The sequence below is a fragment of the Varroa destructor genome, unplaced genomic scaffold (assembly GCF_002443255.2).
Source record: "Varroa destructor unplaced genomic scaffold, Vdes_3.0 BEIS01000001.1, whole genome shotgun sequence".
NCBI lineage: Eukaryota > Metazoa > Arthropoda > Arachnida > Mesostigmata > Varroidae > Varroa > Varroa destructor.
This window is the reverse complement of record NW_019211454.1, coordinates 71,118,622-71,366,550: the sequence shown is the minus strand read 5'-3', so window position 1 is coordinate 71,366,550 and position 247,929 is coordinate 71,118,622. Positions and strand designations below refer to the sequence as shown.

General features: G+C 39.9%; 4 protein-coding genes and 2 long non-coding RNA genes across 32 annotated transcripts; 3 read left to right on the top strand and 3 right to left on the bottom strand.

Moving 5' to 3' along the window:
• The first annotated feature begins 5,282 nt into the window (after positions 1-5,282).
• Positions 5,283-19,848, top strand: LOC111246309 (glutathione-specific gamma-glutamylcyclotransferase 1-like). Of its 8 annotated transcripts, none has more exons than XM_086977270.1 (8): positions 5,283-5,977; positions 6,148-6,328; positions 15,302-15,369; positions 15,938-15,973; positions 16,147-16,286; positions 16,869-16,983; positions 17,707-17,868; positions 18,476-19,848. In XM_086977270.1, the coding sequence occupies exons 2-8, from the start codon at positions 6,280-6,282 to the stop codon at positions 18,674-18,676; spliced, it is 771 nt and encodes a 256-aa protein (XP_086833396.1). In that variant the 5' UTR covers positions 5,283-5,977; positions 6,148-6,279; the 3' UTR covers positions 18,677-19,848. The 8 variants fall into 8 exon arrangements, with proteins under 8 accessions (XP_086833396.1, XP_086833394.1, XP_086833397.1 ...); XM_086977268.1 differs by having other exon boundaries at positions 5,292-5,977; positions 15,180-15,369; XM_086977271.1 differs by lacking the exons at positions 5,283-5,977; positions 6,148-6,328 and adding exons at positions 6,335-7,367; positions 12,388-12,576.
• A 1,227-nt stretch (positions 19,849-21,075) lies between these two features.
• LOC111246305 (band 7 protein AGAP004871-like) lies at positions 21,076-45,767 on the top strand. Of its 7 annotated transcripts, none has more exons than XM_086977264.1 (10): positions 21,076-21,660; positions 34,305-34,411; positions 34,711-34,783; positions 35,814-35,863; positions 36,113-36,207; positions 39,256-39,336; positions 40,586-40,711; positions 42,262-42,340; positions 42,581-42,649; positions 43,387-45,767. In XM_086977264.1, the coding sequence occupies exons 1-10, from the start codon at positions 21,441-21,443 to the stop codon at positions 43,510-43,512; spliced, it is 1,026 nt and encodes a 341-aa protein (XP_086833390.1). In that variant the 5' UTR covers positions 21,076-21,440; the 3' UTR covers positions 43,513-45,767. The 7 variants fall into 7 exon arrangements, with proteins under 7 accessions (XP_086833390.1, XP_022651405.1, XP_086833389.1 ...); XM_022795670.2 differs by having other exon boundaries at positions 21,077-21,660; positions 35,823-35,863; XM_086977263.1 differs by having other exon boundaries at positions 21,441-21,660; positions 35,823-35,863; positions 42,581-42,737.
• Positions 45,768-47,234: 1,467 nt separating this feature from the next.
• On the bottom strand, positions 47,235-85,708 carry LOC147759048 (uncharacterized). Its single transcript, XR_015319031.1, has 2 exons — positions 84,625-85,708; positions 47,235-48,207 (listed from the first exon to the last, which is right to left on the bottom strand). It is a non-coding gene; the product is annotated as an uncharacterized LOC147759048 (long non-coding RNA).
• Positions 48,128-133,653, top strand: LOC111246035 (rab11 family-interacting protein 4-like). Of its 11 annotated transcripts, none has more exons than XM_086977257.1 (20): positions 48,128-48,789; positions 48,907-49,097; positions 82,160-82,283; positions 88,932-88,984; positions 104,818-104,996; positions 106,607-106,708; positions 108,826-108,918; positions 109,530-109,608; positions 111,646-111,749; positions 111,896-112,052; positions 112,808-112,957; positions 113,220-113,342; positions 113,657-113,812; positions 114,184-114,343; positions 119,430-119,516; positions 121,573-121,690; positions 122,277-122,457; positions 123,456-123,530; positions 129,529-130,075; positions 131,798-133,653. In XM_086977257.1, the coding sequence occupies exons 1-16, from the start codon at positions 48,720-48,722 to the stop codon at positions 121,647-121,649; spliced, it is 1,905 nt and encodes a 634-aa protein (XP_086833383.1). In that variant the 5' UTR covers positions 48,128-48,719; the 3' UTR covers positions 121,650-121,690; positions 122,277-122,457; positions 123,456-123,530; positions 129,529-130,075; positions 131,798-133,653. The 11 variants fall into 11 exon arrangements, with proteins under 11 accessions (XP_086833383.1, XP_086833380.1, XP_086833379.1 ...); XM_086977254.1 differs by lacking the exon at positions 131,798-133,653 and adding an exon at positions 131,092-131,322 and having other exon boundaries at positions 122,277-122,312; XM_086977253.1 differs by lacking the exon at positions 131,798-133,653 and adding an exon at positions 131,092-131,322.
• On the bottom strand, positions 92,919-96,241 carry LOC147759047 (uncharacterized). The gene is made up of 2 exons (XR_015319032.1): positions 96,103-96,241; positions 92,919-95,354 (listed from the first exon to the last, which is right to left on the bottom strand). It is a non-coding gene; the product is annotated as an uncharacterized LOC147759047 (long non-coding RNA).
• A 1,191-nt stretch (positions 133,654-134,844) lies between the features above and the next one.
• LOC111254068 (nardilysin-like) lies at positions 134,845-165,312 on the bottom strand. 4 transcript variants are annotated; one of them, XM_086977251.1, is made up of 8 exons: positions 164,413-165,312; positions 162,836-162,942; positions 162,038-162,285; positions 160,335-160,531; positions 143,205-143,311; positions 141,835-142,082; positions 138,198-138,394; positions 134,845-137,298 (listed from the first exon to the last, which is right to left on the bottom strand). In XM_086977251.1, exons 1-8 carry the CDS (start codon positions 164,552-164,554, stop codon positions 134,903-134,905), a joined length of 3,642 nt encoding a protein of 1,213 aa, XP_086833377.1. In that variant the 5' UTR covers positions 164,555-165,312; the 3' UTR covers positions 134,845-134,902. The 4 variants fall into 4 exon arrangements, with proteins under 4 accessions (XP_086833377.1, XP_022670294.1, XP_022670285.1 ...); XM_022814559.2 differs by lacking the exons at positions 160,335-160,531; positions 162,038-162,285; positions 162,836-162,942; positions 164,413-165,312 and adding an exon at positions 144,198-144,753; XM_022814550.2 differs by lacking the exons at positions 160,335-160,531; positions 162,038-162,285; positions 162,836-162,942; positions 164,413-165,312 and adding an exon at positions 144,226-144,752.
• Positions 165,313-247,929: the final 82,617 nt, after the last annotated feature.

Genomic DNA, 247,929 nt, shown 5'->3' with positions numbered 1-247,929 from the left:
TGCCTCAAAAGCGCAAATTTTTATTATAATTTATGCTATGCATGTTAGATATATCGTTTATCGTTTAATCGGTGAAAGTACGTTTTAAATAGTGAATTCGTAATTGCTTCTTTAAGAAAATTTAAAAAAATAAACTACATTTATACATTAAAGTAAAAATTACATTATGTATAATTTATACACTTCTATATATATATATATATACATAAACTTTTTTAACGTTATATAAACTTTTGAATTTATATACTTTAAACGTGTTCTGCCTATTTTTAATTAGCCATACGCAATTTATGAAGCTGTCAGTAGTTTAAGTATAGCTAAAGTCTGATACCTACATTTTGCGTATGATTGGCTGGTAGTCGTTGCAAGGCACGAGCGCGTATGCTGTTCGATCAGACCCACAGGCTGCAGTACGGCTTGTTTTCTTCTTCATAATAAATCAAATAATAAATAAATAAAAATAAAACATGATATGCGAATCGTTTGTATTGTTAAAAACATTTCAGACTTACGGGTGCAGCCAACTATAGAAGGACATTTTAAGAACATCAAGCATGTCATTGTGATCAAATGAACCACCACCGCTCCATTTATTCGACTGTATGATACAACAGTCAATTATCACACCATATTTATATCCCGCATTTGAAACCTGTAAATACCTTTATATTGATACTACTAGCTTCTCTAGGATATGATTTAGGGGTGTGGTACACCTATTCACTATATTTCTCTCAAACCTACCTTGGATTCATTATAGAATAAACAGAAAGAAAGGTTATTTTACAATTGTGAAATGATGGTATATCGTTCAGATTTACTAAAACACGTAAATTGAAGATCAGAAGGTGCTAAGCTTAAAGTACAAATTAGTGACGTCTATTGGTAGGACTAGCTGATAAAATGACCGTATTCATACCTAAAAAAAAACCTTTATATAGCCAAATCTAGTCTGGGAGAACAAAAAATGAAAAATTTCGATGAAACGGAAACCACAGGGCTCATATGTAATAGCAGAGACCCTGAAGATTTAAAGGAATGTAGCTTTAACAATCAGGTATGTACAAGCTACACTGATTTTATTTTGCAACCAGGCATTACCATGCAAGTCCCGTCGCGTGTACCTGCTATAGGTTACTATGGATTGAGATCAGCGTGACTGTCGGGGATACGACGATACCAGGAAATACCTAGAGCTTCAATAGAATCAGATGTGAGTACAAAAAGGGCAGTATAAGCTGCCGCAGGTAAGTGACGTACTTGGTATTTAAGCATATCGCGAAGGTTAAGATGGCCTCTGATGAGGCGACTGGTAACCTAAAAGATAAGTAGAGAAGCTCAAGAATTCGGAAGGCTTTGAGTAGAGCATATTGAAAGCGTAACAGATGAAGGTCTTCGCGCTTCTTGTTTTAACGTCAAGCCTAGCGGGACATAATTATTATAGTTGTAATGTTTTCTTTTAACAATGAGATGATTGACGGTGCCATACTGAGATCACTGGCGGGATTCATAAAACAAATCTTCGATTTCCTTAGTTCGATACAGCCAGTCAAAATCGGATTGAAACATCTTAGCACCAGTTCTTTAATTAATACCCTAGTTCCGACGGCACAATAAGGCCAGTTTCGAATGCAGTGTGTATAAAGAAGTCATGCTACTCACGTTAGCTAAATGCGCTATGCTAAAAGCTCGAGTAACTTGGGAAATCCTTGCATCTCAGCTGAGAACCCCATAGCTGAGGGTCCAATGGCTGACAACCCAACCCGCCACCGCTGCTCCTTTTTGCTGTAGTACGGTAATATTTTGTTAAAAGTTGCTGAAACGAATCATACAAGATTCGACAAATAAAAAAAATCAACGCATGTGACTGAGCAAACATCGACTACAGTTGCAATGAACATGCTCAATTTAGACTATTGTATTGGCGAGGTATTTAACTTCATCCTGCACCAATCCATCAACGGTACGCAATGCGTTCAAATAGGGAGCCAGTTCTATCTTAAGGTCACTGTAACCATTAGTGTGATTTGGCCGTTAGTATGTAGTGTACTATGAAATTATAATTTCCATTCGTCGTCCATCATGGACAGAGGTACTCCTTAGTTGATTGTGACGAATTGTAGCATAGGTAATTTAGCTACTGTAAATACCTATTAACATAATTCATTTTTTCGTCCTGAGGATTATTCTATTCATTACAGTATTACTCCTATATTATTCTCAGAGCAAACATTTTAATTTATGTATTTATAGAGACTGCATTTATAGGCTTGTGACTTTTCTAGCATCCTGTATTTAGCACGCACAACTTTATTTATCTGGTACGGTTTGGTTTTGCAGCACGACACAATCACTAAAAACTGATCACTACAATTACCGAATCGGATGTTGCTTAATTTATTTAAGCTTCAACAGCTCTGTGGCCTAGAATAGAACTTGATGTTCGAATGAATTCCAGTAGCAACTACATGTCATAATATCGCACGTAAGGAGGCAGAGTAATTCATCAACACATTATTTCTGATATAAGTCTATTAGAGACGAGAATAATCCTGGTTACTGTATTGGTAAACTGGTTACATACCAGCGCCGAATCATGTATAAGCCTATCCTTCATAATGGATTTCCTTTTGATTTATGCAGTAAGTAGTAGTTTATGCAACACGCTCAAACAACATTAAATTTATGCCTTCTACGGCTGGTACGGTAGAGTTTATATTATATATATGAACATTAATGATGACGGCTGTCAGCGGGAACTCACGCACTCCAACAGTAGTAGTAGTATGGATCAGAACGTGCACTTATCTGGCTAATTTGAATAGGCGCTGCGAATTTTCACTGTGATACGATGTTTAGTGATTTCTTCTTTTGCTATTGCTTCTAGTTTAAAGCAGTGATGTGCAGTTCAATGGAAGTCTGTGTTAAATGCAGAGCGTTTGTATTTAAGAAGTGACTTATCTCTAAATTATTAATTTATCCACATATTTTACATACTATATTAGTAATTCACTTGCTTATCGCGAACTAGGGTGCTCGTTTAAGACTCCTTTGTCACTTACATTACTTGTACTTAAATTAGTATGAAAAATGCTTAAAACCATAATGCGCGCGTAGAATGTCACTCTTGAATATTCTTCATAATGCCCGACACGGCCTTTGCGAAGGATTGCGTTTGTAGTCAATGTTAGTCGCTGCTGCTCGTACGACGCTAAAAAAGGTCAAGTCACTATACATTGCTTTCTTTTTATTCGAGACCATAACGGTTTACTCAGTTTTGCTTGGACGAGGTGTCCCTAACCTGTTGAACGTAAGTGAAATGACTGCACTTTATGCAACTCTCTGTAACTTAAAACTGATTTTAACTACCAACAACTAAGTACGACTAATATCTTTCAGTTGCCTGTGACTTCAACGTTGTTTAAAAGCTGCTGACGTACGTAGTTAATATGCTTTGATTCTTCTCAAAGTATATATATTTTGAGAAGGGTCAAAGCATGTTAAATAAGCAGATTAAAATTATTTTTTTTTAAATAGTTAAAAAAACAAATAGATTTTGCTTCAGATTAAGTTTGTATTTGATCTAAATCCAAACAATACTACTACATTATATTACAAAACGGTTACATTTACTGTCGAGAGAAATCCTTACTTTTTTTGCATTTTAATCTTAACGGAAGTTGTGGAACAAATGTTACTATTTTTTTAAGTGCTACTTTCGCTCAAAACAACGCGCACAACTTTATTTTAGCAGAACTTGCCTGACCGAATCGCTAAGGGCCTCCGATATGACACGATTTACATGTACAAGTACCGCAGAAAATGACAGACCGCTAATCCTAATCCCGAAAAGATGATTTTCACCACAGGCCATATAGAGAATTCTCATTGAAACGGTCGCAAACAGTAACTTTGTTGTCACGAAAAATAGTAAAATTAGCTGAGTTGTCGGTGGACATTTGCATGTAAGAATTCCTCCAAATAGACATTACGATATATCTGGTAGTGTTTTGAAACAGAGTATCCGAACAAGTGCATACTGCAGAACTTTACTATTTTTATTATTTATTGTTAAAATGTTGTTAATCTTCCAATTATGAAACGCACAAAAAAGAATACTTTCTTAACAGTTGCACCCTATTGTGCCGAACTGTAAGTTTTTAGAGCTGGCAACTCCCAGGTGAACTTAAGGATATGCAGTATCGTGTTTTAGTAAGATAGCTACTTTTTGAAGAGCTTATCACATCACTTAGCCATTTATAGGTCGACCATTTTCTTTGCGTGGCAGGGGAGTTAATAGATCGGATTTCCAGTTAAACGAGAATCTTTTGAAATGTCGTTTTGACATATTCAGTTCAGACTACACAAGGGAAGTATCTACTAGCTGTATAGGGCTAAATTCGTTAGCACTGCAAGCGACCACGTTAACATTGCATTATCTCCAAGGTAAATTTGATAATGGTCCTATGATTTGGCGGAGTAAATGGACGCAGTGAAATCATTTTCTCAAAAGGTTTTTAAAGGCATTTTACAACTTGAACTTAAAAAATATCTTAAACGCTTATTCCTCCGTGTACCCCATATTATCTGTATTTTTGTTAATCAATTCGAAGCTTTGACTTGCACAAATAATATATCTACGTTAAATCAATGCAAAATAGAATTGAAAAATACATCTGTAGCTTTGCTAAACTGGGGCATATGCTAAGCCTTTTCTGACTATCAGCCGTATTTCAGCTTTTTGCTTGCTCGCTGGTCAAGAATTAGGGTGGATCGGTATCGACTAACTAGCTTTAATTCGGATTATACCAAATCTTTATTCTAATTAATAAAACCATCTATGTTGTTTTCATCAGTACTTGGGGGAAAAAGGTTTGGCCTTCAATACAAGAAGCAGTATAGAAGGTTCAATTACCGAAAGGGTCGTTAAACTGATAACCGAATTTTGCCCACACATCAAATAACGAATGAGTGGTGTTATTTTGTATGTTATTAGATGCTAGAATATTTCTCTAGCTGGATTATTTTGACACGAAACATTACCCTCCCTCAGTAAACCGAGAATCAACTTTGGAAAACAGAACAATAACTATTGTTATTATATATCGTGATCCATGCGTCGGATTATACAAGTGCATTTGTGTATATAATAAGCAAAGTGTGGGCGAATTACCATGTTTTAGCCCGTTGAAATGGACTGCAGTTACCGCAGCGCATTAACCGTACGACAGTTACCACTCCGTTATCTGTCGGCCTAATCTGCGCAGCACCATCATATTATTCCTGCTGTCCAGAAGTGCTGAAGAGTTGTATTGTGCCGTGGGCTTACGTTGGACATTGTGTATGTTGTAGTATTAGCAGTCATGAAACTGTCATAAGGGAGAGGAGAATGTCGTGCTTCATAGTCAGCATTACGTGACACTTAAAAACACTACGCTTCGTGGGTGTAAGAAAAGACGATCAAAATGCCGGCCGCTGTTGCCCGCCTGGTTTTCCTCTGATCTGGCCGGCCATAATCAGAATATTTCGCTTCGATCTGACGACGGTGCACTGCAAGCAATGTAACCATTCAACTGTGCTGAGAGAGAGTTATACCTGCATGTTTTGTTCTTTTTGAAGAACAGTCGCTTAGAAGATCCACTACAGTCCTTTGAACCACCTTTGGATTGCTTCAGCCGTGTATAACAAATTGACATGAACTTAGTGCTTACACAGGCTTGGCAGGCAAAAAATCTGCAAGTAGTAAGATTGCGATTTCAATTAAGATGATACGCTAGAGAACGCATTCGCTACTTATTCGTCATATTTAGTGGTACCATTCTGGTTTTCGCTAGAAACATTGTTAAACTCAGTTGGTGGACCTGCAGTATTAGGCGAAAGTTTTCGTGTTCGTATTACGACGGCGGTGTCGTCGAGCGCCACCTTTCATCTCTTAGACGTGATTCTCGGCGCGAAGAAGCCATCTGTGATAGCTCAAGTAAGTACGCGTTTCCTTTTCACCTAACGACCAATGATCATAAATTGTCGCTCAGCAGGATCTGATGGTATTTTGCCTGTTTTTTTTTCTAAACTTCTTCTAGTCTTTGTTTTGCCTATTTCTAAATAACTGATTGATTTCTGTAATATTTCCTTTATATCTGATTTCAGTCAAGTAGCGCCCGAGGCCAATACTCAGTAATAGAAATCATGCAGTGGAGCTCCCAAACGAGTGCCATTCAAGCAAATCAGACTGCTTGATCTCTCGTTTTTTATTGTTCTGAAGGCTTGACAACTCGTATAATGGGGGACTGTGCATTGCCGGGTACAACGATGCGAGCAGTCGTACAAGGTTATTTCGGATATTCCTCCATCGTATTCCGTGCTACCATTCTACATACGATACAGTATTATTGACAGTTATTTTTTCACTATTAGAAATCTTATTTTTATTCGCACGCCAAGTAAACGAGTATATAAGCCTTTCTTCTTTACCCCTGTCGACCGCCAAAGCAACCGGACCGATCGTACCTACGCAACTTGTTCGTCCAAATGCCCGAATACAACCTAGTAATTCGGTGTGTCCATCAGAAGAGACGTGCGGCAGCCATAATAATTAGTCGATCGACATTCTTGCATGGTCCTTATTCCCGCCGCCTACAGATGGCGATAAGGTGCGACAGCTGATGCAAGCAGCAATACTAACAGTAGCGATCCCGAACAGACACTTTATTGACTCAGGTTCGATTACAGCGCCACCCTCGGCGCGCAATGGAGGCCTCCTCTCGAACGTCCTGCTGTCGAGCGGAACTGAACGGGCCAGCTGCCGTTGCGGTCATCGGCAATGCCGCCAGTGTTAAACAGATCGCTGGACCGCAGACAGACCGCCATAGCAGCCGCGGCCGTAGGGTGCCACCCTTAGCAATGTGGAACAAATAGAGGGAGGAGCAAAGATTCTGCCGTCGGTCGAAGCGTATGTTTCACATACAGTCCTATGTAAAGAATCTGCCGGCTTCGAATCAGACTTAATTGTCTCGTCGTCAGCTACTTGTGTAGGGAACAGCCTTAGCAGTACAAAACCTACTTTCAGAATAAACGGATCGGTTCAGTGTTTTGTCTGACAGTTGCTCGACCGAAAACTTCGAACTTTACACTGTCTGCTAATTTCCGCTCTCGCGGCCGCCGCGTTCCACGTGCCAGTGCCGGTGCTGCCAGGACTACTTTCAAGCCGGTGGAATAGAAATAGGCAAGACAAAAAATGGAAAAAAAAATAGGCGCTTAGGTTTGAGCTAGCTTTGAACAAAAAAAGTTATACCTGTCTGGAGTTCTCCGGACCGATCTGCCGTTTTCAAAGGATCGAGTCTCTGTGAGGAAGTTAAAGTTTGCTTGCGGTGAGTTTGCTTTCGAAACGATTGTTTTTGTTTTATGTGCCAGCTTCAGTGGATGCTTTACCACTCACAAGTAATTCCAACTTGTTCCACTATTAATAGCTGACAATTTTTCAAGTTTGTTCCTGTATATTTAAGTGCTTCTATTTCTTCAAAGCTGATCAGAAGCGAGTCATAGTAAGTTGTTCACCTGTAAGTAAAGAATCCTTTTCGGCGGGTATTCAGACGGGCGCTTGATGGTCTTTCTGCTCATACGGTAACTCTTATTTTCGCCTTTTCACCGCTCTTTTCAACAGAGCCCTGTTCTGTTCATATGCTCCTCGTGCAGCTACGCAACAGCTGACATTTAAATGTTTATTCCATATATGACCAAGCAATATGTGGTACGGAAATGTTTCTATTAAAGTTATTTTTGCACGATAAAGTTTCTGTTTTAACCAGAATAACCTAATAGGTCAATTGGGAATACATATATGGTATATATTCTCATGTGCTCAAAAGTGTGATGGAAATTGTTTACGCTCTACTCATCATAGCCAGGTTCGTAACAAGTGGAAAGCTGTCGTTTACTTTTACTTTTATAATATTTGAAATCATAGAAAGGATAGAGAAGCACAATTAATGGATCGATGCAGTGCTCCATTGACCTGAGAAATCGTTATTTAAATAACAGGTAGAAAAGTTAGTGTTCGTATTATCTGATTGTAACTTGTTGGTGGACAGCGAAAGCAATATTTACTTTGTCCCTGCACATTTTCTCATGCAGGCCATATGGCTATTGCTTGCCACCGTAGAAACTGCTACAGTAGTAGTGGAAAAGTTGGCTGGCTTTGAATAGCCTCGGCCTGTATTGTTGCTTCCTTCTTTACGTGTCCCCTTTCCGTCTGTCAGTGTGTGCCTATCAGAGATCTTCCCGTTGCTTTCAGTCACAGAATCCTTTACGCACAGTGTCGAAGCCGTCCCACCGGCCTAAACAAGAAACGCTTTTCTATATCAACTTGAACTTGTGAAAAATTATTATCCAGAACAAGCTCTGTTTAGCTTATTGTTGCAACTTAATTTCTGTGCACAATTGTCGAACCGTATGGCTACGCAAAATATATGCACGCCTCACGTCATGCATAGTAAACTATGAACATGTGTCAAGATCTCGTTGGATAGGCAAAGAGCAAACACCGTCGTGGAAAATGGCTAGTTAAAAGATTAATGCTTTTTTGTATCCTGTATCTATCTATATAATATTCAACCAATTGTCATAAAAGTGTACTAATGTTGCTGCTGATTCATTTTTGAGAACCATATGATACGTACCTTAAGGTAACGGTAAACGGCATAGTCCTGACAGTGAACACCGGTATAATTGCACGCAGATGAAATAATCGATGCGTACACAGGAACTAGCAGCTGAAAGGTCCATCACACTAAATAAAGGAAACGACTATATATACTATATATACATACGAGCCTTGAATTAAAAGTGTGACCCATTAAAATTTTTTACTTACCACTCATTAACGTAGCACTTACGTGCGGATCCGTTTTCCTCATGGAAGAAAAGTACTTTTGCAATCTTTTTATTATCCATCATCCTATTAGAAATGGATTGGACTTTAAACAATCCATGGAATGATACTTATTTGATTTAATGATTCAGCTATTAAGCTTGTTTCATATTTAAGCAAACATAGTTTTAGGTAGCGTACAGTGCAGCTCTGCAGAGCGTTATTAAATTTGGAGAGGTATGAAGAAAGTTGTTGTTGGATTATATTCTTCATACATCCGAGATTAAATTAGGATTACTGAAAATCAAAAATGTGCAGTTACTGACGATATGTGACTGATATCGGCGATACCTTCGATTTTGTAATTTGCAGCATCTCTATACATGTCATGGTGCCCAATCCATACATGATGTCTACATGAACCCAGACCTAAGCACATGGTACTTAGGGTTTAGTAGATGAACGTCCCACAATACCAGGGAAATATTTAACAGTGAAGACTAAGCTACATAATGCGTTAGTCCTTAATTTTTAGTCCTTTAGATGACAAAGGCCTCGCAAATCTTCTACTCGCATTGCTGTGTTGTAGGCTGAAATTTTACGTCCTCCTGATATCTTAGTGGGTAACGTATTTGTTTCGTAGTATTAGGGACACGTTGTGGTCTAGGTTCGAAGCCGGGTTCAGATACACGCTTCGTTTCGTACTGAGAGCCAGCTGCCTGAGATGATACCTAACGGCGATTTCAAACGTAAAACTCGAAACAGCGGCTAGAATTATGATAGTAGTAATAATCATAATAAGAGTAATGAGAACGAAGAAGATTTAGCTGTTAGGCTTCCGCTAATTTAGCTGTTTTTCGACATTAGTAGAAGACGACAATTTGCATCGCTTAAACGCAGGAAGTACTACCTTTAGGTAGATACGTAATGTCCTGGTACTGACCTGCTGCCTGTACTTGCAAAATGTTCACATTCGTGACCATTAGCCATATTCAACCTAACCCAGCTTACAACATACAGTATAAAAGTTTGTACTGCGATCCATTTTCACCAAAAATAAAGACGGTATACTTTGTCTCTGGTACGGTTCAAACTCGATTTTATTTTGTATGAAAACCAAAGGGATAAAAACAAGTTAACCAGCTTCATTAAGATAGATACTAGTTCCACTAAGAACAGAAAACGAGATTGTTTCCGACTAGTAATGTAATAATGGGCAGCAATTTTTTAGAACTTCACGGTTACTTGTTATATGGCTCTGATGTTGATCCAAAATTTGTTCAAAACGGTCCTTTATCAAAAACATAATGAAAAGAGAGCGAGAGATTTCACGCAGTTCTATTAGAACTATTCTGTTCTATTTTCACACGCCTTAGGAGACACGGGCTGTTGTGGAGCCGGGACGTAATGAATTTACTTAAGCATCCAGCGACAGGAAAGCTACTTCAGACTCGAATCAGTTAGTAAATTTAAAGTATGCCCAACTAGAGGCGGCTTGAAAAAATTCGAATGAGATCACGGTGCAAGCAGGCTATGGGTTGCCTCGAAACCATTGTAACTTTTAAACTGATGGCGTTTTAAAATACGCTTTAGGCAAGTTGGACCTAAGGAAGAAACAATTTAGTACGATTACTGTTTAAGAGATGCAGATCGCTGAGACTCTAGAAACAATCTCTTTGGAAAATATGTATGAATATATCTATGGCAAGGGGGTGTGGCTGATCAGCAGCGCAAACTGAGTCCGCAAAGGTCTGCAAATTGCAAAAAAAAAACTTATTGGGTGCACCATTCTAAATGCTTAGCTTGCTATTGACGGGGGAAGCCTATACAATAACTGCGAAGACTTCGGAATTGAACACCTTGTACGCGGACTCATATCTGATAGAAGTCGCGGGCGTAGAGCCCTTCCTAAGCGTCCCGCTGTTCCCCATTTGAGTGATGCATGGAGCAGGCCCGGCGTTTAGCCTTGCAAAAGTCGCTATCAGGGAAAGGCGAAATTATGTCCTTGTTCTGTTTGTAATTGATATTATGGAAGGTACGCACTGTAGTCGTTGCGCCTTATGCGCCAGAAGCCATTTTCCAATTCACGATGCGTTTGTTTTCAGAAGGAATGTTCCATAATGCTTCAGAATTGTTGCGAGCCGCAACAGATTAACCAGACCAATAGATAAGTTGCTATCGAAATCAAACAATGCTTTTGAGGATAGAGTTGTATTTGGGAGCTTTCGGTTGTGCGATAGGGTCGATACCAAGACGAGAATGTAAGTGGTTGTGGTGTTTGGTATTCTAAGCACCTCCGCTCGAGGGCTCGCTTCTACGCATGCTGTGAAGTAGGTCATGTGTCTTGTAGACGGGTCATGCAGATTATTGCAAAACTTAACGAAAAGCATAACGAAACGGTCCGTTTATTCGCTGAGTGAGAGACAGGGCATACTGAGCTTGATGAAGGCTTTTCGCCTCGTATGGATTTCGAGCAATTGCATTTGCTAGACGCGCTTCTCCGTCTGCAAAATTTCAAATAGGAGAGACCTCATGCGTCACCTCTAGTGTTTCATTGTCTGCCTTTATTTGAAATGTGAATTGACGAATCTATTATGCATCGTGCGGATATTGAGCTCCGAAATTGATCAACAGCTTCTAGATTGAGATGTGCCATGGTTTTTACAAGCGAATCAAACGGACAAAGATTGGGAAGGTAAAGTTATTTTCTTCATTAGGATCTGTACGAAAGTTAATGCGACAATTCAGCCATGTGCGGTCGAGCACAGTGTATTCTGAAAATATAATGCAGTACTTTATGATTAATAATACTAGCGCAACACTAATGTCATAGATCTACCAGACTAGAAATCACTGCATTTGAAAAGAGGATATAGCCAAATCCTGTTTCATTTCACAGCAGTTCAAAAGTCGACCCAGCTACGTCCCGAATATCGGAATCTATCGCAACTTCTTGCTTGTCGTTAAGCATTGACTGGGTATTCAATTAACGAGTATTTTTTTTATTTTTATTTTTCTCTCCTTTATCTTTATTGATAGAAATCCATCAACTGGGTTGTCTAAATGATTCTGACGCGGCCCCGAATAACACTTTTAGAACCATAGTCTCTGTATGAGTGCGCCTACGTGCAAAACCTAGGTATGAATAATAGTTACGCAAAAGGTTGACATCCTCGCTTGGCCTAGGTAAGTGGTATTACATAGATAGTTTTTTCTCCACAAAACTATATATATATGGAGTGTATTTATTTTCTAGATGAATTAGCTAACTCAATCAATTAGTTAGATCATGGCTGCACTGAAGGTCGATTTTGGCATCTGCCTCTGGGCATCGATTGGTTTATTTACCAGGAATATGAACGGTTCATTCTCGGAGATATTTCTGTGACTTGCGAATTCGAATTTAATCTGCCAAGCTTGCATATGACCATATTACTGCCACGCCATTTAAGGGACGATATGCGTATGAGAAATAAGCTATAGGAGACAAAGCAGAAATGTGGTTTTCGAATCATCTTCAGGTAAATGCGCGCCATTTTTGTAATCAGTAGTCTGTTATACGGAAACGAGCCGTAAAATAACGCCTGTTACCTCGTCATACATGAACGAATCCCTTTGTACGATGCCGTGGGAAATTGGCTCATGTATGCATTCATAAGGATTTTCAATGGTTGGCGTTCTTCTAGCTGATAACGTATCGCCTGTGAAACGTAAGTCTTGATGTAACGGGCTATTCAACAGTACCGAAGTGAAACAAATACACCAGTGGCAAAAACTATGTCCAGAAAGCAAGCCAAGTGATAGATCACCCCTTTATATGCAACATCCGAATGCTTTTAACTTTTGTGCCTATAATCGCTTGTTAGAAATCGGTTTAAATAAGCTTTTTTTTTTCGCAATTTTCGCGATAGTAGGAACACCATAGATAGGTGTTTATATTCGCAAGCGATTTATAGTAGTCTATTGCGTGAGTAACATTAGTAGACAGCGTAGTATTTCGTAACAAAGCCAAACAGGGTTGCATGGCACAATCTATCGCGAACCAACCAACATCCGGTGTAGCAAGGGACTGTTTCTTCTAATCTTCTTGAAGTGTCTCACCAAAGAACCGTGAAAGAAGAAGTCGATGGAAATCAATGTACAGTAGCAAATGCGCTCAATAACCCCTTATTAGTTTACTCCAAAAAACACTATGCGTGTTTTACCACCGTCTATGCTCCGCAGGTTTATAGCAAAGCGAGGCATTCCATAATGTAATCTAATGAGATAATTTATCCAGTTTATTGACCATTCTGATTGTAGCAAGTGGACATTCACGTGACTCAACTAATTGCATTAAACGAGAACAAAGGCGCTCGTTTACTGTAAAACAAAGTGAGAGAGACGTGATACAACTCTACCACAAATGGATGGCTTAATTGGGTTCACGAGCTCAATGGCTTGCTAATGCTATTAGAATAACTGCAACGGCTTGATATTTGATTGATTATCAGTGTACGTTAGGGCTGCCGGATGTTTAATAAAACACTTTATTGTGGTCCTATGTCCAAACAAATCACCGTATCTCGAAGACAACCCATAGCGGATTTACACATGATAAGAACAAGATATAAATACGGCGGGTGGATATAGTTAGTCAATGTTCGGTACATCATAATCACTAAGTAAATTGTGGTACAAAAATTAGCGTCGCCATTTTTGTACCACAATTCGTAATGCCTATTGTAATACAAAGTCACTAATTCACAATAGTGTATTGCGCTCTTGGGTAGATTCAGCGTTACGCAGCCTGGAAATTAATAGTTTCTTTAATTAATTAGTAGTTAAGTTCTAAGCAAGCTACTGCTTATTCGCGCTTCGTCCACGGAAGTTGTTTCTTGTGCTGACTGAGACAAAATAACGTGTCTTAATGACCTAGCTTGATAAAAAACAACGCTACAACGAAATTTACCCTCAAAATTATGCTAAATAATTCCTTTTACCTCACGGTTGTAAAACAAACGTGTTTCTAATTACAGTTAAGATATCTGAAAAGCAAGGAGGTTCAGTATGATCAATAACATTTGTAGCGCAGGCTCAGATCTTAACACTATACCTTGAAGTCTTTATAGAAGCTAATCTCATGTCCTGTTTTTGGCTCATGTTTACACATTGACATTTCTTTACCTGTATATATATATATATATATATATATATATATATATATATTTTACACATTGATGATTCCTAGAAGTGGCTATAAGAATTTCTAATTATGATTCCTGAAGCCCGCAGTCCTAGATAGCGTTACGTGTGACCAGATGAAACACTACCCATGAGAATTTGCTCATTCGTTGATTGTAGAATGTGCTTCTAATCTATTGGGAGGCGAGGCGATTTGGCCCTCTTCACTAAAAGATATAGCGTAATTCAACATTGGGAGTCGATATCAAATGTAGCATTTCGATTCAATTTGTTCGACAAGTGTTTGTAAATAGAAAGAATAGCTGGCCACCTTTATACTATCACCACTAAACGAATCACTTGAGTGCACTGTCTCTCTGCTGATCAGGTTATTCTTTCATCGAAACTATATTTATGATAAAGAATGCAAGAAAAAAATTAAGCAATAATTTGGTACTGATGTTTCCGTTATTGTGTCGGTCATTGGTCATCTGGGTCAATTGCTCACCGTGGGTGCGTGTGTCTACTTATATCTGAATTTTATCGAATGCTTTACGCCACGTTTCGTAACTTTTCAATTCAGCCTCTGATTCTTAGATAGCAGGTTTTTCTCTTCTGATGTAATAACTTGAACCGGTGGGGAACTTTTTGTAACCAAAGTCCGTTTCTCTCTTGCAAGTAGACGCATGCTGAGTTCGCCTCGTGTTCATTTTTTCAAATCAGACAGATCGTTAGACAAATTAACACGATCGTAGCAAAACGATCGTGTTAATTTGTCTGAGTCTCGCACTCCGAATTGCATCAGCGAAGTTCACCTGTCACGTCGGGAAACGCAGACTATTCACGTTCAGCAGTTGCTATCGTCGGTGCGTGTGAAGGCACTAACACGAGAAACGAATCAAAACGTGGTATCTAATAATCCCGCCTAAGTCAGTGCTCGTTTCTCATTACGAAAATTCATGGCCATACATACATTGATGCATATATCTCAAGCGCTTTTTGTTTATAGAGCCGGTCAAAGTAATAGCCACAAGCACTTCGTCGTCGGGTGCAATTTTTTTTTCATTTTCTAATAAAATTCGCGATAGCTCAGTATATTAATTCGTTGTATACACATCACTTTGTACTTCGCCCGTTACTTTTGCAACAGTTGTTTCCAACCACCTAGCTTAAAATAGGTCAGTCATAAGCTGAAAATGAATAGCGTTTGGGTCTTCGGTTATGGAAGCTTAATATGGCGTCCGGGCTTTGATTACGAAACTTCGATGGTAGGATATGTTAAGGGATTTGAGCGCGTCTTCTACCAAGGAAACGACAAGCACCGAGGATCGCCACAAAGGGTAAGTTGGCATAAATAATATGTTTTTCACTCTCGACAATTCACCCTAAGCAAAAATAGGTTCGACTAGGTAGATGCAAATCAAGACGTTTAACTCATGAAGTAAGCCAATACGGCTACACTGTATTACGGTGGGTTAGTTTTGTGATGATTATGAAATCAATAGCGACTTGTATTGATTTCATTGAACGGAATGCTTCTCACGTAAAAATCAATGAAAAATCTGTGTACAAAACAAGCATACCATCTTACGATATGCTCATCACGTTGATTTTAGATCTAATACCTAAAAGTATGCGCATGAAGGTTCTTCACTTCACGAATGACAAATGGTTACATAATTATCTAAGTGCTCAGAGTATTGGCTGTTATCCTAATATATGTTGAATACTCAAAATTTAGATTTTTTAAAATTTCTTTATTATAAAAAATTCACTACTACATTGTTTTACTACTAATTCACTAGTAATTTGGCATGGAGCTTCATTTTGTTACAGAGAAGACGTCATATCAGCGGTTTAGCTGGCCCTATCTTACATATCGCGATAACACAATTTTACTCATTACAGCTTGGCCGCGTCGCCACTATGTTAAAGAACGAATACGTAAGTATACATACTAAAATTTCATAGAGTATCTATAACATCTACTGCATTGCAGCAACTTAGATACAATCATATCTAATAGTAGAAATGTATAAACATGTTGCTCAATGTACCTGAAACAGTGAATTTTATTGATATCTAACCGTATATGCGTGCATAATGATTTATTGCAGTCTGTAGTTTGGGGCCGGGCGTTTCTTGTGCAGTTGAATAGTGACAGGTCGCGTCCAGGAAACTGCCCGCTTGCTTACCTTGATACCCGGGAGTCAAAGGAAGGTGGTTACGTTACCTTGACAACGGCGTTTTATCCCAGGTAGTATAAACAACTGTGTAACATCAGATGTATTGAGCTTTGATTCGCTAACAGCTTTTCAGCAGTTTATGTAGTGTAATAAATTTTTTACTAGCTTTTTTTTTTGGACAGAGATTAAAGGATCGAGTCAAAAGTTAAGATGATATTTGTTCTATTCCTACGATGACATCTGCTAAAAAGTTCTTCTATCTATTTCCAGCAAATATCTTACTGTAATCAGATTAACGAATATTTTGTATTTACCTGTTAGCAGTGTTATATATTTACTGTCAAGATGAAATCAACATAGAACTGATTGCATTTTTTGCCCTATACATTTGGTAAAGAGAAAAAAAAAGGTCTAGGCCTAAGCAAATCTAAAAATTTAATTTTTTTCCACGCAAATTTTCTCTTCGTTTATTAAGTCAAATAACATGTTATGTAAATTATTTAATATTCATGAAACTTGTAACATTTAATATCTGTAACTTTGAAACATATGCTCAAATTACCAATGCTTTCCCATCTTTTGACACTTCAATATATCCTACTACTTATCAGTACGTTTTTATTCATTGTTCCTGTTGAAACTGCGCATTCCAGGGCATTGCATCAGGCCCCGTTCACAGCTCGTGTCTACGTCGCGTTGCCTTCTAATCCTCTTTACCTCGGCCCAAAGTCCTACCCGGAAATGGCGCGAGAAATTGTTCAAAGTCAAGTAAACTTTTCTTCAAACAACAGAACGATATGTGTATTTAGCCTTCAGCATAGTTCCATTTGAACGTTGGTAGGATCAAGATTGTCCTCGTGATGGCTTAGTGGTAACACCAAGGCGCTTTAGGTTTGAACCTCGGTGTAGGCGCATTTTGATTCTCCAGAAAAACCTAGAGTAATTGAAAAGACGATGATGAGTCTATTTATATTTCCTTCTACTGCTTTCTATCTAAGGAACTTGTACTGAGCCCTCCGCTATTCTGGCAGGTTCTCGAAACAAAAAATTAAACATCAGCTTGAAGCCTGTAGCAGAAGGGACATCAGCCGAGAGGCTAGCCTTTCATGTATTTCCTTTTTGGTTTAATAATTTGATACTGCACATAGTTGAATTAAGCCGATAGTCTTGGTGACATTAAACTGTCGAAGTAAATTAAAAAAATCCATATAACCTTCTATGGAAAATCACATGGATTTTATAAGACTGTAACGTTTATGGCGTAAAAATGATCATTGTGGCATAGTTTCAATTACAACAGAGAAAACTACTAATATTACATTGACGTGGGTTAACGGGATGGTTGGGACGCCTGAGCTTCTGGCTGAAAAATATCAGTGCTTCGTATCTCGTCCATGACAAACAAGTGCTAAACAAGTTATGTAAATAAAGCAAATTATGTCGAGTTTCAGCTAATTGTACATTGTTTTACAATATCTGGTCCTTCCTTAGGGCGAGTGCGGTCCAAATGTGGAGTATGTATTAAATATAGCCGACTTTATGCGGGAGGAAGTTTTCGGTATTGATGATGAGCATCTCTTCATGTTAGAAATGCACATCCTCATAGAATTAGCTAACCGGGCAGAAGAGGAGCAGAGCTTTCAAGCGCAACTGGTAAGTACTACCGGTATATCATCTTTGGTCGAGACACCTAAAAACCATAATGGTTAGTGATAAATTTAACTCATATAACTTTTAACGGAATCCCGTATAACAGATTGCCGTTTGTTATATTAAATATGTGGCCATCTTTGCATCCGAAAGTTGGGGAAATAATGTCAAATGGAACAAAATTAGCTGTTGATAAGTACCATAACAGTCTTGGAATGTCTTCACTCACAGTTAGGATGAGATATTTGCAGGCTACTAACTCTTTTGTTTCAAACGATCTTAAACGGACGATTTCTGAAATACATACTTGAGAAATGTAGTAAAAACAGGTGCTGGCTCAAAAATGCCATGCTTTTTTTCAGCATTCACTCTTTGTGTACTTCAAATGTATTGTTTACGTCCGCCAGCGCCGCTAGGTATTCAGTGGTAACTGTGCCTGCCTGCCTGCCCGGATTCGAACCTATGTCACCATGCGTGCCTAACCTTTGCAGGCAAATATGTTACCCATTAAGCTGCCACGAGGGCTGATGGCAGTCGCGCGATAGCTAGCATTTGCAATAGGTGATAGTTGTTCCTGAACTTTAATTAAAAATCCTGCCCTGCCTTTCAGGAAAGGAAACATTCCTGGTGCTCAAAACTGGCTATATGCAATTCTCTGCAAGGATCCAGGGAAAGCCTGTCAGAGATAGCGAGTGCATCCGGGGCGTCCTCTAGCAAATATGGAGCAATAAAAGGCTCTTCACATGGAGAAACTTCTGAAGATTTCGTGTCCAACGTGGCCGCGAGAAAACTACGTTGTGTCGATATTTAACAAGACTTTTCCAATTTTTCGCTGCTTCCTGCTAGGGCGATAGAAGGATGGCGACTATTCTATCCATGGTGTAATGTTGTGCTGTTCCTCGTTCCTACGTTACCCATGTCTAAATTTTGTGTGTAAATGTTCCACAAATGGCGCTCAAGCGCTTTACGGCTTTGTTATAAGGCCCTGTTGTTTCTCGCAATTTGGTCCTTGTGCCAATGGCGAGGAATATCCGATGCTGCATGTATTCAGATCGCAGTATTTATATCTAGATAGATATGTACACGTATATATTAGTATTGATATTAATATGAATATTAACGAGATTTAAATACGTTCTTTTATAATCGGCGAACAGCCCAAAGTAATTGTTTCCAGTTGTCACGACTGATGTTTTTTTTCTATGTAATTTGCTGCTGCATAGCTGAACGCGAAATGATATAGTCTCCGTCTCAGAAATGCAGGAAGAGTTTTATAACCTAGTAGAAATCATGGTATGATATCTGGAATGCCATTTACAAAAAATGTGTTTTTTACGTTTAGGAATAAAACGCAGTAGACGATGTACATTGGTATTGTTCGACTGCCGACGAATGCGAAGTTCGAAAGTTGCTACGCTTGTGCAATTTTGATAGAAAAAGCTTTGATTTTATCAAAAACCTATATATATATATATATATTATGTGAAGATTTTTATCCAGCTATTATAGTATCACAGTTTGGGATCGATTGTCAATCTGTCTATGCATCTTCATGCATATATATTCTGCTTCAATGTAGCAAATATTTTGATCCGAACATTTGCCAGCCAAAGTTTATTAGACAAGACCATTCCAGTTCTAATAATAATGAAACTACTTATTTTAATAAAATAGAAATAATCACCAAGGCATATAAAGTAATGTAGTGAAAATTTATAGTAATAATAAATAGTACCTAGTAACATCATTAATTGTAATTTTCGGATTGACCTTTCCTCGATTCTTACTTGATTCAGTATCGTAAATAATAAAAACATTACCCCTTTTTAAATTTGTCATTATAATGAATAACAAAAATTTTCCGGGCAGGGAAATTTTAACCCATTTTCTTAACGCATAGTCTTTTACTATTACGCAATTTTAGGGACGAAACAAAAAGCCAATAGAATAAAGTTGTGAATCGAAGTTTATTAGCCATGCAAAGTGCTGTTTCTTTTTTAATTAAAGACATATGGATCTGTAATAAGTAAGTAGTGTGTGGCGAACAGCTTGTAACTGGTGCCTTAACTCATGAACAAGGTACCTCTAATTTTTTCTTAATCCTGATTGGCAGTTCTATTGAAATCTATTCCACCTCTGCTTCTATTAAAGCTACTGTATATATATATATATATATATATATATATATATATATATATATATATATATATTAAACGTGAAGTATTTTATTTTCTTCGCAAATCGGTGAGTCAAGATTGGATTATTTAAGTGACACAGGTAAGGAAACGAACTAAAATTATAAAAGCCTTTTTCTCTAAAAAAAAAAAACACTTCTGAAGTTTGATTTGGATGACGGTAAAAGTAACAGGGTAATATAAATAAATAAGCCAACAAGGGATTATCTATATCTATATTATAATAACGAAGCGAACAGCCGTGGTAGTAAAATGGGCTACCTCGACGAGCCCCGAAACGCCAATCGATCGTTTTATATTTGAAGGGCCTGAAGCGATAATTTTTGAGGTACGTTGAAGGTCGCTGCCAATATCATCATATTCGACCGCTAAAACAAGTTACTTACTGTACAGTCGTTCGTGTATGTATGTCCACTTTTTCTGCCCACTATATCTAGCTAGCTGACAGTATTGTTGGCGAGTGAAACCATTTTGAGAACATGCGTATTGTCTTAAGAACTAAGTGTTTTAGGAACGTCAAAGATAGCCACTAAATAGCCGAGATAAAAAAATTGCGCTTTCTTACCTTTTTAGCTTGTTTGGCTTCTCCACGACACTTCAGTCGTTTTTAACTCCACCTAGGCGCAGTGGGCTTCAATCAGGGTTTGTTGATCGTTTACAAGCCAAACGGATAACTAGATTCTTCTAATAACGCATTAGCCTCAATTATCTCTTGAACGGTGCAACAAGTATTCGTCGTGAGCGAAGGGAGCCTAGCTTGATTGGGGCAGGAGCGTGAACGTCGGTACGGGGGCTATAGCGGGGTTATTGGCACAAAAACCCCCGTTTCTGTGCTATAGTTTGTTGGCGTATATGATATCTCATATTCGGCTGTGTTCACTACAAGACGTTCGGGTGCCGGTCGATGGTCTGACGTAAATTCAAAGGCTCGATAACACAAGCGGGAGAGGGTATCTTGTTATAGCCATGTTTCTACCTATGAGGACGTACCAAGCAAATATGTTCACGCATGGAGTTGTCATTATGCCGACTGATGCACGCCAGCGCATTTAAGAATCGGAGCACCAAAGTAAAGCCAATATTAAAAGTCAGCGCTTAACAAGCGCGTTCATGACCATTGTGTCAACACGAAACAAAACATAAGAGTTTGCTTTTCACATAGTAACATAGCACTCTAACTGTGTAGTTTTTCAAAAGCTCCGTTATCCTGACCTGTATACCACAAATTTCGTTCCACACGTCATTTTGTGGTGAATAGTTCGAAAACAGAATTAGAGAACCCGGGTTATTGACCCAACCAGAAAAAAAGCATTGGCCTACGTACAAAAAGCTCGAAGGTGGATTCAAACAGATATCATATGTGAGGGCCTGTTCGAGTAGATGAGGCCTGTGCAGGTTTTGCCCTCCCTATCAATAGACGAAGTTGATAGACCTTCGTTGAGCACTGTCAGTCTCGTCAAAAGCGAGTCTTGTGAAGCGTCTACCCGAAGCTTAGCGGTGTCCATCGCAACCGGTAACAGCACTAACAATAACTGTTCAGAAAAAATGACGTTCGACTCCGTAAAAGATCGAAATAGTGGTCGTGAAATTCGCAATTTTGGTGAGTGATCGTTGCGCCTTGGGCGTAAGTCTTTATCTAAGATGTCGAAGGGTTGATTGCAAGAATAATTGAGACAACTAACAAATTCAGACGACAAAGCAGATACGATTTTTATACGTTGCTGATACGAACTAGCGCGAGCCGTTCACTTAATTGTGAATTCAACGAGCTACACATTTGCAATGGCACTATCATCTTCTATAGACAGATCAACAAAAAAAAAGTCACTTTTATCGAAATTATCAGTAAATATTAAGAAACCGCTTGAAAACGAGCGTCATATTATATTATATTCGCAATCCTCCGAACCAAAGTCCGACCCCGATATGTCTCTTCTAGTCGGTAAGTAATGAACAAATTTTTTACAGCCTGAGTCACTTTAATTTAATCTACCAACTTCCAAAAAAATACACGAATCTGCTCTGAATGTAGTGTTCTCTTTTTCATACGTTCTGCAATATGTAGATTAAGTATGTTTGATAAACTAACAAACATTTTTTTTTACGGAGCTGAGATTATTATGGGTTTATTGTATCTGCAGTTATTTTCATAAGTTGGCCAATATGTAATATAAAAATGTACAATACCCGATAGAATATGTGCAGATTACCGTAAATATCATATGAACTTACGAAGAACGTTATTTGGAGATAGAAAATTGGGTGATAGCACCGTTGTATATAGCTTGAAGTGAACTTGCGCTTTCGTATTTGGGCACTCGTCAATAGCAGTGTCGTTTCGATCGCCTGGGTTAGTACTCCAGAGTTCGGTACGTGGTTTAACGAAAGAATATTTTTGCTCCAATTGTATAATCATTTCTTCCGGTGGTCATCTATATTAATAAATATACTTAACGTGTCGATTGATATTTCGGCAAATAGTATGTGACGGGTACACAGTACGCAACAACCCAGACATGATTGTATAAAAAAATGCGTGACAAAAACGGTATAACAACTTTCCATAGTTCACTGCGCTGATTTGTTTATATGTTGTCATTTAGGTAATTGTTGAAAGTCGAGCTAGATGAACATATGTATTGCCTGGCAGTCTTAGGAGCACGTTATGGTTCAGGTTCGAATCCGAGCATAGACACACTCTGTTTCATCCTGGAAGCCAGTCATCCGACGGAATGCATAACGGCGGTACCTAACATAGTGTATACTGGGTCGGAACCTCCTAGTTCTGTAACAGAGTCGCGTTCCATGCAGAGCATTTAACTGACAAGTCTACTTATTTCCGTAATATATATGTGCAACCCTATATGTCAATGAAAAGGATAACATTAATATATGAACTTCTCTGGCACTCGCTCAGTGAGTAATCTCTCCATCAAACCTAGATTCGCTCAACGTGTTTGTTCGAGAACTAATGTTATTTAGTAGGCTTCGTTGCTTCAAAGTTTTGTTGGACTTCAAATCAGTTGAGACCTTTACAGGTCTTTTTGCAAACTGAACAATAGTAAATATATGTTCAGTTAAGCGCTATTATTTCAAGCGCTAGGCTAACGGAGCATGCATAATACTGAGTTGTCGAATCATTAATTTCCAGCTAGATGGGTCACGTATGTGTACATATGTATATACGGAGGTCAAATTGGACCGATGTCACCTGGAAACGAAGTAGTAAATGTGCTAAAGTTGTTATTATTAAAATATTGTTAATTTAAACTTCAGATAAAATACCTTCAAGGTGAGTGGAATTTCCGGGAAGATTTACTATATTTCAAAACTTTACCTAACTTACGTTTAATAAAAATATGTGCTGTTAAAAGCCCTGTTGTTTTCAAGAAGGGATCCTCGGGGCCGCCGATTAATCACAAAAAAGGCTGATAAAATTATTGCGCAAAGATGGAGGAAGAATGTCATGTAAGTGGCTGTGATAATTCTGCATCCACCACCAAACAGTTTTAAACCGTCTGAAGTCACCCGACCTCAATAAAGAGCACGACGTTTGGGTGCCACCTGAGTTGACACAGGGAACCTCACTTCATAGTATCTCCAACCGCGATCCTCTACGGGAACGCAGCGAAACCGAGTTACATCTAAAGCGGTGGATCATGGTAGAAGTGCATACGACAGTGATGTACGAAAAGCTAGGAAAGGTTTTGTGACCCCATTTTGACAACGAAGACGACACATGGTGTTTAGTGAAATAAGTAGCATCTGCGGTATAGCTTAGATCTTGCACTATCAAACTATTATCTACTTAGCTCCCTGCAGAATTTTCGTAATACCGCGAAGTTTTAGTAGAGGGATGCAAAAATCGCCCCGCAGTGACGGGATTATGGCGTCACTAAAAGAATAGCAAAAGTTCGTCGATCATAATGGTCTTCTAATAATATTTTAAAATTAAAAAGTACTTGTTTTCGTTTTGGCCTAAAAATTTCGTTTTGACAACCAGATACTACGCAAACGGACATTATGTTCGGCACAATCACTTGGGTATAGGTGTGTAAAAATATACTTTCAAAAAAAGTATAGAAAATTTAATTAAATCCACAAGATTTGCCACCTAAAGTGTCATTGCAAATCGAAGGGTAAGCTGAGCTGTCGAAAGCAACTATGTTAAGCTTTACGGTTGATGGACCATATAAATACGGTTTATTATGTGCGGTCCAATGGAAACGATCCAAGCTCATAGAAGTTTCGACTTCAGCAAACTACGATGAGCTCAGAGGTGATTTTGGTTTTTTTTGTAGCCCCAAGGTTTATCACATAGTGGTGCAGGCGTTGTCAATGGGAAGTAATCAATGCGTCAATAGAACTGCCCAATGTCTAAATATGGAATCATTGTTTTTACACTCATTGATGATTGCATTGCTCTCCTAACTGGATGCTATTCTGCAATTGCAGGTTGCCTTTGAGCCTGCATGTTTGTTGAACACAGTTTTCATGTGAGTGATATTTAAAATCGAGTTACCGAAGAGTTGTATATGCACCCCAGGTGAGGCCACTAATCAAATGTTTCCAGAGTCACCCTTGGTATAACTTGATTAGGAAATATCTATTAGGCAAGTCGAGGACATTTTAGGTATTTATGCCGACCTAGAAGTATTTTTTTTTTTTTAGAAAACTGACTGTGAATTATCCTTCGTGAACGGCTAAGCAAGCAAACAACCGCAGCTATGAATTAAGTGTAAACAAGACACAACCTATTTATATCTCTAGTATTTTCTAACGAACTCAATTAATCGCAAATTAAATCTCTGCATCCTAGACCCGTTTGGTACAGACTTCCTCCAGACGCTAGAGATTTGCCCTATGCATTAACCTTGGGGTTTATCGAAGTGGAGTTCTCCACAGGACGACGTCCTTGTCTTTATATCTTTGTATTTTATTCGTATGAATATATTATTTGTGTCCTTTACAAGGTATATTCTCTAAATAGGCAAGTGTAGTTTCTGGCGGCGCTTCAATATGCCGCAATTAGAGCCTTTCAAACTAGTTTCGTTTTATCTGGTGACCGAAAGACAATCAATATCCGAGCAGTAAAAATTATCCTTTGCCATTTTGGTGAAACCTTACCCACGAATGAGCATTTAAGGCCGGCAGCATTTATGTGTTTTCATCATTAGAATTTCCTCCCAGCATATTTCAGCTTGCTATTACGCAGCTTCGTTGAAGCATACTCGGCCATAGATTATTTTTGCAAAGCGGATCTCCTGAAAGGATGAATTAACTTCATTCTTTTTGTCTTACACAACACTGATTTAAGCGCTGCATATCAGGAGTCAATAAAATTGTTTTCAGCCTACTTATGTCTCCAATAAAGGATCCTCTAACTCAATTATTAAACCAAGCTGGACTCATAAACTCCCAGGTAGTAGTTGAAGAACCTGTAAAACTCCCGCAAAACAATTCTCATTGCCACACCGAGCTAATATGATCAAGTCAATCAAAATTCAGTTCATTTTACTATGAACTGGCAGTGCTTAGACACCACCGATGGCTGAATACCATTATGAAAATAATCCCACATATGGAAACCCCTCGTGATGTTTTGAACAAACACTAAACAGTGTTCTGGACTAGGTCACATTATAAATCTAATTGAAAAGGTGAAGCTTGATAATAATATTACCTAAGTTGGCGTCCGGTGTTCATAGTTCAACGGGGGCAACTTTTAACCACGACTCCGTATTGCACAAAATCGACCTCCTCAGCAGCGGAACGGAACAGACACTAGGAGGGCAGGAATAGCGGGCAAGGTACAAGGAATAAACGAGTGTTCGTATGCTATTAAAGCTCATAGTTTTAACTAGTCTCGTAAGAATTAAAGTAGGCTCGGCAGGTCCGAGTTGCCAAAACTTCGGCTGAAAGTATCAATGAGGGAACCCTTTTTTTTTTTTTTTTATGTGCCATTTGGACTACTAAATCATATAAGAAAATTAAAAGAACACTGGGGTGTCAAATACATTCGGCTAACGATTCGTTGTTCCCTTACGGTTTTGAGAGTATATATATATATATATATATATATGTAATTAACAAACAGTGAAATCTTCAGCTAAAGCTTTTTCAGATTCACTGATTTAACCTGAAACAACGATTGTTAATTTCATGTAGGTTTGTAATCAGTTAAGAGAAATGTAATGCTTCTTCGATAAAAATTCGGTTTAGCATTATACTATGATATATTATAAATGACGTTCAATTTTGTGGAGAAGGCCAAAAACCTCGTTCACTTCTCTACAACAAAGCCTCGCGAAGGTGTCCCTCCGTAAAAGGGTATGTTCACTTCTATACATATTTACTTATATCAATTCCATTAAAGCGTCTCCACCTATAATGCATGTCCTTTGCTTGTGAATCCTGTAGTGCTGCCAGATCGGATGGTTCACTATGGGAGATGACGGTTTTTTAGTTCGTAAGCTTTAGACCGAACGGAAGCGCTGGCACAGCAGATAGCAGCGATCATAGGACGCCTCTTCTGATTCGACAATAAGTTAAGGGCAAGCCCAAAAAAACACGTGCAAAGTCGTCAGTTTCGTGCGGTTAACACCTAGTTACACTTTATAAGACGGCTAAAGAATATACTGTGCAGAATTTTTCGACTTATAACACTAGAGAGAGGAATTTCGCAAGGTAATCTCAGGAATCAAAAACGCTAAAGTTACTCATCGTTTGTTATCAGCTTTAAGTGTTACCTAATCTTTTTTAAAACATTTATTTCGATCAAATACTTATAATGTTAACGCTCGTTATCGTATCGTGCATCTATCTAAAATGATTAGTTTAGCCTCATCACCGTTAACCACTATAAACTAGACTAAATAATATATATCTTGTTTTTGACTGTATACTGGCTACCGATTCGGTCCCGTAAAGGTATCAGTATTTGACCTTATATCGTTCGTTCAAAATTGGCAGTATTCAAATTGTCCCATTGACCCAGAGCTGCGACACAGCAGTATTAACAGCCGAACGCGTGGTGGAGATCGATTGTACATCTGCAACGATGCGATTCTCGTCTTGACTATGGTGAAAAATATACCGTACGGTTGTACTCCAGCCAAAATCGAGATGGATATAGCATTTTTCGATGTATACGACGAGCAGCAGTTGACCAAGCAAAGGTACCACTGGCGGATACCTGCTGCAAAGCGTAGCGCTCTAAGCGCCGTAGCTTCTTTGATGAATTTATCCCAAGTGATTTGTGTAATGATGAACCTTTGTAAAGATGCAACCCAGCATTGAAGTTCTATCAGGACGCGAATAGTTTTATGTTGGTAACATTGTAGTGCGGTCTTGTGTAGGCCCTTTTCTAGGTCAGGAACTACCGATTGCATTGCCCAAGTCTTCTAAGTGGGACCTGACTCGTGTAACAGATATCTGGGTTCGCTTTATAAAAAGTGTAGATAATTAGATTCATGTAGATTCCATGCTCGCTACAAGTAGGATTTGAATATTAGCAAGGCCTTTATCTTTCACTTTGGTATTAGCCTACCATTAAAAATGATAAATTAGCTCAACAAGTATTATTACCATACAGCTTACCTATATGATTATCGCCGAGTTCCCTATCTTCAGGCGCTTCCGGTTGGCGTCTGCATCTCAAGTTGCCTGCCCATGCCTATTTTACTCGAGCGCTCTTCAACGACTTGTCTATTATTCATTAACAACTTGTCTATTAATTCATTGTTTTCGACCAGGTCTTGTTATTACAACAGACTTCATTTACTTCATCAACTTTTTTTTTGGCCAGAACTCATCATCAATGTATTATGCGTGTGGATTTCTATCACGCTCCGGCCAATTTATCCACTTCAATTCAATAAAATTATACGCAATAGCTTCAAGTGTTGTAGAATATATGTATCCGACCGGCTGCTTTCAGGAATTGTTTAAAGTAAACAAGCAAGGAATGTTGTTCTATTAGTAAGGAAACCTCGTGTACATCTAATTTAGGTGGATGTAATGCGCTTATTATTTTTCCAAGCCAATGTCATACTTTAATTCTATAATTTATAATTTTGTACGCGTTGTGGCCATCTTAGCTTAGTTCTGATGTCCGTTCGACGTTGTTTCTGACGCTAGAAAATGATCTCTAAAGAGATAATAGATACTCCGGGTATTTTCGATTTGAAACGGTTGCAGATATGGGGATCTAGAGTGCATATTTACTCTCTACATCGTGTCTTATATCCTATAACCTATGTATTGTTTACTAGGTACAACCGAAGTATCATTCAAATGCTATCTTTGATAAAGTATCATCAAAAAGGACGGTGTACTGCCATGCGCATGTCGTAAGACCTTCTTATTTTTGTACCCTGTCTCGCAAGAGTAGAAAAGGGCTTATCCACTTGCAGCTTCTGTGAAATTTCACCTCAGATTTGTAACTTGAACCTAGACCCCAAGTTGCCTAAAGTTTCCAAGACGGAATTTCGACTCTTATTTGGAGAGCAACACTCTCATTTTCTACTAGCCCGTATGGCTTCTCAGTGCTTATTAGCCTTGGAAAATAATATCGAGCTATCCTATAATAATTTATCTATTCGACCTCGAATTTTTGCTAATTAGAGGCTAAAATAAGAAGGAAGCTACGGTTTCCTTTGAACAGTTAAATGAGGATATCATTTAATAGAACAGGAGTTATAATAATAACACCAAAAGTGCCACTCTCCTATTTGGTATACAAGGACCGTAGCTAAGGTCGTCCTGTGTTAGCAACACCATCTATGGATAAGACGTGGGTTATTCCTACATAGTCAATTATTGTACATAGAAGAGCCACTTATTCGTTGAGATTCAGGATCCAAGAGCGGTGCTTGTTGAGACAGAGTGTATCTGTCTCATCGGCAAAACGTGTTGCCTGAACTAACTGATACGGGTGCCAATGACAGACGTATCCTGTTCATGCACCCATTTTCAAACGATGCCCTACCTTCCGGAATTCTCTTGTCAGACGTCTGGTCCTTGTATGACTTTTGCATGTACTGGTCCTTGTATGAAGAAGTGACCAGAAATATTACATGAGGATGAATTATGCCGGGTCCCTTAATTGCATTCATTTTCGTTAAGCGGAAACGGAAATAATCATTTCTACAAACAAAGTTTTATAGTATGTACGATTTGCTGTCACAGCTTAGTGCACAGATTTAATTAGAAGCGGACGATCCGTATGACGTTTGGCGCCATGTATCACCACGACATGATCGACTTGTCTCGCTGTTGCAACGCGCCTGGTGGCGTTTATCGATTCACTGAGTACCGACGATCATATGTGAAGACCGACTCGTCGCCAATGAGAAATCTGGCAAAACATGAAAACTCGCTTCCAAAAATTGACGACCCACCCGCTTACTGGCACAGAGACAAACTCAAACAGCGAGAGGTAAGGCTACTGTAATCTGTTGTTATGGATGTTAATTTTATTTACTCTGAGAAAATGTCCCAAGAGAGATGTTGCATTTCGTTGCTAGTGCTCATTCAATATGTTCTGATGAGACACTTCCGCAGACACTTCAATTATTGCCGGACAACTATACTATATACTTGTAATAGAAAAAAAATTTCACGGACGTCTCGTAGAAATACTATTTCGCAAAAGTTTGCAATGGGTTTAGTGGACTCTACGAGCCTCGTCGGATTATGACTATTGTTTTGTCAAGGAGACTTAATACTTTAAATGTTGGTTTACGCTCTGTCAGCCACTAAAGCGATAGCTGAAAGCGGAAAAGGTCACCCTTTGAAAAATCGAAATTCAATAAACAAGACGTAATCAACATATTCAGCGATACGAAACATGTGAGCAATGGTGAGTACGTCAAAAATGAGGTCCGGCAAAGTTCGTGGCCGGCGGAAATCGAGCCAGATTTCTTGACCGTAAAAAGCCCAGAAGTATAACTGCAACGAAGCTTTCAGGTTATGTCAACAAATGGGTATGCATACAGTTAAGCGACTTTTTTCAAAGTGCCGTCTCAGTGCTAGGTATAATGTTTAAAGCAGTGGAATCTATCGTTCTAAAGCCATAGGCAAGCGTTGAGGTGCGAGAGACTTCTAATACTAATTGTTTTTGAAAAAATGTACCACGGATACTTTACGAAGATTCCCTATTGCAAGCAAGATAAATAGTATCAAAATAAACTAGCTAAATAAATAAACATTATCTACTAGTTCCTAAGCCGTTCTACGCTATAGGCTCTGCGGATGACATAAAATGCTAATGTATGTCGCTTGAGATCACCATAAATACTGCTACCGAAGTCCCACAATGACGAAAGATTTCTGTCGTTTTTAGCTGTTCAGATTTTCTTCGTACGACAGAGGCAGATTTATTTCAAAACTTTCACAGACAGATCTGAGAGGGTTCATCCTGAACCATTGTAACGAGCAACTTATACTGATGATTGATCCTTTCACGGATAATCTACACATCTTCACTAGTTCAAAATGGTGAGCGTTGCTCGTAATATATGTGCTATTTCTTGTAATGATAATGATTATAAAGCCAAGGATTTACCTAGCACTTCGTCGCCGCCGCCGCCGCCACTCAAAAAGCCGGCCTTTGGCTTTCTTACTTAACATCATTAGTTGAAGTCATTAATATACAGAAGAACTTTGCCCCACAGAAAAGCTTCGCAACAGTTATTTACAAGCTGTCGTAATGGGGCTATCTAATAGAATTGTCTATGTCATGAGATAAAATAGAAGATGAAACAGTCATTCGAAGCTGAATACCATCGACACACATTGATCTAAATCTGTCGGAACGAACAAAGTGTTTATATTGTGACTTCTACTCCCACCATTATTATTGCTGGTACTGTTTGGAATTAGTGGTAATTAAAATTGTTCAGCTGTTGCTCGTATTATTAACAAAATATCATTATCCCAACTGCAAAAAGACCCGCCGTCGATTAAAAATAAATACCCATAAAAGGTAACACGTTTTAACTTTTTCCGATAGAAAAGTATGCCTATTTTACCGAGCTTCAGGCCATTTGATCGACAAACATTGAATGGGAAATTTACAAACCGTTCATATCTGTTTAACGCATATAGTTGAAAATAAATCGCCTTGTCCACATAAGTTCTGTTGATGTTTTCTAGTTATGATAGGTGTGCTGAACTTTATTTAAAGGTGTTGTACAGCATTTTGTTTGGCAAACCTAACATAGTCGCGATACACAAACATGTAAACTATAACATTATGCACATGTGAGAATTTGCAATATCCTTAGCACGATTTTGCACAGCCTTTATTCAATTCGAGCGCTAATACTTGTAATCACAGAAAAAGGCAGACACTTTTAGGTCATGTACGTTCAAGTCTGTTGTGTGACTGGGGCATTATTGAGCAGGCTCTTTGTCGCAGCAAGGGTGCACCGATCCATTAGTGTCCGTCTTAGAAAGAAGCCAGGTCCTTTTGAAATACGACCACAAACGCATCATAAGCAAAAGTCTAACGTCTTTCCGTCGAACGGACTCTTACCAAAGTTATAAACCTCCTTGATTATTTGAAGCCAACTATATGCCTCGTAGGACCTGAGATGCGCAAGTTTTTTCTTACATCAGAACGGGCAGGAGACGACAAGAAATTTACCATGAAACAAAGTGGACGCGTTTTGACGATTCTGACGTTTCTATAGGCGCCCTGGCCACTGTAACGCGAAGACGAACGCAATGGCTTGATCTAGTAATACGGAATTAAGGAAGGCATCAAAATGCATAGGTCCGATAACCAAATATCTTTAGTTAAACTCATGGTAGAAAACTCGCGGTAACTTCTCCCGTCATTGGTAGCCGCTACGAATTGGCGAGTGGATGACAATCTACCTCATTTTATAGAAAATCATCTACGATCTGCTGTCAAGAGATTACTGAGAATCGTTTACTTTGTGGGCTAATACATATATTTTACATTACCTATCGTATACGGCGTCCTTTGTTCTGCTCTTTTAGCGTACGAACAAATGATGCATATTGGGAAAATAGCAACACCTAATATCGACTATCATGGCTGTTTCAAAACTACGAATGCTGCATTGACTCGAACGCCGGTGACAATGTGGCGCCTAAAAAGATTTGCTTTGCTTATAAAAAACAAGGGAAGCTATAAACATGTTTATCTCCTTTTTCCAAGAGAAAAACTCGCTTGCACTCAAAAAATATCCAATGTTGCTGTTGGTCCTCCACGTACCGTAGCTCTTTAATCATTAGACGACATATTCTAGATGAGATGCGCGTAATAGCATGTGTGGCCTTTTGAGCATTCATTGCGGCTAATCACTCCTTATGCCGTTTCATAGACAGGCGTGCAGATTCGTGCAGTCATTAATAAATCGATGATTATTTTACGGCAGGTACATTTTAGCTTGGTTCAGAAAATGAGTGTGGTCTGAGCTGAGGACTTGACATAATAAAGCTAATGGAAAACTGGTATCAAATGTGATTCGGGGACCAGTGATTGGTTCTTAGATACTGTAAATGACTCAGGGATCTTGGCAAACTTGAACTTTGCCTATAGTGAATCTGGTGTTGTTAAAATTGCTTATATCTGTCTAATTATTTAACTGTTTTAGGGGGAATGGGGGGAAGCAGGTGCTACTAGTAGAGTAGATGACAAAATTTGTGGTCCGAAAAGACGCAGGTCTATAGAGAATTCAAGTGTTGTTTATGTCCTACTGATTATGATATTATAACCTCTGTCGCAGTGGATCTCTATAGATGATATTTTTATTTATTTCTATCTTTATATCTCTTAGATCAGCAGTAAGATTTTTCCTGCGTGTAATTCGAATGTTGTTGTTACATCAGGACATGACGAACATCAAAGCTTCACGTGTTAAAGTCGCGTCTTCATGCTACTAATAGGCACCACAATGAATTTAGGCTCCTTATGCCAGGAAACGAATTTTTAAGGTTGCAAGAGTAGTTTGAATTCGCAAACGGACCAATATCGTATCTGTAAACGCAACTATTGGGATCTGGATGCGGCGGTTTGCGCCAAGCCTATTTGTATACACAAGGTCCTCGAATGAAGAGATGAATACGTACGTAATAGTGTCGCATCACCAACTAACATCTAACTAATAATTATGACCAATCGAACTGCTGACAATGACAAACTCTGCACACGAGGTACGATTACTTTATATATCTATACGTTGCCATTGTCTTAAGCACCCTGTCGGGAAAAATGAGGATTTCATATTATCAGAAGCTGAGATACTGTTTCTCTACTGGCAATAGGGCTCTGGAGCTTCAGAATTGATATCTTACTGTAGCGTGAATAAAAAAACCTTACGAAGCATACATACTTCAATGAAAATAATGCTAATATGCAAGGTGTTCAGGGGTTTCGTAGAGACTGGAAATACTGTTCGGTCAGTCGAAATTATTTAATTTGTATTGAATGCAGCGTTAGAAGTGATGTTGGCAATTAATATTCACTGTGTGACGCAAAGTTATGCAAAGTTTAAATAAACGTATCCTTTAATGTATTTGTCAGTTATATATCAATCTCTAAATTCTGTACGAATATAGATACAAGGAATGCCAACATTTTGTAAACCTTAATCTCGAAATCTGTCTCTGTTTGTGACTCGTGTGCCAGACTTAGATCCAGGAGCTGAATTTTCAAAGAGCCCAGCGGCACACGAATTCCTAAATCTCTGATATAATTAATAGATCAACGAAGGGTGAGTGTATTAGGAACGTAGCCTAGTTTATAGTTACTGCTTGTGGCATGCAGGGAATTACTTAGGGCTTTCAGTTTATCATCCGCCGTGTCTACGGCTAAATGTGTCTGGGAACAGTTGTCTTCAGTTTTCAATTACCTACTGGTAGCAATGTTAACTAATCTTCACGATCTCCCGAGAGCTTTACCCGATGTCGTAATGTATGGGCAAAGTTATACATTTCGTAATTCGATGTTTTATGGCTGTTAGGGATTGTGGAAACCTTGAATATATTACTGCTATGCGCTAACGGTGGGACCGAAAAGTCATCTTGCCTTGTCACTTTTAACTTTACGTAAACTAATAACGTGGTTGCGACCTTCATCCATGGACGAGTTTTAAGAGTTGAACACACTCGCAGTGTTATAGGTAAATGTAAGCTTTTTGTTAATCTAACTGAAAAAATCTAAGTTGGTATGTCTTTTTTTTCTACCATGTTTTACTATTTCATTTTCAGCCGATTCTCATGACAATGATGTCGGCGTTTGCGGTTGGATTCTTACACTGGGATCACTTTTTCTAATCGGGGCAACTTTTCCTCTGTCGCTATTCTTCTGCATTAAGGTCAGCTTAAGTCACTTTCTCTATCTTGATCGACTGTATCTTCGCCAAAGGCAAAAAGGGTTAATTAATGTAAGCGTATCCAAATAACTTACGACAACTTGGATTGTAGTACAGCGCCAAAACGGCAGTACACGGGCCAAATCGGGTACACAACTGCCAAACGAAGAAATAGCAAACAATTAATAATTGTCCAGTAATAGCAGCAGAACTAGTTATAATCATCATAAGCAGAATGTTGGGCATGTTTCTCCACGGACGCTTCTTGAAATCGTGTCGTTATTGGCATTTGGGTAAACTAGGTCGTCCAAGAATACGAGCGCGCTGTGATCTTTCGATTAGGCCGACTGCTTTCCGGTGGATCTAAAGGACCCGGTAAGTATATCCTTCGAATATCGGACATCCTCAGTTTTACTAAAATATGCATAAAAAATAAACCAGTTCACTAACGATAATCAGCTGGCTGTCAATGAGAATCACCCCATATTAACTGAGCCTAAACACCATATATAAACACGTCATTGCGTACGCGTCACCATAGAAGATTAACTAATTCACCTTCACTGCATAGTTTCACTAATCATATAGACCAATAGGTGATACGTAGCGTTTTGATGTCCTAGATGAAACATAGTTACAAACTAACGATTTTCCTTTGAGCGAAACTAACCGCAGACTTAAGTGCCATGATAATAAACAGAGCGCAACGAGGAAACATCAGGCAAAGCTAGTGAGAAACCGCTCAGACAAATGCTCCTACCTCTGTGGCCCATTATCGAAGATGTATTAATGAAGAACGAAGGTACACACTTACACAGAGATGTATATAAGATTTAAGATGATCAAGAGGTGGGTCAATATAACTATTCTCCAGCAGCCAATATGGACTTCGCGGTACTGTATAAGCCCGTCTCCGAGACAGTCGATTCCCACCCTCAGAGTATCAGTAGAAGCATACACAGCGTCTGCATTCGCTTGCATAATCTAATTCTGATTTCTTTTCAGGAACGAGAGACCATAAAGTTGCATAAAATCAAAATTCTCGCACAATAGTAACGATATGTGTTAAACTAAGTTCCCTGTCTGAATAAGTAAATAGGTATCAAGCTGAAACGTAAAGTTTCGCCTAGGAAAAGTCATCCTCATTCTTGAGAATCGAGAGAAAACTGAACTTTATTTTAATTCTCGATAAAGACACAGAAAACGTTGAGTGGTCAATTTTTCAAGTAATCCTTAGCGTGTCAGCGAATGCACAGTTCAAAAATAGGCTTGTATTCAGTATCTATTGCACAACTTTTGAGCCTCATACTGTAATAGAAATACGAGGGGTACCCCACTACTGCTACACGTGAAGACTGGGATAAATAAGATGCTATCGGTCCCCCTAACCGGCGCTTACCCTAAGAATTTACAGGAATTTTCTTCATTATGCCGTGTATCGAAAACTACACCAAGGTTCGTAGAACTATAGTTGTTTATCCGTGTGGCACCTTATTTTTCGCTCTTTTCACACGACATCAACCTGATTTAATTATATACGAATATCGATTCCGAAAGAAACTATTGTCAACGTCCAATGGGTGCAATACTTATTTCCTATAAATTGTCTATGGTGAATATGTTTAAACTGTTAGATTCACTTACGGCCGATAGCGACTGACTATATGTTACCATTTAACTAGGCAACATGTATTGTCTCTTTAGGTTGATCTGCGAACTTTGACGTTCGACGTTCCTCCCCAAGAGGTTCTCACAAAAGACTCAGTTACCGTATCGGTCGACGCAGTCGTCTATTACAGGTTCGTTCACTATGGGAGCTAAGATAAAGCAGGAGAAAACTCTCCATGATAATTTCTATATAAAGTCAAGTACGTGTTTGCATCGATCTATCAGTTAAATAGTTTAGCTTTATTTACAGACGTAGCTTTGTTTCCACAGCGTTTGGGCATCGCAGATTTGTCTCTTCGTCATTTTCCCGACTCATACTCACTCTGTCACGACCGGAATAGTTTTAACTTCTACACTACCATGAGAGACCATAAGTTGACTTCTATGTAACTGCGAAGTGTGTGGACGTTCTTGCACGTTTATCTGTTGAAAGCCTGTGGAAAAATGTATATTGTCGTCGTCATCATTTAGTCACCCTCGAGCTGACAGGAAATGTCATCGACCTTATTATCACTAAATTCCAGCACGAATGGCTGACTGTTCATCTTTCAATCGGCTCTTTAAAGGGGAAAGCATGCGGTGATTGACCGCTGACGTAAAATCATTTATGCGCTGTCAGAATAGCGCGGTACAATTCATTGGCGAGTGGCCATTTGCGTGCCTGTAATGAACAAACGATTGCCTACAATGGCACCTACGCTTAATGTGCAAGATAGGTCTCTATTGCGCCGATGCTGTTGCGTGTTTTACAGTAAAGGAAACTTTGACCTTAGCCAGTTATTTGTCGTTTATCGGCCGATAGGCAAATGGCCCGTATAGGTTTTTACCTGGTAACTTACAGTTCATATACGACCATCACCACGATTTGATCATTCAACTGGATTTCAAAGCAAAACATAACGACTGGCTATTCTATAAATGAGATTAGCGGGAAATTTTCAAGTTTTTTTATCCTTTACACGGAGAAAGTTTTGGGCCTTTTACCAATTCTGGACACATGAGGAATCAAAATAACGCATGCGTTTCTTTAAAAACAATAGATTATCAAACTTTTGTAGAATAAATGTATTTTATATTGTAGATTTCAATGTTTTAATAGAAATTTAACGCCGGTAATCTATTTGATTTTTATTCCTTCTTTGCTAATCTGTTCCATCTCGTTTGGTGCCTTTATGAAAATCAGATCTGATTTTAAAATCCGTAACCCATATAGCATTTGATTGGAACATAACATAAGTTGTGGTTTTTACGCAATGTCCTTTCACATGTTGTTAAAGGACATCATCGAGTGTCCTGATGTCTTCTGACAACGCAATTAAGTTAAACGCCGCTTTTTCCGTCCACGATTATCCCTAGACAAAATGAACGGTGCAGTATATCTATCATAAATGTATCCAAAGTTAAAACAAAATTCAATAGAGCATATAGAAATAACACTGATCTTCTTCATTTCTACGAACAACTCAAAGAGACACTTAACAGAAGGGAGAACCTCCATTTTTATTTCTTTTACACCCAAGCTAAAATTGAGTTTGCTAGCGAAGCTCGTTAATTGAGGACAGATTTACACAGTGTGAATGAATGAGTGAGTGATGTTCTACTTAGTGATTGAGAACCACCGTTTGACGACGCGTAATCGATTGTTGCCACCGGTCCTCAGCAGACGAATTATTGCATATTGTTAATAATGCCATGATAACTGAATGGACTTCGGCAATTTCGGTGGCGGAAGGCAAGCAACATGAAAGCAAATGTCGCAGACATATTGATTATCGATGACCAAACGCACAGATCATATTCAACAAGTTAGATACATTACATCGGCTAGGTCTGCAATAGCAGATACTAAACATGGAACACAGAGTTTTAGAGCATAGTGATACGGAACGAATTGTAGCCGATGCGTTGCTTCGACACATAGCAAAACCTCAATTCCCATAAAGTCTAGCAAAATTCAATGCTACAAGTACTGCCCAAAATAAAGAACATGCAAAGCAGAATAAATTTCCTAGCTAACACGGTCAGAATGTAGACTCCGGCATATGCTTGCCAGTTACCTGAACGTTTTCTCAGTCTTTTACTAAGAACTTTATATAGCACGCTGATTTGCATTTTGGACAATAGGAATCGTTTAAAAAGAGCCATTTGACTGAACAACCCCTTATTAGAACTTTTATTATGCCAGTTATTCTCATCCTGAACCTATATATATATATATATATATATATATATATATATATATATATATATATATATATATAACAGGAATGCCAAAGACATTGTATCAAAACGCCATTGTCACTCATAAGCGAATCTTTCAGATTAAAAGCTCCACATGCTTGCAAGAATCAATAATGCCTGCGGTCTGATAAACAGTCTCGAATATCTTACGGATGGTAACGAAAGAAGAATAGTGTTCTGCGATGCTTGTCTTCTTTCCGCAGTAAGCATTCGAAAAAAAAGCGGAATACTTTTCGTCGGATATAACCTGCACAGTGGTGCTTTAAAAACCTACTTCTTGATTCTTCAACCTTAGGCAATTGCCCGTGCAGAAAATTTCTAATTAATTTCACATGGTTATTCGGTAATGAGAGATAGCCCGTGTGTACCGTGCTCACTCATTCCTGGCGTGCTGCCACGCTTAGCCGATTATTATCTAATTAGTTCATATGATTCATTATGAGGATAGTGAGGAAGATGAGGTAGTTGTCTACCAGCCACACAACCCGAGATTTAATAGTTAGTTTCTACTGCCAGGTTATCGTGCTGTTATGGCTGATGTGTATTATGCATATGTTTGTATGTATCCTATATAATAGACATACGTCAATTTTTCTTGAACTATAAAGAAAACGTTATGAAGTATAAAAATAAGCTCAACTAAAGGTTTGTCCTGATCTATTTTAAACACCGAAAAATCCTTTCATTCGTTTGTCTCAAGTTACAAAACAACGTCAAAAATTGTTATAGCGTAGCTACGTTTATACCTTCCCTGTAGCAGTCTCCACAAGCCGTAGTCGGTAGCAATCAAATTTGTTTTTCTAACTCTTGGAAAAAAAACCAAAAAAAAAAATAGGATCATGCCACAAGAGATTCGTTGTTAAGACAATAGTTTTTTTTTTTATTTTTGAGTAGCGATAAGTTTACTGACATTTATGTTATTTTTTTCCGTTTTGTAGAATCCAAAACGCGGCTGTGTCAGTGGCCAATGTAGAAAACGCACATCATTCAACAAGACTCCTTGCCCAAACTACTCTCAGGTATTGTTCGCTCTATTCGATTGTAACAGTAAAAAAAAAAATTCATGAAAATGAGAAAGTTGGTTTTGTGCAAAGAATAAACAAGTCTAAATACTTTTTCGAATAATGGCTAAGTTTATCAAGGATATATTTTACTATGGACAACATTATGTAAAAAATGATCAAGCGATCGAAGCCTGGATGTCAACACTAGGCGACTCAGTCAACTTCTGCGAACGATAATTTATAAGCACGACCGATTGACAACGGGCCTTAATTATGTAGAAATGAAGCATTTTCCCCTGCTACAAATCATAGCCGAATTTGAAAATATTCGTCGAAGCAAAGTTTAAAAAAACGAGGTAAGAAACACATCGAGTAATAATTAACTGCTCCCATTTAGATAGAAGTCAACCTCAGCTTTACCGAAAGCTGTGCTGAACAGTATATTGCCGTTGACATGCTCGAGTAGTCGGAAGGAAGCTACGTTCAGAGCGACTGGTCAGGAGCTATTACTAGAGAAACTAAAACACACGCTATTGAAATACATTTGCAGGAGAAAGAACTGCTAAAAACTAGGAAAATTGTGGGTTGTGTAAATTACTCAGTTTGCTTGTATGCGAACGTTGCCCGATGACATTGTTTAACGCAAGGTGGGTACTGGATGCGCCTACCATTTAGCAGAGTAGTAACTTGCCTATGTAGTCCATGCTGCGTTGAAAAAGGAAACAGGCATTTTTTTTTGACTAGATTCATAACTTTCGATGCGACTTGCATTGGCCATTACAAAACCTCCGCTGAAATGATGATTTGCGTCACAATAGGAAGCAACGAAAGCTTCTCAATTGCGGAATTCGATAGGAAAGATAATAGCTATCGCCCTATGGCAACGATTTCGGCCGGCCAGTTATCCAGCAGTAGAGCGATAAGGGTCGATTGCTAATATGACTCGCTGTCCTGTTTCAAGTTTGAGAAATATTTCTAAATAATTAAGCGTTTTTGTGTCTGGACAACAATGTTCACTTTCTTACCTCATTTTTATAACGGTGTGAATACAGCAAAGTTCAGATTTACTATGTTCATGTCGCTACCCCTTCGCGCTAGCTAATACCTATGCCAAAAATTAATTTCTATGAATTAACTCACCTGTTCGCAGAAGTTCACTAGGTCACACAATAAATATACCGTACTATAGTATGATCTATGCGTTGTACTTGTTTTGTAAGCACTATAAATTCGAATACCAAATAAACGTCTTTTTTCTTCAAAGGAACATGCTGGGCACGCGTAATCTTCATGAGATTCTCGCAGATCGTGAGCAAATTTCGGCCACAATGCAAAACACCCTTGATGAGACGACGGATGCTTGGGGAATCAAAGTCGAACGCGTGGAAATGTGCGTATGCACAGTATCCTAGCCCTTCTCCGTATGATTCATGCGGTATCGTAGTCCATACTATGAGGACAATTTTACGCGCGGCTTATGGGATAGTTGAGGTTTACACAGTGTAAGAATAGGCTTTGGTAAAATGCTTAGTATACCCTGTTTGCGTATCTAGTATATCGTGTCTGAAATTTATTTTAGAACACGTCTTGCGATCGAATATAAGTCACATAAGGGTTACAGTCAATGGACCATCTTGTCTACAGACATTTCATTGTTGTGATATTGAACCGTTCAGTTTGAAATTTCGAAAAACGAGATTTCAACGATTAGAATGCAGCATATGAGGTCGGCCTTCTATTAAAGCAGGAGAGAGGATATTACGGCGCTTCTGAAAGATACGCGGCTGGAGTTGGGGCATGCGCTTGAAGAGATCCTTAACGATCCTTACACCCTGACCCTTAGCGACCTAATATGCATAAACCGGAGATAGGGCACACTAAGCCGCTCTTTTGGTACACGGAAAATTCTAATGGAGTATGCGGGGTAATGCTAAATGGACGTGTCAGTGGTAGTGTGACCATGGCTGTTGTAGAGCGATAACCTATGCAACAAACTATGCCATTTCCGAAACCGTCTCGGGCTGTAACTACCTCCCAATGACTGTGCAAAATATTATACGATTGATGATGATTGTTAAAGGCTTTGTATCGGTGAGATACAATCTAAAAATCGCTCTAACACATCCAGAGTTGACTTGACCCTCAGCGATTACCGTAGCCGTGCACTCTTATTTCTAGATAGGAATACATGAAGGTTCCGGACACATATATGAAATGATACTTATGCGCAAACGATCAGAAAGTGTTTGACACAACGATGGCCGTGAACAGTGCGTCGTGACTTATGGGTTACGCGTAGGGGCATCTTTGCGCTGCTGTCGTCGGTGTTACTCGGTATATCATTCTTAGTTCTGGATATTCTTTTTAATCAATTCTAACTAGCCTTTATTCAGTTGAAGGTATTCACATTTGCTCCGGGTTACAAATAATTTCTACTATTCGATATAGGGGAATATTGCATATTTCTAAGGTGACGTAATGAGTGAAAAATCAGCTTGAAAGAAAGATCTATTGATCAGAAATATTTAAAATACCCCCCTATCACAGTTGTCATTATATGTCTGAAACGCAAGCCCTGTAAAGTACTAATCCAAACTCAACGCAATGTCATTGTTATTTAGCGCCCTATCTAATACTCAGATTTGATAATAATAATAATATACAGCCCATTTATAATTCCTTGTACATGCATTTTTTATGCATGATATAGGTTGAAGAAATACGTAGTCCTAATGAGCTAGTCGTTACTTATAAGTCTAACTAGGCAAAGATTATCTAAAGCAGTACATGAAAATGTTTCTATTGGTTGTAACATGAAGCTCCTAATTGAAGATTACATAGACCTTCTTTTTACATAGACGTAGATCTTTAATGCGATGGATGCGTTTTTTTCACGAATTTTTCAAATAACAAAGGCTTTCTTGATATGGACTATTGCAGTAAGGATGTTCGACTCCCGGTTCAGTTGCAAAGGGCAATGGCCGCCGAGGCAGAGGCTGCACGAGAAGCCCGCGCTAAGGTGCACCTAATATATAAGCAAGAGTTTTACAGTGACAGAAGCGATCTTCCTCTAATGAGTGCTGCATTGCAATATAGCCTATCACTACGTTAAAGTGAATTTTTTTTTTTTTTTTAGACGATATTATCCTAATTTGTAATAAATTCCGGTAAATAATTAAAAACAAATTCTATAATGTAATTCTTAACCAAAAACCTGTGATTTCCTTGTATTTATTTATTCATTCATTTATTCGGACAGGTGATTGCCGCTGAAGGGGAACAGAAATCGTCCCGAGCTCTTAAGGAAGCCGCTGACGTGATTGCCCAAGTAAGATCGTCCCTGTTTCTTAGTTTCCACAGAGTTTCCATTACGCTTCCTTACAAAGTCAGTAGCAACCCCACCACGTGTTCGATAGGTAAATGTTTATGCATATTTCTGATTACGTTTTGCGCGTTCACTTGGCCAAAGCGAAGAGATCAGTGATGAAAATCTCATCTCATGTCATGTCTGGCCAAACTCTTTTATGTTTAGTCACAGGCGAAGTTATCGCGGAGGCCTATGATACGAGCCTGATGCAATCCGCTGGAATATAGTAGCAGTTCTGAGCAATTGAGCGAACTGTTTAAAATATACACACCGCTAAAGAGGCAATGTGTCACACGCTGACCGTTCCTCCGAGTCGCGTTTAGAACGGCAGAGATTAAGTTCGCTCGGCGATGCCGCTGAAGTTATCCATTAAATTCGAACGCTGCCGATCTTTGTTATCGTTACCGCTCGAATCGTTGCGGCCATACGGTCCCGGTGCTAAATCTAGACAGTTTAATCAAACAGTGTGTTAGGAAGTCAGTCCTATACGGTATTATTTTTATTCAAAATAATGAAAAAACTACTCATATGCATTAACGGAAAATCCAAAAACTATAATATAATCCTCATTGTCTTTACACTGTTTGTTTGAGCGAATGTTGCGGTCTGTCATGTCGTGTGCTAGGCCGTTCGTTTCTTTCGCTGAATCATTTCGCTGACTATTTATAATGTGTATATAATGTGTTATATCTATACAGAGTCCGGCCGCTCTGCAACTGCGTTACCTACAAACATTAAATACCATATCCGCAGAGAAAAACTCGACCATCGTGTTTCCAATACCGATTGACATCATTCAGTCTTGGACCGGAGTACGCCATTAGGTGTGAACAACGCAATGAATATGACCCCCTTCGATATCCAATGGAATACTCAAAAACAAACTTATTATTGAATTGAACTTACGAAAAATACAGTTTGACGGTTTTAAGGTTGCCTATTTCAAAATATGTGCGTGAAGGTAAATGATTTTCACAAGAAGCAGAAAAAGATTACTGGAGGTATAATCTTCTACAAGAATCTCTATAGGGAATATTTGATTCAGGTTGGAGCAGCCTAGGTACACTGTTAGAACGATAGTAAATATTTTGTCCATGCAGTGATCTGGTTTGTGATCATATACCTCACTTGAACGTCTAAACAACCATATCCGAGATCTTTCGTTTGTCATTATGTATTGTCTGAGCGGGAAAAAACTAGGAAGGAATATTCGTCGCTATTTCCAACCGCGTTAAACATAATTGCGTCGCCCCATTTATTCAACGAACTGATACTCTGTTAGCATGCAGTAATGATTAATCCCACCAGAATGGTTACGTATTACACACAAACAAACAAACAAACAAACACACACACATAACACTAACGAGATAATTCTGAAGCACAACTTTGAAAAGCGAATTAAATAATTACGTAAATTTGGGCCGAATTTACCTATATAGGGCTCATCTGTGCTAACAGAACGGTATAAAATATATCCTTTCTAAAAGTTCAAAACTAAGTTTAGCCCTGTCGCCATACTTCAAAGCGATGCTAGATGTGAATTGTTTTCAAACGGAAATAAATACTTCTATGACGAACGATAATTTCTCATTATCAATATAACCTATTGTGTCATTTATACCACAGTAAAAACCATGACTATCGCGACTAAATTCTGTACTCTTCGATTGTTTTGCTTCATAGAATAATTCTCATATGCAATTTTGTGGCCATTCCTAACCGAAAGCAAAAAAATAGAAACAGGTAAAAAAAAAAAAAAAAAAAAGAAATGAAATTTTCAACAGCTCTAGCGTCTGTATCATTTAGCATTTAGGATTCAACCAAATTTAAACCTGCTATAATAAAACCGTGCTATAGATATAAGCAAATATGCTAGATAAAACATAGCATTTAGTATCGATACAAAGTGCCCGCCTTACACTTCGATTAACTTCTGCGAAGGCTGATTATAAAAAGCAAAGTTTTGCACTTAATTTCAGTATAGAAGTGTGGAAAAATGGTTTATTTAATAAAAACCCAAGACAGAGGTTATTTGTTGTTGATGGAAATATTGATTTGAATTCCTATTGAAGATTTTCAATCATAAGCTGTTAACTTATAAAAAATAATGATTGACTAATTGATTTAAACTTGGATTTTTGTAGCGAGACATATTACGTTAAAATGTAACCGTTTTAACTGGAAGTTGTATTTTTAAATTAGTATTGTACACATACTATGATAATCGCTAAAAGGTTTATGTCGGAACAAAACAAACACTCGATTGCTTGATGGCATGACAGGAGAGAATACTTTCCATAGCGACTTTCATACAGTAACTTTTGCTAACCAGCTCAAGATATATCCATTTTAGCTAAGCATAAACATTACACTGATTTCGATACGAAAAGCTACATGGAAAAAAGACTATATTACAAATCTTCTCGTTATTTTTTTTCCTCAAAAGTGTGTTAAAGCAAGCAGGCTATAATGAAATGTTTTATTCGATTGATCATCTAATTGGATTATTTGGAACGTATCCTATATGGCCATAGTTTATTTTTCCATAACATGTTCCAATTAGCAACCCCAGTGAAATCTTTGGCTTAAGATATCTGAACGGTTCCGTGGACCATATCCATAGATCATATCGGAGGATTTTGGCTATGGTTATAAGTGATTGACAGTAAAAGCACGACGGTTGTCACGAAACCAATATATATATATATATATACTGATATAAAACACAATATCATAGCGAAACTTTCATTGAAGATTTTACCTTTATAATAATTTTTATAAAAAATAAATATAAAAAAAATGTATTACCACTATAATAACATGTGGAACACAATATTCTATTTGTTAGTATTCAATGTGATTTCTATAGAGAATGAAGGTTTCGTTCAAATTAATTTTAAATTACTGTACATGAAACCGATGTCAATAATAGTTGATGACGCATCATTATGATATGTATACTGCTTTCGAGGGACGAACATTGAAACGCTCATTGAAACTCAAAGCCATTTATCAACCAACAATGCAAGAACGATCCTCTAAATAAAAACAGCAAATCCAAATAAATAAAAACAAATATTTCTCCAGTCTTTAACGAGAGCACCCGGCGTTGTTTATAACACAAATAGCACCTCTCTCACGGAGCACAGTAGCGAAATCATATAATAAGTTGCAATTGCATCCAAGATATGTTTTATTTAACAACTTAATTTTTATTTATTATATATTTTATTTCAATATATTTATATTTTGTCAAACTTCCTAGAAGTATAAATTATAAATTAGGTCATCAATAATAGCACGATGTTTTAGATGAACCAGTCTTAGTATCAAGCATTGGAATATGTACCAGGAGATCCTATGTATTAGATCCTGTTGATAAACAAACATGTTCCTACTTATTTCATGGGAGTTTATCAATTTATTCATTATCGGAATCGTTGTTCTATAGTGTAGCGCAGAGATATATTCCAAAGTATATTCAGCTATACTTAATTTTTGGTATAACTACTGGTAGTGATATAGTCAATCTTTTCGGATGATCCACTCCGTCACCCAAAAATGCTATTAGTAACTGTAATTCTGTAGCGGTCTAACTTGAGCTTAATACCGAACTTGATACGCCTTGTTTAAGGATCATCCGCCTAAAAAGCTCCAATGGAACCTTTTTAGATAATTTTCATCGCGTTTGCGCTACGTTCACACTCAACACACTGCGATACTCGTCTCAATTCGAGAACGATAAATGCCCCCAAAACGGCTTAATACTGTTTGAGCACATTTTTGCCTCTATTCTGCTTTTGATTTAATACATTTTCTAGTTCTATGTTCTCACTTTTATAAATCGGATATTTTCTAATAGTAGCCTTTATTCAATATATAGCCAGATAGCGCCTTTTATAATAAGTATTTTACATACATACATTGGTCGACTTGAGGCATAGACGCCCCGGACTGGGCGTCCAACTATTACATCTCTCTGCTGATTAGACTCCCGTCGACGTATTCATAGAGAAAATGAATGTAATAGCAGAAAAGTACGCATCAGGCACTGCTTGATTCATGCATAGACAAAAAATGTCCTGCAAAAGCACTATGTATAATATTAATTTCTTAAGCATATCTATTAATTACAATTTTGAATGGTAGAACTAACAACACCGCTTCTGTAACGCGCACCCCATTATAGAAAAAAATTATGCGAAATTCATAATCCCCTAGAACGCTGCAATAACCAAAGATATATGCATTGTGATACAACTTGCCAGCAACGTACTCTTAATACTGGCTGTGCCGACAAAGTACTAACGGAGTCGTACTCAATCAGAAATTTCAGCCATCTAGGCTATTTTTTTGGTTAGTAAATTAATTTTACCGTACAAAATATCTCCATGCAAAAAGTACGCGGGTCAAGGTTGAAGACAATATATCTTATTCTTTACATCGCAGGACATTCTCCTAGTTGCTTGTTCAACCCACCTTAAATCAAATTAACTAAGAGCAGACGCATGCTCGTATACTAAACAATTAAAACGAGTATTACTGCATATTCAATATTGAGGTTTTATCTATTTATTTATAAATTGAAGATTTATACACGTTAAGGGTGATAGGTTAGCAGTGGAGTTTGCGCACTGGGAACTAATTTCGTTCATAGCTTTTTAGTCAATATAGATTTAATCTATGCATAGTTACAAAGTTAGATGGCACGACGATTCCATTATGTCCCATTTCATCAGAAATTTTTGAGCATAACGTATGTTTTCAGCCTTCACCTGAACATCGGAAGAGACGTCGACTACCATGATCTAATGGTAAATATTTCATAGTTAAACTTTGATGGCTGCATATCTTAGAGAGGTAACGATTGTTCCAAGTACACAGTACGCAGATGGTTCACTTCTCTTTCCGACCTATTTTCATACATATATCTCACTGATATAGTGCGAACTAGTACTGAAGCACCATGTACTGTTTAGTTTACGTTTATTTTGCCCGATTGCAACAATAATAATTAGTCGTCTACAGCCGACTACAAACTATTATGAAATTCTATGACTTTTCGTATTTTTCTCGTTCAACAGATAGCAACCCAACAGCAAGTACGAACGTATATTAACGAGACGCACTTCGTCACACTCTGTCATTATCTATGATACGGTAAATACGCGCGGTCAGCCATGCTCATACCAGATGGTGAGGGAAAGCAAAATGGGGTGAAGCGGCTACATAACCGGTGACAAGCTCGTCTCTGGTCCTTTGGCTGGTAGCGTGTGTGTGCATGTGTCGGACGATAGGGGAGGGAAGCGTCAGCGGCGGCTGCTACTAGTGGTGGTGGTGCTGGTGCTGCTGGTGCTGCTGGTGCTGCTGGCGCCACCAGTCATAGGTATTCCGTGCTGCTGGTCTGGTCTAGCGGGCGCGGTAGTAGTTATGGACGCAGACAGGAGCCGTGTGCGACAGTGAGCGCGAGGTGGAGCTGTTCTGCCGAGTAGAAAGCGCACACGACGTTGTCGTCCCTGAAATCCGATTCAATAAATAGATGATTAGCATTGTCCCGCAGGAATACGAGGGAATATCAAGATTCACGAACGATCGAGATGACAAGCTACACTTAACTTGGTCTTCACAGGAGACGTCACCGAGCTGAACATAGTGATTCGTTCAGGCCACTAAGGGCGCTGTAGTTTGATGTATTAAGTGCTTCTTGACAGAGCGAGAAAAGCTACAATACCGAAATTTTAGCGGATAGTAAGGAACGATAAAGTTCCTGATGAGTTAATTATCAGTGGAGGTTTTACGAGTGGCATCCGTGTCGGCATGTGGGGAAAGAGTGTTATTGGCACTATCTGAGTGCACGTGTGTTAGTTTGACAGTGGATAAATGTGCTCGTTATGAGTCGAGTGTGCCATGCTTACGTGATTCTTGTTGATGTCACAAAGGATAACCCGGGATAATCCATATAATGTCAGAAGAAACCTGCTGGGCTCATTTTACATTCATCAATCACCTGTCAGCCAACTAATGGTGGATGAATACCTGTAGTTGGACTGAGAAGGTTAAACTTTTGATGACAGCACTCTTCGGTGCGTGGCAAATTCGTGAGTAAAATTGTTTGGGTGCGACGACTTAATGCGGCCAAACATCTATACAAATCTATCTGTTTTATATATGACATTGGCTGCAAGGTTGTGTCTCAGCGAAGTGTTATTTTGAAGGACTTTTCTGCACTACGATGATGTGCACCGTAGAAAACCCAGTCGACATGGGTGCAGCAGTAGAAGAAAACTCCGATTTTCAGGACGAGCTGAGGAGGATTTTTAACTTGTGTGACCATCAGGGGCAAGGATACATCGACAAGGATGCTTTCTATGAGATCGAAAAGAACATGTTTGAAGGCTCTGAAGAGGTAAGAAAATATGTCGGGACATAACTTATCGTTTATTGAATACGCTTGTATACAAATATAAAATGTCTTACTTGTTTTTTTTACGCGGTTAAACATGTACCGCATCCGTTTAAATGGCATGTAACAGATTCTGTAAAATTCAAGCCAAGTTATGCAACTTTTAGGACGTCGCAAGTAGCAATGTCTTCTAAAAAGAACAGTATGATGACAAGTTTCAGGCCTGATATCTAAACACGGTCTTGGTGGTCTCCGTACAACAAAAAGCCGATAAGGCTTTACAAAAATAATGTACCTTGTAAATGAATGTAAATTATTTTATACACGCTTGTACACCTCGTACCTCCAGAGCTTTTAAGCGTTACTTACCAAGGTCTCTGTGGCGGTGTTTAACTATGGGTAGTCAACTGCTTTGCTGGATACGCTGTGATTTTCTCACTTTGTACTCTTCTGTAACGAGTTAGACTACGTCGTGAACAGAATAACACCGAAGTGTTTGACGCTGGTTGCCGCTCGAATATATGATACGTAAGTTACCGATAATAAGAAATCGTTCACAATGTTTAAATATAGATACCATTTAGCTCAAGTGGACGGGCGACACTTTGGTATCGGGTCTTCATTTGCCTCGCTATTGCTGCTTAGCTAACCAGGGGCCTCCGCGATCCCGCAGCCAAGGCTTTGCGCCTCCTGATCCATTAAACGAGTGTTCTTATTAACACTCAGGAGGTCAAGACGCGCTATGCGCCGCTTGACGACACTTTACGATGATTTACAGTAAAAAGCAAATGAAGCACTGTCTTTTTTAATGCTATACGAATGCTAAATTCCGTTACAATGTTCACACCCGAACGAATATAATTGAAGTGACTAGGTAAAAGTGACGATTTCAAAGTAAGAAGGCAATCAATCTATGTGGCAATGCTACATGTGATATACACAAAACAAAGTAGATATGGCATTCTGAAAGCTCATAACTCTTTTATAAAGTGGTAATGACCAATTTTGACTTGAAGAAAAAAAACGCTTTGGTAACGTGGCCTGTGTATTCGGCACCTATCTCAACGTATCTATGTAGCTATGTATTTCTCTAACCGTTTGTGTGCAGAGAGACGTACTGTTTCGCTATCGCCTGTGCTCTACGCGCTGACAATTTGAAATGGTATGGGAGCATATGGGAATGGGGATGTCGTATATTCGGAAGATAAAAAAAAATCATTTTCTAGTATGCGTATGAAACCAGAAGACGCTTAGTGACTTCCTTTTGGGAAAGAACCACACACGATAGATAGAATCGGATACGCTACACTGGAAGGCTTGAACCTATAACAGCTCACCTAGAATCTCAAGTTGGCTCGCGGACCTTTACGAAAGTTAGTTTCCGCTGTTTGTAGAGGAGCGACCAATTACAACTAACCGGACCGCTGGCATGAAAATGATGACTACAGAGGCTGCGTGTACGCTCCAGGCAAACGCTGAGAGCGGCAACAGAAGCCTAATTTTCTGGGTAATTTTAATCATTATGTGTCGCTGAACTAGCAATGAAAGGGCCAAGCTAAACTGCTTATAGGTAGGTGCACGGTTCTAAGGCAGAGTCATGAGATACAATGTATTTCGCTGATTATCGGCAACTCAGAAAAATATAATCCGTAACTTAATTTTGGTGCAGTTTTTCTGTTATTTTCTCAATTTCATCACAGGTACAAATATGAATATTAATTTCTGCAAGCGTTACTGTGGTACAGAACTCTTGGTGCTATCTACAGAATATAGTCGAATTAACTAGTACGTTGTTGTATGTAGATTTCTTTCTGAAAGGCTGTCTAGCTAGGTGCATACACACGTAGGCTTGCTTGAGCAGACCCGTTTCTTAAAGATCGTCCCGAACGCCTCTAACAGAGGTGAATCCATGAGGCTTCTGAGAGGGAGAGCTTCTCGCAAGGGAATCAACATTCTTCAATCTCCGATCGTCTATACATAGTGGCCTCGCCTGCATAGACAGAGCCTTCAAGAAGATAACTTCGGTTGTCTTTGAATTCATGCGCTCAGACTGGCTTCGAATGAGATCGGTCGGACCACGAAACCTTTGCAAGCGTAAGCAGAATATTGAATATTTCCTATAAGAAACGGTTAAACCTAACAATTCGATTACTTATAATTAGGGGGCATACCAGGTTTTCCTATTTAATAGAAAGCAAAATACTAGTAGAAAAAAATTCCAGATACTTGCGTCATTTGATAACTGATTGTTGGAAACGAAAATGGTATTTACACTAACTGAAGCCTGAACGCGTATTAGTATTTTTTGTATATTTCGGACGATTGATATGGTGATACGTATGAGATACGGGCTGGCTCCATCCATGTCTCATTAATATCAAAAACTTCATGGTAATCCTCAAATGAAAAAAATTACGCTTTCACTACATAGTTAGCTACGAGTTTGTTTGGACGGTTCTCACTGCTCTAATCAATGTTGACCTGCAGAGAGCAGGCGTGTTTAGCTCAAACTTCAACTGCTTCAAGTCTTCATCGAAGCGATCTCCACCTGAAGCCAATCGCCCCCCTTAAAGGTTCTCTACTATTGAAAGATTTGAATCTATGAACCAATAGCACAACAAAGTGTACCCGGTTGTACACAGGATTATACTTTAGCTAAGTTACTAGCTCTTCTTGATGAGCATTCGTTTTCCTTAGAGGGCGCTTTGTGTTTATTCATCTGGCTATCTTTATACATTCAATTTTTACAAAATATTTAGTGTGTTTTCTAGCATGTTCTGCTTCAACAGCATCGTTTGACTGGTGACCCTAGATGATTTGAATCTGAGTTCTTTCTGTTAATCAATAGTTGAGTCGAGGTATTTTTGATTTCTGTTAGATTGCTTACTTCATGATAGTTTTCGGGCAGGCAAGATTGGCGTTCGTGCTCGCTGCTCACATGCTTAGATGATATGTTTGACTATTGCCAAATCGCGACGGGGAAAAGGAGAAGTCATTATTTAAGATTTAGCCGAGCAGGTTTATGATTACTGACGTTGTTGGCGTTGCTTTTTATTCAAAAGTGACTGATTTCTAACCGGTCAGGCGTCTATTTGCGCATTTACACATCTTTGCGAACAGCACCTATCTCTATGGGGTGTACGCTTAGCTTCTAGCGTGCGATTTTGCTTTTATCGCTTCGTCTTCAGGCCTGTTAAAACAAATTACCGCGAGCTCATATTTTGTGCGGTCAGTAGCTCAAGTTCACTGTTTGTATTGACCATATTTCAGGGTGAGTTGGTGTAATTGAAGCTTGTTTACGTTTTCTGCTGGATAATGTCCCAGGCGCTGGGTCGATTTTCGATGTCAGCCAAACGTTTACCCCGCCTTAATTTCAGCGTGCCAGGCCAAAACGCACCTTTGCTCTATATGATCTATATTTTATTATACAGCATAGGATCAACAAGAGCAGCGACCAGACTTCATTCGTTTTGGGCACTTCGTGTTACTTCGCTGATTCATCAGATTGCGCCACCAGTTGGTCCCGTTACTTCTGTGTGTTTCCCTTTCCGCAGTAGTTAAAGGCGATATGAAATCAAATTTGTAACGGTAAATAACAAGATTTGTTGCCAACAACAACGCAAATCGCTACGCCATTAGCAGGACGACCATTGCCGTTCCAAACAAATCAAAGAGTTTCCCACTGCAGGAAACGTTTAAGGAAATTGCTTGCATGAACCGCCGAACTAAGCACCGACCACTGGATGAACGGCTGCTAGCTTCGTGGTAAAGGACCGTTGGTACCTGTTTACAGGCGAAGGCAACGGAATATGAAGGTTAATGCTATATAACTTGCCACTCAATCTTGAAGAGAAAGCGTTGGGTTCTGTTCTAAAGTTTAACATAACACATTGAATTGTAAACGAACGAGTCAATTACCTCTCCGAATTTGTTTGGTGGTAAGAAGCTGTTCGAAAATTCTTAGCAACGTAAAGAACATTTTCCTTACTGAAAAAAATACACATTACTTCAGAAATCAGTAATAAAAAATGCGGGAAAATAAAATAAAGACATCGCTTTCATTAAGTAACGGTCTCTAGTTCGACAAATACTATCCTGACAGATGTGAATGCCGCAGTTTCATGCCGAAGTATTTATAACACAATGTTTTACCGCTAACTCTAGGAGCAATTTCAGCAGGACCCAACATGCCTTGGTATAGTCGACAAAATTCTTTGTACTGTTAGCTTCTCTATGCTTAACATCAACTAAGCTAAGTGTTTAGGCTATTTGGAAACTTGTTACATCCTGTGCTGTGACAGACCATGTGAATATGGCAAGATTCGTTGTCTGTCTGTGGTCACCGACATCATTTCAGGGTGATGGAATGCAAATAGCTTTTTGGTCCAACTCGTTCATGCGCAGGCACCACTCATAGTTCTACAACCCCAATTGCCCCACCACAACCAGTATCCCCCGCCTCTGCCTCCCACTTTTTCCTGACGTAAAAAACGAGGCAAAAGGGCAACGAATTCGTTCAGTCAGTTCGGTCTTTTTTATTCCTTATTCATTCCTCGTAACTCTTATTCTCCATAAAAAAAAAAAAAACGCTTTTCATGCGGTCATTTCCGGGTGCTCATTGTTGCTGCTGTTACTGACGAATCTCGTCGTGAATTCGTTTTTGGCCACCATTGAAGTTTGTGTAATTCACTCATCCAGCGACTACGCAGACACTGGATGGAACAGATAAAGAAGACAAGGAAAAGTCTATTGGTGAAAAAGACGCCCCTTTGTTCACATTAAAGGCAATTTTATTTATCGTTTCTCTATGGATGAGTGTCAAAATGTCCTTACTCATAAATATAACGGCCACTACAGAACAACCAAAGATGCCTGAACACCAACGCGCTATCCTCACTAGCATTTTTATACGGATCTATTAGCTAGTAAGTTTTCAAGAATAGCGTAATTAACACAATTCTGAATATCCAAAAGTATGTGAAATTAGAAACGCACCAATCGTAGTGGCAATGGATGCCTGGGCTGACCCAGATTGATACACTTTCTGTTACCCCACAAGATACACTTTCATCACAGTCGCGTTAAATTATGTTACATACGTTGAGCTTTTTTTTCTATTCGAGCGCCATGCACGCTGCTAGTTTTTATGATCGCCGAGGTTGCTGCAACATATGTCGCTTTCGTTGTGTTTCAATGTTTGCTTTCTGGCTTCCGAGCAGCTGCAATTTTTTTTACCATGCATCTACGTACAGTTCTATTCGAACTACCGAGACCTGCTGGAATTGCAATGCGACGCTTGTTACCGCACTGTCTTTGTGGGCGCTTGCTGTGCTACCGATTAGTTGGGCGTACGCATGCTTCAGCGTTGTCTTCGCTGTCATCGCTGGCTTCGTCTTCACTTTGCTGGCCCATTGCTGCTTCGAGCGGTATTTTTATATGTTCGTTTAGAAATACTTCCCGGGTTATTGCTACAAAAACGTTTTCCGCTTAGACTTTGGGCCAGGCTTTACTCCGTTTATGTTGAACAAGGCGGCGTTATTCGTTATTCCAATGCACAACCTTCTTTTCAACCTGACTCTTCATGTCGTCTGCCTTCACAGATAGGAGCGACGGATGCTTTTCCATTACACCAGATGTGTTGTCGAAATTGTGCTAGAGAATAATATAGAAACAAACAGCAAATGCAGGAAAAGCCTTTTTGATAACCACTGTGGGATTCTTTGCGATTAGTCGCACATCGAGCCGATGTGCTGGCCCGTAACCAGTGGGCCAACTCAAGCGTTCATCATCGACACCACGCTATCACATCTGATCATCGACAGGGACAACTGTAAAGAGGGCAAAGGTCTGCTATCATTCCGAGTCCGAAACGAGGCTGGCAAAGCTTTTTTTGATGTGAATAAGTAAGCAATTATACAAATGGCTGTTGGAGCGCTTGTTAGCACCTCCAGTTGTACGGGTCCGCAGTAGCTACTAGCATAGAATGACACAATTATACGAATTTTTCGAAAAACGAGGGTAGAAGATATAGCATGCTAATGTTCAGCCGAGGGAACGCACCTTTTTATTATAATAGACTTCCACAAGACCAAATACATTTTTTCGTGCTAGTTGTCTACTAGCAAGTGGATTAGCTTTGATTTTCGAATGTTTTGTTTTGCGCCTGTTATCACTGCCGATATGTTTCGGTGCTTGACTTGAAGTCAGAAAAACTGATATCTTCATTGTTTACAAAGTTGACCCGTTCTTAGCACGTAATCATCTGCAATTGCCGATAGTGAAAGCTTCAGGTCTAAAGCGTGACTGCACTTGTAGGTTTCGATATAAACAATATCTAAGCTATAAACATGAACGTTAGTGTGTCTTAAGATGGTCTCACTTAAAAGGCCTTAAGGTATCTTTAAATGTTTTTAGTTTGTCTGGGACGAAACGGATGATCCTGTCATGGCGAACAACAAAAGATAAATTAATATGTGAAGTTTGTGTTCAATGATTAAAGGCTGCTACATCCTTATAACTTTCGGAAACCATGTTCCTCGCCAAGAAGTAAATAAACCTACAGTTTTTCTTTAACCACTTATGGCTTCTGCACGATCCGTGTATCGATTTTTTTTCTTGCTGCGAAAGCACTATTTTTCCCTAATAATCCAACAGTTATTGATCTGATCGTGCGACCCGCACAGCTGTATTTTTTGCCCCCTTAATTAACATGCTGTTTGGACCGAGATCCATGTGCGAGAACCAAGAAGAACCCAGTGTGTATTGTTATTACTATTACGCTTGTGGGTAGTACAGTGTATAAATAGCATGAAATGATTATGCTTCGCAGTATGACGACGCAATACTTCTTGGCCTGTTTACGGATCTAGAAGCCCACTCAGATAGATCTAACATTGACGACGATCGTCGTATGCATCCTATCTGACACAGAGTGACAAATCAAAACGCGCAAAGAGTTCTCCATCACCGCCATTAGAGAGGCCGAGCACTTAATGAACTGGCACAGTGACACATACAAGGGAAAACTAATGAGACGATTTTTTTTTAATGTGGGTTTTCAAATGGGCTAGTACTTGTACATACAGAGCATACAGCTAGAAGCAACAGCAACAGCAACAGCCGCGACTATCGTAATTATAAAAATTGCTTTCCGTGCTTTGTATATCGTTGGCCTACGACGGTCCGCTGTGACGGCAGCGCCAACGTTGCTGAACAGCTGGACTCCCGGCAGAGACTAGAATTTAAACGGAACTCACTGTCGTATACTGTACGTTAGTCGTAGTGATAAAGCCATAGAAAGTATTCCAGCTCCGGTGACATTAACTCACAAAAGAGACAAAACAGAAAGAATGGATGAGGGATAGGGGGAAGCGGGATCCACCGACACTAGCAAACACAGCCTGGACATCGACGGTTCCATGAATGGACCGATAGACATACAGACTATGGACAAATTCTTCGCTGTCCATGACGACGACGGCGGCGAATGACTAACCAGCTCACTCTCTGAATCCACCCACCTATACGTCGATAACGTTAGCTGATCAGACGAATTTGAGCGTATCTTGAATGTTGAGCGTCTTGGCAATGCACATTTTCTGAGGAAAACATGTCAGGTGTGTGTGTGCCTTCTACCGAGAAATGAATGATCTAGTTATCTGTACTATAACTGTGCCATAATTCGATTAGTACACTAAGCTTTGTTGCCATCGATTGTTCCTAGATAGAGTAAAAGAGGGGAAGATCTCAGGTAGTACCGTAAAACGATAAGAATTTTTGGGTGCACACGCAGTTCTATATTCGTGTAAGCCATAATCGTCCATATTCATAGATGGTTCGCTCGTATCGTAAAGGCTTAATGGATTTCAATCGGTTGGTATCTCAAATATTTTGACGACCGCTAATGAGTTCCTGCGTATTTTTTGTCCCTAGAGCTTCAAAGGAGCTTTGAAGTTACTTAATTATAAACAGCTGGGTATACGCGTTATATAAAGTTTGTTCAAAGCGAACATTACTACTAGTGCAAGATGTTTCCAATTCATTCTGTCTCGTATTTACTGACACTATAGGCGACATGAATGATCTATGGCCACCCTCACTGGACCTAATAGTCTATCTAACACTTCGGTCGGAACAGCATATGCCTGCAAGCGACAACACCTGGTGTGTGCCACTGACCTATCGTATCATCTTGAGTATCTGAAGCAGGCGGTCGATCTAAGATGGTCATCGGGTGTTTGTTGAAAGCTCAAAGACAGTACGGCCGAATGATAGCGAAAATACTGCACAATACGACCCCGCCGCACGTTAAGAGGCGATCTTCGACCAAGTAGCAACTTTGAATTCTTGTTGGGTCGACTACGAGATAGGAACCAGACGGGTACGCAGTTTTCAGCTGGCTCACTAACAGTTGTTCTACTCACAGACGATAAAGAAAGGAAGAGGTAGCACCGCAATATAGGAGTCTCGTTCATCGATCTCCTCAAAAAAGAACATCTGGACTTGTGATCTCAACAAATGACAAAGGAAGAACGAAACATACTCGGTTCCCACTAAGCTACCATCGTTCTCGAAGCTTCGGTAACTCAGTAGTCTACCTTGGATTTATTTTGCAGAAATGTCGAGAGGAAGCAAGTATTTTACGCTGCGAGGAGAGATCTCGGCTGCGATTTAATGTGACGGCTTCTTTCCGGCAATCTCTGAAAGCGAATAAGATGAGACGCTTTTCCGGAAATAGTGATCGAGGGTTTTACGAAACCTTCGTCGGACAGCAAAGTTTTTATAAACGCCTGAGATCGATGTTTTCAGCGAAAATGCTCGTAACGATCAACTGCATAGGCAACTAAGCGTTTAGAAGCTATTAATATTCTCCATTATATGCTTCTTTATTACTTACTCGTACGGTGTAACTATTCTTGAATTTGAAATATCTATTGTTGAACATCGGTTCGGAGGTAACACCGCTATATGAAGCTACGATTGAACTATGTGCTCAGTTTCAATATGGCACATTAGTTCACTACCATATTACCATACCAAATAGCGAATGATCGCTATTTGATGGTTACCCGTTGAATGCCAATTAGATATTCGTCTGGTTTCTACACATACACACACACACACACACACACACACACACACTGACTCGATAGTTGCTACATGGTCCGTCTGCGGATTCGAGCTGATGGACGTCACGAATAGCTAAGCCCTACTCGGATCGACGTCAAGCATTTCTCTGTACGTGGTGCAATAACAGCTGGCTAAACAGTTAAAGGAACGTTGTTTGACAAACAGACAATAATTAACTGACCTCTGCAACGATACGATTCGAGCCGGGAAGCTACATCTATCACTGTAAAAACAACCGACAGTTCATCTCGATACATCAACAGCAAGAACGATCCATATAGAGAGAATGTTGCCTACTCTGAGAAGCGCGTCCCTAGTTATCAGTTCACGAGCCGTTTGTAATACCTATATATTTTTTCAGTGACACTTCATAAACAGCTGACGCATTATCGAATAAGCTACATCCCAAGGCAACTCGAATGAACGTTTGGCGACCCACTGTTGGGTCAGGCTACTTGTACCTAAATATTTGTAAGGTTGATACCGTCAACGGTACAGACAATAGACTGGCACAGTTGCGACTATGCGCAGACTGAATTTCAATTCACTTTCTGTACCAATTGCATTAAGTAGACAATCAATTAATGCTATCTATATAATTGTCACCCAATCTACAGCCTACTTTATATTTAATATTCTATTTAAGATATAGCGATAATAACGTTCTAAAATTCCTTTTGTCTTTAGAACTAACCTAGTTTTACCACGCGATACAGACACAAGCGTTACTCTTCGAGAAAATAACCTGCTGAAAAATTTTCAATATTCTAAATCTTCTTATCATTTGTTGTCGTGGCTGCAGCTATAGTTTGACTGCAACATTAGATCATGTCGCTATCTCGCACGTAATCCATCCCATCTGTCCATAATTATGTTTGACGTTATACGAGACTTTATAACAGTAGCGGTGCCAACATGGCACTTCAGCACCGCACTAATGCTCGTATTATTAATTACGATCTACAGAGATAAAGGTAAGAGATTATAAAAACCGGTAATGGATATAGAAGGTAATGAGGACTCCACCAAGGGAGCAAGCGTACTTGATTTAACCTATCACCTTAGTGCGTACCGACTTTTACTTGGAGTTAAAGCAACAACTGGCCAAAACATGATCATTCTAGCATCGTAAAAACATCATAGTTAGGCAAAGTGTCATACATACAGCCGAACTGCGTAGAGGACGGTTTTCCTTGCACGCCACAAGGGAACAGTATCTATTTCGTTAGGAAGATAGTGTGACTCGTGTGTCAGAGTTTAGTTGACTTCTTAGATGAAGATGTTTGGCCGTAAAAAATGAAACGTAAATATCTGAATAGTGATTTCTTGCCGTATCGTCTTTTATAGTAAGGCTTAGTATGGATCACTGTACACCGAAGTTCATGCGGCCCTAATAGTTAAACTTGAGCTGACAGTAAGGATTATCATAGCATATGGTATAATGGATGCACTATATGTTCCATTCAAACCCTTCTCCATCATTACCGTACTCTAAATGATTACGGCGCAGACCGGACGCAAAGGAAGAATCATTGTGTGGTTTTGATAACCGGCGATTTCATTAATCGTTATAGTCTACTACACGTGGACGGAGAAAGCTCTGATGATACTAAATCGTGTTTACAATTTAAAATTAACTCGTACGTATAACAGAACAAAGATATGAATCCTTTTTTCTCTTCATTTTTACATTTAATGAAGAAAAATACATGAGAGCTTGACCTCTTGAAAAAAATATGTTACTCTGTCGTGTCAAGTTGTTACATTAGAGTCTTACGTAAATGTATCAAACTTCTATTTTTCATTGGACAATTGCTAGTGTAGTAAAATATATCTCCGACTATCTTGTCCGGTATATAAAAAAATCTCATTGATTGCTCAGATACATTCACTTGGATATCTCAAAAAAGTGAAGGAACCAAAGAACAGAAAGGAAACGATTGAAGCCACGCAATTTGCCTGCCGTTCCTGTGTTTTTGTGTCGTTATGTTCTGTGTTTGTGTCGATTAGCGCAGCTCTACGTCTACTAAGTAGCATTTGCCTAAAGACAGTCATATTTATCAGACCGGGTAATCTACAAAGCAGTCGTTACTGGCTTTGCACTCCACTTTTTGTATTCATCCGAGCCTGTATCAAGATTCAAATGATTATCGACTAGTGCCCCTCTAGTAGCTTGGTAATGAACTTTTTAGAATAGCTCGGCTATCGATGGAAGGATAAGAAGAAAGTCCTGACATACGAAAGCTTACTCGTTCGCTAATTCCATCCGGCGTTTACCGTAAGCGTCTAACGCCCTCTTTTATCGAACTAACGTTAGTTTAGCTGCAAGGTGCAAGAAATCAGTGAAACAGATTAGCTGGCATGTTATCGTATACCGTTCGTAAACGCGGGCTTCTTTCTCCGTATGCGAGTTGCCTCCTCTACGTTAGCTATCTGAGGACTACGAATATGCGCCTATCATGTCAATAGGGACAATCTAGCATTTCGCGCAGCAGTAGTAATCGCAGTTGAAAAACGGTATTAATTATGCCGAGTAATCTAAGGACGTATCACTGAAAGATGAGTAAACGCCGCCTGTTTCTTCGACGCGTCGTCTGCCGGCCACGTAGATGTTTTAGGTAGGCGTTGTTTATTGTACGCACGTTATGGTTTGTATCAATGGTAGAGACGCCTCCACTAATGAGTGAGTAAAATCGATTGATTACAGGATACGTGAGTTCCTCCTCGTCAGAACTCACTTCTCCTGTAATAATGCCTATTTGATTTTTTCTGTTGGTGTCCCAACAGCCGATTCTGATGTGAAGAAATTTTCACTAACAGCTAGTATCATCATTGAAAGGATACGGATTTCAAGTGCGCTTCGTTTAAAGGATAAGTACATGTAGATGCGTCATGACTGGAAGACTCATGAGAATATTGATGAGGTGCAAGGATTGCCGAAGGCTAATGCTGTATAAATGCTAAATGTAGAAATAAAATGTTACACGCCACTGCTTGTTTGGCATCATCAAGGATCTCAAATTTGAATCAGTGAGAGGACGGGCTGCTATAATCCTTTCAATATTTCGACAATTTAACTAGTTAATAGCTTCGTGCCGATTCGAATGTATATCATTTTTTAACATCTGAGACAATGAAATTATATTGCTGTTAAATTCTTCATTCAAAAGTCGAGATAAATATCGATCATGGAAGAATAGGTATCTTTTTGCAAAGCCTATGCCGATCTCCGGAAGGTGTTTACGAATATAAAAAGCTCACGTTTAATCTTGCGAATGCGGACATCTTTTTTTGTATAGTTCTACAACATGTAGAACTGTACAGTTCTAGGGAGCGATTTGTACGCATAATGTAGTAAGTTCGCCGAGCTCTGCATCCTTTCATTCTGCATATTGTTCCATAATGCTAGCCAATATAGACATTAGTGTGAGCTATCTATAGAACTATTTAACGGTAACTGCTATTGACTTGTTTGCTTACGGCATAGGCATGGAGCAGTAGAAGTTTTGTCCTACTCTGAAAAAGTCCCTGTAAAGAAAATCACCTTTCGGCCGCCTGTGGGATAGCAGCATCACTTTTGAGTGCGTATCGTACTTGGTACCGCACATTATATTTAACGCTCAACTGCCATTTTCTTTATTGGACAAACGTCACACTTCACGATAAGACACCATAGCCATCTATCTTACGTCCGAAGCAAAGTACTTGGAATAATTTGCCAAAAATTTTAGTTCGACGGATGAGGTTTATATTTTTATATTGGATACCTTATCTAGAGATAAAACAATCGCGGATGTACTAAAAAGTTCGTATTGCCAGCTCTGTATGCTGCGGTGATTACGGTTTTGCTAAGCGGTGTTTGGATTTCCCTGAAAACTTTCTTGACGAGAACTTCTAGCTCTGCTCATCTTAGCGGGGTAGCGTGTGTCATTGTAGTGTGTCGTGTAGATACGTTGAGCAGGCGATCTAATGGCGGTATTGGTAGCTAGAAGCCGAAAGTACGTAAATAGACAAAGTCGACGGAAAAAGGTCGCAGAGTGAGAATGCAGAGAGACTGGCGCGATTGCTATAATCGCTAAGGCGGAAATTACTTAGGCCGAAAGGCGATGAAGTGTGTTTGCTAACGCTCGTGTTTTCGTTAACGTCGAAAATAGGAGAAAATTGGTTGACATTGTCTCCGAGTTCTGCTTTTTACGTTTCAGAGGATTAATTGCAGCTTCTACAACGCGCATGGCAACAGTGGCACAAACAAGTTCCCTGCAGCAAATATGTTACGGAAAATAAAACCGGAAGAAAAGCATAAGAAATTTTAGTATACGAACGCACGCACAGTAACCGGCATGCTAAGTTGTGACGAGGGTCTCTTTTCGTAATGGCAACCCTGCTCTGATTCAGGGGAATCATAATGATCTTCTCTAGTAGATCGTTCCGTAGCAACGATAAAGCAGATAAGGATTTCTCAAAATTGATCAATTATAAGTTACGGTGTGAGAAAACTGCTGTACTTATTCGACATGTCGCAAGAGCGCAACTATGAAACACAATTCTACAAAAAATCTGAGCAATTCGAATTGTCTGGCGTTCGATCGGTGTGAATACTGTTACCTTCCGACTTCTAGAAACACTCCTAGCCGCCCCGTAGGCAATACGGCTTAACGAAGGCGTGAGCGCCGGGAGGCTTCAGCAACGTGCAAAAAGATGCTATAATCTATGGAGTTTTGCTAGGTAATATTGCTGTTAAGAGCACACTAAGCGTTCAACGCGCTATAGCTTTCACAGTCAGAGCATTGACCTTCTTCTTTGACACACTTTAATAGGTAATGTATTAAATCCATTTGTATATATAATATACAACAACATGTGTTCGCTGCGAGTCACCCCAAGTACTACGTCATGATAACGGCAGGCAAAGCTCAGTTCGGTGCTAATCGACTCCGCGGCCGTAACGTGATAACGCCATTGATGTCATCATTAATGATGATCATTGTAAGAGTAGAGCAGGCGTTTCATCATATGAACGTATTTCGCAGTCGCCCCCCAAACAATAGCAACAGAAAAGATGGTGCCACCGCGGTGCTAGGATAAAAGTTTCACTGGAATGTGAAAATCATAGCTTAAGCCATCATAAATGGAGACTTTTTTAGCCATAAACACCTCCGCCTTTATTACGATTAAAAGCCAATTCAACTGACACAAATATATGGAATCGCATACATACCTACATAAATCATACGTCTTACGGGTGTGTGTATGACCCATGAATGGGGGGCCACATGAACGCGGGAGAGATAATTGGAAGTTCAGACAGCCTATGCTACTGTTCTGTTTATTAGCCAGTGAATTTTTCGTAGTTGGATGTATTGTATTGGGGGGTCGGGAGGGCTACCAGGATGCTACAGCGAGTTGAGAACAATCTGATAAATAGGGCTGGACGAAGACTCAAAAGCTGCTTGCTACACGGCTAGACTAAAACATTTGTCGTCGGTGCACGAAGATGCCATAATTTTTTTCCGTAATATTGTAAACGGTGCAGTAGTATTACTCGATAGCATTCATATTCATAAAAGTTTCCTTGTATCTTGTACGTTTTAAAAACTGCTAATAATAATCATAATAATAAATGCAATGACAAGAGCATTTCTTCTCAAGCCAATGCTAAAATAGCTAGGAAAGATTTATGGCCCTTTATCCGTATGTTTAATTACTATAATTAAAGTTCGTAAGGCTATGATTTAGGTGAGTGCTGTAGTATTTAAACTCTAAGGTACTTTAAAATTATTTTTCGCTCTAGATTTTTCATAACGTTGTGTAGAAATGAAGCTTTAAAGACTGGCATACACAAAAGAGTTTCCATGTTTGACGTTGTGTGACGTGCGTATTTTTCTTCATAATCTAATCCTATCTAACTGAATGTTACTACCGTCAATGTTTTTTGCGGCTTGCTTTATGTTGCATCAAGAATCGTATGACCAGCTTCATTTACAGTACAAGCATCTTGATCAATGTTATTGACTCCTGTGCTATAGCATTGTAGTCTATAGAATGAAGATTGTAAGTAAGTTTATATTATAGTGAAATGACGATTGGTAATCGCATCATTTTGACTTGAAACAAACTTGGGCTTCATCTAAAACTCAAAGTTCAGTTAAAGATGAGCTTTAATACATCGGCTCGAAAACTCTTTGGGACAATATTGCAGAATTAGACGTGTAGTTCCCGAGGTTCCTAAATGAACTAATGTTCTTTTTCCTTTGGGCTTACAACCCTCTGTATTTAGATACTCCCAGAGTCTATTCCAATGGCTTTTGCTGATGAGAAGGTAGCTATGTATGAAGATGCTAGCGGTAATAGACTAGAACTATGGAAAAACTGAGAAATGTTTGAAAGATAAGCTGTTTCAGCTGGGCAAAAGTGTGACTCATATTTATTGAAGTTGTGCATATGTTTTTAAAGCTGGTATGTTGTTTTGCGTATCTTGATTATATTATTTGATAATAATTATCGTCACAAGAATTCAATTTTTCCGCTAACGAAGCAAATCTCCAATGTTTGGTCTTCCTTCATACTTTTCTTGCTACACAATCGCATCGCAGCATATATGCCTTTATATGGATGGATTGGATGTCTATCGACCAAATCGCGTATGCACGCGTGACTGTCTCTGTGATTATCAAACCGATCAATATTGTAGCTGTTAGTCTTATTTTCTCCCGTAACGCAGTAATAGATCCATTATAACATCTAAATAATACATAAACTGGGCGAACAGAACAAAAAAAACTGAAGAAAAGCGTAAAAAAACAACAGGCGATACGGAATTTCTACGAAGTATTTGTAAAGGAGGTTTTTAAGAACGAATCGAATATCAAAAGCATAACGAAATTGAATTAGTAAGCTATAGTTTGAGGTAGCTTCTTTTGCGTGGTAAATAATCGAAGTTCAGCGGTATTGATCCGCCCTTCCGATTGGCTGGTTGGTCTCTAACATTCGCAAGTGCCCCCGGCCCAATCATGTCCAAAGTTTACTCGAGCAAACATTTCCTTAACACAAACCCTTCTACAAATATTTTACCTCAAATGCTGATTGACGAAGTTAATCTGTTAATTAATACTTCTGCTACTAAATATCACTGCACACATCATTTTCTAGTATTACAGCCCCCTTGCCAATATTTTTTAAATCCGTAAAGATGCTCAAATCTGTTTTTTAAAACACGCCCTTTTCCTAGGACTTCCCAGCTACAAGCGAGCTATTTGATGTTGCTGTTACGTTGTTCCCTTTAAATTTGCTCGCATAGTGTTCTTCTTGGTTGGACATTTACATCAGGGGCAAAAATAGAGAACCCAATACTCGTATTCATGTTGGTAGGTGTTTGATATTTGCAGAAGAAGTCCGTTTGTGTATAGCTTACGATCTATTTGCCTTGCATTTGTAACTTTAGGCAATGTTTGGGGGGTGAGCGTAATTGTTCTAATCAAGGTTAATAGGCGAATGTCATCGCAAGCTCGAGGAAGCTTCAGGCGATTCCATCATAGAGTCATGGTCTCTAGGTGCATATATCAGAGCAGGCCCTTTACGCTGCAAGGAACGCTGTTTTCAGCGACAAGGAAAAACCGATGGCAGTTTATGAAGGAAAAAAATTATTGAAAGTAACGCATCTTCTAACTATAGTCAGAAGTTACCATTATTTGGGATTCATGCGTAGCTAGGATGTTTTACGCAAAATTTTATTAACCACTGAACCTCATCAACCGAGACAATAGGCAGTCGGCGAACCTGAATAGCGTTTGCTCCTAATGTTAATAAGTAAAGTATATAATATTAGAAATTTTTTTGCATTGAGACGCATGGGGTGATTTTCCAAAAAATCAAATCAACCTGATTTTGATTTGGATCTTTGTAGAACAGAGGAACATTCGGTTGATTCTGTACCTCGTGCGTACTAAGAATCTTGTATAACCTGCATCGAGAGAAGCCTTATTCTGAATGGAGTAACGACGATAGAGCCTCGTCATGTTAGACGCCCAAAGCAACTCGAATTCTTCCCAGTTAGACAATAGCAAAAATGAAGCTGCGTCAACAATTTGCTAAAAAGCAAAACAACACAAGCTATCTGTTGATAATAAATTTAATATATAAGGTAGGCAACTTCGAAATGAGTATAATCCTACATTGAAGTTTGAAAGCTACACGCTGCTAAGTTAAAACGACCCATATAAGACATGCTATTAGACATGCCTCAACCAAGAATTTTAAATGATTATTCTCGAGTAAAATTAGTAGGTATGCATGATTCTCATGCTAGTAATCAGTAGCAAATTTTTGAAAATTTGCAACTGCGTTTAAAAATTGCATAGTAGTCACATTTTTGGGCATAAGGCATTATTTTACATTATTACCGTTTTATTCTGTTATGCCTCAAACTTCAACTTTAGTCGTTCATATTACTTTAACAGGGAATTATGGAATGTGTTACGCAAAATTTCATCCTGCGTTCTGCAACATACTGAACTGGTTCCTTTAATACATAAATGTACGTATGAAGCCCAAAATATATATCTAAGAACTGAGACTTAATTTTAAACACCTGACCCACTTCTGGTCGAATAAAAAATTCCCATCGGACTTGAGAATTAGGGTTGGTATATTTGCAGACAGCTTTTCACCAGTTCTGCAATAATATTTGCTGTGTAACTACTTCTGGCATCATTTTTTTACGGGTCGCTATTATTTTTCCTTGTCATTATTCTGATCAGCTGATCGGATTTGGCCTTCCCAGCAGGCAGTGCACGTCAACAGCCAGTAGGATAACGACGTCATCAGCGTCAGCTCTATTGCTCCCCGGTGCAGTCCGTTCTATGGGAACCATTCGGGGCCCAAACCCAGCTTAGACAGTGCAATTTATCGGTCAGTAAACCAATAACGTGGCACAGAGCTCAGCCAGTGTATTTGACCCCCACACTTACGAAGCTGATGTCGGCAACAATTCGGAATTTGTTCAAAGCAGTCCCGAATTTCGCCTTTTTCTTTGTTGGGATAAAGGCGAGACTCGACCAATGAGCGCTTACAGTCGTACACGCACAACAATCTCAGCTCAAACTGCCCTAGCAATAGACACGAAGTCCAAGTAGTAACAGCCTAAGCGTGAGGGATTTATAGTCATAATCTATAGCCAGCGTCAGATTGCCAAGGGTTTAATGAAGGCTGAATCTTGTATACCGTGACTACATCAGCTTCAACTCGGTATCTGTAGCACACAACTATATATCGACCTATCGTGGTTTCTTCGTATGACCACTTCGTAAAAGCAAGCAATACCAATTCAAATATGAATAGCGATTCGATACTGCCTTCGCGCTCCCGTTCGCTTGCTCTTGCCTAAATTTTGGTCGTCAAACTGTGATCAAACGCGTCAATTTGTCCAGCCTGTCGATGGCCGTCATCTAGGGACAACAATTCGGATCTCGTGCTGACTGAATGATGGGGGTGACGTGAGCGAGTCTAGAAACAAGTCATCGTCTCGGTTCAGATTTGATTGTCGCCTAATTGTCGATAGCTACAACGTAAAAACGACCCTGAACCCACCGATTGAAGAAGAAACCGAAAAGCTGGAGCGATGCACGTTAGCGCTTTTATTATCACCGTTGCTACTGCTGATAACAATTATCAGATCGGGCTGAAGGATGCTGCTGACGTTCACAGTGGTCACGAAAGGAATGCGATATCATCGTGTATCCGCGTGAATTGTATGTCTTAAAAATGCGCGCCCGACCGATTATGGTATTACTAGATCTGGACGAAGGCAATCTTCGGTTTTGGTAAGCAACTAATGGTCGTTGTTTTTTTCCTACCGTAACGATTACCAATTAAATTAACATTAGTAATTTCGTTTGTGGCGGAGTCCACATACAAGCACACTGACTATGGAGCATAAATATTGTGTATGCCACTAACGGACCGAACTGGTACTAAGTGTCTGTGCTCGTCGGCTATCGTATCGGGGAGCTTTAGATACTTTAGGACGAGAATTCATTGGATTTCCAATGTGCGTTCTTATCTCATCTATTACCCTCCAAAGAGCCTAACTGGCGTGATACATTTGGTGGAATCTATGAACTCATCGTATGAGCGATTGCTTATGCCTGCTTCAAACAATATAACCTGCCTGACGCCGCTAATGAACGTACCAAGGAATAGGGTGGTGAAATCTGTAGAAGGAAGGCACTTGCAGCGGCAGCAATTTCATATGAAAATTACGTTCGTCGGATCGGATGGGGCCAAATTTATGCCTATGATTGTCCATTTGCACGGCCAGGTCAGTACGAGCTTATCGAACTTTTTAATTTCCTCCTATTGTTGCGCGTTGAAAGGTAAGTAGCGAAGGATTTCAGGGCGGGAAACTTTCGAAGACGCTCACCTGACGACGTGACCTCTTCCGTCCGAATATACAATTGAGTGACGATGATCCAAAGTTAAAAAGGAATCCATGTCGAATGCTAATGGTTTATCTATAACAGTAACAATAACCGAACTTATATTGTAGTCCTATTCCGTTCGTTATTGCCGAGTAGTGTTTACCAGTTTCACTTAACGAACCATTCAGTGTGGACTCACAATGAGTGATTCGTGATGAATAACCCATTAGCAACTTGTTTTCGGTCGCTAACATAAAAATCAACGATTGTAATAACAATGGCCGATATAGTAACAATTCTTGTTATTGTAGTATATAGTAGAGTAGGGTATGATATAATCCGAATCTATTTTTAAATGATATAGATTGTTACGTCTAGACGGGGCGTTTGGAGCGCTGGTGGTTGTTGTGGCCGGTCACCTTATGGATAAATAACATTAACAATATGACTTTTTCGACCGATTCGGTGCCACCTAGGGCCACTATCATCGTTATGTACACGCCAACAATAACGTACCTAAAAATTAAGGAATCAACGAATGGAATGATTCAGTTTTGTGGTGGAAATAATGCTGGAATTAAGTGTCGGATGCTTTCTCTGCACTGACTTTGAGATAAAATCAGTCTGGTCATTGGGATTGCAACGTTTACTAAGTGATCGCATTTAGTGATTTTGTTTTTTGTAGCGGCCTGTCTGCGCGTCAGAGTAGTAGAGACCGGCCATTTGCCTTCTTGAGCCTTGCTACGCTATAGGCAATTATAATTCACTTGATTTTTTGCGAGATATCAATTCTTATTATATGTGTTGATTTTTATAAGCATTATACTTTGACAAACGATCTATTTATTGGGTCGAAATGGGGACTGTGTATTGTTGCACATATAGACGTATTGAATTCAACACATTGAAACGTGTTGACATAGATAGCGGTAGATTTATTCGTTGTATTTCTCTTATTGCAGAGATAGTACGGTCAATTGCTGATCTATCTCTAAATCAATATTCTAAGGTACCGGTAGGGAATGTTTCTAAAGAAACGATGGCCACAACAATCTTTTGTAGCAGTTTCAACTCCTAGCACATATGTAAATGTAAAGGTGCTTACATACAAAGTTGATTTCAGTCGAGACATAGCGGTCTGCATAACATTAGCTGGATTTAAAATACGCGTCCTTCCACGGCAGAGAGCGCACTTGCTCAGTTGAACTAAGCCGGTCGTCCGTCTTTGTACGGAAGTCCAGGCCGCTGATTACGGAAATTAATCCGTTATGAAGGATGCATCCGTGCTATACGCCCAAATGTTATCAGATTTTAAGTTAATCTGAGTAAGCTGATTAGATGTTAGCAACAGAAATGAGTTTTTTCGGTTCCGTATGCAGATACTACTTTACTCCTATAGGTCGATTTTGATGAAGTGCTATTCGTCTTATCTATCTGCATATACGTGCATTTAAGAAAAAAAGTAAAGAATTTTTGATAAAATAAAGTTACAAATGTTTCACTCTCCAAACGGTAAAGTTTTATAATAGCATACTTTATCACGGCTACTACAGCTTTTTATAATGATGTTAAAAGTAATAACAATCAAGCTTGTATGATATATAATCGCCTAGAAGTTCTTGCAGATGCCCATGGCAAGGAACGTAGTTTCTCTTACTGACTAGCAATTACAAGAAAGCTTATTTTTGGCGTTCGCTTTATTGGTTATCGCGTGTTTTCGTCAGGTTACAGAAACCTTAATTGTACAATTAGTTGTAAAAGTCGGATCACTAGAAGTATCTTTCCATGGCTCAGTATTGGCTTAACTGTTGCCCCCGTGGTTAGGTCGTCCTACCTAATAAGTGTTCAGCTAATTTGAGCAGTATAAGACCTTCAAATTCTCGTAAATACGTAAGCGAATACAATAGGTTTAACAATATGGAGAACCGAGCACGGATGTAGAACACATTTCTTAGACGACTCTCCCCATCATGGGCCATAAGGATAAATATCTCTAACTATAACATATAATTGAACCGTTTCTGTCATGCGTGTATTGGCTTGTCAAGATTCCAGCTTGATCTTGATGGTGAATCCGTTTGATCGTAGATGTGCCTTTTCTAAGTGGGTGCCGCATGCTTTCATCAAGTTTGAACGGCTAAAGATATCTAATATAAATGCTTAAGTGAATGTCATTTGTATCCCTAACACCTATCTCAATTTTCGACCACAGTTAGCTTTTTTCAGACCACACGAATGTAGAAATTTTTGTTCTGCTAGTTTGGGTCAGTTTTATGTTAATCTCGTCAGCCACCTCCGTCGAAGCCTTTAATGGCCGTTTGTCCTCCCTAGCGGTTGTGTCATCCAGTACGTTCTGGGCTTCCGATTTGGAGGCGCGGTAGTAACCGATGGCGAAAGGAACAGCCATCTATGGTCAGGGAATGTACGCCATCGAACTGAAATGGCTAGACTACAGCTTGTGAGAGATGGGCTTTTGAATGTTGCCGACACTCGTCGATCGACTTATCTATCGAACGCTTGACCGCCAACGGCACTCTTTTTTGGCTGTTTAATTGAATACCTGAAGCGTTGCCCTTCTCTTTTTGATACCACACAGTCACTGCTTTTACTGGACAAAACTAGACGCCGTATAGTATCAGAGGTCCTTCTTGCAGCTAGCTGCGGTCGGCTAATCTAGCAGGCGTTGCACTATTTTATTATGGTGTTTATTCACACATGTGCAGAACAGGCCATGTGATGCTGCAACAGGTACATATTAGCGGCGAAGATGTTGCAGACTCCTTCCCATGGCATTGACAAAAAGATCGCACAAATAACGAACAGCTGCAACAAATGCGCGATACAGACGACCATCTGTAGCAGGTATAGACAAAAGGACAAAAGAACAAACCGGTCTACTAGGTGACAAAAACTGTTATCATAGTACTCGTAGCAAATAACAACGGAAGGGAAAACGTTATTAACTGCTAGAAAGTAGCAAAGCTAACAGCAATGGCCTCCACACATCAGACAGGAACTTTCATTTGCTGTTCACATTATAGTGGTAACCCGGATCATGTCACGCGCATCCTTCGACCATCGTCACTATCTTAATTGCAGCGTATAAAAAGAAATTTCGGAAGTGCTCTTGCTTTTAACAACTCAATACCTTCAAAATGCATTGCAAAATAAAACAATTGTGCGCATGAAGCCTATCAAACGGATACTTCAAAGCATCCTGGCATGTAGTTACGTTAAATGGGCAACATGATAACATACCAATAAAGAGGAACTGCAATTAGATAGTAATTCTGTGACACGTAACATGTTAAAAATAGGGAGAGAGGGGGCACGTAATAATAATAAGTTATTATTATAATTACTATTATTCGTGTGAGGCGGACTTTGAAGCTGATCAATTTTTGAACTAGGACAGCGATTTACTTATAATATACTTAAAAATACTCTCCTTTATATCCTAAACGTCTACTTTCGTGCAGATATATATCTACTATTCGCATTCACATATGTAGCTTATTTATGGTTTCTCGAGATGAATCAATAATTCGATATACTTGTCCACCCGTTGCCCTTTTTGCTTACAGTCATACGGACCAATATCGGTGAAATAAGTGGGTTGAAGCCAATGTTAGATATTTCTTTGTTCAATCCAGGAAGTAATTGAGGCATGGTGATGGAATCTGATATTATCATCAAATAATCAGACTGCGTGCTTTTGATTGCCGAGTCAACGGTCCGTGAATTTCCTGAGAAACTCGAGATAACGAGCTGCATTCATTGTTTTAACTTCGGCGAGTACCTTATAGTAGCAGTTGCCCTTAATGTCCATCGCAAGTACTGCCATCACGTCCGCGTTTACTCGTCACTGGCAAGAAATTTGATTTTTTTATTCAAGACGATGCCATTCTCTCGCCCGGTCCTTCTTCAGCTAACAGTTGAGATTGAACTATGCCCCGTCTATGGCGGTCGTATGCCCCAAGCGTGCTTTTTGTTCTCTAAAGTTTTGCAAATTGTGCACGAATATACTACAAAAAATATCCAATTGACCTGGGGTCAACTTATAAGGAATCTATAGAGTCTTTGAATTGTAGCTCTTTGATACACTGCGTGTAAAACGCTAGTATTGATCGACAAAGGCCTTGGACTCGAAGCTCTGCTTTCCTCAGACAAGCTTCTTCAGTTGCCGAAATGCGTTCTCATTCATCTGGCCACCTCCGACATTACAAACTCTTTTTTTTTAGAACGTTTGTATTACCCATGTACTGTGCTTCAACTTAAAGCCATCCTGCCTAATGTGTTTACATTTTCAACGGATTTGTGCAGCGCTGCGGCCTTCGAAGAACAAAAACTTGACCACCGAGCATTAATTCTCGATCCTAAATTCATTTCGGACTGAATTCAGCTAATGTCCACTCATTGGTTCCTAAAGAATAGAGAACTTGCCAGCCTAGATTCAGCTGCTAAAGGCACGTAATTCAAAAGTTATTCAATGTCAAAGTTCGCCGGATCCGTTCGTAACAGCCTAACAGTAATAATAATAATAAGTGAAAGTTAGTCCCAGAGGATATTTGCACAAAGGGGATACTTTGTTTATTAATGGCTCACGTTGCGCAATCAAACACACAGACCGTTATAAGCTTAGAACCGTCCAACTATTTACCGATATTGTAGACTGTTATGGACGAAAACATGTATAGACCTTATTCAAGTTATCATAATAAGATCATTTTATAAACGTACATTCTATCGCGTAACGGGAAGTTCATTAGAAACAATTATCTACTTTATATAGGCTTATTGTTCGCAGAGTCATTCAACACACAGCACTCATTAATATGAAAGTATATATAATAAGGATCTTTTGCTTCCCTTTGTGGAAAAAGCAATGAACAATAGGATAAGTAGGCTCTGGTAGAAAGTCTATGATGTTAGATTCTTTCGAGTATATACTTGACTGGGATTTATACTGTAAGTTATCTCGGAAAGAATGCTCAACAAGTTATATAATAGTATCCCTATTGTTTTCAAATAGGCTCATTTAGATATAAACACGCTTTTGTCAGGCCGTTTTGGCCAAAACTGATAAAAGGTCACTTGCCTCCCGAATCCAATGGTGAACTTGTATGAAGTTTAACATCCGACCTCATCAATGGCTGATGACGTTATTGTCGGCATTTTTTTAGATGCAGATCTGCCTTTTGGTGAAGTTTCCGTTTACTGACAAATCGATCATCGCTGAAGACTACAGAGATTCTCTACTACAATAGAAAACAAAGAAAATTTTCTAGTCTCGAAACAAGCATTGAAAACGGAAATTGTGGGCCAGTTATTGTAAATCTAAATAATTTGACAATTTTTAAATTTATGATTCAAGGATGTAACAGGCGTAGTAAGCGTAGTAATAATCGTAGCCAACTGGTGTTCCCCTCTCCTTATCTATATATATATATATTAGTAGCGCTATCATCTTTATCGGCTCACAATGATAAGAATAATAATAATGATAACAACAATGATATGGAAAAACTTGTGTTACGCGACAATCCGTGGACAAGTCGAGGGGAAAACCATCGGGTGAATCCTATGCAAAATCAAGGAAGCTTTAAGTCGATGTTATTCAAAACAAGAAGTGAGCAAAGCATTGCTTTATAATATGTTTGTTGTTCTGCCGCTTAATAGTGATAGAAATAGGAAGTATACTATCCTGTCGTCCTGTCCAAAAAGGGGATTGTTTTTATTTTTAGGAGTTAATTAGGCCTGTGTGTTACGTAACGTTCTAACGTATAGTTATAGCGTCAAGGCTAATGACTTTTTACATAGAGCCTTAGACATTTCACTTACACTACGATGAAGGCGCACCCGTATAATTCTGTGTCATCGTAAATAAAAAGCTGTGCTTTATTGAACGCCTTCTGTTTATTTTTTTGTATTTATTTTAACGCTGTAAATGTTGGACTTTTAAATAACTTCATCTTTAGTGCTATTATCCTGGAATGGCCACTATGTGCCGATTCACATAAGAAGCGTAGCGGTGTACGTTATTAGGTGCATGTTACGTATTATTTTTTGCGCTACATTCCTCTACATGTTACTCTTGAAGGCTATATACAATTGAATGCAATGAATGACAAACCAGAGAATGATAATACTTATAAGAATATATTTGGTAATTACTTGATATTGTTTGAAAGGAAAAGCACTAAATATAGAAGTTTACCAATAGTCAAACAGAATCTAAATGCTTTGTTTAGGTTTTTTACTAAATCGTTTTCTGATTTTCATTTTTCCTCATCGATGGTCGTCTGAAACTCGTTAATTGCTTCGAGGGTCTATTAAAAAAGGTTGGCGCAAAGCAAATGTTCACTCATCTACGGCGGAGACGAAGGGCGCTATTGTTATTATTACCTATGACATTATATTAGTATAGCATGGCATGGCGTGGCACGCGATTCGGCAAGTATGTACGAGTAATCTGCTGATCGGATATGATTCGTCTTTATGAGGACGTTGGGCGCCAATAGCGCGGGCTGACGGGACAGCCAGGCCTATCAGGTATTATTACTACCAGTCGGGTATACAGGCTCGGCAAGATACGATTTGCAAGAATCGTAGAATCTTGAAATCGCAGATTCAGCAACCGAAGTTGTGTCACCTGGCTACCGCTACCTATTTATATCGCAATTTCCCATACAGCTGAACGACCGAATGATATTACCTAGCAGGAGCCACTTGCGTGACTACGACCACAGTGGATATTGTCGCTATTATAGCGGTGTCAACAGAAGGAGAAGCAACGGTTGCTTCTACTGGATCGGAAATGGACAACGAGCTTATTTTTCTCGAGAAGCCGATAGTAGTGGCGAATCGCAGTCATATCGGGCAGAAGATGCGCATCCTTAGGTTTTCTATCTCCCAGCACCAGCAGCAGAACAACGGGCTGGCTATACGCCCTCACTGACTGATCGAACCGGGCCTCTGTGTGGACGAAATGAAAAGGTGAGAAAGAAGCTAATGGCGAAGATGGCTGCTGGTGCAGTATTCAGCTGCGATTGATATTTGCGTCGCATCGGTTGCCATAGCGGGTTAATAGGATGGCTCGAGAGAAGCAACGAATAGTGTCTGATGCCTGTCTCGTCTATCTAGCATATCTAGATCATCTTGTTTTTCAAGCGGCTTCGTGAGCTTTCGTGGTAAACCGCATTTGTTCATCTTTTGCAACTCATAACCAGCGCAAATGATGCAAGAAGTGCAAAAGTTTGCTAAGTCCACTATTCTAATTTAAACACATGCTATATTTATTGATTTTTACGTGATAGTCATTCAAGCGTGTGCCGATCAGACACGCAGCGAGGAGTCTCAAAAGAACGCTGAAGAGTTTACGTTGTCTAGCTGATCTCAACGGGTGTTTGCTTAACGTATTTGCCAATCTATCTATATATATATATATATATATATATATATATATATATATATATATATATATACACATAGATCGAAGCCATTGTTGTCACGAATTGGATTATTAAAAATATAGAAAAAGTAAAATTTAGCACAACTCTTCTTATACTGCTATCTAGAAGTCACCCACAGCCACGAGGCTATTCTGCCTATATTTAAAGAAAGAAAAAACGCTGAGACTGTTAAAAAAAGGTAGACTGTGTATGCACTTATTATGAAAGGGCCTTGTAAAAGCTTTGTCTTTTTTATAATTCATAGATAAATTGTGTTTGCTTCAGTCAGCGAATGGACGACGCGAGCGGTCCTATTAGAAACATCGAGTGTCCTTGGTCGGATGTGGCGTAGTGTATTAGAACGGGGTCGTACTTAATGGCGAATCTGTCGGTAATAAATCGCGTACTCCAACCTCCACTTCAAAAAAGTCATATTAGCAAAATCGGTTAAATAAGAATAGGCCTAGCTACGAATGATTACGGTATATATCGAATATTACGATGCGGTGGGACTATTTCATATGAGTAAATACTACCTTACATCATTGTTGCATAGTAACAGGTAAAGTAAAAAATAAAACACACAATGAAGTTAGCTTCATAATCTCGCTGCTAGATCGCGTCTTATTGAGAGATGATGGCATTATGTAGTTTCAATCAACAATTTCGACATGAGATTCATTATTAGGATGGATGTAATGATTATGGTAATATTACTGTAATAATAATTGTTCGAAAATAAAAATAGGACACTGAAGGCGAACTATGCCGCCTTTGAAATGAATGACCAATCATTTGTCAGGCCGAAATAAACCGCCCTTCTGCTTAGTAATAAGTTAGCGTTTCTCCGTTCTTTGAATCGTGGGCGTTTATGCATGGATGTGAGTGCTTTCTAACAAAATAGAACAAAAATAAAATTTAAAAAAAAGTGAAAACAAGTATAATAAACTAACATTAACTAAGTGAATCCATTTTCTCAAGTGTTAGAAGCAGCACGAAGTGCTACATTAAATCCCTGTTGTTTATTCTTGAAACACGTTGATGTAATTAGCCTAAGCACAATTACTAATCGCGTAACTTGTATCGCATTCTGAGTCTGGGATAAATTAAAGTTGAAGTTTTCTGTGACGTTTGTTTAATGAAAATACACGTTGAAGCAAACAGAAGTTGCATAATTATGTTTCAACGCAGATATATATTTCTCAGAGTACTTCACTGTTTGTCGAGCCACCTGTTGCAAATACTTATCGACGCGTATTACCTTCAAATTAATTTACCTTTATGAGCTATTGGGTAAATTCTTGTGTAAGTGCTCACGACCCACTAAGTTTGATAATGGTCCATCTGTTATGTTCATATAATTTTAACGCAGCCATTAGTTGACCGTTGGAATTATTTCGCAAGTGGGTTTTTTTTAGGGACTTGTTTAGTCCAATTTTTCCCAATTTTTCTCTAAATTCTCAAAATACTGCATGCAATTATACCGAATTAGCATAACCTGCTCGTAAGGTTAGTGGTGACCCTCAGAAGAACAACAACCGCAATAGTCGGGAAGTGTGGCGAACTTAACGTACAAGGCAAGCTTTTCATTGGCGTTACCTGTTAGGTCCTCCATAGTAATTTGCAACATTATGTGTGCTTCAAACTAATCGTCACCAAACATAGCTTTAGCTGTATCAAGCCTACGAAAAGCTAACAATTCGGGGCTCGATTTACCAAAGCATTTTTTAAAGGGTAGCTTTATGTGCTGGAATATTACGGGAGTCATATTATGTTACGGTATTTGGCAACCGTAAAGCTGATTATCCATTTAATGTTCGGAAGTATAGATTCTTTGGGATTAAGGTAATGCGACAAAATTGAATAGCCGCAAGTATCGTCCAATCGCTATAGTCAGTCGTCAAATGGCAATGAACAACGAATATAAAATAAATAAAACTTTCGATTTCTCGTCGTCCATAATTTTTTTTCCGTACTTTGTCCTCATATGCGAATAGATACTCATACTAACGTTAGAGGCACGTAAAAACGGCCTGTTCGTCAATTGACCAATCGCCTTATCAGTCCTTTATTTTTCAGAAAAGCAAGACCTTCCGTGGATCAGACAAGGGTTTGAGAATATGCGTCGCCGGTTTCTATTACGTGTCCTATTTCGTTTGCCCTCAATTATGTATCACACCTACCTACTGAAAGACAATGGTTCGAGATGGGCGGTTCCGCTGCTGTCTTTACGACAGCATTGACATGGCGGTAGTCGGTCGCTAGTTTCATTCCTCTTTTGGCGGACTGTTTCACGCGTTGCTCGAATCTCGTTCTGAAAAATTTTAAATGATTCCTCCTCCTCCTCCTCCTCCTCCTCCTCCTCCTCCTCTTTTGCTTTAATAAAGCAATGACTCCAGCTTTATTATCGCATTTATCATACGATCTAAGACAATTTGAGAATTGCGATCTATTGACAACTCTGCGCCGAGCAAACCAATAACAGTGCAGCAAGATCAAAATGATCTAGAAAGTCTAGCACTAGAATGGCGTGATAGGCGTCGTTGACCACGTTCACTGCCCACGCGAACGTCACGCCACTGCACTTTTCCATATTTACACCATTATATTTCGCACAATATGTGTGGTCAAAGTTCATATTCAACCTATGTATGCCATTGTGTCACAAATTGTTAAGCTACACCCAAAAATCAATGTGCAAAACTTACATGAACTATACAGAGATAGTAGATAAAACTACATATAACTCGGAATAGTGGGAACAGAAATGGTCAGAGATGGACGATGAAGGACCTGGGGGGGCAGGTTAAGGGTTGGTTCCAAACTAAACAAAAAATAATTTTGTTCAATACTGTCGGATGAGAACTTAAAGGCTAGTTCTCTCCGTTGTTCTATTTATTTTTACTGCTGCTTGGCTGTACAGTTATGTAATAATACCAGCGACTAATCACGATCATGATAGTGAAAATAGCGACATATATTGTATGTCATAATTGTCTTTCGCCGTGACTGGTACACTCGTGGCGTCGGTCGTTGACCGCTTGCTTTACGCTTCGTTCTCACGAATTCACTTTTGCACCCGCCAAAGCACTAGCGATGAACTTAATGGCTGGACATTGTTTTAGTTTAGTCAAAAGGAAAGCTTTGCAGATAGAAAAGCTCCCCTCACTAAAGAACGTTGAATGGGGCTGTTGGGCATGAGAGACAGCTGGGGTCAAATGGACCGTACGACGTGCATGTCTCTGGCTCGTTAAAAAATCTATGAATTTTTAGTGTATGCATAGAGTGCCGGTATTGATTGAAAAGAACTAGAATGATCCAAAAGTAATTCCATTAGCGGCTGAACATAGCTAGAAGTGTTTCATACTTTTGTCTCATACATCAATATCACTTATTGTCTATTGTTTAATATGTGAGCGAGATGCTTGAAAATAAATGGGACTAACGTTAGACAACACCGCCGAACGCGTATGAAATTTGTCCAGTTTCTTAGAACATCTGGTTTTACATAGATTATAGCTACTGATACTGGCAGCACTATCAGATGCTTTGCTTTAACTTATTATTCTGACTTATTAGCATTGTATTCTGCAATAAACAAGTGTATCTACTAAAAGGGTAATTCAAATAGTAACTGTATAACATTCCGTTTTCAGTCAGCGAGAAATGTTTTTGAAGGCAATAAAATAATTACTAGCATTGCATAGTAAAAATGTTAGTATTTATTTTGACACTGTTCTTCTGCGTTTTTTTAAACAAGTAATTTTTAAGTAAGGCGTAAGTAATTTCTTTGATCTCATTACCACCAGACTGTCAGTATCTGTTAAGACAATACGGGTACGTAGGGTCCCAGCGCCATTCAGGGTAAACATAAAATCGATCTACGGAGTTCAAATGTGGAGCGGTAAATATGAGCACATTGTTGATACTTCTATCTATGTTAAAGCTCTGTAACACGAGGTTCGTATGCAGATTGGTTATGACTACGTACTTCACATACAAGCAGCAATTGATGCCACCAGCTTGCCTGCCGACCTCGCTGTGACTGATGTCTAACATTATGAAATCCCTATGAAAGGGCTTCCGATTCTAAACTAGATAACGTCGCTGTTTTCGCTCTACTAACTCGACGGTACGTGCAGACCCATATACCCGTGTCTGTGTGTTTTAATTGTTCTAAGCGTATTAATTAAATAACTGGTATATGAATAATGTAGCGTAGTTTCTAGGCTAAACGGCATAAAAGCCCGCCTATATTCTCATCGTCACTTGCTAATAAGCCGTTTTGGCTTATCGCTTCTATTTAGTCTCCTAAACACCCGAAAGCGGCGGTAACAAAAGCAACACAGGCCACTTGATGATAAACAATCTTCGGCTGTAATGGTTTGATAACTCCGCTACAATTACATTGTAATCGGAGATAAACGAGAATTAATGAAGGAAGGATCAAATAAAGCTCATTGACGTCCATAGACGCCATCCTGTTCTGTCACTTGAAATCCTATTGAATGCCTAGGGAAGGCACTGACTGGAAGGGAACCTTTCTTTCAGTCTCCAGACGAAAATTGTAAGGTACTATGAGACTAATTGTAATGGTAGGCTAGCTAATTACTAGGTGGGGCAGTAAAGGCAGAACGGGAGACAATGCGATCCGTTCTAGATGCGCACAGCCGTTTGTGGTGAGTCCTTGCGATGGTCGAGATTCAGCAATACGCAAGAAGATCACTCAATTCGTAAAGATAATGTTAGATAGAACATTTCAAGAGAAAAGCAGTGCGCGAGGTTGTATGGCTTAGGGAAGTGGTGAAAATAGACGATTAGAACCTGTTCGTTTGTACAGCTGAAGGTTTTCACACTTCAGACAGATGCTTAGTATTTAGGGTACTTTTGTCGCGGAGATAGGTGATTGATAGACAAGCTGACGACGATCGTATGCGACTTGCCCATTGACTTCGCGTAATTTGTTGAACGATGGCGTTGTCAGTTTATCAACAAGATTTTCCTGTCGTTTGAGATTGAAATTTAAACGGCAAACAAGAAAAGGGACGAAGTATGAAATTGGGAAGAACTCACCAACAAAAAAGTAAATATATATGCGTGGTCTTTAATGCATGTTCTGAATTTATGAATGTATAGGCTTATATGAGTATTTTGAGCATCTCTATATCATCTATGATGTTTTTGTCATTTAATCTAAACTAATTGCAGTTTTCTCTCAACCTAGTTGAATTTAGCTCTTATGACGTTGAAGTAGCTCTATAGCATAAAGATAAAAACAGCCAGGCTTGTTAGGCCGCGAAGTGACCTTCAAATAACAATCTTTTTCAAATTTTGTATTAGAGGAACTAATAATACCGGATAGATATTCTCATGCTGTTCAATTAATATACTGCTTCGGCAACATTCACAATGATTAAGTAAGTTTACGAGCTTTCTCTATGAGATCCTGCTGGATCAGCGGAATAACTCACAGAAAAAAGAGGAACTCGAAAACTCAGCGCAGCCGATGCTTGTTTTGGGATCAATACTATACTAACGTATATTAATACATAATATGAGGCCACCTTCCATCTCTGGGTATCGAACGCCGGGCCATACTTTTATATCCTAACAGCCAACCATCTTTGCAACGAACGGAACATCAAAATGAGTTAGTAAATACCCCAGATGCTGTAGCTGAACATTGCTTCAGACGATTGACTTCTACTATCGCACGGAATGGCTCTACACCGAGTTTCGAGCTTCGACAACCTCATGCGTCCTTTAGGGTAGCAGGCAAACGTATAGATGTTTATGTTGAAATACGTGATGGGGTAGTGATCAAAAGTAGCTGGTTAACTCCAACGGTGAAAATAGAACTTCTTTATTAGATCAAGATTCAATGTTTGGTCATCCTTGATGTTAAATCAAAAGGGTAAAATTGCAGTAGCATGGGAAACGACCCACTAAAGTAATGTTAGCTAAAAGTTTTTAAAGTTCATACATAAACTGATCGCGCGAACGTTTTAGGTATAATATTCTAGATAAGTCTTACATTGCTTCGTTTGCATTTTGGTCCGGCTTATTGCAGCAAATGGCTTCCATAATGGAATACTTCGATCCATCGAATCGAGGAGTGATTACCTTCGAAGATTTCTGTCGCGGTGTTGCGGCTATCACTAGTAATCATCTTCAACAGCAACAACAGCAGCAAGGTACGAAAATAATCGCATTATTAGCCTAGACCCTCCTTAAACGTCACCATTATAATTACACTGAAGGATGGTCCAATACAATGGCTTGGTTATAGTTGGGTCCGTGAGCAGCACCTTTGCCGAAGCACGAGATGCATTTGCTAAAGTGCATTAACTAAAGAAAGTTATTGATTGAAAAAGATTTTCACTTCATTTAAGTAAGTTCGCGTATCTCTTAGGGTCAATATCGACAGATATAGTAAGCTAAGCAGCTTTTGGTACCTTGTTAAATTTAGCAGATTTTCAAGGTGACGCAATGAAAACACTTTTATTTCTTCCATTTTTATCACGTTATTTCTGCCGATAGTTCGTTCTTCTGTGATACCAGCCAACAGCTCAATGTAATGTTGCAATGTCCTACTCGTTCCCTTGGTCTATCACTAGGTGACTGAAACTGATGTTGTATTACTTAAGCAGTAAAGAGCTGGCACAATGCGCGTATTATTCGGTTCGTCATTGTAGCACATGTCTAGATTCGTCCAACAGGCTTCCGGTTGCAGAAGCATGACAGCGTAAAAGAACGTACGAAAAAAAAAACGTCACCAGAGATCAAATGAACCATGTAATGGTTACGGGTTATCCTTAAGCAGCTTAGGACAGGCCATCACACACAGTCCCTTATAGATCGTTGAGACTGACTTGTACAAGGGACACTGGTCATTGCACAAAAAGATTTTTGCAATAGCTCTAAGATCTGAGTTCCTCAGTCTGTTACTGTACTCCTACATGACGAACTATGCAGATGTCTCTCAGATCATAGCAACTAGTTATCCGATAAAAGTCGGAAGCATCATGAATATTTACTATTGCCTTTAATTCATTATCAAGTACAAGTGCTTACACCATTTATAGACGTAAGGTTTTACTTCTCGGCAGAAAATATATCTTGGAAATATGAGAAACTGTTTGCGTTACATTTTTTTTTTTCTATTATTTCTTCAATTGGGGCCAAAAAAATTTTGTCAGTATAATAATAATAATATAAAAATACGACGAAACATTTTTACGAAAATGCTAAGCTTTTTATAAAATAGTGTATAATTTTTTTTTTTGTTGAGATCAGCATATAGTGTGATTTTGTATGTTAGATCGCGAAATGAAAAGCATTGTTTCAGGTAATACTTAGGCTAATATTCTGCGAAACCTTCAAGCCAATAAGTTCAGATAACTTTCCAGAACAGCGTCAAACGGCGTTGTCCGGAAATTAGATCTCTCTCACATATTGTTCACGCCGCCTAAATATAGGTTTGTTTAAAGCTAGCAAGCCGTTTCCCAAAACTGGGCCTTAGTAACCCAATAGGTGTAAAGTAACGCGCGATGTAAAGTCTTAATTACAACTAATGAAAGTTGCTGTGTTTACAAATTTTAGCAATGGTGTCGTTTCATAATTAGTGAATATCTTTTGATAATTTCTAAAATGTTCATAACGTCCCATTCAGGGTGGCTTGCATTGAACAGCGGTATACTGAAAAAACCATAGTCATCTATATATGCTACAGCGGTACACACCAGAGCAATAAACCAAGAAACATTTAGTGCCATTCTGTTGCAGAAAACAACTATTCCAGTAGTTTAATTTCATGCTGCACGACGTATTTATACACTGTATATATATAAACTTCATGCCCTATATACATATATGTGTTCCAGACTTAACGACGCTCATGGTGCTTACGGTCTGTTCTTCCATTAAGACGTCGCAGTACGCATCTGGCAAAATTTAAAATCTATCTGTTGTATTCTATTCTTCACTCTCGATCGCAAACACACAACCGAATCTTAGCTTAAACGTTCTCATCTCAGAATTAGCTAGGATGCTATTAAGGACAGTTGCAGTTACCTATTATGATCACAGGACAAATGAAGACATTGAAGCATGCTAAAAATAACTTACGATTACTAACAAGATATAAGAGCTATCTAGCGGGTCGGTGCCTTTTAAGTTAGTTGATATTGTCAAATATAAACCGGACAGGTCGTTTTTACTGCTCCCATCTCCAATATGATTATAATTTTTAGGCTGCTTTAAACATGAAATAATATAGTTCAGGTTTTGGTCTTACATAAATAGCATCGATAAGTATAGACGCGGTTCGTCCAATGGTATAGCACTTCGAGCACAGAACAATCGCCGAACTGTTTTTAATTCTTTTTCCTTTTTTTTTTCATAACTGCTTTCCTTTATGCAGTTGAGTTCTGTGTGTACCTTTATGACTCAACACATTTTCTCGTAGGCCAAATGCTAGTAACTTTTACATCTTGCACCAGAGAGGATTTTTAATCAAAGAACTAATCAACGTACCGTAGAGTGACCAAATCCAAGCGTAAGAGACGTGTCGGCCGACCGCAATGATGTCTCGAACATCGGCGGTGGCAGTAGCGACGGTGATTGCAAAAGAGAGGTGCTCGCTGCGCATCCTAAGCCTATGTTCTTAATGGGTTCGACAACGTTGGCTTTACGCTGATTTTGCCTGGCTTGCTTTTGTTAGACATGCACTGTTGCTTATGCTAACGCGCACTTCTCCCGCTGCTACGATGGTCGTGCTTACTCCTTAACGATATAATGTCCAACGTGACTAAACGTGCCTTACGTAACTATACCATATAGCTTTATCTGCACTGATGATATGTTCGTGCCGTCTAGGAAGTTAAATTGCCCGATGCCTGAATTCGCGCAGGGATATGCACTAAAGGTTGGAAAAAAGAGGTGCCTATTATGACCGATAGCGGAGGTGGTATTTGTAGTCTACAAGTGCGGCTATAGATTACCTGTCGGGTATGTCTGTTTGCAAATACATTCGCAGGGTAATTGCAATAACGCAAGTCGCAATGCGTCACAACAGGCGACGGGGTAACTGATTGTCTAAAAAAGTGGGGTAAACATTTTGTTGCTTCCTTTCTAGCTATGATGGATCTAGGTGAAGCTTACCGCGCTGCTTGTTGACCAGGAGTGTCAAATAAGAAAGGTAATTTTAGAAAGCTTATGGATCAGTATCTCTCGAGATACAAGCGGACAAAAATTGTAAGAGGGTAAGGGGCACTGCGCCCCGCTCTGGTTGAAGATGTGCCCTATTTGGTCTACATAGATTCCCATCGTCGGCAAAATTGAGGGCTGACAGAAGGCAACAAAGGGAGGAGGAAAATGTCGAATGAATCGTAAGTGGATGGCAACATCTAAAAAAGTCGACTAAATCACCAACTGTCAAATGAAAGTCGGTGATGATTGTAACAACAACAATGGAAGCAACTAATAAAAAGCTATTGTCAGTTATGAATTATTGCTAACTAAACTATTTTTTAAGTGTTCTGTAAAACTTAAAAGTTGACTAAAGTAGGTGCTCCATAAAACAATTGGTTAGCATTTTAGCAAGGTTCAGACCACATGATCAGGCATCAAACTAGTAAACATGTGTGGATTCAGAAGCTGACGAACTATTAAAAAGAATACCGCAACAATACATTTCGCGCAATATTTTTGCAGCGTTATATTATATACTTTAGTGGCGAATTCAGCTTTATATAATAGCAACGGTGTGTACTATCTAGCAGTGCAAGACACTCGATGTACTGTCACAGTCGAGGATAATAAATAGCATCATTATATTAGTCTCGTTGTATTCTATGGGCAGGCGTCTGGTAAATCGAGGCGCGATATTTAAACTGTCTGATACCGTCAGTTGTGTAAGTGGGTCTGTTTCTATTAACTTTCATTGTCGTAATCGAAGTGACCATATGGGCGTAGCGAGAGTAGGTCTTAGCTTAAATATTGTTCCAAGCAAAAGTGTTGTTGTTAATCCTATAGCAAAAATCGTCCAGACTATAGCTTATATTAGCGCCGAACGCTGGACACTTGTACGCATCATACAACATAAACGTTCGACCTTTTTGATGTTCCCTTTAGCGAGTTGTTAAAACTCTTAGATCGTAAACTAACGCTAGCATGGCCTTTGATTGACAAAGCCACAGACATTTTATGACTTGTTTACGTTCATTATATGTGTATTCTTCTTTGCTTTTTGCTGAATTGCGAATATGTTACCATAGCGGCCTCGTCTACAACACTTGTCTATAAAGAAGTATTATATTTTCTGTTTGCAGTTAGTCTGCGAAAGTTACATCGTCGGCTATCGTATTATGACGCCAATTGTTTAATTATTACCGTCAGAAGTCAAAACGGCACAGACATGAAGTTTTTTCAACTATAGACGCTTCTAAATTTGCGAAGGAATGACTCAACAAAAAATGAACGCACATCCTATATAAATTTTCTGACAAAGGAAAATTCAGTTTACAATACTTCCAAAAGTCATTGTGTTACAGAAAAGCGCACGCAATTGTTGACGCTTCCTTTATTTCATATCGATTACAAAAGGCCTATGTGCTAAATGTTGTCGATGCTTGTACGCAAGACATTGGCAGGGCGTTCGGCGCTAACGAATGAAATTAAGAGTCTTATTTACGATCTAGCCACTCAACTATGGATCAAATTATTGCATATGTATATTTTGTATCTTGTTAGAACTTGTTAACTTAACACGTGGCCAAGAATCAACAGTGAACAGTGTCAGGGAAAAGGCCCACTAGGTGAACATAAAACGCTAGTGTCACTAATTGGACGATTACTAAGCGTAAGACGCACCTAAAATTGTGGCGTATAACTTTACATGTGACGTTTGAATAATCTATTTGAAACAGGTACGCCAAATTCGGCGCAAGCGCAATATAAGCTTATATTTCTGGATATAATGAGTTTTCCTAGATAATAGTTTTTCAATTTAGGCCTTCTCGTCAAACTATTGAGTCCTATTGTTCGGGACTTTGCTCATTTAATTGACTTTTTGTGGGTGTGTGTGGTGCTTCTGACATTATAGGTAGCAAAAAAAAAAATTCTATCCATATGATCCCTGGGTTTACTTTGCATCCCGGGTATTGCCCTATCAACTGCCCATTCAAACAACAATACTAGACCGAGTTGAGTGACTGGTATGAATCAGAGAATTAAAGACACCCAAGGTTAAGTTAGCCAGAATAGCGAACTTTCCGAAACGTCGGATATCGTCACAGTTGGTTTCGAAATCTAGTTTGTTTTCCGTCTAAACGCATCGGCATTTTAAGAATATGACGTGAAAACAGCATGTCCGTGCAGAGTATTGCAATACAATAGTTTTATTCAGGTTTTTTATTATATGGATAATTCAAAAAAGCTCAGCCCGACGAACGCCTAAGTAAACAACGACTCTGGTTCCTTCCCTGAAAAATTGCGTATTTACATTTATACCAGTCAATCATATCGTCTTGCTACGACTTTTCCTAAATGGAAACTCAGCTATTTTTTGTCAATACGTAAACGGTGAATAGCTGCTGCTAGTTCAGGCGCGATCAGCTCTAGCTGCTACCGTTTCCGTGTCCGACCAACGGCCTAATTCTTCACAAGTTGGTGCTAGCGAAAAAGTCCGCGCTCTGTGAAAGGAACCGAGCGATGAGACCTGGAGTCCAGCCAGCTGTCCGAAGGACAAACCAGACACATATCTCCAGCTATCGGTTAAATAGCCACAAGGAATAAACGAATTGGGGGTCAGGTCGGGCCGAAATACAGGCAGTTAGCTGCGATAGCGGCGTTAGGTTATGGTCCACGTGGTCGCCTGCTCTGACACGAGGGAAGGAAGGAAGGAAGGAAGAGCTTGCGTGCACGGCGAAGTAATCTTTCCGACAAGAAAAACCACATGCATATCGTGTAAAGAACAATTGGCAATATTTTCTGTACAGAGTTGCCAGATACTGACCGTAAATGTCCTACGAAAAGAAGGTGCCACATAAACACTGCAGTGATGTATGCTCATCCAAGCATCCGAATTCTTCTTCGGACTTCTTCGGGCAGCCTTTTCGAACAACAGGTTCGGTAACGCAGCTTTGCTATGTATCCGTCGGTCGAAAACTGACAGCAGATCGGTTAACAACGACAAGTTGTTTACATTCTTGACCATAACATTATGTATCTCTGATACGCTTTGATGAATATCCATCACTTTCAGTGATGGAGCAACTGAAACGATCTGAAATCGTCTCGTACCATGTCGTACGTTTATTTTTCTGTCATTCGTCCATGATGACTCTAAAGTATTACTTCTACCTCACTTTCTCGTATGTGAGAATGGTGGGAAATCGCTCTTTTCGTGCAGTTATCCCACCTGATACAAACAGAAGAGAATCTTCTATGCAACCACAATTGCTTCCATTGAGAACTAGTCGCACATATATTTCTTCGACAATACTACTAATCGTTTAGCTATGCCGCCAAAGAACAAAGAAGGTGTTATTATGACAACAAAATAAAGGAATAATTGTTAATATGACAGTGAAATATTTAATATTCGGTTTGTAATGTTTCGAATTGACACGCGGGGTGGCAAAGTATTTGATTAGATACTATGCGGAAGAGTCCTGTGCTTTGCTATAAAACTACTGTAATTATTCCAAAGTTCATGACCTCGAAACTCTGCTCTTGCTACAGGTAACACATAATTAGGGCGTTTGTGGTATCAGTAGGTACTGAAATGTGTAAATTCAGTTTATATTACATACAACTACTATGATTCTTTTGAATTTCAGGACTCTCTTCCCCACGCGACTCTAGTCCAGACTCGTTGCGGCAGGAAGTGCAGGTTCGTATGCTATTCACACTTTTCAAATTACCTACAACAGAAACGATCTTTTCGGTTACTATTTGGTACAGCTTTTTCATGCGCGGGCTTCATTTAGCATGTCCGCCGTATGACTGCCCTCGTTGTAATAATTAACGTTTCATTCTTGCGCACTTATAATACCTAATGCTCACAAGAACTCACAATCTTCACCTGTTCGTAGTTAACAATCTAATATTTGATTTGTATGATTTTCGACGTAAAAAAATGACGCAAAGCTCTTAAAAAATAGTTTAAGGACTTCCTTCGAATTTAATTCATGAGACCTCATTCTCTACCTAAGGGAACGCTAGGGGGCTATTTATGATTTTAAGTGTCTCATTTCTGCTACGGGCTGTTTTAAAACTAAGAACGTGTCTCAATGTACATACCGGACAACATCGTTCTACTCACTCTAGAGGTAGGTATTGGAACGTACGTACAATTAATGGATGCACTTGTATAGCCAAAAAAAAGTTCGGAACTCGGTCGTCCAAATGCTCGAGCAATCCCGTCTAGAAAAGCTACGCAGAGAGTCCCACATGAAACCCCTCGCTTTCGAGATACTCTTTCTGAATGCCGTCTATTACAAAAACATAAGAATGCTACGAGAAGGCCAGTTAAGATGGCACTGATGAAACGTTTAGGAAGTTCATGGACATCTTATAAGACCGCGCGTCCTAACTAAATCACATGGTTGGTCTAATGATGTAGCTGGATTGATAATCCATATTTTTTGCTATAGTTATACCATAGTATATCCGTTTCTTGGAAACTTCGAGAAGTGTAACCACAATGATTTTAGCATAAGAAGTAAGTCTGCATACCCCTTATGGTTTGTTGCATGCAAATTGATTTAGTCAATCTACCTGTAACCTAATCCACCTAACGGCGGCGCCGGACATTCAAGTGAAACTTTGTTTAGATTAATTTCTCAAAGCTTTTAGAATTTTGACACTGACCTTTTGCGGCAGAATTTTTTCGGATAGACTTTAAAACTGAATAGCTTTTGAATGTAGGAGACGAAATTCGGCTGGTAAATATTCCATCTTCTGGAAACTTGCGATTTCCAGAAAGTTGCAGAAAGAGTGAAAACCGGCTGGCTTTACTTCAGCAGAAATTAGTTCAAAAACATCTTTTGGTTTTGCTCCTCGAATGCCGCAACGCTGTAGAGTATTCATTAAAGATTGATGAAGATTTTAGGCAAGGAGGCCTTGAGCGAAAGCACAGTACGTGGATGGTGCAAACATTTTAACAGCGGAGACAGGAGAATCGAAAACCAGCAACGAAATGACCAGATGTAGAGACGCGGGAAACAAAAACGTATTGTTGTAATCGAAAAGGATTTTCATGAAAGCTTAGCTTGGGATCTAAGAACTCTATCGGCGAAAACTCGCATTTCATATGTAACATATTACAGAACTTAAATGCTGAATAAAGATAGCCCTCCCGTAAATTGACCCTAGACTAATAGAAGTTGCATGTGATGTATTGCACGTGAAACCACGGAACTTTAACCAACAAAGGACTCGCCTGGAACATACGGTCGTCATAGGAAAGGCTTGATTCTGCTTCCATCGCCAGCCGGAACGTGACCTGAGAGAGAGAAAGGCGTCGCTCTGGAAGGAAATCGAGTAGCAGTACCGTCAAGTGGTTTCAGAAGTGAAGTGGTGGGGCTACTTCCAATCAGTATCAGAGGCATTTACTAATATATAAGATATTCTCTGAAAATGAGACAATTCATACAACCTGATAGCTCGAGTTCTTCGAATGCTAGAGGTATAGCTATCCAGAATTTGTCAGAACGATAGGACAAATGTGCAAAAAATAAAGGAGAATATTTCTAAAGCATATTAAAAGCATCCTTAGGGTCTTACTAGTTCAAAAATTGTTCAGTTTCAAAGGCCTGCGGATTCATTTGTAACAGCCTAATATAATCGATTGTGTCTTTGAACCAGCGTCTGGGAAGGAAAAGACTTGTTTATAGACATGGACTAACTTTCATAGAATGGCTGCTATAATATGTGAACGAATAAATAACGTGTAGTGTCATGACTGCTCAGCTGAGTTAAAATTGAAGAAACTCCAAACAGGTCAATGAAACTATAAATGCTTGTAATCTTAAAGAAATCAAGAGCTTTTTATTATGGAATAGCTTGATGTATCGCTTTTATGCTGAATGCTATTGTAGTATATGGAAGCTAAGCAACAACTAACTAAAAAAAACATCCTATTCGTTTACAATAGCCATAAGCAGTCTCGCCTTAATTTCCCTCCGTGAAATGCTTCCAGCAGGTACGGCTGCTTCGTTCATCGAGGACATAACAGATATCAATCAGAAATGTTGAATAAGGGAAAAAGATTACAAATTATTATTAATTTTTGCCTTTTTTGCTATTGGAAACCGATTAATATATCATTGGTTCATCATTGAAAATAAACTGATATTATCTATAAATGAGCATCTCAAACATGCGGCATCATAGTCCACAGTGGTCAATAGCTCTGATAGGCTGATGATGATTTCTTCATGCAGTAACGACCCTGGTTGTCATTTGATTAACAGAAACAGCCGTTTATATAGCCATGGTTGTGCTAATTTTGCAGCGACAATTATTAGCGTAGTGGTAACCGTAGTAATAATAAATAGGATCACCGTTACAGAAATGCTAATGTCATTTTGAAATTTGTTCCTCTGCTTCTACCTGTCTCTGCCTATGTATATGTTAAGAAAATGAGTAAATAGATAGAAAGAAAAACGTATGTAGAAGTGGTACTAAGATAAGTGTTGGGCCGGCTAAAGGTCCTATGTTCAGCTCAGCGTCGAAAAACAATAACAAACAATATCACGTGACCGCATCGCGGCAATCAGAGGATAAGTTTGCGCACGAACATTCTTTATCGGCTCGTTACGCTCGTTGGTCAAGTTTTTTTACGATGGTAGGCGCGACGTCGGGTCTCTAATCGCTTGATGCGTATTTTCACGTTCAAAGTCATGAACACAACATGAAAGCTTCACACCATTTCCGTCGTAACTGTTTAGCACGTTTAGATAGAAATGTTATCAAAAGATATATAACAAAAGTTTAGCCAAAGAAACCGGAAGGGCGAATAGGCCTTAAGGGAAGGAAGACGAAGTGGAAAGACGGCGAAATGACAATACAAAGTAGGAGAACCAATTTAAAAAATGATGAACCAACGAGTTGCCAATGGCTTACAAGTGTGATAACTTATCTTTCCAAACTTCGCACGATATCAAATGAACAAGTTAATTTAGTCGGAAATGAGACTAGATTTGTGAAAGCTTGGAACAGTGTGATGCAGTAAAAGTTGCAGTAAAGGCGCTTTATTTTTGACAACTTGTGTTTAATTAGTAATCCTCATTAACTTGGTTATGAAATGCTGAATACGTTGGTCTTTGCCAAGAAGGTTTTTCGAGGAACGTTTGTATAAATTTGAGCACCGATCTCCTTTTCTGTATGACCATGACAGAGCACTGCCTCGTCGAGATACAAAAGTACAATTAGCTTCTCCAACTTAATTAACTGATAATCACAAAAAAGAGACCTTCTAACGGACGTTCTTATAAGAGTTGCCTTTATACAAAAACGTAAAGGTATTGACGCCGCAAGATTTCACAATGATGTGTAGATGTTCAGGCTAAGACAGAATGAATGGCACCAGAAATACTTCAACGGTGCTTTATACGTGGACTATTTACGTTGGCGATACTCCACCTGAACCACCTGAGAAACTGTTACAAAAATGAGTTGTTTGTCGCACCCTAGATCGTGTGTATGAGTTAATCACCGGATTCTCTAGTACTTCTGCTCATAATAGTGTTGACGCTTATCTGAATGGAAAAAGTTCAGCCGTAGGAAGCATCACAGACTCGTCTAAAATAACAAAGCCAAACTGACCGATACCGATTTTAATTTATACATAGTGTTTATCTTGAAATTACAGCACAATATCGCATTTTATTATAAATGCCCTTTGACGAAGATGAACAATTGAATTCGTGTGATGGGCGCGGTATAATGCGAAAACGCTCTTACTTGTAAACAGTGACTCTTATACGTCGCTGTTTTCCTATAGGCTGCTGAGTATATGAGTGGAAGATTTGTGGAGGAAATAAGCGTCATAGCCAGGGCGGCTACTGGGATATCAGTTGTGGCGGGAATGTATATTAATCAGATTGTTCGCTTTTGCTGTCCGAGGTGCGGAAGTCCATTGCACGTTATCATTACAAGCATTTGATCGCATTTCTATTCACACAAACCTGCTATTAATTCAACGGATGAGATAATGAGAGGTTGAACGCAATTTTAGAACAGTTTATTATGAACTTAAAATAACTACTAAGTATTATTATAGATAAAATCATAAAGTTAAATTATTTAAGTCAAATTTACCAAATAAGACCATCTAACCTTTTTTTTTATATACAAAAAGCTTTTGTCTATACACATCTCTCAATATTTTCGATTGCTCGACATTTCTAGTACTCAAAAGGGAATTGCATACAATCATGCTAATTAAACTAGATAAAATCAATAAAAGACAACCATTATCGACGAGAATTGGTTGCAGCGTCGCTGCGTTGTCGTTTACTATGAGTCATACAACGGTTAAATTGTTGCCATAAAACCGTTAAAAATTACGTTATTTATATACGAGTTGCCGAATGATTAATCATGTAAATACTCTAACGATGTTGTAGCATTTTAGTAATATCTAGAAAAAATAAAATGTAATCTAGGAGAAAGATGTAATATATTTGGTCATTTGTGTAAGCTTAAAGTTAAATTGATATTATCTCTACATAAAAATCTACAGAGAAACCTAGAAGCAATGCTTAAAGTAAACAAAAGTTCGACGCATATGGGTTTCGCATTTAATCGGGGACTACTGATACGTGGCGCCATCTATAGAGCGACTAAAGAAATTGGCAGTTAAATTCTAGCTCCCCCTGTTGGAGCGTATCTGCATTAACCGAGCTGGGCGAAGGACTACCGCACGCTTCACTATGCCCGACCTGACAACATCCAGCGGTTAATTTCACGCTAGATTTAGCGGGCGATGGAACAAACTGGCGGGTTGACCGATTTCCGTTGCAGAAGATCCGAGACTCTAACTTAGAGATATTCGAGACAATACTGATGTATAATTTTTGGATATTTTGTATTAAAAGCTCGAAGCAAAAAAGCCAGTGCCGAAAGGTACCTGGTAAATGAGCGAATGATCTTTGTGATTTGCATTAATGCCGGAAATTTGTGTCAATTAATGCTTTGAAGTTACGATGCAGCGTTACTGTTAGCCGTTTATCTATAAGCGTTCGCATATAAGCGCGACCTGACGGTCCCGTTTTCTGATTTGTTCTTCACCAAACTTATCAATTATTATAACATAATGTCTCAGCTGTAACAAAAGACCATTCTTCGCGAATTGAAAATTTTCGCTTGATGAAGTACATCTATATCATCTTTTATAGACCTGTATACCAACAGGATACCACAAACTTCGTGAATTTTCTATGCGGAGAGTTTTCTCCTTGATTCATTTTGATATATTATAACGTGGGATCTCAACTGCTCAAATATTTTTGAAGTATGGAAAAATTCATGGCCGCAATCAGCTAGGCAGTATACATTGGCCAACGTTATTTGACTCAATCGTCTACGAAACAGAGTAGGGTAAATGTTACAACTTTGACTCTAATCCCCTCTCATCTACGGAACAAGAAATGTTCCTGGTATACGCTCTTGCTGTATGTTAGGTCTTTTTGCCAATGTCTGTTGCCATTAGAACAGTGACTATTAAAAATAGTGCAGCGTTTGCAACAAGCTATATCTGCTAACTCAATCTGATGGTGCGGTCTGTATTTCTGCACTTATACTATACATGTGTGTAGATGAATCATTTTATCTTGAAACCTATGTCGAGAATTCCGGCATTAGTTGCCCAGAGCAAATAGCAAATTAACCTTGTTGAGCAGATTGTAAGGGTTGATTAATTTCATTAATACTGCGTCGATTGTGGCACCTTGATTATCATGTGGCGCCTTATCTCTTATAATGGCTATTCCGTTCCGCCCGCTGCTCTGACGGGTTGGCGTCTCCACGGCGTCTATACGCACGTCAGGCCGTCAGCAGATCTTTCACTGACGGGTATTACCATACTGCTGCTCGTTGATCTGTCGCGCGTAGTACTGCAGCTGTCGTTGTGCATGCCATTTGGGAGTGCCTCTTTGTGTGAGTAATCGGCAGCTCACGCTTGTCGTAGCCAACGACAAATCAACTCCATAGTACCTATGACAACTGCTAAATGACCATGACGTTCTCACGAATTTCTGCAACAGAAACCGACAATCATTAACGGAAGACGTGTTGCCGATATCGCCATTAGTAACCTACGTGTCTAGAGATCAGCTGGTCACGGTGACGGATTGCAGTGGCGAACTGATATATATGCGTAAACATACTCAGGGTTCACAAGTTCACTGCTCAAGTTCTGTGCGAAGGAAAGGCTACAAGCGTATATGTATACATGAGGTGCAAAGTATTCAAAAGAGCCTTAGAAGATCGTTTATTGTGGATAACCAAAGGATATAGTGTTTCTAAAGTAGGAGCGTGTTACGTCTATTGTGTTGACTGTGCCTCGATCACAAGAAGTTCATGGAAGGAATCACAATTCAATCATTACGAAGCATCGATGGACCAGTAACGTCCTTTATCGTTTGTGTTAGATGTTAAATACAGCGCATTTCACCGTGTACCCTTCTTTTTCGCTGTTTGTTATGAGGCAATGGATTAAAAGGCGGCTTCATTTTTAACTCAAATCGAAAAAATCGTTATCTTCAAATGTACATAAGTAACCCCAAAAGTTAAATGTTTCCAGTTTCACGTCCCGTACTTAAGTCGTTAGGCATCACTTCAGAAACTTAGGAGGTTATTTCAACATGTTAGTGCGAGCATATCCAATAGTATTCAATGCTTCTCTACATGTACATCCTTATGTGGCAAACCTGACTTCGTAAACGGTGACATCCTGAAACGAGTGCTTCAAATGATCTTCTTAATAGTTAGGTTTCGGCTTACCAGAGGGATCCTTCTTGGAGGAGGAAATGTTTTCGTTGCTGGTACTCACTAGGGGAAGCTGCAGCAGCACCTTATCAATAGTAGCAGGAGATACAACGTATTTACGTACGTAGATGGCTTATGTAGGGGCTCATACATCCAATAGTGTCCTTGTTGCTGTGTACGAGAAAGGAACCCATCGGCAAGACACTACTTTTGAATCATATCTTTTTAGCTACTGCTGTATTATAACGCTGTATAAGCAACTATCTGCGTGCGATCGTTTCGTTGGCCCACTGGTCGTCAGCCAGGAGGGAAACGCCTGGCCCGTTTATGGCCTTTTTTTCTTATGTACAAGAGGCTCACGCCGAGTGACCTTACGATAGTAACGTTCTACTGGCTGTAGGTACTGCTACTATCGCTGTCGCTGTTTTTACTCAAGCTATTACGTATATCAACTGATGTTGTTCAAGGCAGCTTCGAGCTAGAACCAATGAACAGGATAACCCTAAAAAGGAGAAATAGAGGAAAGAGACAAAAAACAATACAGAACAGAATATAATTACAGCACTAGTGGAGACCATTTTCCTGTTACAGCGTATCCCTTGACTGTCGCAGGCGACGCGTTTGATGATCATCGAGGATGCTTGCCATTGACAAGGTCAAGGTACGACGACCACCGGTCACCCATTTAATATTGACATCCTATTAGCACAACATCTATAACCTAGAAAGCCTAACTTATTTTAACGTTGTTCGATAGAAAGGCAACTTAATACATCAGTGAAATAATTGTTTTGAGCAAGTAAAACATTTACAAGTCACATTAATTGGGACACCTCAGAGCTGGTTCCAGCAATGAGCACTGACTTGTGCTCAGTCTAACGTCAGCGGTTTCATTGGATTTCCTTCCTTTATAGCTTGAAGATGTATGCGCCAAGAAATAGATGAGCCAGTCGCAACGACTTGCGAAGTAGAATATAATATATATAATAATACTGAGCTAGTAATAACACCTATAACTTTTTGTGGATGCGCATTTTCACCAGACAAAATTTGACTCTTTGCGTAGCCTCGAAGCAGGCTGAACTCACATTTGATCAAGGAAGGGATGCGTGTGCGACGGTTAACACTTCTATAACTTCTATAATTTAAGTTAATTTGCAGATTTCAAAACGCTAAAACCAGTTATATTAGATGACAGTATCATCCACAGTCGCATATCGTATCGACTGGCACCGCTTCCGAAATTATCTCAGCCTGATACTGTCTAAAAGGTTTCATATATAGAAAACTGCTCATTTAGTTCGTATATCATGGCTATTTAATTGATAAGTCTTTGCATTACTGCATATGATAGAACTACACCGTAAAGCGAGGCTAAATTGGTAATCTATTTTTAGTCAAGTCAATTAATCAAGTTCGTTTTTGAAAGTAACTCTGCATTTTTCCTCTACAAACAAATAGATTAATGTTACATTTATTTATATAGGTCTGTCGCAGAGAAGTGTGCCGTATATTATAGTAAATTGTAAACCACCTAGGAGATCCTCTTCAAAGATCTTATTACAGTTTATTCTAATCTGAATTAAAGTCTTACGACGCTCAGTTCTTTCTATGGTGACTGAATCTATATAGCGACCGTTGGCCAGGCGTTTTGCGTGTTCGGTCGACGTCGGAATGATGGTCTAGACCAAAAAGCCAACTGGTCTTATGGGCCAAATACGTTACCCATTAGTGAAATTCCCAGCAGGGCTATCAACATATTCTGGTCACCACCATCGTAATCAGCTTCTCAATCTCAACGACAATGTCTTTTTCAATACCATAGAACGACGTTTACAAAGAATTATACCTCATCAATAGATAATAAAAATACGATTCTTCTGTTATCGTTCCTGAAAGCGCTTGCAATGGTCATAGCCATCCTGGTTTAACTGAACTGTTGGTCAGCTATGACAGAGATAAAGTATAAGAGCTACTCTTGAGATTTTTTTACACACAGTTATTGTATGTAAATGTGCTATTCCGTTTTACTATTTATGTTAACAGCTGAACGAGAATGCGCACAAAGGTCGTTATAAATCTATGTAATAGATTGCGTTATGGCAGAGTTCAAATTTAGTTTGAGATGTTCCGCGTCCGCGTCTTTTCTGCAGTGACTATACTGTCAGAGAGTACTCTAACGGAGAGAGTCGGAGCAATACGTTTTGACAAATGCGCTTATTATTTTGCCGACGTCAGAATACGATCGCCGCGTGAGTCAGATATCAGTCAGTTTTTATGTTATCTTGAGTTCTATGAACTGAAACGTGTCTGTACATGCAAACGACACTAGGATATTCAAAAGATGATGTCGATCGAACAAACTAAACAAGTCAAACTATAGTTAATTAAGTAGCAGCCGTTATTTTAGATCCTTTCACGCAGCCCTGTCTGGGATCTGTAACTAATCTGAGATAAATGTGCCAGTTGACAAAGCGTTTTGTGGAATATATTCAGCTTTTAAGTGTTTTCCAGTGGTGAACAATCGTCGTAAAGAGATTCGTGGACAGTAACGCCTGGCATACACTGTTAATACAATTATTTAGCCTGCGTCGTCACTGGAAAGAGGTCAGAATCGGCAGGATAGCGTAAACGCGTTGTTTGTCTTCCGTTTCTTGTGTGAATGTATCCAGACCAATCGGTGCACAGCTGCTGAAGTCTGACAGATTTAGATTTATCTAGTTTCGCACGAGTAACAAATAAAAGAAAGTCGGCCGAATATATGTATCATTTCGCTTTATTGCCTGTACATTCCCCAAATATCAGCTGTTTTGCTGCGTATTCGTTAATCCTATATATAGACAGACGTTGTCAGGCGCCATTATCGGTATATATATATATATACTCACACCGATCAGTTAACTTGACAAAAGGATCTGTTCAACAGAATTTCGCTCGATACTGTTACGTGATCACCAGTTTACTATTACTGACGATGCATGGATACGCCTTTTAAATATATGTGATATGATGATATAATAAATAATATGAGCGGTATATTGAATCGTCGTGTCCATTAAACTGTCATCAACGAAAACGCTGATGATCTCAGCTGTAGCAGCTATATACACGATTATCTTGTACTGTTTTCCAACATCAAGACGCACAGCTTGTCTTAAAATTAGCTAGGCAGCTATAGGTGGCTGTATTCAGGTTCGACAAATTCGTTCCTAGGACGTGTGCCTTAAAAACATTAATTATAATTTATGTACTTATTATTGTTGCCGTTGTTATTCTGAAATAAATAGTAGTAGTAATTGTAATTATAATAATAATGTGCCGCCGATTGCCGACTGCACTTTTGTTCGTATTCAGATCCATGCTATATAGTAAGCGGAACCCTGGTAATCAGTCCTACTGTTAACCTTTTCGCCGTTGGTCGCTTGATGGGATTTTTGCGAGCGTTTTATTTATAATAGCTCCTAGTGTGAGATGGAACGAGCGCGACGTGATGAAGCCGTCCGTGTAGCGGTGCACGGGCCCGACGCCGGTGACCGGCTGGTCAGGCGGACAGACAAATAACTGCGATCGTGCAGTTACCCTACACTCACCCGTTGTCCATAGACAAACGGCAGCCTAAATCTGAACCGAGCGAAAACAGGTAGAGAGACTGGCATGTGCAGCTGCTGCGGGAGCGGCAACTATGGCGGCGTCAGCTGTCCACGGATCGGGCTGCGGCAACGGTAATTATTACGTTACTGCTATCGTCCTCGTTGTGGCTATTGACGGTGCTGGCGATGTGAATGATACTGGCAGTGCTGTCTATTCACTCTTATACAGTGAAGTAACACTAAAAGCAACATGAGTTATTTAATAGATGTTAACAGATTACAGCTGATCCCTGCTTAAGAAGGGCATGTTGGTGAGCGCAAAGACTCACTTATGACTTTCTTTGGAGTTCCAGTTCTGACGATGGCAGTTAATTGAATCAACCCTTACCAACGATTTGGGCTTAGGATCGATGCCGAATCAAGGCTACATGTGTGGAACAGACACCTTATGAAACCAAAGGGGGGGGGGGGGGTTGCGGAATTAATCTATGCTGTTAATATATCTTTAAACCGTGCATCTATACAATTTGTTAACGCTCTTACATAACTTACGAATAAATGTAAGTCATTCATGCCTATGCGTGAGCAGCAGTTATGTAAAACCTCAAGAAACTCAATAGGTCTATAAGCCATCCATCAAAATCTATGTATCCTTGGGTGAAAGCATCTGGATTTATTTCAGGATTTTATGGAGTCCTGAAACGAGACCACATTGAAGCACAATCGAAATGACTTTATTTCAATGCCTACCGAGATGTTGCGCTAAAATACTACAATAAAATTATTTGTCATCATCGAATTCAAATCGTATAACGGTAGATCGAACTAGCACACACACATAGAAGGTGTTAAATAATTGAACATTATTTACGAATCTAGGTAAAAGGCTTTACAACAGCCGCTTTACTATCAAGGTTAAGCGACTTCTATCTGAACAACCTCTAGAAAAACACAAATAAGGCTGTTCGCTGTATACAACACGCCACACGCTACATGTTAACGTGTGATGCGGGTTGAATTATGCAGGTGTGCGCCTATAATAATAACAGGTACTATAACCTTAAAAGTTGTGTAACGTAGGTCCGTTTGCTGGTTGTATGTCCGTCCGCCGTAGCGTTATGTTTGCGTCTGTGAATTCGTTCGTGGTCGGGTGAAGGTGGTGCCCAGATAAGATTAGTAGAAACCGCCAGCGTCTGCCAATTCTATTTCTATTTATAGTAAAAGGAACGCACGCGGCCAGCTTTCGATTAAACAGCTTTGCACGGCAACACTGACGGCATCGTTGATGTTACTCGTTCCAAGAAGTTGAAAAACGCGCTATTCAATGAAGTCGCTGCGGGAGAAATAAGTGAAGAAGACCTTCAGCAGCTCTGCTGGCGGCCATTTCGATCGCTGTGGACGGGACCGTATTCATCTGGCCGGAAGATGAGGGTGGACGGAGTCTCACACATGAGCCTGCTAGGAAAAAAAGCTGCACAAATGCGTCATCGCGTAAATAAGCTCCATTTTTATCGTTGAATTTTTCCCCTGACTCATATCGGTTCGGAGTAGATTGATGGTGTTATTACGATCCTTTAGCGAACTGAGGCTAGCACTCTAGTTCCCAATGACTTTCGCTTCCCTCAAATTTCTGTTAAATTTGAAGTTATGTGAGTCTACTGCTGTTTCATTGCGTAATCGGTTTTATTTGTTACATTGTTTTGGGAGCTACACAGCAATAAACGTCTTACAACCTGATGACTCACGATTGAACCTAACCTAATTGGACAGACATAAGGAAATGAGCATAAATATGAATGATAAAAACACATAAAAGAAGCGGAATCACATCGCTCCACCTAAAGTGTGTTTAATTAGACCGGCCTTTTGGTTACTAATTTTTTACCGCCGTCGCTTTGAAGTGACCTGGCTTTTTCGACACAATCTGCTTCACTCTACTTTGCAATTTAGGAAAGAACTACAGAGCTTTTCCCTAAAGTCGCCATGTAATTTAATGAACAAATTTACGTTTGGGAATATGGTTTTTCTAGCTTATATCTGAATATCTGCCATAATGGTCTGATTGTCTTTGTCGTCGTTGCTTTTTATTTTTCCATTCTAACCAAATGAATACTTTGTTGTTAGTAGTGAATCTAAGCAAGACCTTTTATTTAGTTCTGCAAGATATCCTTGATAGGCTGCAAAACTGATTTCGTACCAGGACTCTTTGATTAATAATACGTTAACATCACATTCTCCTATGTGCCATTGCGACTAGTTTGGTTTTTCGGTATTGTTCATGGTACATTGTTTGTGCGTTGCGAAGTTGTTCCTGCATAAATTCTATCTACTCTACGTCTCGCTAAACTTGATGAGCCGTTGGTGGTTACTCGAGCCAGTAGCGTTAGGTCTGTTCTAATAGACATGTCGGCGTGAAGCGTCTGATTTACCATCTACAAGTCAGAATAATTTTGTTTTCTCAAAGCAAATTGAAAGTTACCTGCCAAATATGAATGACTATTAGATTTAAATGAAAACATATTCAAGACGCCTAAATGCAGGAGATCATTTCGGCTAAATGCGTAAACTTCTCATAGCCTTCATGTCATCGCAACAGCTTTGTAGTATTTATACAGGGGTGCCTTCTCTGCTGGCGCCCCTGTGCCAAACATCCAAGACGAACGCTCGTTATAGATTGTTATCGTAGATAATGTTTCGCGACTTTGCATCGAGCTGTCAATTTAATGATGCCTGTAATTTTCGTTGCTCATCATCGGTCGCCTTTACGACTTTGCTCACAGCGTCGGCTGATCTGAACAGCTGAACGAACGGCAAGACAGCACAGTCAGCCGATGTATCCTTTATCCTTTACGTAAATGCGCATGCGCAGATTCGTACTATTTATATTTACGATCGTGTCCTCTGATCGTGTCGGTCCAGTGATACCTAGGTGGTCGCTGCTCTGTGTATCTAAGATCGTTTTGGTACTTGCCGCTGGCGTTATTGCTGTGAATGACAGGGGGTTAATAAGGAAAAAATGTTTGCTTTGAAATTGGGTGTAATGCTATTGTTTTGGTACTGAGTACTTGTGGCACACAAGATAAACGCATCCTTAACACGAGACAGCAGACGCAGATTCAAGAGCAATCCTGGTTTTACAAACCCATCCAGTCATACAGAAGAGGTAGATTACAGGGTGGGTACGTATCAACGCCGTTGCGCACTGTAGCACATCCGACATAACCTTGTAACAAATCGAAATCGGCTTTCGTTCGGCTTTTATCGCTTGGAAGCAAGTTGGCTTTCGATACTATTGACAATGTTCTCCACTGTCTAACGACTATTAGGAACAATAAAATCATCTACAGTTGCAATCTTGACTGTCGTAACTTGGCTCATATAGTAGACTGCATTATGAGTGCAACGCATACATCGTATGACAATGGGATGTCGCAACTTACTGAGCTTAGACCTTAAACAAGTACCAAAACATCCTTGTCAAGGGGCAAAAAAATAAGAATTTGTAGATAACCTAATCATCTCAGTATCAAATCAACTTTGATCTGAAAGGTGGGTAAAAATGCAAGGAACGCGTAGCTTTTAAGATTTTTTCTGAGTATTGTTCTATACGTTCGTTTATTTAAGAAGACTGAGAGCTGACTTCAAAATGAGAATAGCCAGAGGCAAATGTACCATCGCTGATAAAAACAATTAGGAACACCTTTAGCCGTCCTGTATCAATATATCAGATTTAATTTAGTCAAACGAACGGAGAGGTTAGCGTGTCCTTAACACTAACTCAGCTGTCTCTATTGAGCTAATTAGTTTTTCTGTAAAGAGTCTAATAATACAGTTTGGTTTATTTTATTAGAAAATGATAATACACTTTTGTAATATGTTTGGGACTTGCTGGAAATAGGCAAAACATCTCGAATCGCTCTTAAGGACGCTTATTTCGTACCTTAGTGTATTTGTTTGGTTGTTATGTGCGTGCGGCTATCTTTGGTTTCGTAAAATCCTGTGACGCCCACCTTAATGCATGACGAACTGCCTGTTGGCATGTAACATTATCGTTGATGGGAGCGCAGGCCGGGGTGGGGGGGGGGGGGGTACTGGCATAGAACAAGAAGCTTCCAGGGCTTTCGGCTGTCGACCAGCAAAACCGTGTCTATTCGAGTAGATTTTATCGGTCAGAATATATATTTAGAATCTTATTTTACCATCTTATATGCCTGTACTAAATTAAAGAAAAACTATTAAAATAATGGTATAGCCAGGAAAACCAATACAATTTGGTATAGAGAATTACGATTCGGTAACCCCTGGACACATTCAATGCAATCGTCCCCAAAATTCGTCTAACAATGCAATGCCAATAATAAAACGTAATTCATTTCATAGTGATAGAAAGTAAATCGCAAGCTCTTGAAGTATACAATTCAATTTAATGAGCAATTTTTTTTCATGTTTCACTGTCAAGTTTAATATGTTTCAAGATATGCGTATGAGTCGTGCATTATTTCTCGTATGAATTGCCTGTCAAGCTACTCCCATTAAGATGTAGCTCCGGAAGTTAGAGTGATAATACTCCCCACAAGTTAAAACGGTAGTAAATTGTTTTCAGTTGAAACTGAAAGGAAACGAGGCGTTTGTTCGCAAGACGTGACATATACCTAACCTCTTTAGTTCCAAAATGTTCACCCGAACTCAAAGTCGAAACCGTAAATTTCTCTTACCAGTTTTCGGCCCAACTGTATGTTAGTTGTATGGTAGTTACATGTTGTTAGTTACGGCAACTACATATATGACAAATTCACGTTCTTAAATAGATATTAAAGGATACATTTTACAATATGTATCAGCATTGGCTTTGTAGCACGCGGCTACGCTGACGGTACCAATGTAGCTGAGATTAGTTAGAATACAATTGCTTATGGCGAAAAACGATACAGCACACGGGAAACTTTTGTAACATGAGAAAATGCTCATTCTTATCACAAGAAATGACTATCCATTGGGTTTTTAAATTTTTGAGTCTCATTATTCTGCCGTAATCAAGACTCTGCATAGTTAGTCATCAACATAAAACCTACTTCATCTGTTTGTCGAGGAATTTCACTCACACTGCTGTTGAATATTGTTATATGTACGATCGTTTTAGAGTCCTACATCGTCTACGGCGTCCGCAGTGGGAGTTCTGCCGTCCTCTGAAGGAGCGTCGCTGTCATCCCTAATGCGGGCTCAGTCACCCGCTGATTCTGGGTTGGGCGAACGCGCCGAGGAGCGTTTCGAATACGAGGAAGAAGAAGATACTCAGCCGCCCCTAACTTCTAACTTAAGGTAAACAATGCTCGCCAGTGAGCGAGCGAATACTGAGTATAGCTTCAGATGTTTAACTTCGCTACTCACATGTTGTCTTATTATGCGACAAAACAGTAAGGCTATTTGAGCGTTAATATCTTCACAGGTGTTTCCGTTCGCCCTGTTTTCAACTATACCCAAGAAACATGCTAACTGTGTCCTTCTACGTAAAACGTTTTCTTTTAAGAAAAAAAAACAACAAAAAACACTAGGACTTCTTATGAATTTGTCATCACTCCGTCTGTAAAAGATTATTCGTACACATCGGAAAAAGTCTCATGATTTTCAGTTGGCTAGCTCAATCAGCCTTAGGTAGGTTCTGTTACCCTATATTGTGTCTTGGAGATTCAATGAACTATTCACTGTTATCTTGCGTCATCTAAAATGACCGAATTATAAAAGCTGTACTTTAGACGTTCTTTCCTTGCTTTAGAAGGGCCTAACGGCAGTCATACATATATAGTCTGAGATAACAGAGACATTAAAGTCTTTTTTTTTATTCTAACTGGTTTTATATACAATTCTAGTGTCGATCGGCGACAATAGACGTACATACTTCTGATCTTAGCATGATCACTGTTATTGATCAACCTTCGCCCGTTGTCCGGTAGCCTTTTTCAATGTAATCGATTAGGTAGCAATTAAGCTTTTTCATGTAATATGGGAATTTGTGTACTTTTGATATTAATTATACATGAAACGGTACTGGCTTTGTTTTAAATCGTAATGATCCAGTTTGTATCTGTTGTTCGAAATCTTCCGCTTCAGAATATAAAATAGCGTTTTGTGTTGCCTGCATATGCGGCATGTACTAACGGCCTAAGACTGTTTCCTGTGTATATTATATATGGATTATTCACAATATGTGTACCCCTACCGTGAAATCTCTTGTATTGTTCCTCCCCTAAAAATGCCTACTTTGTAACAAAACGATAAACATCCTACATATATCTTGCCAGCATCGTAAATCTACAAATGAGGTATTATATTGTTAGTGTTTGAAGACATCGACGAAGTTATCAGCACGCCACAAAAAGGCATCTTAGGTTCTTTGGAATTACAGACGCGTTGCTGCAGAAATCACCTTTGGCATCCTATAGATTCGTTTCCGCTTCCGAGTCTAAAGAGACAGGCATTGTTATTGTTACGCCCGTATCGGCGTTCTATTTCATTCAAATTCAAGCGGTATAAAAAGCAAAGATCTAATAAAGAAAAAACACGATAAATGGCCAAAACGATTTGTTAACGTAAATTTAACTTCTGGAATTGCCTATAATTAAGAACTGGTGTCCATTAGAAGTGCATTTGTAATCAATACTGACATCAGAAAAATATCTGATTTAAAGCAACGCTCATAAGAAAAGTCGATAGAGGTTATGCCAACCCTATTTAACGCCTATCCAGATAGCTATGTAAAATAGGTCGTATCGTTTTTTATGTAGTGAATTTTCAGCTATTCTTGGTGACGCGGGATTTCGCCCTTAATTATACTATCATACAATCGCTCTTAACTAGTGCATATATGTATAACTTATTAATAAAAACAGAGCATAAGGGTTGTTAAAGCCATTAAATAACGCGTTTCGCAGAAACTCGGACAGTTTCCGGGAAACCTCCCCAGGGTCCCCGAACAGTCGTCGCCTTGCCAACCGAAATGCCTGGAGTAGGACGAGTATACGGAGAAGTTCTTGGTTAGTTAGAAATTTTGATAAGTTTACAGTAGCGCTATATTGAATGCACTGACTCAGAATAGTTTATGAAATTAGTGCATTACCTTACTGCAATGGGGCACACGCAACTTGACGATATCTTCACGCTAATGATGGTGGTGGTAATGAAATGTCTATTGGAAGGAGGTAAGCGCACCTCCCGGTCCGCAAAAGACAGTTCGCATGCGTTAATAACTCAGGTGGTACGGTACATAAGAAAGACTAGCCTTGCATGCCATAAACACTGGAGGTTATGAGCGCGCACTATGTTTTGTCAGTAGTTCCGTGACATCGGTAAGCACTAATATTGCCATATATACTGTATATATACACCATTTATAAATTTATTAGGTAAAACGAAATTCTGGCACTGCAGCTACAAAAAACATGTCCGCCAATTAAAAAGTTTCTAGAAATAAGCTTAACAAATTTGAATATTTAGAAAAAAAAAAAAAAGCAAAATTTAGATATTCTAGTTGCTAAAATAACCGTCTGAAATGAAACGCTGTTGAAATTTTTTTTTCGAAAAAAAATAACCGCAAATATACTTAGGTAACTTGCATGAGCGACAATGAGCAAATTCGTTTCACTCGTGAACAGGAAATATCCAAATCAGTTTGTTCCGATAATAACGGTCGCTAAGACAGATTGCTTAGTGCTATCTGGAGCTGTTCGTCGATCGGTCAAGGGTAACTTTCGATGCAGAATTACTTTTTACTGGGCGGCACGACAGTATGCTATTTATACAAAAGCCATTAGTAAGAAAAACCGATCAATTTATGTCAAAACCACCCCAGCTATTAGTATTACTACTTGTTAAGCAAATGGTTACCATCGTAATTTTTACTACCGTATTCTTAATGCCACCAAAACAGGCTGATGTGTCAGACGTTTTCTATAGTGCGCTTGCGATCTTCGAACGACCGAAGCACATACGCCCATACATACATACATACATACGTCAGCACTAACTCGATACCTATAGCCGGAATGGATCCGATCATGTCCGAACACCTTACAGTTATCCGTTATTCTATGAAGATGCTCGACGCGTCCGAATACTATGTTACATGATGCTTTGTTTCTTTAGTAAGTTCTATATAAGTAAATGGATGCTCGAACAACGGCGCTGATTTGATACGCCCCATATCTTCTCCGATGAATCTCTGAGGATGAAAGATTATATATCGCATTGCGCATGTCAACAATAATTAAATATACGTAAACGCAAGCGAAAATATGCAGAAGTTGGCGTCATCGTACATGATCCAGGCACGTTGTTGAATTAGCCACGGCACCTGATTCCGACGATTACTGCGCAGCGTTTCGACTATCGGGCCTGCTTGGCCGCCGTCGCATAGAAAAGATAATGATGACTGAGTTGCAGATCGCCTGCAGCTTGTAGCGGACGCGTTATTTTCTGTGTGATTTCGTAATTACTAAACAATAAGCTTCCTGGCGACTTTCGACGTCGTGAAGTGCATAGGACGGGCGCATGGTTACTATTGTTGTTTACCGCGTTCATCCTGACGCCAGAAACCAACAGATATGCATGGACCGTCGAAACCACATCGCTTATTGGTTAATAACTTACTACCAATACCAACAAAATAGATCGTAATAGTGACATTAAGTCTGCCGCGTAGGTGGACAGATCCATGTTTGAACTAAAAAAAACAACGCTCCACGGCCAAATAATAGCTGAACGAGGTAATAATTGAGATCTGAAAAGTTCCGATCACCACCAATTAGCTATGATGCTAGCGTGCATCACGACGTTGATGAGCCTCATCGAACATAAATGCATATAATCATTGCTATGGTGATTAAAGGGAAGACAGAAAATTTTAGATTGTTGTCTGTCGTTTGTAAGCCTTGACGTATTCTGAAGACGACTATGTTTTGTACTTATTTTCTAAGTATATCATCTTTGAAAGAAACCGTATGCAACGAGTTGCAACTATGCGTAACGTAACGATTGAATCCGTATTTGTTGCATGCCGTACACAGACCTGCCCCCTAGAGTTCGAAATCATTGCCCGAGTAAGAAAAGGTAACTTACAATTTTTATACCATATTTCTGCAATTACGATTCATAGTTCTTCAAAGCGCTTTGCTGGTTCGTCTCTTGGAAGAGAGCTATCGGCCGCAGCTGTAGCAAATGCCTCCTTCAATTCAGCCCAGTCTCGAAGGTAGGTGTGCTCGGTAGTCATGAAAAATACGCGCTCCATTTAAACGCAACGTAATGATTATCATAATTGTTCTCAGATTAAGCAACGTCACAATGAGACTGTCGTAGCTACTATATTGTACTAGAAGACATAAAAATCATTCATTCTCTATAGTGGCAGCGTCATTGCGGCGGGAACTACTCGTTTAGGAAGAGAATGACTAGGAAGAACGGATCGTAGAGACGAACTTTCTGAAAGCAAATGGCGATGATTATTGTTAGCAGCAGTGAAGCAGCGTTGGTATAAAATGAAGAAATAAGCCGTTTCTTCTTGCTATTAAAAAAGGCTATAGTGAATCAATAATATTGCGATATTTTCTACCGAATTTGTTATTCGCTCTAGAACTATAGAAGCAGGCTAGTTTCTTACAAACAATAATCTAGTTAAATTATATCCAACAGCTTGCGATAACAACTTACCTATTTTCTCATAGCTAAGGGTAAGTTTTGTAATAATTAATGCTTTTAGTTATAGTTCGAATCGCCCTGTAGATTACATCTTTCTTTGCTGAATTTTTATTGAAGTTTTTCTAAAGTTGTTTATAGTGAAGCTAATGGTTTGTGACGTTTCAGATCGTCATTCTCCTACGAGCAAAATAATGAGCTGGACTCCCTTGCTGACCAGCAGGTGCTTGACGATCTGACCGATAAGGTAAGATACCTTTTTCGTAGGTATGTTTAGGCATTCTCGTTAAGAGTGTCCCTTCTATTTTGGAAGACATTTTAGTTTGTTGCCAAAGCATCCAGTACAACCGTTTTAGCGATATTCTAGACGCTATACATTTTTCGACAATTTTTTTTTGTCAAATTCGATCCACTAGTTATTATGCATGGCATCGAGCTTACAGCAGAAATATTGATTTGTTCCACTGCTAGATTGACCGAAAACTGGTAGTACTGATCGATTAATTGCAAAACAAAGTATGGATTAACAACATTTTACTCCAATGCGGTTACAATCAACCATATGTAACATACACAAGCAGAAGATAACCCATGACTGGCCTGTAATAATAGCGCTTCGCTTACTTGGCCCGAAAATATCGCTTTCTGAATCAGTTGTTGCCTTTGATGTTGCAACGGATGTTATAAAAAGGAAAGCTGGGGCCTTAACGCGGAAGAGGATCAATTTATTCGCGTCTCTGTCGATCAAGAACAGTAAAACACCACTTTCTCTGAGTGAATAATCTATTAAGTCGAACCTTGTAGACACACTGGGCCTGTCCCGCACGCAACTATTTCATATCTTGAAGCGCTAGGACCAGAGTGCAGGCTTTCACACTGACGTGCATGCGCCTGTTCTCGACCGAAAGAGCCATATTCGTCTACCGTCGTTTCCCTATCGTTTGATCCTTAGCTAATCGGTTGCTTCTCGTCTCAGTACGTATTACATTTTGCTGGCGTCATTGTTGTCGTTTCAAAGTCCTACGGCAAAAAAATGCCATAGTAGTTATTCTATCCTGCCCCTTTTCTATATTTCGAATGCTCTGCCGTGACCTCGGACGGATGCGGTCGTAGTTGCCGTTGCTAAGCGCTATAGATTTCGATTTATTTTTGCGTTTATGTCAGATCACGTCACTATCGATTCGAGTAACTGCAGCCTAACACTGTGTGTTAGCTGTGTGGCTATGCAGCGCGTTACCGCGCCATTTCAGCTCACGGGAGTTCAAAATATCGAATAATGCTGATCGTCGCCAGACTGCCACGACACATCCAGAACGCAAACAGAAGAGGTGCTATAAGGGGTGAAAAGATATTTTCAGATAGATGGAAGGGCAGCCCACTGCGACATTTATTGTTGTCGTTGCCACTGCTATTGTCTTGCCGTGCTTGTTTGGATGATGTGCTACCGTTGTAATTCGGGATGCAACTGGCTAGTAACCCTTCCCTGAGCTGTTCGTCAAATTATCCCTATCGTACAGGACTGTTGCAACGACATCGAAAGTAACATTTATTTACAGAGAAAATGCTAAATGAGCCATAACAATAAACCATTTAAGCTCTCCCGTTGCTTTTCCGCCATGATTTGAACATATGTAAGGCTGATTCGTGAGAGCCAGTTCTATGTTCAAAGTCCTATTGAAAGAAATAGTGAAAGGTTTAATAGCGTCAAGGTAACTGCGATAGACAGGAAATACTCATTAAAAATATTAAAATAGGGTGTACTAGAATTATTTATACTTGGAGCGGCAGTAAAGTGGCACTTTATAGAATTTTCCACCATTTCACACAGTTTCTTTAAATAATGTTGAAAAGATAAAATTGAATCATGCGAAAAACTTTCAGGAAAGTTTTAATTACCTTCCGTCCTCGAAATGTTACAACCTGGAATCATACGATTCCACGTACCAATTTTCTATGGAGAACAATAGATAACCTTTTAGCCAAACATGAATGTAAAGCACTTTGTCTTACCTCATGTACGTTTAGGAGCCTTAAAGCTCTATTGTATAGCATAATCTAAAAAGTCTAAAGTCTAGTATAATCCGTACGTGCGACATGTTCGCGTATAGGACTTAGGGATACGTGAGGCGGCATAAATTTGAAGAAGGACCTAGATACCTTTGACTTCGTGTCGAGTCAATTACACTTAGAATTCAAAGCATTCCTTTGGAACTATCTAATACTATATCGTTTCTGTAGTCTCTAAGTATCTCTAATACTAAGACCAATTACGTGCCTTCTGCAGGTACAAGAAATGGAGATTCAGATCACAGCCTTAACAGAGGATCTCGCCACCAGTAAAGATCTCTACCAACGCGCCAAACAAGAGAACTCGTTACTTACACAGAGGTGCGGTAACATCTGTAGGCAATTCTATCAGTCGAGATGAATATGTTAGCGAACTTTGCCTATTAAAATTAGCTTGAGAGCAATATTCCTTTAAATCGACTACTTCAGATGAGCTGAGCCATTCTAATTTAATTACTATGTGATAGAATTCACGCGCTTGAGGAGAATATTCGTGAGTTAGAGTGTAAGACTGAAGAACGAGTGCGTGAAGAGCGCAAGCAATTCACCACTATGATGGAGAGGAAGGATCGAGAAAGGGCCCTTGAATCAGAGCAGCATGTGAATAAAATACTCGAACTGCAGGTAAGATCCGATTTATCCGATTCTATATTAGTCATCAGTAGAGTTTCGATGATCTAAATGATGTCAGAAATTATGAGAGCTTCATTTAGTAGAACGTTTCGCTTCCCTCAACAACGAATTAAACTGGTCAAGTCTAGAAAGTGGTCAAAGTTTCACCTGTATGCCGGCACGATATGTTATGAAACGTATGTGTGTATTATATCACTACGAAGGTACTAATAATCGTTAAAGAAGGCACTTATGTGTTAAAGCTGGGAACTGTTAAATAAGAAGATCGAAAAAACGCGGTCGATGGGCAACAGGAACAAGCGAACGAATCGAATTGATATTGTACGACGACAAAGAACACAACGGTGTGACGAAAGCCAGACTTGTTAATAAAAGCCCATATCAAAAATATAGTAAAAATACTGACCGATTGTAAAAATTAATTTACTCTTAAATTTGTCATTCTTAGCTTTTTCGAAAAACGGCGCCGTTATGACATCATGCAGAAATTAGTTATTCATGTGGAAAGTTTGTGCGTAAATCTGGAGAGGGCTGTTATATATACATATATATATATATATAATGGCTATATTGGATATAAGTCACATTGTAAAGAGGCACTCGGAGCGTAGCTTTTATCAAAGTGCCCATCGAAGTTTATGCTTCTAATAAAAATAAAAATTTTTTTTGCTCGCTAAATTCTCATATCGGTATGATTAGCATTATAGAAATATTCACCTACTCGTAATGTTACACATATTAAACAGAACGAGCACATGGCCACCAAGGAGGAGACCGTTAAGTTACGCACCTTATACGACCAGTTGAAGCAGGAAAAAAAGATCGACTCTGAACAGCTTTCAGAAGCGACGCACGAACTTCAGACAACTAAACAAGATCTCCGGGCATTTCAAGAGGTGAGTTTTAATAACAAAAACCGGTCGAAAAATTTCCGGTGAACTAGATTTTTGTTAAGGCTTTCAATGACATCAACGTTTACTACACAACCCGTTTTGACTATATGTTTGGCGGGCTCAAACCAAATCCTGACTAGGGCACTACCTAGCTACTGTTATAACGCGTTTTTTTTTACATATTATATTTTATGTAAGTCTTCTTTAAACTTATCCTCTCCTTTTTTCTAAGGTACAGCTAAATTTTCAAATGTGCTTTTTAAAGGTAAGCCGTAGAGAACGCGAGGATTTCCAAAAAGAAAAGCAAGTTTTACAAGAAGTGATCCAGGATCTTACGCACCGCTTGGAAGAGCTCCAACACTTGCGACAACGTAACGTCACTCCGCAGGTAACTTTTTATATAAGTAACTTGCAATAGACAAGTTATCCTCGCGACAAATTTCACTTGATGCGAGCCAGATTTACCTTAACCCTTATTTGCAAATCTGCCTGATTTTCGGCTGGATTTAGCAAGAGCTGTTATTCAGTCAACAGTACTGCACAAGACACAGTCGTAGGAATTTGCAAAGTAAGGATTAAGCACCTAAGTGGGACAGGATAAGCCTGTTTGTTAGGCTGCAAGATTTAGTCTGTGAAGCTCTGATCATGTTACGGCTATAACAATAAGAATCACAACAACAACCTCGATCTGAATGGCCGCAGGAAGGTGACAAGCTTCGAGAGCGGTCAGCATCCTTTATCCAGAATCTTCCGTTGCATTGCGAAACAATGGAAAAAGAGCTCGAAAGGCTACAGCATGACAATCGCCGCCTCAAGGAACGAAACGAGGAACTCGATGAAGAGCTCATAGGGCTGAAAGTAAGCATCTACACATTCTTAGCTGCGATGACCACTAGCTTAGTTTTAGTGTAAAAAAAAACTAAGTGTAACCCTATTGAGGCACTGTCAATATCAACTATCTTTGACGCATTTTAATATATTTCACATACGTTTGACGGAATCCTTAGGGTACGTTTGCTCTGTATCTAATAATTCCCACTGATGTACACGCATTAAATCGAGGTGCACAGAACTTCCTCTCTACATACGCAATCCCAAAATATACATGTAGGGCGATTCTACTTGCACGGAGCAAACCGGAACTCATTAGCCGTATATGTATATATTAAATATAGCTGCTTTTATGATGGTTTCTAACTTATGCGTGTGTGTAATTTTACTTACGCTAGGTTGGCCAGGGTCAACGTCTTCTAAACAGTAGTGATTCAGCAACGCATGATAACAACTGGGCTGCAGAAACCGACGATCTAAACATGCTCTCCAAAGAGGAACTAGTGGGACAGCTTCGCAGATTACAAGACACCAATGTCGATCTACGTGAATATATTGGTACGGTGTTATCAAATATCATCATGACCTACCCGCAGATGCTCGAAAAGAAGATCTAGACTATCCCCACGCTTTTACAGTTAATTAGCTTAGTTTGTACGTCAGCAAGCTAAGTGGCTGTGTGAGAGACCTGCTCAGTGTGTTGACTGTACTTTCTGATCTACCCAAACTTTTCAGACAGCTGGCGAAATCGGGAATTTTCAGATGATGATGATAGAAACCTTTTAGCAACATCGAATATTAATTCTCTTTGTAAGCTCCAATCAAATACTAGTGATACTATCTCTTGCTCCTCGTCTCAGACGCGGTTACTATATTATTTGCATGTATTCTACGATGTTTTACAACGGTGTCGAAACTCTGTGATGTCAAGCGGGTCCTGATGAGGAAAAATCAAATAGACAAGGGAACTGAACACAAACCTGCCATAGCGAAACGCGAATGTATGTATATCTGGTAGCTGTTAACGATCATGGTACTGCACTGAAAATAACTGGGCACGGAGCATTGAAGCAATTAAAAGGGTTCTGTAAAAAGCGGTACAAAACATAACTTTTAAGTAGCATTACAATTATATGACTATACACATGTTTAGATTTATCTTAATAAGTAGCATAAGACGAAGCCATAGGAAAAATGCCGCCTATCCTTCAAGCGAAATTCTACTTACGTAAACAGGCAATCCTGAAGTAATATTGTACCTGCTCAATGCTTATTGACCTAATAAGAAGATATACGCGAGTGACGTCCATCTGCATTGTGTCAAAAGTAAGGGGGAATAACAAACTGAAGAGTAGAAAATTATTAAAATGTTTCTTCTATGAGAAAAATATCGTCACACTCCGTGATACGTGTCTAATGTACACTGATCTGATTGAAACGATGCACGGTACGAAACTAATGAAAATGTAGAGTGTAGATAACAATTGATGAAGAATGATTAATCATTATTATGATGTTTCAACGCTATTAATATTCTTAATACTTAAAATGAAGTTACCGTCGAGGCTACCCAATGCTTTAAGGATTGAAGGAGTAGCAGGAGATGATCTACAGAGAATAGTATATATACGTATATATCAAAGAACATAAAATGGCTATCAACTGAGGGAAATCTTAATTTGATTAATAATCATTGAGCAGTTGTTTTTGATCATGGTTTCAGTTAGTTTTCGAGCTGCGTGATTTCCTGCACGAATGTAACTTTCTGACGAAAAAATCGCTGCTTGTTATAAACAAAGATAGCACATATGTACTTAATAGTTACTAGATTTATGTAGAAGAAACCCGAATACCTGAACTACCCGGAAGCGTCATTTGGTCTAGATTTTTGTATTAGTAGCTATTTTTCTATTATTGAAATCTTCAAACTTTCCTTTTTTACTTATATGCGGTTGCTGATTTTTTAGTGGTACAACAGTTTGTTTCTGCTAGCAACGATTAAAAGCTGTATGCATGCCATGTCCAGAACTAAGACGACGACATAGGTTTTTTTTTTTCGATATGGTAATATGTAACTGTGGCTGAAACACGAGGAAGTAAAATGCAAGGTGTCAGCCTAGTTGATTAGTTCGGTAGAACTTCCACATAACGTGTGACCGTGTAGTAAAGGGGTGAACATCATAAGCAAAAGTAGCCAACTGTCTGAGAATAGAAATGCCACCAACAATTGGGCATGCCTGCGTGCCCCAAACGTGCATAACCCGCAGCCGGAACTGTTTTGAAGGACGCGCAAAGAATAAACAACCAGACACCACAGTACGGATTCAAATCAGATTAAACACAACATTCCATAATAAAAGTTCGACATAAAACAAATGAAAGATCGACGGCTTAAATAAGCCATTCGCAAAAGATCATGCTGAAAGATAAAGTAGACAAAAAGCTTTCAATGTACAAAGCAAAACAATTAGAATAGTAAATACTAAGCGTATTTAGCTAGCAGGCGCCGCTATCATTAAAAAAAATGACAAAGAAGCCTCAGATAGTGCTGAATAGGTATAGAGATTGAATGGTAAACTACCGGTCTCAATGAACCGAGTTGAGAACAAATCTGATCGCGAGACTAATTCAATTAGGGGTCGATTCAATTTTTCAGCCGCCATTCATCCCAGTAGAATTCTTGCAAGACATGTAGATAAGTATTTCGATAGAAGGAAAGATGGCGGAGCACCACTACTAGCGGCAGTCCGATTGCATGCTACCGGACAACAAGCGATATCAACAGTCTTCGAATGAGTGCCGTATGGCAATACTTAAAGCGATGATGATTGTGTATGTCAAGGTTAGGAAGAAAGTCAGCATAAATTTAAGCTGGCAAGGCAGAAGTAGGTGCGTGTACATGGAGTCTCACACACACACATTCATTCTTAAGGTCAAGCTAAGGTTTGCATGTTTTAGCATAGGAGGCGAACGCAAATAAAGGAAATAAAAAATGTCTGTATATTTAAATCAGTGGTCTTCAGTCTAGATTCATAGGTGTGACTACACCTTCGGTGTACTTACTGTACGACGCAGAGATCGTGCAAGTAGTACGGCTGCACAATTTGCTACCACACATGTCATCAAGTACCTGCATGCACGTTTCTGTCAAGTTATGTACACAGCTCCCAATTCATTTAATATTATGTAATAATGAGAAATATATATATGGCTCAAATATTCTGTAGTAGTTTTATTCTTTTTAAAAGTAGCTTCTGAGCTGGAAGCTTCACAAAGCAGAAGGTCCAAATTATTACGTTATGACAATGAGTTAATTCGTATATCTCTATTTTAGATTAGCGGGATAATGTCAGAGAATTCAGAACAGCTAGTACATTTGCATCTCATTTCTTATATAGAACTTCCAGCAAAGCTACTTCTAAAGAAGTGCCTATAGTTGCCAACACAGATTGCATAGAAGCTGTCGGTGCTTTGTAAAGGACGTCTTTATAATAAACATCATTGACCGCAATGGCCCAAATTTTCCGAAACAATATATAGCACGTAATAGCCCAACAGTCTTACGTAGGGCCCAACATAAAAACTGTTTGATATCTTTTGAAACGTACGGATCTGCAAGATGTGATTCGTTTAACATATATATATATATATATATATATATATATATATATAATTAGGGGTTATAGAGGAAGACAAGTTCTACAGTGATTTAAATTCTTTTTTACAGCTTTTCCAGACATCAATGGAAATGTGTCAGGAAAGCCGGTCGAGCGGCACAACAATGTACAACATCTAGTGCTGGCTTACCTATCGTTATTAAATGCAGAGTTTATGTGACTCAGTTGGTTAATTAAGGCTACCTTTTTAACATTAATTAGAAGACCTCCCATCACTGGAAAGCTCTTGAGATTCGGCATAGTCGGTATTCGGAGCACCGTAACAATTCCTTAGTTAACTCTGAATATTTCAGATTGAAATCCTTATTCTAAACGATCCACCGACAATCGACTACTGAACGGTGGAGAAAACTACTTATTTCTAAGAATCAAATTCCTATTTTATTATGAAACATCAAGCCAGAAACAAAAAGATTTTTTAAGTGTTTACGCCTGAATTACCACACATTAGACTTACCATTGGATTACTTAATATTCCAAAATCGAGGGTCCACGAGAGTATGATTTACTATGAGGTTTCCGAACATTAAGACAAAGTTCCTATACATATACATATACATATAGACATTGCGGCAACAGAAACGCATATCCGTTCAGGCCGGGATATCAATTTGGAATTTTAGTCGCTATTTTCAGGACTCAATGCCATCTTAATAAGGAAAACAGGCAAAGCATTTACGATAAATGCTTAATTTTTGATGCTAAGGTTCAACAACTTGTTTCTTGCTTTCAGCTCTCTTTCGCACTGGTTTCAACTTTTCCTTTCTAGCGACGCACTAAAAAAAAAGCTGGCAAACGTCCTATTTCTCCGTTACACGCATGAATTTTAGCACGGGTCCCTTAGTGGTAACCATAGAGCTGTTTAAGTGCCCGGCAGCTGAAAAATTTAGCCGGAAACTGAAATGGGTAATTCCTCAGCAGTTTACCTGTTTTTGAGCTATATCCGTCACTCGCTCGAGATCCAACATTCTAATAATAGACAACGTGTGACAGCTCATCGAACGGGGACTGGAACGATGTATTGCCTATTTGGTCTGCACGCTCAATTTTGAGTAGAGATTTATTCATTTATAAAAAAATTTTCATAGACGTATATACATGGCTCGCTATTGAAAGTTGGCGTATATGAGAGAGCTTGCGTAAATTAAGGAACAGGATCGAAGATAAAAATTTATAAAATGAATGCTCTACTTTGTATATGATGTGTTTAAATTAATATACTTATCTGTGTATTGGCGTGCTTGCAACTAAAACTCAAACCATAGGTTCAATCACAATTTTTTGTGTGCTTTTTCCTGTTTTTCTTTTCTGACAAAAAGGTTGGCAGGTTGCGCAAATGAACCTTTGATGATATAATTATTTTTTGTTCATTATAATGGGTGTACCACGTAGAATTCAAAGAGATAGTGGATAAGATACGAATGAACAAGGGTCTACCTATGAAGATACTTGGGGGCACTCGTGCATAGCTATTGATTGTTAACAGAAATGTTGACGCTGTAAAACTTTCTAGTTTCGAATAACGTTGCAGTTTACTTAGTACCATAACCTAAACTGCGCTACATACAATATGAGGGCTGTTTGTCCCATGTTAGAACTTCATAAGTTTACCACTCTGTCGGACCTTCCCTACTAGCCTGTATCAACTATCTTATTCTTTACAACAACGATTTGAGGAGTAACAATATTTTAGCTAATAGATGTAAAAGCGAAGGTGAGAAGTCTGTAGCCGTATCATTCATAACCATGTGGCACAATCGATTTACTGAGCAAATTAATTATCGGTTTCCTTTATTTTTCAGAGGTAGTTTCTGAATACGTCGGAGAAAACGGCCCACCCCTAAACTGATTGTCACGTTTAGCTTAAATAACAAGAAAATTTTCTCGACCTAACTGGACACATGTAAGGACTGATAGAATAATAGATTTGGTTATATACGCTAAAAGTGAGCCCCTTGATTTCTCAGATAAACACATTGAGCAAAGGGGGAATTGGCGAAACAGGCTGCATTGCACGAGGGAATATCGGAAGAGGCCAGTCGAAAAATCGCCAGGTAAGAAGAACTTCATTAAGATGATTTACAGATTAAGATTTACACACAGCTAAGCTTAATCAATTTCTAACCACACAAACAAAACATAGCATGTAGAATTTGTAGCATTTCAGGCAATACAGTAAAGGTGTGTCAGGTGATATCTACCCTGGGTAAACGCTGGGAGCCAGCGGTCTAAAACGAGCTAACATTCGGAATATCTATGTAGATAAAGACACCGCTAGTACTCTGATAAATATATTATCAACGGTTGCTGACTATCAACGATATGATTTCCAGTTGCGCATAAACTTAATTCAACTGTTCATAGAGCGAAAGGATTCATTATATAGTGGTAACGACTACAGTCTTAATGCTAGGTCTGCTCATATAGCTGGCAGCCATTTTTCGAACGGTGAACGTGAACAACAATGCGCTCTGAGCTACGCTTAGTCACTAATTAAAAATGGTAACATAGTTTTATATATTGTTGCCACCTCTGTTTACTGATCAATGGCGCGTTAGCCTCTGCAAGCCAGCATAGTTTGTAAGTAAAGAGAGCTTAATTTCTAAATTATGTCGCGTTCGTTAACTTTCCATCGTGCGAACTCAAATTCGAGACGGGATAAAACTATAAGAAGTTCTCTCAAATAAAACAAAAATAGAATTGGGTTATTTTTCGCTAGTTTATTATATTCTTTTTCGAAAATGATCAGGCAGCATATTTGTACTTGCAATATTGCAGTGTACGAAATTACATAATAAAAAATAAAAAGCGATCTTTATTCCTTCTCAAAATAACGACACTGAAATTAGCTACTACTTAATAGACTTATTCTAACCAAGATTTAATCCCGCTAACCTAAGCTTGGTATCTTGGAATTAAAGTATGCAATGCCGGTTTTTTAGTTGATTTGCTGCCGTTAGTGTTTTGTCTAAATTACAGACGTTGTTGCCGAATTACCTTCGAACGAAAATAGAAAACCAGAACCATATAGTGGTTTTGCACTTGTAGGCAGAAAAATTTTCAATTTCATATATATCGATGGTCTACAAGTGCAAAACCACTGTATGGTTCTGGTTTTCTATTTTCGTTCGAAGGTAATTATATATAAAATGTATCGACGACCCACTCGCAGTGGCCGATATATCCGCGGTAACTGCGTTTCCGAATGGAGAAATTACATGAAACGGGGCCAGAAAAAATCTGAGTACAAGCTTCCAATCAGGATTCACCTGTGTGGCGTGGAACACTCTGCATAAACTTTGCAATTTGGCCGTCTAATTGTTGCAGTGACGTGGTGCCGACCTCCAAATAAGCGTACAAGTCGTTTACGCGCGATTAGGACTCGATATGCAAAATTTGCTTTTTACATGAAAATAACCGAAAATGGTCATGGGTTAAGAGTAGAGCGTTTTAAGTAAGGGTGCCATTTGCAAAATCTTTCCAGTTTAGATCTACGGTACGTGCCAACGGAGAGGTAGGACCAGTCAGACATCGAAGCGCTACGCTGTCATAGCATCTTTTTAATGAAAAAGCATTTGATTTTCACGCTTTATGAGAGTCCGGGAGCCACATCGTGGATTACATTAAACCTGTAACTGATTCTTCCAGACTAGAAAAGCTTTCAAGCAAAAGGCGCGGTAGTTATTTAAAGAGAAATGGGCGAAACTTTGACAGTCTAGTATCAACGAGCTTCTTCCAATTGGAAAGCTGATGTTCGAAATCGATGCTTTGCACAATGGGGAGAAATAGACAATGAAAGGTTGCAGTCTTTATAGATAATGCTCTCAAACTAATGAAAGTGCGTTTGATTAATACAAGATACTGTTGTTCCGCCGTTGTTTCAGTGCTCGCGTTTTCCACTTATAAAGCCTACCTTGAAACTATTCTTTTCGTCTGGCTTTTATGAAAATCAGGGAACGTTCTTAATCTAGAAAGCAGTTGAATAAGGAGTCTGCCGGTGACGGTCAATATTATAGTAGAATTCATTATCCAAAGTTTCCATCCTATCCAAAGAGAGGCACATCTCAAATGACTCGGAAAAGCATTTAGCCACTCATTTGTCCTTTACAGAATCAAACAACTTCAAGGTGCAAACGCAAGGACGCTTACAAAGGAAGGTGAACACTGATCGACTGCAGTACTACTAACGACGGAACAAACAGTTCCTCAAGTGTAGCCCTATTTACAGGTAAACTTATTTTATCATTCATACAGAAGGTTCGTAGACCAACGCGATTGGGTGAACTTAGCTGTTTAAATAAACATAAAGCATACATCAGAAGTTTTCATTAATTGTATCGTATGGAACGCCAAACATATTTCCCTATTTCTGTACTATTTTTTTTTTTAAAGTTATTAGATATGGATTTGAGGCAAAAGAGACATGTGGCGCCGGTTTATAATAGTCCGCTGATAGTTTTTGATAGTACGATAATTTGTCGTGGAATTCCCTTTATGGCTTGGGCATTGGATTGTGATGGGTGACAAATGCTAAGGATAACCATTAGAAAATATCTACTGGGTACGCTTGTAGGATGTTCGCTAATAGGCACCGTATATGATATTTCAGTTGTTCTAATCACTGGAACTATTTGGGCCCTTGAACGTCTGTCAAACAATTTGTTACGTTCTTAAAAACAAAAAGGAAGAGTACAAAAGATAAATTAAGATATAACCGGAAGCAAAAAGCACTTCTAGCAAACATCTAATTAAAAGCGAAAATTCAATTTTTAATTTAGCAAATATAGCATCGTGTTTAATTTTTCGATTTGCAGAACGAGTCGAAAATGTCTCAGAAGCGTATATGGCAGGTTTGTACTACGGACAATATATGTGACGATTTTTAAACCAGGCTTCGATTAAGCTTAAGGTAGGGAGGATCAATTGTTATCTACTAGGCACCTGACTACAGAAGTTCCAATTTGGGACCTTTGTCTCCAAAGTACTACAATCGAGGTAACTGCTTGAAGATTTATACTAACTAAGTTGTAGTTTATTTTCGAGAATCCCACCGCGCTATTTTAAAAAATGACCGTCACGGTAACAGTCATGTAGTAATGGTTTGCAGCCATTTTGTCAATTTTGGAAAAAGAACAAAAGCAGAATTGTTCCGATGTCCTGCGAGAAGTCGTTCAGTGCGTAAAGTGTCTTTCTGATAATTTCGCTAAGTGTGAAGGTTTCGACTAGTTCCCTGTACTGTAAATCTGCATAAATTGTCCGTGATAAGCGTACGACGCTATGAAACGCTGTCCAGTCCTTTGCATGAATAAATCGCTCGCCTTGTAGATACGCTACCAGAAACAGTTCGTATACAACATGATAACGTACGGACACTTGCTATACGTTACGCATTACAAATTAGGTTTGTTAATTGTGAAATAAACATACGTCTAGGAAATTTTTGTACTGGTTCCCGATAATGCGTCGAGTTTAAAGCAAGCGTTCGTTTATGCGATTATACTCAACTCGAAAAATTTAGGCATACGGGATACATGTTGCGTTTTACACTCGGTGTAAATAAACGACTATTCTAATAAGCAGATGCGTTCGCAGTTTCAACAAGCCGGAGGTTGGGGGCTCTTGATTCCGCAAAGTAACTTAATGAGAACTTAGCTTACTTAAGCGGCGTATAGATGAGTTGGTTACTGTAGCATTGCGACGCGCCCTATTTGCGTCAGGAAGTACAAGTTAGGCCAAAGAGCGACCTTTTAATTAAATGTTCAAGAATTGTTTCCGGCGCGTCCAGATGCAAACTTGGAACGCAGAAATACTTCCAGAAAAGTATGTTTTACTACACATCGACGATGTATCCTTGAGGTCATTGCGAAGTGAAGCAATTAACCTTGTTCTATTGAAGATACACACATTGGTTAAACGTGTAATCACTCTCTATATATGTATATGTATATACGTATATATATATATATATATATATATATAATGAATGTATCCAGGAGATTGACCAGAACAACAGATCTCGCGCTCGTCTGGGAGAACTTGAAGTACAACAAGGTGAACACCTGCAACCGGTAAGCAAGAACTTCTAACATACTAAAAAAAACTATTGTTGCATTGTAGGGCACTTGTGTTATGTGAACAATGTGATGAAGGCGTGACATAAGTACAGCTCACAAAGCGCGCGATGTTGCCAGAAGTTTAAATCATCCCCAACTGTTTACATTTTGAGTATTGTATATAGCTGCTTCACAGACGCGTGACGTGTTCGTATGGTTAAACATTCAGCAGATTTAAAAGCGCAACGATCGTTTACCCCATGGCCGAAACGACATATTGGAGCATATGCATTTTGCTGATTTTAATGGAGGACACCATAGTGAAATCTGTTTTTGCCTGCTAACTACTAATGTCATAGTGTACAGAACATACAGGTTCCGTCCGGTGTTTGCACTTAGTTTCCGTAAAGGTGTAAGATAACAACTTCAGCGTTTAATAGAACGTCAAATTGGTTGGTTATGGTCGAACTTTTCAATTGCAGTTATTGTAAATAGTGCAGTTCATACTGCACTAATGGGTCTCTTTTGCCGAGCTAGATAGCTAGATAATGTTATTGCTTGCTTCTCACTCACGACTGTTCCTGAGTCAGTTAAGATTCAGAGAGGCTGAAAATCATTCCCTAGTCCACGCGTGCACTCGTGCGAAAATGAACGTTGCCTCAGTCTCAACTGTGTTGTAAGCTCGGTATGTCTTGATTGCTGCCCTCTTGGTAATTAGATCAGACTTAGCTTTTTCTCCGCATATAGGCGTACAATGGAGTCAACCATGATGGCAAGCATATAATATTTCCTGCTTTCTTTGACTTTGGCATGGCCCTGATAAGATCAACATTTCATATGACTGTCTCGCATCCTTGCTATATCCTTGCTACTCTGTTCCAACCTCTTAAGCGCTTAATGTCTAAACGCCCCTTATTGAAACCAGGCCTCTAGCTATTTGCCGCAATAAGGCGGAATCTTAGCCAGCGTTTTCTAAATGCAGTATTTATGAAATTTACAACCTCTCTTTGCCTAGTTCTGCATCAATATTTGTTTCAATGTTAATTCAATTTCTTTCTGTTGAAAACGCGCTCGGGAGAGCTCTGCTTTTATTTTGTTCGTTTAGTTCCTTGAGCTTCATAATCTGTGGCAAGATAAGCGGAAATCTAGTGCATAACTTTCTTGGCTTCCGAAGCATCAATTTTATTATGGCATCCGCTTCTACCTGGACGTCTTGCTTTTGTAGACTTCTGATGATACAGATGTCTTTGCGATTCTGAAGTTTATATACCGTGTTCTGTAGAGGTTTAAATCAAGTGCTAGATCTTTAATGCTCGCAGTGTACCATTTTTTGGTTTCGGGCCTTCTAATCTCGAAAACGACTGGTGTTATGCTAACTTCTAATGCAACCCACGTTCTCTCTAGCTCTCGCTTGGGCCGACTTTTACATCCTTTTCCGCTTTTCGACCATGATGTTCTATGGTACCGCTGTATTCATGACCGTGAATCGGGCTGGTTCGAAATGCTGTACTGATGCGAAAATTGAGCTTTTTTTCGGCGTAACTTATTATTTCGATTTCGTTGCTTTTTATCACATGGGAGTTGCGTAAAGAATCTTGGGACCCGTCACTGAGGCAAGAAATTTCCTACTTATCTTGTTTCCTTGACATTCGCATCAGAAAATGGCATCTCGTCCTCTGCTAAGGCTCTGAATAGTTTCCCCTTATAGCGTGCTCTATGTACTAGGCTTTGTCCAGAGGTTTTTGGTCCTTGGCTGCCCCTTAGCCCTTTGTCTCGCATCACTTCCGGCTCTGGAGCCTCTTAGACGCAACAATGGAAGCTGTCGGCTGCACTTTAGACTTCGCAGCGTTCGTTGAATCTTCTCGCTGCCATCTTTTACCTATTTTTAGTTTACTCAAATAGCTATAGTGCATTAAAGATATGAATCTTATTTGCCCCGAATAAGACCACGTTCCAATCCACGGCTCGAGATAAAAACATGCATTACTTTCATAAAAGCACCCAAGGAGATATCTAGTCTTTTTTCTTTCTAAGCGGCCGAAGAGTCAATGCAACGTTCCTAAACCAAAAAAAGCTTATATGAGATTGGTCAATCGATAAACCTTGGTATGAAAACCAGCTAGTCGTTTGTACACCTTCGAAATCAGACCTTCTGGCTCAGTAGATTTTATAGAGTGGCTGGAAAGTAAGTTCGTCACTGCTTGAACTGGCCTCGCCGCGCTGTCTACTGCTATTTTATCACAGTTACCAGGATCTCTTTCCGAGTGAACTCAAAACTGTTCCAGATATCAATGGCTGTCTCTTCGTGTTGATAACTCCTGTTTGATAAATTGATTAGGGGTTTTAGGTTGCGCTGCATCTAATTTACTTTTTGCGGACCTTCTCCTGTATTTGTTTCGGTGTCCTTTCCCTATGGTTTGCTTTTTTCACATTCGATAGATTTCTGCATTCTTTGCTTGGCTTAATCATCATGTGCAGATTAGTTCTGACTTTATAGAATCTACCAGATTGCTCTATTGAAGCGTTTACGCTGACTGTAGTTCAAACATCTTTAGCCTTGGCTTGCTTGGCCGACGCGTTGCAGCTTTTCCCAAAGCTTGAATGCTCACCATGTTCTATCAAGCTTTGCAAACGTGCCTCGAACTGCTTAATAAGATATTATTGCTTTCGGTTATTTTCTTTTTTATTTCTGCTATGAGTAAGCGCTGAGAATCAGTGAGTGTAACGTAAAGGACCTAATCCGGTGGGTCCTGCTGTACTTACATGAAGTTTCTCCAACGAACTGCGTAGTAACCACTAGGATTCAAATGGCGCCGCGCTACAGGTGCATGCATTAGAGCCTCTTTGTCATTTGCCTGTAAGGGAATAAGGCCCTCTACTTCCGTGGAAGTGAGTTTTCGGTTGATATACAACCTCACTAAGACATTTCAGTGTAAATACTTCCCTTTCATATTTTACAAGAACAGAACGATGATAAAGAGACCACGCCTTCTGGTTTTACTAGTTTGCACGTTGGTTTTTACCGCGTCCAGCTTTTTCACTACCGTTTAGCTTCACGTTTGGTTTTTTTGGTTTTTCTCCACGTCCTTTCCTGCGTCCACTATGTCTATGTGTTCAACACAGATAATCTGTTTGGAAAACTGAGTGTCATTTCTGATCTTTTAAGATGGACCGCACTTGCCCTCCGTTATTCCGGTAATACAATTTCCTTTTGGAATTCAAATAGTTCGTCGGTTGCTAGATTATATGCACGTTGAACGTACATGCTATAAGATATTTGCAGTGTTAATCTACTGCTGATAAGTCTTACCGGTGTGGCGTTCCCGTGTATTGCTACAACATGTCTGACCGCCAATGGGCGCGACAGCAGCAGAATTTCCAACAGCTGGTATGGATACCACGTAAAGCTTGCGAAGCGCGCAGACTGCATTTAGTAACTTCTGATAAATCAGGTTCCTAATTTCGAAATAGTAATCGCTAGATTACTTTTTTACTAGAGCAGCGTGCTTCACGTTATTACGTAATCCAAGCCCGCGAATGGGTCACGATTCGCATTGGACTCAGCTGCAGTGAGCTTCTTCGAAAGCTGGTTTTTAGTCTGCGACATTTCCCTACACCCAAGATATTTCGTTGGCATTCTGATCCAAGCTGCCTGAAGATGGGTCTAGAAGGATTACGTCAACTTTCTATCATCACGTCGTTCAAGTATCCGTCTGACAAGTCGGGCATTTCTGCATATCAGTGATAGATAATGATAGAGAACTTGACTGTGTGGCATCTATTTTGACTAACGTTATGAAAGACATTAAGAAGCGAGCGAAGCGGGAGGTGGCAACAGCGACGAGCGTGCGGTTTTTTGGTGTTTTCTTTCCTTTCGGTCAGACTATCCTACTATGGAATTAGGTAGTGAATGCTTGTGAGAATTGTTAGTGGATCGAACCTATCCTATATAAAGATGGCTTTGTTACCACCTTTTCAAACCAAGCGTTTGCGATGTACCGAATAATGTGGTCAGTGGCTGATCAACAATAATAAACAAATTGTTTATTTCAAGCTGGCTCATATGCTTTTGATGGACATCTGGAGCAAAATTGCCAAATAATTTAAAAAAAAAAATACGAACACGAGCTTGAACGCATGAAGCGAACGTTGACAATCAGGAGAACAGCAACGTCTAACTAGCTTTATAATGCGACGAGTTCAATTGAGTTGGAACACTATACTCCAATAATGACCAATCTGTTCTGTTGAAATTTAAAGGGGATGCAAGTAATTCATTTAAAATGAGACTATTCACTTGACAGGAGAAGTTTAGACTGAGCTTAAATCTAAAAATGCGTTTTCTACATGCGTCCCCTCACTAGAGCGAAAATCCAGGAATAGGCAATAGCAATATTTAATTCAACGTTAAGCAGCGAATGCAGAAATATATTCTATATGTAGAAGTGGCGATAGATCGATACATAATTTTATTTAAAAATGAGATGTCTAGGAAAAAAAAAAATACATGCTAGTAGGATGTACTAGCATGTAGTTCTCAATTGCTAGTTTCCTAACCATTATCTATAGCAAATCTTGTGTTGTATGGCCTAGCTTTGTCTTCAATGACGTTTACGTAATAAAAGGAAGGTTGGGGTTAATCTGAATGGGGGTGTCTGGTTAAAGTGAACGTTACTTAGTATTATGAATCGAGAACTGCGCGAACGTAAGTTTCTTCAGATCTCGAAGTTAAACCTCAAATGTCTCAAATTCAGCCTTAAACCACTAACTGATTAGGAGAAGAAAGTTTGCGTTTTGAGAGAAGTGAAATTTGACTTCATTAAACTTAATCAGTTCCAAATTTATTTGGTAAATAAGTTTATTTCTTAATAGATGTGCATTGCTGCACCCGTGTTTTCATTTAGAACAGGTTCAGCTATTGCCCACAGTCGAATATGGTCACTAAAATAAGCGAGATAAAGGGCATTGAAATAAATATTAGAAAGAATATGTTGAACCTAAAGGGAATTCTAATGTTTTCTTTTGCACCCATGTTCCTTGGTAAAAAAGCTATTCCTTGTGTTAGGTACAAAAATATAAGGTCAGCAAAATTACCTAGACATTTAATGAATTCATATTAGTATATATACATAATTTATGTAAATATCGTTACATTATTTTGTAAAAAAATGTCCATAAAAGAATCCGTCTAGCATAATACTATTTAGTCTTTAACATGGCGTGTTCTATGCAAGAGCTAACTGAACTCTGAATAATCCTGATCAATCACTTGGCCAATTAAAAATTACTAATGAATTCATTACTTACTAGCCAAATTTGGAACCAACAATTCCAGTTCTAAGCATCATTCCAACTTTCAAGTTTATTTTTTTAAATTATAATTTTTATTTTTATTTTTTTTTTAATTTAATATTTCCTTGTTTAGTATTAACCAAAGCGCTTCGTAATAATTATGCAAATATTAAGCTTCATTCAAAAGTTGCGTATCGATTTCAATATGAATGTTTTTATTAATAATCTTTTTTTCAAAAATACCCTGTCCGTGAACTCCGTGTTTGTCAGACCATTTTATATAGTCTTTACAGTATAATACTCCTTTTGATAGATATATCCGTTTCTGAACAATAAGGAAAACTCACTATTGTGGCATTATGTGTATCATTGGATCTCTATATTTTATAGTACAGTCTCACTGAACCAGACAATTTCAAAATTATTTTTCAGATCCTATATAATTTCAAGACATTATTTCTAAATTATTATGCTTACCTGTGTCCCGGCACTGTGCCGTCCAAAGCCGATCACAGCGCTATAACGGTATCCACTCGCTACAGATATTATTTACGTGCTCGAGACTTACCAGTTGATTCTTAGAACCTGAGTTTGTAGTAAATGAGCTTATTTACTTTTTATGTATATAGAGTTATTTCTCAAAGCGTCGACCTTAATTCTAACCATACTATGTTTGTCAACGCTTGCTGATTGCATATGATCATTTTAAATCAAACTGAAGTATCAAAATCGGCATCTCCTAAAGCTTAGCGACCAACTTGACGCGGAGATCGCTAGAAGTAAAATACGTTCAGATGAATGGCAAGTAAGGAATACTTGTCTGAGAAATGCAAAGGAAGCACTAGGGCAACAGCTTGCCAAAATGGTCGCAACTACTTCGAATGTTGACTTAAAATCACTGGAAGAAAAGCAGAAAAAGCTAGAAAATGAAAATCGTGATCTGGAAGAACAGAAAGCAAAACTCAAGAAGCAGGTCAAAGAATTGACCCAGCAGCAGCAGGAGTTTAAACAAGAAAAAGAAACATTAGAGAAGTTAAATGGAGTAATGGCAAAAAATCAGACCAGACTTGCCAACAATTTCTCCCAAGCTCAGGAAGAAGCTACGCGTTTAAGGAAGGACTGGAATAACAGTAAGCTACTATATGAAAAGAAGATTGCGGAACTGAAAGAACAGCTCGCCGAAAAGGTACACAGCGAGAAAATTGAAAAGGCCTCAATGAAGAAAGACACATGATTGCCGACAACGAATAAGCGATTTCCTCGACAATGTAAGCTTTCAAAACAATATTTATTTAATTATATATTAGATAGCATAGGTCAGGCGTTGCTGCATTCTCGCTAACGACAAGGCCCGTGTTGAGACTAAGTACGATAGAAAATTACGAGGTTTGGTCCGGTGAAGCTAAATATAGGAACTAGTGAATAAACAACGGAAGTTCATCGAGTCGTCCATGAGCCACGGGTATTAATGCATTTCCTATACAAAAAGAAAAAAGAAACGTATGTGGACGCTGGTCTACAAGAGGAGTTACATTTGTGCCACATTACTGCTACTTAGACTAACAAACTCAGGTGAATCTAAAATAGTAACATTAGAACATCGCGTCAAGCCTGTGTATCTCTCTCGCCTATAGTATTTAAACGGTTTAGGTCGTGTTCTTCCGAATATTAACGAAGCTTCAAAGAAGGCATTTCGGAGATAGAAAAGCGAAGCGGAGAACATTTTTAGTCCGTATTTATGATTTTATTTCCGCGTAAAATTCCACCTTATGGAAATTATAGATTCGAGCGAATTTTTAAACCATTTCAATAAATATTCACATATTGCGGAGCTACACTGTGAGCAGTGTGACTACCGTAGAGTATATGTAGTATGAAATCCAATAACCAACAGCTATATTACCTATTCATGCAGAAGTTCTTACCCTTTAAAATGTTTTATTGCCGAAAACTATCGTTGCCTAGCTGACGTCTGTCTAGTGTGAGGCAAATATCTGGAATGGACAAAATAATACTAAGTTCCCCCAGACAAAATAATCAAGTTCCCCCAGTATCCCAACCAAAAATATTGCAACAAATAGGAATAATCTTTAGTCTAAAGAAACATGCAGCAACGCCAATAACAGAACATTGACGTCCCAGTGGCTAATCAAAAAATCTATATTGATTTTTCATTTATATGCAAATATCGTACGACATGGTAAGGCAGAAAGCTGACAATGGAGTTTTGTGGCTGATCTTTGACCTCTATTAACCTCATTTCCGTATGTCGCACGCGATCCAGGCAAGTACGGAACCTAAGCGAATTCAGGAGTACCTTTCTGAGCTAGTTTCCACGTGCATGGACAAACGCTTGCGAAAAAAATAGCATTCTAAAGATTTGTGGCAAGTTACCCTTTAAACCTAACCTGCTGAAATCTGAAAGGAACAGTATGAGAACTGCCCTCGTGTGATACCGTGATGCCGCCAAGTCGTCGGTCATGTTGTCTATAAATAAATATTTAGATAAAATGAACGTTGCGTTATTACTTAATGAAGAATGACTCTGCAATTTTAAGCAAGAGCAAATTGCACACATTCAGTCAAAGCAAAAAGAAATTGCTATTAAAGCGTGTATGAATATTCCGTCTTCTCACAAAACACATTCTATATATGTTACCTCAATAAACTTGAACATTGTGGTTTTTTTTCCTAATATGAAAATCGCAAGCTAAAGGTGTGTGTAAGCATATCCCATACATAAATTGTTATATTATATCGTTTACCCTCAAAGCCACGTTCTAGAACAATGACTTATGGAACCGCGAGTGATTTAATAACACGTGTTGAACGTAACTTCTATTTAATAAAAAAGCAAATTCCCTTTGTCCCTTGTATTCTCGATCGAACCTATGGGTACCTTCTGCCACTGCCACTTATACAACCTTCGTACGTCACCTAAGTCTTTGGTAAAAAAACGTGTGCCCTTTTATGTTTCTTTTTCTATGTAGTGCCTCTTTAAAATCTCTTCCGACGACAACCCAACGGAAGCCAGAATGTTTCCTGAGTTGAGATAAACCTGCCTGTAGGCGAGCAGTACACAAGAGATACTCTTCAACGAATTCTGGCTTACGGAAGCGGCGTTATTTTGCATTATACTGATGGCTTGTGTGTCGAGAAAGAAACTGCTGGTAAACTATGCGATAGCTAACACTGACATATTGTACGTCAACAATTGTATAATAGCTCGCTATAATCTAGTTTCATCGGATCCAGCATTTCGTGCTCGTACCTCATGTTATGTACAGCCAACGCGTTTCGTCTCAACGTCTAATACGACTGTTGCCGTCGCTGAATAACTACTGAGAAAGATTGTTTCTCAGACATTTTTCATTGTTGTCATTATATTGTTCGGGAAATTTTTGAAAAGACTCCCATCACAGCTTCAAACGTATGGGTGGAAGATTTTCCGAGATTTGTGTCATGCCGAAAATCAAACATTCACAGTAATATATACTGAAGAACAGGATGCCTTTGGCACGGGGATGGTGTACTGACGGTGACTACGTCTTCATGCACGATGGGGCGCCTTGTCATAGATATCGGCGTATCCTAATAATATTCAAGTGCTGCCGCAGTTTGCATATTTGGCTGATGTTAATTCTATAAAGAACACCTGGAAGATCGTGAAACTATGGATTCGTCAAATACAGAAAATATCAAGCGGATACTTAACCACTAATCTGTGACAACCGGATCCGGTTAATTGTGAAAAACTCCATCAGAAGTACAAGAGGCAACATTTGCAATTATAATCCACCCTCAATCAGCAGTTTGAAAATGCCTGCCAATTCTTTATGGACCCGTGGGATACCACTGTGTTCCCGTGATAGCCTAGTGTGTAAAGTATCTTCACCCTACTTTTACGGATATGTTGTAGTGTAGGTTCGAATCCGGGTATAGATAAACTTGGTTTCGTACAGGGAGCCAACTGTCTGATAAGAACGCCTTACAGTGTGATAGTGGACGTAGAACTCGACGTAAACGTTCAACGAAAACTCAAAACGAGTACCAGTAGAGTATTTTAGTAATATGAAGGACGCGTTTACTGAAGCACCTAGTACGAAAATACTGCATTTTTAAGCTATCCAGTAATACCTAAAATCTCAATTGAACACGTCGATTATATAATTATGACCGTGTATGTAAGACACTGTAAGAAAAAAAAAACTCGTACGGTTAATCTAAATGGGATACAGCGGTATTCTGCGTAAGTACTCATATCAGTCACGTACTTCTTAGGGAATATTTTAGCTCACTGGTAAATAATTCACTGGTATATATGCTTTGAGCGAGAGCACTCTGTAGTGTAGTTCCTAGTGTGACGCGAACCGTAAGCTTCGTTTCATTACGATCTAGTGGGATTTATGATAATGGATCTAGTTTTTGGTGAAGGTCGTAGTGACACGCTAGTAGTACCACACTGCCTGCGATTGCTATGGGCCTTTCCAATAACTTGGATAGTTTTCTACAACTTCGGTTGAATACGTATATACGAAGGTAAGTGGGTCCCTGTGACACAACTCAAGAAGCCAAAGCTACAGTGGACAATCGGAATTCCACGATAAAGGCCAAACGATTGTCGTCGGACGGATGTGAACATATGTAGGTTTGTGATGAAAGTACAGTTTACGTTGTACGAGGTAATAAAATAGCTGCATTAGCCAAAATGAATGCCTCAGATACGCATACATACTTTCTTACTGGCAATTTCCCTTGAGGACTTAGTACTTCTGATGCTAAACGAGTATTATCACCCGTGTAGGTAGACGCTGACTTAAGGAAAGCTTGATGAAGCGAACAGCTTGATGAACACGAGATTATTGCTTTTATCGAATAAAGTCTTCATGCTAAAATAATCCCAATGAATGAAGATAGGGCGATGTTTTACTACCATTCGGCTAGATATTGATTGTTGAAGTTGTGATAAGAACAAAACGTACATAGTTAGCAACAATTTTTTCGTAAATAAACTTTATTTCTAATATACTATAAAAAAAAAAGACCAATGGGTTTTCTTTAACGTTATTCTGTCTGACGTTTCGCCAGGTGACGTTCGCGCATTTGAAATATTTTGCAGATTTGGGTTGCAATAAAAGGTTTATTTATTATATATACACAATATATGAACCACTTAGTGCTAATTATTCAGCCCACCCCATTGATTTTACGCCTCATATCGCACCTATTATTTATTAAAATACGTACCTGCTTTATGAAGCATGAAAGTAACCTAAAAATGGTTTCAGGCTACTGGCTCTCCACCCTTTAATCCTAGACCACCTTATAAGTTTTATGATGCAGTTTTCTGCAGTGTAAACGGCTTTTTGATATCGAGTAGAAACAACGCCACGGCGTCTAAATTAAACTATTGATAAAAATATTTGATATTATTAAGCACAATCTTTCATAACCGCCAATAACGTAAGTAGTTATTTATATAATTCATTCAATAAATGTATACTTAAAACAAAAACAAATATTCTGACTCGGTTGTATTGTAAAGAAAACACCATATATCTTTTACTTAGAAATCAGAGGTAAAGAAGTATATAGGTATATATTACATATATGCCTATATACTTGTTTGTTGTTTTTCTTCACAACATGAGTCAATATGTCATGGAATATATTTAGTTTCAATGTGCATTTTCAAGATGGTACCAACTATTAACTATGATTTTTGTACGAAACGTTCTGTTTAATAATAAAAAGTTCTAATTTCCTTTTGTAGCGTCTGAAGCAAGTAAAGATTCAGTACCAAAAACGACACACAATTGAGCTAAGCAATGTTCCCCATGAGTGCACCCGTATAGGCACATTGTAGAGGTAATATAATGCACATGATCCAAACCTCGCTTCCCGTGTAATGCGAGGTCTTTTCTAAACCTCCCACACAACGAAATTGCACACTATAGTAAACACTAGGCTCACTATCTGTATTTATTGCTACAGGCCGTGGTCATCGCTTACCACATTATACTATTATATTATTATATATTGATATTATTACACAGTCGTTATGTTTATTATTGTTTCAATGGAAATCGGTATAGCTAGAAGTCCATTCGTGCACGAGGATCTCTTTTTGCGGGCGGATAATATTCGCAATGATTGACATACGCTTCAAAATCGCGTACGTAAAGTTTCCGCCCGCCAGTCTTTGGGGCCAGCATCCTCATTGGCGGAATTGGTTGATCAATGTCTAAATTATATTTCTTAACATCCTTCTGCTGAAGTTCCTTCCAGATGTCTTCTCCACCAACACACTCTTCGAGTGCGACTTGACCATGGCCGACAATCTGCACCGACAGCTTCCTTCGGTCACGACCTCTTGCAGGCAAAACTCGGAGAGCCCATCGACGGAAACGATTAAGGTCTAATGTTCGCAAAAACTTTACCTCAAACTGGTTCTGCTCAAACATATAATCGAACTGTACTATTCGCTCCCAGTGTCGCCGTTGCTCCCCCGCGATGGACAGATCAGTTCGTTGTTTAGCTTTTATCAGAGCATCTCTGACCATGTTGAACTCAGCCTGACCGAGTTCTGTTATCATCCTGATCATGCTGTCGATGTAGTCATCGATTTTTTCATCGACATAACTTAACGTGAACTTATAAGCCGCTGGAGATACGGAAACTATAAAGCCGATAACCCCGCCACAGTTATACATGCTGCAGCAAGCATCATAACCAAACTGCTGCTTCGTCCGCAGCTGTATAATACAGTGGGGTTCCATAAGCTTTACCAGTATTTGCATCATTGTTTCCTCATAGAAGTGCGCCGGCCCATAGATATAATAATTAACGATTCTCGAGCTCTTATCCTCCGGGTTGATGCCCAAGCATCGGACATACGTCTCTCCAGAAATGACGGGCGAGTGCTGATTCATCCTTCTGTCAAGAGGAGAGGCTGAGAATTTCATTTCCACTCTAGATATAAGATCGCGTGCTTCGGTTGATGTAAGGTTTCCATGAACATATGCTTCGACAAATGCAGTAGCACAAAGTCGTCTTGTATTGTCGATAACGTCGTACTTTGTTATAGATCTAAGTGCCTCTCGTCGTTTGTCCACCGTGGTGCTCCTATGGATGACGGCTGCGCAAACCTCGTAGCCGTAACGGCTGTTTGTCAAAACCTTATTGTGGTATAGTTTTCCAAGTTTGAGCTTAATCATGTGGAATAGATCGTCGGAAAAATCGAACCGAATTAAAGCATCTAAAACATTTTCAAGCAGCACAGGCAGTTTATGGTTAAAACCTCCAACACAAATTGTCGTTCCCCAGTTGAAGCCGTTAACATCAGATAGAAGTGAGGCCATCTCTGCGTAGTTGTTGATAGGACCTAGTCGTTGTACAAGCGCGTGCGTCATAATCTCGACACATATAGCGCCTTCGATCGACATGTATGGTAGCATTGTTATTAAGTGTAAATTTACAAAGGCTCTGGGTACAAAAAATTTCTGATCCTTGCGATACCACAATCGAGCCCGCGGTCTATCAAGGATAACCACAGGATACGGCTCGCTCCCATATGAAGCTTCTTGTTTAATTGACAGATCAGTTGGACGATACTGATTAGGTTCGGGGACGTTAAATTGTTTCTGAAAACTTGGATCATCATTCCATAGCTTAGTCCATTCTTCAGGGTAGTCCTCAATCTTGTATATTGCCCCCATACATGGCTCGCGATGCACAAATTGGTCCGAGTCCTTATGAAAATTATGGTTTAAGAAAATTGTGTTACAACAATCTGGAGTTAGTTGATTCATTAGATCCTGGATATTACTTGGATCATATTCGAAGTAGAGATCGTCGCCACAGAGAAAGTGGTCCTCGCGAAATATCTGCATTGATTTGCTCACACGACACACGTAGTCCGCTGGGTCCTCTTCGCCCTGATATCGGAAGTCTATCTGAGCCATGTATTGAAGTTCCTCCCACAGCCACCACTGTGGGCCTTTCTTTCGCAGCATATGCAAATACTGATGAACAAGCCGAAGTACCTCGCCCAGATTACTCGCTCCTTTCTCAGTTAACGTAATATTTATAGTGAAAATGGCACACATGACATTGTGGTCGAAGCCGTCCAAAACGGGTCCGGTTGCTAGATCAAAAGCCCAGTTTCGCCTACGCAAGTGATCAAGGATTCCATTGTGCCCGCCATGGCCAACGACATACAATAGGTAATCAAGAGATCTTGACATATAACGGCTACTCTGTGATGGTATGACCCAGCTTAAAATCGCCGTTAGTATTCGATTTACGGGCAAAATCTTGAACAATTTGCAAAAATTTTGATTATCTTTTAAAGGCAACTCTTTTGGGTATTCTATTGGTGTTCTTTTTTGTCGTGGAACCGGACTGAAAGAAGCTCGGACAAACTGCTCCAGTTCATCCAGGGTATGCTTCGACTGTACACATAGAGTCATGACGTCCGCCGAGTAGTAATCTGAAATCACGGGCCTGATGCAACTGTATCTTATGTCTCCTTTTTTTCAAAAGCGGGTAACGAAAGCGATGAATAATGTTTAAGGAAAAATGAGTATTATGGAATGAAGTGCAATCACTTAACGCTTGCCCACATTTTAAAAACCAAATGGTTATTTCGTTTAATCAACTTGCGTTTTCCTAAGATTTCATTGAATATCGATAGTAGTGTAAAAGACACATAGCAGACATCACAAAAAAATTTAAAAACCAGTCCTTCACTACTGATGCGATCAGAGCTACAATTTAGACCACGAATATTCAAAAAAAAAAAATCGACACTTAAGTTTGCCTGTATGGGCGTGAGATTTGTGAGGCTTAGATATCTTTTTGAAGTGTATATGAGGTATCTCGTTTACGAAACTCCCATTGACGAAGCTCTAGGCAGGAATAATTTTTCTGTTTAGAGGAGCTGCGGATAACAGATGTTTTCGAAAAGTCATGTTATTCTTTTTCGCAGTAAAAAATTAACACTAAAGTCAACTATCAACAGTTTCAGCTCTCGTGATTACATAGCAAGCGATCAAACTGAACGATGTTGTTGTGCCGTCAATATGTTTTAACGGCTCGTAAAAGCTAAAGAGAATTATGAGAAGGCAACGGATTTTTTTTGCCGCAACAGAAAAGTTCATCAATTTTTAGGTTCACAAATGAAGTGTAATTAATTTAAAATTTATCCCACTAAACTTACATTTACAATGAATTTTTAACTCGTTCTAAGTAATGTCTATTATGTAATTTTTGCACAGATATCGAACACTTCTCTTGACCAACCAAAACATTTGTCATAGGCATTGTACATTCATTCAGAAATACAAAGAACGTGCATCTTCATTGCGACAAACAGTTAATTGAACTCACTGTTATAAAAGTTGATCAGCTCATTTCGTATGTTTAAGCCTTTTTCGCGCGGTCCGTCTTTTAGCGTACTTATGTTACCCCAGACAAACCGACCCATGGGATGATCGTCACCGGCCAGTCGAGCCAAGACTTCTTTCGCTCGACGAATGTCCGACACTTGCTCCAGCTGGAACTCGCTTTCCACTGCGCACACTTCCCTATAGTCAACGAACAGGTAGCCAGAAGCATAAAACCTTTTCTTACCAGAAAGCAAGAGGCAGCTCAATTGATATTTGATAGAGATGAAGCGATTACATTGGGTTTCGCATTCTTACTTATATCGCATATTCTTCTTCTCTTAGAGACAGGAGACGGTTCGATACGGACCGAACTTCGTCCGTCGCTTTTCGCAGTGAGAGAACCTAGATACTACCGCGTTGTCTTTAATACCTACTCTTTACATATCTAGGATGTAGTTACACGTAGAGTATGGGAAGGATTCTAATGAAATTGTAACCGTTAACGGTAAACATGTCAGACATTGTTAACAGATGCAAAGGGACTTATGAAGAGGAAAAAAGGAAGTTGTTATCTAGCCGCCGACATCGTTAATCCGATAGCCGCAAAGCCCTATTTTATCAACTTCAAATAGTTGTTTTCATTTATTATACCACAAGAAATGTTAAAGGCAATACCGAAATGCGATTCTGAATACTTGTTTTCGTCGGAGGGCAGCTGAAATTTGGCTCGAAACTACACCAGGTCAACAAAAAAGTCCGCTTTTTGATTAGATGTTCTCTTTGCTTTTGTTTTCTTTATGGTGCATATACTTCTATATATCATGGCGACGTAGTCTGGCTAATGCGCATCTCTTTTTAGCGTGTTGCCATGACAACCATAGCTTACAATCATGCTGCCACATTTCAGTTTTGGTGGACGATAACCAGAAGAAAAAGAAGAGCAGGAAAAATAAGAAATTATTATTAGGAATTTAAAGTCGCTTATATGTTGCCATACCATTTCATAGGTCCTTTAAGAAAACAATTTCCTGGCAAGTCCGTGTCACCAAACCTAAGAATGTAGTTTCAAAGATGCTTTTCATTGTGGTCAGCCATCCGGGATCAATAGGATTTGTCAAAAAGTTGAAATTCATGCGACGATTAGTAATCAGCTTCATTAAATATATATATATGTATATGAGTAAATTAAATATAAAGATTAAAAAATTGAGAGTCTCGGCGCCCTATAAACCCACTGAAGTGTAACACCAAACACTGCTTGCCATTGCTTTAGAAGATGCCCTCTGCTACCGAGCTTCTACACAAAATTCTTACAGCTATTGAGAAGTGGTATCTCTACATCAGTATGAAATGAAGAGAGGCGAACGAGCGACTTTGGGAGGTGCATTTAAACCTAGAGCTACGCCAGACCCTCATGGGACCTGAGCGAATTTTATACACTGAAAAAAAAACTTAAATGATGAGACGGTCATATGAATATGTCCAGTTGCATCAAATAATTTGGCTAATCAGTAGAAAGGATCAGAGAACCAAGCAAAGTCATCTTTCTACACAATAATACCACGCCGCACATAACCGTTAAGTCTGATCTGTAAAAACTTTAACTCTTCGTTTTACGTTGACATCGTACCAACGAATTACCACCCTTTGTTATTAACCGAAATTCAAGAATAAACTGCTGAATTTACCGCTAGAATTTGAGTGAAACGCTGTTTCTGCGACAAAAATTGATATTGCTTTCCGATATACCTAATAGGCGATTTAACTATCTCGTTGAATTACTGCAAACATTGAATACATTCTCTGGTTAATTATTCTTAGTATAATAATATTATTACTTACAAAGTAACTCTGTCTTAATGGATAGAGTCGTACCTGCGGTGTGCAAGGTACGATCGAAAGGGCTGAGTAATTTAATATTGCAAACTACTTATATTAATATGATTGATTTTGGATAGAAATAAATTTTTGATAAATATGAGACGGTAAGCTTAATTCTGCTCGTTTCGGCTATGATTTTACGAATGCTCTCCGAAAGCAGAACTACTGGATATAAGCGAACTTGCAGCCATGGCGCGAAACGACGCGTCATCATCAAAACGTTAACGTGGTTCATCTAATGTTCGATCTCTTAACGTTAGATACACTTCCTGCTTTTAACGAAGGTTCAAAATACGGCAAATTTGAACATATTCAATGAGATTTATATCTAAATGCTTTAAACAATCATTACCATATCTTAACAAGACCAATTGGATCATCCAGGTAACCTTCAACCATTCATCTTTTTGCGTCTTCCGAATCCTTTGAATTCCTTAGCCTTTTTAAGCCCTTAACCTGGTTAAAACTTAACCCGCTATCGGTGCAAAATTTAAACCTGCTGGGGTTTTCGTATGTGACTAGTTGAGCGACCCTATAACAGGTCTACACGTGTAAACTAATATCACTTGACGCACGACTAACACAACGATCGTTTGTGAATCAAAAGAAGAATACTTTGACTAGTAAACGATAGATATGAGAAAGATGACCGTTACGAATGACACTTAGTACATACGTGCCTGTTCAAAAATCTACGAAATTCCAAGATATTTCTACAGCTCTAATTTTCCGCCTAAACTTAAGGTCTTTAGGGTGCGCCTTAACATTCGACCTGGAATGTCAAGCGAAGATCCATGTAGAAACGGGCGAAGGAAAGAACGATGAAATGGTTTACTTTCTCGCCTTAAATTGGCAGTACGGGTATAAAACGACTATAAAAATAATGAAGTTACACACCCGATCAAAACTACACGCCCTACAAGTGTAGCCTAAGTGCGATGAAAACAAAACTAATCAATTCGACATCTGACTTTGCCAAAATGACGGCCAACAACAAGCTTGTCCAAAATCTTCATTTTCAGTATTTAATTCACCGTTGTGTGTGAAGACCGGAACGCTTACCTACGTCAGTCTTCTAAGGCGAATTGCGACCTTTGTTCAGTGGTAAAAAATGTCTCAGCTGATCCACATAAAATAATCTGTCAATTATTTCAGATGAGCATCAATTGGTTTCCTTTACCGTCCTTCACTTTTATCCGTCGTAGTTAAAGCTAAAGTGGTCTTTGGTTATAAAAGCCACAGATCACTAATTTAATCGCTGCCATTGATACGAGCTACACTGTATGTGTAATTACATAAACAAAGCAGTAGTACACAGCACATAACTTTAAGACACGTTAATTTCCAGCTAGATCATTAATTAAATTTTTATAAGCCAGAAGGCTGTAAGGATATGCTAGGAATTTCTAGGGATAGAGTTATTGTGATCGATTATTTAGGATGAAAATGTTGTACTTATTAGTAATGTTTTTATCGTTTATGTTTTATTGTTTTTTTACGTTTTATTGTTTAGTGAGGGACAAATATAAAAAATAGGAGCCATGCAGAAGATGCACCGTTATGGCTGTCTTACCATGCTAAAAATACTGACCTAGCTCTGATTTTTATAGGGACTCTTTTAGAAAAGGAGGTATAGTTACTCAAAGCGTTTTACACAGATCTATCGATCAATACTGAGCACGATGTCATCTACATGATTGAAAGTCACAACCTGAATTTTCCTGATTAAAATTAGATCGAAGAAGATAAGTACAAACCTGTCAATGGCATCTTCTCGGAACAATGGCTTTATGAAGAAATTTGCAAACATGTCCAGAGCTGTCGGAAAGGCGGCTTGAGATGTGTCGAATCGGAACATTGTCATATCAACCGCGGTGGTAGCATTTATAGATCCGCCGTTTTTACAAATGAATTGAAGGTATTCGCCTTCCTTCGGATATTTTTCCGACCCAAGGAGTAGCATATGATCCAAGAAATGAGCGAGACCCGCTATATGCGGTGGATCCTAATGAATAAAAAAAACATTACGACTTGCAGTAAGTGTGGAGATACAGATAAAACCCGGACGTTTCTGTGCGGAAAAGTACACAGCGCTGACTGACAGCGTCGTGTAATCTTCATATAATTAACAACTGCATAGATAGCAAAACAGCTACTTCCAGATTGAGATCAGTTAGGATTGCATTAGTACGTATTTTCATGCCATGCACAAGAATCCTAGTTGCTCAGTCTAACAGATTAATCAGGGTCTTACAGACATCTTTTGTGCAGATAAATTGTATTTGTTTAGGCGAGGAGGAATCTGATTGCAATCCAGATCCTAAAATAGCTAGGTACATGATAGCTCCAGAAATAATAATGTTCTTATTTCACTTAGTCCTTACTGCCGCTATGCTACTGCGTGCTGTAAACGGTGTGATTGGTATTTCTTCAACCTGAAAATTGCACCTAACACTATGGTTTTCTGTCCTAGAATCGTTGTACAACGGTAAGAAGATTTACAAGGCCTTTCGTGAGAGGGTAAACGTTTTGAAATAATTTTAGGTCGGTCAAAAGGTGCTTGTTTCCTGTCTGTGTGAGGCCTTCCCTAGGCTGTGTTGAGCTTGCAAAAGTATGACTTTTTAGTTTAAGTTTCTTGTGTGATCAAAGGATAGGACCCAAAAAAATTGATATGCGGCACTGCGTTCTTCACCAGTTCCCCGCTGGCAAAGCTGCAACGGAGAAGACATTCCTGCACAAGATCGATACTGAGGAGCAATATTTTGCGAGCAATAATATTTTGCGACAATCTTGAACGCAAGGAACTATAGTTATGCACAAAACAACCCTTTGAATAGACATAATAAAACGACGATTGCAGGCCATTATTACCTGCTTCAAGCCGTTAAACAAAAAAAAAAAAAAACAGCGTAAAAAATCTTTTCGACACGAGAGTTTACGTGTTTTCGTGATTTAGTAATTTCCTTAAAGATTTTTTTGCACGCGGTTCATAACCCAGCCCTTGTCTTATTTGGATTAGAACCATTGGGACAAGGGCTTGGCGAAACGTATTCCTACCTAACAAACGGCAGGTCTATATTTTTAACGATTTCTTATTGGTGTTACCGGCGATTTTACCCCAACTAACCTGGAAGCTTCCGGCTTTCACAACCAGAGCGGCGGCCGCCATTTTTTCAGTTCGGCATCGTATCTCATCGTAAGTGCTTGAACAAATCGATTTATTGCATTCTGATCCTGTAACGTTATGACGCATTGAAAGTTACAAATTTAAATGTCTGAAATGTGCAAAAAAACTTCTTTGCAAATTTTCAACATACATACATACACTTTTGCCATGCTGCAGTGCAAACAGACTACTAGAACGCGTTGTTACACAATAAATATTCCAAATAGGAACCCTTACTCGTGATAAGTTTTGGCAAAACAGATTTTTCCTCACAAAATGAGCCGTTTCAATACATTTTGTGGTACAATATTAATGAATAATAACTGTTAAACATTTTTATCAAATAATTGAACTTATATATTTATTACGAATCAAGAGCTGTCATCGCTAATAGGTTTTAAAGATCGTTGAGCATCTAATTAGTATTTCGGAATCATGAAGTACGCTTTGAAATTTACGTCGAAGTGGAGTATGACCCACATCATTGGGTCAACTTTTCTCTGTAACCCCCACACACTTGAAATATAATACCAATTTGATAATAACTACGATAGCTGCGTTTGAACACGATTAAAGGAAGATTAAACTATCATTGTGCCGCCCTTAGAATACGAACCGCTGCGATGGTGGCTATATAGTTTAAACGTTGCAATAAGGAAGGCAAACAGTGAACATTGCAATAGGCCAACAGAAGTTTCAATGCGCATTTTCAGAGTGTTGAGAACTCTACGTCGAAAACGCCGTCCTCTATTAATTGTTCTAATTCCGGCTAGACAAGCATCTTATAATGGGCACAGCGTGCCCCCTAGTTACAGGCTGCGACCTTTCAAAAGCTCTAATATCGCGAAAGCGTAAAATGACCATGGTGACATTAGTTATCATCTTCAGTTGTTAGTTCGGTGTAGCTGGACCGCTACCTGAATAGTGCTATATGTCTTTAAATAGAACACCTACGGGTAAGGTAAAGCCAAAAGGAACCGACCAAATTTGCCGCTTGCTTTGACGTATTGCTTGCCGACTCGTTTGACGGACAAATCGACACCCAGCCGCCTCGAAGCATTGTCGACTGGCTGGGGTGCAGATGACACGAGCATTGCCTTTAAACCATTAGTCAGCTCAATGAGACGGTAAAACCGTTTATCATTTTCACTCTTGATCAGCGGCATGGCTATTCGTAGCTCGTCCCAACTCGGCCTAAGTCCGGCCCGTGGTGCTAAGTATAAGCAGTCACGGAATTTCAGTAAATCTTGTTAGTTTGAACGGCCAATAGCACAATTACGGTTCTCCTCAGCTGTTTATCCCATTAATTTCACCTGTTAGCTACCGCAAGTCTTCCGCACACTGCGGTACAAACGATAAGACACCGTCCTGGCTGAAGGGGAAGAGAATTTGGAACTTTGAAAAAACGCAATGCTCTTTCTATGGTAATCGGTCGTATACACTGTAATTAGATTTTCGTATATCACTAAAACAACGAAATGAATATGTCTAAATGTAGATTTTTCACTATTAGCTGACGCCATAACTGTGAGAGTGAGCAGAATGAAAGTAATAGAGAGAATTCAAACTTTGAAAGCCATACTGTTTTAAAGTAATAATAATAATAAAAGTTCGACGTTAAAATAGTTCAATCCAAATATAGCTGAAGTTCGGCAATCGCTAAATATATTAACACAAAACATTGCTATTACGCGACGTGTGTGGTTAAAAAATGAAACAAAGCTTGAACAGTTAATATGTCGTTAAAACATATGAGTACATTTACTAATATAATGCATATCGAGTTAGATACGGTCAGACACACCTGTCGTATCTAACAGATTTCGAGCATGAACTGACAGCGGGCTAATACGAAAATAGTCCTTCAAATACAATGAAGGGTTTTCCAACTTAACCAATTCTTTTTAGTCTTTATATAATTAGCGAAAGATACGTTTTATTATCACATAATGCGGCAACTAGCTCTCAAGTTCTATCGGCATCTGAAACAGTCTGTACTGATCGGCACGCGCTTGGGCCTTTTATCACTAGTAGCTCTAACGTCGTGGTGATACCAAATTTCAATGAAATCAAATTTGTTGAAAAAAAACAGGGATTCACATTAAAGTAGGAGCGCTTTTCAAATCCTCATAGTACTCCAACGCGAATTTTAAACAATTCTTAACGGCTGCCTTTTTTCAACAACTTCTGCAGTAGAAAAGTTACAACGCTGGAGTTGATGCTCTTGATAATAGTACAGTTCGGGAGTTAGGATGCAAATTTATCGGGACCTTAAGATCGCATATCTCGTGAGATAACAGTAAGTTCAAACAAATATGCGGACCCCCTTAACATGTAATATCATTGGCGCACTTAGAGTATCTAGTGTCACAGATCGACTCCATATCTGCGTAGCATATCACGAATTAGCGCAAAGATATGTTTATAGTAAAGACAATAATTATATGGTATTTATAGTTGGTGTGCGTAATACTGATGCAATGATCGCTGATTAGATAAGAAAATCATCTAGGTAAGCTGATTCAGATGCAACCATTAAATTGCATATTATACCTCGGGATCAAAATAATTTAGTTATTTAAACCAAGCACCTTTTTGATCTAATACCAAACTATTTAACTTAAAGGTCATTGAAACTTCTACAAGGTTTGTGCCCTACGAACAATCACGCTTTATATTGCAGGTTTCACCGCTCTACCTCGCACAGCCAGACCGACCATGTAAACCATCACAATTCTATTTAAAGGGCTCATACAATGGTTCTCCCAATCGTCACGAAAAAATTACCCGAAACGACATGCTGTTTAACATGGTAGTAAGTTGTAGAGAAATTAGATCAAATTTTATGTACTTACTTTTGCTGTTGGTAGTCAAAGACTCGACAAAGAAAGGTCAACAACGCAATATTGCGACGTCAGAGAGAATATATAGAACTATTTAAAACAATGCGTCATATTGATATACGAATCTTGTTGAGCTAATGAAAGTAAATTGAGAGATTTTCCATATGTTGTAGAGATAGCACTATGAATCGATGAACTGCATGATACTTATCACCATTTTCCACATATCTGAGGCACCTACATATTCCGGTAGGCTGATGGAAACTTGGTTTTCTGTGTAATGCATGATGGAAACAATCCACGGCAAAGCGAGTGACGGTGCGTCTGTTTAGCCTGTTTATTCTGTTACACTCGTTGTACCTCATCGCATCCGAAGCAAAGAAATTCCTATAAGTCTCTACGAACATTTGCTGCCAGCTTCCAAAGTTCTTCTTAAAGGCTTCCGTTGTTGGAGGCGCAAAGCTATTGCGTAGCTTCCCGAGCAACATTGGTGAGTCAACTAGAAGATATACGAGGCGAGATTCGGGTCACTATGTTTAGTCACAGTGTGCTTTTGAGGAAGGAGGCTATGACCACTGTAAAGTCATTTAAAATGACGTATATCTCATACTTTGCGATCGAAACCACATTGAGATGGGTGGAACAACGCAATTCTATTGTGATAGTGATTTAATTGTCCATGCAGCCCTTTCTGCATATCTCGGTAACGTGCCACGTAAAATCTCTGCCAGTTTAGGGAGAAAAAGATTCCAGGAACCAAAACCAGCTCGTGGAGGCAAAAGCTAACCTTCTCAATAGTCTCAAAGATCTCAATAGCCATTGTCCGTTTCTCCTTCTAAACTTCATCGCCTCCGCCTTGGTCAAGTGTGCAGTTTCAAACGTAGCTACCCTACGCAACCGCGTGAGAACTTGCTGCACTTGGAACCTATTCGTCGCGTGTATCAACAAGTCTTTCAACAACAGGACTTCTTCGGCTGTTTTATTTAGCTGAGGAGGCCCTTTAGCAAGACGGAGAATAAGAACGGGCTCGAGCTGTCCCTCTCAAACCTCAAAGAAAAGAAAAAGTTCGGATGAATAAAAACGCCCATCTCGACCAGCGTGAGGATAATTTTTTTTTTCTGTATATACCGAGTCGAAGAGTGCTCTGAAGTCGATGAACTCTGCGTACAGCAAATTAAGCGGCGTGCCGGTGCTCTCTTGACATCGGCTATCGGAATCCTGCATGCCATTACTGTGAAGCGTTCCCTCCGGAACACATGTGGCTCTGTTGAGATGGCGTGTACGCATTTTAAGTAGTTGTTCAGTCTATTATTCAACAAGCCGAAAAGCAGCTTATAACGAACACTTTTCTTCGCCATGATAACAGCGTAATTGGATCACCCTCTCCTTTAGGCGTTATTAACAAAATAGCGTCTTAGTGTGCTGAATTAAATTACTATAGTAGTATGTAAACATTTATGAAACGGTGCCGTTCGGCACGGTACCAAAACTACGGCGCACCTGAAATGCTAGCTGGAGATTCAGTCAGTTGCGGTCGACGGCCGTACCGACTACATCGTAAAGAATTTCAGCCGGATGCTGCGCATATGCTTAGACATGCACCACGTCAGATATAGGAAATATGCTATGAGTGCGTTTCAGGAGCTCGTCTACGTCTAATTGTTGCAACGAAGCTTGGGATTCTACAGTACAGATACAATTTGGTTAATGAGGTCTATTGTCATTGGTATGTGAGCACAACTACTTGATCTTTCTGACAGAGAATAATTCTCAGCTTGAAGTTTCACTCTATCCCTGGTTACGTTTCTCGCAAATATATCAAGAACCGAATTCTTCCATATCTTAAAAAAGTCGGTATCGAGGTGGGGTTGAGCACCCAACAACCGAAGTCCGCGAGCATGTCTTGAAAACCTGTAGTGTGACTCCAGTTCGGCTAGTCGAGGCGATCGTTAAAGTCACCGGCAATAACCAGAGGAGAGGCAGAAAAAGAAGACAACGCTTCCAGTCCTTTGACGAGTTTTCTCACCAATATGTACGTTGATTTTAAGTAAATCGGCCGATCATAGATTGCTTCAAAACTTAGTCGCAGGCCCCGTAAGGCAATGTCGTTCCAGGAACGCTGTAAGATAGCCTATCTTACGACTGTAAAAAACAATGATGCCTCCAGTAAGGCGGCCTGTTCCGTTGCTCTTTATCGCATGACAGCGGGTAGAAAATGCGGTAAGTTGAAAGAGCTAGTTGTCCAGATATCCGTCAATACGCGGATATCGATATTCTCCAAGGTTTCCGGGAAGAGCAGCGCCAGAGTTGCATCTCCACACAGGTCCATTGTGTAACCTTCAACGTCTCTTTAAGGTCCGGCTTCGTTGCAAGCGTCGTAATTGTCCTATCAAACGGCTGCAATAATTCAAGGTGTCGCGTCGTCAATGTTGCCAGAACCTACTTCATGAAGTCCTCGATTGTTGGGATAGTAATATAATTTACCAATTCTCCGCCTTGAACGAAGAGGGAAACGCACAGCACATGTACTTCTAACCCAGATCGTGAGGTAACTAGTGTCTCCGAGGAACTTTCTACCGTGCTGATCATATATCTATCCTTTTCGAATTCCATGCAATTATAGTAGCCAGCCTGTAAAAATAGCGCAACTGGGGTTAGCAAATCACTTCTGTATCCTCATAGACATTTAACTATGTACAAGACATACTTCACATTGGAAAATTTGCATCATCCGAGTCGACGTCGCGAGGTATCTCCTTGGCCTTCACAGAATTGATTGCACATTCGAATTTTACTTAATTTTGAACAAAAACATTTATTTTCTTTAGGCGATGTTTACCAAAATTGTATTGACTGCTATTAGCGGTAATCTTCGCCCACCTTCAAGCAGCTTTTCAATTTAATTTTTGTTGAAGTTCCTATTTTTATTTGCGACAAACTTATCGAAATGTGATAATCGACACTAGCAAGTCGATACTACAAAGTGGGAGAGGCAAAACATCTTAATTAAGTTCCAACAATTTTTTTTGGCAGAACAATGAATGTCTGCGAAACCGGGTGTTGTCATAATAAAACATCACTCGTTTTCTATTAATCAAAGCCGAGCACTTTCCTTGGATGCATTTCCTCAGACGGCCAGACGATTTATTGTACGTGTCTGAGGTAATAGTTCGGCTGTTTGCGGGTAGCTCGTAAAAAAGCGCTTGCCTAAAATTGGACCAGATGCACCGCATTATGTTCATTTTATGGCGTCCCGGATTGGCTATCGATTATGACGTAGTCTGACCATGATCTACTCTATGTTACATTACTTTAGATTATCCGATTTCCATCACCCGCCATCTTTGCTGAAAAAAATATCTTCGTATAGTTCATGAAAATGTTTGGCAGTGTATACACAATGCATCAACCGGTAGGTCGTCAAGTCATGAGGAACACGGTTGGCGCAACTGCTGTTCAATAGATCTCTTCGAACGGTCGATTCAGATTCTCCTGTGTTTTCTGCAATCTGGCGAAGGCAAAGACATGATTTTCATCGAACACAGTGAGAATTTCAGCGTTCTTAAAGTCATAGGCTCTACATGCACATATTTTGCTTGCGTTTTTACATTTCAATAATGAACAAACCCCTTTAGGACCAAGTAATTGGCTATGGTATTGTATGGTACGTGTAGACCGGACATTTTTTCACAAGTTTAGGTCTTTTGCGCGAATAAAGTTTCAAAACCGACCGCAAATAAACTTAGGGTCTTTGGAAACTTGTGCTGTTTGAATAAAACGTGTAACTATCGAGCATGGCGCCAAAGGAAGACCTGAAAACCACATTACAAATATAGTGAACAACCCTCTTCTTTTACTCAATCTTGTTTGTTGAGCTAAAATACGAATCAATTCAAAATTTGCCTCGAACCATAGTGCTTGAGTCGTTCGGGAAGCGGTTGGTGATAAACACGACTCGAGATCCGTTTCTTCGACTACTATCATGTCTTCTACGAAGGTGACCGAAGAATCTATGTAGAAAATAACACAGAAGTAACGAAGAGGATTCTACGAGCCTTGTCATGAGACCAGCATTGCGGAATTTTCTTTGCGGCAGAGTGCTTGGACTACTTATGTCAGGAGAGGTAAGATAGAAGAGTTAACGCACACCACCTGACGCAAGCGACCATTGCCAGGATCGAGACGGAAGAAGAGAACAAAGCAAATATAGTACTGGGCAATATGGCAAGTTAGATTAGAGGACACCAGCCTGAATGAGCCTTTAAAAAAGTAGACGCCGATATTATTATTTACAGAAAGAAGTGCGGGAGTTGTTATATTAGTTTGGAGAGATACATAAGGAACGTACAGCAGACGCTCCAAAGGAGAGTTTGTATTCCTAACCACTTTGATCCTTGCCGCCATAGTTGTAAATATAACGTTACCGTGAGATATCATGGCCGAGGAGAGGATGAGATATGTAGCGATCATATGCTTATCCTAAAGAACGCACCCAATAAGTTACAACAGGGGTCAGAAAATACAGCGGTCGGTTCACTACTTGAGTTAGGAGCTTGATGCCGGAAAACAAAAAGCGCTACGGGAGGATCTTTGGGAAACTGATCTATCACCGCACACAGATCTTTGCTAGGCACGTATGTTTGCAAACGAATCCTCCTAGGACTGAAAAAGCGCACAGTGACTAGTCCATAACATGCTAAACTGGCTTGTGTGACAATGCGACTCATACTAAAGGAAGAACTGGCAGAAGTTTTAAGAAGGCTGAGGCTTCTATCTGGAGCCAACGTCGTGTAAAATTGAATACATGAGGCTGAAGAGGGTTAAATAGCAGTATCTAAGCCCGTGATGAAAGCTTAACGAAAAACAAGAGTGAGCAAGGCACAGGCGAGAAAGAGACTCCTCCGAGCCCTATGTTGAATGAAAATAAGGTTTCTTCGTAGAGCTCAAACAGTTATTTAAAACAACCATGAGGCTAAAGACAGAGAAAGGTGTATATTTCATAGGTACTACTGCAATTCGGATGCGGTTGTATTCGTAAACAAGATTTAGACATTAGCGTCTTTGAAAATAAATATATCTCGAATCTCGTTGATCTTCTCAACGTAATCGGCGCGCACGCCACATTCAACATCAAAGATGGCTTGATTTGTCTCATCAGCTAGCGTCTGACCGTTACTCAGATTAAGCGCTGCTAGCTCTAGCAAAACTGCCCACAGGGTCACTTTGGCTTTGTCAACACCTGGCCACAGAATTCATGCACTGTGATAGGTAACCCCAATTTAGGTCACTGGGACAGAATGCAAACATGGCCCAGGCGATAGTGTTTTACATGCTTTACTAAGCAAAAAATACCGTTGTACTGGGTTCCGGCTCACGCAGGAATCCTTTATAATGAACAAGCTGATAGCCTTACCAAGCACGGCACTCACAAGAAAATGCGCAAGCAAATTATGTGGAACAGTGGAATGGCTAAATAACCTTAGCAATCTCTGAATGTAAAGTCTGAACGGGTTTAAATTAGCGAAGAGGTGTGTACATTCGGAAACATTCATCTTGCTGACCCAGAAAAAATGCAGGAACGCTGAAGAGATTAAAATCTGTAACGGCACCTTCTAATAGTTCACTTTTATAAGAGCTACAGCAAAAAGCGAAATACGAAAAGCAGAACATTACTTCGTGGGGGGATACGGACGATAATTACGGATCGACTTGAGCTGTCGATAGCAACTGCCTACGGAAGGTGTGAATCATAAGGAACAGACCTAAGTACATTGTATAATCAATTTCTGGTCAAGCGAAGTAATAGGGTTGTAAATATAGGCAAATGGGCAGAAATGAAACTTCTTGTAGGTATGCGCGATGCGCTGTCTATTTACGTACAATGAGCGTGAAGTCTTTGACATAAGACCTCATACACTAAATCAAAGATCTAACAAAGAAATATAAAGTCACATGACGTGGTGTATTTATAATATTAGGCTTACGTAAATTGCAATAGCCACCTTTTGATGGTAATAGATTTTGAGTCGAAATTTTCCTGTTTACCGAAAGAGCCAAGTTTGCAGAAAAGAGGTAGATCCCATTAGATTTTTCGACAAAGAGGTCGTTAGTAGTTGTCAATTTGTCTTCTCAGCCTCATATAAAAGATAGGTCAACATATCGTTAGATTTCGTCTTTGACCGTTCAATTTAACTGTTCAACTAATTTACTTTCGAAATTTCGCCCGCAGTCATGGTTTTTTTTATTGATACTTCATATCGATTTCGATTACGCGCATTTTGCGGCAAGTTTCCTGATTAGCAAAAGCTAGCATCAGTTACTTACTTTTTCATCATCACACATTTCTCAAGTATATCTGTGCAATCCATCGAGCACAGGGCATATCTTTACTTTGCGAATAAGCATCCCTCAGTATGCAGTTACTATAGTAGACTGTGTCTACTCTGTTCTCAGGTTTCAACACCACTCAGCCAAAGTTGATTAAAGCCGTACTAAGCAATCTAGCTTGCCTCCTTAGTTACACTGATGAAGTGCTTAAAGAAGTCAAAATGGCAGAACTTGCAACAACCTACTAGTAGTGCAAACCATGTAAGCTCATATCAGCGTTATACAAATATACTTTTCAACGTGATCTTGTCTCGTTCTTAGAGGCCCTATACGATGTTGATTGCAGTTTATGAAGAAGATTATAAACTACTGGACGAAACCCTTAGTAAGCTCTATTAAAGTGTACGTTTATGAAGATATGGCCGTTTAAAAGCTAAGAGCCTCTTTAAAAGTGTACCGGAATTAAGTCTTCAAAATAAGATAATGCTGCGTTTCGGCAACCAAAATCAGTATTAATAAAGAAATGCGTCCAAGAATTATGAACTTGCCGAAGTTCACAAAAAATACCTAGAAGGCCCACTGCTACTCGGATAAGTACTTATGTAGGAAGAACAGATACACAATGAAGTAGTCTAAACACCGTACATTGGTAATAGTTTTTTGAAGGAATTAGAACCGCTGAAATAACCGCTTGATTACTGGAACACGTTCACCCAACAAACCAAAGAAATTACGGGCTGTTTCTTCCAAAATATGTTTCGGACGCCAAAACAGGAATTCGTTCTTTTCAAGCAATGCCAATAGATTCAGACACACACAGGGTTTTCTCCAATAAGTGTGATTACAGCACGAGGATATACAGCGGAAACGTTATTTTCAGGCTTCAGCTTTAAAAACTCCAATATGAAGAGTACTAGACTTCTCTGTAGCTAAACATCTTCCAGCAAAACACAGGCGTTGACCGTAACCGCTATAGATATCGCACCCAAGTATCGAGAGCACATAACAAAAGTTTGTATACATTCAGTAACCAGAAACATATGTTTGCGCTGTTAATGTTTTGCTAACATTTTGTGCCCTATATTGCTTGAGCAGTTCGATTTGGCAATCGTATTCGAGACGTTTAGTGTGTTAAAATAACGTTCCTGAATATGGGCCAGCTAAATCCTAGTTTTCAAAACGAGACTTCCAGAACATTCCAAAATTCACTAGCAACAGGTATTTTTGCTTATTGCTAGTCCTTATACGTTATTGAGTGGAAATTTTATCACGCGTGCGCGAAGGATCTATAATGAGGATTAGACTAGAAGTATTTGGTACCTCGTATAAATTATTATACCACGTCCAAAGTGCAGATGCTGACTTCAGTGACTGTTTTAGAAACAAGCACATTTAACACCTATTGATTAACCTAGGCACATCTCAGTGGTTGACCCTTGTTGGATTTTCGACTTCGGCGACCCGTTATAGGATTTTTTGCGCACGCCATATTCGAGTACGATTCCAATGACGTAGAAATAGGAGTATTGCGTCACTTACGGTCGAGGGTTTTTAAAAGTCCCGGGAAAAACTGAGAAAAAGCTCAGTTAAGTACGGCTTTATAAAAGGGATGCGAATAGATGTTTATGATATAATACAAAATATGCAAATATCATATGATCAACATTATGAATAGTATTATTATAGGCCAACCTGTGTTGCGGCATACATTAAGCAGTATTGGAAGAGGCCGAATAAAAGGATAGGAATATAGCAGAGCTCTTGAGGAGCATTTAACCGTAACTATAGTCCAGTTGACCAGTGTTAATACTCGGCCGATAAAATGAGTAACACAGTTGCAGAATATGGTGGACATGCAGGCTAAAAAGAAAATTAAATAGATTAGGCAAAGAACTAAAATCTTTGAACTTAATCGTACAAGCGCTCATGTATATATCGTTATTCTTTGTTGTTTATCGTAAGAAACGCATACTAACAAGCTCAGTACAACAAGGTCAGTACGATGAAACAGACCGTAGTCTATAGTTTGATTCATAAAGTGTGTATATAATCGCATAAACAGTTGTTTCACGTTTGTACTTGTAACAGGCAACAAGATAGTGAGCCTAATATTATAAGGTAGCTTTGCATATTTGAATCTGGCCACTTGCATAATAATATGGATCTTATGGATATTTTTCTCAAAAATAGAAGAACTTGCTTAGAGAGGAATTTCCGTATGGATTCCAAATCTATTGACATCCGATCTTCCCAAGGTGGAGGAAGAGTGTGAAAAACGTGAACGCACGTGAGTGATTCGAAGCCCACTAAAGGTGCGGGCATAGATGACACTGTAGACATCGCAAGGAAACGACGGCCACGATTTGAGGCATCAAAAATTTAACAAAGGTCTGGTGACAGTAGTTTCTCTAGAAAAGGAACCACGTTACAGTGACAGGAAGAAGGCGATTATGAAGATCGTGAGACGGCTATGGGTTAAGCACGCGCAGACCCTAGCAGTATCCTGAGGGTCTTAAGGTCTGATAGCTGTGAGACACTGCTGGCCAAGCTCCAAACATGACAAAACCTTTTGCATTGCAAAGTAGCTTATACGTCAAGGCGAAACAAACGTTAAATATACCTCTGTCAAGCATAACTTGTACCTGCAACGCAGCGTGCTTTATCCTTAATTGGGCGGGTATTCTCTAAACAGTCGCTAAACACAAATCGACGTTATAAATCAACATTGTAGTTGAATTATGTAATAATACAAACGGTTACGTATGGTGAACATAGACTATGCACTGAAATTATGGACTGCTATACACGATGGCTTAACGTGTGAGATGAAATCAAATGTGACCATTTTCCGAGATGATTTTAAGTAGATAAAGCAAATTTTGTTATTTTCGTACTAGAATTAAGTACAAGATTGGAGAAAATTCTAGCCAGAAGAAACACTTGAGCCAGGATAGAATGAACAAGTAGACAAGGGTTAAGTGAATGAAAACGAACTCTATTATACGTACACCTAGAGATGATACGCATAGAATCGCTGAACATTCGCTTTATGCTCGACCATCAAAGAGTTAAATAGCATTGGGTTTTATTAAGGTTAAATTGAATTCGCAGAGTGAACGCGCTGGAGAGCTATCGAAGTTTTAAAGCAAAAGATGTTCAAAGATTTCGTTGTAGGTGTGCAATGCATGTATCTAAAAGAAAGAGAACTATGTTAAACTAAACACAAGGTTTTCTCAAAGGTAATGTGAAAATCGTTTAACATGAATTATGTTGGTCAGGCGGATTAGGACGAAAGGCCAAGAAATAAAGACCTGATCCAAACCATATAATGCAACAGATGATACAAGATCTATATACGTAATAAAAGGAAATAATGCGATGAAAATGCACAAAATTCATGGTCACTAAATTATAACCTAATGGTAGCTCGAGAAGCGCATCACAGGATGAAGCACTGTGATAAATGTAAACTTAAAATGAAATTATTTCTAAGAGTGACAGCAATCTTAGATAAGTATAACGGCCAGCTTTCTTCGTAAATATTTGTTGTTTGAATATATTCACAGAATTACATTGTTTTTATACTACGAAAAAAAGCGCGAAGTTAGTGAAGCCTTTTCTCAATTTGTGTGTTCTGTCGTAATGTCTGCATTAAAAGAAAAGAAGATAAGGACAACGATAAACGTTTTAGATACCGACAGGCCAGCTCACTAGGGCCGGAATCATTTCCTCATCCGTCTTTTTCGCCGCTGACTCGATGTTTTGTATCCGAATTCTCTATTCTTCCGTCGCATGACTGCATCATGGATCTTACTTTCGGTTTCACATATGCAACTTAACTGGTTTAAGTATATTCCTTGTTCTCTGTGAATGCACCTCATCTGCATCTTGTCTCGGTTAGTCAGTGGGAAACACCAGAGAAAAACTGATACAAATAACGAAAATGCAATTTAGTCCTGAGGCCAATGCATAAATACGCAGCTATATGCCAATTTATGGAACGAACGGAATTAGTGGATAATATCATGAAGACGTGAAAAAGTTTAAATCATAAAATAAGTGTATGTTGAAGGCGAAAGCTAATTAACTTATCGTATCAATATGGGCGCGAAAAGGACACATGTATTATTTGAGTAGATAAGCAAACGAGAATAAATTCATTTGGTAGTTTCTCTTTGACTACAAGTGGGTCATCCTTTCCGTTCAGAGCAGTTCAACAAGTTCACTCATGAGCTTCAGACTTCAAAAATAATGATTGCCAAAGTAATACCAGGTCTCTGAAGGTTATTTATTATATAACTTCGTCTTCCGGCCTTGTCTTTTGCAGTCTTCCCAATAGCTTTTGTCTAATTCAGATAGGCACATTTGTTCGGTTAAACAGCCAAAATAGAAAGTCCCGAGAACGATTGCTTGTTAAACAGTCTAATATGACCGGGTGATTCGGGTTGCGCTATCCATATTTACTGCACAACATAGGCGATGAAGTTAAAAAAAAAAGAAGATAGTTGTACATGGGAAGCATGTAAGTTAATCACTACACACGTATGTTAAGAAGGATCAGTATAACTTCGACGAACTTGCGTTGCATTGGCAATTCAGGCAACATCAACAAATATTTTTTAAGACCTGTTGCACGAGCAAGACAATGAAGGATCAGCTCGATAACTTGCGTCCCTAAAGAAACTAAATGGGAAAACACCGGCAACCATATGCTAAAATAATACAACAACGTTTTCGTTACAATGACCAAAATTGGTATGTATATAACCATATGATCAATCAATAATGCCATAAGGCCTCGGTAAATGATAAATTGAAAAAGACGTTTTTGAGTACGTTAAAAATTGTCTCAGAACAATTACCGAACAACGCGCCTGTTATGCAGTGGGTGAACATTTCATTTTAGCTCTCAATATAAATATTTCGTTTTCTCTGCTAGGAAGTAGCATTGAATTACCGCAAAATCTTTGGTGTTTTTTTTTGTACTGAACAGGACATGACAATATTTTAAACATATGCAAATCTATAGCCAAATAACTAATGGATTTATGATAATAGTAAGCGACGCTCTATTATATATACAGGTTGTCCCATGTCCCAGTCTAAGCCTTTTCAAGTAAAATTTTTTTACGGCAGGCGCAGAGAGTCGCATTTCTAGTAGCAATCGAACGTCTTCAACCGGTAATTGACTCCTTTTAACAACCTTGCGTTGTTTTGTAAATAAGAAGTCAAGAGCATACCCGAAAATGAGTATTGCGGAGTATTGCATCGAATAATGCACGTTGTAAATAAAATAACTGACCAAATTGTTTCGTATAAACTCAACATTTATTCACCTTCCATTCTATACGTTCATATATCGAAGTCAAAAATCAATCACTTCTTTCGGACTTCGTGAGACAGGTGGGTAGTACTTGAGTGAAGCAAAATACGTTTCAAAATCATCGATGAACTTCTTGCTGCCGGGTTTTTTTGGTTTAAGCATCTTTATTGGTGGAATCTCAGGGTCAGCATCCTCCTGTTCCATTTTTTCACCCTTTTCTTCAAATTTTTTCCAAATTTCTTCACCGCCCTCGCATTCCTCGAGGGCTTCTTTTCCATACGCAACAACCTGTACAGATAGTTTTCTTCGATCACGGTTTTTTGACGGTAATACCTTCAAGCACCACTTTCGAAAGCGTTCCAGTTCTAATGTCTTAAGGAACTCTGTTTCTAGCTGATTCCTATCGAACTGGTATTGGAACTGCACAATCTGGTTCCAGTTTCTCTTTTGTTCATCCTCCATTGATAAGTCAACACATTGTTTAATCTTGATTAAAGCGTTCTTAACCGTACTAAACTCGTCGAAGCCTAATTCCTCAACCATCTTTACCATATCGTCAACGAATTCATCAATTTTTTCATCGACATGAGTAAGTGTAAACTTTGTTGCTGCCGGTGAAATCGACACAGAAAAACCAATCACACCCTGGTAGATATTGCCACTACATCGAACATCATAGCCCAGCTGCTGTTCCGTACGTAGTTCTTTGAAGCAACGTTCCTCCATCAGGTATACGAGGAATTGAATTAATGTCTCTTCGTAGAAGTGTGCAGGCCCATAGGGATAATAATTCACAATTCTCGAATTTTTATCTTCGGGGTTAATGCTGAGAAGGCGAACGTAAACTTCTTCCTCGATGATGGCGTGCAGTTGTTCTATTTTTTTGTCAGCTGGGGTCGCTGTTAGTTTTCTTTCTAAATTTTCTATAAGCTGAAGAGCTTCGGATGATGTAGTATTTCCATGTATGTAGGCCTCAACATACGCGCTGCGGCAGAGTGTCCGAGCGTTTTGAACAATGTCATCTTTTGTTATCGCTTTCAGCGTTTCACGCCGTTTGGCCATAATGTGATGCTTCTGATGCACTATGGCTGAACGAATTTCGTCGCCGTAGTATTTATTAATAAGGACATTGTTGTAATAGTGTTTTCGCAAACTGAGCTTAATTGTGTTAAATAGCTCCTCGGGACAGTCAAACGTGGCTAGTGTATTCATCACTGTTTCGAATAATAAAGGAAGTTTGTGATTGAAACCGCTGAATGTAATCGTCATTCCCGAATTTAAGCCGTTAAGCTCATATTCAAGAGATGCCATTTCTGCATAATTGTTCGTCTGAGCTAACAGTTGGCTAAGAATGTCGCTCATTGCATCAAGACACACGGCTTTTTTCACATTCGCATACGCCATTTTTGTGACCAAATGCACGTTTATGAAACACTTAGGTACAAGGAACTTCTCATCCTTTCGGAACCAAAGCTTAGAAGCTGCGCGCTCGACGAGGACGATGGGGAACTCCTCATTGCAATACATTTCATCGTTCTTTATTGAGAAGTCCGTTGGAATGTACCGATTAGGCTCAGGAAAATCCAACGCTTGCTGGAATTCTGGGTCATCTCTCCACAGACTGGTCCATTCCTCAGGATAATCTTCGATACTGTATGAAACATTCATCCAGGCTTCGCGCAAGGGGAATTGATCCGGGTGCTTCTGAAATTCGCAGTTGTAATACATGATGTTGCAGGTTTCTGGCGTCATGTAGTTTAAGAGTTCCTGAATCCTTGTGGCATTGTATTCCATAAACAGATCGCTGCCACAAAGATAGTGTTCTTCAGGAAAGTCTTGCATTGCTTGACTCACACCGCAAACGTAATCTTGAGCCTCCTCTTCCTCCTGAAATCGGAAATCAAATTCGGCGATTTCCTTGAGCTCATCCCAAAGCCAACGCTGTGGACCCTTTTTACGCAGCATATGCATATACTGATGAACGTATTTTGTCACCACAGCAATGTTTCGAGCGCCTTCTTCACTAAGCGTGATTGTTATCGTAAACATTGAACACATCTTGTTATCATTAAAGCCGTCACCATCCGATCCTGCGCTTAGCTCTAATGCCCATTGCTTATTCCGTAGATGGTCCAGGATGCTGTTCCGACCCTCATGGCCAACAACGTAACCCAAATAATCGAGGCACTTCTCCTTGTAGTGGCTCTTTTGCGGAGGAAGAACCCATCTAAAGGTTATTATTACATCCCGATTTATAGGCACCACTTTGAAAAGCTTGTAAAAGTTCGGATTATTGCTGAACGGCTGCTGAGTCGGGTAGACGATAGGCACACGTTTACCTCTGGGCACTGAACTGAATGAATCGCGAACAAATTGTTCCAGTTCATCGAGGCTATGTTTTGATTGGACACACAAAGTCATGACCTCTGCAGAATAATAACCTGTAATATTACATACCAACCGCAAATGTTGAATATAGAAATAGCAGTGTTGAAGCAAGCCGCGCAATGTGCAACTATTACAAATCGGCCCTTAATCGGTTAGTAAGTAAGACGGGTAGCACAGAAATCGCCAGGTGGCGGAAATGCTTCAACTCACTATTGTAAAAGTCCACAAGCGCGTCTCGAATATTGATTCCCTGTTCCTTAGGTATCTCACGAAGGGACTTCAGATTTCCCCAGCAGAAGTGACTCATTGGATGGTTTACTCCAGCCTGTTCGGCGAGCACCTGTTCTAATCGGGCGGTATCGGACGTCTGTTGTAACTGGAACTCACTTTCCACGGCTTCTACTTCCCTGAAAATCAAACGTTTATGTGGCATTTTAAATCACCATTTAATAAAAATAATAAATTACACATCCGAGGAAATTCTTTTCATTAGGTGGCATATGAACAGACATCATATTAAATAAAAATAAATATCTAATAGAAAATCATTCTAAAACACGCAACAAAATACAGTGGCTGCCAAATGCATTCGCTAAATTCGTTACTACAGACCAGTTAAACTAAATGTGTATAAATGTACACAAAATATAGTCTCACATCACTATATTTTGTGTAAATAGAGGAATTATTTACGCCAATGAAATTACAATTCTGTAAAACACAAAACCGACAAGAACATAAAATAGACGAAAAAAATAAGCATTTCAAAGTGTAATATTTTGACAATCGCTAAAGTATCTATTCTGGCGTTTACATCGCATGGTACAATCATCCTGTTCACTATACTATATACTCATAGTAGGTACGTAGAAATGTCACAATTAAATATAGGCTAGCTGGTTGTAGTCACTTGCATTTTTTTTCACACGAGACAAAGAATGACGAGAGTTAGGGGGAAGTTAACGTTAGGACTACATGACGATAGTAAATCATCACACCAGATGTGTTGTAAGCGTTTCCGACAGTACATCACTGATTTAAGACAACGAAAAACAACGATTACGCAGTGTGAAAAAAGATATGTGGCAAAACATTTTTACTAGAACAGACTGTCACCGCCAATCAGCTTGTATCATGTGCTGTGTAAATATTGTGCCGAAAAACAAGCTTCGCGATACTTGGAATGGAGTAACTGAGTCTAGGACAAGAGCAATATGGTTTGTTCTTGTTCAGAATTATGAAAGGCAGCAAGTTTCAGTTCTTCAACCAATAACACGCTGTAGTGGTTATATTTCACGCCATATTTGCAAGACCTAACGTAATTCATTTCTTCACTAATTTGTCAAAAAGGTTTGTCGCCCCAAATTACAAAAAAAGGCTAACCAAGATGATCCGCACAAATGAGTTATTTTCATCATTAAGCCACAATATTAACTTCTTGAAATTCACGTCAGTTTCACTGTTTTTTACCCATACAATCTAAGTTGTGTGCCATACAGATTACGAACACCAACTGCGACCATTAGCTGGTGCATATTTTTTGTACATATCCATATATGCGTTATCGTACTGGGAGCAATGATATTATGCTAGGAACGCCAGAATCGAGCTCTTCTCCAATCACGACTACTTTTGGAACATTCAACGAACGACATTGTTTTAATTTGGTAACTTTATATCTTAACCAAATATCAGTTCCAAATATTCTTGCCAACTCTTCTTTAACGAAACTGTGGCACGTAATGAACAATTATTTCATTTACTGCTGTATTCCTCAAACGAATTCTCATATATATATATATATTGATATATATCTTGTATTCTCTACGACAGTTGCTCCCAATGAAGATTGCTATAATTCCTCTTCATTTGTTAATGATACTATAAATTGATTTCTACTACTCAGTGTTTACCTCTCAAGCGAATCTTCCCTTAGCAGCGGCTTGACGAAGGAGTTTGCAAATATATCCAATGCTTTTGCAAATGCTGGTTGGCTGACGTCGAAAAAATACACGGTCATTTCAAAATCTGTAAAAGCGTTGTCAGAACCACCGTGTTTCGAAATGAACTCGGAGTACTCGTTCTCGGCTGGGTACTTTTCTGAGCCCATAAACAACATATGCTCAAGATAATGAGCCAGCCCTCCTAAATTAGTTGGTTCCTAGAATTGCACATATTCAACGGAAGAAAAAATACAACACTTGTTTACGTATCCTATTGAAATTTAACAGGGTGTGGCTCTAGGACGCAGATCTGCTAAATGTAGTGTGATAGCGCCTTCGGAGAACCCAAGTCACGTTGTTTGCCTACTCTCACCCTATAGGCCAAAATACACAACTCGAGTGGTTAATCGTATGGATCTCACATACACCAAGATATAGTATCATCTTACAAAATCAAAAAGTCTCTATGATGAAAAAAAATAGCCAGTAATAGTTTGTTTAGCCGTATAGCCTTACAGTTTGTATTACAAAAAAAGATGTACGTATAGACCAAGATATAGTAACAATTGTACCCTGTAATGAGGTATTGTTACCTCCTATGGAATTCACGTCAACCTAATCATAAAAGTAATTGCTCTAAAGAATTGATAAAAAAAACGTTTAATTTTGCTTTCTATAAGGTTACATATCAGTGATATTGGGCGCTTTAAAGCTGTTTCGATGTGCGTATGAAAAGCTTTAACGAATGTTAGAAAAAAACTCGCGAACCTGGAAACTGCCACACCGTACTGCCAATGCCGCTGCGGCCATCTTTTCTTTCGCACATACTGCGGACACCTCTGACCTGTCCGTACTCTCTGAATCCGTTTCGTCGCCTGTAGTTGGAACGTTTCTATCATTAGCATGTAAACAGCAGTCGTTGTAGTAATAATTGTTTTATGCCAATACAGAGAGATTCCTGAAGCTTTAGATCACACATTACGTAATCTTCTGTAGCAAATTACATACCTTCAATTTAGATAATATATTACTGTCGAGTGAATACTTTACAGGAAAACGATACGTTCTCGCTATTTTGGAGCGCTTCAATCGGCAGTGCAGTACAACTTGCTTGAGAGCAGCCGGCGTAGTATTGAAACTAGCAAATCAGAAAAACTATTTTATGTTTTGTCCAGTCGTACAAAACGACAAAGAAAAAAAAACATGCTTCCTTTCAAAATTACTGCATAAATTCGACGAAATTATTATTTCGAGTACACACCTTTAACGTCTATTTTTAATGAAAACTATAGGAACTGACCAGCAACATTCGCTTCGCATTTACCGATACTTGGTTGAAAGTTTCCTGCGGGAGTACGGATGACTGTTGATTCTATCTTTCAGTGTTTTTTGAAGTAATATTTGCTTGTTTTAAGCGGAGGCAAACGATGTCACACCGACACAAGAACACCGATTTTCAATTTGCTCCACAAAAATTACGTTATTTTTGTTTGGGTCCTTATACTCTACACATCAGTTACAAATTTGCCTACTCATAACAATGGTGCTAATTTTCCTTAAAGCATTGAATGAGAGTAGCGCTAAGTAATGCAATGGGGCAACAAGTCCCTCAGGGCAAGCCAAGCGATTCACTAAAGTAGAATAAAGGATACAATAGTGCTTGCTGTGTGTTAGTTAGCCTTAAAATCTATACCAAGAGAGGATAGAGCATAACTACAAACTTTCTACAAACGTTTTTCACAAATAACTACATCGACTGGACCAAAAAAAATTCTTCAACGTGGAACGACGCAGCTCTTTCTGACTGTATAATCATCACGTTTAAGGAGCTGCTTTAAGCGACTAGAGCTTTCTACGCTACTTCGCAGCTATCGAATTTTAATAATGTAGATGACATTTTTAAATTTCGCAGTAAAATCTTTAGTAACACTTGCTATTTGTTTTCGGACGACGGGCTAGAGATCCGATGCCTCTATTATTGTGACTGAGATGTTCCTTTTAGAAATTTCTTTACAATACCCTAACTCATTTTCTATACAATTTCAAGTTAACCTAAAACGCGTTGTATCGTATACGAGCTTTTCTGTAAGCCAAGAGCTATCGATTTATGATATTATTAGATTAAGAAATCACTCACTGATTTAAAGAATCATTTATCAAAGATTACTCGCACAAATACTATCCACATTTACTTTTGTAACGATGATGTTCCGAAAAAATGGTTAGCAGTTTCCGTTTTTGCGATTACTATTATTAATCGGAGAAAAAAAACGGGGGCTTAAAAAAAAGAAGTGCAACCCGTATGTCGACAGAAAATAAAAGTCTAAACGAAAATAAAAACTAACCGGATTCCCTCGATTCTTCTTCGTCATCCCTCATTTCAGCATCAGTATCGTTGGCGGACGATATAAGCATCGCCTTGAGCCCATTTTTCAACGTTATAAGACGGTACAGTCGTTTATCGTTTTCACTTATAATCATGTTCATCCCAGAAGTTGTGCTGTGCCGTGAAATTTCGATTCGGAAGTTCTTCTGGACAAGTTCTGCTGCCCTCGTGTCTGAAAATATTCTGCGTGCGCCACACAAACCTCGCCGAGATCCGTGGGAATTTTTGATGGCACGTTCTAGTGAAGCGTATGTTCGTTCAAACGTCGCCGGGAGGGGCGCATGTATGGGCCGTATTGACAGATGCCGTAGAACCAGAACGGCTACGGTGACCGCTCTTGTCGATGTTAATATAGCAGACAGTATTGGTTTTTGTTGTAGTAGCTTAGTTCATCTTAACCGCCGCATAGAAACGCGCATACGCTGCGTCAACTCAAACTATACAAGTAGTGCCCATATATACTAACAACTTCAATGTACCGTAGCGCACAATACAAATGCAGAAGTGTTACTGGACATAAGGGGTGTGCCAATACCAAAGGGAAATCCGGCTAACGAGTTTCGCTGTTCGATTATCCCTAAGCCCAGCGCCACCGCTATGACTAGATGGCACCTTGGAACCAAAACAATCCCAAGCGAAAACAAATAGGGACCAAAGAATGAGCGAGACAAAATTCGACCAATTACTCAGTCAAAATTGGCTGGTGGCACAGAACATGAATGATAACGTTGACTTTGAAGAGAAAGTCCATAGGGTTGATCACAGCACTTAAGTAGCAGGTTTCGTGTAAATGTAGACTTCCAGTGCCAGAAAGGGATGTTTGAAAAGCCGCGCTATAGCTATCGCCTATTCTAGAGTGCGCAAATGACTGAGTATAGTGTATAACTAATGTTGATTTTAAAATGCCAAAGCATCTAAGATGAAAAATACGCTTATTAGGTACAATTGTATCCCAATACTCTAATAAACGTTTCGATTTAAGAAACGTCTAAGGGAACGCACAACTACAACAGATAGTTATGAGTCAACAAGCTCTTTCGGGACCTTGTGTAAACAAGTTTCCGAAGTTCAGAAGTTACTAGTTTTAGCATTTATAAGGCAGCACTATATTAACGCAGCAGTATTCTGACCAATCAGGCAATTAACAAGTACAGAACTGTGGTGTACTAGACTTTGACAGAAGTTTATTTCTTGATGGCGGTGTTTAGCCTGAAAGCTTCACACCAAAATCTTTAAAGCCTGGCTCAACGAAAGAGCCGTAAACTTAATAGATACTCGTTGACACCGATATAAATACTGGTTTAGTTTACTTACATATTCATGCAGATTGTTTACAATTTGGAATTGAAAACAATTGAAGATTGACGAGTTTCTAATAGGCAACATATGCAGTAAGAACAGGCATCATATGGTAATGAACAAAAACAGCATTAGGTGTACCCAGCAATTGGTGCTGATGCGCTCAGGAACCAAAAAAATAACTAAGGCTTCTGCCTGCTAACGGATGCACTGCTGTCGGTGAGCATTCGAAGGTTTCGTGGTAATAATTAGTTGTCTAATATGAGATAACACAACTAAGATTTTATTATTATGTATACTCTATAAAATGGATCTAGCTAAAAACAAGGGAATAATCAAGGAATCGAGCTCACGTTATGATAGTATATCTCATATTTTTTTTATCTTAACCGCTCATCGGCCCGCATCTTTCGACTAACATCACCTACTAGCCCTTACTAGTCTCCAGTTATAAAGCCTTCCGTGATCATACGCTTGAGTTAATTAAACGTGCAATGGCAAAAGGTTGTTCAACTCACTAAACATCTGCGAGTCTTATTTTACTTAGCGGAACTTTTAATTAAGCAATTTTTAATCTCAAATGTTTCCATTATAACCAGATCACCTGCACAAGCTCGAAATGATTTGATTGCGATCTATCGGGTCACTATTCATGTTAAGTGCCAGTATTTAATTACGCTAAAGAAAAGGCTCTCGCCAAAAAATGTATAGCGGCTTCAAATATTAAGTATCTGCACCATAGTTCGTAACTCTCCTTCCGATAAGCCCTTCGTTTTAACGAGGTCACTTAGGAACAGCTTAGGATATGAGTTTAATTAAGAGCACGCTTTTCAATAAGAAAAAACTATACAAGCTTGTTATGTATTTCGTTTGATTCTAGATGCAAGGTATAGGAAGTGCGCAATAACACCACAAAGGCCTTATGCCAACGTTCATCCATACTCTGCATTCAATGCAGAGTTCATTTTCATAGAAGAAAATCGGTCATGCGTTACGTATTGTTTTCCGTATAATACTACATGCTTTATCAATAATACTCTAAGCCATACTTGGACAGACATGTGATTTTATCTGGTTATTGTTGTCACTCTGCTTAAGATTGTGCAAGATGACCCAAAGTAATTACATTACCTGCTATTTTTTTTAACATTCTGTCTTTTCTTTTAGACTACTTATTTAACTAGCTTCCCTCGTATTAATTAAATAGTGGGATTAGATATAAAGTTTTACACAAGTGCTACGTGTATATAAAGGATGTACAATATGAATTGTATTAAAAGAGTTAACGAAATCAGCATTCAACCTAAGTAAACTGAATAAATATGGGCAAACCTTCAATTTCATGTATCAAAATGAACTTTGGATGAATTAATATTACTAGCTTAATTAAATAATGCAAGGAACGCAAAAAATAACATTACACGGGCAGAAAGAGTCAACATAATATTTCTTACAATAAACAAATTTACTGGAAGCAATGACTATTTGGTTACCCTCTCCTTTACATCCTTAAAAATAAATGTAAAGCCAATTAGTATAGCTAAAATGATTATTTCTACGTACCTACGCGCGAACAATCTAAAAACAGCCTTGACAATATTATTCTTTGTTAAAAAAAAGAATGGAAGCATCTTTCTATTTACTAACTGCAGATGTGTACGGAACGCTATGTGATTTCTCTTAACGGTTACCTGAAAGCATATTTTCACACATTGCGAACGATGTAAAACAATACAGAATAATGCAATACATTCTAAAAAATCAGAATAAGCCTTGTGAAAGAGTTCATTATTATTAGAAGAATTCATTACTCTTATTACTATTTTTTTATTTTTCAATGATGATTAATTGAAGGAAGCGGCTGAGCAATCTGAGAAAGGTAATTCCGGATTGGTCATCACAAGCCATCTTTAGCTGCGAGCATATATATTTTCTAGGGCATGGCTTGCATCATTGAAGTGAGCAGAAACACTTGAGTATTATATATATAAAGACATAAATAGGACAATTTAACTTGACGTTATTAGAGTAAATAGTGAAGGTGCCATAATTCCCTCAAAAATGCTAGAGTCCTGAGTTCCTGTCTAGATCAATAAATGATTCAATATGATCGAATATCTCAAGTTTCCGCGATAAGGCAGTGATAACGCGGGTGTCTTTTCCTAAAGAAATGCATAAGGCGATCTAAGTTTAAAATCATTAGTAAAATCACTTTGTTTGTTCTCATAAAGTACCGTGAACAACGCATTTTTCCGAATATGCCTGCGGAGCGCCAATGTTTATTATGCCGTTAAAAGTTAAAGATTACGAAAAATAATATAGGTATGTATGTATTTTTCGAAAAATATGTGATTGCGTGACGACCTCTGTTCAAATTGGAACGGTAAGGTGACCTGAAGTAAAAAGAAAAGTTTCTCCTCTCGTTTAACGCTTAGTATAGGTCAGTTAATAAAAATAACTAATAATATGTCAAACAATGAAGAACCTTAACTTGTTACGCTTGATTTAGTGACGGTGGCCGAGAACCTAGAAAAATGTGCTCAAAGTTTTAATTCTGTTTTTTATTTGGTTTCGCCAAACGCCAATAAGGTCACCGAGATGCTAAAACACAACGCAATATATTTTAGTCACAATTGTGTATTTTGGCAGCATTCGAACGGTGGCCAATTATGTACCTATATTATTTGCTAATATCACAACAAGTGCTTGTAATAAAGATTGTTTAGTACACGCTTGCTGTGGAGAGAAAGTGATAGATATCTTCGAGGAAGTCATGAAATTTTAGGACCACGCTAGTGATCGGATCTACCATATAGGGTCTGAGCTATGCTGTATTTGATTTAGCATACTTCGATAGTGCTGTGCGTGCATATTCGAAGACGAAAGTTGGGAGTCATTTGGTTACCATCAGTGGTCGTTGTTTGAGCATTGTAATCGCTCGATTTAGTGCAATGTAAAATCTCTAAGTCCGGACTTTTCTTACGATTTGTTTATAAGACTTTTTCTAAACAAATACAATAATTTCAAATAAATTTTTCACATATGGTAAAAGTTCCGTTCCTGAGGGTCACGTTTATTTAGTCATTCACGGTAATTACATCTTGAACTCAGAACCTGAATCGTTCATTCATTATCTTCAAAATATTACGTTATTAGTTTGTAAATGATTTCTTTCTAATAATCGTGCGTCAAATGACATTAGCAGGTACAAACACCCTAGAGTGGCGCTTGAAAATGCATCACACAGAAATTCTAGCAGAATTAAATTTTGGGCTGAAAGCAGGCAAGAAGTCCCATAAATGCAAAAGCTCAAAACAATAAAAAGTACAAAAGGTAGAAGCAGACGCAGAAAGTGTTAGAAAAGCTGACACTTGAGGTTTGTCTGGGCTCAATTGCCGGTTAATATTTTGTTCTTCAAAACGGCCGCTAATTTCTACATAAAAAATCAATGTTTATCAAACGAGGGTATTTGAGACATTCCGTTGATTTTTCGAGCCCTTCAAATAGAACCTCTATTAGGAATTTTCCAGTTTGCATTATAAGATCTTTCTCGGATCTCTCAGAAGCCGTAAAAGCTGGGCCAAATAAAGGAAGTTGATAATCTCCGTGGTTAGTCTTGCGTGAGCACATTGGATAATAGTTGATTTTCACTCAAACTCAAGCGAAAACCGCACGCTGTCCTGCGCAACAATGAACTTGTCATTTTGTTGTAAAGAAAAATAGATTTCATCTCTTACCAAGAATAGCAATAAAACACCTAACTGTGTTCAGATTTTGATGTCCTATTCTATAAATTTTGCTTATTTTACAAGGATAAGCAAAAAAAGTTTCATTTACAGGAGTTGTTTGAGTTCTCGTAAGAAGGAATAATAAACGGGTCATCTTTGTTGATGTGTCACTTTTTCCAAGTGGCCAGGTTCTGCCAAGAAATTAGAACGTGTAGAAAAAATAGTACGTTATAGCTTTCCACCTTATTGATTCTTAAATTAATTAAATGAAGCAACAAACCAGACGCAAGCCTTTTCGAGCTTCTGTCATCGTAAAAAGTTCTTAGAAAATTTCATATTCGAATATTTTGCACATTTGTGTAGAGTGATCGCACACATGCTGAGCAGCTCGACAGCTGATTGACTTGCTTGCTTGCTAGGCCTCTTGTGAAAGTCAACTTGTCAATTTTTAACAAACAAAAAATAAGAAAGACATTTTGCTCTATCCTCTGCAGCTATAGCATACATTTTTTGAGAATTGGTAATGAAAGTCTGTGCATGTTTTCTAACTATGCTACTATCGTACCCGTGTTTCTTCGTAGCTGGCTTACGTATTTTTTAAACCCCAATCCCCCTTAGAGACGATTCCGAAGTATTACGCTATGGATAGGAACATACATGTCTGGTTCTGTAGTAAAGTTTGTTTCGCCCTGTTTTTCTAAACCTTTTAGATTTTGTCGTCTCGGTATTTCGGGTACGAGCTGCTAGACGCTTACTTTACATATTCCCAGTCGGCGTAAAAGAACACCTATAAATAGTTGTGATACTAGATCTTTTTTTTTTCTAGGCAAATTAGTGAATATGAATTTTGCCTATTTGCATTGAGACCTATTTAGAAAATATTACCTAAAAGTAAAACCATAAGTTCTCCAAGATCGTACATTTTTGGAAATTTAACAACTTTCGTCTACTGTTCTTCGTTGTAGATCATCTCTAAATTTACGAAGACAGCGTAAATTGGCTGATTTTCGCAACAGCTACAGTGTGTAAAATGCTGTACCACTTGGTTGCACGAAGGTCTTTTTCCTGGTATATGATACATCTTCCAGAAAAAGTATCTATTATTAATTTCAGTTGTGCGTTATTCAAGCTACTAATGATGATTTCGAGAATTTGGTTGCAAATATTTACGTCTGAAGCAGGCTGGATCGTTGCGCTTTTTGTCTATTTCGGAAAGATCGAACGTAACGCAAGTGAACTTTATTCTTTCACTATACTCCTCATTAACCATCAATATCTTAATTTATATCTGAACTGTATACTAACTATCCTTAAACACTTTTCTAACGGCCATGACTAACCTCACGGTTGTATCATTACGAGTTTTAGCTGCTCCTTTTCTACCTACTGTCTACTGAAGCCTTTGTTGTCGTAATGGCGTTGAAAAGACATTATCAGCGCTGAAAACCTTTCTACTGAAATACCCATGCCTGACGTTCCACTAAGAAGTCACAAACAAAAAGTTGGAGAAATGCTGTCCGGGGGTGGCTGAAAAAAAATATTATCAAGTAACAGTTCTTTCGCCCGTGAGAAATCAAACCTGGCAGTGCAGGTTGCTTTATTTAACAACGGTCAATTAATAACAAAAAATCTTCAAGACGTTCTCAGATATCGGTGCCTTATATATTTCATAGACTAACGTACCTATACGTATATTATTTAGGGAAGGTTGGTAGAATATTGCCGACGATCAAAGCCTATGTATAGGAATCTGGGATCATGGGGCAAGAGAAGCCAGAGAAGGTCCAGTCATATTAAAAGAAATAGTTTGTAACCCTTATTACATTTAAACTCTATTAAAGGAGGTGACTGTATCGAGTAGAGTGTTTCACTTGATCGGCAACTGGATACAATTTCCATGATATCTTAGAGGGTAACATATTTGCTTACTAATATTACAAACATGTTGTGGTTTAGGTTCGAACCTCTACATAGGCAAGTTTAATTTCGTGCAGGGAGCCAGCCGCCTGGTGCAATGTTCCACGCCGATACGAAACGCAAATCTCGAAACATACAGGCAACTATATTACGAAGCCAGTTATGATAGTTCTTGTTCCTATAAGCGGACTGTAACGGTGGTTTTGGTTTCGGCCCGAACGAGCTGGCTAAGAAATCTACCTTTCAAAATTCAAATGTCCTTTGTTTAAAACGCTGTTACATATCCGTTCGCGAGGTGTTGAGCCGATAGCGTTGACGTCGAATAAATAATTAATAACGTCTTACAGTTAAAGCTCGAAGTGCATTGCTATCGAGATCTTTCAGATGTACGATAAGAGCTATAAGTCGTGTTCTCGTAGTGACTATATGGCAAATAGTATCTTGGTTACATACTTGCAACAAGCGATTCAGTTAATCTAAGGTAAGGCCACTAAACAACAAGTTTGTTTGATCAAGGGTAAAATTAAAATTATTTTTAAAATCGTCTTAAAAAATAAAGTAAGCATAGTTTTGCTATTAGGGCTTAACCCTGTTCAGCAGTAAAGCGACTGTCGATGTTTGAGCAATTGCATTACAGGCGGAAATCAGCATTTTACAGCGAACGTGTAAGTTCAATAACACGACTTCTTTCCCTTGCTTTAATTTTTATTGGAGTAAAAATTTCCACATTTCGTACATAATATCAGCGAATTTTAATGTTAGTTTGCCATGGCTAAAATCTTTCCCGAACGGTCGGTGAAAAAGGTTATCGTAACAGCAATTGACTAGGCAATCCAAAAATATATATTTTGCACAAAGATATATTTGAATCAGTCACTGATCCTGTTGAAGAATTGGCAAGGTGTGCTGTATGTATTACATCCGTTTGCAGTAGCTTTTGGGTTAGTCTGTATCTAGTTGGTTTGGCAAAAACAATAAGTGGTGCACTGGCCCATGGCTTGCCGGATAGGACAATGCGTGAGGATCGCAAATATAAAGGTAGTTCCACCTTGTGGTATGAGCGAGAAATCGGCGAAAAACAGAAACTGCACAAATCAACAGCGGAAGAGGACCCCTAAAGCAGGCTAGAGACTAGGCAGAGTCTGAACGATCAAAGGGGAAAAGGAGAAGGGCACTGAAGAATAACGGCCCAGAGACTAAGAAGAAGGGGTACACACACCGTGGGAAAAGGTGGGCTTTCCATATGCATTCCATCTCCGCCTCCCTCGTGCCACGAGTGAGTGAGGACAGAGAACCATTGTGGGGCTTGAAGTGACAGAAAGTAGGGGGTTTGTCAGGAACCCCAGGAGATTTGCTAGGAGGTGTGATACCTGAGGCGTGAAAACGCTCCTGAGCATGATCCAAGGCACGGCGTGGTCGCACTCTGTCGCGCGTTAGGCCCGCTCTGTTCTGGGGCGGGACTAACGCGGCGCATCCCCCGGCGAAGTAGTGTCGACTGTTGGGTCGCCGTAGCGAAAAGGGCTTGAAGGAAGTACCCTGGAAACATTGGACAGAGGTGAGAGCCAGCTCAACCTTTTTCTATAGCCCACTAGCATGGATTGATGGGGCCCGGGAGTTTATCTTCCTGGACCCGGTTTTACCTCTGTTTTCTTATTTCTTTCCTTCACGAAGTAACTTTCTAAGGGAAAGTCTTAGCGGAAACGTGCCAGTACTAGTTTGTGGGGTTCTTTTTATGGCATCCACGCAAACACAACCGTAAGTTTGTTCATGGGTGAATAAAAAAAAATAATAACAGGTTAGATAATTTGAGGTTGAAATTTACATTTTACCTATCCGATTGCAACTGTTCGATTATTCCGGTGTACATGCCCCTTAAACTTGTTTGAATGTAAGTAGTGTTTAAAATCTGAATTGAAAATTATTTCAAGCTAACATGTGTATTACAAGAATGTGCGGTGAGCGCTATCGTTTGACTGTTTAGCTTAATCCATTTTGAACGGGAGAATTTAACTTGAATGACATATGTCGAGCAGCTACAAGAAACAAACGACGAAGAACTTAGCATTCCTTAAGCAAAACGCGGTGTAGTCGGCCCAATGGCTCCTTGTACAGCTAGCAGTGACCTAGGTTACTGTTGCGAGTCGTTCGCACGCACTAGGAAAGACCTAAAAAGAAGAAAAATTGATCCCTACGAACTCGACAATATGCCTTTCGTTGTTCGTACGACAAAAAGCCATTTCTATACAGGATGGTTATCGGCAATGAAAAATTGACTTTTTGCGACACCCCTAAATGCTAATCATAATGGTTAGACCCTTTCAGTTCGATGCCACGGAGAAATATTCATGGTTAAAGGCTGTATTTCTGTATATAGCGAGATGAGAAGGGGTCATACTATGAGTCATTCAAACCCCAAAAAAGAACTACAAGAGATCGCTACGCAAATCAATTCATCCGACTGAATCACGAGTTCTTAGAAAGAGGCCTTGGACTGGAAAAGAGCGATGCAAAGTTATATTTTTGTATGATGAAGCTACAATGTCTACATCTTCGGCTAACTCAGCGAGCGCCTTCGGACATCCAAATGGAAACTCTGCTTCAACCGATGTACAGCCCAGATATCTCTCCATCTGACTGTCATTTGTTTCGGTCAATTCAACATAGCAAGGAAGGCAAGTATTTCAGACCGCAAATGGGTTGACGAATGGATCGCTTCCGAAGACACCTCCATGTTACTTCGCGGAATACATAACTTACCAAAAAATGGATGATACCGCAGAAAACGAGGATGCTATGTTATCTAAAATGTTTCTATTCACTTATTTGCAAGTTACAGTAAATTAAAGTGGCAAAAAACAACGACAACTTTTTACTCAGCATTAAAATCTAACTGTCTCCATTTTTTTTTTAACTGACATACATATCATATTAAAATGCTAAGTGGTTGTTGTCGTGAAGACAAGAATTAGGGTAAGACATACCTCTATATGAGGTGCAATGCATTCACGTAATGATACGTATTTTTGACCCAAAGAACGATTCTAAAGCAATCACGATATTACCGTAATTTTAGCGCCGCTTACTCTGCTTAGTATCTTGATCTCGAGCTCGAGATACATTTGTTTCGTGCCTTCGTTATTTACAGTGTTATCTATAAAATGGGAAATGCATTTTAATGACCATTAAATAGGCCCTTCAAAAATTAAAATGCACTCCCGTTACGTTTACAACGCTTTACATCTTACAGCTGTGCTTTGAGAAAAAAAAAAAGCAATTGCACGACAAGCTATTATCGAAATCATTAAAACTCCGGTTAGCCATTGATGAGGCTGCATCTGTCCACAGACGTTTCACGGTACTCATATTTTTACGAACGACCGAAAATATACGCATGCTTTAACCTATGAGTCTGATGTTAACAAATATGTAATAAAGCTAACAGGGCGCCATTCGTAAACATTCTTGTTCCTTTTTTCGTTCCCTTTCGCAATTCCATAGTAACCCTACCTTATTTGCATTGTCCCTGACGTAGGAAAGCGTCGTGTGGTCTGCAATACAGAAGCGCAGACCGAAACGGTAGCGACAGTCGGCAAAATACACAAATGCTATCTTATTGTCATCGTTGCACTCAAACGAAAAAGCAGAATGAACGCTTTAATTAAATCCGATAGTATTGGCAGTGTGTCTCTAACCGGAACGAAGAGGATAGCGGCACGGGGAAGGGTACCCTTTATTCATTCAAGCAGTGGAGAATCCCGATTTCCACTAACGCACCCACTAGCCATTCCCTCCCTCCTTCTATATCAGCCAAAAGAAGGCCTCTATAGAAACAGAACTCGAGGATATGGACTCCCAAACACCCCTTATCCCCGCCTGCCCTATTTGCCATCGGAAATGGGTGCATAGATGCTCTCCGCAAAACCATCTCACCGAGCGACCCCATCGTGGGCTTAATTGCAACAGCTGCAGCGATGAGACAGTAGTGCGTTCCGCCTGCAACTTCTAGGCTGTGGGGCAACAGTGTGTCAGATGCGTAGAAAGAAATTTACGAACGATGGCGGTGGCCAAGGCTTCCCAGCTCGCGCGACAGAGATCAATAATAACATCCTACGTACATACTATACAAGCAGACAGAATACGCCTATAACAGAGAGACAAATGCAAACACTTCATGTATGCATGCTGTCACATGCATACTGAATCATAAACGTGAATGTCAGGGCCTGCATACACTGCGGCGTAAAGCACCCACGATAGTCACGATAACAGGGAAAGAACACAGAGATGCAAAGAATTACCATACGCTGCAAACTATTCTGGCTATTTTACTTTTAATTGAACTAAAATCGCACAACTCTTGCCGATCGACTATGGCGTAAGCTCTCTTATCCTTTTTTAGACTCTTATGTTCTGTATCTGTGGGATAGTCCTGCATTGAAAACCTTCTGGCTACAAACGCTAGAGTCTGCTAACTGGAATACCGTTACGTGAAATATACTTTCAACATAAAAAATATTCGGTATTTAACTCATCCATGTGTATATTATACGCAAGAGATTTACAGATCAGCAGATCCGAGCAAACTTTATAATCTTCCGGTACAAAACTGATAATGGTGATATACTTGGCGTCGAAAGGTAGGATCCGTAATCAGTAATGCCTGTGGGCCAAAGATCCGAGTGTCTGTACTCGCCACTAAATTGCCAAATATAGTATTAGTCTCAACAGATTTTAGGCACATTATTTTGTCTTGGTATAGATATGATGGGATGAATAGGTTTTATCTTTTCCACGCATATATAGTACGATAATGACAAATTAACGATCGTAAGGCGACCAGAACGTCTGTAGTGGCCTATGCTCACAATACGTTACACCGAGGCAGTCTCGTATATAATGTGCATTGTATGTCGTCTTTGCCAATGATCATTCCTACGATGCCTGACAGCCACGGCGCCTGTCAAATACCATCATCTAGTCGCTAGAGAGAAGTCCGCTACCATCGGATCCTGTAGTCGCTATTTAGTTCCTTTTCTACTTTATTCCTATACTGATAGTAGACAAGCTGATTCTATTCATCCACTGCTAGACGGCGAACGCCTAGATTTCCTTTAACGCCACCCGGAGCACCAGTCTATCGTACGCAAGGTGTTCAGAGGATACCCTCAACCGGCTCCGTGACGGGCCCCAAAACTCCTTGAGCTTTGCCACCCCACCAGGAAAAGCTCCGAGACAAGGAGTGACTGACCCTCACACATTCATACATCTCTATACTCATATATTACTGCTTTCTTTTTATCTAACGCGCCTATAGGATTCTTCCTGTTGTGAGGGTTACCTCTTCCCTTTACTTGCCTTATTCCACCTCTCCGTCTACAGTAGCGTCAAGAGCAGAAGCCTATGTGAAACAACTGGTTAGCTATCTCCACCCACCGCAGAAAGGGCGCCTACTATATTCACTCTGTAGCGTTGTCGGTCGTAATGGACGAAAAGGAAAAACGGATCCTGGATCCGCATAAGACCTAAGAAGCCGGCGGCAGATCACTCTCACACCAACCGCCCTATACCGCTCCACACATTACACAGCAGTCCTATACGAGACCTTGGTTCCCTCGTACCCATTGGCAGCATACCCACCTCTTTGGCCACCACTAAGAAACTAATTAGGGACACGTCCGGCCAGCTACTGCTGATGTTGTTTTTTGCTACTGAAGAAGAAAGAAAAGAAAGTCCTGTCGGGCGCTGTGGTAAGGAAGCACTCGCCATCTCTGCCATCCAGTGATGCCGCGAGTTGTAGCTGAAAGGGAAGGTTTTGTTGTTTGCTTGCGTCTCCTATCTCGATTAAGAACAGTCTACAATCCTAGACAAGAAAGGAAATACCGCTGACACGTGAATGTTAGAAACCGTGAGCAGCGAAGATAAGCCAAGCTGCGAGATCAACTATTGGTTCACAGCAGTGTTTGAAAGCGGACTGGTCAGTAAAACCTGTTGTAGCGTTAATGCTTATCGCGATGCTCAAAAGTAGTTGACTCTGCCTACATTATGTGAGGCTTTCTATGCATAAGTTAACGATTCTAAGTGTACACCTAAGAGCATGTTAAGTCAATCGCGTAAAAGGCCAGTTTGGGTAAAGATTTTCATAGTTAGAAGTAAATATGTAGTGAAACACGTATACGGTATACGTGTCGCAAAACCTAGCTCGTGCTGTAAAGCATCCGTTACTCTAAGGTCAACCTAAAATCAACAGGCCTTAAACCTATGGATTATCTCGTTTTACAGTAATCTATTTGCAGCAATCGTTTACAGTACACTATTTGTAATGCGGTTTTCTTAAGTATTATAACCACGATTGCAAAACACATTTATTCCAAGAATTTCAGATTTTCAAGAAGAAGTACTTTCATTAGATTTGTGTATTTTTAATATGGAACGATAATCAACAATTTACAGCAATTGCAATACGCAATCATTCAATGAGTATTAATTTAACTAAAATATGCTTGAAAAATATGGGTTAACAATGGGTGAGACGCGCTAGTAAAAAACTTGCTAGTTTACCGTTCTTTTTTTTACTATTGTAAAGTCCGTGCTCCTTTTTTTGCGCAAATATCTCAATTTGCTTATTTAATTATTTTCACAATGTTTTAGAGCTTGCGATAGTCTTCGCGTGTGGCCCAAGATTCTCGTCTTACGATAATAGTCTAACTACGAAAAAATGGTTCGAAGTCGATATACTTTTGTAGCCGATGACAAGCGACTGGGTCGTATTGTGCACGTCAAAACGGCACGATTGCCACTTCGTGCAGTTGGCTAGCAGGCAGGAGTACTACCTCGATTACACGTATGAGTCCTGATGCGGGTGGGCGTACGCTCGTATTAGTGCTTGCCTAGTTGGTTCAGATTGGGCCTTATCTAAATCGACACAGCCCACCCACGCAGGCTTAGCGCAGAGGCTGAGAGCACCGGAAACAGAACATCGAGAACAGCAACTATAACATGGACGCCGCACGCACAAGGGCAAATATGTCGGATAGCATAGTTCGACGGTCTCAGCGTTCAGGCCACTAGCTGGCGCTCCATAGGCCGCCGGAAGGGCTGGATTTGTTTGATAGTGGCAATGCGATGACGCTGCAGGCTGAGGCAACGAGAACGACGATATAGGTTCGATAAGATTTTCCCGTCGATGGCGCCTGCAAGTGTCCTCTCTTTTGAAGTAGACCGCATCTGAGGATGTGATTGCCGCTTTCCGATATGGCGATTTTGTTGAAAGCAGGAAATAAAGCGTACACAAAAATGGATGGCCGCCTGAAATACCTATTTTTGGCATTACTGCCAACAAAATATTTCCGACTCTAACTCGAGTGCTTACAGCAGATGAACAGCAACGAAGCTGAGCGGGAGATGAGAAAATGGATTTCAGCGTTTAGGAATGTGAGACAAAGAAGATAAAGTACATTGCAAATAGGGTGGCAGTTGCAAGAAGGCAACGGCAGTTGTGTGATGTATGTAATGAGTCCTAGCTACGATCATGCAACGTTTTTCGCGTCCTTATTGTTTGAATTCGATCTGTTTATTTATTGATTATCGGCATTTACAAGGACGATTTAGATCGGGTTGGTCAACACTCACTGCTGCAAACAAATATTTATTTAATGTGCTAAATCGAATAGGTAAATATTCAGTCTTACAATAAGCACAAGAGCAATATCCTGTTCTCGTATGATACTTTATTATAGCTTCGAACGTAGCTCTAACCGAATAACTGTACACAGTCATTGTAACGATGCAATAGAAATTGTCCTTTCCTAATCTGAACGTCTCGTGGTCTTCGTACAACTATTGGCGATCAACCCGGGTTGATGGAACCCCGGGAATTCACAAGGGATTATAATTTCCTTTGTTTGATTGTAACTCGATCCTTGTGCTTGTTGGCCACTTTCTGAGGGCGTTCAAGCTGAAAAAAAGGTATTTAGTAGAAAATCGAGGCGGTCACCTTCATTCTGCTTCTAGTGCTGTTCACTAAGGCCGACCAGATGATTTCTTTTCAGAGCCGTTCGAACGGGAAAAGGTGGTTTCTGTGGACACTGTGCTACTCGATCCTGAGAATCGCGGCTTTTCGGGGTCTCGCAGATTTCGATAAGCGGGTTTAAGAAAACGTTATTTTAGGGTCAGAGCTCTCTCCGCAAATGCTCAAATATCTACTACGCTTTGTAATGTAAGTGGACCCTTTCCTGCTAAGGTTGGACAAAACATGTACGTTTTAAGTGAATTGGATGGTTAGTATAATGTGGTGTAGTAATGTGGCCTAATGTTTATACACCGGTTTGATTGTTTGGCTGTGGTTACTTACTTTTTTTGGTCAACAAATTCGAAGCATTGTTGATTCCAGTGCTTACCACTAAGCATACAATAAACTTGTAAAAATTTAGTTTATATCTGAGGCGCAGACAATTAGATGATTAACTTAGATATGGTATATATACGGATGCCGATCAATGAGCTCTTCAACTCACCCTCACGGTTGATCTCTCAGCCTCTACCCCCTACGTATATTGAATGACTTAAAATCTGAACCATGAGGTGGTCAGCGGCCTCGTACAACAGGTGACCTACGACATAGCTGCGCCACTTCAATCCCCGCCAGCTACATTGCGAAAGGTCACTTCTGATGGGAAATATTATATGCTATATTCTTTTCCACTGATCGCTGGAAGGGTAAGATAAGGACCCGCAATGGCTGTGGCCTGCACGAGCCAGAAGACGTGCAACCTGTGTTGTCTTATTGCATGGCCTGGGCAGTACCAATGCAAGTGCTGTTTTATGCGTGAGGGTGCTTAATCTTTGCACAGGTGGATGCCACTGCCCCACTGTGAGATGCGAAGTTAAGAAAAAAGAAGCTTCATACGAAAAATTACTTTGGTAAATTGGCTCCACGGCGCTATCGGGCTAACGCACCTCACATAACCGCTCGCTACTCGCTAAGCCGTTCCACATGGCGAGGGTTGACCGTAAAAGATTTTCGCATTAACTGCTCAGCTAAGTTAGTTATTCGTGCTACTCAAAAACGCTGTTCATTGATGACGTCCGGACTAGGTTAATAGAGGCTATGTAGAAAATCAATGGACCATATTATCTTGTTTCCAAGGCAACTAACAAAAACAAACAAATATTTCATATTTGATTTCGTGTTAAAAAATCGAATTCTCATTTGAACTAAGTCGTGTGAAATGTCAAGAACACGGAATTGAACGGCGAGTATGGTCTAATTAAAAATATACGCACGCTTATTTTGCGTCATCTAAAAGATATCAGAGTCAACCCTCGATCGAGGAAGCCTTTACTTCCACTTTATAAAATAAATGAAAAGCACTAGTTACTTCTCCACATTATGTAGTTACACAATTATTAAGGATTATTCACAGGACACTTTGGGTACGTTCTCCACTGGGAGGTTAAAACGGCAAGTAAACTTTTGCCAATTTAGCACGGTGGTAACGTACAGTTTCGGACACCGACTCCAGCCGTTACGGTTTGCGTAATGTGTGAATCATCGATGTAGAATTCACAATGTAAACAAAAGTTAAGTAATTAAATCCTCAGTCCACAGAATAAAGTGATTCTAAGAAACTTTGCTATCGAAGTGTTATACTAAGATGTGCGCTTATTACATCTCGGTGTTCTGACACGACAACTTTTTTATGAAGAGTACCTTCATATGATAATGCCTTTTTTTAATACTTTAATGCACATTCTGTTATGCACACATAACAGAGCTGAACAAAAAAAATCCATCTACTCGGTGGTGGTACACCTAAAATTCTCTAAGTGTGCACTAATCGAGAAGCTTTAAAGGTAACGAAAAGGAAACAGAGAGGCCGGGACCGTATGCGATAATAGCTTAAAGTAAAAAAAAAAAAGACATCTACTTAATTTCACAGCAGGTCCCTTTAAGGGACAAAAAAGCATTTCACCATTATTTTGGCCAACTGACTGATTCATTTTGGAAATCGTTATTCCGCCAGATTGATGGCAATGTGAGTATTTTCAATTAATATTTTCGCGAAAATTAGTGAATTGTAATGTGTTTTCTTAGGCTACATTAGAAAAGACATATCTTGATAGAATTTTTTTCCATTCCGTGGCACTGGCTGTTTTCAACTACAGTGTTAAATACGTTTGGCTCATATTAACCTAGCGTCTCCCCATTTGTAATCGAGGATAAAATTTAAGATGGCTTGATTCACAACAAGACCGAATGCAGGGATAGTTTGATTCACGCTGGAAGCCAGCTATCGATACCATGATAGCTTAAAAGCCTATCCTTTTTGTTATATCGTAACTTAATGTTAAACTCTCTATTCATGTCCACGTAGCCCATAAGCTGGGGATTTTGAGACTACATAGATATGGGGCTCTACGAGCGACCTCATTTTTCCTCTAAAGGAACGTTAATTTTAAAATTTTATCAAGTTCTCAGAATTTTTGTGAAGCACATTTCGATCAAAAATAGCTAAATTTATTTAAGTCAGCTTTGTATTTATCGAGCTTTTTTTAGAACTATAGAGAAGCAATATAACCAATCAATTCTTATTCCACGACTTAGCCTGGCCTAGAAATATATATTTTTAAAACAACCAAAAACAGGCTGTGATTTATGGAAGTTAATACATCGAGTAATTTTACATAGTTTATCAGGGTGCTACATGGGCTCGTGTTATTTCGGCTATATAGTGACATTATCTTTGCAAGTTACTTTGATGGAGAATATGGAAAACCTTACTTGTAGCAAATATAATGTAATTATATTATATCAATTAATTAGTCTAAAGCAAGGCATCGAGGTCACGGGTTTCTTTTGCCTTATATTGAAGATGGTTTAGAAAAAAAAATTGCCGCAACTTTATTATATATAGACGCACTATCAGAGCTAGAATAACACATCGTGTCCGAAGAATCAAAAATCATCTTTAATCGTAGAAAATCTTTATTAGACTTTATTATTATATCTTTAGATGACCACGACAATCATATAAGTAGCCACGCTGGCTTTCGAAACGCTGTGTACTTCATTAGAGTACTTAAGCAATTTAAAACTCGGTTTTTCCTTGCTTAGCAGAAGTAGGATTTGTAGCGGACCAATCATCATCCTTGAGCTCGCCAACTTTGAACTAAATTATTATACAGCATTCTAAAATAAATAATAAAGCTGTTTCTTATTAGCGGATAATTTCTTCAGTGATCCATATTGGCACTTTAATTGATGTTTGTTTGAACATTAATGCATTGTTGTTAGCGTTTTTCAGATCACTAAAAAAGAATTTTATATTGGTATGATTTTTATTTGTTTCATGAAGACCATTAATCTTAAAGGTGGCGTTCAGTAAATTTCAATGTCAGCTAATTTTGCCTCATGGTAGCATAGGCTTTAGTATCCGGCTATTTGCACCTAACGATGCCTTTTGTGCTATGTCTAAGGTAATCCAGGCATCAGCTTATCAACAGAGGCTCATAGTTAACCTTGAACCCGATGTTTGATTAAAGGCAGACGGAAAAAAATAAAGGTATTACACAACTGGATAGAAAACTGAACGCTCCCATGCCCGGCTGGCCTGGTTGATTGTGACACTAACAAGGGTACATGCCAACCATGGGGCATTCTAAAATTCCCTCCCTTCTGTGCTTTGTTCTGTGGAGCCTGTCTCTTGCCTTCAGAATTCGGCCCCTATCCTCCCAGTCCCTCGCCTACCTCGTAGTAAAAATAATCTGAAAGCATCACGTAATCCTCCCACAAAGTTCCCCTGGTTCTTTTTCTTGGTTACACGTGCGTTCTCTCCATCATCGCCTCGTCATCCCCGTCCCGAGGTAGGACGAGCCCTCTCCGCAAGCTCAGTTCCACCTCCATTTTCACATTCTGTTCCAGTCCCCCGTTTCCCAATAATATGAGTTTCCCGTTTTCGTTGTGTTCGTTCTTATGCTTTGTGGCCTTTGTCCCCCCCCCCCCCCCCCCTCTACTCCTCCTACCTCCTGTCCTGCTATTTTTCGCTCAGGCCAGCGCGCCCGCATCAGTTCCGCCGTCAACGCCCACATTGCCTGTCCCTGTGCGTAATTCGAGACTTCGAGGCGAAGACGCAAAAGCAAGTGTCCAGTTTCCTAACGTCCGGTGTCTCGGACTGCATCGAGACCCACTACAAAAGTCCCAAAATTGAGACTAGAACCGGGACGTTGACAGTGACAGCGGAAAACAACGACGTACGCAGCGACGGCAACGACAACAACAACTAGACCAGCCACAACTAACAGCTGGTGTAGTAGCAACATTTCCGACGTCTGTCACCCTGACTGCTCGACGATAACTCTGAAATCCTCCCAAGCAAGACATCGTAGGCAAACGATCAGATGTTATAGTTAATGTGGCCGTGTTTGTATTTCAGTCGTGGCGTTCGCGTGCAAGAGAGATAAAAAAAAACAGTGTGCGTACTTATGATCAGCATAGGGTTTCAGTCGTTGGTTTAGGTTTGCATAGCCTTATACACTGCATTCACTCTACGTGTATGTGTACGGTAAGAGTAAGAAGATTCGCTGATTTTGCAGATCTCTGGACCGCAATAGAAATTGAAATGTGAAAAGTAAGCGCTATTTGTCAATCTATTCGTATACCAACGAAGCTTTTGATATGGTAGTAATTACACAACGAGAACATTAGACGTGTGTTAGTTCATCGGTTCTAGAAGAGCGTTTTCTCAGTCCTGATAAGTATTCAGTGATCATTTTATATCTAAGTCATATGGCTATGTAGAGTAAAAACCTCTTATCTTCGTTTCCCGTTGCGATACTTTTGTTCGAAGTATCTGAAGGATTCCAATGCACCTGTTCGCCTTTTGCCTCAGTCGAAATTGATATCCTGTACGAGGCGTTCGCTGTCTTTGTAAGTCGTTCATGCCGATATGATGTGCATAGATCAGGAGTACGGGACATGTCACCTTACCTGCAGCTGTTTCTCTATTGAAGGGGTCATTTAGTTTGCCATGTGTGCACTATCATTTCCTCGTAATACAGTGGCTCGACTTCCACTGCTTCCTGACATCTTCTCCCAGCCCGTTCCTGTGCGTCTCCTATCCATCGAAGTTCCTTATATATGGTCGACGATGCGATTTTGGTCAAAGTAGATGGCGACCTGATGCGAATTTGATCTTCGACCGCTCTACGTACAATATCGACCTGTATAGATTTTACCCCACATCTGCAAACACTGCTCATTATTTTGTTGACGGCAGGAAAGGTCGTCGGATTCAAATGTACAGTTTAGACCACCGGATTTCAGTTGTTAACGTTGCCCAGTAATCGTATGGGAAATGCTGATAAGAATAAGTTGATACGCGATCAATTGATATTGCAGTTTGCAGAGGGTGTACAGTCACTCACTTATATTAGATTTAAGCACAGATCAACTCAGCGAAAACCACAGCGTTGAAGAAGAATGCTTCCTCTAACGTTATAATTCATCCCCATTCAAATCCACTGGCGAGAGGTAACCTTGTTATCCGTTATGAAGTTGATTTTTTCTGTTTGCTACGTCCGTACGCTTCATTGAATAGCCCATTTTGCCGTGTTGTAATGCTCATGCTATAACATATTACCATTTACTCATGATAAATAAAATCTGTTATCAATGCTTGTTGTGTTGACAGGTGCCCAGGACCGCTCACTGGTTTACCCACAATAGTTAATTGTTGCAAAGTGATAATAATAGACTGAAAGCAACTCGACATTTTAATGGAAGTTTAAAAGGGCACTTCGAGGCGATGGTGATCACATAGCAAAACGACGGTGTTTTTGTTAGATTAATAATTGAACAAAGTTAATAGAAGAGAGAAAATGACTTTAAAGATTTAATTGTCGACTACTGCGTTGTGTGAAACCCAAACTACATAGACGAAGTGAACGAAATAAGTCAAACGCCTAATACCCCATATTGAACGAAATCTCTATTTCTATAAGAATCACAATTAAATTTTCAATACGTTCTACATTATTCCGATACGGTCTGTTTTATTTCAGTTTGCAAAGAGCAACTAGAAATCTCAAGGCCAAAGACAAAAAAAGGTCAAGATATCGCTGTATTAATATCAATTACCCTACACTATTTGTTGGTATATGAAAACTGCAGTGCTTTACCACAAAATAGTGCATTAGATGACATTGATTTAGGGTATTTTACTTGTTGAGTAGCCGGGGCTCTATATGTTATGTTTCAGGCGTAAGTAAATAATAAAAGATAAGTAAACGCACACTGGCATCCCATCCTGGTGACTCTAACTCTACTACTGAGCCTATCTAGTTGAGCCTTAGTTAGTCTCTTCGAAGCAAAATGACATCCTAGGATCGAATGACGCCCTGGTTTCTATTCTGAACACCCGTTTATTTATCAGGTACAGCCAGGCGTTACTGCGCGCAATAATTAGATAAGAATTTAGTCTAGTGAAAACACAAAAACCCGTACTAGTTATCCTTCAACTCGTTCTTGCAACGGTGGGTGTTATTGTAAGACCACTGTGTTTATGGGACTATAGACGAATTTCTTACAAGCGAGATTTTGTCACAGTCAATCTTTTGGGCCTCAATCAGGTATCCATGATCAGCGCTCAGTTCGAGTATCGGATGAACCGTAACGAAAACGAACTTGAACGCTTTTCAGATCTGTAGCCAGATGACCAACGCACAAGATTTTCATTTGGTCCTTTTGTATGATGTACGTCAACGTTCCTGCCACAGTCACAAATAATAATGATCAGAGAATGTACGTTTTAGTGTAATTTCAATGCACTCTAGCAGTGTGCCTTTTTTGATGGAACGATTAAAATAGTATCAGCAACGCTCACCTGAGCATGTCCGCAATTCACTTCAACCATTGGGGACGCAGTTATTTTCCACTTTCCAAAGAGTTCCACTTTGGAGGACAACGCCTACGGATAATATCTAAAGAAAAGCTATTAGTTTTTGTTACGACTAAATGAAGCCATATTTACTTAGATACTGCCGTTTTTCATCAGTACGTTATGTGATACGATTTATGCTGATAATAATAATACGTGCTCATCTACAGAAGCAAGAAACTCACGTTTTTTTTATCATATCAAAACGGGCTTATCAATTAAAAAGTAACGGTCAACGACTAATTTTAGCTTTATCGCTAAGTCGTCCCGGTAAGTGCCGATTTTTTAGAAGTCGAAGAAGAAGAAGAAGAAGATGATAAAAATCTTTGGTAATATCATCCGAGCAGAAAACACATATCAATACATACAGGGTTGAATATGTTGTTAAAGGTAGGACAGGTCGATGTCCATGAAAGGCTCGAAATCGCGTTTCGCATTGTATCCTAATTCACACCAGTCAACCTTGCACTGTATTTACCATCTAAAAGCTATCATCAGATAGAATTTTTCAAAATTATCTAACTAAAATCACCTCACTGTGTAAGGGCAATCCACAGTTAATCGAAGCTTGACAGAGATCCATATATTAACTATATTTCGGTTAGAATAGTCATATTGTTTTCGGACATCTTGACAATATCTACGAATGCTAACGCTTCATCTTAATATATTGTGCCAGTATATCCAAATAATGGACGCATATGAGCGGAAAGTCGGTAGGATCAGCGGTAATGCCAGGGTCGAATATGTTTACAATTTGCATATAATCATCGAAAACACCATAAACAATATCAAAACTTGCCTTTCAGTGTATGTATTCCTATAACTATATGGACTATGCAAGCAGGCTACCAAAGCTAACGTAATAGGACCCAAGAATTTTAGAGCTCAATACTAAACCCAACTACAGAGGAGCCGTTTGCAGAAAGAAGTTAAAGTTCGTTACATCAAACCAGCCAAAACCTTGTGAACGAAGCGTATCTAGTGTTCTACGTGCCGCGTTCAAATAAAGCAAGCTAATTATTTAGATACTCGCTTAGAATTAACTGAAGCAGATCGATTCCCGGATCCAACGGATGTTAAAGGCCTGCGCAAATGTACACGTGAAAAGTAGTTCAAAGGTATAAAAGAATGACCTATATTGCGCAACTGTCCCTACATTTTAAACACGTTTTTTAACTATGGGTTCAATTCACACGCAATACGTGTCGTAGATTTTAAGGGACAGTTTAAAATTACTAAATTCAGGCCCGAGAAATAAAAAAGGAACTCCCTCTATAGAGTCCTGAGTTCTTTATCAGAACTATATTTTACGCTTTGAATAGCATCCATGTTTGCCTACATGGTCTGCTTGTAAAAAATAATAGCCTGGCTTATCGTTATCTAATCTAACGTCGTTTAGTATAATCCCCCTCTCCCCTTTCAACACAATTTATTTTCATAGATCTCTGTCTATTATGTCCTATGTCCTATCTTGTTCATGTACGCTGGTTGAGCTTTATATACACAATATAACACGCCATTTGAGCTAGGATTTAACCCTCTCCCCAATCTAACTTCTTCTGAATACTTCGGGGAAAATCCATTTGGTAGTTCCTTTCCCAATATCAGAGGAAAGTACCCAACCATACCGATCACGATTGAGGGCTGAGCTCGTTTATGACTATTCAGTCTTGTTTTTGCTGTTGCTTCACTGTTGTTGCTGTTGTGTGTAGTCGGATGGCAACGCTGTATGTACCTATCTGCCTGTGCACATGTATGTTTGAAGTAGGAACGGCACAACAGTCGTAACTTTTGTTTCTCTCTCACCCCCTTGTTCCATGCTCTTTTTCGCGCAAGGAAAACCGGCCTATAACCTATATGCATCTGCCTTCTCTACCCTGATCTTCAATCTCATAAAGTTGTGTCTGAGTGAAACTCCTCTGCATCCGTGATCTCCCTGTGTTTAGGACTATACATATATAAGTCTTATTACGGCTGTGTGTCTCTGAATGTGTGTGTGTGTGTGTGTGTGTCTGTGTGTGTGTATGCTTACTGGGTAGCCTGCACACAGACGCCGTACGTTCTTCTGCTCTCCCGCTTTTGTTTGTTGTGCAATGCACTATTCTACTTGGGGTGTCGTGATGTTTGGAGTTCCAATGCATTCGCTTGTTCAGTCCAACTTCGAACAAAGTCGTAGCTGTTTCTTGCAGATTCAACTCGGCGGCTGATGGCGTTTAGTGCTTGAGTCGTAACCTCGCCCACTGTAGCGTATCATTATTGCATTGTTTCGTTGAACTGCTGTCCCCTTGGCACATTCTCCCTCTATTGCATCCGTACACTCCACTATTCTGGCTGAAAGAATGGCCTAGAGCCACGAGATGTTTGAACAATATCGCTGTAGTCAGTAAGGGCAAGGACAAGGGGTCGAGCCGACGGCCATGGGACTATTGTGATATCTGAGGTTTGTCCGCGGTTGTACTAGCAGCCGCGGCAGGACGTCTGGTCACGACGATACTGCGGAATTGTGTGGCTCAAGGGGAAAGGGATGGATGAGGTCCAAGAGGGGTAAACGGGCAAGTCTGGGAGGATTGGGAAGTCCAGCTTTGACAAATGGTCACCGGGAGAGCCCCTGCGGCGAGTGGTGGCTTCACAGCACGAGGTTTGGCTGCTGTTTCCTTATGTCTCTGTCACTAGCAGGATGCAATGCGTTGACAAGCGATGTACAAAGGGAGGGGGAGTGGCTCTTCTGTCTGTATTGGGTGCCCCTGCCATCCGCTCCTTTTTACATACGCCGACACGCTGTCCCCCGCGCCATCAAACTACTAAGCGTTCTTCGCAGTTTTAGCAGTCCAAACTTTACGCTAGAACGGAAAAATTTTTTCTTATCCAATAGCCAGTGAAGTAAGCGGTCATCAGTAGTATGTTCCACGAATGCCACGCGTACGCTCCAAACGTACGCATGGTAATCGTGGAATACGTATGTTTGGGACAAAGTTATTTAGGTCTCTACTAGATTACTTAACTCTCATAAACATTTCATATTATGTAATATGGTCCTTCTTCAAACGAAAACATTTAATCAATTTATCGTAACGATTTGAAGCTTATATTTATATTATATAATATATATTTCTTTCATCCCCTCTTATATAATATATATTATATAAGAAAAGAAAACTAGAAGTACGTTTTTCTTTCGATTTTTAGACATGTTTATGTATAGAAGGAATTATATACGTCTGTGTCATTATGTATTTAAGCTGTAATTAATTAACATTGCCAAATGTGTGTGTGGGCCAAAATGAGGTGTCACATAACTCACAATGCGCGACGCATGCACGATACCGAGAATATTTAACCGCCCCTTGAACGTCTCGGGACATCCAGCTTTCGATGGAGGCACACAACGGTAACAGAACATTGTATCAGGTCCGTCTTCCATTCACATCATGCACGTATACTACGTTAGAAACTCGAACTTATGGGCGCTTGTATGGGAGCGTATATCGAGACTGGAACTCGCTGTATGATGCTGGAGCGACTCCGGCCCCTTTCGTCTGTCACTTGGAGGCCGTGGGGTAACAATTCTCATCTTCTTTGGTTTGGCGAAAGCTCGTTGCTAAAGGTGGGCGAAGCGAAAGGAAGAGAGAGAGCTAGCTGAATTCGGATGGGTACATCAATTTGAGTGAGAGAACTACCAGTTCCTTCAATTGCAGCTGGCAGGCCGCCCTCGAAGTCCAGTAGTGGATAGGGACAACGGGGCGAGAGGAGGGATGGGCCAAAGGACAAAGGATCAAAGCAAAGAAATGTCTAAAGAATAAAGCCGGGGGGGGGGGGTACGCCTGGAGGTCCCATACAGCTCGATACGTTGACGCTAAGAAATGGCAGGGGACGGAATGCCTTGGCGGGGCCTGATTATTGTGGGCGGCTTGATTAATAGATGGAACTGGGTGGAAACGAATGTGAACTAAAGAAGGTGGAGCGTCAGCCGCAGCGACAGCGTCAGCAATGGCGAGATCATCCGATTTCTCGGTAACCAGGAAACATAACAAAGGCGTTTTTCAGCCCTGGCCAAATGTTAGATATAGCATGTTTTTAGACTTTAGATTATGTATCCGGTAGTGACAGTGTCGATTAATGGCTGCAATTGCTTGTACTATTTTTTCTGCATTTTTTATGCTAACCACTTATCACAATTACACGTGTAAAGTTGTATAACAGGTATAAACTTTTTTGCGTGGAGAAAATTAGATAATTAATGCTCAATCCGTCGCGGGGTTATTAGACTATTTTTAGAGAAATTATACACGCAGTGCCTTGTACACGTGAAATAGTGAAAGAGATTGTTATATGACATTTTACAGACTACTATGTGTTACCGCTAACTAGCATCATACGATAATATTCAGCAATATCTAAAATATTTTTTGTGCTTTAGAGTATACTTCAGTCTTTTTTATCGCCGTCACGCTCTAGATGCAGTCGTGTGACTTTAATATACTTCGCGAAGACAGAGTTTACGTATGGTGTCGATTGCAACTGCCTCGAATGGCCTTCCCCTAGCCCTCAAAAAGGCAGAAACTTCAGCAGAACCTAAAAACGAAGTATTTTATACGAATACAAATACAGTGTTGTCTAATGAGAAATCATGCTAAAGTGTACGCCTTTGGAGTTGCTTTTTGCTCTGTTAATTTATAAATAGATTGCGTTATCAAATTAAATAAATCCACGTGCTTGATTAGTAGAACCTCAGGATTAGTAGGACAAAAAGCGTAAACTGGGCAGATCAATTTATACGGGGTTACCGATTGAGACCAACGTTCGTTTCGTTAAGAAACGATCAGAGTTCACCCGCAACTTTCAAAAGAACAGGTATTTACTTGGATTTGCCACAGGAAATCCCGTTGAATCTTTCTTTTTGATTGAACTAGCTGAAGGTATGGGTCGCTTGATCACCATTTGTTTCAAAAAAAAAACTAATACATTTTTATGAACTGGTCCGATAAGACAATAAGAAAACTAGATACTTTAAGCTGATGTCTGTTTATGAGGGGTAAGAGAGATGACGTAGGTTTTCTTAGAATGTTAACATTGCTTTGTCAAACCTAGAGACGTCGTTGCAGGTGTTGGCGGTAAACAATTCTATAAACAGTTTTAGTATTTCTGGTGTCAATTATTTATATTAGTTGTATCTTAAGTACTCTAAATATTTTATGGTTAAATATCATTTTTGTATAGTATTCATTTTATTGTCTTCGATCATTCATGTAGCTGAATTCATTTTTCTCTTTATCTCTTCCAGACTGGCTTTATGTTTTGTGCGTTCTCTTAGGGTGTTTATGTATGCATAGGTATCTGTGAGTATCAGATGTTTGATCATCGTAGATCTAAATCGAAGAAATCGGCAAACGGTTGGTGTTGGTGACGCGTACGTCGTTCGATGCCAAAGCCAAGAAGGTCGAAGTCGAAGCGGACGTGATGGTCCTACCGCGTTTGCCTTTAGATTGAAGATTCCGGTGTTGCATTTCCCATGTCTCGTTTGTGATCTGAGGGCGACGCGACGCGCTAAAGGTAGCATCGTTCGAAGCCTGTCGATAGCATCTGACCGCCGCCAATCCGCCCTCTGTTCAACTACGTACTTTGGCTTTCCGTGTAAACGCTTTTTCCTAGCCTCACACAATGAGGCTGTTTTCGTGGCTTTTTTCATTCTCTCTCACGTTCGATCTCGTGCGTGCGTGAGCTTTCTCACATCGAGCCGCTGCAGTTGTATGAGGATGACGGTCAGAGGAAAGAAGGGAGCGAGGAGTCGGTGAAGGAAAAGCGTACGAGTGGGAGGAAAGGAAGTCGATAGAAACGACGGGGCTGCGATGGCGGTCGACCAGCATCTAACTGCTGCGCAGCTGGTCGACGGAATTGGCGAGCCACTACGATAGCACCCCATAGCACAATACTAGACCTGAGGCGCTCTATTTCCCGGAATTCCGTCGTTAGATATCGTTCCTAGTCACCAAACGATACGCTCCAACTGCTCGCGCTCATATAGAGAGCGGGGTCAGATGTATACCACAGACCCCTTCGCTTCTCCGCGTCGGCCGCTGCTTCCCTCCCTTTGACGATCCAAGTGGAAACCGCGCGATTTTACCGTACCGCTACAGGCACAAAGACAGGAGCGCGCTGCCGTAAAACAACGGGAGGGGTTGGAGGAACGGGAATTGATGGAGGCAGAAGCAATAACAACGTTAGCTATGACGCTGCTAATTAATGTTAGGCAACAGCACAGTACAAAGGTTGCCATCGTTAGAACGACGCTAAACAAAGGGAATGAAAAAAAGACCGGTTATGGGCGAGAGGCTATTATAGTAAAATTAAAAGGTAGAGAAAGTGACGATATCCGAAAATAGCGACTGAACGGGCTGCATGAAGTCCTTGATTTGACCTTTTTTTTCTCATCGTCCGGCTACGTGCTAGTTAGTTCGATATGCAACCGTATAGTGTCGTCGGTGACGACGTCGTAAACATACGACACCTTATGCTACAGGAAAATGGATGTATTTGAACAAGGAAGGTGAGTTGTTCAATGAGCAGATAAGCGTTCAGCGTTATGCTCGGCCGTAACAGCACTTACTGCTGCTACCGCTACAAGGAAACAAGCGAAACTATCGAGGAACGATGGACCTACACCACCCTGTTACCGAGAGCGCTTGTCGAAAACAGGCCCATTCGTGATGGTTCTCGATTCTTGACAGCCCCTTCTACCCTTAGCTTCATAGCATGCTACGGACAATCGAACTGAAAGCGATAGCTGACTGCATCACTCGAAGCGAAACAGCAACGACCACGAATACCAGCCTATCATCATTCAGCGGCAAATGAAGTCGGTGCGATCAGTATATAACGCTGGCCAAGGGACTAAGGGTCTATATACGTGTACCCATGTATATCATAAGTAAAGGATAGAACAAGAAACACTGCCTATTATACGTTCGAAACGAGATTTCCGAAGAAACGGGTAAAAAAGTTCGGATACAGCAGTATGCTGCGCCTGCCTCTGGAGTTTCGGTAACGAAATAAGTTTTTACGTCAGCGTTGTCTTTTAAATAATTAGTAGTAAGCGCATATTGGAGCATCATCGGTTGGCAACGTTTTGATTGAGAGCATGCGGAGCACCCACTGAGTGACAAAGAGAAGTAGAAAGAGCCTGATCATTGGCCTGCCGGACTTGGACCTCGGGTGGCGTCCGACAAAATCAATAAGCTAAAAATTAGCCGATGGTAAGTATTGATGGTAGCCGCACTCGTATAACTACTAGCCTCTCTCTACGTTCCCGTACTCTATGAGGTCATTCGGATTCCTCGCTTCGCTTACCAGGCCTAAATCGAAGTTTCTTTCACAAATTTTCCAAATTCTGTTTTTTCGTGGGCTCAATTCAATGCTCCACCTCTACGATTTCCCTTCACATCGTGTGCGACCACCCAATCTAGCCAGTCATCCAGTGAGCTTCAAGCACCTCAAACTCTCTACTCCAACGTGAGCTTACCAAACAAGGAAAAATACGCCTCTGCTGCGACTATAAGTGCCAGCGGCAAATCGTTGTCCTGTGCCAACGTTAACTTGGTTTCGTTCCCATCCGCTACTGTTTCCTCTTTTTGGTCGCCCTTTTTTCCTTCTACTTTTGGTTCTTTCTGCTTTTTGTCATTTGCCTTGGCTTCTGTGCTTTCTTACCCTACGGCTCACTTCGAATTGAACTATGAAACATGATTGTTTAAAATTGGCTCAAATTGAAATGTAATGAAGACCTTGGCCACGCTCCTGAAGTACTCAGACAGATTTGGTAGCCGCTCACCAACCAAGCGGAATAGTAAGGAAAGTTCCGTTATCGTGAAGCGCCTAGCGTGCTACTGCTATTACTTGAATTTGCTCTCCTTGTATTATATATTGCACTGTTTGCCGACAGATGGAATCGACGACGAGTCATTACGCGAATTCACTTGACATTTGTCTACGTCTTCATTATCGAACTCCTTGACACGCACCCGCACTGGTAGCGCAGATCTTTGAAGCGCCCTATTCATCTTACTCGTGACTGTATGAATGCGATCTTTTTCATCTGCCAAATGCGTATCACTCGCACGTCTTTCCGTTGCTCTGTTATTTCACACACCGCTCTTCGGCGCACGGCCTCTGTCACAGTCGTTTGATCGAAGACGAGTCTCAAGGAATCGTTTGACCGAACGACGCTCGCCGAGTCCCATCGATCATCGACGTTATTCTAACGGTACCTTTTCATCTGTTTCCCTCTTTTGCTCGCAAGAGTTCACAACCATAGGTTAGGGTAGGAAGCGAATCTTAGCCTGCGCAGGAACTACCATAATCCTCGTTCGCTCAGTCCTTGTCTTGTTTCTTTCAGTCTATACCCCTTTCCTTCTGTTTGTCTCACCTTCTTGCCCTTTGCCGTCTGCTCTAGCAAACGCATTAAATACATACCTGGTTGATGTGTTTATGCTCTTCGTCCGACCCATAATGAACGCGAGCTGCATGTACGTTTTGTCGGAGCATTAGATTCTGGAGTAGCCTAGTCGACTTGACAGCAGCCACAGCAGCAGGTCTATGTAGCGATAGCGACGAGGACGCCGTCGACGTCTACGTCGCTGAAAAGGGTGCTCTTGCTTCTGCTGTACAGCTAGTAGCAAAGCTTTCGGCCAGTTGGCAGCTGTGTGACGAAAGCCGCTGAGAACGAACATATGTTCTCACATCAAGATCCCCAAATTCTACGCACTGATCGTGCGATGGCTTCACAGGCTACCATCCGCTCCTTCTAGTTTTCTTTGCCTTTCGGAACTTTCGGGGATACATTGGATTGATTATACGTCCGTCTGCGTACATGTAGGATGCGCAGATACGGACTCAGTAGTACTTACCAAGAGAGATAATAACGCTCAACAGATATACACACGTCGTGATCTCTCGCATTCTATCTAGCCGATGTTTCAGCTGATCTGGCGTCTCTATTACTTCCCTTTCTGTTCGCTTCGTCTTTTGGCCTACCCGTATTACATTCGCCTTTGTGCTCTCAAACCGTAGTCAAAACTACGCCGATTGCACATAGACGTAGGAAAGTACGGACAGACAGGCCGACTATACGGAAACCGTTGTTGTCACGAATCATTTCCATTTATTTCTCTTTGTACTTTCGCACCGTTTCCTCAATTCCAAGGCAAGAGGAGAGTTCGTAAGATGGGTTGTATTGGGACGCTATTTTTTGAACGAAGATCCGTCAGTCGGCTGTGAACAGCGACAGCACGGAACATCTTGTTGTCCGCTGTTTTTTTCATCTGTGAACGAAAAGGATAAAGAAATAGCAACTGAAAATATACCATGCCGACAAGATTGATCCTAAAAGATCAGAGTGCGTAAGTAATTCAAGCGGCACCCGAGCCTGAAATTGCTACTTGGGACAAAAAGGCTTTATCATAAAGGCAATAGCAGCAGAGGCCATTAAGCATCACTTTACGGATGAGGCAGAATCCGGCAGCGCACGTAGCATAGGGCGATAAATTATGGTATAGGCGCCGGCAAGATGCTAAATAAAAAAAACTATTCCAAAAAAATGGGCGGCACTCTTGATTTGTACATCCTCTGGTTACGGGATAAATTCAACCTTACTTACGAAGTTAATAAACCTATCGTAAAACAAAAGCAACGAACAAGTAGATTCATCCATCACTACAGTGCTGCAGCGGGTAAAACATAAAATTAACTCGAAATAAAAATTTTATCTAGAATCAATACCTACAACTAGGCCAAAACATGCTAGTGCCATTTATTTCTCAAGTAGCTTCGAGCAAATCGCTCTCGTATCCTCTCTTTAAATCAGTTCCTTGATTAAGTCTAAACGGAACGTTCTGTCTGTTAGGCTCCTTTAGTTGTTTTATAATTATTTACCCTTTTTCAAATGTTTAACCAAGTATAGTTTGTAGCTTTCTAGATGTTGTATGCCCTTAGAGGATACTTTTATCCGTTTTCAACCGTAATTCTTTAGAAACAAGTAATAAACACATGTTATGGTAACAAACGAAATCTTACGTTAGCTTGTCAGGTATAGGAATGTCGAGTTCTATTGTTGCCATTGAAATTCAAGAAGTTTTTGTTTTGACATAATCAATTTAGGCTGTGGAGGGTCAAATTTAATTTTTTCATCTTTGGCCGGGAGCTCTATATTACTGTTTCCATAACTTTTAATCTACGTACTATTAACAGACGGAATATGGTAATCGTTTATATGAAGGCTTCGCTATCTGTGACTATGAACTAATCTAATGTTGTTAATAAATAAATTAAAAGGCGAACATATCGTTCCGGGCTGAAAATAAACATTCGGTGATTAGGTTTCTGTTTTTCGAAAGTAAGGCGCCGCTGGAATCCATCGAAAATTAGTGACAATACTGGGCAAGAGGGTATTGAACAAAAGAACAGTTCTTCATTGGCGCAATGGAACTATGGGAGACTGAAGACCATAAAGAATGGCGACTGCGTTTCAGGATCTTAAGCCGAAGAAGAGCTTGCTATGCTCACAAAACCCTTTGAGCAAAACAGAGCAATGGACCTTTTTTAACATGGGACTCTTCCAAGCATGTGTTACGAGATTGAAACAAAAATACAGAAGATGAAGAAGAGAGCAAAAAATGGGTTTCTTATGTACGAAGTTCCAGACAGATGGCACAAGTTTAGCGTTTTTTAGGGAAGGTTTGCGCAAACACCACTAGCAAAAAAACGCTTAGTGCATACTGTTGTTATACGTTCACCGAGGAGAAATCAGGTAAAAGGGGAAGACCCATGTATTCTACGTACTTGATTCCGGGACATGTCCACTGCCTCTATGCCTTAAAAAGGTCAAACAAATTACCAATAATAAGGTCAAACATGAAACTACAAGTAATAGCCACACAACTGCTGGGAGGCTTTTAGAGCTCTCCCTTAGGTAAAAAACAAAAGGCAGCATAGTTAACATGTACCAGAATGTCATTGTTCTTTCTTGTGCGACTTCAAGCTACTTGAATTTTTCAATTAACTAAACGGTTTTGAGTAACTTCATATAAAATGGTGCGCTCAGGCAGCAGCCGGTCCTCTGAAACTTTCCAGCAACAACGCCTGTACTTTTTTAGCGCTGGCGCTACGGCATCAATTTTGAAGTCAAAACATTTCAAGTGCGACCAAATTTCGAAGCTGTACGCTTAGCGTAATTTCTGTAAAGCTGACATTTTTTTACCTCATATATATATATATATATATATATTAAATTACGTCTTCACTTTTACATTATGTGTATGAAGGTTGTGTTAAGAAGATACAATGATGAAGTTGAGTGTGAACAAGAAACGCTGTCCTTGGAACGTAGAAAATATAAATGTTTTTGTCCTTGAAAGGAGGCTGTATGACGAAAGAGGGTAGAAACATACAGGGCACTTCGAACCGAGAGCACAGTCATCCATGTTGTATAAACATACACATCAGGCGTACATCAACGAAATAGCCGGGTAGGTAGCTGCGACGCCACTTCTGGGTTTCGTCTTATGGAACACAAAAGAAGAACGAATTGTACAACGATCAGCTTATGATCTCCTTAGTGGGATAAGTGTTCAGAAAGCGAGGGAGAGAGAAAGGGAGAACGAAGGGGAAAGACGATAATTACAAAGCGATGTTGTTAATTAACGTACGACGCGATAGTTGTTTCCTGTCGTTTTGACGTGACCTTATCTTTGCGGATGAGCGTCTCATAATGAGCAAGAGTCCCGTTCCATGTGCGGCACTTTACCAGGCGGTTTCCGCGATGTATGGTCTCGCTCTTTCTCAGCGCCTGGATTCGGCCATCGACTAGCTAAACGCAGTTAAATAGTAGCAAAAGCATTGCTTTGTGAAAGCCTTTGTGATACCACGTTTTTCAATGTTCTGGATCGTTTACTGTTGACTTACCTAAAATATCTTGGATCGCAAGTCAAATTGAGTCGCCATCTATATGCTCCTTAAATTATTTATTATTAGCAGATCAAAGAGCGTGTCGAAACCATCTAAGCTAGAATATCCATATTTTTTTTTTAAATATTCTGTATTAATTAAATTAATCCATTAATTAATTAATCCAAGTGCCATTAAATTTGGCACTGTAAGAGTTTTTCAATGGCTGTGTACTTGTGATTTGCATTACCACGACATCATTCCCAAAATTATTTCTCTTCGAGGTCATCCTCTCACTTCAAAGCAACCCATGTCTTGTTTATGCGACCGCGAGACCCGTTGGGGAGCCTTTGCTCCTAACAGGTGTGTAAATGTCTCCAAAGGAACCCTATGTGCGTCGATCAGTCCTGTATTTCGTTCATAAGAAATTAATCTGGTACTTTTTTCATTCTCAAATCTTTCGCTTTTTTTAATTTTATAATACGTGCTTTGAAAAATCCCATAGTGAACTGACAGGGAGAGCAGTATCCATGTTCTGTTTTGCTCAAAAGCTCCTATGGCCACCGCGATTCACTTTTCTGCTTAAGGTCTTGCGGTGTAGTAATTTCTTTGTGCCTAAGTACCGACCTGTGTTCAGTTCACCAATGATTTTCTTCGATGGACTCCACCACTTTTTAATATCGAGAGATTTAATTGCTAAGTGTTGACTTGTCTTAGCGCGGTAAAACAGATGCACTAGTTTCCGATGACGCTTAGTCAATTTACAGTCGTGCATAGCTAAAGGTTCAGCACAGAGCTACTACTGCTCGAGTATAAGGTCGGGTAAACCCGTTTTATTTAAAGAAATTATAACGCCAGATTACTCTTCATTTACCGCGAATAACCATCGTACAAAAAGGTAATTCTGAAGCTAACAGGTAGTAACTGCTTGTTCGGATATACTTAACAAAGAAGTTTTTGCAATTCAGATGAAAGAGCGGTCTAGGAAGGTTTTAGTCATTTTCGATAGCCTATTTCTGCAGTGAATCCCCAGCTAAAGTATAACGAAAGGAAAAGGCCTCCGGTACCCGCATCCTAAAGTGGAAGGTAAGCTATTTTGGAGATCTGTGAGCTTAGGCTCTGCTTCATTCTATCTACAAAAGGGGATTCGTCAGACAGTGAGCAAAGTCTCAGATTGTGGGTCGTCGAGTATCGAGGATGTTGAGTTCTGTTCCAGACGCTCTAACCCTAAAACTCTTTAAAAAGAAGCCCTAAATCCAACCGAGACGATTTGGTCGTCATTTTTACTCAACTATACTAGACCATAAAAAAATATACTATAAAAGTACTACGCGTTGCGTCGAATATTTGCAAGCATTCTATTTGTGTCGAAGTTATTCACTTGGCGTTCTATCAAATACAAGTGCTTTACAAGCCCATAACTTTTTCGTTAGCTTTTCTCTACCCCTAAATCATTAGCTGCTCCTGAATAGCGTGCAGTCGTAACCCGAATCACTACCAGGTAGCCCAACGGCAAAAAGTCATGTATTTGTTGCGCTTGCGAGGCAATCGCTGAGCAGATTCCCGTCCATGTATCGCACTTCTTAATATTCACATAAGGAGGGTGAGCTACAGTATCGAGTGAATCGTCCTCCAGGGAGTGTCTACTCCTTGCAGCAATCGTCGAAATATTTTACGTCATTTTTTCATGGCCGTACAATTGCCCCTAGCAAACACGAATGACTTCTAGTGCTACCGACAATATCTTCGAATAAGGACGCACATGAAAAGTGTGCGGGGCGCACGCATAACGTGACTTTTATGCGAGCTGTTTCCCTTTTTCAAGAACAGTAAAGAGACTATAACGTGTCTAGTGACTTTCAGAGACTCGGATATATCTAATATAGATCCCTCGAAAATCTGCGTATGCTGCAAGAAGGTTCTTCGACACGTTGTGGCATTTTTCCGCGGAAAAGTCCGGCATTGTTGGAATTTTAGTCTAAATTACCGTTGGCAAGTAGTACTTTGATGTTGAAATGGCTCTGTACAATATTTTCAGTAAGTACCTATTAAGAGCATCTCTTACTGTCACTGGTGACAAACCCCTTTGGGGTAAAGAAAAGGACAGTCAGGACAATGGTTGACTTACAAGTGCTAATAATAGTAATAATCTTATCACTTGCCGTCGATGGGCAATGATCCCTGTCATCAGATATCATTGGTAACAATGTCAGCAGCATAAATCGTATTAGCCAGAGCTACTACAACTCATCAGCTTGTCCCAGCCAACCGATAAAAGGAAGTGTGGAGGGAGTTATGCGCAAGTTACTCATCTTTCGCCGGAGTGTTCGCTAAGGGTGGTAGGTGGCGAAGTGTTAACTTTGATAGTCCTGCGAGTAGATTCTGATCTGACACTAAGTCGAAGCGATAGTTCAGGGGGCCATTTCCGGACACGCGACCGGAAATAGTCACTCTTGACTCGTATTTCACGAGAATGTACATATAGCTTGCAATAACGGAGTGTTTCAATTTCGTTAAAGCCTATAGCTTATTTAAAAATTACGACGGATAGGATTCGTGTAATATCAGTAGTTACTTCGAAAAACTAGTTCAGAAGTTGTAAACGCAGTCGAGAACGATCTCCAATTTGAACTCGAACAATACGGTAAGTTCTTAGGTCAGCGTTCATTTATAACTGTTTGAAAAGGGTAGTCTTAACGACTAAACTTTGGGGCTTGTGTGGGCGCATTATTGGGTAAATTAAGAGACTGAAAATATACAGATCCCTGATAAAAATTAAAAATAATTAGAGAACATGTCTAGTCCGAAGTGATATAGTTTGGAATGAGTTTTGTACAAGGAATACCTAAATGGCACTTAGGTCCGAACATGGCATAATAGGTTACTAATAGAATTTTTCCATTCATTCATCGCACATATCATATAGCATGCTTAAAATGGAGGTATCGGTAAAGTATTTAAGAGTAGCAACTACTTTCAAAGAATCTCACTTAAAAACCTTGTTAAGTCTCGGTCATTGTTTTAATAAAAAGCCGGCTATTTCAAGCCAAAGCCAACTTTATCAATATATGCAGCTAAATTAGGATTATATTATATATCATGCTAAGTATCGCGACAACATAGCAGTTTTAATGGCAGCTAAACGTTTTAGGGCTTCTAAAGCAATCCTTTATGCTTCTGTTTGGGCAACTGTTCCCGATAATGTTATCATATACGATCTCAAAGAGCATGGGTGTAGCCAAACAGCTTTCACACGCTGCTCACTAAAGATAAATGCGGCCCGCATGACATATACGAGTGCATGCAGACGATCCTGTCTTTCGCATGTCGCAGGCAGACTTCAACATAGATCGGAGGGAACAGAGACCAATCCTGGAAGAGTCAGCACCCTTCTTGCTTCGCATCATAGGGTCACCCGCGCACTTTTCCTAGCGTTTCATAGCATCTGTCTGGTGTGTATCGGCATAGCTGAGTCCCATATCCGCATCAGACACTTAACCCTCTACAAAATCTACACAAGATTTGGTTTTTGCTTGCTACAGTAGGAGCCAGACGACGGGGACAGTTACTGAAGTAACGAGTGACCAAGTAGGTCCTCGGTCGTTTGTCTTGTGGCGCCGAAGAGTCGCCAACGATGGAAAGCGAACCGTCGTTCCTGCACTATGGGGTAAAAAAAAAAAAAGAGAAGTGATGCTCAACGTTGTTCGGTGGGGTGCGACAGGCATTGGCCAAGAAAACACATGGGGCCCCGTCGAGCAGGAGTAACTCCAGAGGAAAAGAAGGCGATATAGCAGAGCCTGAATGGTGCTGCTCCCAAACAGTTGAAAGGTAGGCCTTTGACTAGTTGCACGAAGCTAGGAGAGAGCTAGCTATGCTAAGGAGAAAGATTGACACGCCAACAGGCTACAAGGATGGAGCCATAGAGTGGAGGGACAGTAATCGTAAATGGCACTCCGGAGATTGAAATGTCAGCGCGTGCCGCCCAGGTTTTTGATGGGGGATGGCTGAATTTCGTTTCTTGCTTTTACACAACCTGAACGAAATTCCTTAAAGCCAATTTGGCAGTGTTGTTTTTTGTTTACATTATTGCAGTACATCAAACTAAATATTATAGATCAGCTTTTTTATCTAGTTGGATGTCTGCTCATATATTTTGTGTCATGTAGCCATGGTAACGCTAAACGTAAAAAACAAAAAATGCCACGTACTTGTAAACGGTTCGCTTAAGCTGAATATAGTAGGGGCACCGTTAGTTTCCGTAGTATTTGTCAGATAAATTTGGTTGATGCTATCATTACAGTGTCATATATGTCTATATAGATACCCACTACTGTAGAGGGATGAAGTGTGGGCACACGCGTCTGTATACCTGATATGGCCAGCATTGACATGAATCCTTAACTCTTGTCCAGTAGCTGAATATGAAAGGACAGAGAAGGCTTTTGATCCAAAGTAGAGGTTCTTTTTTGCCTCTGCCACGTCTGTCTGCGTTCTCGGTATTACCGATTCTCTATCGTTTTGCTCCGGGGGCGGCCCGCAGAAACTCTGAGGGGACAGAATGTCCCAAGCGAACCACTTCAACAGCAGCATCTAGGGCTCACTATAGTTCCGCCACCTCTACCCTTGCTTCACTCAGCACTCAGAATATCCCATGTTCGTCGCCCCACAGTTCCTGCCGTTGCTTCAACCGCACTTGCGGCTATTCTATGCATCCACATCGAATCTTGGGCCGTCCTCGTCATTCTCGCTGGGGCCTACCCCCAGGCGTTCCAACAGTTAACAGCTTCCCACTCACCTTCACCTTTCGACCATCGGGCCTTCGGGGACATTCCTCAGAAGGAGTCGAAGAGAGTTGAACGATTCCACCCGACTACTTCTGAGGCATCGGACATTTGTCGGCGTTCAGTATCTGCCACACCAACAAGTTTCACAAAACTTCAACTGCTACAGAATAAATCGCTCTCGGGAAACTGAAACTGCGTAATATTTATATAAACATATTGATTTTCCAACGTCTTGGGTAAAAACTATTTATTATTTGCTTGTTGTTTATTTGGATCTAATAGTTTTGTTTAGCCACGAAGAGTTGAGCTACAAATAGACATCGGGCAATAACTAAACAAAGCGTTCACTCTGGGTGAGAAAATCATCACACGACAAGAAGCTACCGGTCGCCTTGTAGAATGGCTGAACTCATAATCCGAATCGCCAGCCGCTGCACTCTCCGAAAAGCGCCGATCTCAAAGGTGAAGAGCTGTTTGCAAATTCGTTTTGACGTTTTAATTTCACACTCGCTGATCATCATCACAGCCTCTCTTCTGTTCCGTTATTCCCTCTGTTTCCCATATTGTCAACGGCAGCTACTACTATCCACCTACACACTCGCTTACCTGACGCTAAGGAAAATGTAAGTACGGTTTCTTTCTCTCTTTTACTCCCTGATATCGTGCGCCCCGAAGCGCGAAAGCGGTCGACGCGAGAGAAGCAAGCGAACGTAGCCGACTCAGATGGCAGACCATCTTCACAACTGCCAGCAGTAGCAGCAAAAGAACCACCATTATTAGGATGAGAGGCAGGGATTCAGGGAATCTAACGCGAACATGTGGGCTAGGCTGACCATAGTCGAAGAGGCTCCTGTCATCGTATAGGGACGTAGAGACATAGTCTTGGGGGCAAAAACTTCTCCATATTCTAATTCTCCTATTTCACAGAAATCCACTGAAATTTGAAAGGGCAAAACTGCTACTACGCCCAGTGTACATCAATAACTACATAGTCATTAGTAAATGTCATCGGAATAGTTACGACAGTGATATGTTTATGTCAATCAATGTGCAAACATTTCAAGAAGCGTAAGGTTAAACGTGTCGCTAATATCTGTCCCTGTCGCCCTGTCTATGACGTAGTAAGTGCACGATATAGTAATGGGAATATAGCGACTTTCTTTGGATCGTGTCAATAGATCAATGGGGTAAAATAAACGGGCACTAAATATTGATATCGTCTTAAGTTTGGGAAAAGCTCAACGAAACGTTCTATTTTATTAATGCACACTGCTAGATAACACTCAAGCACATATTGGACCATATTTCTCTTACAGATGCCTTTACCTAAAAGGCATTTCAGGTACATATGCATCTAGCATACGGTCGACGGATGGCAGTCTAGCAATTTAGAAATAACCGTTTAGCATTAGTAAACCATATGCCTTCAATACATCACACTCATTTCTTATTCTTTGTCTCTAAGACTGTGGTTAGAAACTGCTAATTTAAAATATTTACGTGCGCTAGAAGTGTCGTTCCTGAGGGTCGCATGGCTTCAATATAACCACTATCTGTCGCAATTACACTTTAAATTTGGCACCTAAATCACTTATTAGTCATCTTCCAAATATTCCTTTTTTAATTCACAAACAACTGTTTAGTCGTTAGTTTGCATAACAGGTGTCTCTAAATACACCTGTATAAAAAAATTAGCCGATTTAAAATCTGTGAAGATAACAGACCAAAGAGTCGAAAAGTGCAAGGGCTTAAAACGACTAAAACGTCAAAAAAGAAATAGAGCTAACAGCCTCAAAAAGACTAATGATTGAGGCTTATCTGGACGATCCAGTTGGCAGTTTCCGTATTCAAATATCTAAACGTGTAAAAATGGCTTTTTAAACTACGTTGACCTTTTTTATCAGCTATTTAAGTATAAGCCCTATAGAAAATCTTTCGATTTTTTTTCATGGAATTATTTCTCGGATTTCCCCGAAACCGCATTAGAACTCGCAATACCATAGACTATTGACTTCGAGCTAAAAAAAGTTTTTAATCCTGGTGAATGTTTGTCCACCATGAAGTGATTAAATTAGCTTATCTTCGCCCAGGCTACGGAAATGACATACTGTCTTCGACCATGATGAGTTTTACTTCTTGTACTAAGAACATTAGAAAAATGTATGCTATGACAAACACCTAGCCAACGTTCATACCATTTTAAATGCCGCACGTTGCATACAAAAATATATCTTCAATGCTACCCTAAAGACGTCTCCATATCACGAACGAATTGATTATAAGTATAAAACGTAATAAATATTTCAAGTTTGATCCTGCCATTACGCATTGCCTTAGACGGCTGGCTCGACGAAGTGCATTTAGACAACGTGTCGAACACAGAGTGTAGTTCAATGCTACTGCGTAATACAGTTTACTCAGGCCGCGTATGAATATTTCGCTTTCTCCAATTGTCGTTCTCGCCTAGCGTCAACCCAGAGCGCACAGTCTGTTCATACCTATGCACGTATGATGTATGTAATTAGCGGCTAGATAAAAATCTGTCTTACGACCACAATCTGTGCCCATCTACATGTTCACGTGTGAGTGTGACTTCTTGTTCTTTCGTTCCTTTAGCTCATAGTTATTCGTTGTGGGAATCTTCGTTCAAATGCTGTACAATAGAAACAGGGTGTCGCCAGGAGCCATCGGCCATCATCACCCCTCAGCATACATCACGAATTGCCTCCTTCACCCTCATCCTCTTAAACTCCTATCTTCGTTCTTCACGCAAAGCGAGAAATCAGGTGGTAATCGGGTCAGTCCAATGTTCGTCGTGCGCCTCTGGTCAGACGCAGGAGGATAAATGTGGGGGCTACCGCGTACACTCGTAGTGCTGGGGTGATGCACTCATTAGCCACGGAGGAAGCCGCCGACTGCGTTTACTTTTTCTCCAAAACTAAATGTAAATGAGAGGCAAAAAAACGATCACCCGCTTAGACAACGATTTGCATAGAAAAGAGACTGGCATTAGGTTGACGCCTAGTTCCGCCCTATTTCTAGTCGACGTTAGTTCGACGTTTCTAGCCGAAACTAAGCTTTTTAGCGGAGTCCCTTCGCAGCCATCCGCGTTTGGTCCTTGATTAAGAACAATCATATTAGCTCGGGTTAATTTAACTGTGCAAAGGCAGGCTTGACTTGGCTAAGCGTCGAGGTTTTTCTGCGTTTTATTTGTCCTTATTCGTGCTTTATTATTGCCATCTGTGTTAAATACGCACAATTGCAATCTGTGATTGCATACTATAAACCTTTAACGAAATGCTGGAAATTTTTCAATACTAAGTAAGTAAGTAAAGAAGGAACTTTAATTAAATTTATCTGAAGTATCGCTAGAAAAGGTAGCATTCATAGTTATTAGTTACCTTTTTCTCTATCGATAAACATTAAGAAAAAGTGTACAATTGCGATGTAGAACTGTAGGGAAACCTCTCGCTATTTCCAAGAAGTTGAGTGTGAGATATTCGAAATTCGTGAGCATTTTATGTACCTCAGTTCCATTACAATAGTGAAAGTTTACAGTGGCTGCAAGGAATTCTAATCCTTGCAATTTCTAATCTTGAGGGTTTACCGTGCCTCTGATACTGTAGCTGATATTACATAGTATATAAAAGATTGATTATCAATGGTAGAATATTTAATATATCTCGTTCACGTATGCGAATGGTTTTCACTATCTTAGTATTTCAACGAACGTCGCATGTACCCTGAATGGATGTGCAGTCTAAATATCCTCTCTACCCCCTATTTTGGCAATGTTGTTGTTACATGGCGAACCGAACTCATTCTGACCTTAAGCAACCCCTAACACGCTAACCGCCAAACAAAAACATGCTGTCTTTTGTCTTAGAAACAACATTATTAGCTGTAATAGTCGTGATTTCTTTTACCCTTAACTAGGTTATGTTTACTCTTTACTCCATGCCATGCTGATGTTGAGATGCCAATTTACCGTTCGTGCTAAATACAGACACGCCTATGTAGGCGTTTTGCGGTGGGCAGGCGTTGCTCTTCGACTTGATGCTGTTCAGTTGTCCTACTGCTTCGTCACTGCGGCCTTTTGTCACTCTTGTTGTTCTCATCATAAAACTGACGACAATCGCTCCAATTTCGCTTCCTCGGCAACTGGAGATGGCACAGGGAGTAAGCTAAGTTAGCGTCTTTCATGTTTCCTTATCGCTAGTCGGGCGTTATCGGAGAACATCCAGCGAACGGAACGACCCGGTCCTATGGGGTCTGCGATGGAGGAATGGTGCAAACCTGGACAAAAACCAGCGAGGAGAACAAGGATTCGACAAAGTGTGTTCCAACTTAGAAGAAGAGGAAAAAAGCAGTGAAGCCCGTGGTGGGAGAGGGAAGGCACGCAAGCAAGCGTGGAACAGGCAACGGAGGAGCGGGGATTGGATAGAGAAGGCTCACAAGGGCAGAAGAAGTAAAACGGTAACATTGAAGCGCACCCCGCAAAATCGCCCTTTTCACTGCAACTACTGCCGCACCACATACTCCTTGTGCTCCGACTAGAAGGCGATGACAGCAATCATGAGTCGCTGAGTCCGATTTAGATAAGGCTACGACATCATCCCAGTTTCCCACAGCGTTTTTTCTCTCTCTCCTTCTATCCCCCTGGCTCTGCTACCGTGTTCCTCGCATTTCACTGTGGTGCTACTCTGTCGTTTGCACATCCGAGTTAGCGTCGGCACGTAACGGACCTTTTCCACCAAAGCGCACTAGCTTCACAATAGGCTTCAGCCGTTGTCGTCAGACATTTGCGCGCACGAAGGGACGTAGCCATACTTTTACACGCACATAGACACTGCGAGCTGTCGACCAATGGATGAAAGGCTACTAAAGGGGCAAGCAGTGTTGGGTGCACAGAAACCCGCAGACTCGACACTGATTTAGCCACAGGAAAGACACGAACTAGCAGAGGGTAAGCTCCCACACTTCCTAACTCGATCGACAGAGTTGGTCGTTTCCAACGTGTCGCAATCGGAGGACATTTTTGGGCGAAGGTCTACGTCTGATCGTTTAGAGTTGTACCGCGGGAGTTGTAGAAAATAGGAGGACATACGTAGGTCCAGCGATGAACCTATGCGCAGGGGTCCCTATAGAGTATTTGTACTGGGCTGTGTGCCTCGCTCCCGTGAAGGATCGCCTGCTGCCATCTGGATCGCAATAGAATGGACGCAACGTAGAGCGGCAAAGGGAGATCTTGATTTGTTCCCCACAGGACTCACTAGGGTGGTTTCTTGGACACAAGTTTGTACCACCTCGGTTCAGCCATGATTTGCGTCTAATGGATCGTGCGGCTCGGTGATGAACGAGATACGGCTCTTAGGAAGATGTATTTACGTATAACATTGCTTTTTTAGCAGAACAATTGAACATATACGTGTGTAAAGCACGATAATTTATTGAAGTTCTTTGAACGTGTAATGCCAAAATGCAATCGAAATTACGTGCTTAAACCTAAAAATTTACTGGTATAAAAATCCATCAATTCTTTTCAAAAACGTGGGTTTCTATCGGTTCCTTCAGGTTCAATGTACGTTCGATATGGATATGTACGTTAGAAAGCAGCGTAGTAATAACTCTTTTAAATAACTTGTTTAGAAGTGATGCTGCGATCTACTATGATCAGCAATATAAGGTAGCAATATAAAGAGTACCCTAGAAAGCAATAAAATTAATCTGAAACACCGAGCCGAGTAGCGTAAGTTAGAATTATTGAACAAATCTACGACAGTGAAACGGGGTCTAGGGCTGTACTCTAGGCCAGTGTTAGCCTAACCCAGTCTGTATTTTTCTCCTCCAGACAGCGTAAGTGTATGTTGAACATCTGTTATCAGTTCGGTTCTGCGCATAATTATCAGACAACTAAATTAGATGTTTACTTCGCCAAAATAATCTGAACCTTTTCGATAGTTCGGTTGGCCGGTGTTATTAACCTACATTGAAATTCGATATAATTCAGAGTTTCGAAGAAGAGTTACAAATAACAAAATGTATTTTGTTATGTAGAGGCTACGGTGATACCTCATGATGGGCCGGTATCATTTCTGATTGCAAAGATTGCAACTGATGAACAAAGAAGCTCAGATTAGTTTCCGCAAGTTTTAAACACTACAGACATTACCACGTTTCCGATATTTCGATGCTTTCCAATTCTGCGGCGCCTCAACGATTTACCTCAACTTACGGCTTCAGCCGTGCGGATCGTCTGCACAATTAACCTACTGTAGTGATGCAGCATGAATCATCCGTCTGTTAGTGGCAAGCCCCTGAGAAAGTACATTTCACGCGGTAACTCTTCGTGATGTCGAGATCATGGTCCTCGGGTGTGGCTTAATTTGCCTAAACAAACTTCCCACTCTTGGCGCTCCTCACAAGCAGCGACGAGGACAGGCAGACACCTGTTTCGAAAAGAGAAAGGGACGGCAAATGCAAATTTGAATTCTATATTTCCCGTGCGGTGCGCTTCCCATGGAGCCTTTAAATCCGTTTTACCCTACAGATGAATACTATAGTTAAAATCAATACCAACTACCATATCAAACATTATGCAGGCGGGAAACATTACTTGCAGACTAAGATATTTTACACAAAAGTGTGCGACAATTAATTAGTCTTTTTTGTTTGTTTATATCAGCTGCATTGGTTGGACGCTGGGTAGTTTTCTGTAGCTGGGGGAATAACTCAGAGGCGATTTTTTTCAATACGCATGCAAATTTGCCCCATCGTAAAAACTAAGAGAACGAAGAGGCGAAAAATGTCTACTATCAATGAGTAGTAAAGCTATTTTTGACCTCTAAAAAAGAAATGATTCATTAATTTTCTAGGTGCCTGTTTTATAAATAAACATCTGTTATTACATCGGGATCAATAAACTTAAAGGGCAAACATGGTCCATTCTACTGTTTGCGTTGATGTAACCTCACCATTAAGATGCTAAAACATGCAAGAATCATAGAGAGGCTTTGCTTGGGCCTGCCACTAAAAGATGTTGGGTGAGTGTGTATCGTGAGAGAAGGCCCATATTGTAGCGTAGTAAAATGCATCTTATTGTTACGATGTGTGAACAAGGCCCAACCAACAAGCAAATCTATTAGTGGGGGTAGAAAAGTAATGGGGCAGCGTGTCGAACGACAATGAAGCGAGATGTATCGTACAGTGCCAGGTGCTTCCTGGCCGTACGTTTATGAGTACACGAGTGGGGGAGGCCGTGACACCCTCGAAGATGTCCGTTTTTACAGTAGTACTAGAACTTCTATACGAGGTACAACTACGAAAACGATCCAACCATTTGCCGTCTCGTTTATCCGAACATGGAAGCTTCACACTAACAGCGAAGCCGATATCGGACATTGCGAGGCTGGCCAGATGCAGCCAATGGCCATACTATGTAGCCGGTATTATTCGGCGTAGCTATACAGCTTACCGCGTTAGGCCAAGTCACTTACTTTTCCCTGCCAAATCAAAGCACTTTCAGCCAGCCGGCTGAGCTTTCTCACAAACCAATCGACCTCAGATCGACTGTATAGATTCAGAGGAGATTCCCGCCAGAGCCAGACAGAGACCATGCTTTTCAATACAAGCACAAGAAGGTTATACAGTAGCAATATGACAGCTTTGGTTGACGGACCGTCTCCAATCGAGAGGCAAAGTTGGCCTCGATTGCTGAAATATCGTCTCTTGACGACACAAAACCAGCATTTCTCAACCTCTCAGAATCCTCCGTCGATAGTTGAGAAGCTAGAAATATCCGTTAGTTTACCGAAAATACGTTTATGAATATATTGTATCGCTAGAATAATTGTTCTGGTTGGTCGTCTTATAGTTTATTTCAAGATTACATGAAACACACACGTACCGGCCGATTACAGTTTAGTACAATCGTACAATACCTTAACTGATAAACGACAAATAATGTAAGATTTAAATAAAACGACCATTAATAAACTGCAGGGTTCAAATACACCTAATGTTTTTGTCAGCCAGACAAAAAGCATCCTTGGTCGGAAGGGATAGGCTTAACTATCTAGTGTATCACCGGAAGATTCGTGTGTATGAACGCAAGTGTCAACTGTATCTCTACTTTAACTATAGAGACCTACACGTAAATATAGCTTAGTAACAATGGGAAAAACGTCGAAGAAACCATTAAATAACAATCATTTATAGATTATTATGCATACAACAAGTCGGACATAACATTATTTATCCTTGTCCTTATCCTTGTTCCTTGCTTCTTTACCCCCTTGGTTCGTTCACTGTTGTTGTTGCCATCAGGTGCTGCTTTCATTTAGCCTTGGATATTCTTCCGTTGTTTCCGTTGTTCTTGGCCCCTGGAGCCTGTAATCTGGACCCAAGGTTGTGCGCCCTATGCTAGAATGTTGAGGGATTGAAACAGGACACACACTTAAGAGCTAGGAGATCGTATGGAGAACTACCGCTACAGTGGGCGTACATTCCTTGGTTTCTGTGTGTATTTACGAGTAAAGTAAATAAGGACAACGACGCTCGATGTCACAGATGTTCGATGCTGACTCGATAGCTTCGATACGTACATAGCTGGGTAGCCGTTTCTTGTCGCTGCCTACTTTGATCATCTGTATAGTACTTGGGCTAAATAGGGCGGAATACGCCGGCAATGACTACCGCCATTTATTATGTTATGTTTCCATTATGTAATAATAATATGCGAAGTACACAGGAGATCGCCGAAAATAATTATTGTCATCTATAGCGGCCAAAAGAAAAGGGCTATATGTAAGTTAATACATAGGGTATGCTGATAAGGGTCCACCATTTGCTGGGGATATAATCAATGGCATCAGTGGCAGCAACGAAGGAGTACCCGCTATACGGCCAGTAAAAAATCGAATGGATAAATCAGTAGGACACATCAGTGGGGTATAGCGCTAGGAAAAAAGTGTTGCCTGAGTTTTTCCTCTATCGAATCACAAATGTTTAGACTCAACTTATCTCCACCGAAACAACAGACTTAGCCAGACAACCCTAATCAATTACCGTTAGGCTACTGTGAGTTTTTGGCTTAAAAAGTCACGCTTTTATTTAGCTTAGTTTTACCATACAGTGGATTGACTTCATCATGAATAATAATCACCGAGTGTTCCTTGACACGTAGGTTCAAAATAAAGGTAGTCCTCATTTGAAGCAGTAAGACCTCAAATATGTTCAGTAGACTTCTTACATTATACTGAAACAACTGAAACACTCTGGCGCCTAAGAGAGTATCCAATACTATATATAACACATTAGCTTAAAATAAGGGTAAATAATTAATAAAATAAAAAATAAGTTATTGTGCAAACAACTCAGACGTTCCCCAGTACGGGCTGTGGTTTGTTTTTTACTAAGCAGCTTTTCTGCGTCCTTTCTTTGTATTTATGCGCTTTTTTCAATGTGTCCTTTCATCAACAATTGAGAATGTCGGTGTCGAGCAAATTCGGTGAAGTGATCATACGAAATGCGTACTAAACGCTCAAATCGCTTGCGTTCATTTGGAAATCTCATAAATATGTCGAAATCAGACAAAGCGCTCCTTTTCTTGTATTAAGTTATTTGAAAACAATAATGATCTGCACTAGCTTTAGACTAAATATTTGGATTTTTCATTTTGTTATATTCAAAATACAACCCTCGTAGCCCACAACTCTGACGGGTTGGGCTCTATTTTGCGCAGTACCAAAAATGAAATATCTATAAAGGCAGTCTGCTTGTAATTATACTACTTTAAGTATATGCCGGCAGACACGTGTTATCGAATGGGAACAAATGACTCGTGCCTGAACTCAGGACAACTACCGCTATCGATTGTATCAAAAAGTAGATCATACAGGCAAAAAAGCCACCGTACGTATAAGGAGCGAAGTGCACAGCAGGCCAAGCGTGGCTACATACCGTGTTTGATTATACATTTAGTCATTTTTCGACAGTTTGAACAATTGCGACAAGCGAAACTCCATTAGGGGGCTGACTCTCGTCTGGTTAGTTGAAGGTGCACATTTTTTATTTAATGCTCCACACTCTCAAATGAGGTTCATATACTAAATCACAGAATTTACTAGGTATTATGAAGCTATGATAACCATGCCGTTGACCTAAAGTCACATGAATATTATGCGGGTCAAAGCAGTATTGAAAATTACCTAATATTATAAAAGATAACTTTAAACTGAATAGTCTTCTAGGAGAGTTACTTGAGTTGTATTTATATTGGCTGAGATTAGACACTGCAGTGGAGAGCGGTAAGAAGGTTCGATAAATTTTAAGTTCACTAGGTAAATGGCGAGCATGGGTAACTCACACAATAAATGCAGGCCCACTCGATGTGTTTATGTACAATGTACAACGGACAAGAGGTTTTCCATGATTTTGTGTAAGGTCAATGCAGCTCCTGGGATCGGTACTACGTTGCAATGCAACTTCACACTCAGATGCGTCTTATGTGGAGATCTTCTGGCATGTCTCTTGTCCTTCCATAAGGACGTAACGACCTCAGACCTGCTCTTAAGCATCAACCAAACAAATTGGTACTTTTTCGGCTGATGTGGTGATCGTTTTCAAATCACTTCAGATGTGTGCAAATCATCATCTTAAATTGGTCCTGTGCTAGGCTCGTGCAAATCTGCCGTGAGTAATCATTTCGATCACTTGTTCTTCGTATAGACATTGCCCATTTGTTTTTGTCAGTCACAGTTTGGTTACTGTAAGGTACACGGCAGGACGTCACTGTTTACGTACGATAACAAATCATCATAATACAGAAATTGTGCAGATTAGATACACTCAACGTGATTTATGTATGCCGCAAATAAATTGTAATGAATTTGGCTGACGGTATTCTCCGACTGGTCGAAATCAGTCACTTTATTTTCAAAGCTCGGCCGACCTTTACCGTAAGTCGAGTCATGAAAGAAAATACTTTGGTATGACATAACTATAATACGACCTATTTTTAACATGTCGAGCCAAAGTATATTTAAAGAGGTGTAGCATTAGACCATTTTAGCTACCTCGTCGAAAGATTAATAACCGTACAGTTGGGTAATGGCTGTAGGCGATTCATGATCCGAAAATTTGCAGTCTATTCATTTGCTTTTTCGCCTGTCAAGCTTATATACCACATTCGATAAATATCCACCACTGATTAAAAAACTGTATACGTGTATATATATATATATATATATATATATATATATATATATATATATATGTTAAATAAAAGAAGTTAATGCAGCATTGTACTGCAAAAAATGTACGTTAACACTAGATGTAATTACTTTTTGCGTGTTTAAAGCAAGGATTTTTTTGGCCTATGTATTCACTTTCAGATTTGATCTTAGATTTAGATATGTAGGCGTTAGCTGCAACGTTACCGATCCTTGACTGCTACTTTCTGACCCCCGTCATTGCCAGTAGACAAGCAACTGTAACGACGTATTTTGTGAAGTTAGGCATCTTTGCCCAGCGTCGGTAGCATTTCCGCCTGAGAGTCGGGTAAAGCGATATTCATAAATCATTTGTCAACTTCTCTCATTGTCGATAGCGGTCACGTGACTTACGACAGCGATAGGAGCTAACTATTTTTTATTTCGTCCTCATCCTATGTGCGCTCGAGCCATCACAGCCTTCTCCGATGAAGGGAGTTTCTCGGGCACAGCCTCGGAAAGGATTTAAATTAGGTTACGAATATGAACTTACTTACGAGCTCCATTAGATCTCAATTTAGACAAATTTAAGTTACTCGAGCATATTTCTTCTAATCTTTCGACACCGATAGCTGCAGCTGTAAGAGTAGTAGCAGCGCGCCAGCAAACGACCGCCATCGACAGAAGTATTGGACGTCGTAGCGAGCGGGGTGGCTTTTTAATGTAGATTGATCTAACCAATGTTTCATCAAGCCGTTTGTCGAGTGCCCTCTATAGGCTAACAGTAAAGGCCCATCGGTCGCAGCGTACAGGCTGGCAAAGCAGAGCACACGTCAAGTGCAATTCCATCAATTTCCTCGCTTCAATTGATTTCTCGTTTTATTTGAAGAAAAATCGCTGACTTAAAGGTATCCGCGGAGCGCACCTCACCAGCTACGGATATTGCTCCGTGATGTGATAGACGGTGGTCGAGGTGTTTCGTGGAGATGACCAAGCAAGTGAAGATCGGAGCACGGGTATCACGGCCAACGAGAACTGGCCTCAAGATCGTCCGACCTTAGGTCTTTACCCTATTCCACTCTACATCACACTCGATGAACTTGACATGTACTACTTACTACAACTGCAGCTGCTTCTATTACGTACGGAAATCGCTGAACTGAAATCCGATTTCCATGTTTCTCCATTTCGCTTCCATTTCTCGTTCATGGAACTTGTTTGCACACACTGGCCTCTTTCGATTTTTAGGCGTACTGAGTTCGTCCGCCGTCCTGAAAGCATGACAGATTCCGACAGCTCACCTCTCTTGCTTCGCTGTTAGGCTTTCAAATCGGGCTGGAAGCGAATATATGGATGGAATAGATAGATAGATCCTTAAACGGTTCGCTAACCTCATGAGTGGAAGAGCAATAAGTTACATAGAGAATTGACGTCACGGGACTCATCGCTATTGGCTTTCATCATCTCTTCTTTTCTTGCTTAAGCATTGCTAAGCTGACAACAGCTTTCTCTATAACCAGTAAAGGCGCTTTACGAAAAACGTATGGTAAAAAGAAAATTGCCTCCAGACTAAGTTTTGTGGTGCTGTCTATACGGATCCTCTGCTGTGGCGCTGACACGGAAAACATAAATATCCGGAACAAAGCAAGGATGGAGCGTCAAAGAACAGTAGAAGGCCATTCGCTACCATCCTCCTTCGCCGAGGATCCAGTTTTTTTTCTCAACATACCAGAGGCCCGCAGTTTAGCTACTGTATATCGCAATCCACTTCGTCTACCTCAGCGTAAGCATTACACTAGTCCTCTTTGGAATTCGCACCATCAATACATAGGCCATATTATTTCCGTTCCTCTCGGTTGTGCGGGCGTTTCATATTGAAGAACAACCGTGCGCAGACTTCTCGTTCTATCTTCCTTCCAGAGGATGGTGAGCAGCTGTTGCAGAAACAATGGCACTAGCAGACAGCCAGCATCAGTCGGACAAAGTGGTCTCTCCAGTGGGATGATATTTTCGTGTAGAGTACTGACTGCTACCGCTACTTACTCTACTTTTAGCTGTTTCCTGCGGCCACGAAACCCCTCGGTCCCGCTTGAGAAGCTTTCTGTGTCCCTAACTTTCGATTTTTGTTTTTCCTTCTAGATGCCATGCTCCTTTTTCTCCCTCGTATGATACCAGTTTTCTCACAGTTCAAGTAAGAGAATCATTTGGATTGTGTGACGAAATACTGATATAGCGAGGCAAGGGCAAGAGACGTTTCCGTGCGAAATATCGACAGTGTCATTGGGGCGAACCCTCTGAAGCCAAGCCCGTAACCATCACTGGTGCCCACGCCACCCCTACAAGTATTACCGCTACAGCTAAGGGTCGGATCTGACAGCGCCACAGAACGCGGTTATAGCCGGTCGCTCACTGCAGCCTCACGATTCCCCACTTGCGTCATGTCAGGGAGGCAGGACCCTAACCCTCTCTTTCTGCCGCTGAGTCTTCTCGCTTTCTCTCGAGCCATATAGTCGCACCCCTTCCTTATTTGGCTCCCTTGACTGACCCTGTTTGGGACCCTAAACTAGCTGGCACCGAATGCCTGTGTGCAACGCTTTTCCTGAAAAAGGGACGTAAGCGGGGTTAGACGGGCCTATAACAGAGCAGCAAAGTTGCGCTGCATCGATTTCCCATTGACCAGACTTCAGCCATACACTGGCACCGAACTGCTTTGAAAGGAAAGAAACAGAGGGAGCAGGGGGTTCTCTTCGACGCGTCGATTCGTTGCCTTTATGAAACTACTACCATGCTCATATAAGGCATATTTACCCACTTTTAGAAATACACACATCAATACATTCGTCAAACGTCACCTTTATGAGACAAAAGTATACACAAGCCCAATGTTGTGTCATGAATGGGTAACATTCATTTATATCGGGTAGACTTGACTTTTTCTTTGGATAAAGACACAGAGCACTCATACTGGTTACGCTCCCGAAATTGCTTTAAGATCGTATTTATTCTTCCGAAGCAGCAGGATCGTATGTGTGTAATATAATAAAGCATCTAATAGATATAATATAATATTTACATATCAAGTTAATCCATCTTTTCCACGCTACACAATGACTTCCGAGTCAGGTACGTTTATAGACAAGACTTCTGTTACTAGATCTGACCTATTCAACAAGAATGACTAAATAATCTCTCCAGATGATTCGGGTAAGAACATTATATATATATATATATATATATATATATATATATGTATATGTGTAAAATTGTTAGGATTAAGCCTTGTCATAGATTACTATCGCTAAGTGGGAGGCTGCGGTGTTTGATGTAGAGAGCGGTAATGTCTCATATAATGAGAACCTATCATGACATTTCCCAAGCCAATAGACGAGCAGGGAGTTATTCAGTTGCAAGAAGGTTCCTTCAGTTGTGTCAGACTCGGCGGGATTTGTTGTTCTTTGCCGCATTCAGCCAGAAAGTGTTTTGTTCTAGGGCCGCGACCTATGTTTAGTTTGCAAGCAGCTCGCTAAAGGAGCAACGGCGGCTTTGAGTGAGCCAATAAGACAAAGAGCGATAGGTGGCTGGCAGCGTCTGCTCGCTTGTGACTCGGCTATCGGACCGGAAGCAAACCAGGCCGGACTGACAAAGTAGGCTAACCACTTTCTGTACCAGTGCCGGAATTGCCACTTTCTCTCTTCGCCGCATTAACTTCTGTCTCTATTCGTAGCGTTTTCCTGTTGGTTCGTGCGGGACCACCGCTCTTTCTGCCACTATCGAATGCATTGGTAGGGTGGACCTTGCATAGTTAGTCCTAGCACTGGGTCTTCTACCAATAGCCGCTTGCTATTCTTCAGTTGCCCAGTCATATCAAGTCTGTTGTTCAATACTATTGCCTATTTCTACTCCTATATCCGTACAACACTGAACTCACGATAAGGTCTCAGGCGCTGCCACCACCCGTCGGATCCTACCGTGGAAGAAGCAAGCTGGCGAACCGCTTTGATATCAATTACTTCCCCCGGAGTATTCGTGATCCCGGAATGCTTGTCTGATTTGGTGGTAAACGGTCGGATCTGGTTGAGTAATGCGGCTTGCTAAAAGATCAAATAGGTTGATTCTAAAAAATGATCGCCAATTTGGATTAAATTACCGGGGTTATTGAGTATGGGATCCTACAGGTGTACAGTATATACATATAAAACGGTTCAGTTTCGTCACACGCTAAAGTGTGCACTTCTTACGGAAAAAAATCAATTTAATGCTTCCTATTTTTTTCTCAACAAAACCGGAGAACAACAGATAGGGATTGCAATTCATTGGATTGAATACGCATGCTTACCTTAAAAGCCAAGCTCAATTAATACCCAGCTAGTTGTTATGTTCCAAAGATTTCGGATAGCTGTAGCGTTGGCATATAAAAAACCGTAACATGTAAAACATTTTCAAAGTCATTTTGTTTTTTGTATTTTCATGTTTATGAATGAAATTCGCGTTAAGGTATTTTCAAGCAGTTGTCATCGTGGTATGGCAGCTCTTGCCCTTGCTATACCTCAGAAATAGTTACCGAAGGTATGTTTATCACAAGAATAATCTTAGATTCTAGATTACATGGCCAAAAAAAGCCATGTTTACTGAGAGCATATGAAAATTAACTCTGATTTGCTCTGTGTGCTTTATGTTCAAGTCTGTACTAGGTGTTTACCGAGTTTTAAACAGCACCTATAAAAGACATCTTTACACATGGCTGCGGGCATTTTTGTTTCGATGTAACAACCGATTGGACTTATTTAGGCCAAAGATGTTGCGCAGCTCATGTTCTTATATTATTATACACAGTGCTTCCCTTGTTACTAAACGGACTAAGACCAGTCACTCCCTATTCTATCGTCCTACTCCCAGGCAAACATTGTTAGTTCAGTTATTGTATCGGCTACTATAATGGTATAATCTAAACGTAATTGTTTCTATGAAAGAGAAGTAGAAATGTCAGATCCTTTACGGGAACGTGTAGGTTGTTATGGCTGAGGATTGTTCAGGTTAGGTACCAGCTGGACACAGTCAGTAAGAGTTATATTCTAAGTGACCAAAGGGTCGTGATCGTCCACATCAACAAGCAACATAATTTCTTTACTCTATCAGAGGCTTGCCCTCGTATTCATCCTTTGAAGCTTCAGCGACCGTACAATATTGCCCCATTGTTACGACCGTTTTTATAAGCGTCAAAACAACCAAGCCTAAAAAAATAGGCGCAACTTCAAATATCCGCGACCATAACAAATAGCGCTAAATTATCCTAAGTTCTGTTAATCTACGTACAACACAACTGTACAACGGATAACTGGATAGCCACAGATTTGCATCGAGTTTCCAAAGCGGACTGATGAACGATGAAATAAATATTTGAAAGATACCATCAATAAATACAATGCCATACAAATAAACGCGACTGTACCTCGATGTTCAGCGTTAAAAATACACATTTTTGAGAATGGATACTTAGATAACACAGGCTATTATATATATATATATATGCATGGCTGACCTTTCAGGAAAATGCTCTCATATAATTGATACGCCTGCCAAAAGGTAGTAATCTATAATATACGAATATGTAGTGTCACCTATACTAGATAAGGAATACCAGTCCTGTAAAGTGAAGAGCTCTATTAGACAAGCTGGAAATACATCCAATAATTCGCAGCATCGGCGTTACTTTTCTGCAAACTATTCGTCGAAATTGAATATTTAATCAACTCGAACTTACCTCAAGTTACATTGGAGATATGCTGTTGGATGCGTATCGAGCGTTTCGTTCTTCAATCTGGTTCACTATAACGTGGCATAGGTGCAAGGCAAAATAACAGCCATAGCATGGGAGTGTACTTGAGAAATGCATATTTTATGGTAGGGTAGACATTAGCTCGCTCACCTCATAATCAGTGTCTGAATGTCAAATACGGCGGTTCATAGCAGACGTACTCACAACTTCCGTAAATAAAAAAAGATAATAGGTGACATGCTATATCTTCTTATCAGGAAAAACTATCGTTACTTCATATATTTGATGTAACATAAAGCGATAGTTAACTCGATTGTAGATACTAATTTCATGTATAGCTGCATTTTTCAATAAATCTAGCACAAGATGGGGTTAATCCGTGTTGCCTAGTTTCGGACCTCTCACATAATAAGTGGTCTAATCTATCTCTTAACCGACCTTGAAGAAAAAAAGGGCTTTTCGTGCTTATTTCAGTGTATTGCTGTACCGTTGAACAATGTTTCTGAAGGATTTTGCTGCCTAAAAGCCCACTCGACACACCAATGGGGATAAAATAATAGCTCCGAATTACGACATTTAGAATCAGTAGTTTTGTCTTTATGTTTCTCAGTCGGCTTTTGGTACAGTCCCTCTCCTTCTCCTTGTAGACCTCCTTGTGACTAACCAGTGTTTCCGGTCGCATCTTTACTGTGGAAAGAATTATGTCAGATTTGCCCTAGTGGAATTACTCCTATTCGCACCGACGTTTGTCGAGAGGACACCCACGCTCTTGCACAGTTGACTTCATTGGTCCTGCTGAATGGGTCAGCCCAATCTGTGGCCTAGTAAGGCCTTCATCGCTAAAGCTCCGCAAAAGCATACGTTGTCCTAGCACTCAAAGGATAAATCATGTTCCCAAGAACGACAGCTGACGCACGAATTCGCTTACGGTCAGCCAGCTAATAACCAAGCACGCTAGCGTGTTCGGACGGCGACACATCCTCGTAGCGATGACATTCTTTTCTGGCAGGGTCCTGACCATGGTTTTGGACAGTCAATGGTTATAAAAGAGTTGGTATGCTGGTTTTCGCCGTTGCTACACACAACGCACTACTTCTGTACAACAGCTTTTCTTCGCACGGATTCCCCGGCAGGAGAGCGGGTGAAGAAAGAGCTGTAGTCACACTTCCATCTAGCGCTCACTTTCACTGAGGCTCTGGGCCGTAATTTTCCCTGCCATTTGGCCTAACTAGCTACTTGCCGAATTCGGCGAGTCTTTTGGCCGCTCGAGTGTAGTCCAGGAGGCGCGGGAAATCTAGGAAGGGTCGGCGGGTGGAGCATCTCTCGGAACGGTGGAAGATTCGTTTCGTTGATTTACGGCGTTATATTATAGCAAAAGTGGGCGGACGACGAAGGAAAGAGTCGAATGGAAGTTACGTTACTCAACAACCGCTACTACCGGGATAGATGGTCTACAAGTGGTAGTTTACGGAACGCAGCGTACTGCTGTAGTAACCAGACAAATAGACAGACAGACGATAAGTCTCCGTAGGCCCTGTGAGCTCCACGAGGGGAGCTGAAAGGTCCTTTATACGCGTTGCTTCGAAGCGTCGTGTTCACTGCTGCTATTGATAACGCCGATGATCACGGTTCTGCCTGCCCTCCTTTAGGGATAATTATTATATACAAAAACCGAACCCGATACTTTTATGTCGTACATATATGTACAACGGATGCAGATAACTATTATATTGTAGTATGTTCGAGAATAAAGTTGAGCAACTATATGTTAAGCTAATGAGGTGCCGTATCATCACTTTTACCATCTTTTGAAACCCAAGGAAGATAATGAAGAAAATGTGATCTTATTCACGCTTGTCAAACATAATTGCGCGTTGAGATTACACTCGAAAGAAGTGAATAGGTTTTAGTCCGGACGAAGCTGAAGATAGAAGTCGACGCGAAACAAATGGCGGTGTGCGTTTTAGTATTTAAATTTTTTTTTTTTGGTGGCATTTAAGGTTACCCTGGCATTTGTCTGAGGTAACTGAACAGTCTGGGCTATGGCCGGCCAATTCTCGTAGATTTTTGCGAACTTAAACTAGAGCTACCAGACGAGCAAATAAAAATGCTTGAATCTTGAAGGTGACATAGAAGCTACTCTAAGTTATGTAAAGTGTCTACGACCACTTGTAGATTTATGTTTTTGCATTTATTTCCTATTACTACAACTTGATCTTAGGCAAAATACCTTATTTAACACAAAGTATTCGAGTTTGTTAATTCTAACTCTACTCAACAATTAGAAAACTTATTTAAATTAGAATTAATTTGAACTGATAATGAGTTTAAAGTGAGATGCTAGTTCGGCATTGTGGTTTTGAGTGTACCACACATTTTACATGACTGCAGTTTGTTTCAGATATAAAATATACGCTGAAATAACGTATAACCTAAATGCCATCATGAATGTTTATCCGTAGACATAAAAGATTTCGAAATGAACCTCGCATGTTTCCGTAGGGGAGACGTTTCGTTATAATTTTCGTAGCTACAAATACGTTAGATGCAAATTTTCAAACGTATTACTCTCAATAACGGTAGGGTATAAGAAACATATATGAAAATAATAGCAAAAATAAGGATGATATGCTAATCTTTATATCCGTTCGTGATACCATATGCCTTCGCACCAATTTCGACATAAAGGGGTCAAATGAATCATTTTCAAAGGCAGTATGGAAAATATACTGTTTACTGAAGTTATGCTTGCCATCGAAACGCCTACTTTTGCTTATGATATAAAAAATCAAACGAATCGTGAAATCATACGGGATTTGAAAGTAAATCCTACTTCCAGTCGCGACGGTATTAACGTATAGCCAGCGACATCTGTGGCTGTGCGTGCGAATACCAATCTTAAGTTTTCGGATAGTGCGCTTCGTTTTTCGATCTCTGGAATAGTTGGAATGAAAGCAAATCAAGCGAGAATTAGCTGAAACAAAAAGAAAAACCCTTTATGTCGTCGTTGCCCTGGCCTGAAAGAAGCGAGGCCGGCAGGCAATGGAAAATCTACGCGAACTAGATATAGACACAAAAAAAAGGTAATGTATAAGTCGGTCACTCTGTCTAGCATGTGCTCCTTCCGCCGCTTCCCCGTTTGAGTTAATCCCGTGTCCTTTCTCAATATCCGTTTCGATGTCCGGCCCTGGATAACATGGAAAACAACAAGGAGCTTCTAAGCTTTTCTGCTTTCTGCACAGACGAACAACATTGAGACGAAATCTAAGGAATTTTGTGCAAGAAGGAAATTGTAGAAGGCTTAAGACTGTCTCTAGCCAGTATTCATTCTGTAGATTCAGTTCCTGCCATGAACTTGCTGCTAAACCTCGATCAGGATAGCGCCCGCAGTGGTAGTGGTAAAGCCATAATCGTATTTTTTACGGCTCCCACGTGTCCTTAGATGTCTGTCTGTTTCGACGACGTCGGCGGTAACGCGGATTTCTGCCGGTACGCTAGCTTTCCCCCTTTCCCGTCGCAAGCAAATAGCCCGAACATCACCCTAAAGTCGCAGGCCGTTCGCGTATGCAAATGCAGTAAAGTTCGACAGATCCTAGTCAAAAGTAGAGCCTCCCATCGTATCTCGTGCTCGTTCCAACAGCAAATAAATGCTGAGTGAAAAGAATGAACGAGACTTAAGACCTATGACGTCGCGGATAACGGGCAGAAAGGGGCAATGTACGAGAAGGCTTTGAAAAACGGTACATATAAACGACCTAAAATAGAATTGTTATATATGTACACACTGTACAAATATGCATAAGCCCGCCCACTCTTTGTTGCTAAACAGGCCTTACGATTCTCTCCCAGTTTAGCAGTTCGATGCTCGGTAACCATATTCAATAACTCCAACATTTAAGCTTTTTACCAAGTTTACTACCAATAAAAGAATGCAGTTAATTAATATTTATTCAATAAAAATATTATGTGACGAAAAGGTCTTTAATTTAACTAATAAATAATAACTTGAATTTAACCAAGCGCATGCTTATGCGCTTGGTTAAATTTACTATAAGGCTGGACAAAAAAGCCTAGATAAAAAAGTTTTACGTGTAGAAAATAGCAACATTTTTGTAGGGTAGCAATTCACCTTCGGAAGCTGTTTTAACATAAGATTTTACTGCAAAGCTAAGAGACTTTTATAGTTCTACCACACAAACTAAGCACAGAAGACACGCGCAGAAAACAGAAGAATACCATCTTGAAAAATTCGCACACTATATTAGCCCGTTTTTTTTTCTATCTACCATTATTTGCTGCACATTTAACTTTATTAGTACGCGAAGTTATTTTAAATTGATACAGTGATAAGGGCGTAACTATTGGCAAGTTTTGGTTGAAGTCATGTTTCATTTCCCTGGTAATATTCACCTTTCAGGAAAAACAAGGTTATAAGATTGATAAACTGGCGCCTGTTCGGTCTATCTAAGTTGCCCCGATAGGGTCTTCAGGCGGATTATAATTTTTGTCGCATTATCATTCTCGCAAGGCAACGAAAACAATGTTACGTGCTTAATTTTTCATTCTCAGGTTATGCTCATGTTATCACATCCCGTATTGTTTATCAGGTCAACATATCGTTACGATATAAAGCGCGACTCTATAGTTTTTACGTGCGTTTATAGCGCGATTTATAATTTTACGTATATGAGTAACATATCTGAAGAAAGATCTGACAAAACGTGCGGGCGGGCGGGCGGGCAAATTCTATAGTACGCGTTTGAGGTCAGATATCTATAGACTATTTTAGTATGGGTTGTTTTTTGTAACCGAAAGTCTACCGCAAGCCTCTTCGTGTGTGCGTAAAGATAAAAGAACCAAAACAAATTAAAAAAGATGTCCAATGCTGAGGGATGTCTATTTAACAAGATAAATCAATTTTCGTCTGTGATTGCCGTCAAGTTCCATTTATACCTAATAGAATATTAATATCGCATATAATAAATAGAATTGACACATATCAGCGAAGCAAGTATATCCGTTATTAGCGACAAATGTCTTCGTTCTTATGATTGCTATGAATACATCTTCTCGTACGGAAAAGGTGATCTGGCGGTCTATCGACACTTAGTTTTTTGGTGCGCTTGTCTCTCTTTGTCTTTTTACGTCCGGTCCTGCCGCTAGACATTCCATCACACTGCTGGCTTTCAACACGAAACAAAATGTCTCTATGCCCGAGTTCGAACCCAGACTTGGTAATAGCCCCAGCCGGTTCACTGAGACGAGACAACACGTCCATCAGCCCGGTTGCATTCGTGATTCCTTAAGACAACTTCCAGAAAACTTTAGAATCATGTAGTACGACATGCAACACATCTGCTAATGACATCTAATAACATCTGCTAACACGATGATTTGCCCTGATAGTTAGGTTACTCTTTCCAGCCAAAAACGTTATTAATGCATTCTGTGCGAGCAACTTATTATTTCGGCCGATATTTCGGCTACTGCAAACATTACGAGTACTGAAAACGACCAACAATTACTTTATAGAAATATAAAATATATGCAGCCTTGATCTGCCAGTCTGAGCATAGCAGATTATCTACGAAAACTGTAAGCACCGAATTTACATGTATACTTTTATATATTGTTTGGGCAGGTCGATATTTTAACAGATTCAAAGCGTATCTTCTGTGACACTGTATTGCTATCGAAACTTCGATATGCCGGGGCCTATTGTTGTTAAACCCTTCTCCGATTGCTGGTTCTGACGATTCGGTGTGGACAGTTCAACAGTTAACTAACATGTCCTCCGTGAAGAAAATTAGAAATGGACGGTCATTGTAGAAATCAACCGTATGAAAAAGCCACCGTTAGGGTTTCTGGACAGATTGCAAGTATATTAGGTCATGTAGTTGTGTAAACAATCACTTGACACACGCAAGCTTTCGACGTTTTCTTTTCAATCCGATAACGTAAGATGTAGAACCAACGAAGATACTAAATTGGGGAACCACGTCTCCCTTTAGAAACTGAGTCTTAACTTTGCCAGCAACATCGACTTTAGGCTCATAATAGTGGCGCATTTAATTCCACTTTAAAAAAGGAACTTGTGGAGTAGTTTTCGTGTACGTGTGTAGTAAGATAGCCGGTGGTACGAAAAGAGAACATCTTTTTAGGACGCCGAAGACGCGTACGAATCGTCTGTTGAGCTATATCAACGCACTCAAGGCTTGGATCGTTTTCGTTGAGCAAACCAAGATGGTTCCAACTATACGGTTTCACTATTTTTTAGTCAAAACTTTTAAATTTAGTCAAATAACTTTTAAATTTTGTTTTTAAAAGTTACTCCCGTCTCAAAGTATATAGTAATTGCTGACGGGGTTTATTGTAACATCGCGACGATTGAAAATAGTTGATATTCTTTTGCAATGTTGAAAATTTTGTAAATAATGTTATAATATATGTTACTGTTGTTAAGTGTAAAGGAATTCTATTAAACGCGGTACAAATAAAAGTTCCACAGTGAGCACACATTGTTATAATCCTAGTCACTGTAGACTAAACGGTTCCGGAAAAGGCCGGAACGCGGGAAAAACATCAACAATGAAATAATTTTTACTCGACAGTTACACGTGTTTTAGACTCTTATTTCATAGCGAAAATCAGTCGAAAACATTCATGTTACTTCTCATGATAGCACACCCTTCGTCTCAAGCCCCACCATTTTAAAGATAAACTAAAAAACATGATTATATAAACACATTGCAAGCTAGTCTAATAATCGAGAGCTAGCAAAGTTTGTATGTATAGATGTGCTAGAATCTCGAAAATGGCTACAAGGTCTGCGGCCAACAAATAATAATCACTCTGAGTGAGCGGCTTCCTGCTTTTAGTGCCTTTACCTCCTACAAGCAGGACAAGAAACAATTGAAAGCATCTAATTTCCTGCGATTGGCAGCGCGTAATCGCTGTTGCAGATTCTAGGCACCTTGAAAAGCCTGCCGGGGCGTTCGGATGTGAGGAATAGCAAAGTAAAAGGAAGCGAACGTTTGCGCGATATCGCTATTCACCGACTATCAACTTCGAGTTGAACAAAACAACATTATGCTATACTGTTTTGTTGCTTTTATTGTCAATCAACGGCACAAATGCGTTCATATGCCGATACGCAATGCGAAAAGGAGTGTCGTTTATTTGCCGATGATGCTAAACACACAACGATTACAGGACAGCTGAGATCATGGCGCGGCAGCACCAGAGCGAACACCTTTGGTGGAAGCATCTGAGACAGATAAATGGTATACTGTTTAGTAACGTTTAGATGTCTCCAGCAATAGGCAATAAAGAAAAAACCTACTACAGGTTATTTTGCTCTGACCTGTTGATGTATTTCTAATATTATAGAGTTGTAGGCTAGTTGGTTTGATAGATTGCTATGCCGATCGACACTGGCCAATGACCCAACATTTTATCATCTACACGTTGAGCCCACGGTTACGTTCGAACACTCTGTTTGATCTATGGTCTTCACTTTGTAGGTTAGTAACCTATACGTCTCCTAATTTTAGGGCAAGTTGTGGTATAGATTCGAAACCGGACTTCGACAGACGAACCTTATCTATGCAGTTTCGTCTTTCTATTTTGGCAATGGTAGTCCAACTTATACCAATACGAATATCGTTCTAGGTAATATTTTTTTACGAGGTTCTGTTGTATAAAACCTTTATGAGTCTAACCTCTGAAAGTGTTTTCTGAAGTGATGGAATTGGCTCTGGTTGGGGTGGAAAAGCTAGTTACCTTACTGTATCAGCCGACTCTAGCAAGCACTACACTTGCAGCCCGCAAAGCCTCTGTTACCTCTGGAAACGCTGGACCTTGGCGATAGAACGCAATAATATTTTTACTGGGCCTTTTATTAAATGCTGAGACGTTGACGTACGCAAGTGAAGTTCCCGGCAGGTCTATACTACAAGAGCGTCCTCACTGCCACCGATTCTACCTTGCCGGCATTCCTAGTTTATGCAGACGCACTAACCCTGACGCCGTGCGAAGGACTGCAGCGGGCAATGCGAGCTACTTGGGTAACGGCGCTCAACGCTAGAATGATCGTCAAGTAATCCGTCCTCTCTGCAAATCAGTTCGCCTAACAGAAGGGGCAGAATTGCTAAAAGACCGCCTACGAAATCTTCCTGGTAAATGATAATTCTTGATGAATTCTCTTAGGTTGATCTTCTTTTTTGGCAGAACGCGATTTCATTTGAATATGCTGGAACACTTCCATAAGCTAATCGTTTTCGCGCAGCCACTGAGCTCTAGCTTAGTGTAGTTACTGTTATTATTATTATCTATGATACGATTCGACAAACAATTACCTATTGTTTTTGCCTTGAGCACCCTTAGACTTCGGCATAGAAACTTGGTTAATAGAGCAGTGATGATCATAACTAGCGTACACACTGACATTAAACTATGTTCGCAAAATGCAGCTTATACATTGGAGACCTGTCTGCAAAGTTAGATAAATATGCAGCTTCTATACAAATAGTCGAAGCTGTGTATAACTAAAGTGTTGTCGCACTGTACTTGCCAGTCTTGCTGATACCGCTCTAATGGGACGCAGCTCAATGGAAAAGGGAACCCCTGTGCGTGGCAGCCTGTGAAAGAAGTGAAACAGGAGTAAATGTCACTTTGTCTCTGATAAGAAGATAATAACCTTCTATGGGTGTTCGCCGACCGCTGCCGCTGCTGATAAACGCACACTTGCATCCTACAGAACAAACAGCCTTCAAATCAGAGAGCTGCAGGTCTTGCGACAAGGCCAAAAGGCCATCGCGTCCTGTTGTGCACCAGCCTTACCCGTTTGCGTCGCCTGAACACTATTATTTTCTCGAAAGCAGCTAGTAATATGCTCGACGTTGTGTGATGAAGCAAAAGTTAGACCACCGACTGCGGCAAGCAGATACCTCGACAAGTCGGGCCGCTTGTGGCTCGGGCTTTGCTATCGGACGACCTGATAGACTTTGTGATCATGTCCCTCTTTTATTGCTTATCTCGTGCACGATGCAGCGTCGACCAACCTTATCGGAGTCTTTAGTATTAGCACTCAGATGGCCTGAGATGTGCTTCAGCTACGCTCTAAACTAACAGACGTAGCTTTTGAGCGCGGTGACACCTCTTTCGTTGATGGTCATCTCATTCTTTAGCAGTAGAGATATCCTTTGCTTCCTAGATGTGCAGGTCAATGATCAGTATATAAAGCAGGAAAGGGTAAGAAGGCAGGTCATGGATCTTCATAATCCCAATGGCTGATACTTCAACTTTCTATCTAGTCTACATGCTCCATAAGCAGTTTCTCCCAACTGTCGTACCTGGCAGGTCTTGAGAAAATGTCAGAACACATTGTAGTGTCTTTCGTTTGGGCTCGACGTGCGCCATTTCATCGTGTGTCGCAAGCAGAAAAAAAGTACGTATGATCAGCCCTCAGACTGTTGATAGATCTGCAATGTGGCAGCTACAGTGGCTAGAATTCGTCTATCAGATGAAGTTAGGCAGGTCAATAAACTTCACTCTGGGATTATGGCCTTATTGAGCTCAATACTGCGATAACGACTGGCAGTTTTTCGCGGCCTTCCTGCGGACGTTAACGGCGATATGTCTTTCCCCTTAAACAGCCGATAGCGGAACTGTACTATAATATAGATATGCTATTACTGTGCCAATCATTTTCTGGCAGACTATGCATAACAGCCATGAACATACGGAAGCAACTTTAGGTATATGAGACCACCAAAGCGCTAACGTTTTATAAAAGATGTTTGAAGAATTTCTCGAAATAGGTATTTTTTTTACTTTCTATAAGGTACACTATTAAATTGAGAATCAGAAAAGTTACATTGCCTCGATTGCTACAATGAGATAACCTGTTCATTTTACAAAAAAGTTCATACTTTTTATTTAAAAGATCGTCTGGCCAACACTTTCATCGCTGACAAACTGTGAAATCGTCAAACAACCGCTTCAGCTTTTAAAGCATCCTCCAAGATTTTATATCTAACATCCAACAGCTCTGTTGAACGATATACAATTCATTAGTGAATCTGTCGTGAATGTCTATACTTGTTTATTCCTAGCATATGCAGGATCATTCTTTTTTACCTTTGAGAGAGAATCGGTAGTCAAACACACGGGTTCTATAGACCACAAAACAACTAATTAGCTAATATATAAATAAAACAAGGTACGAGTTGATAATATATAAACGTTTGACAAATTTGAGTGAAAGCTGTTTCAGTGTTGTTCTGTAGTAAAGTCTCGAAATAAATTATTTCTCAAAAAGATCGAGTAGGCGCTGTACCAATCTGATCGGAGACATTAAACTGAGGAGAACTTCCATAAAAGCCGTTGTTTATATTCATTCCTCATCCAGGCGAAATGCAAATGAAACGTATAACAAATATACGCCATGTCGAAAGCTTTATGAACCGAAACAACTATATGTCCAAAGCGGCCAATGAATTGAAATCATTAGCATTCATTGACCAGTTCATATGGTCATTATCTTTAATACATTTGGCAGTGGTGGAGTATATAGATATATACGTACGTGTATATATTCCAGTTCTTAACAACAGCAATTGACGTTTTCAAGTATTCTGTATTAAGTTACCGTATGCATAATTATCGTACCTTCTTCCACGAGATACAGAATACGGTACATATAATTTTTGTTTTTATCTATATGATTTGAATGCTTTCTGCAGGAATAGCACATGCCACTCCACTTTTATGTATATACTATCAAATCCGAGCGGTACGGAAAAGATCTAGATACCTCCCCTATCCCTCATGTTCCTTTCATGCAAGCCTTACCGTAACCTTAACTTGATAAACTTGAATCACTATTTTTAACAATGTAAAAAAACGCAGAGTTTCTTTTCCTCGTACAAGCTTCCTGTTACTGTTGTTCCAAAAAAAATTACGTTATAAAAGGTCTTTGAGACAATTAGACAAACTGCACTCCTTTCATTGATTACAGTTGAGCCAAACTGGACAACGTGTCCACCGCCTTGCAAAATTAGAACGATACGACTAAATAAGATGTCGTTGAACAGATGCTTTGCGAATTGAAGGAGTTGCTTTCCTATAGTCTGTTTCTACGTGCGCTACGCTGAGAGAATAATATCAATCATTGATGCGAAGTTTACACAGGAGACCAATTGAATTCCGAAAAACTTTTCTTTTACTAAATCACCACCGTCTCCGGCACAATGCAGGTCTGTATCTGCTGTGAGCTAGGCTGCAATAGGAAAGTAAAAGCCAATGTCCCCTACAATAATCGGTGTGGTGCTGCATCCGATCGAACTCAACTGTATGGAGTCGACAGAATGGGCCTGCGGCAACAAACCTGTAGTTGCAACAGAAGCGAAGCGAAAAGCTAAGGGCGGAGAAGAATCTAACCTTTGTTGTTGTCAGCTGCAGGAGTCTACTTTCCGGATGGGCTAGTTACATATCCATCCGCTAACATCAGCAGGAGAGGTGTGCTGACCTCTCAGTGGACCTATGAGACCCGCCCCATCACTTCTTACTGGCCTAATTACTAGGCGACAAAGGTAGCGCTCACCAGGTTGTCTTTAGCCTTCGAGGCGTCCACCACGATGGCACCTCTATAGGGCAGGCAAACGAGAATAGGCCTTTCCTCTGCCATTTTCCTAACATGGCTTGACTACGTATGTAGTGGACGATGCCTACAGCTTCCTCTCCGTCCTTTGGCTTCTTTGGTCTTTGGCGTACCATCGCCATTGGCCGATGTCCCGAGCCTATTCGTCGTTAATCAGAGGTGGTGTCATCGGCAGGCGCAGCGGGTGCCAGCAGGCCGCAACCCCTGCCGTCGGAGGTCATCGTCATAACGATGCACTTATAACCCACCCCTAGTCCCTTGGAACTCATACACTACCTTCTAAGTATCTACACCCCCACGTAGCTGTGTGTGTCGGCAATCGTGTGGGTGACTATATGAGCCATCTAACCTTCTGACGTAAAGGTGCCAACTGCGTATCTCGCTAGTGTCACGTTGTAGCGCCGTTACCCAAAAAGCTAACGTTAGTTATGTGTATGCTCTAGGTTTGTTGACGGGTGATCGTCTGTAAAACACCATTCTTTCACCGTCTAACGACAGCCGAACGTTCAGAGATTGCACAGCTGGCGCCGATGGTGCTGTGACGAAGCGTTTTCTTGCGGAAAATGGTAAGGGCGGCCGGGTCAATGATCGGGGGCGTCCTAAGATGCGGGAATGCATATACGGCATTATCCACGGCCGCACATCGTATCACCGCGAGTGATCCACATAATCGACAGACGGCTGGCCTTTCAGGAAACAGAAGGTCATTCGCTCTTTAGGAACAAACCAGAGGAGTTTGTCTTTGGTCAACGAAGAAAGAATCCCTGGCGTCAAACTGAATGGGGCATCTGAGAGGGTTTTGTCAGGGGTCTTTAACCAAGTGTTAAGAATTTCGGTATCATCTCCCCAACCCACTCATGTGAATTCTCGACCACTAAAGCCGTCAACCCCTCTTTCCCCGCCACAACTACCAGCCATCTGATCAAGGTTTTAAAGCACATCGAGCGGAAAATTGTATTTCCACTTGGCGTACTCGGGATGAAAAAGCGTCGGAGCAGTTCACAGTAAGATAGAGTCTGGATAAAATCTTGGAAGGAATTTCATCTGCTAGTGTCACTACAACATGGTAGATGAACAGGATCCTTTTTTGCCACTGACATCCAGCCTTTCACTATCTTCCGCTAATCGCGAGTCACTGCAACTACATATCTTGCTGACTATCTAATTGCATACAATCAGAAATACAATTTCAGATTTCAACCAGTCAGATAGTAGAACAAGAATTACGTACCTAGACATTGTAGTGTATATGCCAACGCTTTTTTAACGCTCTACTGCGCATCGTAATTTCGTTTGACAGGTTCGCATCGTAGTGTACATTCAGGGCATATCGTGATAAGGGCGACCCGTCTATGAATAGACTTACATCTACAAGTAACTATAATAAAACGTCACACTGCCCAAAACCTATCATAAGAAGGCTCATTATTGTTACTCACTAGAAGAGATTTTCTGTTAATTGCTCCCCATGTATATGCGGGTTCGATAGTGGGATCATTCCGCCGTTGCCACCATAGCACGCGGCTAAAGTCATTATTAAGGCAGCTTTGCTTGGTCGGCTAGACGCTCCAAGCTCTACACCCGCTACTGCGATTAGGCACTCCATTATACACGTGGTCCTAGCACGAAACAAAATTTGTTTACGACCGGACTCGAACCTAGATTACCAGTATCTCTCGACGGCATGCAAACACGATAGATAATACGCCATTATAATAGGAATTATAACCCTACTATTTCGCAGCGGAACATGAATTGAGGTCAATCGACTGTGTGGATATAGCTGTCGCACCTCGGGCAAAACGAACAGTTGGCAGGTAGGAGGAACAGTTCGAACAAGGACAAAAATACATTCAATTTAAAAGCACATCCATAAGGTCTTGGACGTTCATCCCTCTAGCGAAATAGAAAGGGAGTTGGAGTTATGAGGCTTCAATCTCTTCACTGCAGATCCTCTCAGACCCAACTGTTTTTTGGCCAAGTCGTGAAGATAAAAACAAAACTATTGACGGGCGTTTGCGGCTGCCATCAGGAAAGATAGAGGCGTGCACGACACAAAAATGGTCTAAAAGTTCGAAAATGTGAATTGCTGGTAACAAACCTTTAATGCATTTCCTGATATGCCAGCAGCAATTCAACAAAGGGCAGTTAACTAAGAAAAGCACATATAGGAACACATCTCCTGGATGTATAGTCTATGAGTATTAAAAATATACCCTATGCCATTATTAAGAAATACGCCAGAGATCATCATATTGCAGTATTTGGTTTTGCTATTCGTTTCTAGCAATTCTAACATATAGCACTTAGTTTTCAGTTAGCTGTGGCAGCCTCTTTCTTAAATACCCCGTGGCGAAAAAAAATATAGCCTATTAAATTAGATGAAAATACCCTCAAAGATAATTATTAATCGTCGTGATCTACATGAATCAATCTGCACCACAGTAACTATAATAATATTTAGATAAATTTATGCTGACTAATCATTATGTTGCACATATGGCAGGAATAAACTCAATAATAGTTGCTCTAATGAGTATGAAAATCACATAGACGTAATATTAAGCCTCGAATCAGCATACCCCAATAAATTTATTTTATTCTTTAATATCTCCATCCCCTTATTACGGAGGATATCATACGATTTTCAGTTTGCCCTGTACCTGTTAAAAGGACTAAAAATCAGTGTTAAAATGACTAGAGATGAAATTGGTCGCCTGTTGATGTATAAAAAATATTACTGGGTGAAAAACTTTCAGCTCTTTGTCATTAAATATTATCTATAATACGGTCACTATCGTTGGGCAAACTATACTTATTGCCCCGTTATGACCTGGCTAGCTAGCTAGCAGCCTATAAAGAAGGGTTTACGATCTGGTGAATTATTACAGATTGAGAGTTTGTGCGTAAGGCCATTGTGTGTGAGCCTCGCGGTATGTGTTTCAATGTGTAGATGTACGCGTGTGTGTATCCTGCGTGAGTACAGTGATACTTGGCCATGGTATAAAATCAAACGAAAGGACCGCACAAGAAGAGGTTATAAAATTGGTGGGCGATCACCGTAAATAGTGAAATTGAAATCGTTCCCTGTCCTAGAAGCCACCTAAACCAAGAATACAGATCTAAATATAGGGAGATTCTATTCGAAGGGCTATTTCAACACCGAAAACGATTTGTATGTTCACCAGTAAACAGTATTATCGGTGGATGTTAAATTTTCCTTATATTTTAACTATAAGCAGTAGTAACATGTTTGTTATTTTGTGTTAGTCGGAGTAACATTTGAGGTATATAGTAAACAATTTTACTTTTCGAGGAACCCTGATTGCTTCCTATTATTCATTTTGATATTTTTACATCGTATTCGCTAAGCGTAGGTATGCTCATCTACCTGTGTTGGCCATAGTTAGCGGCTAGGAGAATTGTTTGGTACTCTTAAATACATCCACTTCTGTCGGAAATCTGGATTTTAAATTGTGGTATGTTTCAGAAGATCATTACGGCATTTCGATACCACAGCATGCGAGTCTATACAAACGACTCAAACCATTGCAGAAACAAACTGACTATAAGCAGAGCCTCCGTATATATGCCATATTGCTGCTATAAAGCTTCCATTGTGGACTCTATTAAAAGTTCTCCGCCTTTTTCTACTCGTTACTTCTTGTAGAGCCATCGAAACGTTACTTACGTAGTTCCGCTTAATTCTATTTCTAAATGGAAAAGTAGTTATTGCGTATAAATGCTTTGGCCTGATCTTTCGCTTGCTTCAATTCCTCTTTGGCTTATCGCTCATACGATTACTTGATAGATGAATAGAGTAATAGGGATGTGCATTTAAGCAATAGATACTAATGTTAACAGCTTCGTGTTATACGTTTCTGAAGGCAAGCATTAGCAGTACTCTCGACTCAGTGACTGGCCAACTACAATCAGAAAATAATTAGGCCGGATTATGACAAGGCCACATTCAACAGTAGTTCGATTCAAAGCGTACCCGTGTAAGCCATGCCCGTGTGAAATGTTTATTAAGAAAGGGTCAGTTCGAATCCAGTGACAGAATGTCTGCTCGATTCCGGGAACTCGTAGCCTTTATTTCCTTTTTTTTTACTCATTCATCGTATGTTATATTTCTCGTTTAGCAAACAAACACATATTTGAATGTCAAATACGATCTGAGGGTCGGGAACAGGAATCCCATTGAACGGTCCGAAGTACTAGCTATATAACAACAGAATCGGAAAAGCGAGGGCTTTAGCGGAGCAGTTTTTATTACGAACAATGTTTGTTTACCTCGACAACTAGCCTTGGAACCATCACTCGGTACTTGTAAAAGCAAGAATGTCTCATTGATATCTTCTTTTCTTTTCTATTATTGTTCCAGTCCACTTCTCTACCCTCTGTTCTTCGTTGCTTCTTTATTGTCTTGTACGTATACAAAGCAACAGACATCGAACGAATTCACAGAGTAAGGTCAATCAGGCACCCCAGCTTCAAATATAGCCCACTAATGCTTCGCTATGCGACGGTCGTCGAAACTCTAACAAAGAACGACATCAATTTTTTTTTATGTGACCAAGCGTGGATCCGTCCTTTTATCTGTTAGTAGAATTTCAAAGTAAACTACTGTTAAGGTTGTTTGTATGGCTTTGCAGAAAGAGCAAAAAATTCGGTGGTATCCAAGAAAACTTCTCGACTGAGCTCGTTAAGATATATTCGTCAATATCTTTGCATTAACGAGACTTTCTCATAGTGTTATTATCGTGTGTGTTCTCATAGTTATTTGTACACATCTGCTACGCTCGCGAAAAACCCTAAAGCACATAGAAGGTAATTCGGTAACATCGATGATAGAGCAATTCACTTATTTTTGTTTTACTTATAATAATAATAGTAATAATTATTATATATAGAACTGTATGGCTCTAGAAGGTGTTGTGACTAGAACTTTGCCGACGAAATTGATCGCTCAACGAGGGACAGATTTCAGACGGATATACGTACTAGTTTGATAAGACAAAGTATTATGTCTATAAAGGTAAACGGTTGACCCCTTCTCAATTGTGCCGTACACTATCGTTATATATAGCGCTACTAGCGTATGTAGAATTAATGTTAGTTATTACAGTGTTAAAGATTGTTGTTGGTCCATAATCAGTTAAAATTTATCATCGAAAAATAATCAAACATAAAAACGACTTGAGCTCGGACATTTATGGGCTCTATGTGCTCCTATGAAATTTATGTTTAATTTCATAGGAGCTCGTCGCCAAATAATTAATACAGAACACGCTTTTTTGAAAGCGGTCAATCCAAGCTTTTGAATATTTGTAAGAATAGGGCAATTTGTAGCGGAACCAAAAGGCAAGTTCATTACATGTCATCGATCAAAATTTTTCTACTATGTCCGTCGGATGTTCGCCGAGAGCAGTCTCTTCACCCTTTCATTGTCGCTAGGCTGTCATCAATCGTTCATGCTATCGTATTCGAATTCTAAACCTCTATGACATCTTTTTCTTTTTACAGCTGCCATAACTGAAGCAGGAAGACGCTCGCTTACTTCACTTGTCAAGGCTGATATTGGACAGCCCGAAAAGAATCGTTGATAGATTCATCCGGTTGTTCGGTACGAAAGGTCGACATGTTTGGGCGGTGTTTTGAAGAGAACTATCTATCACGAACGGTACACTGATGCAGTTGCTCTTAGCATTGTGTTTTGGTTTAAATAAACCTTATATTCCTCCAACTTCCGACAAGTATATAGCATAAGGTGGATATACAAAAGGTAGCATTGGTCTGATGGTTATCGTAGAGGCAGCGGCGACGGTAACAGCACAGGCCAAAACAACGGTATGCTTTGAATTTGCGCGCGTCCGGAAATCGGGCTGAGTCGCACCGGAAATAGATTCACAGCGGTTGTCAGATCAGGCACGTGACGCAGCGGAAACGAGATCATGCTGATTTATAATGATCAGGGTCTTCGAAAGTGCCGACCGATCTGACCGGCAACGTCAAGCCGTCGTCGTGTGCTTGCTTGTCAAACAAAGTAAGAGAAGTCTTTGTGTTTTCGACTGTGTGTGAACGATGATAGGCGCAGGCCGCCGGGATATGGGCTAGAGAAGGAGCTAGCAACGGACAAAGCAGCAGGAAATTCATTTCAATGCAAGCGAACTTTGCAGTTTACGTCTGAGGGGGTCCAAGGGCCTTTGCTTGTCCTTTGAGCATCACAAAGATCGGAACACTAACCTAGATGTTCCGTTGATTCGCACTGTAGTACTTTTAACATCACGCGCTTCTTTGATAGTTGTACAGGTATTCCAGAATAGAAGCCAGCAGCCCTCTTTAAAGAGATTCCAATTCTAAATATATTTGTCTATAACTGAGATCTTAACCATTAAAAACGTTTAGTTAAAAGGATCTAGGAACTGGTGAATTCTCGCTAACCCTACACTGCTCTATAATTTTTTTTTATTTTTCTAGAGTTTTTTTTATTTTGGTTAGCTTACGTCTCCTGACGCGTTTTCCCCCCCCCCCCCCCCAAATTAGTAAGGTGCATTCATGCGCTTGTGATGAGATTCACGTCTAAAAATATAAAGACGTTCCCGTTACAGTTACCACACTCACGAATGAATCTTTTAAGTAATTGAGATCGATGTAGAGCCAGAATATATAATAATGCTAAAAACGCTAACATTGAGGAAATCAGCCTAATACTCAATATATATTCACCGTTGTTTCCTTACTTCTCGTTTTACCCGTGGAGTTCTATGAAACGTATGGACAGTCGCAATCACCATGTTGTCCATTATAGATTCGATTCCGCTTAATGCACCAGGGTCGAATAGAGAGGTTCCGGAATCGCCCCTCGAAACAACGGATGTCCACAACCTTGTCTCGGACGTTACTCAGAAGTGCAACTCTGTAACAAAGTGGCTATTTGTTTTGCCTTATAGGAGAGGACCTTCGGTGACATCTGAGGCTTCTCAAAGTCGTCATGTGTGGTCATCCTTCGATAAAACCCGAAGTGATCGTATTTGGGATGATGGCACTAGCTCCGGTCTTCATTTATTCCGTTGAGCACTTTACTTCTTTCGGATATCCCCAAATGCGCTCGATACACATTTGTGCTCATATGTTATCGCAGCTTATCATCAAGTAATAGAATGATTGTTGTCGATTTCTCAATAAATGCGAAAATAAGGTAATCTTAATAATAAGGTAATCTTTATTAATTCATCTTCATTAAAGCGCCTAAGTAACCGTTACGATAGCCGACCCAGAATGCACGGTCCGCCTGTTTTTTGTAACATTTAAATAACCTGTGTGGACGCTACGGCCCCCGTCACTTTAGTCACAAAACAGTGTTAGGTCAGCTTTCACAGCGTAACACGTGCGTCTCTTAATTTTCACTTGTAATTAAATATGAGGGTTTATGTCTGGATGGGTATCGCTATCTGCATTCAACAATGGGTGCTTTGTTAACAATACTGTAATATCTGAATGTTTAGCTCTAAAAGATAGATCTAAAGGACGCGTAAGATGCAATATCGGTCCCTATTTATTTATTTGGTTTATGGCGAATCCTTATTTGTGCCTTCTATATCCTTCTTGAAGAGTTCAGACGATACAACACTGTTTGTTGAATGACTCCACGTTGATCAGAGAGTTTCTGCTGGATCTGAGCAGAATTTTTCTTCAGCAGTGTCTGAATTTTTTCAAAAAAAAAAAGTCTTTAGATGTCCAAACATCGAGAGCACAACTTATTTTTTGGATATGCAATAAACTATTTTCTGATTATTCGTAACCCGTACTGACATATGATCTGACTTTGCATTTATATGGTCCATTGCATCACTTACGCGGAAGATATGAGTCGCCTTTCGGGGACACACTTCTGGAACCCCATTGCAGTATCTGTCCTGTTTACACTATGCGTGAACCAAAAACGGTTTAAATATTTCAGAACAAATAAAACAATGTCACTGCTAGAAAAAGGTCACATTTACCAAAGTTGAAGCTAGAGATTTTTCTGTACATCTATTATCACCTATTGTTATATCGATTGTAGAACGACTAACTGCTCTTCTTCATTCGCTTTTCTCTTGCCAAAAGATTAGACATTTACGATAAAGTTTAGTGCACAATATTCTATGAGATAAAGGGTTGAACAATATGTGTGGTCCCTTTTATAGACGCATTACGCCTTATCATTTCGTTCGCGCATAGTAAAAATTCTGAGCGACACTCATATATGGTTTACTTGCTATAAATAGCCCGTTCATAGAAAAGTCTGCAGAACAAAACTTCACTTTAGACCAAAATAGAGGAATAAAAGTATAAGAATAAGGAAGAGAGACGGAGGAATTACGGGCTGGTACTATGCGGACGAGACAGCCAGCAGGCTACGTATGACAGGACTACGTACTTGAATGAATGCATTCTGGATGCAAATCCCCACGACAGGCACTACGCGTCTGGCGAAGCAGAGCCCGCATCCTCAAGGACTGGCCAGTCTCACAGGAACCAGTACTTCTGAAAGCGCTCAAGGAACTTGACTCGCAGCAGGCGCGTTCGCAGGCAGATTCGAATGGGCTCATAGGGCCGGCACACACGAAGAACAACTCCCCAAACGAGGAAAACCGAGAAGGCCAGATCCTACTTAGAAAGAAATAGCCGACTGTACGCCTAAAGGGGCTACGGGGGTGGCTGGAGTGGAGTTTAGAATTCGGGGATGATAAGGAGGCGTATGAAGGAAAATAGGAAACTAGGATAGAGCGAAAAGGAGAACGGAGGTAGGGGAATGGGGGGTATAAAAAGGAGCTGCAACATGGGGGAGAGAGATGAATCCACCGTTGGATGGTTGCTGGCTGCGGCGGCAGCCGTAGCGGCTCTAGTAGTAACGGCCGTCATGAGTGGCGTGGGATAATCCGCAATACATCACACGGGATTACACGCGACTGGCCTGGCGAGAGCGGGAACACACAACAAAGTGAGTGTCTGCAACAGCCGCAGCCGGTACAGGAAAATGGCAGGATGAGATGCTCAGGTTGAGCATAGGGGAATTGGAGAATGGAAAAGACGGGTAGAGGGAGGAATAGCAGCAAACGACAAGCATTCAGCTGCCCCCAAGGGTTATCCAGGGTTTCTTGATCTGCAGCCAGTTCAGCAAGCGCCGCCATCGTATATAGGTAGCGGAAAAGCAGCTTTAAGCAGTAGCAGCACTTCAGCCATTATGCTGCACTGTGTGGTTTAACTACTTACTAAGCAGGGACCATTGTTACAAATACAGTTCGTAGATGAACTTAGAAAGGATAAAGTAATGATCTGTCGTTTAATGGTCGAGTTATGATAACTTAAAGACGAAGGTAACGGGTAAACAAATGTTTACCGGCCATATATTTTTCACTCACGAACTATTTTAACAGGAAGTTAAAAGAAAAGAATAAATGAAGATATATTTGAGGACCATGCAGAAATTTTACAAATGATCAACCAATGTATGACACCGATACGGCTGTTCCTTTTCCTAGGTACATCAGTAACTTTTTAAATTTATAAGCGTTTCTGTTCATTCTGTAGCTTGGTACAACTTACAAATCGACTTTTTTTTTTAATGAGATTTAGCCCTTCAGTGCCAGCTCGTCCATTAGAAGCTAATTGTGCTTACTGGTATTGTTTGTATGAATAGCTAACTTAGGGTACAATAAATCTTGATATTGAAGGTTAAAGACGCAAGATTGACAATAACAGGCATTTTATATATGCAGAAGTCAAAGTTACCTCTTGCTATATCAGTAACCGGATTCAGGAAACGGACATGAACCTGACGTTGCCTAACAATTCTTTGGATCTACGACCAATTTTGATTATCTATGTTGCTAGGATAGATGCTTTTTTAAACTTATTTTGTCGGAAAACAGGTAAGTTAGACATACATTGGTTCTATCAAAGCAAAACAATCAAATAAAATATGGCAGATTGGCAAATGGCAGATTGCAAACAAGCTGGACTTCTGTTTTTACAGAATTTTCAATTGCATTCGTCGATCTAGTACTTTTTATACTCACAACCGGGTGTATATGTACTACACGGTGTTAAATATCTGTTGATAATGACGCTGGTCATCGGCCTCGGTAGCCCTTAACCAACGTGCCCAGGCCAAGAAATCCATTACGCGCTGCTTTAGAAAAATGATCCGCGATGTGGCGTATAGCATACACTCGTCTTTGAGAGTGAAGGGGGTCGATTTGTATAAATTGATGAACTATATTATTCAGCTCAATGGAACGGGTGTTACTAAATGACATAAAGGTAATGAATATCTGACTCAATTAAGACCCGTTCTTATCGCTTGATATTTCTTAAACGAACATTGATGCATCAGTAGTGTAACAAAATTTTCAAAATTTTTTGCAAAAAGCGACTCATGAAAAAACATTCGCAAGGCCATTGTGTTACATTGGTATTCGCTACCTGCTACCCATTTTGGTGAAGTTGCTGAGGTTCAAACTTACGTCGTGCACGCATTTAATGAGAATCTTTCTGCTGCATCTAGAACGAAAAGAAGAACGCCCAACGGGGGATGTGGGTAGATTGGGCCGCCTTTTTTCCTTTTCAGCAGGCGCGTCCTTTGCTCCCTTCCGGTACCCTCTATTCTCACCTAGTTCCCCCTATCTAGACCCAAGCTTGTACCCTCCCTCCACCGCTGCGCGCCGTTTCTTCCACGTTTACGTTCACACAGACTGGTGCCATTGGAGACTATTGTGTAAATGAGTTCCCACTAAATGGAACCAGCAGTGGCTAAGACAAAACGTGCTAAAGAATTTTCCTCATTCACCGGGTTAGCAGGCTGGCATTGGTGGAGCGTGCTCCATCCCGCCTTTTTCCCCACATGCTAGCGCCGTGCTGTATCCGTATAGGTAGCATAATGGTTAAATCTCTGGAAGATATTGGGTGTCTCCGTATAGACATACGCTGGCTTTGCTGTTAGTGGGCTGTATGTACGTGTGTTATAATTATCAAGATACGCTTATTTGCCAGTCTGAGAGCGGTATATATGCATCGCTTGTGACTCTAACGGTGAACAATTTGCCTGGTTAGAGCGTAAAAATATGGGGCCATCTCAGGCCAGCTATGGACTAGCGGTGTTAGCCAGGTGCTGGCTCAGACAACGACAACAGATGTACAGGTGTTTTTATTAGAGATTAGAAACAAATTGACGAAAGGGTACTCTACAATTATCCATCACTGTTGTACATGATGTGAAACCACACATTATAGAGGAGCTACGTTGAATTATTGGCTATGAACCAAAATGAAATATTTGTTAAATGAATGTTATAATTCTTCCATCTTTTGTTGTTCATACCAGCCCAGTTTCGGTCACCTTTTTTCGATTATTCAAACTTAAAGTTTATCTATACGTGTCTGTAAGAATAGCTAGTCCGTTTAAAAACATGATTCGTGATTACACGGTGATTACGTAGATCAATGTGTAACTGGATTAATATATGTAAGGACGCCCATAGAAACTGTTGTTTCCGCCCATAGAAATTGTTAATAATGCAATTACTGGTTCTCGAGCTCTAACGACTTTGTCCATCTATTTTACTCAACATGAGAGGACAAAGTGCCGGTGTTCACCCACGCGAGAACGTCCAATGAGTGAAGAAGATTTTGTCACTTTGCTGGTCGAGGAAACGCAACGCTTGTTGTCGTCCTGTTTTAGTTGTTTTATTATAATCAATCCCGAATTGAACAGTCAGTTTAGTTGCCCACGAGTTCGCGATATTTCCTTGTCACAAGACGATTTGATGGCAGCGGCGGCACCTCCATCTTGTTGAAGCTGCCTTACGTCCCAGCTTTGCCTTCTTGTGTCCGGTTGTAGCTATCCGTGTGTGATTGCTCCGCTGTCCTATCGTCTGTCATATCTCTGCCGCCTCACTGCACCTATTCAACGTTTAGGCTACTGCGTACCCCGTGCGACAACCCAACTAGCCATTTCTTTGCCTGCTTTACCAATCTCTCCTCACCACTGAATTGCCAGGTTTTCTGATAGCGATTCGATAGCAGTCATGAACAACACAGACCCCATTGGCAGTGATAGAACTTTTAGAGAGATGATGTTGGCTTGGCCAGTTCGCTGGTGACTCTGGTCTTCTGTGTCATCTTTGCACTGCTGTCTTCAGTGTGCTCGCCTTCACTAAAGTTACAGTGATACTGCAAACTCTATCTGCGGTCTGCAGATGAGTTCTCTCACGTTGCCGTCATATGTACCCGCTTTGCTTTCGCTAGCGGGCGTCTTATTCACCCTACCCAGCTTCATGTAGAGTGCATTTTTGTCTCTATCTGATTCGTTGAATGGGTACGCCGGTAGGAGCAAGCCCGCTTTCTCTCTCCGCAATTCTTCTGTTCAGTCAGGATTCAGTCACGCAGAGTTGCTAAAAGTGTCGGTCCGTTAGCTTCTCTGTCGACAAACCACCGGGCAACCTAAACAGGGGCCCATAGTTACGACGAGACGTTACATGTTAGCCAGCCTGCTGCTACCACAGCTTTGTAGATTTTGCCGAAGTGCCTGAGGGATGTGGGTGTAGATCAGTGGGTAAAGGAATAACGGATACGCTGTCACGCTGGTCATAAGAACGCGAGAGACAGATAGGAGATAGAAGAATCCGTTTATTCTGGGGGTGGGGGGGGGGGGGGTGAACGAAGTCCAAACCCTGCGGACTTCCGTGATCAACCGACCAGTATCAAAACGATTGATTCTACTGCCACGGGAAAGCTCGGAACGCTGTTTGCTTTGACAGCAAGACTATGGGCATTTTACACAAAGACAACGGCCCCGCCACCTTTGGCGTTGCTAACCGCAGCACCAGAAGGCATATCCTCACTGCTTTCCAATTTGAATGCCATATATATTTCTATTTGCACTTTTCCTTTGCGTGTGTAATTTAAATTGAGCTGATGAACGACTGCTTCATATATTAATAAATCTTAGAAGAACCAAAGAAATTATGTGTGTTCAACGAGCACTAGTTCCCTTGAAAAGTATGTGACAAACCCTAACAAGTATCTATGTACGTTTATTCCAGGCGGTAGTTAGTAGAAATACATTCTTATATTTCTCCTGTAATATATTGAATATTGCGCTTCAGTATACTGGAGATAAAGATATAGTTACGTAGGCCAAAGCACGCATTGGGCTGACATGTCGGACTCGATACGTTTGTATGCGCTGACAGCGTGTAAGGCCGCGCTTTTGCATAAGTCGAATTCTCCCTTTCGAACTGTTTCAAAATCTATCATTATGGTTGATTCTCTTAGCTAATTACATTGCCTAATAGTAGAACGGAATACTTACTGTTTAGTTATCGCATGCTTTAAATTACGTACAAGTAGATACAAGCATGTATCATCGTTAGGCCGAATTAAGTATCGATTTTTCTATTAGCCTGTTTTCGCTGTCAGGGTAAGCGAAATCCCAGTCATTTAAATAAAATTCTTTGCATACGGTCATCTAAGACCCGTTTGCCGCAGTCAACGTGGGAGCTCGTTCAATAGGTTTTCGCTTTTAATCTTACCAGAAGCGCTTTGAAAGCTCATTTCAGCAAAATAGCATGAAGAATTGGTTTATTGCCAGACAGCAGTAGTTTGCGGCTTTAATTGTAGTTATCCCATAACGCATTGTACACGTGCTACACTGTCTATTGGAACACTGCATAGCGGCCCGCTAGTCCCATTATATGGACTGCGTCATATGGGCGATAGTAGCGAGGAGAGAAATACATCTCGACCCATTTTCTGGGCCGCTTGCAGCCATTCTGCTGTCGACTGACGCTCCTCAGCGGCCAAGGCCTCAAACAATAGAGGAGCCACTTTTTGTAGTATTATCAAAGATCACCATCAGCACAGCATTGGCCCGGGTAGCTGCTGCGTCAGAACTTCAGCAGCAGCACTGAACGTAGGAAAGTAGCGAAGGAGGGTGCGAGGAGGATAAAAGACAGACAATGGCGACGACGACGAGAAATAATGAAGCCATACTAAAGTTGTATCGATCTGATCATTTTCGGCCAAGCTCAGCAGATCGCAGCACTCGCCAGCGGATACCTAAGCGTTCTCACCATCTACAAAATCCCAAAAGTATTTAAAAGACGAAAAAAAAAAAAGAGTTTCATTGTCCAGTTAAGGACAAAATGAAGGCAGACGCTTTGTATATATAATATATATACAGATAAAGTAGTTCGTTTAAATTATAAATTGTTGTTTTTACTTACTACTTACTTTTGCATCGTTACACTGCTTATCATATCGTTCAAGAAAATGGGACTGTGCATAATTGGATGTTTCATAATAGGTCGAAAAACTAACGCCTTGTGTTCTTCTTCGCTTACTGTTTGTTATTTTTTGTCTATTTGATACAAGTACACACAAAAAACGCTCAGTTAGCGGATGTTATCTAGAGACTGAAAAATAATATCGTTTGAAAGCAAACAGGAGAAAGGTGAGACAAGCCTCTACTTTGTTAAGTAAACAAATCTTAACGCGTTTTTGCCCCCCCCCCCCCCCTTGACCATCTTATCTCACTCACCTCCGTTAGTCGTCGAGAGAATCTCTCCGTTTGTCGATATGATTAAGCTTACAGGTTGAAGCGTACGTTTCTTCGATTTTACCAAATATACGTAGACTACCAGCTCCAAATTTTTTCGGGGCTCTTCGAAATTGAACCCAATAGGACTTCAGCATCGTTCCCGGCTGACGTATGGCATGACCGCGAACTTCGACCGAATAGCCATTGCTCCAATGAACAAGTGCAAATTAAACATAAAATCCCTCTACAACGAAACGTGTTCTTTAATTCGAATCCTAGCCGCCTCTATGTCAGTCACTAGCAGAAATAATTTTTCTTGGTTAGTCGACAGCCAGCCTATTTATAATACTGAAATATGCTTTTGATAAGTGATACAGGCAATTCATGCTGAGGAAAAGCTAAATACAGTATTAAAGTTCACAGATACATTTTAAGGTGTTTCCGTAATGTCGACACCATACAAAATAATCCCGGTGGGAAGCCTATTGTCTCTTCTAGCCGTTAAGGCAGTTTTAAGAATAAAACTCGATTCTTCGGTTGTTTTTCTTTAGATTCCTGCGAGTACTCGAAACTTTTTTCAAAAGGTAACTTTTTTCACAAACTTTGGGTAGAGGAATAGGTCGTCAAGTGGTAGGTCAAGTGAATTTGGGGAATAGAATAACAAAGACAACAATGTTTTTGTTCATCCTCGAAAAAATCAGTTGGTAAGCTGCGATTACATCATCGTACAGTATCACAAGAAGCTATGAAGTGTTCTTTCAGAGTTGAGAACTATACTGATGACCAGCATTACGCAGTGTTCTTGAAACAATCCGCTAATCCTTTGGTATGGATTAATATAACGGTAGGAGAAATACTCGGCATTAGTTCGTTAGGCATAACTCTCCGACAGCCGGAAAAGAAATTAATGAAAAGTTTGATTTTTGACTCGGAACACAATTTTTTGTTCCCGCTTGATGCTGGGGAAGCTGTAATGATGCGCTGGAGCAGCAACTGTCTCCTCTTTAGTTACGTTAAAAACTACGTATCATAGTTTTAATATGAAGTCGCCCAAATTTAAATTGTGTGGCACAATTCTTGCTCAATTCAAGCCTTGCGTAAGATGCCTAACTCTCCTGCGATCACTGGAATACTATTAAAAAATCCTTTAGCAATAATTTTCCATGTTTTCATCCAAACTCGCCGCTGTATATCAGCCCTCGTCGCTGTCTTGTCTATTGTTACTTGCTATTGGTTCATAGGCTAGTAACAGAAACCTCCCATTGGCACAATCTGTAATTACTTGATTTCGATGATAGCATAGAGCATGGTGCATGCTTTTTGGTACTGCATTTCGATGTTCTACAAAACGAGGTACGATCGATAGATAGTCAAAAAACTTGAAAAATATGACTCACACGATCGAACGCTTTAAACTTTTGCCTGTAGGTAACACAGAGGTAAGCGATTTCATCGCCACAAGAGCGGATATGACGGCTTTTAGCTGGCCAAAGCCTATCGTTTTATTAATACTACTCTTACTTTTAGTATATATGATATAAACATATCTACCCATTTATCTACTGCTATCTATTTCTGGTTGTTATTTTGATTAACCAACACAAGTCAATTTTTTAAAAACCAGATGATTTTTGCCGGGTTGCTAA

What these genes read in the sequence shown, in the direction of transcription:
- LOC111246309 (XM_086977268.1), top strand. Translation starts at nt 15,226, where the DNA reads ATGAATAGCGTTTGGGTCTTCGGTTATGGAAGCTTAATATGGCGTCCG. An exon ending in ACCGAGGATCGCCACAAAGG is followed by an intron (nt 15,370 to 15,937) that starts GTAAGTTGGCAT and finishes TACTCATTACAG; the next exon opens with CTTGGCCGCGTCGCCACTAT. An exon ending in CTATGTTAAAGAACGAATAC is followed by an intron (nt 15,974 to 16,146) that starts GTAAGTATACAT and finishes GATTTATTGCAG; the next exon opens with TCTGTAGTTTGGGGCCGGGC.
- LOC111246305 (XM_086977262.1), top strand. Translation starts at nt 21,441, where the DNA reads ATGAGGCCTGTGCAGGTTTTGCCCTCCCTATCAATAGACGAAGTTGAT. An exon ending in GACGCAGTCGTCTATTACAG is followed by an intron (nt 36,208 to 39,255) that starts GTTCGTTCACTA and finishes TCCGTTTTGTAG; the next exon opens with AATCCAAAACGCGGCTGTGT. An exon ending in AAAGTCGAACGCGTGGAAAT is followed by an intron (nt 40,712 to 42,261) that starts GTGCGTATGCAC and finishes GGACTATTGCAG; the next exon opens with TAAGGATGTTCGACTCCCGG.
- LOC111246035 (XM_086977257.1), top strand. Translation starts at nt 48,720, where the DNA reads ATGAATACCTGTAGTTGGACTGAGAAGGTTAAACTTTTGATGACAGCA. An exon ending in CCCCTAACTTCTAACTTAAG is followed by an intron (nt 104,997 to 106,606) that starts GTAAACAATGCT and finishes CGCGTTTCGCAG; the next exon opens with AAACTCGGACAGTTTCCGGG. An exon ending in ATCTCCGGGCATTTCAAGAG is followed by an intron (nt 112,958 to 113,219) that starts GTGAGTTTTAAT and finishes TGCTTTTTAAAG; the next exon opens with GTAAGCCGTAGAGAACGCGA.
- LOC111254068 (XM_086977251.1), bottom strand. Translation starts at nt 164,554, where the DNA reads ATGAACATGATTATAAGTGAAAACGATAAACGACTGTACCGTCTTATA. An exon ending in AGAAGAATCGAGGGAATCCG is followed by an intron (nt 162,943 to 164,412) that starts GTTAGTTTTTAT and finishes TTCCAACTACAG; the next exon opens with GCGACGAAACGGATTCAGAG. An exon ending in CGAGAAGATGCCATTGACAG is followed by an intron (nt 138,395 to 141,834) that starts GTTTGTACTTAT and finishes CGTTGACTATAG; the next exon opens with GGAAGTGTGCGCAGTGGAAA.